The following is a 243,793-nucleotide window of genomic DNA, read 5'->3' on the forward strand; positions in this document are numbered from 1 at the left end:
TATACGATATATTTGAACTGTTCCACAACTGGACAGAAACCAGACCATATTATGTCACCACAAAAGTATATCCTTAGGGTACTATTCAGTCCACAAATACGTAGTAAAAACAAAATTTTAGTGTTTCATTAAAGAGTTAAAAAGATCGATTGCAAATAAAATAACTTATAAGTTATAACTTACATCTAAATACCAACAACTCCGAATCATAGCGGGCTATTTACGGCTATTACGTAAATTATAAACCAATTTGGCACTAGAGGTAGATGTTAGGCTCCGTCTCATATTAACTTTAATAATTATAATTTAATTAATTAATTTAAATAATTTAGACCTAATGGAAGAAAAAATCATAGTGACAGCGGGCCAATAGAGAGCACGGTGCGCGATTTTGCCATAATGCGGTTTGCGCGCCAATTTTCGTACGTGCGTTAATCAAGTCGAATAGTTTGGCCGAATATTCGGCCATTCGGCAACGCTCCTGGCCGAATATTTGGTATTCGGCCACGCTCCTAGCCGAATATTCGGTATTCGGCTGAGGCCGAATATACTATTCGTTACATCACAAATAATCATCGAAGAGAAATAGTGTCGTGTCGGAGAAGGTAGGAGGAAGACTGTTTTGGGAGGTAGGCTCTATTGCCTTTTCAAGATTTCTGTTTATTTACAGAGTTGCATAATTTGTCACCGAACGATAAGTCATTAAAAAGTTGGAGGCTGTTTCTTTTCGAAGTATTTACATTAAAGTCTGTCAGATTTTAAGAATTTTTATAAGTTGTGTGATCTGGATAACCGAGGATCTCTCACTCGCCATTATAAACAAAGCCGAGCCTAAGACTGACAAAATCAACAATTAAACTATTTATAATATAAATGAAACTGGATTTCTACATAGTGTAATAACGTCACACATTTTTTAATTACAAAAATTAATATTATTTACACAGAATTCTCATACTTTTTGGTATTATTTTTGTCGCCAAACAATGCATGAGAATTATTTCAAACACATGGAAATAAGCGGCCGGATGGCCGAGCGGTCAAGGTGGCAGCCTACCGCTCTGGGGGACCCGGAATCGAATCCGAGCGGGTCGAAAAATCCCCAGGAATTTTTCGGGGGTGGTCCGTTCGGATATGTCGGGCCCCGTCCCTCCCCACCCGGTCGCCCCATTGTGGGCCTGGCCGAACCCATAATGGGCCTACTAAAAGAGGCCCTCTTAGTGCCCACAGGGCGGAAAGAGTAAAAAAAAAAAACACATGGAAATAACGACAACTACTGCGTCTCACGCAAATATATTTACAGATTTCTATTCAAAACTTTAAAGAAACTTCTAAATTATCGCTCACGACTAACCATATTCTTGACTAGGAATGGCGAATCTTTTCAACCGCTTGCCATATAGTACGCATCCTTAGCCTTAAAGATGTTCTTGCGTGCCAAAGTTTTAGACTTCGATTCAAAAAACAATGATTAGGCGATAAACCGAAAGGATGAAAAGAGATGATAAATCGAAATCATATGATAGGCCCTACGTTACGTGTCATATGCTTTCTCCTTATGTGTCACTTTTGGCACGCATATAGGTTTGCCACCTCTGTTCTAAACCTAAGAAGTTTGGATCTTTAGTACTCTCAGAGTGGAAAGGGTTCTAAAAATCTGAAAAAAAACCCTAAGTGAAGTGGTCTTCGGGCCACACGAATTTGTATGGTCATTCGTTTTTGCGTGGAATCTCAAATTGGCGTATTCTTGTCTGAAGAATGCGTGCCAAAACTATATTCAAATCACTCAATCTTGAAGAATTCCATAAATTGTTCTTTTACTTTTATTAAATAGAACTAACTAACAAAAATCATAATCAAGAACATTAAACAAATTATAAATAAACACACAAACGCAGATACAGTTTAATTAAGAAACATTGGATCAACAAACCATCATATTTTTAGCATAAGAAAAATACATATACTTCCTTTCTCGTATTGACATTCCAAATATTGTATACATAAGAGAATTTTCGTAACATTTAGTCATGTTGATTCCGGAAATTCATGATAAAAATAATTAACGAAATAACAGGAAAATTAGCCGACAATTTGTAACAATTCAATTTTGCTTCATAATAAGACTTTCATCGAATCAAACCAAATCTCCTTGGATTCTCCGTCCAAGGAAACTAAGAGAGTCTTTTTTCCACATCCATTGTGGGTTCAGCCGGGGCGATAAGGAAAATGCCCTGGACGGAGGGACGGAGCTCGACGTATCCGCAGGACAGACTGTCTATGAGGAATTTTTTGCCGCATTTGATTCCAGTTACCTCAGAGCGGTAGGCTAACGGCCTTAACCTTCTCGGTAATCCGGCTGTCAATCAGTTTACTAGTAATTAATTAAAGTAGCAAGACTGCCGGCTGTCCGAGAATATAAGGTGCCAGCCTAACGCTCTGCGGGATCTGGAATCAAATCGGGTGGATCGAAATTCCGGCGAAAAGTTTTTCGGGAGTGAAGATTCGGACATGGCCATTGTGCGTCTGGGCGAATCAAAAATGGGCTCGAAGCTCTCTTATAGTGCCCGCAGGCGAAAGAATTTTTCCCCCACAAGTAAAAATAGCATTTATATTGCACGAAAAAATAAATTTCGCTTTATTATATCCGCGCGACAATTAAGTTTTATGTTATATAATAAAATTTTGAAATACATTTTAATTTCAAAAATACTGTATCAAATTTTTAAATTCTTAAAATAATTATAAGAATTTTTCTCGATTTTTAAAACTTATTTAATTTAATATTTTTATATTAATTTATATATAAAAGATATATATAAATATAATATATCTCCTAGGGGACAAGATGAAACAAGACATCATTTGTCAAATGTATCTTGTATCGTAGTGCCACGTAGTGGTTATTTAACGAATTATTATAGAGAGAGAGACATAAGATGCTCTTGTTTGTAAACAAATTCTGGACACAGAAAAACCTCTAAAATTTCAATTTTTACCGACGAAGAATTAAAAATGCATAGGTGAAACGCCCGTCTACGCTTGAAATTATATTAATCAAGTCGATAATCTGTGATTTATGTAAGTTTAAATAAAATTCCGAATATATTTTATTAAAATATTTATTACTTTAAAAAACATACAACTCGGGTTATAATAAATATAAAATATGTTTTACGCCGCGTAGATTAAACTGCATTAATTAATAAACAACTTTAGTAAGTCACGTGCAATTTCAAATGAAATTGATTAATTTTGTACTAATGCATGTGTTTTATTATATTAGCATTTAAACTTGTGAATTTAAATGGTTAAATAAATGTAAATTATTTGATTTTTTAAAGTTCTCCCGGTTAAATTATATACATTTGTAGAAGTAGAATACATTCCATATATGGCCTGGGTATAGAATTTGTAATTGCTATATATGGTTAACAAATGATTCATGAATTTGCATACATTAAAGAAGTTAACTTTTTATGTTTCTTTATTTAGATTTTTGTGTTTAGATTTATGTATTGAGTTATTTTTTTCAAATTTAAAAGCTTTAAATTTAAGATTAAATCTGATTCTAAGTGAATACATATTCTTTATACATTTCTACAACAACAGATTCTTTATCTGTTGTTGTAGTGAATTGTGAATGCATTGTGTTAAGTTATGCGAGCCGAGAATAATCGAATTATGACGAAGAATGTTTCTTAAAGTAAAATATTAGCCGAATTAATTGACGTATCTTTAATTGCGAGTGAAATTTAAATAGCGCTAAATAACTGGGCCATCTTCCGTGCGCACGATCGAAAGTGGAATGTCCTAATATTTTATCCATTTGAATAAAACTATCCGTTCGCCGAAATAAGAAATTTATCTGCGGGAGTAAACCATAAGGATTATTGTTGAATGCTTGGAGAAGCTGTTGTCGGTTTAGTTTTTTTCACCATAAAATCAAGATAGGTGATAGATATCTTGATTTTTGCCATCTCCATTTCTATTGTCTAAGAAATTTATAAGGTATTAATTCAGAGTAAAATCTTTTATCATCAAAATTGTTAAATTAACAGTTCAGTTTATTTAAATACCGTACAGAAGAAAATTTATAAAATACATAATTATATTATTTAGTGGATAAAAATATGACACCTAACATTAAAACTATTCATTAAATAAAGTAAAAGATTGTCTTTTTGATGTTAAATAACTTTGTGAGTTTATTTTATCTCATAATTAAAGATCTTTATCTTAACAATTTTAACTTGTCAAAAGTTCTTGTAATCTTCGGATAAGATCTGAAAAAGGACAATATCAAAATTTATCCTTAACAGTTTTTTTACTTTATTTTAAAAATTTTTTATTCAGATTCATATTGTAATGATGGTTATGAGTCTGATACTGGAAAAACATATTGTAAAATGATTTATTACTAAATTAAAATATAACAATATAAATTATCATCATTATCTGGACTGCTGAGAAGGGAGGAGAGCCAGGGATTTTTCCAGTCCCAGAGAAAACTTAGGGGGTTCATTGTGTTTTCTATCCATATAATGAATGTTATTTTTTACTAATAAAAATTAAAATATTTAAAGTTGCTTTTTATTAATAAACAAGTATTCTAAATATTTTATTTGTTCAACAATAAATGGAAGGGAGCCTCACTAAAGAAGAAAATGGGCTTGCTTTATCACTAGTCCCCCCCATACAAGCTTTTAACAGCACAAAAGAACAAATTGCAATTATTTGAAATTATTTTTTAAATTTTATTGTTATATTTTATCTTTTCTTAAAAATGAATCATTTTTTATTAATTGTTAAAAATATAAAATTAAGGAGTTGTTTTCAAAAGATGAATGACATTTAATATTTAGATTTTGGTGATGTACATTGTTGTCTTACAAGTTAGATAAACAAAAATTATATAATTAAATTGTTTAAATTATAATATATATGTTATAATTTAAAGTGTTTGTTTATTTTGTGCAAGGTGTAAACCTCTGTAAGAGTTATAAAACAAGCAAATACAATAACTTTTATGAATTCACAAAATCAACAAAATAATCAAAATAACAAAAGCACACAAGAAAATTTAATGATTATATTGGCATCAGCCAATCTGAGATGAACTGGAATTTATAATCATGTAAAATTAGAAAATTAATAACATATATATATACAAGGGTTGGAAAGAAGGTAGTGGCAGCCTGTCACCATACTCCATAGGAATGAGTGAGGAATGAGGACAAGGCATAGCTGTTCAATACACCCAGTGGTGCTTGTAGATCAGCAAGAATGAAGCATTACTTAGGAATGTTAAAATGGAATGTCCTAAAGTGGTGTTTTTGAAGTATGATCATTATGTTGAATGAAATGGTGCAATTTTACAAGCCAAAGCTGCAACACCAGTCCAATAAATGGCATCATCTCCACCTTAAAAATCTGTGCCAAGAACCCAGGAATGTGAAAATGATGTCGATAGTAGCATAAGGGCCAGACAGTGAATGCTGCAGATACTATTGTAGATACCTGAAACATTATCTTTCTCTCATGGTACAGAAGAAACAACAGATTTTTAAACACTTACTCCCATTTTCTTGCATGACAATGCTCACTATCATGCTGCTGCTGCTCCTTTGAGGGAGTTGTTAGAACAAGGGAGGTGGGAGGAACTCAAACATTCTCCATAGTCACCTGATATAAGCTCCTGCAACTTCAATCTCTTCTCCAAGCTAAAGGAAGTAATAAGAGGAAAGAATTTCCACACGAGATGCCATTTTTTGAGCAATAGAGCACTCATTCAGGGACATAAACAAACACAACAGTGCACTGTTTTTTACATGTGGCAGAAGGGGATAAATATGGCAGGGGATTATATTGAAGGGATGTAATGCTATTCTGTTTCTACAATAAATGGTTTGTTATATATAAATATGTTGCCACTATTTTCTTTCCAGCCCTTGTATATAAAAGTTAGATTTGAAAAAAGACATTCAATAGTTTGTCACAGCTGGTCAGCCTCAAGTGCAATTATAATACAATGTCCTCTGAAACAAAATATCTGGATATAACTTATAAAACCAGTTGATAAATTAATGTAAACTGAGTGCATTGTGAATGTAATGAAATTTGATATATATAATATGATAATAAAACAACCAATGTCTCCTTAAAATCAATAATAGTAATTAATTTGTTTGTTCATTTTTGAATTTTGTCTATTTTCTGTTCAAAACAAATACTGTTTAAAATAATTTTTAGCTTATTTCTGTATTTTAATTTTTACAAAAATTTTAAAACTAAGAACTTTTAGGTTATCCTCCTGTATGTTACATTGCATATTGCTTTCCATTCTCACATAGCTGTCACACTCTTTGTTGATCAAGCAACATAGACGAGTTTGAATGAGGGACCAAATGAAATAACTAAATTTCACACAAATTAGAAATTTAATTAAAATTAATTTTTTTCAATAACATTCAAAAATATTTTTTGTTTATAAAGTCAGGATAACTGTTTAAGAAATCAAACCTACCATATTATTTAATATTACATGCCAATGTTCAAATTAGACTCTTGCCTTGGATATTTATGTTGATGGGACAATTTCTTGAGAATGGATTATTCATTCAATTTTTGGAATTTATCTATATCTAAAGTGATGTTTATATTCCACAGGTATGTGATATATTAGATTTTGAAATCTTTTGCAGAAAAGATTTTAAAATTAAGTTATATGTAGAATGTAAAAATCCAAATGTGGATATAAAAAATTGAATACAGACGATGATTGTATATACATACAAACAGATAAAAATGAAACAAATTTAACTTGGCATAAAACTACAAAAAGTACACTCTTGAACATCAAGGAAAACTAGATTGGTATATTGCTGAATTTGTATGGAAATCATTTCAGATGGAAACTAAGTTTAATGAACTACTGAAAATAATTAAATAAAAAGTAGCCATTCTATTAAACCACTACTTAGAGAAGTAATATAAGTTGAATTTATTATATTTTAGCATCAAGAAGTACTGAGAATTAAAAGAATCTATGCATGTTACAGTAATACTAAATATAAATGTTTGTCATACTTTATTTACTATAACATTAAAATTAATTGATTGATTGTTTGATCAATATTAAAAAGAAACTAGCTTCTGAAATTAACAGATTTAAATTTCTATTTCTTGATTGAGCACCGTTTCAATTGCGATATGATGCAATCTGTGGGAGACAACCCACAAGTATCCATTCTTTGAATTTTGAAACTATGCTCAAAAGCCTATATTGTTAATATGATCTTTAAACTGCATTTCAAAGACTTTAAGCTGAAATATTTGAAAATTATTTCTTGAAAGTGCTTAATAGAAAGTATTTATGACACCTATAACAAAGCTTTATCACTTAAAACTTGCAAATCCAAACCTTTATTTTGTTTTCACACTTTTGAAGAAGTCTTTCTAGAGTTATTCTAATCCAAGAGGACAAATAACCATAAAATTAAATGTAATAAAAGAGAGAATAAACCTCATCTATAAGTGTCAAGAATTGATTGTAATATTGAATAATATTACAATCAATATACAGAAAGACAGTCTTCACCCGTGATTACCGGTACAAATAAATTCCAATACAGTCTCTCCAACCTTAAAATTCCCGGTACATAAGACGACAGTTAACACATAAACTAACGTTTTCGATCCTCCACCGAGGTCTTCGTCAGGTTCGTTGATCATGGAATGCGAAAAGAATCGAACGCTTTCGAAATTCAAAAAAATCGAATATCCCCGCGTGCAGTAATGACGAATGCTACATCGTAAATTTAATAGACAGGAGATATTCGATTTTTTTGAATTTCGAAAGCGTTCGATTCTTTTCGCATTCCATGATCAACGAACCTGACGAAGACCTCGGTGGAGGATCGAAAACGTTAGTTTATGTGTTAACTGTCGTCTTATGTACCGGGAATTTTAAGGTTGGAGAGACTGTATTGGAATCAATATACAAACATCATCTATATTCAATTAATAAACAAATTATGAAATAATTTGTTTATTAATTAATACATTCTATTGCATAAAATCAAACAAATAAGAATTAATTCAATTTAAATTAATCAACAACATCAATTTAAATTATATGCTTAAATTATTATATTTTTCATTAATAATAATGTTCTCTACATTATTTATTTACAATATGATAAAAGTGTTGTTATTAATTTTTAGCAAAAAATTTGTTTAGTTTATATTAAATACAAATGATTTGAATCATAATTTCTATATTTCTTAGAAGTGTTGAACACAAGATCGTGTTAATAACAATCACATGGCTTTTTTCACCTTTATTTAGTTGATCAACTAAATAAAGGTGGAAAAAGCCATGTGATTGTTATTAACACGATCTTGTGTTCAACACTTCTAAGACAATACAACACAGTTTCACAACAAATCAATTCTATATTTCTCACAATTGCAATATAAGCAATGTTTATCTCTATAGTTATTCCATTTTAAAAGATACTAAATTTGAAAATTAGGTGTTCTGTAAGAAAAACAGAACATTAAAGTATCAAAGCATTAAGAGAGAATACAATTTTAATATTTTTGAAACATCTGTCACTTCATATTAGATATACATATATTTATTACATCAAAGAAAGATTAATTAATATTGTCAGTATGTTTCGAAATTAATAATAATACATTTTTTTAAAAATTTGAAGTTTTAAAAATTCTATGTATGATAATATACATACCCTATATACTAAAATTACCAAATAACCTGCCAGATTTTTCTGACAAAAATCAGACTATATTCATACTATTATGAATAAATTCCAATAAAAAATTAAGCAGATCATTTGGTAATTTTTTAAAATATTCTTAAAATTTCTATAACAAGCTGATTATTTAATATTTTGTTTGAAATTCATTATGGAATTGTTTCAGAGAACAGATAAGATGGTAAGAAAATCAATATTATTTACGTTATTTACATTTAAAAATTATAAATAAATAAATGGGTGAAATTGTCAATAAGTAAATAATCAAACTATAAATTTTAATATGTAAATTATATGTCCATTGAAAGAAAACCAGTTCCGAATAAAAAATATTATTTCGACTGCAGGAATCTAAACTTGAATTCCGACTCCACTCGTGGCAAAGAATACATTTTATAAATGAATTGTGGTATATTAGCTGATTAAAAGATTTAGCTTATTGAAAAGAACGTGAACTTGAATATACTTGTCTCAAACATTTTTTTTTTCTATTGAGATCTTGATTTCTTTCTATGAAGAAGCATTTTATGTCAGGATTTTTATTTTATATATTATTTGTTTATTAATGTTTCTATAGTAAATTTTATTAAATATTATAAAAATGGATGAATGGCTGAGCAATTTAGGTGGCAGCCTACTGCTCTGGGGACCCAGGATCAAATCCAGATGGATCAAAAAACCTCAAGAGTTTTTTGGTGGTGGTTTGTCCAGATATGATGGGCCCCATCTTTCACTACCTGTCCATCCCATAGTGTGTTTGAATTCCTTTAGATGATTAAGCAAAAAAAAAGAACAAATGTAAACAGATGTAAAAAAATCTGTTTGTATTTGTTTGATTTGTTAATTTTAGTTTATTTCTGGTTTATATTTTATCAATATATTTTCCTAATTCAAACTTAAAAAAAACTGAAAATTAGAGCATATAGGTAATAGAATTTACAGAATATCTTTATTATCTATCAATCAAATTAAGTGGAAATAAGGAAATGTCTCAATAAACAAAAATGTTACCTTGACATGAAATGTAAATCAAAGAAGAAAATTAGTGGTATCAAGTATTGTATTACATCTTACAATTGAATTAGAACTACTACTGCTGTGTTTATTATTTAGCTAAAAGAATTTAGTTTTAAATATTAGTTTATATATTAAGATATCAAGTGAAATTATTAATGCCCTAAAACCATGGCTACAGGTGCTGCAAAAGTGAAAGTTGTAAAGAAATGGTCACTTTTTTGTGGACAAGCTGCTCTCGTTTATGGATTATGACATGTAGCCATGGTATTAGATATGACTTCAGAATAAAAACTAATAGAAAAGGAATAGCATCACGAATGACACTATTTATGTAAATATCATTGTGCTATTACTAGAGTTAATTGTATGCCATTTTGTTGGTCACTTTTGTCAATTTTCATGAATGCTTTAAAATTACTATTACCAATATTATTACTGGTATATTTTACTGCATTTTTGAGGCAGAGTATTAGTAAAAGCCTCTTCTAAGTGGCTTATAGAACTGAGTTCATTTTCAAAATTTAATTTATAGACTTTGATTAAAATTTGTCATTTCACATAATATGAGATGAGAAAATAAAAATGTAATAAAATCTGTAGTTTATGATTTTGTTTTTGAGATACAGTGGGGTCAAAGTGACAATTTCAAAGGTTGCTAGCTCAAGTATGCACAATGTTTTTTTTTTTATTTATTTATTCTTTTTTATGCCAGTGGCAATGTCATTGTCAGCATAGCAGCAAGTGATCATCATGGATGGTTTCTGAAATAATATTATTGATTTCTAGCACTTTGACTCAATTCTTAATTTGTGTTCTGAGAGAAAATGAACTATGTCTAGTTCTTTCATACTGAAGTTTCAGTTTTACTATTAATCAGGTTTTTAATGTATTAGTCATCCTTTTGCATATGCTGTGCATGATGAATTTCACAGATATAGTTTTGTACAGGCCACAGCCTACAGCTAAGGTTTTAGAGTATATTTTATTTTCATTTTTTTAAAAGCAATTTTTTTTCTGTTTTCTTTCATCACTTTGTTTCTATCATCAGATAAATGAAGGTATCATTTAAAAATTTAACATTATTCTACAATTAACCAATTAATTTTTCAATAGTATTTTTAATTTTAATTTGAATTATTTTTGTTTGATCTCTAGAGAATAATAACATGTACAGTTTTACTCTTTATAATTAAAATTAACTTACATCATAAATATATTAAAATATGTAAATAAAATACATTTCAAATATTGCTTTGTATTTACATAATTTAATTAAGTTTTATATATTATAAAAAACTTTTATAATTTCGTAGTAATTTAATAATAAACTTTATATTTCAGTTTGGTTGTGAGTTACTATAATTTCATACATATGCAGGAATGCTTTCATCTAGTGAACCTGGGAATATTAATTCAGAAATTCAAAAAGAAGAAATAGAAAATCATCACTGTTGGAATCTTGAGACAATTCCTACCGAACTGTTTCTTTTAATCTGTTCATTCCTCGATGCAAAATTTGTGATAAGAACATTGAGTCAAGTTAATAAAAGATTCTATGACATAATTAAGGAATATACGACATGGAAATTTAGAATAACCAAAAGGTGGCCCAAAAAGTATCCAATTGTTTCTGGTAAAGTTTTGTTTCTTTTTACTTGATTAATACTCTTACATTATTTTATTATGCAATATAGATCCAATTCTTTTTTTACACTGTAGATACATTCACAAAAAAATCTATGTAAAAAAGGATAATGTTCATGTGAAAAAAATAGAAGATTAGTTCCCGACATTAAAAATCAGTAAAAATAATAAGCTAATAGGGTGTGTTTAAAGAAACTATTTCAATTTTAGGTAATAAATCGGAGGAGAAATAATTGTAACTATAACTTACTTATCAGAAAAATTTAATAAATTTATGTTATTGCACATATTTTATTTTTTCTGTACTGAGAGAAATTGAAAGAAACGCAGTCTTATAAACAAATGATCAAACCTTTAATTAAATTTTTTTGACTGCTTCAATTGTGGGATAATAAAATTATTGTTATCATACATATTCAAATAAGTCATAAAATATAGCCAAATCTTAAAATTTACTTGAACATATGTAGCAGCCTTAAACGCAAGGTTAATGTTACCTATGGTTCCAAAATGGCGGCTCGTCTCTGATTCCAGCAAATAGAAGAAAGGAAACAGTGGAGACGCACATTCTAACCTAACCTAACCTATTCTAATAATTTTGTTTGTAATAATTATGGTAATTTATTAGAATAGGTTAGGTTAGGTTAGGTTAGGTTAGAATGTGCGTCCCCACTGTTTCCTTTCTTCTATTTGCTGGAATCAGAGACGAGCCGCCATTTTGGAACCATAGGTAACATTAACCAAATGCAAATTCTGAGAATTTTTTTTAAAAAAAGAGCAACAGAGCTAGAGAGAAGAGAAAGTATGAATATTTTTTCTTGTAATTAAAATCAAATGGAGATTTTTAAAAAGGCAAATTTATTAAAATGTGTTAGATTAAAGCAATTATGTAAAAAGTGAATTGGATATATTTAAAATTTATTTGTTTTTGATATTGTATATTTTGTTTAAAAAGGAAAAAATATAATAATAATATTGATATGATATTTCATTAGTAGTATTTTGTATTTGTATTTTCACCAAAGTTTTCTCAGAAGCTGTTTTAGAAGGATGGTTAGTTGAGTATGTTACTTATTTATATATCAACATCTGGCATTAGCGCTGCCTTGATGGTAATTTCTCTGCTCCGAATTTTGCTGTTCCTGCTTCCAGAACAGTTAGTAATAGAACCATTACTTTTAGTGCTGACACTCTTGTATGAACTATTTATGAACATTTATTATGGGACTTTACTGTATTTAACTTATTATTTTTATTTACTTTTCCTCTAAACATTTTTGACTGTTCATTTTGCTGCTTTTGAGGCAGTTGTCTCATCATCATACCCATTGAACTAGTCCTGTCTGTCAATGTCTTTCAGGAAAGACTGTCAAGCTTTATTTTTGTTACTCCATTTGTTATAGTGAGTGACTTGTTTAAAGACTTGCTAAAGCATTTCTTATGTGTAATAAAAGATTTAGCTACTACTCAGGATAATAAAATGATCACAATCATTTTATCATCGTGGGGCTTTTATAATTAAATTTTAAAGTAATAATGTACTAAATAGTAAATTCATAAAACAGTAGCAAAAAATAGATAATCAGTTGAAAATAGATTAATGAAACTATTTTGTACATGAGAAATATTTAGTTCATATTACAGAAATGAGAAAAATGATATAATTTTTCAGACATATATTTGATTATATCTTCCTCACAAAATAGTAATTTTCTTAGTTAATTTGCACGCTATATTTCATACTAAAGATATGTATTGTCAGTTTATTAATAGAATACATAGACGGTACTTTCTTTTTCCAACCTAAAGGAAAACAATGAAATAACGCATAATGGTAAAGATTTCTTTCCTTTCAGGTTGGAAAGATTTTTTTACTTCATTCCGATTTTTTAAAATTAAATTATAAATCTTATTAGCTGTAGGGACATAATTTGTCTATTATTATTTCTGAGTATTGAAATATTTATTATTTAGTTCCTGATGAATTATTTGACTGGAAGAAAGCATGTGTTCAACGTGAAGAGCAGTATAAGTTATGGTCACAATGGGAAACACGTATGAGTTATTTTTGTATTTCTCGTGCTCACTATGCAGCTGTTGATGTTGTTCATTTTCTTGAGGTTTGTATGTATAAATTATTAATTTATAATTACATTTTTGCTTTAAATTGAACAAATGTGAATGATGATAATATTTTAAAGTAGATTTTCAATTTAATTTGTTTTTATATAATGATATAAAAAATACATTTATTATATTTCTTGTTGAGAGTCATTATGTACAAAAAATTAATTCATGATGCTTTGAAACATGTTTGATTACTATTACTCCTCCTAATTATACTTCAGAAAGCATGAGATTTAAAATCCCTTCTTTCTTTTCAAGGAATTATCCTTGAAAAGAAAGAAGGGATTTTAAATTAAAACAAACATTTATCAACTGTATCAATATCATTTTAGATCAGTGATGGCGAACCTTTTTGAGAAGTGGGTCAAATTTTGTTCATTATTTTTTCTAGTACTAGCTCATGGGTCACTAAGTCAGTAGCGTCACTTGGAAAGGGGGAGGGGAGGATGGTTAAAAACATCTTTTTTTTTGGTTTTCACTTTTAAAATCCTCTAAAAAGTTTACATTTCCTTTTTGTTTTACAACTTTTACTTTTGCAAGTGAAGAGCAAAAAATGAAGGTCGACATAAATCAAAAAATTGATATCACTGGGGTGATACCATGAATTACCGCACCAGGTGACAGCATGCCCAGTCGGCAGTCGCCCCTGCACCAAGTATTTGAATGAACAAGGAATTAAGAAAATCACATATATATTATGAAATATTATTTATTAATAGATATGGTTACAGGTATGTGTATGTATAATAAAGTTGAAGTTTATTTATTGAGAAATCTGTTGTTGTTTATTTTCAGATAGTTTCACAATATTAGGTTCATATTCCATATTCATTAGTTTAATGCATTTTGCAGTCAATTCATTTCCAAGTTTATTTCTATTGGTAGATTTTACAAAATTTATTGAAGAAAGCAATTTTTTCACGAATATATGGACCCAAACATCGTTAAAAGAGTTTCTTCATTGAAATAAAATTATTTGGTAAAGAATCCCATACATTTAATATTTTCAATTTTTAGTGTGGGATCATTATTATCTGCACTACTTTCAGCATTTTTCCATCTACTTTGGAAATCAAGTTTTCAAATTTATTTTTCCACACTATGCTGCTTTGAAATTCACTAATTTCATTTCTAAATCATGGATACCTAGCCACATAAATTTGGTTAACTCCATTGTTTCAAATTCTGTTTTGTATGGATATAAAATAAAGTGAAATGTATTTTCCAAACTTTTAAATTGATTAAATCTCTCCTCAAAAGCTTGTTTTATTTCCTGTATAATCATTAAATATTTTTAATTGCATTTTCTTGAATGTCAAGCATATTTTCAAAAATTATTGTTTTGAAAATGTTTTTGTAATTGAGGAAAATATTTCATGATTTTCATTTCCAAATCCTTAGTAAAGATGTCAAGTTTCGTCATAAATATTTTAATATTTTCAAACATCATTAAAAAACTTCAAGGAAATGTACAAATTGTTTTATTCAGTTCATTAAAATGCTGAGTGATGTTGCATAAAACATTAAATCATTTAACCAATCTATATTTGAAAATTTGTCAAAACTATTGTCTTTTTCATTCAAAAAGAACTTAATTTCTTCTAATGAAATGACAAACCGACTAAGAACTTGACCACAACTGAGCCATCAAACATTGTTGTATGTCAAAATCCCTGAATACTGTCACTCAATTTTCTCTAATAATTGTGCTTTATAATCAAATCTTTTTATTTAAAATTTGCAAAATAGCACTATATTCTAAAAACACTTGTTTTACAAACTCTCCTTCTGAAAGAGGTTTCCCATGGCAAGCAATGCAATGGGCAACTTGAAAACTAGCAGCTGTAATGTTATTTTTTGAAATCAAAAAAATTTTTAAAACTGGTTTGTGAATTATTTATTCTCTTTTTTTCATTTGTAAAAAATATGTTCTCCTTTCTTCATCTGTTGAAAGTCCGAGACTAGAATGCAACTTTTTAAAATGTCTTGTTACATTGTATGTACTGTACGTGAAGTGACTTTTTCATTACAAGTTACACACAAAGTCGTTTTATTCTTTTCAATCACACCATATTTATCAGACCATTCTGTTTGATATGGTCTGGAACTTGTATTGTTTGTTTTTATTTTTTTAACCACTGACATAATATAGGGCTTCAACTAAAAATATTTATATTTAGAATACAATAATTTGAGAAGAAATTTCTCATTAACATACTTGATATACATACATATGTAGGTGAGAAACTTTAATAATAATAATGTTGAATTATTAAACACTTCTAGATGTGTACAATGAGGCTGCCATTTAGTTCAGCACTAGTACATACCCAAGCTGGTACATCTCCCCGTTCTACGATGCAATGAATATGTATGCGCATCAACTTTATGACTGACTGTCATGTGTCATACACAGGTGCAGTGATATGGTAGAAAATCTGCTAGCCAATGTCCACTTGGAAATATCTACTATATGGGCAGTTTTATGACAGTATGCCAAAAACGACCACTAGGAGCACCCCTAGCTATTATTTAAATTAACAATATAAATTCTTTTATATTTACTTTATATTTTTACAGTATAATTCAGTATATTATTATTTTTATTTGTAATAGGAATTTATTAATTTATGAAATTATTTATACCACGGAACGACACCATGCTCATACCCCAATGCCTGCATCAGGCCTTTAAAATGGGCAGTCTCTGTTGGCATATTGAGCGCCAGCAAAGCATAGCGGCAAAGCTAGGAATTGTCAGAGTCTGTGCGCTTGCCCCGATGCCTTCATCAGGCCTTTAGATTGGTTTTTTTTATAAATTCGACGTTAGATATATATACTTTATTTTCTTAATATTTTTGATTGTCTGTTCTTTCTTTTATGATATAAAAAATAAGTTTATAAAAATCAACACATGGGTCAGTGTCTGACCTGCGGGTCATAGGTTCACCACCACTGTTTTAGATCATATTGTTAATGATCTTTCATATCTTTACTGCTCCTAAGATCTCTTGACATTTTTCAAGACATTTTATTAGAATGTCATCTGGCATTTGATCTGATGGATTTATGAAGATTTTATTTTCCTGAATTTACTATACTTAATGACATGTTCGATGTTTTTTGATCTTTCATGATGAGTTTATTTCACAAAATACAGAATAAATTAGTGTAAATAAAATAATCCATGGTGGTATATAAAGCAAACTGGATTTATATTCTGTATAAAGTTTCTAGAATGGAAATAAAACCTTTGCATAACCTACACCACTAAATACTCTGCAGCTATCAATGTGACCATTGAAAACACGATACTAGTATGCAGTTTAGAAAGTATTAACGAACATACAAACGTTTTTGTTTTATTACATAAACCTGAGGCAGGTAGCTCAATCTGATGCTGCTGATTACAAGGAAGCTGTTATTGGTGTGATTTTCTTGAAATTTTTAATACCAAAGTGCTTTTAAGTCTATCTATCTGATCTTTAGAATTTGGAATGTGTTTTAGATTATTGAATAGTTTTGCTTCTTGAAACAGTTTATGGCGCTAAAGATAAGCTAGGAAAGCTTAAAATCATTTATTGTTTAATTGTTACTCATTCTCCTAATGGATTATTTAGGGATAAATATAAATTTTGCTGAAGGGAACTAATCAATCGCACAAGGAACATACCAATAATTGACTTTGCAAACTTTATTACACCAGGAAATGAATTTCAGGCCTTCTGCCCCTCTTCAGTTCTTTATTTCAGATCTACTTAATTAAACAATAAATTCTACATAATCCTTATACATAATACTAAATGCCTAATACATTTTCAAAAAATTTAAATACAGTAAATTACCTTTTTACTGTATTTTTCAATATATTAGTCACCACTAGATGAATAAACTTTGTATTGATAAACTAATAATAATATGAAAATTAGTGCTTATCACTAAAGAAAAGCATTTATGTTTTACAGACATAAAGATATCACTTCCATAAAGCATAATTTTCTTTTATATTTAAATGTTTTTATAATTTTTAATATTGAATTACTATAGATTTCCATCTCTTGGTTTATGATTTAATTTTTTAGGGAAGCCACCTTTTTGTATCTGGTTCAAGAGATCGAAGTTTAAAACTTTGGGATATTAGTAAATTCGACTCTACTCAAGCTTCTTCAGATTTCAGAAGTTGTCTTTCAGAAATTAGAATTGATGCTCATCAGGTATTTAATTTATTTCTTATAGACACTTCTATTTTTGAATGTGGAACATGTTTTTATTATTTAAAATTTATTAATTGGCTCATTGTACTCTGAATAAAGTATAAAAATATATATTAAATAGACTCGGATGTTAATATTCCTAATAACTACTTTTGAATTTGCTATTCAATTTGTAGGAACTTTCAGTGAACTTTCCAATTGAAAACTGTGGTCTGATAAGTCCTACAAATTTATAGCAAGTTCAAAAGTAGCTATTAAGAATATTAATTTTGAAATAGGACAAAAAGCAGATAAGTTAATTATAATATTATAGACTCAGATATATTATTCTTTTATACAATTAAATGTGTCTAATAATTTTAAATGTATATACTAGGGATGGATATGGTCACTAGCATCTGCTGGACACCAATTTTATAGTGGTGGTTGGGATGCAAATATAAAATGTTGGGATATGAAGGCAAATTTTAGCAATGTGAAAATTGTCAAGTAAGTTATATTTTATGCTTTAAAATTTTTCTTCTTAAAATTTATTAAAAATCTTTATATTTTTCTAAATAGTTGGAACTCTGCAATTTTGTGTTTAGATTACTTCGGTAATTTACTTACAGCAGGTACTTATGGTAAACAAGTATTATTGTTCGATCCCAGGACTAAATTAGACAGTGTAATGTATCATGCAAATCATAAAAGAGCAGTCTTATGTATTGCTATGGATGATAATTTTATAATCACTGGTAGTGAAGATCAATCATTAATAATTTTTGACAAGAGGAATAGGAAATTATTAAATGTTATAAAGGTAAACTGATAAAAATTATTTACCATTAATTTTTAATTAGATCTTTTAATTATTCATAGAAATGTTATTTTGTGAAATTTTATTATATAATACTTTACCTATACTTCTATACATACCTATAGTTTATACTTTACCTATATAATTGTTATTTTGGACTACTATAGATATTTCATTCCAGTAAATTGTCTCAAAAATTATTTTGTCTTTTAAAGTTGTAATGAATTGTTATAAATGTTTTAATGTATGAATTTCTTACATACAATCTCTATTATTTCTTGAATAAAGTACTGTATAATTAATATTATAATAAATATTGTGCAAAATGATGTCTTTAATAATAATAATTTAACATTTAGTTAAGTCACTATCCAGAATAAATTTATAAAATTGAAATTAAAATATTCTAAAAAAATATTGGAATGATTTAAAGCAGAGATCGGCAATGCAGTGCCCGCTGTGCATTTCAGATGTGCCCTTTAGAACCATAGTCACACAAGCACAAATATATATACTTGTAATTTTATTTTATTTAATTTTGTGTTATTTTATGTACAGTACATACATTTAATTTTAGAATTAGAAGTCATATTTCCATACAGTATTAAATTTTAATAAGTATAGATGCTAATAAAATGTGAGTTCTGTTGCTTCTTCAATAAACTGAATCATCAAGATTAAAAACAAAAAATAAATTGATAAATTGATTTTGAATCATAAATTCAGTGTTCTCTTCACAAAAAAGTGATCAGTGAGATCAGTTGGGTGATAAACCCAACTGACCTCACTGATCATCTTGGCTAATTAATGAATATGGTGAACTGACTAAGGATGAAAATTCTCAAACTATGAAGCACCATTCCTATTTGTGAAAAAAGGAATGTATAAACAGAAAGTCAACTTAGAAAATATTTTATCTTCTCTGTTTTTATATGAAAATATAAACTTGATAGCTGACAGAAAGTATGAATGGTTGCAATATATATAACTCACAAAGAAATGTAAACATACCACTGCATTAGAAAGTTTTTAAATATCCATTGATATTTAACTTTTGAAAAATGCACAAAAGGGAAGGAACTGAGAATGATATGTTGTTATGACACTGAATAATATACTATCAATCATACTACCATTTTAATTCTAATATTCTAAGGCACCAATACTAGATGTTATTCAAATTTATTTTTTACATAAAAGAGACATTCTGTATTTTTGGAAAACAAAATCAACACAAAAAGTTTTTGTATTTTGTTTGTATTTGCTGCAATTTTTATACAGTCCAGAACTAGACTTTGTTGTCAGTGCACACAGACATCAGTGATTTATTCATGTTAAATATAATAACAATGTTATTTTGTATTTATTAAATTAAGCATTAATAAGTAAAAAGTTAGTACAAAAAGTGACTCTAATTATTTTAAGAAAGACAGAACTTATAATCAAGTAGTGACTGGATTAATACAACAGCATAATCATGGATTATCAATAAAGTCATTGCAGAAGCTAACTCACATGGTGAATTAATTTCTGCAAAGTCTGTTTTAAGTGACCTTCCGTATAAGTGTGTTAGATGGTTTTTTGTATTGCATGTGTATTTTTCTTTGTAAAGAAAGAGGGAGTATTTACAAATAATGAAATTTTACTTTACCAGCTGTTGTAGAATATAACATATGAAAAGTACAGTGATTGGTCAAATTTTGATGTCCTGATTTTTGCATTTCTCAATGTTTTGACTCAAGGAGTCCAAAAATGTAAAAATACTCTTACAGAATTTTGTCTATTAGCATTTATTTTACATTATATCTCAGAACTGGATGAACCAAAAATTTTGAAAATGGACAGGAGTATTTCTGTATATAGGACATTGATGTATTAAATTTTGATAGTTAAAAGTTAAGAGGGTGGTAAAATGTAATATAAGCATCAACCATTTTTTTATTTGTTCATCATCACTTACATTGTATATTTTAAATTTATATAATTTAAAATTTCAACATATAATGGCTTGATTTCATTTTGTATATTTGATTGATGATGCAAACTTATAAATTAAATGTATGGAAAATTCTTTTTAATATAAGATAAATACATTTCTGTTTGTATTATTTAGCATGCAATTTTAAGAATTTGGTATAACATAATCATATATTATTTTTAAATAATAAAATTAATAATTCAAAAATAATTTTTAGTTTCAAGGCTATCCTATGTCTCTCTCTTATGGTTATGATCATTTATGGGTTGGAGATAAACAAGGTGTAATTCATCTAATTGATCCTACAAATGAAAAATTTAACTTAGTAGAAGTAAGTGAAATATTATTTTTTCTGTCAAATTATAATTAGCAAATTTGTAAAATTTTGTTTATTTGTTTCAGACATATAAAATTGGACATGTTGGTAAAATAACTGGAATTTCTCATTCATTAGGAAGTGTAATTACATGCTCAACAGATAAGACTATAAGTATTTTAGAACCTAATGCTGATCCAGAAGTTATAACAAAATTATCACTTGCAGGAGAAATTGCAGGAGTTAGTATTAAAAAAATAACTCATAGCATGTTTAATAATCAATGATTATAACGTAAATTTTAATGTTACTTTTATATTTTTTTAAAAATAGAACACCACAGTACTTTTTTACATAGCCAAATGTTTTATTATACATAAAAATGTTTTCAGCCTCTGGCCACTTCACTTACAGAAAATTTTTGAAATGGAACATTGCAGGCTTAAAAATAGCCAAAAGACATTTTTCCTTATCAGAGCTAAACAATCGCTGTAATAAATTGGGCTATTTTTCCACTATTGTTAAATTAAGGAAGTCATCCCCAGTCAGTGCCATGAGTAGCCATGGAAGGTTATATCTAGAATGATTAAATATGTCTGAAAGCAAAGAATCACACAGAGGTGTGGGTAGTGTATTTGGTGATGCATCTGTACAGTAAGTAGTGGTTGCAGGTTCAAGTTCCACTCCTTGCTGATTCCTTCCTTCCACAATATTGTAAATTATTTAATAAATATTAATTTAATTATAATTATTAAATTTAATAAAAAAATGGTGCCTAATGCCTACCTCTAGTACCAAATTACAGTAGAGCATCGATTATCCAACTTAATTGGGGACTGGGGTTGGTTGGATAATTGAAAAGTCGGATAACCGGAAAGTATGAAAAAATTCATTATTAGTATAGTGTATTAGGCCTGGTTTAAATACTAGCCTCCCTTTCATGGTTGAGCCAGTGCTGCCAGTTAAAACATGCAAAAATTTAACAAAAATAATATTATAGTAGCCAAGACATAACCAAATATTGTAGCGCCACATCGCTAGCGGACATTTGAATTTGCCAACTAGAACACGGTCGGTTAACCGATAAGTCGGTTAATTGGGAGTCGGATAATCGATGCTCTACTGTACTTAGAATTTAATTATTAATAGTAGTGGAAAAATAGCCTGATTTATTATGGTGATTGTTTGGTTTTGATTAATAACATCAGGTTTTGAGATGTTTATGTATGTTTTTGTTCATAATAAAACATTTGGCTACCCGAAAAAGCAGTGTAAATTTTTATTTTCACAATAGAGAGGTTTCAAGGTCGCATGTCACGTGATAAAACACACGTTTGCTCCGCCCATTCGCCATTTTTGTGGTAGTTTTCGCTCGCTTAGCTTGCACGTAGTCTGTTATTCGACGTCTTTTTTTAGTTTAAACGTACAAAAATACTGCAGTTCTATTATCATGGATTAAGTTAAAAAAGATTCTTTTCTTGCAAGCTATTCTAGCAGTCTAACAGGACGAGATGCAGCTCTGTACGAAGAGAAAATTTCGTTATGTCAAGGCGATCCATACGAAGCCAGTTTATCAGACTTCGTCGTATATCAAGAGTTGTGGCCGAAAGTAGAATTTGGTGACATTATAAACTATTTGGTTTTTACAACAAATTTCTACACCCTGTCACAAATGAAAGCTTATAAATCTTTAGAGGCCCATAACTATTTAACAAGTGGCTGGGTTTCTCCTGATATAAAAGTAAAAGTAATTAATAACAGCGAAGTAATATTGCTTGGAAAGATATGTTTTCTTTTGTTTGTTTAAACTCGTGTTTTTACGTATTTCTTAAGTAAGAATTTTTGTCTGAAAGTAAAAGTCTAATTAAAAACAGCCGTGGAAATTTTTTAATTCAAATTGTTCAGTACCTTTATTTTCTAGTTGAAACTAGCATATAATAAGTCTACTTGCTTTTTGTTTTAACGTGGAATGTTTATAAGTTTGCACTAGCTAAAGCCCGAAATTACGTTAGTTATTCGTTTATAAATGCAGTATACCTAACTAAATTAATATAAGCAAATCAGTAAACTCTTTTAGGTTTTAAAATATAACTTAGTGTTTATTAACGTAAATATTGAAATGAAATGTTTCTGACAAACTCTTGTATTGATATTCACTTTATTCGTAACGAAATTTTTCCGGTTAATTCTCGAGAGCCATGCAGTTTGCCTTCGTCGTGAAAGCTCCTCAGTTTGAGATCCTTGATGACAAATAATGCCGGGAATTTTAAAAAATGATGTTCCTTTGTTCTTGAGTGAACTAGCATTACACCCAATTACACAACAAATCACCATAGTGATATTCGCGACGAAAAAAAACAACACAAGAACTCCAGTTAAAACGCACGTGAACACACACAAAACTTGTTTACGTGAACACACGTAAACAAGTCACAAACAGTCACAAAGATGGCGCTGGACAATTGCGCATGCTCATGACGTCACTCGTGATGTCGACATGAAACCTCTCTATAGGGTACCAAGAATTGAGCAATTTAAAAATGTGTTTTTTATTTACAGATTGCAAATGTTGGACAAATGCTGGTCAGTGCTAACAGTGATTGTTCTATTGGGGTTTGGTTATCAAAGATCTGATATTAGTGTATTTATAAATGTTAACGTTGTAATATATCTAAATCGCTATATCATATTTTTTCTAAATATGATATAAACTTAATCAAGGCAGCTAGTATTTATAATAATTACTGAATTAAAATTAATCCTTTAGTTACGAGATTGTAAGATTTTTGAATTATTATTTATTTATATAGTTTTCGTGCTTTTGTTGAAATTAAAGTTTTAATTTGCTATTTTATTCTCCTGTTATACAGAAGCCCATGTTATTGTCAAGCTCTCATATTAAAACATAATGTGACAGCTTGGCATAAAAAGTATAGAAACTGACAGGATGTCCAAGCCCAGCACATAAGAAATTACTATGAATGTAAATAATGACTTAATGAATACACGAAACATATTACGAAAATTATAAAATAATGTGCCTGCAAAATATTTTCATATGATGTTCCTGCATATTACATATTTGACATCTGTCAATTGTACGAAATGTATGTCAGTGTAGGACTAAGCTAACAGTTTTTGTTTTACTAACATTGATATTTTTTATAAAAAATTAATATTCTTATTTCATAAAAAAAGTGAAAACTATGCTAATCAAAATTACACATTTCATTGGTATAATCCCAATTACTGTTAATTTACAGGAATGATTTTTATTCTTAATCAAACTAAAATCTTGACAAATAAATGATGTTATACATTATAAAACTACTTTATAATTGGCAGAATGTGGTCTATCTATTAACATTAAAATTTTATCTAAAAATATGATTAACACCCATTATACTTCCTAAAATGATTAATTATCAAGATTGAAGATTTTGCAAGTCTTCTTTAATAAAGAGAAATTTTGAAAATTATCTTTCAGATTTAATTAGCCTAATAACTGGGTTAATAAAAAATATATTTGCAGCAATTTCCAATAAAGTTGTATATAATTTTAGTTTTAAGTGCATATTGTTATTATTATTACTGTTTTATCAAGCACAGTTTTTTTAACACCTGAAATTTTAAGTTAAATAACTGTAAAACCATTTAGGTAGATTTTAAATATGTTTAAATGTGCAATTTTTAATTGAAAATTTTGTTGTTTAATTTGTTGTATTTTAAATTATTGAGTTCTGCTGTAAGCTAAATAAACTATGCATTAAAAGTTAATAAATGTTAAGGATATGGTATGTAAAACTTAAAAATTTACTTAATTATAATATTTTTTTTGTTTTAATTTAAAAATTAATTAATTAACAATTAATAAATACAAGGTTTGGCAATTTAAATGTTAGGACTAAGTGATTTTAAAGAAAAATGATTATATTAAAATGAAAAAACTTTTAATATTATTCAAAGGGTTCTCTCAAGAAGCTATAGACTTTTTGTACTCAACCATAGAACTGTTTAGAACATTTTTAACCTTATCTTAATTTTCTTCCAATGTAGGGAATGAGAAATAGTCTGCAGGAAATAAACACAACTTAGTTTTCCATCTCCACCATAAATTTCTTACATATTAGTCATCTTTGCAGAGTAAAGCTGCACATTGTAGTATAGCTAGAATCAATTATTTTTCCCAAAACTGAGGCCTTATTCGATGGATTATTTTTAAACAAAACAATTCAAAACTTGCACATAATATTTCTTATTCATTGTCTGAGCTGACAGAATAATATCCTGCATATAATTCTTTCTCCTTAAAGGATATTATCAATATAATCTTGGATTTGGTTTTTAAAATAAAAATATTTTTTGCATCTCAGAGAGTGTCGACAACCATTTTATGTAAAAATTGCATCGATTTGAAGAAAAAGATGACCAGAGATCTTGCAAATGTGAATAAGGCATGCTCCTATTAAACTAAGCAGTTTTCAATGACATGTCCTGTAAAACTTATTTATAAGTCAATTGAAATATCTTAACTTTGATTTTCTTGAAAATATTTCAGAAATGTTCTTTCTCCTTTTGCTCAATAATTGTTCATACCAGGGCTTATCCACACAAATAATAATGCCAAAATCTGCTATGATCATATCACAACATCTCATTTGTAATTTTTTTTCCATTAACTGAAGAATAATTTGATGCATAGATGCAATGAATTCATAAATGCTCTTAGCAGAGTCATTATGCAGATTGGTCACTGCACTCTCGGCTTTCAGTGATTAGGAAATCTGATTGAGGGCACCACTGTTCCATTCTTTGTTGATCTCATGTGCATCTATTATTGCATATTTTTTCCATAGTAGAGTATTTGAATTGCTAGAAGGAAACTTGGAATTTTACTTAAGAAATTTTCCTGTAATTAATAAAAAATAAATTGAAAATGTTTAAATCATTTTAGACTACGGCTTGTTAAGGTTGAAAGTGTGCAAGTTATTTTAGTTTACATTACTGAAGTTTAGTAGTAACAATACCCTGCTTGCACAACTTAGTGCATCACTTTAGTTAGTGTTTGTACTATATAACAATGACCTGTTACATCTCTAATTGCAACTCAGGGTATATAAATTGTGCAAAACAAAAAACAGTTGTTTTAAGTAAAAGAAACCAAGTGATCAGGTGGGCAAAACTGTTGCTAAACAAGGTGATAAACCATTGACATTGTTGTGTTTTATTTGGGATGTTCATTTTGATAGACCTTTTCTATTAAAAACATACAAACATGTAATTAATTAAAAAAGTTGAAATAGAAAGAGGAAAGGGAGAATTTATTGAAGATGCAATTCCTACAATTTTTCATAATTTTACTAAATACTAAAAAATCTTCCACTCAGCAAATGCTTAAACTACTAGAGTTTATTGAGTCTTGCATTACTGAAATTCTAATTCTCATGATGTCACACACATTTTTAAATTATTAATGCTGCATTGTCTGATGACAAGCTTCATTTGCTTGAGGTGAGCTGCAGTCTCAAAGACAATAAAGTGCTTCTTACTGCTAAAACTATTCATTTTTTGTATAAGTTAGTTAATTTTTTTACAAGACACATCAATTCAAAAATAATCTGAAAGTAAAATAAAAATATTTTTTCACTTGCAATATAGTTTGCAGTTTATGTTACTTTTTTCTTAATTCCAACTTTAAGCATCTCAAAATAATTTCTTTGTGGGTAATTTAAATATGTCTCCCACAAGAACTTATGTTATTTGTCTTTCAAGTTAACAAAATTTACTACAGAATATGCAAAACATACCAAAATCATGAGCATTAAATCTAATAACATTTCTTACATTAAATACTGCATTTAAACACTTTTTTGATTCTTACAACATCAAAAAAATAAGATATAAAATAATTTTTCTGAGCATTTTCATAACTTCAAATAGGATTGGAACATAAGTGCTATCTGAAATGAGCAATTGTCTCTATCCTTCACTTCTTTTATGTTTTTGTGAGAGTGCAGTGACCAATCTAATGATCCTGATCATACCTATATTTATAGTTTGTTTGGTCATCCAAAGCTTTTGTCATCTTGAAGATCATTTTGGCTAAAAATCTCACTAACCATTCAAAAATGTGAAAATGACAGCCATGTATATTTTATCAATTCGTATATTCTAATTGCACTTTTACCAAAATTTGAAGAAAATTTAATGTTTTTACTGTTTGTTCCATCTGTACAAACATGAAAACAATTTGCATTATATCAAATTTCTGATGTGACTGCATTCAAACAATAAATAAGCTTATAGAGAAGAACAGATTGGTCAATAGTCACAAACATATTGAAGCTTGCTCCTGTATGTTTTAAAAACACTTGTACACACAGTAATAGAATGAAATTGCCAAACCTTGTACTAGTATTTTGTCTTATAAATTATATTTTGTAGTAACAACAATAAATAAAAAAGTAATGCAAAAATCAATTTATTAAAAAATAGATTTTATAATTTGTATTATAGAAAAGAAAAAATATTACATACAATGAATTATTTGTAGGTCACGTAGTGAAATTTAAAAAGGAATTAATAAATAAATATGTTAATTTATTAAATAATAATTATATTATATACTTTACATTTCTAAATAAATTTCATAATATGAAAATCATTTTTTTTTTAATTTTAGTAAAATATATTAATATTTTTAAATCTTAGTAATAATTTAAATATATATTTAATAATATATATTAATTTATAAATATATTTTAATCTTTATATAAACATTCCTTTGATATTTTTGTCTGAAAAGCATATATATGTTTCTATTATTTTAAAAGGTACTTATGTGTTCTTAATATTAGAATATGATTTTAATTGTATGTAAATTGTGATAAGCTTATACTTTTTTACATATATGTAATATAAATATATATAAACTTATTCTATAATAAACAGACATTTTATTTACATATTTTTCTAATTTTATTGATGTTATTGTCTTTACTTGGATATTTTATTGCTTACATTTAATAACAATATTTTACTTCTATTTGGGTAAATTAATAAAGCAGTTCATAAATTCTTGGTTTAAATACACTGAGTGAAATTGAAATTGTGACATATGCAAGGTGATGGTTAGATTTGTCTTTGCCAACAGGTTAAGAAAGCATGGCAAGCAATAACTCAAGACACTTTATGAAATCTCTGACTTAATGCCATAGGTAGTGAATTGCTAAAATGTATACTATTAGAGCTATGTAAGCCATTTTTGTAAATAAATATATTTTTTGTGTTTCTGCTCTGAAAATTTTATTATGTCTTATTTATCTACTTTCCAATCTTGTCCATAACTTTCAGGCAAATTGCAGTTTCCCTTCTTTGTGTTGCTATTTCAATTTCACTGAATTTATATAAAATTTAAAAAATGTTTAATGTTTTTAAAATTTGATATTCATTATCTCACTTTTAATATTGAGTTATTGGTATATAAACAATTTTCATCTATTGTAAAATTAGTAAAAAATTCTAAAACTTTTAGGCTGATTTATAGCCTCTAGTATTCAAGAATATTCATTATCAGTTCTTTGTATACATTTAAAATTTTGCTATTTTCATTATTTTAAGCAGTGACAATTCAATTTTTCTAATGAAACCAAACAATTACCCGATTTAAATTGGGCTACTTTACCACTATTATTAATTATTAAATACTAAGTAATTTGGTAGGTGTTAGGCACCATCTCTTATTAAATTTAATAATTATAATTCAATTAATATTTATTAAATAATTTAGAATATGCTGGAAAAAAAGAATCATTCTAGAGTGGGACTTGAACCTGCAACTGCTGCTTACAGTGCAGATGATGCATTGCCAGTTACACTACCTTGCCCTCTGTCTGATTCCTCACTTCCAGACGTATTTAATTTAGATAAAAATCCTCTTTGGTTACTTATGGCACTGAATTGGGACAAGTTCAGCTACCACAGCCTATTTCATTATAAAATATTGGGTTTTGATGTCTATATATGTATCAGTTTTTTCTTTAATATATAACAAGAAGTATACTTCCAAAAGAATCTAGTTTATTCTAAAGATTCTAAATGCAATTGAGATATAAGCTCTGAATGTGTCAATTAGACTTTTACATGCTCCTATTCTCAAATTAGCCCATTACAAAAAGAACAGTATAACAGGTAAGATTGTCATCAGGATATTTATGGAAAGAGTTGTCACAATGTAGATAATTCAGATTGTTGAAGAGTTCGGAAAAATTTCGCATTTGTAATTTTGTCCATAATGACCAATGATTCAATTCCAAAGCCTGAAAATAGTTAGATACTATCTACATTTAACAATAAGATAATATAAAAATGTAAAATAATGGGTAGGATAATATAATTTATTAAGAATAGTACTTAACTTGGTTACAATGAAATTATTGATGAGACTGTCTCGTCTCTAAAATTGTGCTGCTGTCAACGGCTGCACACCTTAGAGGTATGAGGGAGTACATGTCAGGAGTTTCAATTTGGCACAGAGTATTTGGTGCCAAAATCATGCGCACATAAAATAAACCAGACTTGTAGGTAGTCAGGACTGAGAACCGAGTCAAAAGAAAGTATGAAATACTGAGACTCTTTCTACAAACGGGCGTGAGTGCGAGATTTGTGCATGCGTTGTTCGTGCTCTCTGAGTCATGGTCTCGTCCCAAAAATGTCTTCGCCGTTTTACTTGTTTTAAAAATTCATCTTAAACTTTACTACTATTAATAGCATTATGATTTTTAGAAAATTAAATGTAAAAAATTGAATAAGAAACTTTATTATTAATAGTTTGTTATTCATAAAGTTGTAGACACATGGATAACTTGTACCAACTGATTATATTATAAGCAGATCTTGAATTCTCATTGCAATGTCTCAGTTTTGAATACAGGATGCATATTTGAATGTCAATTGAAAATGAATAATATATTTTAAACATTTAATTTACGTGATATACAATTTTTTGTTTATCATTTTACACAATGTTTTATATGTAATGAAAACTTATATCATGTAATGATGACAAGGCCAAGTTTTGACAGGTATGAACAATAAAATTGGTATGACTTCCTTTGATCTCTCCACTTTAGAAATGCAAAATAATACAAAACAGATTTACTTGGATTCTGATTCAAAAATTTGCAAACTGGTTAATAAACATTTTTACAGTATTTAGATGATACATGATCAGAAACAACTTTATCAGGAATTTAATCATATCTTAGAATTTGAAATTGCATAAAGCATTTATAAGATGAACTTTGATCTTCATTTTCTTTATAAATCAGTCAGATATCAGTTGTATTGATAATAATATCCATTACTGTATTATAATAATTTTTTACATTTATTGAATTACAAGATTACAATTAGTTTATAACATTAATTTTCAATTTTTATTATTTTTTGGCACAAAACTTTATTGATGTGATTTATGATTAATATTTTTTTAAAGATATTTTATGATAAATAAAGGAATATTTATTTCATTAATAAATCTATAAAAAATTCTGTAATCTGCAAATACTTCATGTAATTGCATAGAAATTTAAAATTGATTAATTGTCAAAAATATTGAAGTAGCTACATTAATGTCTTTTACATACTTTATTATCTATTAATTAATTATTTATAATGAAAGAAATTTGAAAATTTAGAAATCAGAGAAGGGAATTGAGAAGTTAATAAATGATTAATATTGATTTATTTTATAAAAAATGCATGCTGTAGTTAGAATCATACAATCTGTGACCTTAAAACATTTATGGATGTGATAGAAAAATCCCTTTGAATAAATTCAATATATATATATTTTGTAATAAGAAAAATAGAAAACAAAACTGACAAATTAGGTCTATTAAGTATGTTAATTAGATATTTTATTGCTGTATTTAAAAAAAAAATATGAAAATGATATTTGTTCAAACATCACATTCTATCAGCTTTACATGTATTTGGTTTCATAGTGTTTAAACCAACGGTAATTTGAATTTTAAGTATTAAATTACATTATACAGAATAAGTATGTAAGTATTTAATTTAAAATATATTTTAAATATCCTGAACTAGCAAAAATTCATAAAATAACATGATACATTTGTATGTATGTTCTTAATAATTCTAAATAAAGCTGCAGAGTTTTGGTTGTATTAATATTTTATTAATGATTTTTTGTAGATGAATATAAAGTTCATGCAACTTTCATTGCATTTGAAATTTAAATTTTATAAACCTCATGGCTTGTTAAGGATTTTTTAGATTAAAATTAAGTATCTACGGTATATAAAAGATTTATTGAGTTCATCTAGATGACAATAAATTTTTATATTATTGGGCTGCAATTTGAAAAAAATTGTAGATCTATAAATTCCCACCGTCTCCTCCTTCCTCGACTGGAGAACGGATATGTAAAGCTTCGGTGCTGGATGCCCGGATTAACTAGTTGCATTATTTCAATTCAAAAATTTCCCCCTGAAAATAGTTAGTTAGATGACCGGCACAACTCTATTGCCAGCAGGAAAGTATGATGTACAGGGGCAAGACTACTAATTTGAGGTGGAGAGCGTATATTTTAAATTAAATAAATTTTAAATAAAGCAATTATTCATTGTGACGATGTCACAATAAATAATTGCTTGTAATTATTTATTTTTTTCTCGAGTCTTCTCTGAAAGAAAGAATTTAGTATCAAACAGAATAGTGATATTTATCTGTTAAAAATACCTATAACATTAAAATCCAAGTAATTGATGATTTGATCCAAGATGTACTGTACAATATAAAATTATGAATATGATATATTTTGCTTATTTGAAAATCAAAACGATTAGTTTACCAATAAAAACGGAGCTTTGTGCATTTATTAAAATATCCAGGTAGTTAATATAAAATTTTTGCAAAATTCATATAGAATGTTATCCCATTCTACCAAATTTATACATAAATATATTTAATACGAAGCAATATTTGCCGAATATAATCTGCCACTTTTTATAACCATTTAAAAAATGTTTTTGGACGAATAAACCGAAATGTTCCGAATTTCAAGTATTACTCAGAAGACGATTAATTCTTATTTTATTTAAATGCACTTCGGATCGAAATTCTTGCCAATCCCTCTTCAGTCTATAAACAATAAAATTGTTTTGTAATTTTAGTTAAATCATTACACCTTTGTTTAAAAAATTTTATTTTAATATTTCTTATAAAGGTACAATCCACGACAGAGCTTACACCTATATTTCGGACTCTTCGAAATCAATCACAGTAACACCTTGCATCCAGGAATAGACTAGAAGAAGCAAAGTTAAAGATTCTTTACTAAATGGTTTATCCTAATAGAACAATAGAAAAATGGACAAGAATACAGATACAACGGAAGTTTTTAAAGAACATATAGCAATTAAAAATAATGATAACTTAATTTGAAAAGCGGGATGTTAATAGATTACGTTTGGAATGAGGTTATATAGACTACATAAGAATAAAAGTTTGTTACACGATGCAGGTTGATTGTTATTACTGTGATTAATTTCGAAGAGTCCGAAATATCGGTGTAGGGTCTGTCGCGGATTGTACCTTTGTAAGACATTTATTTTAATATTTTTTATATCTTCGTTAAAAAATTTTAACTGTGATATTACAGAACAACTTTATTGTTCATAGACTGAAGAGGGATTGGCGAGAATTCCGATCCGAAATGCATTTAAATAAAATATCTGAGAATTAATCGTCGTCTGTAATTTTTCAACGCTCATCCTAGTAATTCTTGAACTCGGGTGAGCGTTGGATTCGAAGGACATTTCGGTTTATTCTCCAAAAACACTTTTTAAAATGGTTATGAAAGTGAGTGATTAAATATGTTTCTTCACTTTTCTTGACAATATAGAAAAATAAATGTAATAAATATATAACAATATATTTCTTATGGACAGCAATTTTGATATGTGGATGGCCGAGTGGCTAAGATGGCAGTCTACCATTGTGGAGGACCCGAATCGAATCCGGACCAATCGATAAACCGCAGGAATTTTTCGGATCGGTCCGTTCGGATATAATAGATTTTGTCCCTCACCACCTGGTTGCTCCATTCTGGGTCTGGCCGAACCCATAATGTTCTTGCAAAAGAAGCCCTCTCAGGCACTAAGAGAGGGGCCCACAGGGCGGAGAGAGTCAAAAAATAATGTGGACATTATCTCCATGTATATTACTTATTCCTCTTATTGGAATTCTACGGTAACCTGTGTGAAAAACAATATAGAGTTTTCTGTTTTTACATTAAGTGATAATAGATGCGATGCAATCCGGATTAACAATATTTTTTCAACTTTGTTTTTCATGAATGATAAATATTTAAAAATAGAGAGGATTTTGAAAATAATTTCGTTGATTCTATGTAAAATTGTTAGATATATTTGGATAGTATTTCTTTTGTTAAGCGCCATCACACATATTCGAAGTATCCCTAACATCATCTGGGGCCGGGGGCAGCATAAAAGATTGATGTGAAGCAAATCTGAAATATAGACCTGCTTATAGCTGCCCTCGGCCCCAATTACGATTTTGTCCGCCATTACGAATGATACCTAAGATTGTGCTTTGTTTGCTGAAAGACGTTCGTCTCCCCGCAGTGCACTACCTTGGCTGTCAGGATCACGTGATATTCCAATTTTATCCAGTCATGCTCTCAATAAATGACCTCAATGAGCTGGTAGGGATTGAGCTACTAGGCTATTCAAGTACTAGTGTGGCCACTGTACTCATCATTATTGAAAAACTCCCCATTATGATGTAGTATTCCGTAAATAGGTTTATATCACGAAGGATGAGAATGATGATTCCAATTCGAATTCTTTCGCTATTATTCATCGGTTGTTTATTTCCTCGAAAGAAATAATGAAATTTCAAATTGGCTTAATTAAACATACAAAAAGTACATTTTGTATGTTTAATTAAGCCTAATATAATATCATTTTGCTATTATAACTTTAGTGTAAATATTTTCATATTTGTTTATGTGAAATAATCCAAAATATTGTATATTGATTGTGTGGAAAGGTCACCCTCGATTGAGTTTGAAAGATATTCATTCGGCTGGAATCGATTGGAAGTTTGGGAGAAAGAGCTGACGTGTTCAGCGTTCCTGAAGACCCACGAGGTCAATTTTAGCTTCTCCAAACCGGTCCACCAGCCGCAACGCAATCAGAATTTTGTGGTAAAACCACCTATTCGTAGTTGGCCAAAATTCATACATCTTCAGTCGGTTTCGATACCATAATCTAGAGCGGGAAACCAATGCTAATAAGGAAAGCTCAGATATATAAGTATTTTGCGGATTTGATCATCCATTCATGTTGTTATTTTTGGGACAGTAAAAAAAGGCATCTTCTGCAAAACTACGTTTTATGTGAGAAAATCGAGATTTTAGGCGAAGACGATTGGTCACTTTTGAACGTGAGGAATCGGTAGACATTGAAAACCAAGTAATTTCCATGTATGTGTATTATATCTGAAAACTGATAGTTTTTGAGAAAATTAGCACATCAATTTTACATGGTTTCGAGAAATAGGCCTGCAGCAAAAATCAGTCAAGTGCACTGAGGATTTTAGCAGATTTTTATGGTAACTTAACCTCTTTTGTTTTATGGTATGAGTTTATTTATTTTTCAAACAATTTTTACGTTTATTAATATAATAGCGATCAAATCCGAATTATTAGTAATTATAAGCAAATACCAGCCGGATTAATAGGACAATAAATACATACTGATCCAAACATAGACGTTGGCAGAGGATGCAAAAAGGGCATTTGTCCTCTGGGATCGAAAAAAAATTCTACAAATTATAATCGTAAAAGTGTTTGAGATATGTATCTTATACCTTAACCATGGACACTGATTTTTGTATAGATGTAATCCTGTATTTTATAATGCACTTGTATAAAAATAAAACTTAAATTAAATAATTAAATAAAAATTTATTGATGTAATTATTTCTCAAAGCGTTGATTTTCTTGGAAAATTTTCTGCAGACGTCCGTGATTCCAAATTATTTAAATGAATTTGTCATTAATAAACCGTATCTAATTATTAAAAAATTATGTTGAAAGGGCAACACTACCTACTTCTTAGTGACAAATTCACTTAAAGCATTTGGAATTATTATATATTTACTGCCTGATTAATCTGGTTAGTATTTGGTTATAATTTTTGTGTTATTAGCGAATATGTTCAAAAATATCTTAAACAGTTTAAAAAGCTCATATAAGCAAATTCTATGATAACTATTGAAGTAAGTAGAAGTTCTAAGAATTTTAAACATATTTAATTATTTTCAGCTCTTGAAAAGATGCCGGATGGAAATAATGACAAGTGAGAAAGTAGAACGGAAGTTGCAGATGAAGCAATGGACAAATACATAGTGTTTTAATGGAAAATCAAAATGAAAATAAAGCCATATTCTTATGCTGAAAGAAACGTGGTCCACGGTGACAGTTACATTAAAACAAATGGATTAGATTTTTATCTAGATTGTTCCATTTAAGATCGTAACAAGATCCTGAGTCTAGATCAGAAGATTAATAGGATGTAGAAGAAACTGAAACAATAGAAATAGTTCAGAAAGGCAACACAAGAAGAAAGAGAGGCCGATGGAAAAAAAGTAAGCCGTCAAAGTAAAAAAAAAAAAAAAAAGAAATTCGTCCAAATTCCGTAACCAGTTAACTGTAAAGAGTGTCGATATAACTGCAGCAAACATTTTTCACGGGATATGAGGATGTCAATTTGCAAGAATTTTTTGAAAGTTGATTACAAAAAGCAAAAAGAATATCTTAGTACTCCTGAAAGTGTATTGCCGGTATGATGAAGAGTACGTACCAGTGGCGTAGCGTAGTGGGTGCGGCAGGGGCGGCAAAATTTCACAATAAATAATAATAAATAATAATTTATGATGTGCAAGAATATTTTATCAGAACTTTATGCATTTTTGCAGATATAAATATAAAGAAAGAAAAATCTTCGTTGGAGCAGATTGTAGAGGTCGCAAAGAACTATGTAAACAATGAGTCATCTTCCAAGGTAACTGTCACCATTGTCACATTTTCTGTTTATCATAGCAATGATCCCGTTGTCATTATTCTGCAGAAAACAAATTTGGGATATCAAACAGCTAGGAATGCTCAAAAAATTTTTCTCGTTTGCTGTATATGAGTGACCTGAAACTGTATGGAAAATCAGAGAGTGAAATTCACCCACTGACCAATACGGTACGCATTTTCAGTTCAGACATCGCGATGGAATTTGGATGGAAAAATGTGCCGCTGTAACTATGACTGAAGGAAAACTCACAAAAGTGAGGAAATAGAAATGCCAAATGGCCAGGTTATTGAAAATAAACAAAAGGCCTACAAATACCTTAGCATATTCGAGTTAGATAACATCAAACACAGTCAAGCAAAAACAACTGTTAGCAAAGAATACACCCAAAGGATCGAAAAATCCTGAAGGCAAAGCTAAATGGAGGCAATACAATAAAGGCTATCAATTCCTGGGCTATTCCAGTTGTCAGATACCCTTCTGGCATTGTGAACTGGACGCAGGCTAATTTAGATGCCCTAGATCGGAAAACAAGAAAATTGATGACAATTCACTACGCTCTACATCTACGCAGCGATACTTATAGGTTGTACCTGCACCGCAAATCTGGGGACAGAGGTCTTTTGCAGGGAAAAAAATGCGCTAGCTGATTACATTAACATTAGCCAAGAATGGCACTAATGGAAGTGAAGAATCGAAACCTGCTTTAGGTTCAAGGCACAAAAAAAAGAATATCACCAAAAAATATTGAAGAAAAGAGCAGAAGGTTGGCAAAATAAGGCACTGCATGGCCAATTTCTGAAAAATATTGACGGAAAAGTGGACGAACCCAAAACTTAGCAGTGGTTGACAACAGGAACATTAAAGAAAGAAACTGAAAGCCTTACTCTCGCTGCACAAGAACAAGCGATTAGAACAAATGCCATCAAAGCTAAAATTGAAAATTCATCAGCTAACGCAGACTGTGCAATGAATCGGATGAAACAGACCATATTCTCAGCTCATGCAAAAAGACTGCACAGACTGATTACAAATTGAGGCACACATCGTTGTCGAGATGACTCACTAGAACATTTGCAAAAACTGTGGTTTACCCACCTCGAAGAACTGGTGGGATCATAATATCACAAAAGTCACTGAAAATGAACAAGTAAAAATTTTATGGAACTTCAGATTGCAAACCGATAAAGTCCTAACGCACAACACACCAGACATGACCATTATCGAAATGAAAAAGGTATGGATTATTGATGTCGCGATTCCTGGTGACAGCAGGATTAATGATAAAGAACAAGAAAAAATTAAAAGATACATGGACTTGAAGATTGAACTCGAAAGATTGTGGCACAAACCAGCAGCAGTAGTATCAGTAATTATCGGCGCAATGGGGGCCGTTCCCAAAAACCGGGGCAGCACTTGAAGCAAATCAACACTGACAAAATTAACACCTGTCAACTTCAAAAAGGTGCGATGCTTGGTCTGCGAACATTCTATGCCATTATATTACGACATCCTAGATTCTTGAGAAGAACCGATGTGAATGTTAGTCAACACCAACATGTGATCTGTTTGTTGTGATTCATCTAATAGGAATAAATCAATAATAATACAGGTACTCCTCACTTTACGACCGAGTTCCGTTCCGACGACTACGTCGTTAAGCAAATTGGTCGATAAGCGAGGAGCTTGCGCCGGGAATATAGGGTTGTAGGGGATCGTTGTAAAATTATACAAATTATGCAACAAACTTCAAATTTATTCATAAAAAGACTATTATAGTACTATAAGACTATTATAGTACGCTTAGTGCGCATGTCCCATCCGCCACTGACCAACACTCAAGCTGAGAAAGGGGATTCCCCGAATTGGAGGTCGAAACTGGACTGGTCGTAAGTGCGAATGGTCGTTAAGCAGATAGGTCGTAAAGTGAGGAGTACCTGTAATAATAAATCACATACATTATAGATATATCCATTCCAAACACCCACACCTAGGGTTTCTCAAACGAAATCCCGGGTGTTTTTTAACCCGAGAAATATCCCGGAAAATTCTTCTCATCACGAGAAATCCTGCAAATTTCTTAAAAGTTCAGTTTTTTCTTATTTTGTGTTAAGGTTGAAGAAATTTTGCAAATAGAAAGTATAATTAACTCATAAACTGTCAGAATACATTTGTATTTATTAATTTTAAACCTACTTATTAGTTTTTTTCAATTTTTGCTCGTTATGGCATGTCACAAATGGTCAATAATCAATAAGTAGCTTATTTGTGGCAGGACTGAAAATTCTTTACTTGTCAGAACCTGTAATGTCTGGAATGATTGTGCTTATGCTGTCCTAATTTTTAACCATGCCCAGTGTTTTCAATAACTGCGTAACTACAGGTTGTGCAAATTGGGCAAGGATACAAACGAGTATGAAATTTTTCTTCATAAACCTGATTATTAAAGACAAACGAACTGCCGAATTATTGGGCAATAAGCTTAATGTTTCTATTAAAGCAGTCGAAGTAGACAAATCAAGAATACTAGGGATCAAAAGAAGTACTACAATCTCGAAAACGAACTAGAAATCTTCCAGGCTACAGGTGAAAAAACACATAACATCTGTCTTCTCTTAAATGCATTAAAGACGATTCCACCCACATGAATTGAATCGGAAAGGGCATTCTCGGTAGCAGAACTTTTCAATACTAAAATAAGAACCAGATTGAATGATTGGAGTACTCACCATCTTTGCTTTTTAAAATCTTATTATAAAAATTTACAATAATAATTTGTATTATATTTTATTTAAAAAAATGAAAATTACCTTTTAAGTTAGAAGTTTGATCTAAGCTTTTTTTTAAAAAAATTTCAATTCAATTCAAAGCGTTTTTTTCTTGTTGTTGTATGCAGTTTCCAGCAAACTTTAATAAATGTTTCCTATTTGTGAAAATTTCTACGTAATTCAAAGGTAATTCTTAATATATATCTTACACGGCATTATTAATATGATTTTGGAGGTTGCAGAACGTACTAAATTACTTTAAAAAATAAAAAATTTGATTTCAAGATATTTTGTATATCTTAAAAATAATTAATTCTATCCCGGGATCCCGGGAAACAGTTCATTTTTTTCCCCGAAATCCCGGGACAAGCAAAAGATCGGGAAATGAGAAACCCTACTCATAATGTAGTGTACAAAATACATGCACTGAAAAAATCAACAGGTACACAGGAAATAAGGAATAGATAGGGTGCTTATTATACTGTACCTACCATTCTCTCCCTTATAGGTATCATACTCCATACACTACACAAAAGCCTGGAAACATTACAGTTGAATAGAAACACATACATCACATTACAGAAAGCCACTACATTGAATACATGTCATATTGTTAGGAAATTTCTGAATAGAAACAGACACACACACTGACACACCTACTTAATGTTTGTTTTGTTTTGGTTGTTATGCCTTTACTCTGGTCTGGCATAGTACACAGCAACCGGTGTCAACCGAGTATAACCCACTAAACCCAATATAATAATAATTGTATTATTTCATTTAGAATGTTATAAAAGCACTAAAAGAGAATCTAATGTATTTTTAAATCTAAATATTTTAGTTTCTCTACTTTTAAAACGGTTTCTCCTCTATTAACTATTTTTCAAGAACGTTACATCTTTAAATGCGTTTTTCTAGAAATTTTAATACTATGTTTCTGCAATAAACCCACGATAGGATCTTTCTCTACGAGGTTTTAGAATTAAATTACGTTATTCTTTAAAATGTTTTATAAAAATAAAACAATAATTTTTTAAATATATATCTTTTCTCAAATAGATAAACAGTACCTTTTTAAATTCAAATAATTGTTTTAAATGACATGTAACTAAACACTATTACTATAATTATTTTTAGGAATTAAGAATTTTGTTTTCTTAGAAAGTATTCTTTTCGACTAACATTTTACACTTCTTTAGTTACTTAACTCTAAATTTATTATGGTAGTGTATTTGCGGTCGGATAATACAGGAAGATATACAATATATTGTATATTAAATTTTTAATGAATCGAAAACATATTTATCCCGCTATATTTTATTCATATCCATAAAATTTGAGCTTATCAGTTATTATGATAACCTTTTTCTTATGTGAACAGAAGCACTCAATAGACGATTCAACAAACGAGGTTAATAAAAGTCTAATGGAGTTAACCCTTTATCAGTAGTGGAATGCTATTGTAGTCTGATTAAGTAAATGCATTTTCGCTACTTTATCATATCATTCTGTAAGTATGCTAAATAAATAAAATCCTTTGATTTTCTGTTTTCAAAATAGCTATTTAGATCAATACACAAATTTTGAAAGCGGTTAAAACATATACACAACGAAAAAGAAAAAAAAAACAAACGTTTAATATTGATTAAATATTTCTTTAAATAGATTAAGCTTAGACATAGATTAACACATATGATTAAATCTAGATAATTAATCTAGGTGTTATGCATTCTATGTCACATTTAAAGTAGTTTTTATTGCTCTATTTCTGAAATAATACATATGGTATTTAATTTTTTATGGTATGGGAATAAATAATATATGTTTGTTATCACCCTTTTTTATGAATAATGTATAATATTTTTATATTTTGTTTTTAAATTATGCACATGACAAAAGATTTAAAAAAAAAGTTGTTGATAACAAAATATCTGATGAATAATGATTACTACAGCAAAAACAATAAATTATATAACAAGTCTAATTCAGAATTTTCATTCTCTGTACATTATAAATAGAATATATGTTCTTTAATGTAAACAAGTTGATGCGACTGGATACACGCATGTGATATGTTTACAAAATAAAAGCATTTTCAAAAAGAAATGTCAGATATGCCACTGTAAAATATTAACATTATTAAAATTTAACATTTTACTGTGAACATTTTTTAATGTATTCTATTGGGTTCATATAAAACTAAGAAATATATGAAAATTAGTATATGTGTGTAATAAATACAGATATATATATATATATAAATTAATGAAATGGTTAGATGAAGTCATACATTTATCAACAGATAAAATAATTTTATCTACAGTGCTTGAAGCAAATTCTATGCCTAGATAAATGATATAAATGTAATTAAAATTATTTAAATGTTTACAAATAATATATTATTCAACTCTGTATCGTATAAATGTTTCTTTAAAATTTTCAAATATTAATAATGGCGAGCTACAAACAACGTATTTGAGAGAGACAATCATTTAACCAGCGGAAGTTTATGGCAAATTTTGTTAATTCTAATTGTCGGATATTTATATATTTTTATACATCTTGTTAATAATTTATCAGTAATTCTCTTTCAAAATTTCATCAAGATTTATATATAAACAGAAATTGTGCAAAATGATGGATGTATACTGAAAAATTAATGAAAAATTTAATAACGAAAGTGCTGAAAATATTTATTAAATATTATTATTGCATACTGTTCGTTATTACTCCTGAAAGTATAATTGTTTAAAAGAAATAACAATAAACTATAATCTTTTCGGGTATTTTATATACTGTATTATTTTGCTCTTAATTTAATAAATACAGTAAGAAATTCTCAAGTGCAATAATCGTCTTCGTTACAATAAAATAATTTAAAATAAAATTCCCCGAACTAATGTTCCATTCATTGTATTTTCGAATGAAAGCCGAATAACTTTATTATTTTTATTAAAATTTAAAAAAAATGAATTTATAATAACATCATTTTCTATAAGATGAAGGTCAAGATCATAAATTCAAATACGTTTGAAAAGAATTTGAAAAATTTAGAGCATGCGCCGTAATAAGACCGTTGATCAATAACCATAAAATAAAGCGTATTTTACGACAAATTTCCGCATTTTCAACGAAAATAATTATTTAAAAATTATTACGAATATTTTAAAATTCACAATTGTTTAAAAGAAATAACAATAATTCAACGTTCGGAATAGTTGTAGACACTTACGTAATAACAATATACTGTTATTAAAATTTTCAATTGTTTATTTTTAAAAGAACGTCTTACGTAAAATAATAAATTCTAATAAATAATTAAAATTTAAATTCGATGTTTTATTTATTTCAAATTATTGAAAATTGTGTACGTATGAAGCACGTGCATTTCGAAAATATTGTACTTGAATAAAACAAAGAATATCGAAAATAAAAATTTTTGAGAAGTTTAAACTTTATAAATACGAAATTTGTAAAAATAAAACAAAATTTAATTTTTTTAACAATTAAAAGAAATTATAAAATTTACATTACATTTTTTCCCCCTTCTTCTTTCTTTCTTTCTTTACCTAATGAAATTTCGTATATCGATTTCCCGAAAGATCTTAAGTGCGGAACTATTTTCGTGATGACGTCAACGATGAGAGAAAACATGGCGACAGTTTGGCAACCCCAAGAAGACGGTTTGAGACAAATATTAAAATTATTAAAAGAATCACAATCACCAGATACAGCAACTCAGAGAATAGTGCAGCAAGTATCCTTATTTCGATTAAAATTTCTAATTTACGTTTAATTTATTATTTTATTAACACGATTACAAGTTGTTTAGGTTATGGCAGAGTTAGGCTTAATCGATCCGGTTTCGGAAATACGTTTATTGAAATTGATGTTGTTTGAATCTGTTTATTACGTTCATTCGTTAGAGAAATTGGAAAATATACGAGTATTTTATATATTTAAATTAGTTTATATATTAAAAATGTGCTTAGATGAGTTTATTATATGACAGTTCTAAGCCGATCGGTTTTTTTTTGTTTTTTTTAATCAATTTTAAGTGTTACTCTGGTGTTCGATTTGTGTTAAAATATGTTAACGTTTAATTGTTGCGTAATTGATTCATTTGCATAAATTTTATCACGTGATTTATAAAAATTGTTATAATTTTATTTATTTATTGTTGGAACCAATTTTATTAAATTTCAGTATGAACAAGATGCGTGATTATTTATAATTTGAATTCCTTTAAGTTATTCTTTGTTTTATTGCAGAATAATATCCAGAAATTTTATTCTTATATTAGCTACGGCTATTAGTTTTGGACTTACTGCACCACTTTTTTTTTTAGGAATTTTTGGCTTTTTTCTCTTTACTTTTTAATAAATTCTAATTCTGGTATGTGCAGTACATTTTGCAGTTCTCCTGTCTTCGGTTGGAGTAAGCCTTTAAAATGATTGTTTTAAATGTATTACTCTGACTGAAAAGGGGGAAAAACCCAAATTGTATGTATTGGAGTTGGAATTTATTACAGAATAGAGAAAAAAAGCCCAGTCAGTATTCATAAAAAGTGTGATAAGTTCAAAACTAATAGCCAAAGATATGTTGTTACATAAGAATAAAATACAAAGAAAAAAGTACAAGATGTAATAATAAATATCCAGAAATTTTAAAAATATCTCTATATGTGAAAATTAATATGTATTATATAAACATGAAATCAGTACTACCACTACATCATCATCATTGCCTTTTCCCATGTTTATATGGTGTCGGCATTTCCTTCTCTAATATGTTTCCTCCATTTCTTCCTATCATCTTCTCTCAAGTCCCATCTGATTCAAGTCTTCCTCCACCTTATCTCTCCAACACAGCCTTGGTCTTTCTCCTTCCTTTCACTACCAGTTTTCTGACCCTCTTTCTAACTAAATCTTCAAAATGCTCTATTCTGGAAATCAGTACTATTTTGATTTTAAAATTTATAATGCAGATTTTCTTATATGAAATCTGGTATTACAGTTTAAAAAAATATTTAAAAATGAAGTATATTAGGTCTTGCTTTTACGATAAAAAAGATTGGATATAAATTTAAATTGATTGAGAAATTTAATAAATCAGATTTATACTGTAATATATATTTATGACAATCAATCATAAAAAAAAAAATTTCTTAAATTCTTACTTTGCTATTCAATATCATTGTTCATTTCTTTAAAAGTTTTAAACTAAATAGATTTGAAAGTGAGTTGAATCATTCTTGCTTTTAAGAAGATAGAATTTTGTAGTAGTATTCATAAATTTATTTATAGTTTGTGGTTTTTGGAGATTATAGATGGTGATAGTTTTTTCCAAATATTGTATGTGTGGTTTCTGTTCAATATATTATTATTTAAATAAATTAAGTATTTCCCCCATTTCTTCCTATCAACTTAAGTGTTAAAATAAATCATTAAAAATTAATCAGTAATCAGTTTTCTAGTTTCAGATGATTTACCTATTGACCAAATGTATTTTATTGCTCTATAAATCATTATCACAATTAAATGATAATTTAGTTAACTTGATTTGACATAAAAATGAAAAATTATGCAAGGCATTCATAAAGGAATTTTTTTTCAAAAAACATTTTCACGATCTACACTGTATTAAGAATTTAGTTGCTGAGAATGGAGTCTTAAAAATGAAGAGTTCTGTGAAATAAGCTTCCTAAGTGTACTTTGATATCTTTTTCACTTATGTGTTTTATTATTTACATCAAGTAGGGTTTTATGGATACAGATATTCTCCTTGCTCTACTTTACTCAAGCATATTAAACTTCATAACAAAACTCATGGAAAAGAAGAGTTTTTAGAATTTCTGAAAACAAACATTTAATTTAGATACCTTATTCCATAGAACTCATCATTCAATAAAAAGTTATGACTATATTTTATAAATTGAATGCTCTATTCTGGAACATTTCAAAGCTGTATTAATAGTGTGTAATTTATTTTAACATAAATAAAAGCTGTATAACCAATAAACTACTATCAATAAATTTCCAGATATATAAAATCTAAAATGCATTATTTGGCATTAAAGATGCAAATTGTAAAAATTATTGTAAAATTAGTTACTATTTCCATAAGAAATATAAACTCCAGTAGCTATATTGACAATTTCAATGAACTATAGTTGTGTGCTGAATAAATTTAAAATGGCATATATATAAACAGAGCAAGTTTGTTTACATTGACATTAAATGATGTTTAATTTTTATTAATCAGATATTAATCAGATACCATTATTTGAAAAAAGGTGAAAGTATAGTGAACATAAATTATATTGGTCAAATTTTAAGAAAATAATTTGGCTAATATTATTCTTACTGAATCATGTTTGCAATCTTCAGCATTCATTTCTCATCTTATAGAATCAGTTTTACTTTCACTTTTAAAAAAGAAAATTTAACAAAAATAGTTGTAAAGGATTACAAATGTATTTATGTTGCTGATACTTCATAAAAATCAAATGCTACATTTGTACATTATTTTTGTTTACTTTCTGGATAGTTGCAATATTTAACATAGGATCAAAATTTATTTTTATAAGCCTAAGATATTTCAAGATCAAAATTTAATATATACAAATAATAATTGTATAACACAAAACTTTGATAACATGATTTAATTTAATGATAGAGTTGTAGCAAAATTGTCATAACACAATAGTTCTGTGCTTTTGTTTGGGAAAAGCCTTGCTTTTATGTTAGATGTAAATATTTGACATTTCCATTCTTTTTTGTGAATATCTGTTATTGATTCACTATCTGTTAAAAAAATAACAACAACTAAACAGTATTGGTAAATTCTAACACTTAATTGGCAAATCCCTGTTAGGTTCTGCACTATTGAACTTGTTTGAGACAGTTAAATGTTGTGACTTTAGGTTTTATTTAACTTATTTTGATTTTTATTTAATCAATTATCAATTTTTCTGGCTATATATCACAACTTAAGAATTGTATTGGAATAATTTCTTTGTTATGAATTAAATTTCACTCCTAAATTATGACTAATGAAAGTAAAAACTTGCAGTCAAAAGAGAATATATCTTTTATTCTAGAGAAATGAATTTTGGATTGCTTTGAAAAAGGAGAAAAGATATTATATATTGCCAAAAGTTTAAATTTAAAAGAAGCAACTATTCAGATCATAAATTATAATGAATAGAAAATTAAAAACTTGTTAATTAATTAATGCAGAATATCTTATTTTGCAAATTTAGTTGATTATTGTTATCTTTTGGAATGCAATCCTTTTTTTCATATTGGTATTTAGTCCTTGTGTAGTGTATGGTTTCACATATACTATACAAGATTTTATATTATCATATTATACCAGGTTGTCTGTATTTAGAATTGGATTTGAATCTTTGAATAAATTAAGTTGTATTGATATCAGGAGTGCTTGGTGAGTCTTTGGAATAATTTTTAAAATTGTTTGCAGTGTTTAAAATATTTATATATTGTAAATAAATATAAAGCATTATAAAAATTTACTACATGACTTGTTTCTTAAGTGCCCCTTGTTCTCATAAGAAATGATATAGGGATAATGTACGCTAGCTAGTTGTATATTGTGGTTTATGGCAATAATGTTTCAAACCTTCAACAATTGTAAATCTTAAAACACAGACTAATTAGAATTTTTTCCACCAGAGTGGTTAATTTGGCTGGAATCACACATTGTGACAAGAAATTCCTTTAATCCTGTAAAAAAATGAAATCTTGGAATTTGAAATAAAATTAATTTATTTAAAATGATGCAGTTGAAGTAAAATTAAAATCTTTAAAGACTAATTTAATTTCCATAAATTTTAATTTAAATACTTAATTTTTTAAATATATATTTAAATAAAGGAATATTTTACTGATCATTTATTGTCTTTTCATAAGCTTTTGAAAATTATATCAGTAAATTTTGTCAATTGAAAATACAGTATTTCACAAATTTTTAATCATAATATCTTAAATAAATTAAAATAAAAATGTTTTGAAAATTTTAGAAACAAGTTATTAATATATGTCATTGAATAAAAAACATTTAGAGAAGGCCAATAATAATTCAGTTAAAGGTCATTTTTTCTATTCCTAAGAGATTTTGAAAACAATAAAATACACTATATTTATATATCATTAAAATGACACTGCAATTTTATGCCATTTTTTCAATATGATAGATATATCTGCCTGATTCTGCAATATATAATACCATTTTTGCTACATCTATTATTTGTAAACATATATCTAGCCCTTTGGAATAAATACATTCTGGAATATCAAAAATAATCTGACTATTGATTACTATTTTTTTATACATTTATACAATGTAACAATTATAAGTGCTTTAATTTATGTGCTGATTCTTGCATAATTATAAACATCAAAATTTTGAATAAGAAATAATTTCAAAGTAGTTTATATAAAATCTTAAATACTGTATTTCTTGAAATTTTCAATTCACTTCTATGTGAACTTTTTAGAATGTGTACACATGAAATTCAATAATGCTTTACTTTATGCAAATTAATATACAAATTTTATATTTTTATGTTTGAGGTCGTATATTATAGAACAGAATTGGTTATTTATGTATTTTTTATAAAACATTCCATTTTAGATATTTTCTATATAGCTGCCATGTTATATCAGTGGACTTAAATTGTTGATGGTCTAAAGCAGGGGTGGCAAACCTATGGCATGTGTCCCCAAAGTGGCACGTAAGAGAAATCATCTGGCATGTAATGTATCATATAATTTCTGTCTTTTTCAATCATCCTTTCTGTTTATCACCTGATCATCTTTTTTTCTATCAGATTTTTTACGTTTATTCGAATTAAAGCATATTCGTTTAATTTCTTTAAATATCATTATTCGAAGTCTAAGACATTGGCACGCATTAACATCTTTAAAGCTAAGTATGCTTGTAATATGGCACGCAGACTCAAAAAGGTTTGCCATCCCTGGTCTAGGGACTAAAATAATGCTTCTAATATAGTAATAACAAAACACTTTTGTATTATAATCATTAGGCCATGATTAACTTTATTTTCAGAATTTAATTAGATATATCTTCTCTTGGTTTTTTTTTTTCTTTAATTATATGATAATAGTTTTAAACTTTGTTTCAATTTAACTGTTGTTATTTAAATTTTTAACATTTTCTCTATGTAGGTTGGATGATAGTTTTAAATTGATTATCTATTCCATCCCATCAATGTCTGTCATTATTTTATGAATAACAATAATAATGTAATGATAAAATTATTTGCTAAAGGATAAAAAGTTTTTACTAAAAAAATCCACTGAAAAATCAGATAAAAGTCATGAAAGCTATTAGTAATAGAGTGAAAGTAGTGAAAAATAGTTTCATAATCTGACAGATAAATATTGTATTGTATGAAAATGTGAAGTTAATGTTGAGTTGATATCAGGAGTAATGTATTACTTAATAGTTATTAATTAACATTAACCATATACTGTATAATTTTCAAAATATAGTAGAATTCACTAATTGTAGTCATGGATATTATTATCAGTCATGTAATGTTATTAGAGTTAACAAGTTTCAAAATATAATTCAAAGTGTTTGGTGAAATTTAATAAAAACCTATCAATTTTTCTATTATATGATCTGGATCAGGGGTCACCAAACTATGTCCTGCGGGCCAGACCCAGCCTGCTGCCACATTGTGTCACAAATGAGCTAAAATATAATTATTTAATTAGAAAAATCATAGATTGTAGATAAACTTACTAGGTAGAAAAATTAAAATAAGTGTAAGTAAAAATGCCAAAATTGGTCCATTCTGGTTTTTTCATCTGATAGTAATATAATTTTTAGGAAAATCAGTGAAATAAAAAATTTGGTGACATTTTGTGACTGGATATCAGAGCGCTTTGTGTGCAATGAAGTTTCTAAGAAAAGCAATTAGGAGCTTGCTGTAGCAATTATGTGTGTGTATTAGTAAATAAATATGTTGATTGTTTTTATTTTTTGTGTATTTAGTGTACTATATTGAAAAGAAATTGTTATATGGCCCATGCTTATCATTTTTTTCAGTTATCTGGCCTGCTGTGAAAAAACATTTGGTGACTCCTAATCTGGATGGTCAGGAAGAAGATAAAATTTGTTGATGAACAATTTCCAATCTTCTTTTTTCTTCTATAAAGTCTGAGAAGTAAACTTCTGTCTTTAATCTCAGAATGATTTATTATTTCTGCTAGTACATTTTTCTCTTTTCTGAGAAATTTTTTCTTTTTCGTTTTTTTCATTATTATTAGCTAAGTGCATGGATAAACAATGATGTACAGTACTCAACTACACCAAGTATCTTTTATTTGATTGGATGATATTGGGAAGTAATGATTATAGCTGGAACAATGTAGGATTAAATGGAGTCATCTTAAAACTGAGTTCAATATATGTTCATGCAAAACAAATTTGTACTGAGAATAAGTAGATCCTGAGTCAAGCCAGCTTCTTCTTTAGTTTTGATTTTAATTGATTTATCTTTAAATCGTCATCCTGAATGTTAATTATTTTAATTGTTGTTTGCTTACAATTTAAATTGTTGGTACATCTTACTTTAAATATATACTAGCTGCAATGAATTAATAATAATAATAATAATTGTAATTAATAAATCTTCAAGCTATACAGTTTTTCTATTGTTATATATATACCATTACATACAATATTATTTGCTTCTTTGCAGTGACAGGAGGAAATTAATTGTTGTCTTATTTACTTTATCTCACTTAATATTTAGTGTGTAGGCATGTTCCAAAGTGACTATAATAAGTAGATTTATAATATGTAACTAATCAACTATTAAGCTAATAATTCATAATTAATTTATTATTGATAAATTTTTATTGTTCAAAGTAAAAAAAAAATGAGAATAAAAAAGAAGTTTGATATGAAAGTTGATTAAAATTTGTATTAATATATATATAAAAATAGGAGTGAATTTATGAATTAAAATTTACCTGATTAAATACATAAAGTTTCCAAAAATATTAAGTATTTAAGAAAACAGTTTTAATTAGTTGCATTAGAATCATAGTATATTTTTTATATTTATTTCATTATTACCATTTTAATTGCTTTCTGATGAAATTCAAGAGTAACAAATGCGATTTATATTGCAGTAACTTATTTAGATAATTTAATTTTTCATATAAAGCTGTGTATTAGAATAAATCAAAAGACGTCAACATATTAGAAGAAATCTGTGGCTTGGAAGAATAAGGTCCAATGTCATGGGTATTTTGACATTGGTACTTATTATTCCAAGTTGCACAATATTTTCACTTAGGTCTTTCAAAGAACAGTATAAAATGAATGTTTGATTCTAAAAGAAATATCTTTTTCTGAATTAACATTTCCTTATATGTGAATAAAGAAATCACTTTTAAAAATTTGACTATAATGTAGGATTAATAATTAGTTTTAGATTTTGTCACAATAACTAAAATGTAAGGACATCTGTATTAAGAAATCTTAAATAGAATTATCAAGAAAACTTATTTGTGGTGGTGAACAAATTGTAATTTTTTAATATTGGAATTATAGTGTGTGTATGAGGAATTAGAATGGATAGGCCTATATAAATATGATTATACAGACTGTTTGACATCAGTTGTATTAATTCTTATTGACTTATACATCAATAATCTGTGATTGAAAAACTCTTTTCAGAGTGTAGGGATTTCTATTTCTGGAAGATAAAAATTTATATATCTTCCCAAATATTTAAATAAGGCAAGGCAATTTTAGTTGTTCAGTTTGAAATTACATCATAGTTTTTACAGGTATAAGCTGAATTTTTTTTAATTTATAAAATATTAAAATAAACTGAAAAGAATTAAGATTAAAATACACTTTTGGTATTTCTTAGATATAAAAGTTAATTTTTAAATTATGTTCAAATATAGTTTTGAATACGAATAATTTTTAAATAGTTACATGCAATTTTATTTTAAATGTGTATAAATTTATTTAATAAGAAACAAACAAAATAGGAAGATTTAATATGTAACTAAATAAATCGAATGAATTTTTACAAATTTATTCAACTTTATGTATAAAACTTCAAAAATGAGACACTAACATGTCAAAGTCAAACAATATTTTGTAAGTCAGTCTATCTGATTTGAATGCTAGTTGCTTTGAATCTTTATAATACTAGGATTTTCTGCATACAAAATGAGTAATATTATTAATTTTAAATTTCTGATTGTACATTTTTTATTCAAAAGAATCAAATGATCATTTTTTAAACTCTATTATTGTAATTATTTTGTGTTTGAGAAGACATTCATTTCTGAAAAAGATGTACTTTGTCCCTTAAGAAACAAACAAATGCAGAGAGTATTTTTGCTTTTTTGTTTTGTTTCAAACATTTCAAGGTATCTTCCTATTCCTTTTTCTGCATTTACTAACTCTCCAGAAATCCAATGATGGAAATTGTTGTTTTGTCACATTATTCTTAATTAACCTTTAATGATTTTGTTTGTTATCATTTTCTTTATGAACATGTCTAATTTATTATTTTTTAATAATTTTTATTGCTTGGTATAATTTTAATTGTCATTTTAATTATAAATGTTCAAATTATATGAAATTACAATACTTGTAAATCTGTTTTTTTCACATAGATATCACAATAACTTACGGCATATATGTTTGCAATAGGCAGAATGTATTTACTTTTTTATAGGCAACTTTATCTTCATTTTAGATTTATTTATTTCTCTCACAGAATCATTTCTATAATTAAAATTATGCCATAATTAAAAAGATATTTTCTCAATGTATTTCAAAGCATATTACTGGTTCCAACTTTGATAATTTCTATTGCTTTGTGATCTCCATATTTTTCTTGCAATGTTTAATAATACTTTATAAAAACAGTATTTTATAGTATATGAAAACAATATTAATTTTTATACATTATAGTTTAAGATTGATAGTGTATTTATAAATATGTGCAGTCTGGAAATATTCATAAAAATTTTTTGTGGAATATGAATTTGGGGAAACCAATTATGCATAGAAATGTTTTAAAGAAATGTTGCCAAGAGGTATGTTATTTCAAAAGAAGAAGGGCGGAAAAAATATATCAAAATTATAATTTGTAAGCCAATAAATCACCAACTGCCGTAAATGATCGGGCTAACTTTTGGATATTGGCAGTTGGTGATTTATTGGCTTAATGTTATCGGGTTTAGTGTGATGTTTATTTGTATATAATTTGTAATGTGTTACTTAAAATTGTTAAATTATACTTATGTAAGAAAGACAGATGAGGGAGGGCAATGGCTAAAATGTATTTTATCATTTGAATTATAAAAAGTAAGGAAATGATGCAGAGGTTTATATCAAGTTATATATTAGAAAACAAAGTTCATAACTTTATAATGAAAAAATTGAAAAATATTTTCTGTGTATTGATTAAATAATTACAAATGATAAAAAAATCTAATAGAGTAATCAATAACAAAACAAGAAAAATTAAGATAATGCATAGCAAATTAATAATAAAAAAATCTTTAAAAATAGGTAGACCTAGAAGGCATTGAAGTAATTAACCACTTGTCTTGCAGAATGTCATGATATACATCAAAGATTTAACTTTCATGCCTCTTGGCTCAAAATATTTGACATTTTTCAGTTTCATATTTTTCTGATAATATACAGTGGGTGATCAGTTAATGAATACAATCCGTTCCAAGACTGTTCGTTAACCAATTATCAATTTACCACAGATGTTTATGGGAATTTGATTAATTCATTTTGGAAACTCCAAAAAATATGTAAAAAATTATATACTTTCTTACTATGTTTATTTACATGTAATAAGAAACAAAAAGCAATCTCTCCATTTTCTCATAGTTAGCACATCTTTATTTCTCAGATGTGATTTTCATTACTCCTTTAGCTGCTTGAGTTTTCTTGATTATATCTTTCTTAGCTAAGATTGTGTCTACTGTAAACCTGTTCAAGCTATACTGCAGGGGTGTCCAACCTTTCAGATTCTCTGGGCCACATTGGACGAAATCATGGATTTATGGGCCGGAGTTAGCTAAAGAGCAAAAAAAAAGTAGCAAAATTTTCTAAAAAGTAGCTCAAAAATAGCCATCTCAACAGTATATATATAAAGTTTTACGGCTTTGTGAGACTTCTTTTTTGTGGTTGATGCCGTTTAAATAAATAAATAAATAAATAAAATAAACTTGTCAGTTTTGTTTACACGTTCATTGGGCCGCATTGCAACTTGCGTTGGGCCGCATGCGGCCCGCGGGCCGCGGTTTGGACACCCCTGCTATACTGCCTAGCACCATCAGACATCTGCCCACTCTCTTCCTTGGCTATTATCTCTTGCTTGGTTTTTAAGGTGAGCATGGTTCTTGACACTCCACTCTTTTTAGGCTTCATAATAATATCAATGTCTTTTTGAAATAAAAAGTTCAGAAAAACACTCACAAAAATTCAGTGAACAGAAATCAACTAGTGCAGGAAAGAGTTATGTAAATGGAGGCCCGAATGAAATTCGAAATTTTGGTGTTAAACCGTTAACGAATATCCAATAGGACTGTTAAACTCTTACCTTTAGGAAATAGAAACCAACATAAAACTAAAACTTAACGAGTGCCCAACAGTCTTGCAAAGACTACAAAAAATTATGTCAGAAAGGTAAACAAAAAGCTGGAATTACAATGGAAAGTTTCAAAGTTCAGAGGAATAATATCTGATTGGTATCGGGTTGAGCATCTCCTGTGCTCTGAAAGGTTTTGAATTGTTACCTGGAGACAAGGGAACACCAATTGGTATTAGTTATTATGTCGCTTCTTTTTGTGTTTATTCTGTGAAGTGTTCATTGTCTGAACATAAAAATCTTTTGTGAAAGTGTTCATTATCTGATTTGTTCACTGTCTGAACTGTTCGTTAACTGATCACCCATTTTACTTGATATCTTTATTCAACTATATCATTTCATTTTCTGTAAGAATTTGCTTCTATTCTAGTATTTCATGTCAGTGAGTGAGGCCAATGTAACTTTAATATATATGATATGACATAGAATCATAAAACTCATAATTGCATTTAATTATTTTTTTATGCTGATAGTATATCATCCAATGTAAATCAATAAATTATTCAGGTGGTTTAGGATTGTGTTTTACATGATTGGCTAATTTCAATTCATGATCACTTAAATATAGTAAGTAAGGATAAATTAATAAAGTAGTGAACAGCAGAATAATTTATATGAAATGAAGATTCACTATATAATAATTAGTCAAATATACAATAATAATAATTCATTATTGCATTTTATTTTATAAAAATATTTTACTTTTATTTTTAATTACATAAAACTAAATAAAATGAAATGCTTACATACATAATTTTCAAATTACAGTTCACCTAATATTTAGTACAATGTATTCTTTACAGCAGTATGTTTTATTATGCATATTGAATGTACTGTAAATAGTATGTAAAAAGAAAATTAAATTTTAAATTGAATGTTTCATTAATTCTGATTATTATTATTATGATGGACTGAAATTAAAGCCTTAGCTTTCATACTATTGATAAAGGACTGTAAACTTCCTTACAAATGTCAGTTAATAACAACAAAACAATATCTACACAATAATACTCAATAGCATACTGATCCATACTTCAGTTATCTTTAACTGGTCAAAGGGAATATTTACTTGATCAGTTGACCAACTAAAAGTAGATTGGAAGAATATTGCAAAAATAATTATTTTATTATGTTTCTGCACTATTAATATAATATAGTAATAGCACATTAAGGATTCAATTCTAATAATATATGTATCTATATTTTTTAAAAAATCTTTCAACTATGTGACATATATTTAATATTTTTTATAATATGATGTGATTAAGGTCTAATACTAAACTTTTGTATAAATATATATAATATGACAGAAAATTACAAAGTGAATATCTTTTTTTTTTTTTTTTTTTTTTTTTTTTTTTTTTTTTTTTAATATTTGTTCATTAGCCTGAGGTCTCACACACTGCCTTTGACAGTTGATTGTTCAGGGTGTTATATGTATTTAGGCTTTTATCAAATATCAAAATGAATGCATCTAGCTTTATTTTTTTATATATACAGTAATACCCCAAACTTATGCAATAGATGGGACCGAGCGACAACCGCGTAAGTTGGGGTATAATTTCGCATATAAATACATACAAATTATTTTTAATTGGAGCTGGAGACTAAAGAAAACAATAATTTAGAAAAAAATGTTTGATAAAATCTTAGATAATACATGTGTATTATTAAAATCGTAAACCGAAGTTATTTTGATGTAGAAGGCTTCATAAAATCTAACAAATTTGTCTGACAGCTCAAAGATTGTTTTTTTTTTCTCCTGCAAAATTTCCTCATAGCATGCTAATAATTTTTTTATTTCTCTTTTTGTAGAAGAAATGCGCTCTTTGTTGGAGTCTATATTTTCTAAAATTTGTAACCCCTTTTGAATTGAACTGAGGCCTTCTGTCAAGTTTTCACAGCCTCGAGAATTTTTTCTTTACCTTTTATAATTGTTCTGACCGTCGATTCCGATAGATCAAACTTCTTTGCCAATTCACAAATTTTCATTTTTGTATCGAAGTCTTCAATAATGTTAACTTTACATTCCAAAGATAAAGTTTTTCTTTTCTTGTTTGATGCAGAAGAATCAGTTTTACTTTGTTTGGATGACATAGTAGAGTCTCTCAAGTCCCCATAGATATAACAAACACAGAAATAAATAACACAAAATAAATTGTAGCTATGTGTCGATTCCGCGCGACATGTCCGAACATGTAAGCTGAACAATTGTGTGGGGAGTGAGTAATCAAGAGTTGCGTGGTGCTCAAACAAAAGACGAATTGACGAGATTTGAAAATCGCGTAAGTCGAGGTATTACTGTATATATATAAATTTCATTCATTGTGTCTAAAAAATTGAAAAGAACATTGAAGGATGAAAATACAAGTTAGAGGATTTAATGATGATGATTGAGAATTATAGTATTATTTTTGTGGGGGATAAAATAGCTCATTTGCTGTGATATTTTCATTACAACACAGAAAAAATTAATATCAACATTGTACTTTTTCATTTTTTCATATTTCGGTCATCACCAGCTAACAAAATAAATGTCAGTTATATATTTATCTTTAGTGAGTGTTTTTTGGAATAAATTGTGTTAATTAATTGTGTATCTATAGTATCATAGATTGTTTTCTGGTATATGTTTTATTGAGCTGATATTGTTGAGTTTTGTCACTGAATTTCTAGTTTTCAATGTCATGTAGTATTTCTGTTGATGTATTTATTTTGCAATATGTTATTTGTATATTCTAGCATTGTTTGTGAAATAAAGTTGTTGTATGTAATTGTTCGTCTCTGGTCAACAGTGAGATGCTCACCAGTGGCCAAGCGGTTCCGTTCCCTGAACACTGGGAGTTCAGTTGTGGGTTTGCATCTCGCCAGAACGGGCTGGCCATGTGGAGTTTTCTGGGATTTCTTCATGTCTGTAATGCCTGAATAGGGGCCAGTTACCCTTAAAAAGACCTCTTTTAGGGAATCTTCCCTAGACAGATTGTCCAAGTGTTGTGTTGCCATAACTTAACAAAACAAACAGTGAGATGTGGGTATTTTTGTGTGAATTTGTCATGTCATTATGTCAGTTTTGTGATTATTTAATAGGTATGGGAGATAAATTCATTCATATCTTGAATTCACTTTATCCATTGACATGGATTTTCAGTCTTGTGATCAATGACTGAACTGCTGCTAAAGCACTTTGGCTGGGTTTGTGTGTGTGAGAGCAAATGTTTGTGTTTGTGATGCAGTAGCCTTACTTGGGCCAGTGTTGCATTCACAATGATGGTCAAGGGGGGCTAACAGCTTTTTTTGAACATAAGCCTCTGCCTAACTCACAGGTACAAACCTTGTTAGTCTGTAGTGAGGTGGATATAACCACTAAACACTGGTAGTGGTTGTTTGTTTGTACCTCACCAACAGGCTGGTTGTATGAAGTTTTCTGGGTTTTCTTTGCATGTCTAACACACCAATAGGTGCCAGTTTCCCACAGAAAGTCCTTTTAGGAGGCATCCCCATTGGCAGATTGTTCATATGTTACATTGATATATCCCATCAAACCAAATGTCTGAGTCAATATTATACTGTATGTCACAATCATTTTGTTTTTTTTCTCCACTGAAATGAGTGTGCTTATATAACTAAAACCAGGTATTTATAAACCAAACACTCCTAACATGGAGAACAGGTACTATTTTAGCAGCTGCTCATTCTAGATTAGACACTACTCCACAAGTAGTGTCATTCTGCTTCATGTTTCTTCATAGACCTTACTGGAAACTTATGCTCTTGCTGGCATTGCTTTCTGGGCCATTAGATTGGGGAGATCTCTCATCTTGACAAGATTGTTGACTAGTGAGAGTATTATTATCATTGTCATTGTAATAATTATTTTAGAAATATATTTCACAAATGAATGGCACAGGCTTGTTACATTCTAATGATTTTAGTTCTAACAGTAATAATACTGATTATTGTTTTCTAATATATTTTTATTCTTTTATCTATTAATATATTGAGATGTAAAATTTAAAAATGTATATTTTATCCTCTAATGATCTAATGATAATTTACATATGATTTAGTTCATTTTTATGTGATTTGTCATTTTGCAATTAAATTTTAACCTGTAAATTATGTAATCCATGTATAATACATTATTACTGTTTTTGTTTTTTAGATACATAAAATGAAAAATTGAAATAATTCACAAGTGAATAATATGTAATAATTTTTAATTATTTAAAAATTTATTATAAGACACATTTTATTTACAGCACAGAAATATAATTTAGACTGTAAAATGTAATTTGGGTAATAAAAAATAAAATGTAGCTAACCAGTTTTATTTTTCATACTTTCATTTATCAGGTATTGCAGAATAAACTGAAAATAATAATAAAACTATATCTCACATTGCACTGGTGTGATTTCAGATACAATGCAATTTTGTGAAATAAACATCTTCATAAGCTTTAAAATTGCCTAATAACTGATGTTATGTTCTATTATGTGTATGTTATGTTATGTTATGAATATGTTTCTTATAAATATATCTAACTATACAGTACTATAAAATTAAAATATTTTAGCTTACCTTAATCCAAATTATTACAAAGACAATGAAATAATAAATCAAAAGCCTGAATTTTCTTTAACAAGTACACTAAAAACAAACGATGGACAATCATAACCAAATTGCTGTGATGTTAGCAGCAGTCATTATATTTCAAAATTGACTCAAAAGATGAAGGAAAAATAAGTTAATAAATTTTAAAATATTGATAAATTGGTATGATTTGGGAGGTGGTACATTTTTAACCTCTCCCTAATGTATGTTAACTTTATAAAGAACAGAAAGATATAGCAGTAGTTGTGGAAGCTTTATTTGAAAAAATATAAAAATATGATGATCTATGTTGTTTGGATATGCAAAATTCTGTTTTTTTTTTTTTTTTAATTAACAGATGAAAATATTGCTTTGAGATTTTCTCCCTGTGTTTTATCATACTGACATACATATACTAAGTTAATTAATTTATATATATATATATATATATATATATAACATTTTTTAATAGTGCTTGCTTTTTTGTTATCTATATTGTTGGATTCAAAATTTTTATATAAAAAAATTTATTTTTTTGAATTATAAAATTCAGCTCATTTGTTCAGAAAAACTGATGAATAGGTGCTTAATTTAGTAGCCATATACAGATGATGATGATGATTTGGAATAAATGTACAAATATTTTATATTTCTAACAACAGGTTTTGTTTTATGAATGCTAAAATTGTTAGCAATTAGCAGAACTTATTTTTACTAGGGAAAGGAATTTCAAGTGCAGCACCGATTTTTAAAATTAGCAGTACATTGGTGTAAACTATGTTTGCACTTACTATGACTATTAGAGGTACAGTAGAGCATCGATTATCCGAATCAATTGGGGACTGGGGTTGTTCAGAAAATCAATTTTTTGGATAACTGATTATGTACGAAAAAATATATTAACCTATCCCATGTTGAAATTCGTTCAAATCCTGGAACATCCTTAAGTACCCTCTCATGGTCGCACCAGTGCTGCCAGCTAAAACACACACACCAACAAAAATAATATTGGAGTAGCCCAAGACAGCCAAAGATTGCAGCACCACAGCACTAGCAGAAATTTAAATTTGCCGACTGAAAAGCTTTTGGTTTATCGATATTCGGATAATTGATGCTTTACTGCAGTGTTCTGCAACCAGTGTGCTCTCACTAGGTGAAAGGTGTGACGTGAACTTTTACATATGCTATTAATTTCAAGTTTTATTTATATGTTAAAAACAATAATATTTAAAAATTGTAAAATTTTTAAAAATAAACGAGTTTCAAAAAATTAACTCTTTTTTATCCGATTTCGAATGAGCTAAGAACTGAGATGGACACTGAAAATTAACAAATATTCCTTACTTTATTGTTCTTTATCCATACGTTATTATCTGAATTATCCAAATGCATTTCACAAATTTCTTGTGCCTCTTCAGTGGATGAGTCTCATCCACTGAAGAGCAAAGAAATTTGTGAAATGCATTTGGATAATTCAGATAATAACGTATGGATAAAGAACAATAAAGTAAGGAATATTTGTTAATTTTCAGTGTCCATCTCAGTTCTTAGCTCATTCGAAATCGGATAAAAAAGAGTTAATTTTTTGAAACTCGTTTATTTTTAAAAATTTTACAATTTTTAAATATTATTGTTTTTAACGTATATACTAACCGATCCCATTGCTTGATATTTATTGATTATTTTATTTATATATTTTTATCACAGTTGCTGTGTTTCTTATGGTTGTATTTCAAGTGGTATTTCATAAGTGCTGCAGCACTTATGAAATAAGATGATGATTGTTATTCTTTATTACAAGCCATGTATTTTTTAAGAAATTAAATGTAAAATAAATTTAATCACAGGTGTTGATGTCTGTTTAATAATAATAATAATATGTTAGTGACATTATGTAATTATTAATAGTATCATATCATATGTTTTTGAAAGGAATAACATTTTGGTGTGCTGTGTTGAGACATGTTGAGTCATGGTGTGCTGCAAGTAGAAAAAGGTTGCGGAACACTGTTCTACTGTATTTATCAAGGAGTTAAGTAGCATCATTTTTGAAATTTTGAATTAGTCTACACTTTTTGGTTACTTTCTTTTTGTCTACAACTGTCCCCAAGTCACAAACAGCAGTGCCACTCTGCAACAAGAAGAAAAGAGCCACATGATAATGAGAAAGTTTCCTGTGTATAGTAGAGTAATAAGAACTGTACTATTTAAATTTATTTATTTAAAGAATAATTTTGTAAAATACAGAAATCCAAAGTAATAGATGGTAAATTGAGAGATATTGCAAAAAAAATATTCAAAGGTCAGATAGCTACAGGTGGAACAATTGTGAATTATGGGATTTGTGACATTGTACTTGACATTGTGATTGTAGACAAAAAAAAAGAAGGTCAACATTAAAACTGGTAAAGATGTAAAAAACAAGGAACTGTAAAAGAACTACTACTTCCAAACAATCATTCATTAATAAATCATTTTTATAAAATAGACAACTCAGTTTTATATCATTATTACTCCTGTGTTTATTCAAGCTGATAACCACTCTTCAAGTTAAAACATTCTGTTCTAAAAGTTATTTAGAAAAGTACACCAAAAGATTTGTTTCAGATGAATGTACTCTTCAAAAGGTCTGTGTATGATTCAACTATTACAAAAATCAAAGATATTATACATGATTCAATAAATGGTAGATGAACAACAAATGAACTAAATGTTTATTCTTAGAAAGATAATCTGGCCAATGTTGTTTAAAACTCAGTTTCTTGAGAAACTAACTTTACAACAGTCATGCAGATCTTCAATAGCATTATGGTTAGCTTATGACTAACTGTTGCATACAAGGTGTGATTTGTAACAGACAAGGCAAGTTACATGCTTTTTGAATTTTCACAGCTTAAGGCTTTGTATCAGAATTTGAAACACATCACCTGTATACCTCATGTAATTCACAGAGAGAATAAAAAATAAATTTTGCTTTGCAAATGAATATATAACAGAAGATCCTAGTGAAGTGTTCTGCATGAATACAGATGTACCAAGAATTGACTAATCTCCTATTGTCTCTAGCATACATAGTGACACATTGAGTATCATGGATTGCTGCTACAGTTTTTCACTGTGAAAACTGAACTTTCCTGAATGCTTTGTGAGGATTCTAAAGCCATTTTAAATGTAAAGAAAGTACCAGCTAACAGTCACCTCAAGAATGAACTGTTCCCAATCCATATCTACAAGTTCCTGGAGGTAGCTGTAACTAAACTTGAAGAGGAAGGTCTAGAAAAAGAAAAGCAATGGCGTATTGTCAATGAAGTTAAGAACAATGTCAGAGAATTTGCAAAAGTTGCTGTCAAGTCTGAGGAAAAATCTTGATCCTGAGAAAGTTGCCACAGAAAGTGAGCTCCCATATACTTTTCAACAAATTAGCTCCTCTCGTCAGTTGGCGTAGAGAAATATTTTTCATTATGTAAGCATCTTTTGGAGAAGAGAAAGATGAATTTTATCATGCAATCAATCAAGAAACGTAATATAATTTACTAAAACAAATTTCTGATGTAGATTTGGTGATGTGCTAAAAATAATGGATGGAAAAATGTTATTTTATTTATGTTCAATTTAAATCTCATTCTACTTCAGTTTGAATAATACAGAAATGTTGCAGTTTGTGGAGTTATTAAATAAACATGCGTCTTTTTCTGTTTTTTTTAGCAACTTTTTGCATCCAAAATTCCTCTCCTTAATTATTATTAATATATATGTTATCGACAAAGTGATTAATATGGGCATTATGAATAATGACCAACAAAATTGGGCTTTGTAATAAATTTCAATAATTTATCAAATTGACTGGTCATTATGAATACTGCTATCATGTAGTCAAGCAAAGTGATGGTAATATGTTGAGGAGTGATCATTCGACATATGCTAGCCAATCAGCACTCGCATCTGAGTTGCGCGTGCGTATTGCGTTTAATACTGAATTTGGCGGCGGTCGCGACTGTTTATGCTCTCAACAGCTTCCTCCTAGAGGGGAGCCACCGATTGTTTAACGTCACTGGTTATTTATTCATGATAGTTATTGAACACACATATCAAAAACTAGTATGTATCAATATCTAGTGACGTTAAACAATCGGCGGCCTGCCGGCAGCTCCCCTCCAGGAGGAATCCATCAGGAGCAAATCAGTTGCAGCTATTGCCATGATGGTGCACATAGGTAAAATTTTACCATTTAATTAATATAGTTAATAGTACTTAGTTGTAAAAGATTACATGTTCTTTTTAAAATACTTTGAAATAATTCACAAAAAATAAATATTTCTAAATGAAATAAGTGCAGTTTTTTTTATCAAATTAAAATGTTGCACTATTTAAAATTTGGTACTAAACATGATACGCACTCAACGCGATACAATCGGCAACTCAGAGTTCTGATTGGCTAGCATATGTTGGATGATCACTCCTCAACATATTATCATCACTTTGCCCAACTAGTGATAGCAATATTCATAATGACCAGTCAATTTGATAAATTAATCAATATTTATCACACTGCATGCCCTTTTTGGTCATTATTCATAATGCCTGATTAATCACTTTGTCTATAATGTATATATTATTATTTACAATTTGTAAATATATTTTAACTGTAGAAATATCAATAATTACCCAAACTGGCAAAAGAGAAATATTTACTATGTAGATTGAATAAATTAATCTTTGATGACTAGAAAGGTATAGTAATTGATTGAATTTCCTGCCTACAGATTTTTGTATTTGAAAAATAACAGGTGGAGAGTTTCATCCTAATAAGTAAACTATAATATGTAGATGACAGTTTCAAATGTTTTTAATAAAATAAAATTTTCACAATAAAATGTGGATTAAAAATTTTTAGTCTTTTAGCTTTAATGAATTATATATTCATGTAATAATTTTCTCCATATATATTCCTTAATTAAAAATTTTAGAGACTAGAAGAATTAAATACATATCCAGATTTTAATAATTATCTCATATTTGTTCTTACTAAACTTACAACAGAAGGTGAGTTTTTACTTTTTCAATAATTTTATTAATATTTATTAAATATTAATCATAATTATCCTCTAAATGTATTTATACAGTCAAATCTCTGTACAGTGATTATTGATATAACAATAAATCTCTCTATAATGATAAGAAATTTAGTTCTCTGTGCAATTTGTATTAACTTAATGTAAAACTTTTTGATTGAATTATATACTCATGTGTGATAAATCTGTTTTGCAATAATTTTTTTTTTTACTGTACTTGTAAAATACATGGTATTTTCCATTCTCTACAACAATGATGAAGCAGTATATTAAATTTTAATTAATATTAATTTAGCAATTGTTTTGAATCAAAATGTGTTGCTATCTTAATACAATGGTTAGGTAGGCATCAGTAAAGACAAGAGCATGTTGCCTGATTTAGTGTGTTTTGATATTTTAGCACCTAAATTTTTTATTTATCACTTAAAATTAATTATATATTTTTGCTTTGTTTGGCTGAAACATTAGCTTAGCTTTTGAGCAAGTTTTTGATAACATTTAACACTAAGTGACAAAAAACCAGTTTTAACTTTCTGCTAGAAAGGATCTAAACTGGCTCTTTTTAGCATTTTTTAGACTTGAATTGTATTATTTCTAGTTTTTTTAAGAAATTATAAAGCATAGTAAATCTGTACATTAGACAAAATCCAAAATCCCCACAGCATCTGATATTACTAAGTAAAAATAACTGTAATAAAATTAATTTTACTTTTAGAATTAGTGTGATACATCCTAATATGATTTCTGCAGAAAACTTGTTATGTTAAATGAGTTAGATGTTAAAAATATTCTCTTAGAAAATGTACAGGGATGTCTTACTGTTGCAAATTATACTTATTAAAATAATTACAAAAACTTTCTCCTTGACTAATTCTAAAATATAATTTCTTTAGTTTTACTTAGTTCATTTTTGACTAGAAAGATTCGGATTCTGACTGATTTTGAATTTTAATGTTTAACATACTGTATACTGTAGAAATAGTATGCAGTAAAATCACCTAAATTGTGTATTAGAGGAGACTAATAATACTACATGTTTTTCTGTTCTATCATTATCTAGTTTTGTAGAAATGGCTGTTATTTGTAGTCCAATAATAATAATTAAATAAGGAAGGGGAAACTTTTTAAAAAACTCACCATAACAATAAATATCACTACAAAAATATTTTTTTTACTGTTAAATATCACTATAGAGAGATTTGACTGTATTTTATTTGCAGTACATAAACTATAGATTATTTTAACAGCTTTTAATTATTAAACAATAATAATAGTAATAATAAGTAAATTCTTATTTGAATCCATTTGGATATTACAAATATTTTGATAAGGAAAGTTTTTGTTTTGATTATTTATAACTGTTATATTTTAATGTACTCATTGACAAGAAAAGTTATGTACCCAATTACTGCAAATATGTCACAGCTATCTCAGACAGGTATGTAAATGATTGCAGTTGTGATCTAATTTTCCATCAGATAATGCCACTAGTGTCCCTTTAAATTGTTACCCCAGTACTCTATAAAAATGTTTGCAAAGGTTCACTGTGTTCAGTTTTCAGTGCACCTTGTTTGTTGTTTAGAGGGCATATCTGTACAAAGATGTCAAAGACATTATGCATAACTGATGGAGTATGACAAAGGCTAAATCACTAAGTTGAGGGAAACAGGATGGCTGTTTTGCCAATTTGGTTACTATCTATGTTGACCTGAGTGTGAGGTGGTGTTGGAGCAGTGCATATGTGAGGGAAAAACTTACATGGCAAGCAGGCTCTGAACTCTGTATCCCTGTTAGAACATGAAAACAAAGAAATATTTAATAGTAAGACAAGTACAAATTAGTGCATTAGCATCCTTGCCTACCAGAGATGTGTGGAAGCCTCATCATAGTCCTGTCTCTTCTCATATTATTGACAGGTGACTAATAGAAAAAAATTGCATGCATGATGACTGTTCTGTTATGCATCCTGCCATGAGTAGTCCAGTTTCATCTGTTTTATTTGCAGTGATTTCTATATTTATAGGGTGATAGGAGGCATTACTCAGTGGTATATCATCAAAGAAATGAAAAGAAGTGAGAAGGGCTAGTTGGAGGGAAAGTGCAGGGGCCAAAAGTGGGTGGAAAAGTTAAAGAGAAGTGAGAAGAGGAAGGGGGAGGTCATGAGCGGCACCAGGAACTTTATTTAAAACATAAACAGGTTACATATGGAAATAATATTTACAAAAGAAAACAAGAGAGGTACAGATTTTTAGGTCTGTACATAAAAACGTGACTATAAGTTCCTTGTTCACAAAATTAGACATTGCCTGGGATAGTACCATAAAATTTACAATATTGATGTCATAATGGTGAATACCATGATTAGGTTTACAGGAAATTCTGCTTAGTGGATAGAGTTGTAACTCACCTACACACAAGTAGCTATACTTTATACACATGTTAAACGCGGGTTGAACTAGATGAAGATGTTTCTTACTCATTGTCGTGTTGCAGGTCCAGTGCCTTTGTTGGCTCAACAAAGTTTATAAGTGCCTTGAAGATCTATTTGCAGTGATTACATGACAGAAAACATGGACTAGCAGCAAATCATTTTTAATGATGAAATCTTGTTTGAAGCACCACCAATGGATGACCATTGGTGAGTGCTTCAATCTTGCTTTACTGTTGAGAAGCACACTGCCTCCATTACTGCATGCTGGTTCAAGGAGCCATCTTGTACAACAGATGGTCCTAGTATTAGTATGATGGCAGCTTTTTGAATTCTTAATTACAAATTCAAAATAATGTAGTCACGAATATGAAAATTTTTAAGATTTAATAATTAATAAACTCCAAAAATTAAACTTTGTAAAATAAATTAAATTATTATTATTTAATAAATTCGTAGTTGAATTTACCAAGGTTTAGGTTATTGATTTATTTGAGTCTATCCAGTTTTTCTACCTCCTTGATTAAAGATTAAATACAGGCCTACCTGTACTTACGAACTTTCAGACCTATGAACAATTTGACTATATGTCTGATATTTAAATTTCGCATGAATTCTGAAGTTCTTTTTCCACTCATGGAATAGTGTTGAAGTCAGTCTTTAGCCAGTAATAAATAATAAATTTTTAATAAATGATTAATGTAAATTTATTTCTATTGCATATTGTCATTTTTTATTTTTGTGCGAGTTCTGACATTCCATCGCCACTTGTGAGATGGTATTGAATTCAGTCATATTGGAGTAATTGAGTTTTTCACTATTGTTTGCAATTTTTATGATTAGTGCTTTAGAAATGCATGTAAAACAACATTAAATTTAACAGTGGAGATAAATGCAAGAAGTGTGGCTCTGTTACTTTGGAAACTAAACTTGACATTATAATAACTAAGTCAAATTTAAAAAACTGCATTTGAAACACCCACTACTAAGCAGTAGCAAGTGGGTAAATGAGAGTAATATGTTCTATTAAGTATTTTGAAGGATCAAACACTAACAATAAGTACAGTAAGACTCCACTTAATGCGGGGGATGCGTTCCTAGACAACAAAGCGCTAAGCGAAACAGCGTTAAACGAGACCATTTTAACATAGAGTAAATAGGGATAGGGAAACACGCAACCAAAAAATAAGCAAATTTTACTATAATTTTAAGTTATTTTTATATAAACTTTTGCATAATAATATATGTTAAATAACACATTACATTTCTGTGCGCATATGTTTAAGTTAATTTTTTGTGACGAAGGTCCTAGCTCTTCTGAAATTTTTGTTTTTTATAAAGAAGTCGTATAGTTTCATTGGTCACTTTCTTTTTCTTTCCTTAAGCAAATGTTGGTAGCAGGAGATTGCATCCAAAATGCCTTGTTTTGCTTTGGCATTCTATCAAAATCTGGATCATTCGGTACAATTTGATCAACGATTTCAGTTATCGTTACCAAAGAGTTTTACTAAGGAAATCTATAGAGAAATTTTTTGGGTTCTTTGTCTTCAGAATTTCTATTTTCCAGTTTTACACGAATTCCTTGTTCTGCCAGTTCTTGAAGGTTGTCATTGATAAGGCTCTTACCAGAAACCTGCAGTAACTCTCCAATATCCTGCTCGTCTACATCTCCTGTATCGATTATGTTGACAATTTTGTCAACCTAATGATGCAGTGATAGGCTTTTCTTGAAAATTCTTGGATGCCTCCAGCCATAACTTCTTCCACCGTTCATGCATTTATCAGTTAATTCTTGCCGAGCAAAGTTGATATTTCTTATGGCATCCATGATGATATATTTTTCCAAAATTGTATGAAATAAACATAGATTTAAGGGAAGTACAGCACTATGACGAATTGCCACCTTTTGCTAATTTGTTCATGTTTGGGAATAATTGTATTATATACAAATTAATGAAATACCACGTTAATTTGAATCAGCGTAAATTTTGAGCATTTTTTAGGCATCAAGCAGACCGTGTTTTATTGAATCAGCGTTAAGCGGGGTCTTACTGTAGTTATTTTGTGTACAAATGTACATCCTAAGTTAGTTTTTTACTTACAACAATACCCTGTGAACCTAACCTGTTTGTAAGTAGAGGAGCACCTGTAATATATAGGGAGTTGTTTAAAAACAATGTTTCAGTTAAGAAAGGCTTTAAATATTTTTCCCATTAAAATATTCTGAAGTTGCAGATATTGAATGAAGTTCTGATATAAAGATCTTTGCAAATATGTATCTACCGTGTTTAAGCTTAAACAGCTAATTATCTAGCATTATACAAAATCAATTAATGCAGATGTTAAGTAATGAAATTTAAATATCATAAGTTTTTAATCCATATCAATTTTTGAAATTTGATTATAAAAAGTTTAATAGAAATTTTTGTTCAACTTTTTATAATTAAATATAATCTAGATAAGATTATAATTTCTGTCTTGTGAATTTTGATAATTGATAAAAACAAACATCTTCAATTTATCTTAACATTAAAAATATAAAATTTGAGTATTGTTTGGATTTACTTTATAATTTAAGCTTTTTATTTGTGTTTTTAGATGAACCTACTAGGTCCCTAAGTGGCTTGATTTTGAAAAATAATGTTAAAGCTCATTTTCATACTTTTCCTCCTGAAGTGACAGAATTTATTAAATCAGAATGTTTGAACAGTGTAGGAGACCCTTCTCCTCTTATAAGAGCAACTATTGGAATATTAGTAACAACAATTGCATCCAAGGGAGAATTGGCAAATTGGCCAGATTTGCTACCCAGGCTATGCCATCTATTAGATTCAGAAGATTATAATGTTTGTGAAGTATGTTAATAATTTTTAAATTCTTTATGTAAACTTTAATTATGTATTTAATATTTTACAATCTAAAACATGTAATGTAAAATCATTGAATTACCATGTGTGTATAGGGGTCATTTTAATATAGAAATGTTAATTATTGCTAAAATTAATTTTATTCTATTTTACTAACATTTAAATAAATAGTTTAAAACCAAAATTAATATTAAGGCATAAAAAAACAAACTAGTGATATTTATAAAGTTATATTATATAAAATTTCATGTAAGTTTATGTATCCATTTAATTAATGCTATTAATATTAATAAGTTTGAGTATATTTTGAAAATGTATTTGTATTTTTATAATTTATAGATGTTTAGTAATCTGTTATTATTTAAAATGTTTAACAGTAACTGTTACTTATTAATTTTATTGTTTAAATTATAATCAAGTAATTTATTCTGATTTTTTGTGGTTAATTCTGGTTACAGGGAGCATTTGGTGCACTTCAAAAAATATGTGAAGATTCTGCTGAAGTTCTAGATAGTGATGCTCTTAATAGGCCATTAAATATTTTAATTCCCAAGTTCCTGAATTTTTTTAAGCATGCCAGTCCAAAGATAAGGTCACATGCTATTGCCTGTGTTAATCAGTTCATTATGAGTAGAACACAGGTTTTGATGTTACATATAGATGCATTTTTAGAGGTAAAACTTTATGGATTTTAAATATTTTTAATGTATACGAAATGTGGTTTATTTTAATTATATAGAAAAATGTTTCTATTAATTTATTTAGTCTTTAAAAAATAAAAAATTAAAATTTTTTTACAGAATTTATTTCACTTGGCTTCTGATGAGGATCAAGAAGTAAGGAAAAATGTATGTAGAGCTCTAGTCATGTTGTTGGAAGTTCGTATGGACAGGTTGATACCACATATTCATAGTATTATAGAGGTAAAATTTAAATAATTTTATTTTGAGAACGAGATGTTAAATGTTTAGTGTTTTATTAAATGTAAAATTATTGAAATAGTATATGTTAATGAGAAGCCAAGATCAAGATGAAGGTGTAGCACTTGAAGCATGTGAATTTTGGTTATCACTAGCAGAAGAACCCATTTGTAAAGATGCACTATCGCCTCATCTACATCGCCTCATTCCAAATTTAGTTAGAGGAATGAAATATTCAGAACTAGATATAATTCTCCTGAAGGTAAGGATAAGAAAGGAAATAAATATAGTTCTCTTAAAAGTTACTGATTATTTATTGTTCTTTAGAAATAAAAATGCAAAATTAATTTTATTATATTATCAGCAATAGTTTTTAAAACTGACATTTTAGAATATTTTTGTTTTAATGAATTAATGTGCATATATAAATGGATTTCAAAAGATATGTCTGAAGCATTTATCATCACTCTTTACATACAAAGTATTAGTGAGAGGAATGTTTATGAATATATAATAATATTTCTGATTATTGATTATTGTATGCATATATGAATTGTAACAAATAAATCATTTTTAGCAGATATTTAAATAAAATAGTAGTAAATAAGATTAGATAAAAATAGATAGAATATGATTATTCTATGTTTATAACTATGTTTATAACTTTACACGAATTATCTTTCAAGTAAATATTAGATATCATTAAAAATAAATAGTAATTTTTGTTTTTCAATGATTGACACTGACTTTAATATTTCATATCCATAATGTATAGTTGTTTAATTTTTTAAGTTATTGATAGGGACATAATTAGGGAAGCTTTTTCTAGTTCATATATAACTACTTTATGGATGCACTATGATTTATTACATAGTAAATTTTAATAATTTATATACACCATTACACTACATAAATTCATTATTATTTAAAGTCATAGAAACTATTGTTTTTTTCTGATTATAATAAACTATTTCTATTTATTCTTTTTCATTAGCTTCCTATCTGATCCTTTAGTTTTTGTTTGTATGCATTCATTAATTTTTAGATATTTTCTCCTTTCAAATAAATTTTTTTCTTTCATTGATAACTGTGGGTATTATAAATTTTATTGGATTTATAATGGAATTTACCTTATTTTATTTTAAACAATTGATTATTATTTTCCTTTATAATGTTTATTATCCTCCAACTTTCACTTATTTAAAATAAAATGAAATATTTAATTTTATAGGGGGATGTGGAAGAAGATGAAATGATTCCTGATAGGGAAGAGGATATAAAACCAAGATTCCATAAATCTAAAACGCACAGTTTGAAACATATGGATGATAATGCTGAGGTGATATTTCAAGAAGTACTGGATATTCTTTTTTAATTTGTTAAATACATATATTTACTATTTATTTAATAATATATATTTTATATATATATTATTATTGTTTTTGATTTGTTTTTTTAAATAACTTGTATATTTTGTAGGATGATAATGAATCAGATGAAGGATTGGATGATGATACTTCATTATCTGATTGGAATTTAAGTAAGTTTTTATAAATGTCAGTATCTAAATATTTGTGAGTTGTTAATTTATGTAATATATCTGTAATGTTTAGGTGATAAATATCTTGGCTAGTTGTAAAAATTTTTTATGAATTTAAATGTATGTATACAGATGCATTTCTATGTGAAGTATAAGCAACAAAGATTTGAAAAAGATGTTGAATTATTTAAATGTAGAAGTAAATAGTATGTATTACCCTCAAAAGTTTAGATAATTGTGAGATACAGCTCATTGTTCAAATGACATTATATGTTAATCATCTTACTGTAATGTTCATATATGTAAATATGGGAATGTGGTAACTGATATAATACATACGTGCAAGGTGCCAAGAGGAAAATAGTTCACAACTAAGGAATAATAAGGATTTCTCAATTGAAATCAGGAAAAAAAAAAAAATAGCAGTAAGACATAGCTTCTATTATGAAATGGAGTTTATAAAACTCTGAACAAAAAATGAAATTTTTATATCGATAAAGTATGATAGACTAGAGATGATATACAATAAGTTAGTGTAGAGTGAAAAAATGTCTATATGTAATATTTCTAGAATTCTTAGTGCTAGAACTTAAAAAATACCATATTTTAGATCAAAAACAAATTCTAATTTGGTTTACGCATTATAATAGAAAACTACTATTGATGTCTGAATATATATAAATGCAAGGTTGCAGTAGGAGTGTGACCAGATATCAAGGAGAGATGAATAATTGACAGTAGTATTTAGTGATGAGAAAAAAAATGAAATTAAGATAATCATGATGGCTGGATGTGATATTGGCATGGCCTATAAACAGGATTGAATCAAGGACCAGAATTAATTTTGAGAAAAGAGTCAGTTTTACAAAATTTGAATAGAAAGCAAATTATCAAGACACTCAGCATAAGAAATGAAAGTTACATTTTAAATAGACTTAACAGTAGTTAATATCTATTTTTTATAATGATCAGGATGTCTGCTTACTTGGAAAGCAGTAATTATTAGAGAATTTTACAACCTTGTCAGTTTTTTTTTTTTTTACTGTTTATCATGCTTTTTATGATGTCCCATCTTCATCTATTATTTCAGTGGGTGTCTTGAATCTGTGAAAAATAAGTGTGCACTATATATTTCCATTCTTTATTTTACTATAATGGTGAATCTCCATCTGCCTATGCCAGGAGAGATTATGGGTCTCCTGTATGAGTTTAATTATTTAAATTGATAAAAATTTTATAAATTTTCAACACCATATATGTGTCTTTGATATTAGCTGTATTCAGTATATGACCTGATACACAAAGCTTCTGGATCTGCTGAACTGAATGATATCAGCAAGCAATCAGTGGCTGACTGATTCTACAAGTTCTGAGTCAGTCAGAAAAGATGGTCTAGAAGTGCTTTTAAGATGACTGTTTCCAGTAATGAATTAGTCATGTTAAAATATTTAGATGAAAGTAAGAAAGCTATAGTTAAAGTTTTTCCAGATACTATAAAATAATAAATAGATCTGAAAATGAACTTTGAATTCACAAAAATTATGTGGAATCAAATTTTCCACATAATTGGCACTATGGTTTGGCAGGAAACTTTTTGTTTGTTTTAATTTATATGAGTTACAGATAAATCATTGGAGATAAATCATTCTTTATTGCCATAAAACCTCTATGTTATCATTGTTTGTAACTTCAAATAACAGTTCTCATCTCAGCCATGTAATATTCAATGTGCTCCAGATTACTATCAATGACCAATTGAATTGCATCATCTGGATCAGGTTGTGTACTGAATACTATCTTGTGACAGTTATGATAATCAGGTCAACAAAATTTACATTAGAGTGGAAATTGCCATGTATGCAGGCGATTATATGAAAAATAATGTGTATGATCACATGCACAAAGAGGCAAATTTATATCAGTTACTTGAGAGCCTGTGATAAGCAGAAAAACATTTTAACCAAAAATTTTTACACAATAAGATGGATAACATGTAGCATGATGATATTATCATAGAAGCACAGCTAAGTCAATTTGGTAAAAAATGTCTGCAAAAAATTTCTGTTATTGCATGTGAGATTGCAGGTTAATAATATATATACATATTATTGTGTGTGTATAGCAGTGGTTCCCAACCTTTTCTAGGATGCGGAACACTTTTGTGAGCAATTTTCTTTAGTGGAACACTTACTTAAGTTAATATGAAATACATAAGCTTGTCATCAGTTATTTTATTAGAATTGAGCAGTTTTAATTCAAAATCTCTACTCATATTATTAATGCCAATTCTAAGACAGGAAAAAATATATCTAAATAACTTTAATGGGAAACTTGTGCCTGATGTTTTTTACATATTTCATTCAGTTTTCATCATTGCCTTTATCTTATTCGAAACAGTAGTACACTCCATAAGTACGAGTCGTACATATATATTTAAGTTTATGAAAATTTTATGATTTTAATTTTTTGATATTCGGCGGCTCGAATACGATTGTACACTTTCCGATTTGCGACTAAATCTGCGGAACACTTGGGAGATGCTTATGGAACACCAGTGTTCCGCGGAACACCGGTTGGGAACCACTGGTGTATAGTGACATTGAATATTATTATTTTAAATAAATATAATTTTTGTATGATTTGTCATTTTCAAAATATTTGAAATTTATATTTTTACTAAAGCATTGTTTATTTTAAATAGGAAAATGTTCAGCTGCTGCTTTGGATGTTTTGGCAAATGTATTCCATGAAGAATTATTACCTGTTTTACTACCAATTTTAAAGGAAACACTCTTTCATCAAGATTGGGAAATTAAAGAATCTGGTATTTTAGCTTTGGGTGCTATTGCAGAAGGTTAGTTAAAATTTTCGCTAATTTAATGATTAGTATACTTATAAGTAAATAATTAAATGATTTAAAATATAGAAAGGCATTTACATCTTAAAAAACTCTTTTTTTATGATTATATAAATTTATGAATTATACACATTTTTAATTTTCATAAAATAGAAAAATTTAGAACATTCTGTAAATTAGAATTAGTGTTATAAGTGAGAATGGGTCTAACATTTTATGTACAGTTACATTTTTATGCATCCTCATCTTTTTTAACTTGCCACAATATTTTATGTATTCTAAAGAATAAGTTTTAGTTAATGGAACTGTTCTTCCCTGGTATTGTTTATGAACACTAGGGTGTCCCTTATTTTTCGAATATTTTTTTTTCCTAACGCATAGGGCCTAGTTTTGTTTATTTTACCCTTAAATACTCCCACAATAAATTTCAGCTCATTTTGATCACTAGAACCCGTGCCGACTTGCATCGAATCATTTCCATACATATCGTGCTAGAGAAGTGGCACGTATTCGCTTTGTTTGCCATATTTATCAGGTATGGAGACACTCCATATGTGATAAAGATCCACCAATTTCTTGACACAGGTATAGATTTTTTAGGTATTCTAGCTTTTTCCCAAAATATGATACACTCGCGTATTACAAGATTTACGCTTTCACTCACAGTTAGTTTAACTTTGCAAATGTTAAAAAAACAAAACTGCGAGTACTTGCCGATTTGACGGTAATTTTGCACCCGTGATTTGGTGGTTTATCTCTCCGACTAAGAAAATATGTTTTTTAGTGATTTGTAATTCCACTGACATCTTCAAAAAAAACTATACGTGTTAATAGCCCGACAAATTGTGTTAGAATGGCAAACAAAGCGAATACGTGCCACTTCTCTAGCACGATATGTATGGAAATGATTTAATGCAAGTTGGCACGGGTTCTAGTGATCAAAATGAGCTGAAATTTATTGTGGGAGTATTTAAGGGTAAAATAAACAAAACTAGGCCCTATGCGTTAGAAAAAAAATATTCGAAAAATAAGGGACACCCTAATGAACACACTACTATAAAAGTGGTTCTATTTAACCTAACTACAGATTTCTTTTGGATGTAGTAAAACTTTGAAGACTGCTCAGTTTTTAATAAGTTCATTTTTGAACTGTATTTTTAAATAACAATAGTAAAATTGCATTTTTTAAGTTTAAAAAATTAATTAAAATAACAATGCATTCAAATTATATACAACATTCTAATATTTATATCAAACTTGTTCTATGCATTGTTAAAAAAATAATCAACAAATTACATTCTCATTTGTAGTGATATCAGACCTTCTCGTCTTCCCTCACTTGTGGTTCTGTCGGAAAGGGTGCAATCCACCTGCATGCGGTAATAAAGGGTTGTAAAAAGGAATGATAAATATAGACAAAGAACCATAAAAGGAAGGGAGAAAAAAGGCGGGAAGAGGGACAGTGAGAGGAGTTCGGGACACGGTAGAGAGAGGAAGGGCGAAGCGGTGGTCCCTGAGTGTAGAATAAAGTTTTTTTTGTGTAGAAATATCTGTTTTAATTTTGTGTGACGAACCGACGGGGCAGAATCCGCTGATTCAGAACAGGTTCCCTACATTTGCATTGTTAAAAAAATAATCAACAAATTACATTTTCATTATTGATAGTTCCAAAAAGTGCTAAACCATTATACATTTTTCCTGTCTTTAGAAGAAACCAAAATTAATTTGAAGTTAAGAAAAATATTTAACTCTAAGCTTTAAAAATTTCTATGTACCTGGAAATGAAATTGTTTTTACCCCTCAGACTACAAAGGGAATTAATATAACATAACCAGTCAAACAACTTTCTCTTTGGCTGATTTTGTCTCAAATGGATTAAGGCAATTTTGGCCAATAATATATTTAAATAGTTAATTCTAAAATAATACTTATATTATTTCCATTTCCAGAAGTTGAAAGAGCTTGAGATAAATGTATGCTGAAAAATTTTATAGATTTGAAACATGAACTCTCATGTTTAGTTTAAATCATACTGTTGTATTATAAATAAGATTTTTATTATTATTAGTGTTGTTTAAGTTTTAAAATAAAATTAACTTACATCCTTATATAAAGAATTATGTAATTGTGCATTTCTAATTATCTTGATATTTTTTTTATAGGGTGTATGAATGGAATGATTCCACATCTTCCAGAACTCATTCCTTTTTTGATTTCATGTTTATCTGACAAAAAGGCTTTAGTTCGCTCTATTACGTGCTGGACTTTAAGCAGATATTCACATTGGGTTGTCACTCAACAACATGATTTATATTTGAAACCATTAATGACAGAGGTAATTAAATTAATATATTAGTAACTTTTAAAACAGGTAATATAATACAAATTTCATCTGTTTAGCTATTAAAGAGAGTATTGGATGCAAACAAACGAGTTCAAGAAGCTGCTTGTAGTGCATTTGCAACATTGGAGGAAGAAGCTTGTACAGAACTAGTTCCTTACCTTGCCTTTATTTTGGAGACACTAGTATTTGCTTTTAATAAATATCAAGTGAGTTAAACTGTGTATCTATTACAGTGACTTAAAATGAAATGATTAAAAATAAATAAATATTTGATAACCTGATAAATAAATGTATTCGTACTATGATCAGAATATTTAGTAAATAAACAGACGTTTTTTATAATTTAAATATTTTACACAATCCTTTAATTTTTCCAGCATAAAAATCTTCTCATATTGTATGATGCTATTGGTACGTTAGCTGATTCAGTTGGACATCATTTAAATAAACCAGTAAGTTGTGTATTATTATTATTATTATGTTGGGTTAAGTTTAGATATACTCGGTTAACACCGGTGGCTAAGTACTATGCCGGACCAAAGTCAAGGCATAGTAACCAAGACAGAAATTAAAGAAGTGTATCAGTGTGTGTGTCTGTATTCAGGAATTTTCTCACAATATGACATGTATTCAATATAGTGGCCTTCTGTAGAGTGATGTATGTGTTTCTATTCAATTCTAATGTGCCCAGGCTTTTGTGTAGTGTGTGTGGTATGACACCTGTAAAGGAGAGAACTACAGGTACAATAAGCACCCTATCCATCCTCCACAGATGCCTTATTTCCTGGGCGAGTTCTGTGTACTTGCTAATTTTTTCAGTGCATGCGTTTTGTATATTGTGAGTGTTTGGAATGGATATGTCTATAATGTATGTGATTTTATTGTGTTTGTCAATGAGTGTGATGTCTGGTCTGTTGTGGTAAATTGTTTTATCTGTGATTATGGCTCTGTCATAGTACATTTTGTGCGTGTTGTTTTCCAATACTGTCTGTGGAATGTATTTGTAGTATGGTTCGTGGATGTCTGCTAATTTGTGTTTCTTTGCAAGCTCTTGGTGTATTATATTTGCTACTTGGTTATGTCTGTGTAAATAATCTGTCTGTGCCAAGAGCTTGCAACCAGAGGTGATGTGTTGTATAGTTTCTGGCATGATGTGACATTTTCTGCATGTGTCATTTGTGAGTGTTGCATCTTTGAGTATGTGTTTTCTGTAGTAATTTAAATATTTTACACAATCCTTTAATTTTTCCAGCATAAAAATCTTCTCATATTGTATGATGCTATTGGTACGTTAGCTGATTCAGTTGGACATCATTTAAATAAACCAGTAAGTTGTGTATTATTATTATTATTATTATTATTTTATTTATCTTTTGAAGTAAAATTTAATTCAATTTAAGACTACATTGTACATTATATTAATTCATTTTTAGTTTATAAATATAATCTTAAAATTAAAACTAAAATATTTTAATTGATCCACATGATAATTTAATATTCTACAGATATTAAATGTAGATTTTCATATACTATTAAATGTTTATATTAAAATTTCATTTAATAATATCTTTAAAATAATATTTTTTATGAATACAAAAAACTTTATTGTTTGTTTGTATTTAATATTTTATTATTAAAATATAAATGTATATTTAGCAATAGTTGGATTAATTTTAGTAGGGTTTAACACATTAAGCATCACAATAGGAAGTCAAATTATTACCCTGGGTCATCCTCTTTTTGTGAACAAAATAACACAAATTTGATGGCCATTTAATATAATTTGCCTGTGCATTGTTAAAAAACATTTTTTTCTTAATTTTTAGGCAAATTGTAGAATTGCAATACTTTGCCTGAATGATTATTTTTATTATGTTATGCCACTGTATATACTAATCATCAGGTCTTGAATTCAACAGAACTTGTACCATAATCAAGGTTGCATAAATGAATCAATACAAATTAAAGAAAAATATAATAATCATTAAAATAATATACCTACTGTTTTTTTTTACTGTGTATGTGCACTGAAAAAAAAACAAAGATTGTTTTTTGAATATTTGTTTTTGTATTTACATTATATTGTACTTATTCACATTCATTGGGCAAGAAAAACATTAGAAATGGCAAATTTTGCTTATATTTCATATTTTTTTAGGGAGAAAAATTCATTTCCTATTAGTATTCTGTTATAAAAAAGTTTACTGGGCTAAGTGAAAATTCCATGATCCTAAGCCTTGCTCTAACTATTTCCATTATGTTTATATGGCTAGCATATTGCTCCAAAGTAAACACAGCACAAATTTCAATGTATAGCTTGTGCTGCATTTTTTTCAACACATGATGCTTACTTAATGTGTTAAAATAAAAAATTTGTTTTATAGATGTTCTAAAATGTGTTTGAAAAAAATATTAATATAGAAATAGTTGTATGAGACTTAGCAGTTTGATATGTAACAGATATCTGATTATCATCAGTATATTTCATGTAAAGTCTCATTGGCAATTATGGAAGAGCTAATATCTGTAAGAATTTTGAAATTGCAAGTAACAGATATGTGAAATATTTTTTGATTTAAGGTATCTGATAAAAGCAAGGATATGTAGTGAATGGAATTGTAGAGTAGTATTGGTAATTACAGCAGTGACATAATGCATTAGTAATAATAGCATCTATAGGATATTGCATAGTAATTAAGTCATGTTTTTATATGCACTGATTTTGCAATTTATCCTTAATGTAAAGTAGTTGTTAATAAGTTAAATTAAAATACAGTGGAGCCTCGCATAACGAGCAAAAATAAATTGTGAAAAATGACTCGCTTAACAAGCAAATTTTCGCATAGCAAATAGCCAGGAGAGGGGAAGTCCTGGATTGTGTGCATGCTCCATCTAGCACTTGTTCAGCTAGCATCTTAGTATCACTTGTGATCACACATTTTTCCAACACATATTACATATAAACATCAACAACTACAGCCCGTTATATAATAAACACACTAAACGATATGCCAAATTCTTGGGCTATGTAAAGGCTATAATTTCATAGTAGAAATTAATTAATTTGATTACAGGTAGGCAGTTAAGCTGCCATCTCATATTAAATTTAATGACTGATTCCAAATTAAATTCCAGAAATGTCTAAATTAAAAATTAATTATTTATAATTATTAAATTTAATATGAGATAGAAACATAACTGCCTACCTGTAGTCAAATTAATTAATTTCTAATATTTAATTATAGCCTTTGCATAGCACAAGAGTTTGGTGTGTTTATCAAACAAATTATCTGATTTTTTTGGTTTTCTGCAAATTGAATTCGCATTTCAGGATAGTTCATTCCGGCGCTAGAAGAAAAGATGATGATTCATGCTCCTTAACAATGTTCATTGTATAATATTTCTTTAAATAAACATTATACATAAAATATTTGCGTATATTCTTTGGCATGGAACGCATTATCGTATTTTACGTTAATTTCTATAGAAAAAATTGTTTCACATTATGAGTAAGACTCTGGAACAAATTATGCTTGTTAAGCAGGGTTCCACTGTTTATAGAAAATTAACAGAGAGTAGAAATAATTATTATATAATTGTAACATTTGAAATGTTTTTTTCAGGATTATATAAATTTATTAATGCCACCACTTATTCAAAAATGGAATGTATTAAAAGATGATGACAAAGATTTATTTCCTTTACTTGAGGTAATGCATTTCTGGTTAAAAGACTAAATGAATATTTAAAAATAATATACTTTTAAATGCACGAAAATTACATATTAAAAATGATTTTTTTTTTCATGTAGTGTCTTTCTAGTGTTGCAACTGCACTACAATCTGGATTTCTACCATATTGCGAACCAGTATTTAGACGATGTGTGTCATTAGTAGAACAAACATTAAATCAGAATATGGTAAAATATTTTTATTAAAATATTTATTCAAAGCAACTTCCTACAAATGGTTTTTATATTCCTATTTGTCAATATTACTGTTTGTATTATAAACAATGATGACAAAATGTAATAAATTGAAATGTAATGTAAGTTAAAGTATTCGTACTGTCTGATTGATATTTTGATATAATAAGATTAGAAGCTAATAAAAGACTTAAAAAGTTTAGAGATAAATTTATTTTTTTTATTTTTCTTAGGCAAATGCTGCTCATCCAGATCAATTTGAGGCTCCTGATAAAGATTTTATGATTGTTGCCTTAGATCTTTTAAGTGGTTTATCAGAAGGTTTAAATGGACATATGGAATCTTTAGTAATATCAAGCAATATAATGCAATTATTATATCAATGTATGCAAGTAAGTAAATTTATATTAAATATTCACTTTAATATTAAAGTACATGAAATTGTGCTATATTTCAAATAATCTTGCATTTTAAATTAGGATCCAATGCCAGAAGTACGGCAGAGTTCTTTTGCATTACTAGGTGATTTAACTAAGGCTTGTTTTCAGCATGTTAATCTTTGTATACGTAAGTATTATAATTATTTGTATTCGATTTGAAATAGATTAATACCTTTATTTCCTTGAAAAATTCATATATAAATTATAGTTTTTCTTCTTTGAAGTTTATATAACAAAAGTTTTAAAAATTGCATTTCATTAGAATAAATAACTATATTTCTTCTTGCCATAAAAAATTTCAATTAATAGGGAAATAAAATTAAATAACAATAAATAGGTATTAAGAGACTAGAAAAATTATTATTTTAAACAATGTAAAGGAAAAATAAATGCTTTCTGTAAAATGTGATTAGAAAGAATTATTTAATGTAGTAATTTTTATGACCAAATTTTAGGCCAGCATTGGTTATTGGATTAAAAACCATTTTGGGTCATTTCCTCCCAAATTATTATAATTGTTTATAAATGTATTGAATTTAAATTTATCTGATTTTATCAATCATATCCAATTGAATCTGTATCTCAAATCTCACAGGAATGAGAAAAAATATTTGAGATATAAAGGTTCCTACACAGTAAACAGTCATAGGTTTGATTGGTGGTATGTATTTTAATAATACAATAGCAAGTACAGTATATACCTGTATTAGGTATAAATAAAACATTTTTTGGCATGCCTTAACAGAAATAGTTTAAAATATGTCTTTCTACAACCAATAACAAATGTGAAGTATGACTAAGCAATGAAAAACAAATGTTTTCATAACCCCTTCTGGATTCTTCCTTGGGTTTTCTTAATTCTAAATAAGCATGATCTTCCAATTTCATTCAAGAATATAAATTGAGTATAAATTAAAATCAAATCAATTGAAAATTAAAATGTTTTTAAAAACCATTTAAAAGTTGTTCTGAAATTTTCAAATTCTAAATTAAATTAATTTTTAAATTTGTATTATTTTGTGTGTGGCAGCAACTAAACATTTCGCTTTTAATATGTGTACAGATAAATATTATTAAAAATAATATAAAAACTAAAACTAAACTCTTATATTTTTACCTTTATATAAAACAACTATTATATAATAGCAACCTATTACCTTTATATAATAGCAACTATTCCTTAAGTTTGATTTTTGAATAATAACTTTTGATTATATAATCAAAAGTTGTTATTCAAAAATCAAACTTACAGAATAGTTGCTATGGGAGCAAACCAAATAGCTTTCTATTCAACCCCAAGTTTGACTTGTGAATCAAAAGTGAAGTCTTTTTGTGTCTCCTGTCCCTAAGCAAAGACTTTTCTCCCCCTTTGTTAACCCTTTTCATGAATTCATGCAGAGTCCACAGAAGAAGTCAATGGGTGGTCCTTTTGAGGAATGAATTGTAGATCCCACAGGTGATCCATTGTAACTTACATGCTGCTTCTTTGTAAAGTGTTGGTTTCAGTTTTGGTGAGGACAACATTTTGCTTTTACTATATATACAGATGATTTTTCAAATTTTATTATTATGAGAAATAAAGGTTTATATATGTACTGTATATAGACATGATAGATCAGTTATATTCTTTAAATATAACTATGCAAATGATAAAGGCTTATAATAAAACTAATTTATTTTTAATGTAAAAATATAAACATTTCTGTTTGTTGCCATTACAAATGCATTTTACAGTCTATTTAAAAATTGACATTTGAATTACATTTTTTTATACAGTTTTTTAAAATATATATACTTAAAACGGCTCTAAGTGGTGGTGATTGAAAATTTTTTACATTTTAAGAAAAAAATAAAATCATTATTATTAATTTTGTTAAACTGGTTAGATATATATTTATTTAAATTGAGACACTGATTTTTCATGTACTAAAAGTAAAAGCTCCCCATATTTAAAAGTTAAAAAGTTTCATATACAAATGTTAGTTCATGTATGAAACTAAACCAATTCCAAAATAGTTTCTCTTAATATACTGTACTTATCTAATAGGGTACTGTGCTATAATATTGTGATCATGCCAAAAGACAGACAAATTACAGTAGTGCATCGATTAACCGACCGCATTCTAGTCGGCAAATTCAAATGTCCGCTAGTGATGTGGCGCTACAATATTTGGTTATGTCTTGGCTACTTTAATGTTATTTTTGTTAAATGTTTGCATGTTTTAGCTGGCAGCACTGGCTTGACCATGAAAGGGAGGCTAGTATTTAAACCAGGTCTAATACACTATACTAATAATGTATTTTTTTCACACTGAAAAGTAGGATAACCTTTCGGTTATCCTACTTTTCAGTTATCCAACCAATCCCAGTCCCCAATTAAGTCGGATAATCGATGCTCTACTGTATTGTCTTTTTCGGACTAATTTTTGCAATTATTTACATAGCAATTAAATGTATTTTATTTTATTGTACATATTATGTGCCTATTTTGGTAAAGCTGCTTTGTTAAAAGACAGTTAAACTATTTTTGCTTGAAGTTAGCTGCTGCAGAGAGGTTCCAAACACTGAAAACAGAAGATGGCTGCCATCCTAAATTATATGAATATTACATACTTAAAGTGAAGATTGTTACATACAAAAATTATTTTGAACTGATTATCCAAAAAATTAAAAATGCACTTTTCCACATAATCATCTATACTGACACAGACATCTTCAGATTTATTAGTAATGGCAAATACACATATTATACTGTTGTTGTTTACTATATAAGTAATGCATTTTTTACACAATATCAACTTTTTCTGATTGGCTGTCTCTGATATATCAATACATTAGGTATTTTTACCAAAATAAAATAGAACAAATTACAGTATTCTTAACAATTTTGTAAAATGGAGAATAAAGGCATGTTTGTGTGCAAGCGTCATACCATTTTAGTATTACAGAAAGCCATCATATAGGCATATTACTGGAAAATACATGTTTTATACAAGATAAACAATAAAAACATTGATGTCATAAATTTTCCATGTTAAATTGTTTCCCCATATTAGTTGTTTTTTCCCCAAGTTTTGCCAAAAACAGAATAGATTGAGATTTCACTGTATTTCTATTTAAAACAAATACTGTATTATTATACAATTATTCACTTTTCTAATTTTTAAAGTAATTAGTTTATTATTATATAAAATTATTTTTACATTCATATTTTAAATTTTTTTACAGAGGATTTTTTACCAATACTTGGTCAGAATCTGAATCCAGAATTTATATCAGTATGTAATAATGCAACTTGGGCAATAGGTGAAATTTCAGTTAAGCTTGGTAAGTAAAATTTTTCATTTTACTTTTGCTGAATTAGTTATTGTTTTTATATATTGATAATTATTTATCAGTACTTCAGAATAAAAATAAAATTATATCGGACAATGTTTAAGAAATGTGGAAAACATAAATATCAAAATATTTTAAAAATTTCAGGTATGATTTTGTAAACAAATCAGTGTTATATGAATTGCTCTTGTTTATAATGAATACATATATAACATTTTGAAATATATTCCCCGGTATTGATATATTGTCGGCAATTTTTTTTAAGTAATATGAAACAGTTTAATCACTTTTAAAATGCTGCACAATTACTGTTTAACAATCAAAATATTATCAGAACAATGATCTTTCAGAAGGCATTTCAGTCCTAGCAAGAAGAAATTACATTGACAAATTATTGGATATTCAAAGTAGTAAAATAGTGATTTTTCTGTCTTACCAACATTGGATAGACTAGTATGATATATTGAATGTTATCTTAACTTACAAGAGAGATCATATTTTCAATCAGTGCACTTCAGGAAATTAGGCAAATGCGTAATCAGGAATTTTGCAAAACTATTTATGTAGTTGTATTAAGAAACTGATTGCTGTTTGAAAACACCATTTTCTTTATAAAAAGAATAAACTATAGGCAATGTCTGTGTCAAGCATGGTGCTTCTACAACATAGTTTCACAACTTTCTAACTGTTAGAGAGTTGTGGCAAATCTCTCATAACATATTTTTGAACTTTTATGTGAAAAAAATCCAGCTATTTATTAATTTTTCAGTATTTTTTAAATCTTGTTAGGTTCTGTGCAATTGAGGAAGTGCTTCTTTAAGACAGTTAAAAATTGTGATTTTAAAATATGCAATTATGCTTTTCAATGTTTTCTTAAGATTATAATCAATCAGATAAAAACTAAAATAAATTTTTTATATATGTATGTATGTATTATTACTTGTATTGAATAATCTTTAGGATGAGAATTAAATTCACAGTAAATTGTGTATAAGGAATGAAATCATTTAAAAGGAACTTTATTTTTTGAGAATCAAATTTCAAATCATCATAAGAAAGAGGTAAAGTTTTAATATATTGTAAACGTTTAAATTTAAATTAAACAATTGTTGCTCAATTTAAAAATGAACAGATTAGAACTGCTCTTGCTGTAGGATCTTTTCTGTACTGGTCATTAGTTTCTTATATAATGATTTCACACTACATAAGATATTACAGGAACTTTAATCATGTTGTTATGAAGGATTATCTGCACTGTTATTTCAAAAACCATGAGAACTGTTTTTATCTTTAATAATATATTTTTCCTTTTGAAAGATATTTATAAATAAGTCATCAAAGTTAATAATTTGAGTTTTATACATATAATTCTTAAAAGATACTTTAATTCAGATAGAAATTAATTTGTAAAGTTGTAGCTGCACTAGTAATTTCATTTTTTATTTCAGCATTATGCAGATTTATATGCAGTTTGAAATGCTCAAACATATTACAACTAAATTGACTTTACATTTATATTATAAATAATTTCATATGATTGTTCATTTTATAGAATATTAACTGAATATTATTTTATAATGTTCTTTAAAATGTTTTTGCTTTAACAGGAATTGTTAGTTTGAAAAATGTCTTCAATCTAAATTTCTCTAAAATTAACTTAATAGACTATTTTTACTTAAAATCCTCTGTTTATAAATAAATGAGTGCAAAAATTGTGGTGTATCCTACATTTTCCTTTCTTTTCAGATCAGTTGATATTGGAATATTATCTACTTATGGAATTTAAATATGTTATTACCATTAACTTGTTATATGCATCATTTCTTCAAGTTCATTACTGTAAAGATCACAAATATTTATTAGTTAATAATTCATGTAACAAATACTTTTGTTATATGAATTTTGATTAAAATTGATAACCTTGAATTTGCATGTATAGCAAAGAAAATTTGATTAATTGTAATATAGTTAATTTTAAATGATTTGAATGATTTCAGGTCAAGACATGAAACCTTATATAGGAATGGTTTTAAATCAACTAATTAGCATCATAAATCGACCAAATACACCTAAGACTTTATTAGAAAACACAGGTATGAATAATTGTGTATTATATTTTAAAATATAAACTTGAATTTTTGTGATTTTTAAAAATATTTTAAAACTTAATTTAAAAATTCATGCTTTGAATTAACTTGAATTGGGATTTCTTAAATAATTACATTCTTAAAAAAAGTTCCTAATATTTTAATAATCAAAACTAGTCATTATATAAAATTTAGTGACTATGATTTTTATAGTTTTTGCTCAGAGATTAATATATATTTTTTTTACCAGGTTATTTATCTTAATAACCTTAGAAATTTTCTTGTAAAAAAATTTTAAATCAATATTATTAACTTTATGAAGTTTGTTTTATTTTGTGAGTTTTGATGTCATTATTTTTGAAAATTCCAGTTTCAAATGTTATCCAAAGAACTGAAATACTGAATTTCTAATTGAAAATATAACATTATACAAATTAAAAAACATTTTTTTTATAATAGTAAAAGTTAGGAACTAAAACAATATGTGTTTATAACTTCATTCAGGTAGGTTATTTTCAGCATTTAATAGAAAATGTAATAACAGATGCAGACTGAAAATATATATGTAAATATGTTTACATTTGAGCAATCAAATGTTATAACAACTTTATTTCATGTTCAAAAGATTTTATTAATTTTTTTAAAGCAAATTTTAGATATTGTGTGAATGAATTAAATGAAAATTAAAAGTCAGTTTTTCTTGCTATTAACAAAATTTATTACCATGATGAAAAATTCACATTTAGGTAATATTTTTGTTTTATTATGTGCATATTCATTCATGACTTTATTCATTTGAATTTTCATTAAAAATTGAAAATTTTAATGAATTTTGATGTGTAGATTTTAATAATATAATTTATACATTAAAATTCTCAAATTTCAATGTATAAGTGTAAAGTGAATAAAATTAATAATAATAATAGTGATAAATAATAAGATTTTCATTTAATGATTTTGTTTAGTAATATAATTTAATTGTTTTTATGAAGTAATATAATTAAAATCCTGAAATAACTACACAGAATTATTTAGAGTTAGACATTAATATTCTACTCAAATTATATTTAATTTTTATTATTAAATTAATGTAAATTCTGAAGAAGAAACAAATTGATTGGAATTTTAATGTTTAAATTATGCTAAAAATTTTATATTTGTAATTTAAAATTATGAGACATGATCAAAATTAATGAAATCAGATTTATTTTAGAATTAAAATAAAGCTGCAATTTATCATATAATCAAATTATCTATATATAATTATCAGAAGATAGCATAGTTGAGAGATAAGATTCAAAATAAATTGTTTTGATATGTAATTTCAAACATTTTTGAAAATATTTTGTTTTCTTTGCAAGAAAAATTATGAAAATTCATTAAGATGTTAATTTTGTACTTTTTTAAAATTGGGAACAATAAGAAAACCACTTCATATATATGAAACAAAATATTATTTGGAAATTTGCTTATTCTAGGAGGCTTATAAAGCATTTCTTTCTCAAGTATTTAATGTTTGAAGCTATAGTTATTTTCATCAACGATACTCTATTCTCATGATCTCAATAAAAAAAATCTTTAAAAAAAATTAATTCTTATCACAAATTACAATTTCTAATTATAAGTTAGGTATGTTAAGTTTATTCAATGGTTTCTAATGGAAAGTACAAATTATAAATTTTTATTTCAATAATACTATTTATTGAAGAATATGTTTAGTGTTTGCACATTATATTTGTTCAATAATTATGTTAATAATGTTGAACAAACTGATGGATTTTCTTCATTCTGTTCTTTAATTCTGAAGAATTATGTTATGATAAAATTATCTAATTATTACATACATTGAATTTCTTGATAAATTTTCACTTAAAATTAATAGAACATTGGACTAATTCATTTTTAACTGTTTTTATATGAATACTTCTGATATATAGAAATAATTATTTGAATAGGCAAGAACAAACTCATTTGAAATAATTTTAAATGTTGATGATGATATTCAAATAATTTGGAAAAAAAAAACAAATAAATATAATGTGACATATGGCCTGTTATAAATTAAATGTAAACAGGAGATAAGTACTAAAAACTTTTGTTTCTGATATTGGATCATTTCGAAAATTAATAAAAACTGATATGTGTGCAAACTGTTATACAATTCATATGTGAGTGCATATACTGTACACAGTAGTTCAAAAGTTTTAGTAAAGTTTATTTGGATATCTCAAGATACAAGATAGCAAAATTAGAATTTTGATATCCAGTTTTTCGTGAAAATAATGCTTCATTTACATGTAGTGTATTTTGTGGAGAAAGTAAATTTTAAAAGAATCTCATATGACTCCAGATTTTTAATAAATGTCTATCATTAAGTGCTTGCTTGTAATAGTTACCACAGTTGCAAGTACTAGATTTTAACATTAAAAATTAACTTTTATACTTATTAGTTTATTATTAAAAGTTGTATTAGATATATAGATAGATGTGTAATGTTATGATTACAAGTAATTTTACTACTTTCTTTTACAAAATGTTTTTGGAGATATTACTAGTAGCTGTTTTCATGAGAGAGAAATTTTATATTGATTTAATGATTAATTAAAATGTACCTTTTTTTGTATTTTGTCTGCTTTATCTCCATTTTTTCATAGAATAGAATTTAAAGCCAGGTGACATAGATATAGTTGTCAGTCTTATATAAAATCACTATAGAATATGTTGCTTTATCTGCTAGAACAATGGTTTCCAAACTTATTATTCCCAAGGACCCCTTCTCATAGCAAAAACCTGACCATGAACCCCCAAGTGAAATGACTCTACACAACTACATAATAGCAAAATTACAAATTTAACTTTGATGTCTTGAATGGTGATGTACAAATAAAATATAAATAAAACATTTTGATATTTAAAGTAATTTTTATTGAAATTACTAGCTGAAGCTTGCTTGTTTTTCAAAACCAGGTACAATATATTTCTAATTGGGCTCTAAATTACATTATAAAAATATAAAATTAATAAGCTTTTTATTTTATCTATTGAATTTTCATAGAAAAACATTATTTTTGATCAAAATGAATTATTTTTATATTTTTAGTCATTAAACAGTTTTTATAATGATGAAAAAAACAATCAATAATTATCACTGTTTTGAAAAGAAAAATGAAATAAATGTATAAAATTCTATAAACAAACAAAATAAATTCTAAAATGTCATAATGTATTTAAATTATGAAGCTCACAGCTTATTTTAACTTCATATTCAACCTTTCACAGACCCCCCTGATGTTGTCCATGTACCTCAAATTAATTCTAATTTGCCACAGACCCCATCAGTGGTTCTAAGGACCCCCAGGGTCCATAGGAACCACTTTGGGAAACATTGTGCTAGAACAAAAGCATAATTCTGATCACTTTGTTCATTTGATGAATAAAAACTGTTTACTTTAATTTTTTATACTTAGTTATTTCGAATTGTATTAAAATGAGTTTAGAGTCATTGCAGTAAAGGACATTTGATACCTTGGTATTCAAATTTCCTTTTATGTTACATTATTAGCTTTAGTTTATCTAGACATGTAGACTTATAAATTATATGAGAAGTTATGGAGCTAGACCAGAGTTGAATAGTTACATTTCATATTAGAACAATACTGCTTAATCATCTGATCAGTTTTAATGGAATAACTTCATATTGTTTTCTTACAGTAAGATAAATGCATTTATTACTGTTATATTAAGTAATACAATAGCATTATGTCAAGGAGTTTTTAATAAAATTATTCAATTTAATTCCATAAGGAATCAGTTTTTCTGATGTGCTAGGCAAGTAATATGCTTGGCCTTTTATTTCACTCTTACACTTTGAACAGCACAAATGTATTGGGGAAATCAAAAAACTTATTTTAAGAAAAGCAATTGATATTATATTCTGAGCCTGTACTATGATTTTTGTGTGTGTACATATGTATGTATATATATATGTGTATATGTATGTATGTATGTATGTATGTATTCACAGAAATCAAAGTATATATATATTCAAATGATAAACATAATTTGTCAAATTAAATTTTAAAAAATGTTTTCAATAGATGTATAAAGAATTGAAACTGAATATCTTTGGATTGATTTGATTAGGCATGTAGAAATAACTTATTGCATTGAAAATATTTTTAAAAAGTGTTATAAATATCAGTAACAAAACTTCACAGAATCAGAATAATTCAGTTCCCCTGATAGAATGATGTGATATTAGTTTTATATTAATGCATTATAATATATTACACGCACAAATTCTTATACTAAGTTACCTTCAAGTAAGCACCTCCTTCACCCTACATATTTCTGCCAACATCTATACTACTTGTCAAAGCAGTCCTGGGAGCTATTTTTTTATGATGTCTTTATTTGTTTCATCACTGTGGCTTCCATTCTGGGGCATATTGGGATCAGCATAACTTCTCTTCCATTTAGGAACAGATAAAAGTCTGTGAGATCAAAATTAAAGGAGTAAGAAGATTGGGAATGATCTATATGACTATAGTAAGTAGAATGTTAAAGAATATACCAAAAAACAGTCTTTCGATAATGTTTTGATAAATGTATGGATGCTAACAAAAGTGTGAGCTGTAGAAGATGATTATTTTGAAGGATGTCTTCTGTTAATAAGTGTATTATTAATGTAACAAAAATATGATTTATTTTGACCCATACATATATTAATTTAAGAGAATTTTTAACATCAGCTGTATGAAATAGTCTCGGAACAATGTAGTTGATTATTTTCTTTATAAATTTTATTTAATAAATATATCTAAGCAAAATTTTTTGTGTTTTAAACTCTTGGGATTATACATTAAATTTCTGCTCTAAACTAGTGATTTCCAAACTTTTTTGAGCTACTGCAGCACTACTACCCAGAGCAGCGGTTCCCAACCTTTTTTTTTTTTTTTTTTGAGCAGGTACCACTTTGATTTTATTGTTGTTAGCAGGGACCACAAGGTTTAAGAAAAATAAACTTTAATCAAAACTTTTAACATAAGTAATCATTAAACTCAAGAGTAACATGCTTTAACAGTACTATTATAATAGAAAACATAACATTTTTAGTAAAAATTAAATAAAGTTTGTATCAATGTGGGAATAATAATTTAAAATGAATAAAAGTTTTAAATCTTTTATGGACCATATTTTAGCTCTTGCGGACCACTGGTTAGGAACCGCTGACCTAGAGCAACATATTTCCATCAGTCCATGTACTGGGGGGGTGATACTGAGTAGTGTCATTAAGTAAAATGAGTATGTTGTGACATCACTTAACAAATGATCAGCAGGAAACGCAATACTGAACTTCATAACATTCTCATTGTGAACTACACTTTTGTTGACAACTCTAGTTTTCTGAAAGGTTGGTGTGAGCTACATTTGAGTTTTGATGACTATTGAATGTATGCTTTAATTCTTATTTTATTGAAACATAGGTAAGATTATTACTTTTGCTTTAAAACTGTATTGTTTAATATCATTTATAGCAAATATAATGTCTGTATAATAAAGAAATAATATATATTTATTTCTTAATTATACAGACATTATATTTGCTGTAAATGATATTAAACAATACAGTTTGTGCATGTGTATGTGGAGCTTATCTGTAAGAAGTTTTACTACTTCAATTTTTATTCTCCACTTAAGATTACTCGCTGTGACTCCACGTGGTGCTTATATCATGTAATCAAAACAGGAAGAAACAATCCTCATTGCCAATTGATTGATTTCTGCTATTGGTGACACATGTATGACTTTACACTTTTTTGGTTGTTTCAAGGTGAACAACTGTCACAAACCTAACAAGAATGGTAAAGGTTTAGTTGAGTATTGCTCTAGGCTGTACATTTGGTAGAAGTGGTCATTGATTTTAAGTAGGTGAAACCTTTTCACAATGAGTCACAATGAATCATTCAGTATTGCCTCTCTGGTGCCAGTCCATGAAAAAATTTTGCCAGTTCACAGAAAAATATTTAACCATAATTGAAAATCAGGTTTTCACAACTAAAAAAACTGGTTTTTGAGCCTAGACTTAAAAGATAAAAATTAAATAATTATTTTATATTTTGAAACAAAATCGTCTGTCGTAAAACAGGAATATTGTTAACTAATAAGTTTCATAAAACTAACTACAAAAACAAAAAAATCCCCTTATGCCTAAAATGTATGCAATTCAATAGGGAGAAATCTTGCAACAACAGAAAAATGTCTGGCAATACTGGTGATGGGTGCAATGTTCATGTGTGCCCTCTCCCAAGATCAAACTAACTTAGTCCAGTTTTTCAGTTAGTTGAAGTTTGTTGTTGTTGTGATACTTCTTTTAGTTAGTAAAAACAGAAACCATGTAAGTAAATTTATCAATGTTTATTCTACTAATATTTTTTAATTTTTATTTCCATTAAAAATACAGTCAAACTTTCAGATTACTGTGAGGTCCTGGGCTGAGGCCTGGGCAGATTACTGAGGTGCAACAGATATGAGAGCATTGCTAAGTGATAGGGTTGGACTGCCAAAGGCAGTTGGGAAGTAACTATATGATTATAGTTTACTAGCAAATGAGCCCAGTGTTGCTTGGGCAAATGATTTGGATGATTTGGTAAATATTGTACGTTTGGAAATTAAGTTATTACTATCAAAAACAAAAACTCGCATTTAAAATAGTATAGTAGAAGCCATTCTTCAGGTTAAGCCTTAATCTTCTCTCCCGGGGGAATTTCCAAAAATCCCTTCTTAGTGTGCATTCTCATGGCATACCCTAACTGTGTACCAAATTTCATCTTTTTAGGTTCAGCAGTTTGCTCTGGGCAATGATGAATCAGTCAATCAGGTCATGTAATTTTATATATTTAGATTAAAATTATATATATGAAAAATGTCACACATTTGAGAAATGTATTTTTCTGGTTTGCAAAAGCCATGAATTCAAATTCTATATCAAGCTGTTCTCATTCCAGATATTTTAACAATTTAAATACTTTTTAATTTAATTTACCAGTATTAAAATTACTGATGTCTAATTTTAGGCAAACAGAAATTTCTAACTTAGTTATTTCTAAATTATAAAAATTATTTTGGTAATCGATTTTCATAATAAAAATTAAAATTTTATTGAAGAGAGATTTAAAAACTTCTTCCTGTAATTTGGTTTGAAAATAACATAAATTAAAAAAAATTAAAGGTCTCAGTATTCTCAGAAAGTTTTTGAAAATGAAGAATACAGTAGAGCATCGATTAGCCGACTCAATTGGGAACTGGGGTTGGTCGGATAACTTGGGGGGGGAAACGAATAACCAAAGAATATGAAAAAATACATTATTAGTATAGTACAGGCATGGGCAAATGTGGCTCTTTGAGTTACGTGCGGCTCTTGCTGAAAGTGCTATCTTTCCCAGTCTTACCATATTAACCATCACGACAGTACAGAACTGAGGCTCCCATGAATTTTGCAAAACCTACATTTCGGCTCCCACTGAACTCTTACTTGCCCACCTCTGGTATAGTATATTAGTATACCCCATGTAATTAGTATATTAGTACATCCCTATTAACCTACTTTGCGTTGAATATTCATCGATGTTAAGCCTAACAAAATTTTTTTTAAAAGAATAATTGTTGCTACTGTATTGTATAGTGTATATTGTATTGTATATAAAAATTATATCTTTATTTTGCACAAAATAAATACAAAAATAAAGAAAAAATAGAAAATTAAGCTTTGTTTAAATACTGGTCTCCCTTTCATGGTCGAGCCAGTGTTGCCAGCAAAAATACACGCAAAAATTTAACAAATAATATTAAAGTAGCCAAGACATAGCCAAATATTGTAGCGCCACATCACCAGCGGACATTTGAATTTGTCGACTAGAATGCAGTCGATTAACCGATGTGACGGTTGATCGGGGGTCGGATAATCGATGCTCTACTGTATTTCTAGACTTTTATTAATATGCATTTAGTAGACTTTAAATACTGGAACATGAATGTGAAATTTTTATTTTATAGTCGATTATCAAGTGCATTGTTTCTGAAAACAGTTTTAACTTGTTAAAACTGCAGTCAAACAGCAATGTTGGCCATTGAAAGAATTCATTGAATAATTCATTTCAGCACATTTAGCTAATTTTTACTATATGTTTCCTTTTATTTTAGATATATCCTTTTTGATAGATTCTTTTAAAACTATATATGAATTTAATCTAAACCAAACAGTAAAAATTAAACATGTTGTTTATAATTTTGTTTAAAATTGTTATAATGAAATGAAGTTACATCAGTTAAAAGTTTGTTATTCTGTGTTTGCTATTTTTTATTTTAAATGTATGATGATCTAGAATTTTTTTATTTAGACTGTTTCAGTGTTAAAAACAAAGATTTTTAGATGTCTGATTAATAAATATTCTTTTATTTAAAGAATAATTACATTAACATTCTCTAAAGAATTGAAATCTTTAAATTTTATTCCACTTTTTTCCCTGTTCTTCTTTTATTAGATTTAGTAAATAAGAGGGATAAAAAAAATTATTATGCTAGTTCTAATAAAATAAATCTTTTAGGTTTGGTATCTTATGTCAGAAATAGTTAATTGGTATAATAAATTTTAGCTAAGATATAATAGAAGTGAAATTTATATGCAGTGCTTTCTATCGATAGATACAACTTAGATTTTACATTATATTGACTGTGTTCTAAAAATAATTAATCGTTCAGTTAATTTTTGTTTTCATAGTAAATAATTTTATCTAATCAAACATGTACGTGTAAAGTTAAAGATGCAGTCACGGGCTTTCAAATCATTAAGTAGAGAATTTTTTTGAAAATTTTGCCCTTGTCTTCTGCTGGGAAAAATGTTTAGAAAAGGCAACTATGTAGATAAATAGCTTAGACTGTGTACTTTCAAATGGTTAATTTAATAATAAATTACATTTTAAAAAATTAAGTTGTTATTAAAGTTGTCATTATTGTAATAATGATACATTATTAGTAAGAGAAATAAAATACGTAAAACTGTGTTTTTGAGATTAACAAATTATCATCTTATCTTTGCAAAAAAGAAAATGGGTAATTTACATATTAAGTAGAAAGTAAATATGAAACTAATGTTTGTTTTGTGCAAATAGAATTCAATGATTAATTAGAAAAAATTAAATAAGTATGAGGCATTTCTATCATTTTATATTATAAAGAATATTAAAATATATTAACTTCTTACTAAGAGCTAAATGAAAATAGCTACATGCAGAGTATTTCAGTTCTTATTTCATACAAAAAGTAATAATCTGGATAGATAATTAACATATAAAATTAAACTAAAAAGAATTATATATAGGTCTATTACACTTTTGTTTCTGTTACTTCTCTAGTATATTCTTTCAATACAAAATTTTTAAATAATACTTTGTGTTTAATTCATCATGATAGTAATCTGAATTGAAAATTTTTTATAAGCAGATTGTTTTTTTTTTTTTTTTACAGTCTCATAATAGTAATTGGCACCCATCAAATAATGTTACCTAAGAAAAAGAGAATTTTGTCATATTTTTTAATTGTTTCAGATACTGTAGCATTCAAAACAGGTGTTGTGTAAATTTGAGATTGTTAAAAAATTACAAGAGTACTATATAAAATATTGTAAGGGAACTGAATAGAAAGATTCTGATTCAAGTGAGAATAGTAATATCAATTAATGATAACATCTGTCAAAGTAAAGGTTTAAAAAAAATTTCATCTTACACAAAATTGGCTATTTAGTTATGAAATAGGATATATAAAATAAATTATTTAATATTAGTTGGTTAAATTTATGACTATGAATAAATCTGCATTAATTTCACGAAAAATTTATTTTTTGCTTATGGTTGTATTTCAAACAGCAACATTCAAAAAATACATGTTTCTTCAATCATCAGAGAATATAGCTTGTATCAAAAGAACTTTCATTTAAAATTAAATGACTAATTTTTTAATAAGATAAAACAATGAGTAAAGATATATATTATTAATCTTTTTTATAATTTTTTTTTTCTTTCTTTTATGTGTATGTACTACTGAAAATTAGTTATTTAATTTTTGATGAAAAGCCATTTTGAAATAAATTATATATTATCTCATTTTAATATACAATAATACACATTAAAATGAGAAATATGACATGTACATTTTAATAATCCTTGATTGAAAGATAAATTGGAAATTGTCAGTTCTGCTTGACAATTATATTTAATAAACTGGTACTACAAGTTTTACAACTGACATTTCTATAATATTTAGACTTTATATTTATTATATTAAAAATTATTCTTTTAGTTTTATATATCAAATAATTTGTAATTTGTTTTATTTATTTATATATTTTGAATAATTTATTAAATTATTAAAACTTTTTTACTAATAATTATTTACTGCTTTTGTAAGTCTGTTCAATCATGTACGTATTTATTTGTTTATTTTTATATAATTACTATATAATTTTAAATTTACTTATTTTTTCTAATTTACTTTCATTAAAATTCAAGCAATATATTTTTAATGTTTAGCAATACGAGTGTTTATTTTAAAATTTATCAGGTAATGATAAGAAAATTTATCATTATCTGATTCATTTAGATTGAAATCTAATAAACATCTTGTTATTGGTTTATTTATTTTCTGTTACATATTTTTCATATTTATAAATTCAGCTTATAAAGAAACTTGGTAAATGATTAAATATAAAAATATAATTCTTTAAACAAACTTAATGCTTCTTATACACAAAGACTATTTGAACCACCTTCAGAACTATAAGTATCATTTAAATATTACTAATGGTAATAAAACAAAATGGTTTTAAAAAATTAAACGATCATAGCACTACCAAAATATATTTAATATTACAGTAGAGAGTCGTTATCCAAACACCGGTTATCCGAACTCTTTCCAGTCGGACTGTGTCGTGCTGAATCGAACTTTTTTGATACTAGATTTATTTCTAAAGTATAATTTTTATATTTTTCAATATATTTATTTTGTTTGTACAAAATGAAGAAATAATTTTTAACGATGCAATCTCCTCGATTATTATTATAAAAATTTTCATTAGGCTTAAAATCGACGAAAATTCAACACGAAGCGACACGCAAAGAAGAAAAATTTCAACATTGGACAGGTTAATATATTTTTTTGTACATATTCGGTTATCCGAACAACCCCAGTACCCAATTGATTCGGATAAACGACTCTCTACTGTACTTTATACATGAATGTCAATTATTACTGGTTACCAGTTGTAATCATATTTTATTCAGTTCTGTTGAAGACATTCAAATAAAAAATATGCCATAAAAGTATTTCATAAGATTTTTAAAAAAGCCATTATATACAATTTTTTAAATTATTATTGAATTTTCCTGAACTTTCAAAAAAAAAAAAACACAGTAAAATATAAAATTGGCTCACCACATTATATTTGAGAAAATTCAAAAAAAAAAATCAATGTTTGAAAATGCATTACAGAAGTATTTCATCACATTTAAAATGTGTTCTTAAACATTAGTTTTTTATTTTTTGCTTTTTTAAATCATTAATGAATATTAGTGGTTATCAATTTAACAAATGTAATCATTGTTAAATTAATAACCACTAACATTCATTAATGATTTGTTATGTTTTAAAAATAATCAGATATTTGACAAAAGAACAAGAAAATGTCATGCAAAGAATAAATATTCTCTGTTTTGATTTTTATTGGTTATCTTAATCATATTTTTTGCTTTAGATTTTGTTACACATGTAATCATACTAATTATAGTGGAATTTTGCATTGTTTCTGTTACTTTTGTTTTCTTGCATATGATTGATTGATTTACTTATTTAGTCTTGGAACTAGTCCCATATAAATAACATTATTTTTTCCCCATCTCCATATCAGTCATTGAAAAATTATAGTCCTAATCAACATTTTCTTGCATTGATAGTTTTTATAAAATTTGAAACAGTGATTTAGTAGTTAATATCTGATGATCTTGAGTGAAAAACTTGATGCTGTCTGAATGTGCCTTGCTTTCTTAAGTGTCACTTGGATTGCCTGTTGTGTTGAAAAATTGAGCTGTCGTCTTCAGCTATCCACCATATTGTTGAAAATATATTTAGTTCATAAACAAATACCAGAATGAGAAAATTGTGTTACTTTCATCATTTTGATTTTTTATGAGATTGAAATGTGTATATATTCTTGTACCAAGCTGTGTGAGTCTCCTGGCATCTGGGAATATGGAAGGGGGAGGATAAGAATATGGCAAACCAAAGTTGTGCCTGAACTTTAGCAAAGCACAAAGCATTGATGAAAGCGAAATCTTTCCTTTACATGCACATCATGAGTGAAGGTGATTGTGAAAGCATTATACATCTTGAAAAATTAGACTTTAAATGGAGGCATAAAGTTTGCATGAAACAAATACCAATCAAATGTTTCTTCAGCAAGAATTAGTGTTTTAAATGCAGTGTAATGTTGTACATTTATTTCAAAGAATAATAATCATTAAATTGTATTCTTATAGTTTTGAATGTTGATTGGACCTTATTATCATTTTTATTTTTCATTCCTTTAAAATTGATACATTGAGGTTTTACTATATTATTTCCTTGAAACTGATAAGTAACATAGAAAAGGAATTAACAACATTTTTGATTTCTTTGTAATACCATTATTCAAATACATATCTCTAATATCTAGAATGAAATGACAAGTAAAATAATTTCATTCAAATATGATTTTTTTTATATATTTGTATTTGAATGAAATTATTTTTTTTCTAAAGATACCTCAATGTTACCAGTATGAATTTCAAATAAAATTAATTAATTAAATTCTTTGTATCCAAGATCTTTTTTAGAATGTCAGAAAGTGTTAGATGTTTTATAATACAATTAAATATAAGGAAATCACAAATATAAGCCTGTATTAGTTTAAAAGTCATTAATTTATTTCTAATTAGGAAAATGGTGTTTTTTGTTTAGCTATTTAAAAAATATATTAATAATACCTATAATGTTTTCAGCTAATACAAAATAACATAGATGTGGCAAAAGATTATTATTTAATATTTAAATTAGGATAAAATATTAAATAATCTTTTGATATTTTGAAAATACATAAATTAATTGAAAATATTTTGTCAATGTTGCATATCACTTTCTTTACTTAATTTTGTTCCCTTGTTCATCTTCTAAAATTAAAATTTAATTAGTGTTTATTATATATACAAAGTCTTCCAAGAAGAATACTACCATTTTAAATTACTGTAATTATGAATTGAGAAGTATGCATTCTACACCAATTGATAAAGTAACTGTTTGAGTTTCAAATGTCTTTTTATCTACTGCCTCTAGGAAATACCATAAACAAAAATGGTGACTTCACAACAGAGATGTTTTGTTTTCTGCAGTTCTCAAACTCAGAATCAGCTACCATTGTGCAACAAGAATGTTTGCCTTACATGGTGGATTACTTTATTTTCTGCAAATGACAATTTCAAAGTGGTCCACCATGACTGATTCCAACTTTGCAAACTGAAAAGCACAAAATGCTTTGTCTGTTGCAGAGTTGCCGTTTTTGTTTATGGCATTTCCTAGAGGCAGCATACAAAAGGACAGTTGTATGCATATGGTAAATGAAACTTGAATATGCACGTACCTATAAGCCATTTACCAGTGTGCGTCTTGGAACAAAATATACAATAATGTTACATTTTTGAACTTTATTGTCTATTTTGTTCTGAGATGCACACCGGTAAAAGGTGCATTTTACATTACTCCGGTGTAGAAATTCTACTATTTTTTGAAACTTAAATGTTTACTCTATCAATTAATGTACAGTACATTGTGTACTTCTCACATAATAATTGACATAATTATAACAATTTAAAATGGAAGCATTTTTTTGGAAGACCTTGTATATATACTACATCCATACCTGCTGCTTCTTTTTAACTTGTACTTAGTTTTTTTTCTAATAAAGAACATGCTGAATACAAAGTAATAGTCATAATGGACTGTAAATTAGAATTTATTATAAGAATATTTGATAATTACTATTATGTGGATTATTTATACTTTATGACCAAATATTTAGAAGGGACTCTTAACTTGGAAAATGCAAATATGCATACGTATATGTGTATAAATGTATGTAGGTTATTTATATCTGTTATGAGTCTAGTATATTGAGGATTATAAGAAAAATATATTTGTAAACATACAAATATATTTTTCTTATAATCCTCATATATTTGTAAACATACAAATATATTTGTACTAATGAAAATAGCATTGAAACTGTGAGTAGTTTATTTTGTATATTTCATTATTAAACATATTGATTTCAAGAAGCATGAAGTTTGATTATACATTTTGTGATGCAGCTTGTTTAGAATAGGAATAACGGAATCGCTAAATATTCATAAAACTTATATTGATCAAAATTATATAGCATTGAATATATGTAATTTTTTAATATAATTTTATTTCTGATTTTAAAACACACTACTGAAGTTTAATAATAAGTTTAAATGAATTGAATTTGATTATATCTTTTAAATTATTCATTAGTATTTTATGAAATTAAAATTGTTTAAAAGATGTAAATATATTAATTAATGCTAATGTTATTAGTATTAAATAATTGTTATGTATGATCATTTACTAAGTTTAAAAACACACACAATTTCCTCATACAAATTATATCCAAAAGAAACAATTAATTTTAAATATACTTTTTATAAAATATGAGTTAATATAACAAAAAGTAAATAATAAATAACACATCTTTTTCAGTGACAGTTGAACTATCTTACTGAGAGATCTTTTGTTACTCAAAAAAAATATTTGCTTAAAATAAATCAAATTAATACAAATTTGTTTTTTGCAGTTTCATTATTCATTTTTTAAGTGAAGTGAATTTAGCATTTTCTTTTCTCTTCTTTTAGGAAGATCTTTGGAAAAGTATAATAGACTGCACGAGGAATTATCATCTATAAATTTTTTTTTCTATTTTTTATTTTTATCACTTAATACTATTTCCAAAATAATTCTTTCTCTTTATATTCAATTTTTGTCTTTAATTGTGTATGTATTTTTGTTATTTAGTGATATTTATGATATTTTTTATTACAGGATATATATGTTGCTGAAAAATATAAAATTCTTAACATGAGAGTGTGTTTTTGATTCAATAACATTTTCAAACATTTCATTTATTTCTATAATTATTATGAAAATTATTTAATTTCTTTATTTGATAAATTCATCATTTATATTTTTTTATTATATTTTAGCATTAATAATAGAAAATTTTAAAGAGCACATCACATAAAATTATTATTATTCTTAGTATGAATATTATTTTGTAATTACTATTTTTGTGTATATGATTTTAATATAGCAATGTAATAATACATTCATTAATGTCACCATTACAAAATTTGAGCAATTAGATATTACAAATTATTTGTCAAATTATTTTTTTTATCATTTTAATTATCCTTATTTTTATTTTTTAATTCCCTTGTCAAGACGTTTCAAATAGTAAAAACACACCAGCTATGCACCCAAGGTAATTTCTCTTGTCAAATTGCTTGAGTTATTGGCATGTTCAGCACCTTCTCATGCAATGTTTGACAAAAGAAACGAAAAAAAAATTGAACCATTCTGACATAGTCATGTGGCTTCATTTACATTTTTTAAATTTTATTTTGGGTGCATGATTTGTTAATGAATGAACGAATATTCTCACAACCGTTAAGTTTGGTGACAGTAATGTTTTTCTCTTTTAAATGCCATATTTAATGGCTCATGATTTTGCCTTATATGTTTGTTTGTTTATGAGTTGTCTTTGCTTTTTTTCTCTCCTTTTTTGCTCCCCGTCTCGTCTCGTTCCATCTCCCTGGTAACGTAGCCATAACAATTGGTCGCCTTGGTTACGTATGTCCTGAAGAAGTCGCCCCTATGTTACAGCAGTTTATACGCCCGTGGTGTGTAAATGTTTTTTTTATTTATTCTTTTTTGGTACTTTTTTCTCTCTTCTCATGTATTGAGATTCTTGTTTTATAAGTTTTAGGAACCAAAAACTATCTCAAAAAAGTAAACAATTATTTTAGGATTAGACAATTTATAGATTTTAATTTATTAACTTTTTTTGCTTCTCTTTATAATATACAGTGTGCAACTAATATACAACCAAATTGAATTAATTAATTTATTTTATTTATTTATTTTAAATTTTTTGACTTAATTCTCATGTGTCAGTTCTGTAACTACATTTTGCCTATGTTGTCTAACATTTCCTGCTTGTATTATAATCAACATAAAATTTAAAACAAAGACCAAAAAAGTTCCCCGTGTGGAACAGAATAATGAAATTAATAAATTAAAATTATTGTTTTTTCTCAACCTTTTGAAATTGAAGGTTGAATAAGCCCAAACACCTTATTACTGATTATTCATTTATTTTATTCTTGTTTTCACTAAGGTCTGCTCAGTGGAATAGTTCATATACAGAAAAGTAAAAATATACTTTTTAATTTTTTTTATCTATTTAACTTAGTTATTAGAAAAAGTACTTAATGACATTTTTTATGATATTTGCACAGTAACGGATTTAATAAAGGTAAGAGCAATAAGAGGAAATAATTACTATTATTTATTACTTTATAATTTTTATAATTTATCCATTATTTAAATATAAGTATGAATAAATAGATATTAAATATTTCTAAATAAAAGACTCAAATAAACAGCAAAATTATTGCATCAATTTTTTTGGTACATCTATAAATTTAAATAAATATTACTTATAATTATTTTTTAATGTTTTCATTAAATATATTATTTTTGTTTATAAATCATCATATTTTAATAATAATCTTTTTTTTCTTATCAGATATTCCCCATTTAAATGAAATAAAAATTTTATTATTATAAAATAAATTTTTTATTTTTTTATTTATATTATTAAAGTATATATCCTTTACTATACTAATTGGTTTCATTTTATATTCACAATATTATCACATTTATCGTGTTTTATTTAAAGTAATTTACATCTTCAAACTATTATATGTTTAATTAAGAAATATAAGTAATAATAATAATTGAAGAATTTTGTATAACTTTACAGGTATGTTAAAATTATCAAAATATTTAGACTAATATTGAATAATCAAATTCTGAGACAATTAAATTCAGTATTAATGAATACATGCAAGTTATAGAAGCCAATAATATATTCATATGTTATGAACTGTAGTCAAATATCTCTTTATGGATCATTTGCCTCAATAGTTAAACTTAACTGAAATCAATAATTTATCTATCTTGCCAAAGTTGATTGGGTTGGAATTTATTTATATAAATATTTCTTTGTTTTGATCTTTTCCTAAATTATTATTCAAGTTCCAGTTATTTATTTTATATTCTATTCAAACTTAATGATTCCTTTAATTACTACATTTTCAAGTTTGTCAGCTTAAATGAGTAGCATTAATAAATATTAATGAACATACATTAAAGTAGGTAATAATTATGAAAAGAATTCTAATTCGATTTTGTAATAATTCTGAAATGTTGGAAGTTAAATTATAATATATAACTTTAATTGCATTTATATACATTAATTTTATATAGCGTAACATTTTTCTTTAGAGCATTTATTAACATTTCAGCATTTATCTTCTTATTTAATAATAATTATTTTTCAAATTTAAGAAATACTTATTTTAGCAGGAAGAATAAATCAGTCCTCATTTAATATACTGAAAATTGATAGAAATATTGATATGTATGTAAATGAGTTAGCTTTTAATGACAGTGTAAAAAGTAGAATTGCAGTACAAAGTAAGAAATTATCAAACAATTTTGTATTCAATTGGCTATTCTGTAATTAATTATATAGAAGACAGAATTGAATTGTTAAAAATGTTAGCTTATATGATTTAAAATTAATACTATCAATACAAATTGGTTACTGTTTAACTATGGATTAGAAAGTCCCCTAGACATTCTGTGCATAGGCAAAAAAAAAAAAGACAGATCTATTATGAAAATAGGGTAGTTACTTCAGAAAATAAGTTAGTTTACATCAATAAGCAAATTTACAAATGAAATTGAACTTAATTACTAGCTATTGTATTAACAATTTACTTTTTAGAATCTATACTTATTAATTAATTTGGATAAATTGCTTGAAAATAATATTAAGTACAGTACATTGTGAATAATGCATTTACTTTGACTGTGAAATTATTTATTTCTTGAACTCGGAGAAGGTGTCTGATCCATAATCAAATGTGCATTATTGTAAAAGAAGAAAAATGGTAAACTTTACCTCAATTGCAATGCTTAACAATGCACACTGATTTGCATTTGTTTTCCTTTCCTCGCCCAGCATGGAAATAGACCATTCCTGGAAATCTGCCAACTGGGGCTTCAAGATCTGTGGCCAGACAGTAATATTTTTGTTTTGTTACACTTCTATATATTTACTTATTATTTTAGTTAATAACCAATTTTTAAGTTTCAGGTAGAAGTATTGAGTTCTATTTTTAAGCATACTTTCTTTTATTATTATTATTTATTTACTTATTCTTTTTGGCTGTATTATGGTAACTAGATGTGTTTTACCATCCTCAGAGGGTTGATCTGGAGATTTCAGTAGTACAAAGTAAATGTTTTTCCTAGCAGAATCATGAGTTTTAGAATGGTTAGTATGAAGTTTGTTAGACTCTGCTAATACATAGAAAAAAGTTAGGGACACTCATTAAAATGCTAACTATCTTGAGTAAAAATATTAAACTTTGAAAAGTAATCAGAAATTTGTGAAAAAATCTCAATTATAAGTTTCAAAAAACCATCATTTAATTTTTATTCAGAAACTAAAACTCTGATTCTTTGTAGATATCTGTTTTCTTCAGACATTTGCAGTTTTCAAAAAAGATGTTCTTAAAACTTAAATTATCAAATTAGATATTGAGTTTTTATAAAATATGAAATTATTATTATTCATTCATGATGAGTTCTTAACTAATAAGATGTTTATAGTTTATATTGCTACAAAATTTCTAGTCTATAAAATTACTTAGCTGGAAAGATAATTTAGGATAATAATTTGATAACTATTGGAAAACATTGTTGGTTTATAAAAATATCTTTGATTATATGAAAATAAAACAGAAATTTAATAACATATGCAATCAATTAATTTAAATATTAAATGAACAGGTGGATTCTTTATCAAGCTGTTTAATAATTAATTTGCCTTAAGTAGACTAATAAAAAATTTGGCTGTTCATTTAGTCAGCAAATTAAATTTCTGTATAAAAGTCAAAAATAAATGAAACTTATTTTTAATTTTTACCTTAACATTACAATTATATGTATTTATGTATACATAAGGTATTCAGAAAAAAAAATGTATGTTCATTATACAAAACATAATGCAAAATAATAAGACCACTTATGTGAATAGCATAATATGTTGGCAAAAACTTTGTAAGACTAAATATTACTGGGGATCCCTTGTTTAGAAGTGCAACAAACTTGCATTATTTTAATTCAAAACTTCTCCCCTGAAAGCAGTTGATGACTGGCACAACTCTATTGTTAAATGTAAAGTATGATGTACAGGGGCAAGACACTACTACTAATTTGAGATGGAGAGTGTATATTTTAAATTAAAAATGTGATTAAAAATTGTAGCTTGGCATTCTGACAATGTCAGAATAAATAATTGCTCATTATTTTTTTTCCTTCATTAAATTTCAGTGTCTGTTCATTTATATTTGAATGCTTCTCACTGAGAAGCAATTATACAAGTACACTGGTGGAAAATAAAATCCCAATACCAAGAAAGCGTTGTGCTAGGTAAACGAAACTTGGTAGGCATGTTTTCATGTCTGAAAGATGACGTCTATTCAAATTTTGCACTAGACGAAGAAGAGTGGTGTGAGTAGCACCACTATGAACATGCAAATCATGTTTGCTGTAAATACGCGATGTAAACTTGTTGAGCATTATTTATTGTCCAGATTGAATGTTGTGAGTTAAGGTTTGAGTCAAGAATCCTTTAAGTAGACGAAGAAGACAGTATCAGCAGCATACTGAGTTTGAACGAGGCCGTATAAGGCTATGAGAAGGTGGATTTTTTTTCTGCACTATTGCAGAAAGACTTGGCAAGGATGTATCCACTGTGCATGATTGTTGACAGTTGTGATCACAAGAAGGTGCTGTCTCAAGAAGACTGCCGTATTTGCTGCATGGCTATGGTGCATCATACTGCATCTGCAGCAGAAATTAGAGCTCCTGTTGGTGCCAGAGTGACCCAGTGAACTGTAACAAATCAATTACTTGAGGGACAGCTCCAAGCCAGACACCCCGTTCATTCCAGTAACTCCAAATTACTGCCATCTGCAACTTTAGTGGTGTCCAGCAAGAGCTCATTGGAGGGCAGAGTGGAAATCTGTTCTCAGATGAGAGCTGTTTCTGTCTTGGTGCCAGTGATGGCCATATGTTCGTTAGAAGGATGCCAGGTGAGCACTTGGAACTAAGCTGTCTGCAGTGTAGACACACTGGACCTACACCAGGAGTTATGGTCTGGGGAGTGATTTCTTATGACAGCAAGAGCACTCTCGTTATTATCCCAAGCACCTTGACAGCAAATTTTTACATCAGAATGGTGATTGAACTGGTTGTACTGCCATTTATGAGCATATTCAAGGAGGTGTTTACCAACAGGATGATGCTCGTTTTCATACTGCTGCTGCCACTCGACATGCTCTACAGAGTGTCAACATGTTGCTTTGGCCTGCGAGATCTTCACATCTTTCTCCCATCTAGCATGAATGGGACATTATTGGATGACAAATTCAGCATCACCCACAACCAGCATTAACTGTTGCTGATTTGACTGACCAAGTGCAACAGGTATGGAACTCCATCCCACAAAATGACATATGGCACCTGTACGACACAGTGCATGCACGTTTGCATGCTTGAATTCAAAATCGTGGCGACTACAGCAGTTATTAATGTACCACCATTTCACATTTGAAATGGTTCTTCTTGCACATACTCTAGCCTGTGACCTTAAAAATTCAATCAAATAAGTATGCTACCTAGACAAATGCTTTGCCTGAATTTCATTCCTCTAAACTAATTTTTTCTTGGTGTTGGGATTTTATTTTTTGCCAGTGTACTATCTTTGGAGAAGGTTTGGTTAATGTCAAAACTATTTTGATGCTTTAAAAGCCAGATTAATGTTTTCATTTATTAATCAGATCATCATTTCAAAATTTTGAGAGATATTTATTGTCATACCCAAATTATTTCTTAGACATAAGTAATGTTTTTTCATTATTCTTATGTATGAATACATTTCAAGAAACTATTTTTGTTGTATTAGTATTAGATAGAGGTATTGCATATGATAGTTTTTAAATTATCTAATGTTAAATTATCACATTAGTTTTCTTGTAGACAACATGTGACATAGTGAGCATGAAAGCTTTTTACATTGCAGTATTATAGTTGTCATTCTTGTTATACGTATGATTGAATATATTATACTATTAATATTAGAATTTTTCTATTTTAAAAATAGATTTAACATAAAGGAATTTTTTTTTAATATAAATTGTTATTGCTGGATTTATCTAGTATAAACACCATAAGATGATCTCATAATGTAATTGATAAACCTATTTTATTTATAATTAAGGTCTAAGAGACTATTTTTAAAAATAGACTAATTTTGGCTAATTTTTGGAGATCTCATGAGAATTATAAAAATAAGTATAATCTTATAAATTGACATCTCTATTAAAAAGTTATAAAAGCTGCAAAAGAAGAAACCACGCATACCAAATTCCAATAATATTTGAAGAAAAAAATATTTTCAGCTCTTGATAGGTCTGCTTCAGGTTTTAAACACTGTGTTTTACAAATGTTCATAGAATTGATACATTCTATAAACCAAACATTAATTTTTAAACAGTTCAATGCAGTTTTAAACCTGAAGCAGGCCTAAAAGGACCAAAAATGTTTATTTTTTCAAATTAAATATTGCTGGAATTTAGTATATATGGTTTCTTCTTTTATAGATATTTTTAAACCTGATAGTGATTGAACCAAGATCTGACTTAAACATTTTTGAGAAATTTTAAACATTTATAGATACAAAATTCTTGAAATTTCTATATTAGAACAACATAGAATGTAGATAAGTATTTGCAATTTTGAATAAAGTAAGTGAAAGATAAATGTAACAAAATTAGATTTACATATCCTCATTCCTGTTTGTCAATATTAGCCATATTTGGTATCATTCTTGCCATGATATTTCAAGTTTTTAGAAATTGGTATATATTTGGATTGTTTATTAGTTACATCAATTACAAAAGTAAATTACAAAATTGCTTTGTATACCACATTTAAAGTGGTAAATCCAATAGAGCCCAACTTTTTCTGTCAGCAAAGTCCTACTGGCTAACAATTCAGTGAACCTAACACTGAATTGTTACAAAATCTCAATGATGCAACAAGTTTCTTATCAGCTCCCTACACAAAATGATAAGGAAATTTCAGAAATTTTGCAAATTGATATAACTCCAGAATGGATAATTTGATCCAAAAACAAAATGCTTACTGCACATGTGCAGACCCATTTCTGTCTACCAATACCTAATTCATTCAAACCTGCAAAAAAATCTAGATGGTTGTTTAGGTAACACAAACCTCTCTTTAGTGTAATATATTCATACATAGATATTGAAGGATGTCAATTAAAAATTCTTTTTCTTAGAAGGTGTTGATACATGAAAAAGGTTAGGAATCCCTAAATTATATAAGTAGGAGGACTACATAGGATCACTTCAATAATTTTATAGTTCATGTAAGTTATTTTACGAATATTTTTCCTAATTAATCGAATAAACAGCATTATAAATATATTGCTGAACCTACATTAAATGGGGATTATCTGTACATATCTTTATATGCTTATGATGTTTTATATTTTTATTTAGTAAGTTTATACTGATCTTTTTATTAGTCTTTAATTGCTAATTTTGCATTTTATTTTATAAGTTTTAGTGAAATTTAAAACAAGGAATAAAAATTCTAACAAGTTTTTTGTGTGTGTATGAAAGTAAGTTATCATGTATGATATATAAACTGAGGTTTACTATTAATAAAAAATGTTTTTAATACAAATCATTTATTGTATTGCAATATATATTATATTTTTACTTGATAACTTACTAGTTTATAATTTTCATTAAAACAAATTATTGATTATTTATGATTAATTTTTTGATTTTTCCTTTAAGAATATAATTAGCTATGAAAACAACCAATTAAATATTACTAATGAAATGTTAGTTATCAGGTTACTAGGAGGCTATTAGCCTCAAAGTAACCCGATTACAAATCAATCTTTCTTCAGTTAGAAAGAATTGTTTTACATAGTAAAGATGATAATACTTGCTTAAATAAATTTATTTAGTCATCTGTTTAGAAGATTTAATGATCTGTTTATTAAAATATGAAATTATACATAAATTAATGTAGATGACTTTTATAATTTCTTCTTATTACTTAAACCAACTACAAATTTAATTGAATGAATTAATATTTAATTCAACAACAAACTGATTTTGAATCTTCAAAGACTATTAATACAGCTTCATGTAAAAATAAATGAAATAAAATGATTAACATAAAAAAATGAATTGATACAAGACACTGATACAAAATAAAATGTTAGGAAAAATAGTCAATGAAATATCAAACCTTAAAACTTCAAAATGAATACAAAGGTGATATATTAATTATGCCAATTACTGCTTCATTAGAGTACAAAATTATGTACAAAAATACAAAAGATCACTTAGTTTGTATTCCATTAAAGCAGAATTGGTATAATTTTAGCTTATGAAAGATTAGGTTTGGATTAAAGCTATTATCAATGCTTTGTTATCAGCTAAAGAAAATAACTGATTAAAACTCAAAAATTTTTGAATTGTTAAAAAATTAGAATTAGTTGCATTTTTGCATTTGAACCGTTTCTCTTTCAAAATTCTGCTTGTTTTAAAATAAAATGAGCAATTGTGTTATCTTTAAAAAATTTCTAAAGAAGTTTAACATCAAACTGCTCAGAATATTTAGAAGATATTGCTGCATTAACTTAATATTACAAAGGAGTTAATGGTTTTGTTTTATATAAAAATAATAGTCAGGGAAAACAATAGAACAAATGGAAATTTTATTCCATATTATGATGAAATAGTTTTAATGTAGCTAAAACAATGCACCTAGCATGAAAAAGTAAGAATATTTAGGAATTATTTATGAATAAGATTTTGGAAAGATTCTAAAATACAGAAGTGTTGAAAATCCAGATTTGGTTATTGAAAAATGAATATTAATGCTAACTTTGTTGTTCTAATATTTTTTCATAATTTATAATTTTTTAAATTTGAAAATATGATTAGATATTTTTTGTTTAAATTGTGATTCTGTAAATTATATTTTGAATTTTTGTAAGTACATTTCTTGTGAAACATTGGCTTGAACTTAGAATGCTTCAACTTCAGTTATGGTGTATTTGGAATTTTCAGTACTTAAAATGCTAATTTACACATATATTTGAAAATTTGGATGAGGTCCAGCTCTAGTTAGTCCAAATTTTCAATGTTTTACTATATTAACATTGATTGTCAGTATAAATTTTCTTAGAAAATAAATCTATCAAAATATCATCTAATTGTTTTGTGCAATGTTATTTTGAAGTTTAAAAAAATGTTTGTAATTCTTATACTTTTTAATTAATTTAGTAATGCTTATAATATATAATGATGTAAAAATTACTTTTTCTTGGAAAAGTCTAAGAATGACAATAATAATTCATTTGTTTTACTGTAATTGTTAAAATGATCTATGATGTCATTATTATGTGACATATGAGTAATTCTTTAAATTTATTAGATATAAATTGAATCTGAAAAGATGATTAACATTGCTCCACATAAAGTTGCATAAGATAAAATTGGAGGCTAAAACATCTTTCACAGTATTGCTTGTAGAAATCATATGTATTAGAAACCATATTCTATCCATCTTACAAAAGTATTCAGCAATTATAAAACTAAAATACTATATTTTACTGTGTTTATTGCTCTGTATAGTTCAAAAAAAATGTTTCTATTGCAATATTATTTTTGGAAGAGTGCCTCAAATAAATTCTGAGAATAGCAAGATTGTTTGAGTCAGTTGTACTTTATTATTCCAAGATTACATATAATATTTTGTATTTTACTTATAGGCATAATTGTTTGGAGAGTAAGACAGCAGTAATTTAATAGGTGTTGATGGAAATTGCAACTATTCTCTGAATATTATGATTCATTTATAAATTAGTCTACCAAAGATTATTCTATACATTTCTGCATAGTATCATCTTGCATCTGTAATATATAGAAATGAAAGTCGTCATACAGATTAGAAGACATATTTCACTTCTACATGTGTTACAGTAAATGAAACTGAATAATGATCTACATTTTGCAAAATAAGTTCTCAAATTAATGCTACATAGTGTAATGTTTTGAAATTATAGATATAGAGTTATTATGAAAGGTGCTACCTTCTTAAATTATCCTTTGGATGTGATATAAAATGTAATTAAAGTTTTCTGGTAAATTATGGATTATGTGTAATTAATTCCGTCCGAAAATGTCAAGAAAATAAATTTATTTAATATTAAATCACTGTCAATAAATCATTAAGTATTCAACAAATGCCTATCTGTAATATGAAATTAATCATTCATCAGGTTAGTAATAAATTTAACTAGCTAAAGCATATATAATCAATTATTTGTAATTTGATGATTCTGCAGATACCTTTTAATTATGTTTGGAGTATTAGAATTGAATGATGATGATGATTATTATTATTATTATAATTTTTCAGTTGTGAAATAGTTTTTGAAGATTGTTATAAATCTGTTTAAGAATAAGCTACTGACTAAAAAGTATCTTTAATTTTTAGAGTATGAAATCAGATTCTTGTGGTTTTTCATTAATTATTATGGGTCATTTAAAAATCAGGAACAATTTTTACTGGGTGATTTCAACATCAATTTTATTTATCAGTTGCATCTTATACTTTAGATATTATATCTGAAATATATTGAATAATTTGTTCTGAAGATATTTTTCTGTATGTGATGATTGAGTTTAATCAGCCTAGTACAGTTGATATTCAGTGTGTTGGTTGTATTATGTTTAATTTGATTTATTCTAATTTTCTTAAAAATTGAAAGAATTGTTAAGGATCAACATTATATTCACAAATTTTTACATAAATGACATTAAAAGATGTAGGTTTTGAAAATTTGTATAAATTCAACTCTCCATGAAAAACTGTTCATAATTTGTTTACAAAATGAATATTTGTTTATTATTTAATATTAAAATGAAATTGTACAAATTTTAAATTCTCTTAATTTGAAGTTATTTATGCATGAAGCAATCTTTAATAGAGAACATACCTTGATAATAAAGAGATTTGTAAAATTTATCATGAGGATTGTCAGGACAGGAAATATTTTTTTGAATTTGTATGAAAATATCATTAATTATGGTATATTATTATAAAGGTTTATGAAGAAGTTAATGTATAATAATGCTTACTCAATGTTGAATTTTTGTGCTTTAAATATTTTGCAAAACTTTTTAGCATCATTTCATTTCTATACTTGATGATATTTATTGATTAAATTAGCAGAAATATGCTGAAATTCTATGCATTTTTCCTTTTACTTTTTCACATAACTTTATTTAAAAAAGTACATTTGTCTGTCTTCATGCTAAATTTATGATACACTGCATGTTTTAGAAATAGTGATATAAAATACACCAAAGATACAGGTTTTTTTTGCAGTTAAAGATTTTAGTTACTATTTAAAACTAAGAATAATTGTTGTATATTTAAAAAATATTTCATTTAAAACAGTGAATGATTCATTAAATTCATATTCAGAAAAATTTCTGATACTAAGTATAGTATGATTTATATGACTAATTATTTTTCCATAATATATCATAAATCTTTTGATACTGAATTCTCATTAAGAAATACTCAAACAAGAAAGCATCTCAATATTTTATGTTATTTTTTGATGTCGAATTATCTTGCTTTATCATATATTATTGTTATTTGAATGTAGTATATAAAATGACTAAAATTTATGGAATTATTTTACTTTCCACGTATTGATTTTTTTAAAACCTTTATTATTTAATATGTCATTTTAGAGAATGATTGGATCGTTTCAAAATTTTTAAAAAAATTTTGATTTATGTTTAGTGTAAATTAGATATTATTATATAAGACAAACTTTTTATGGTTGTAAGATAATATATACCATATACTAAAACCACCAGAAGAATCCTTCCCGAAACATACTGCAAACATAATTGAAGATTTATTAATCTTTCATAAATTTTGTGAATTCTCATAAAAAAACAAAAAACAACTACTGTAGCAGTGATTATATTAGGATGTTTAAGCTTCAAGACTATAAATCAAAGGTTCTAAAATTCTGAATAAATTACAAGAACAAGAAGTATATAGAGTAAGCAGTTATAATAAACCAAAAGAAAAAAAACCTGGTTATCGGGAGAGTTTGTTTAAAACTATGTTTGTTTAAAAGTTTAACTTATTTATATAACCATTTCCCAGAATGATGTGAACTTTCTGCTTCCATTGATTAAATTTGGGTGCTTTAGTTGTTGACGAAATTTCATTCATAGAAATTTATTTAATTCAGAACTCTACAGATTTTCTGTCTATTGTTATAGTGATGACAAAGAAATGGTCATTATTATGGAAATAAATCTTATAAAATTTAAACTGAAATAGATTGTTTGATAATAGCCATGAAAACAATTTCTTCAACTTTAATTTTATAAAGAGACATTTATAAAAAATAATAATAATCAATTGTCTACTATGTTTTTTTAATTTAGAATTTAAATTATTTTCAGGGTTCTCTAATCATTTTCATTATTCCAAGCACTTCAAAAAATATAATAAGTCTAATTAACACAATATATTTGTCAGATTGCAGATACAAAAAGACATCTATAGTCAAAAGATATTTTTCATGGGTTAGTCCATTAATTTGTAAACTGTTAATAACTAGAATGGATGACAAATTTTACATTTTCTTAACATTTATTTTTGATTTAGTAATCATAATAATAATAATGTATGAAATTGTTTCCCCCATGTAAGTATTTTCACAAATTATTCTTTGATATGATGATTTAAGTGTAAGTAATTCAGTAAATAATAAAAAAAACTTTTATTGTTATTATTCAAGAAATTTATAGACAAGATTATTTAAATCTAGTTATTATATTTAAATAGAATAATTGTCCTTAAATGGGAAATATTTAAAAAAGGAAACAGCTAAAAACGTAGATTTCTCACTTTCAACTATTAATATATCTTTAGACGTTCAAAGTATTAATTTACAATATGGAATAACCAAACAAAAATACACTATGGATCTCAGAAGAACCAAGAAGAGTCCAGTACTGAAGATTGAAATAGCAGTTGTTTCTGTGGCTCATTGTTAATTTCATATCAGCAAAACAAAAAATAAATAAAGTTCTTAAAAACTTAATAATGCATTATTAAAGCATATTATATATAGTCCAGATCTTGTTTTCTGTGGTTGTTTTCCATTCTGTAAAAGAAAAAAAAGGACAATGAAGAAAGAAACTTAGTTCAGTAGATAAGGAATGCATCATTATTATATAAAATGGCCTACAAAGTGTTTTTAAGAAATTAGGAGTTTGCTATGAATAATAATAATTCAAAAAAGATCATAACTGCAATCCTCAAGCTTCTCCAGCTATGAATAAAAATCTAGAGAAGCCTCAGAAGAATTTTACTTATATATTTTCATACAGAAGTAAATTTTGTTGAAACTATATTTATGTATTAAAAATATAAATTTTATATTACAGTATACAAAGCAAGTAAATGAATTGTATAATTCTTTAGAGTTTACTATGTAGAATTTGGTCTGTGAAAGTTTAAAGTTTGAATAATTAAGATTTTTTTAAAAAGAATTTTGTATCTATTTGATACATATCATAACTTATTCCTACTTTGTTCTCTTTCTGAAATAGGGCAAATGTTCTCATAGATGTTTAAATTATTATATTTGAAGAACCTTGAGAATTTAACATTGTTTAAATGTATTTAAAAAATTGTTTATGTTGTTTATAAATTTTGTCACATTTAAATAGTAATTATCTTGCTAAATGTAACTTAAGGGATTTAAAAAAAAATAACAACTTATTTTTAGTAATAAAAGATTATTATTATTTATTAATGTAGTATTGCACTTGTATATTAACTGCTATAATATTTTTATTGTCTTTTTAAGTAACTAATAAGTTCTGTTATTTTTAATTTTATTTTATTTTTAATATATGTAGTTTTTAATTTATCACAAATATCAGTGAATGGTGTTTGGGCTTGTCAGTAACATTTTTGCACCTGTTTGCATTAAAAAAAAAAATTGGTTTGTATATTGGCATGCTTGTTGATAAGTTTAGTTTTTTAATTATATTTTAAATATTTTTTCTTATTCTTATTATTACAAATACTTTTTTTTCTGTTATTTTGAAGCTGCAAATTACAAGATACTCATATCACTTACTCACAATCAACTAACTACACAATTAGATGTTTTTATATTTATCTAATTAGTGTATTTGAAAGAAAAGTAATGAAATATTGAATATTAAAGGTGTACTTCATTAAGAAACATTCGTGATAATGAAGAGAAAGATTCTGCATTTCGTGGGATATGTAGCATGATCGGCGTAAATCCGGCCGGAGTGGTTCAAGATTTTATTTTTTTCTGTGATGCTGTTGCTTCTTGGGCAACTCCCAAACAAGACCTCAAACATATGTTTAATGAGGTAAAATAAAATTTAAGATTAATAATAATTATGCAAAATTTTTAAAAATTTTATATTATAAATGTGTATTGATAAAAAAAATTTTCTGGGATTATAGATTCTTCATGGTTTTAAGAACCAAGTTGGTGAAGAAAATTGGAGACGGTTTTCAGATCAGTTTCCTGCCCCTTTAAAAGAACGTCTTGGGGCCAATTATGGTGTCTGAATAAGTAAGATTCATCATGTGGTACATAACTTTATGAATATAAACATCAATATATCTTTGAACTATAACCGTATATTTTAAAACTTTTTCAGGTACCATTTGCCAAAAGCTGGGAAAGCTAAATCACTGACCACACAATATTCAAATGAAAAAGGGATAATTGGGGTAACTGCATTAGATGATTTAAGATCAAGAAATTGAGGAAGATTAAACCAATGGAATGTTATTTAGAATCCATTGTTCGTATTGTTATAATTTTTGAAATAATTACAATAATATAAGATATTAGTCAAAGGTTTTTCTTGTGGGGAAAATTATGCTAAGAACATCTCCTTTGATTTTTCTCTTCTATAATGAAACGTTGACTGCAACAGAATATATACTATTCACTTTGTGAACTTTTGAAATTGAAATGATCATTTTCCGTGGACTTTAACATTTCCAATTTTTCTTAACCAATTTTAAGCATTAAGTATATAATGTTCTAGTATTTTTATGGTATAACTTTAAATAGAATTTTCCAGTTGAACAAAAATTGCATTATGTGCTTGTCATGTATTTCAATGATGATGATAAAAAAAAAAAAGCCCTAGGATAAGTTTAGAAATAAGTTTAATCAGATTCTTAAAAATAGTTTTCATTTTCAAATTAGGTTTAAGATAGTTTATAAGATTGGTGTTGCTTGTTAGGAATTGTGTAAATTGTTAGTTGCTAGTGTTTAAAAATAAGAAACTCTATATTAATATAGAGTAATATGCAAGTTAACTTTTCTTAATATATGTTTGCTGTCTTAAATTACTTCAAATATGACTAATAGAACAACTTTGTTTGACTTGAAAAAAACTTCTTTCAGTTTCTTCGTTATTGCTCAACTTGACACAAGATTTGTTTATCTGACTAAGAGAGAAAATTTAGCTTTGTTTTTCTGTAATCTTATAAAAATCACTTCAATTTAAAAAGTTAAGCTTGTGTCACCTTTTCGTGTTACCCCAATTTCATGTTAACACTTCAATATCTGTTAATAAGGTGTTGTGAAGTGCCTTATGTCCCTTTCTTGTCCCCCCACATATGTCAGGTTCCACACACAGGGGTGGGGGGAAGGGATGGTATTTAAAAATAATAATAATAATATAAAGACAGGTTTTTGTAAAGGATGCTGAATGCATTAAATCTTATGATGTAATTAATTTTTTGAAATTAAATAATAAATTTGTTGTAATTCAGAAAAACAGATTTAAAAAATTTGAAGAATATGGCTGCTCTAAGGTTATTTTATCACAGTAAATATAGGTGTTCATATAATATTTTATGAGGCAGCTGCAGAAATATAATGTACTTAAAATGTAAAAAAAAAAGGGAAAAATGTTCTAAAGAACAAGTTCCTGTGTAGCTCAGTCAAATGTGATGAGAATAATGTTTCATTACATCAAAGAAAATAATAGTGACAAAAAACTTTCAATTAAATGTGATAAAAAAGATATATTTCATGAGTACAATTGGGTGGGTGGGTGGGACCCCCCCCCCCAATCGTATGCATGTGTGTGTGTATGTGTGGCATGTATTCTTACTATGCATCCTCATGTCTATTTTTCTTTCACTAGCATCTCATGTTGCATTATTCATATATAATTCATACCACTTGAAAGTAATGCAGTTTTAAAATGTATAATACTGTTGGAAATCACTTTGTTGTAATATTCTTTATAGGTTCCTAAACTATGGCATTTTTGTAATGTAAACTTAAATCTCATTATTATTATTATTAATATTATTATTATTATTATATTATTTTTTATTATACATTTTTTTGCAAAGAAGTTGAAGGGAAATCTTTTTGAAATTGTCTTTATATTTACTGTTAACTTTTTAATCTTTTTCTAAATTCTTTAAACATTTCTGCTCAAGGCCACTGTTTGAGAGAGTAATTTAAACTTGTCACAACTATGAGCTAGTCATATTAAATATATATATATATATATATATTATAAATATAATTATATGTAAACAATGTACTGTATATTTCCCTTCAACTTCAGATCTTAGTCAGTATTGTGTTTATACTTGATGGCAATAAAAAAAATTTAGAGAGAGAGGGGGAGAAAAATAAAAAAATAAATTAATTAAACAAATATCACTTTTCACAGAGGTTGAACCTCTGCTCTCACTTAAAAATTCGGGTGCAATCTGCAAATTCTGAATTAACTAATCTCTCTAATTTCAGTGGTCACAGCATATTTGTATATATATATATATTATATTCTCATATATATGTATGTATATATATATATATGCATGTATAAAGTACAATCATTCATTATCATTTTATACAACTTGGGAATGAGGCCTATAAAACTCTGGTTGTCAATAAATTGTCTTCCCTTTCCTGAAAAAATCAAAACATTTAACATTTTGAAAACTAAATTAATATAATTTCAAAGATTTTAAGCAGCTGGCTGCTTGAAACAGCCCAAATTTTCTTATTTTTTAAATTAAGGCCAACTGGATTTTGACTCTCTTTACCTCAATCCCAGTTGAATATGGTATATTGTTATGATTTTGACTACTGTGTAAATTTTTGAGTGATATATATATAGTTCAGATTTGTTCATTTCATACATTGCCAAAAAAATTTATTATTATTATTATTATCATCGACGTTGCATATCATTTGTGAAGAACAAGATGTAAACAATGCCCAGCACATAGTAGTCAAAAGACATAATAATTTTCCAAGCTTTGTGCCATTGTTAGTGTAAATTGTCTATTATTGTATTTCACTATACTGTGCATATCTAAAAACTAAAAATATAAAAGATAAAAAAATACAAATGTGATCATGGTTGTGTAAATGTGTTGGGGGCCATAATTGTAAGATATGTTAGTTTAAATTGTGTATGTATCTAGGATTAAGACAATAGAATATAAGTTTGTCTCTAGAGATTCATTTTTTGTACATTTGAGGTACAAACTATATCTATATGTTAAGGGTTTGCTATGTATGAATGCTGCATGACAATCTGCATGATTTAGACCAATAAAATTTATCAAGTGCAGTCTGTTAAAAAGCTGTGGTGGTGTAATTTTATTCAAATTATATTCCATTACAAAAAATTCTACAAAATAATATATTGTAAAAATATAACAAGCAATAAATAAGTATAAATGTTATATAATTACTTGGTAGTTTTCAAGTATTCATTAAGTGCACATTTTTATATATTAATAACAACTGGGAATTATAAAACTGTTTTTTTATTTTATGTTTGTGTGTTTTTGGGGTAAAGGAATTTGGAAGTTAAGTTTTCAGTAATAACTTATATGACATCATTCAAAAAAAATCATATTTTATTTCTTAATTTTTTCACATTTAATTATTTACTTCATTAATTTAATAGGAACCATTAAAATATTAGAAAAAAATTATTACAATGAAATTTCTTTACTTGCCAATTAATAATTGAAAAATTTTAGTCTGTTTATATAACTTGTATTTATACAGTAAAATTGTATTTAATTGTTTTCAAATTACATATACAAATAAGACTTTTTTTATACATTTATCTAAAAATCTCCAAAAAACACACCATGATTAGAATTTTTTTTTTCTTTATAAACTACCAGAGAAAGGCAAAGTGAAATAATGTTACCAAATAAACAAGTACAGATTATTAATATTTACATTTAATTAATTCTAGGAATATACAAAAAAAAGATTCACGACATTTATATAACCCAGTTTTCATTGATTGGATGGAATGTCAGAATATTTTAAATTGACAATTTTAATGATGAAGACAGTTTTGCAAACGAATGCTTTAATCAAGAGGACGGTCTGCTCTTTTATAATATATAAAATCAAAAAATGAATATAAATTCAAATATTGTGTAAATTGTTTTTTCTTTTATACTTGAAAGAAATAGTCTTTGTACATTTTAATTATTTAACCACCCTTTAATGCAACATTGATAAAATAATCAGCCATACAATCAGGATATCCTTTTTTGACAGAAGTTACATTATACCAGATTTCATTTCATCGACAAAAAACGTATAGTATAAGGCTAGAAGCCAGTGCTTCGTAATTTTAAGAAACTTTTATACAAAAGAATTGAAATGCAACCAAGATACAAAAAGTTATCTTGACTAGGCCATTCAGACTAGGAAGCATGCAGAGATTAATTGGAAAATTTTTGCCTGCATTTGAACATCAAAAAATTTTTCAAAGATTTGAAAGTCACACTTTTACTAACATCTTTAAACTAGTATTTAAATAGAGCTGATTTGATTCCCCGACGAGTTTCAAACTTGCCAGAATCATTCTCTTTTAAAGAGCACACAATTACCTGAGAAACTCCCATAAATTTAACATTAGTTATTATCAGCAGGGAGTACCAGTACTTAGTTTATAATTAAGTTCTGTGTTATATGATGGTAAACAACTTTTCACTTTCTCCCTATCCATTACGGCCATCAATCCCATGACTTCTGAACTGTTTCGGCACTTGAGTAAGTCTGGAAAAACTACATTGTCCACACTCGAAAGTCTTTGACTTTCTTCATTATTTGGAATGCAAATGTCATTCATAATTTGTATCACATCATTAGGAAGTTTGTCACTGGAAGAGCGTTGATGACTCCTGTGGTGTCGTTCATGACGATACCACTTTTGCATCTCGGGCGACTTACTAGAATAAGTTTTGCTATCACCATATATCTGTTGTGGAAGAGGAGAACGTGTATGGCGTTTCAGTGTGAGAGATTCTGTTAAATATGAATGTTGGTCGGGTCCATAGTTCAATAATGAATGCTGACTTAAATCCGATCGCTCACTACAACACCGTTCAAAATTTTGATGAACTTTACTGGCATAGAAACGATTTTCTGGTGTTTCCAGGTGATTTTCAATGGATTCGTAGATGTGGTCGACGTAAGGAGTACAAATATCCGAATATGGCTGATACGGAGAACTTCTGTACCATTTTTCTTGTGGCCAGTTTTGTAAAGTTGCAGTGTTGGAATTCGACACATAAACTTCGGCTTCGGAAGACTTGCTATACCTTTGCACCACTGGTTGTATATTATATGAAAACTTCTTCAATTCTTTAGCAACATTAGGGGTTAAATTATCTTTTTCAGCTTCCTGGCTGTTGGGCACTGTAGTATATGGGAGACCTGAAAGCATAAGAACATAAGTCATTTGTTAAGGATTGTACCTAAATAAGAATTGTTCTAATGTACCTGGTGTTGTGAATTTGAGCACTATAGAAGAATTTTCTTCTTTCGGTAAGCTCCAGGACTCCGGAGGTATCTTTAAGTGAAAAAATAATGAGGTACTATTTAAAATTATTTAAGGATATATTAATGTAAAAATTTAATTTTTTTTAAATATTTATTTTCATGATATTGATTTAAAAAAAATTATTTCTGAGTTTTAGTTATTAAAACCAATATTATACTAGTAGTATAAAGTTGCAACAATTCCTGTCAGAAGTCACCGTTGTAATCAATTATTCATTAATTAAGAAATCCTTGATATTTTCTATCCTAAAAATATTTCAAGATTGATCATACATTTTGTTATTTACAAAAATTAGTAGTATTTAAAAAATTGTTAGAGTAGCAATTAAAAAAGGGGCATTTTAGATAGAGAAAATGGTAATAATTAAAGAATAGAATAAATAAGATAAAAAGAATAGTGCAAATCATTCAAAAGTCAAGAAAAAATTTATTTCATGCAAAAATTCATGCTTGCAATTTATTATTTGAATTTTCATTTAACTTAAAAGAAAGTTTTTAATTGTATAGTTTTAATTTTGGTAACATTCCAGAGGGAATTTTTTACAAAAGTATATTTATTATATTAAAATATATATGTAATGTTTAATAAAAACTAAATTAGGAAAACATGCATTAGCAAAAACAAATGAAAATGCTATGAGTGCAGGCAATACCTGAAGGAATAGGGCAAACAGAGGAAGATATCAGAGGGTAGGGGATAGTACCCACACTATGTTGGCTTGGGCTGGAAACTGCAGGAACTGTTCCATTTGGCTGATGACTAGTCAAGGCATCTTCGGATTTTGGGCTGTAAACTTGTAATGATAACAGGCCTCTTTGGTGGAGAAATTTTCTTAATTCTTCTCTAACCTAAATTTTAGAGATATTAAATTTAATTGCATTTAAAAATCATGGTTAATATTTATTATGTTGTATAGCAATGAATACTTACCTTTATACTTCCAAATGAATAGAAAACCAAAATGTATAGTCCTTGCAGAGTGTTGACCACCATAAAAATATATGCTAAGAAGATTGTCTCTCTATTTGCATATAATAAACCTGTTGTCCAAGTCAAAACCAAGAGACAGAACAGGATTATTGCCAGTCGGATCCAAGATCTGAAAGTTATCTGCAAAATTTAAGTTCCCGAATGCTAGGAAAGTGAAAATTATTGAATATTTTGACTTACCTTATGCTAGCAAGTTTTGCTTCTTCTTTACCTTTGACAGTAGTTGCTAAATTTGAATGCTGACACATTATAGAAATGGCTATTATTAAAAACACAGATCCTCCCTGTAAAGTACAAATTTTAATAAACTTTTTATATAAAAATTTTAAAAAATTTTTGCTAAATTGTACTAACAAATAATATTCCAACAGCAGGACCAATAAAGCTGTAGGTGAAGTAATTATCTGCTCGAAGCCAACAATATTTTTCTGTTCCATAACTGTATGGATCTACCGTAGCAGATATGGCAACAATTATAATGGGCACACCGTAAGCAAGAAGATAATACCAACATCCTCTGGACTTTTCTGGTTCTACCATTTCTGTCAACATGATATAATATTGAAAACCTTCCAGGGAAGCCCAAGCAAAAGTAACTAACAAGAAGTAATGTAGAAGACCAGCAATAGTACTGCAGATAATGTGGTATGTAGTCTGATCTATCCCTCCCAAAAATATTATTTCAGAAATTAATAAACAGAGGAAGAGGTTTCTGTGTATTATTATATTATCTCCAGTTAGATTCCTGAAAATAAAGAAAACAGAAATTATTATATACATTTTGATCTTTGAATAATAATGAAATGATCTTTTACCTTAACAAAAAGAGTAAAAAGACTGTTATGAGCAGACAAAGAATGCAAATTGTACATCCAATAGTTATAATTATCTTCATCATGTCTTTATGTCCTTGATATTCCTAGAATTAAAAAAACAAATTTAAGAAAAAATTTCAATAGAATATAAAAGAAAATGACAGTAAATTTTTACCATTATAGGTTTAACATCCATAATCACAGCAAAATTGGTTAAGTGATCACAGGCACAAATGGTATGAGTTCTGTTAAAGTGCTGTACCCAACAACCTTGACCTGACCATTCTCTAAAATATAAAAATTAAAATTATATGTAGCATCAGATTTATTTGTGAACTTTAAAAGCTGTAAATATAATTAAATTGTAGTTTGTTTATTTATCGATTTTTTTTTTAAAACCTATTGTCTCTCACTTTTTTGATGTGTTCAATGAACAAAACTAAAGCAATTTACTCAGAAAATTGTATTTCTGCCAAATGTTTCTTTATAAATAGAAGTCAGACTCTACTGTTATTACATTTTCAACTGAAAGCTCTTAAAATTAATTTGAAAAGACATCTACTGAAGGATTAGAAGTCCATTGGATCCTCTCCAAATTGTCTATGTAATAATTTATCAGCAATATCAGGATTAAGAGCAGTGCTACTGAAGGATATAAAATGATTTTTTCTTAATCAATAATCTTGTTGAAATGCTTTTTTTATTTAATAAAAAAGTATTAAATATTTGATTATAAAGTTTAAAACTTTACCTCTCATGAAAGTCCCAATAAACACAATAAGGATTGGTAACATTATCTTCCTGCAAAATAAATATGTAATTAGGAAAGAGTAAAATATTTGTAAAGGTATAAATTAAGTTCTAACCTGTAAATGTTTAAGGGTAATTATAACTGGCTGGGTTAATCTGATCATTCCATGTTTACCCACCGATGCAGCAATCACTCTAGAATTAACTATTCTAGTGATGTTTCTCGGACTCTCTTCTTCTGCAGACAGATCCCGCGAAAGGGAACGAGGATGGTAATTGAACTCTGGTTTTAAGAATTCACCGACTCTGCTGTATGCCATGAAAACTACTTTAGCCAGACCTAAATTAGCATTATTATTTGTGAGTCTTTATCTTATTTTAAACATTCATCCATTAATTGTAGTAATTAACTTACCATGTCTGGACATATCTGCCAGTGCTTGTGCCGGTAGAAGAAGCGAATCTTCCATTCTGATCCAAGCAGTACTTGCATTGTCATCCTTAAATTCTTCTAAGATGGGAAACTGTACACTTTTCAAACTTCTTGTATTCAAAACTTGTACAGATAATACTGTTAGAAATGAAATATATAATTCAAATATAGCTTATCATCACAGGAAAAATAATTTTAGCTTTTCAAATGTACTTACACACATTATTTTTTGCAATGGTAAATGAGTCATCCTGTCCGGATGCATCAGCTAGAAGAAGAGCACTCTCTTCTAACTCTCCCAGTAGAGAAGAAGTCACTTGTCTGCGGTCCGAAGAACTCAGCTCTTCCCAAGCATCAAGCTGATCGTCTTCTAATAAATTACTGACCGTCTCTAGTAAAGACTGCAGGATACATATTATGTAATTTCATACTTTCATAAGAATATGTATAATGTACAATGATGACAAACCTGTAACAGTTCTCTTAGCACATGATACCTATGCCACATATCTAGAAAGTTTTCCATGCTATTCACTGTCCTGGTTAAAGTCTGTTGGATCACATCGCTGACATCTTTCAAATCTTCACTGAAAACTGCTTTGTTGACTGTCATTAATGCAAGTTCTGTTGCTACACTTATGACAGATTCACCTTCTTCCATCTTAAAAAGTTAGAAAGAAAGGAAAGTTCCATAAATTATCTAAATTCTAAAAGAAAAGAGAGATTATAAAAATAAATTTTATTTACCCTCCTCCTGAGGTTTTCGACCCAGAATGATTTGCATTCCTGCAAATCTGGAACATCAGAAGACCACCTGATAGGATCCACACCACAATGCCATTTAGCAAGCCCTATAAATATAAAGTTAGTTTTATGAACTAATTTTAGCTGTTCAAAATTAGCGTTAATTGCTTTCTTGTATTGTCCAATATGCTGTTTGCTTATAGAACGGTTATAAAGTATACTATGTAGAAACAAATTATTATAGTTTACCATATAAATGTTTTGCTATAGTTATATAATAACAGTGGCGTAGCTACGGTTCTCCAGGCCCAGTGTGGAACCAGATTTGTGGGCCACGAAAAAATTTTCGGGTCTTTTTTCTTGTGATTTTGGGGCCCCATGGGCCTATCGCTTTCCAGGGGCCCGGTGCGGACCGCACCCCCTAGCTACGCCACTGTGTAATAGTTATGTTGTAATCTTCCACATTTGTCTTTTTTTAGAAGTGCAAAATTTCTTTGAAAAATCCATTATACACACGTAGCCACAGAGAATCCCTATTCAGAGCACTGTGGCTGTAACCAATAAACGGAATTGACACAAAAATTGATTTACCAACTTTGCGAAGACTGCAGAAAAGAATTCTGCAAAAAAATATTAGTTCAAAAACTTGGAATATGTAGTTTATCATGGAAATGTTGCAACTTTGGCGGACTTAAAGGATCCTATCACACTGCACGTGTGAAGCATCACCGGAGAGTAATTGTGGTACTAGAACATCGCCATCAAGTTTTACACCTGAACAATGGGGTACACATTGACAACATTCCTTGCATCAAACAGCCTTCGTGTTTTGTTTTGTTTCATATATTTTCCCGTAAAGCGGAAGTTTTGGAACTAAATTTTTTTTGCAAAATCCTTTACCGCATCCTTTGGAAAGTCCGTGTGCAAATTTTGGTGTCAATCCGCTTACAGCTACACAATGTTCTGAATAATGGAGGGCCATAATTAGTTTTTCTTATATAAAATCGCATTATTCGGTAATGAATTTCTCTCACTCACGCTAAATCTTCATTGCTAAATAATGCGATTTTATTTTTAATTCGTCATAAAATTAATTTTCATAAGTGATCGGTTTATATACGTTTCCCAAGTATATAAAATCGAATTACCCAGATATATAACGATACGGCGTGACAGACAGACAAGCAAACGCTCAAGAAATAAGATATATTATCGTTCGTAGTCCATTTTTTCCTATTTCATTACCATCTGGTCGGATTTCGATATGAAATTCCAGAAATTCTCACGAACAAATGATGTTAAAACCAAAATCAATATTTACTCGACTTATATAATGGTTACTTTATGACAGTTCAACGTTTGTTTCTGCTGCAGCTTTAAAAACAGATACTGATATTTCATCTATATGATTTGCATTTTTATTTAACTTCGACTAGAAAATACATTTTATTACATTTTTTTCTTTCTTTCTTGATTTCGTGCGGATAAAACAGCAGCATATAAAACGCCCGGTGCCAGTTATTTTATGTGGATTTTGTTCACTAAACATTGTTAATCTGCTTATGATTTGTTTTATTTTGTAATAAAATGACACTGTACTAATTTGTCAACTATATTTTTATTTAAAAAATTGCTGCAAAACTCTCCGCGCTTTCTAATTTAACAAAAGTCTAATTGCCGCTCGGAATCGATTCCGGATGACGCTAGCTTAATTTGCATAAATTTAAAAAAATGTATTAACCAATCGAAAGAGTTCGTTCGTTTAAATTCGATATTAACCAATCGGAGCGTTCGTATAAATTCGAAATTAAATTATAGAAAAAAAAAGCAGATGTAGAAGTAAAAATTAAAAAAATGATAATATTTTTCCTTAGATAATATGATTTATCTTGTCCGGATCAGTGCATTATTTTTTTTAAATTTAATTAACTTTCTCTATTTACGTCAATTAATTATACATAATACAAAAACCTATACTAATTAAATATTGTATATACATACATATATATATATATATAAGATTTTGGACCATTTCCAAAATGAATCCAATTTAAAAATAAATAAATTAAATTACCTGAGGATCCACCTGGACATTTCTGAACGTTGAAATCTCCTCCTTTGGTCCAATTCCAAAACAGATCACGTGACACGACCGGCATGCAAAATCCCTCGCGGAATTCGAAATTCAAATCGCCGTTTCCTATTGGCTGTTTCGACGACGTCTCTACAAACGGACCAATAGAAAGAAGTGATTGTCAAACGTGCCGAAAAAGTATTTTTTTTTTATTTATCTATTATATATATAAAGTTTCTTTTTTATTTTTATTTATAGCTTACCTTTGGTTAAAGTATCTGTAGTGGCTACAGAAGTATTGGTATTAGCTATAGATTGCTCCAGATAAGGACTCGTAACAGCCTCTAACGTCACGGAAGATGAAAGAGGAGAACTCGAAGGATAAATCATGGTGGAAGTTGGAGTGGCACTCTCCGTTCTTTCGATCGTTGTTTCGTTGGTGTTGTTACCCATATTTAACAACGAATTTAATTTTCCCGGCGTTGTTCCCGAACCTGTAACAATTTTATTTAATTATAAAACTCGCTTCTGATTAAAATCAATTACTTACATTAACACCCGTTAAGAAATTTCCATCGTACTTTTAAGTGCGGGATTAAAATTTTGTTTTAAAAGATCCTAACCTGAAACGCAATGATATTGCACCTCTAAATACTTAAGCGTGCCGGGGCATGGATCTCCAAACATATTACTAGATACGACCACGCTGCAACTAGGCTTTAGACTGCATCTGCAGAAATTATCATCAATTATCTAAATTCAACGTTTCGGTTAATGGCGTACCTTTTACTACTACTACTTACCTGTCTTGCATTATCAGAAAGGACCTGTATGACATGCAATTTACACTCCAGTCCAAATTACCGTGATCGTTACATATGCTTATGCTAAATCTTCCATAATTGGCCCGAACTAATTTTATAAGTCCGCCATTTTCGCATCCTACTCTAAGTTCACGCTCTTCGCAAGCGTACGTGGTGATATAATTAAGACGTTCTGAAAAAAAAATCAGATAAAAATATATTTATAATACATAAGATATATTAGGGTTATTTATTTATTTATTATATATATATATATATATTTTTTTTTTTTTTTTTTTGCTTTTCGACTTTAAATGATGAAATATTTTACCTAACAATGGCGGCCTCAAGGAGAAGGATGAAAGGGACACTGGAAAAATAACAAAGAAAAAAACACAACTGAATTTTAAAAAATAAAAAATAATAAAAAGAGTAAAAAAGAGATTTCTTTTTAAGAAAAATAAATAAATTTTTTGCATCATGCTAAAAAAAATTAAATATAAATAGTCTTTCTTGATAAATAATATCAAGATATTAAGAAGTTTAAAGAGAAAAAGGAAAAAATAAACTTTATTAATTACAATTTTTTTTCAATTTTTAAAAGTTAATTATAATTATTTTGTTTAATAACAATAAAAAAGTATTTATAATTTATTTATTTTTAAATTTAAATCTATTCTATACTAATTAAGTAAGTCGCATCCATTAATGATAACGTCGGCTTCGTTTACGCATTATAACAATAAAAATAACGTTATAATTTCCGAGACAAAAGTCTTTGTGTATGTGTGTGTATATATATAATATAAGAATAAAAACATATTTAGAATAAAGAAGGAATATAAAAGAACAATTAACATTAATGAAAAGAGAATAAATTTAGAAGAAGACACCTGCGGCTCCGGATAATGATAACATCGAGAAGATTAGCGAAACAAATGAATCGACCATTCCTGTTAATGTTATCTCGTTTCAAAAATTCCCTCTTAATTTTTAATATTTTTCTGCGTCGAATGTAATATTCTACCGAATTTAATTAAGCATACTTTAAACAACAAGTCATTAATAAATGTGAGCATCGAAACGAGATTTTTTTTTATATGTACCGTACGTGTATATATGTTTGTATGTATACAACTGTCTCAGAAGCATGTCGTTGTCGTCGTTTCTCTTGAGAAATATTAATTTTTAAATGTGGAAATGATATTTTTCTTTCTGCTTTTGACAAACGACGAGAAAGGATTTACGCAATTTCCCAGACGATGACAGTTTTCGGGTCTTTATTGGTCACTTCCTGTGTCAAATAGGAGGTCATCTAACGGTAAATGGACTCGGTGACGGCCCATTGAACTAATGACAATTTTCACACAATTATATATAAATTCCTCATCCGTGAAATAGCGCATTTTATGCTCTTGCAGTTTAGATTATTAATAATTTAATACGCCGAAACGGAGGCCATTTTTTTATTTTTTTTTAAACAAAGTTTTTCTTCGATTGACCTACTTACTAGTATACTTTGTATAAAATTATTATAAATTAATATTAATGTTTAAAAATATATATAATTAATTCGGAAACTTATAATTAGAGAATATAAATATTCAATATTTTTAAAATGTTTCCATGCGCTTCCGCCCTCTAGTGTTAAGTGTTGGAACTAAATCGCGTCGTCTGTTTAAATGAATGATTTGTTTGTCATTTTAAATTAGAATCTTCCTGACATTCTCATAAATATTAATAAAGCGGAAAATAAATTGAGTCTATATCCATTTTTACATATTATAAAAGTGAATTAGCTAAAGATATTCGAAAGTATTAATTAAAAGTATTATTACGTCACACCGTGAATTTATTCACTTGATTAGAATAATTTGCATTGTTATTTCGATATTTCTTTCTCGTAAAAATAATATTAAATTACTTTAAATTTACACCACAACAACGAAAGCAAAAAAAAATCTACGTCACAAACGAACTATTGTTAATTAAAAATTCGAATATTTAAAATACGCCAATAACCACGTGATCGAAATTATCCAATTAAACAACTTTGATCTGTTGTTTATCTGTTTACGTGGTAAATGAGCGAAGTTTGTAATTTGTTAGAGTTCATACAAATGAAAGATGGCTATAAGTTCAGTCAGGTGATCAACTATCTGGAAAGAACGTAAGAGAAAGAGCATCCATCGTCAAATTATCTTCTATCAGAGAAACCATTTATTTCATCCAACAGCTGTTGCATGCTTCTGTTCAAAAATACAGTAAAAACAAACGTAGAATATATTCAATTTTTAGTATCAGATTTACAGAAAGAATATGTTAATAATAATACAAATATATATATATATTTCTGTATTGTTTTAAATATGCTTTTTTTACATTAGAAAAATCACTTTTGGCACTTACATTCCTTGTTTGTTGATCAGAAATGTGAAGAGAAAACGTTATAAATCTTTCTTCCTCATTATCTGGTTTTATCTTATGATTTATAACCAGAATTCTTGATAAGAGAAAGCTATTATAACAGTTAAGATTTATGGCTAATACTATTGACTGTTATCTACGATGTTGGGGAATTCGAAAATGTTGGATTATGAATTTTTATAGAAAAAAAAAAAATTGGATCAGAAAAATATATATATTAATCTCTGTTACCCTCTTACAACGCTTCGTTACATGGAGGTGAGTCAAGTGGGGTGAGAGAGGTTGGCACAAGCGCACCAAATGTATTTTCCGTGTTGTATCGATCTAAAAGTACACTTCAAATAGAAAATCTCTAGATTTGAAAATAAATTTGAATACAAAGGAATTCATTTTATGAAACGTTTAAGCTTGACAAAGGCCCTTTTTTTAATTAAAAAGTGTTGTTTGAAAGGATGAATTGTGCGTTTAACAACGCATCTTATCGTTTTATCTATCGTGCAGAGGGTCGAGAAGCGAAGCGTCGCGACTGGTTGAATGGTTGAACACGCGTCGCGAAACGAAGCGACTCGCGCCGAGATATTTAAAATATACGTACGTATTTTTAATATTTGAGGTGTTCTGGATAATTAAATATTTTAAAATATTTGTTCTGAATGGCTGACGATTAGGAAACATTTCGTTAGAGACGCGCGCCGCTTCGTTCACAGTCGCGTTCCGACGCGATTACGCACGAAGCGGAGCCACAAAATTAGCGATTAGTTCAAGTTTTCTTTATAAACAAAACTATTAAAGTTTTTATATTAATAAATAAACGATTTTAATCTTCTATATTTTGTTACAAATAGCAAAAACAGAATACAATATGTTATAATATATGTGCGCGGCGCATCAAGGGCACGACGCGCGAAGGTAGAAGGTATATATATATATTCAAGTATAAAGCTTAAGGTGAGGGTATATATTCAAATGATATATTCTTTAAGATATAATTTTTAAAATAAACATTAAACATTTTAAAAATGCCATTAAAGACTAAATCAACAAGACTAAATGCGGACGCGACCTTTAATTTCGCGTGCGTCGCGCCGCATAACAGAGAATATAATCCTTACACTCACTGACAGGTAATTAAGTTAAAAATAATAATAATTTTCCACGATTTAATTTCAATATTTGCGTTTAATTATATAAATTCCGTAAACGCAATACAATAGCATATACAGTATATATACAAGCAACGCGCCGAAACATAATACAATCTTGAAAATTCTATTATATTATTACTAATAAAGTAATTTAAGAGGAGAGATATTGCAAAAAATTCGTTAAAAGAAAAGTATAATATATGCGGGATGGACGGATAACACGCGACACCATCAGTAATAAACAGGGAGACAATGGAAAGCTAGTTATGACGTAGAGGAAGGGAGACACTCATCAAAAATCACTCAAGTAGTCCAAGACGGAGGAAGGAACAAACACAGAGAGGAAGGAAGGAAAAAAAATCAGCTTCTGTTTTCTAAAAACACATTCCGCTTTAAAACAAACAGCTGTTTGGAAGACTGTAATCAACGGTAACACGCGATAAGACAAGAAACACGGGTCAATGGATAACGCAGTCTTGAATTTCCATGCTATTTGATTGAACAGTTCTAAGAGAACAATGGAGAGAAAAAAGGGGGATGCCAGCTGGTGTAGTAATCCTGTGGACGTTTGTTTGAAGCAAACGAGTGTCGGCCGGCTAGTTGAGTGGATTGGACTCCTGACGAAAAGAAAAGAAGCCACTTTAACAGGAGGATGGGAAATTAGGGGGTGAGTGATCGTCTCGCTTTGGATGGCGAAATTAAGTGAAGCAGACATCTTTTCACTTTCTCTACTACTTTGGTATGTGCAGACCGAAATTAGATAGAAGGAGACTTCAGTTGCCGAGCCCTACTAATTCTACCCCATTACTTATTATTAAATTTGACAACGTACTACCCAAATTAAAAAGGATTTGATGACGTGTTGACAATCAAAATCGACGTTACTCGTTAGCGCGGCAACGAATTTTACGCGAATAATACGAGAAAAATATTAGCGAATTTGTATATGTCTCGATGATATTTTTCTTAATATATTCTTCTAAATTAAAATTCTTCGAATTAATTTTGCTGTCGAGAAATTGGTGTTTTCGTTGTCAAAATTGAACTTTTATCATCCGAATCTAAATTATAATCAACGTACATAAAATGTTTTTAATAAAAATTACAAAGTTGACGAATAATATTTATTAAAATTTCGATTTATAGTTTACAAAGTCTTGCAAGATATTCCTTGTAATATTCACGCCACGATTTCGTTCGAACATTACGCTACACAATGTTCTTTAACACTGATTGAAAATGTTCAATCAGTTCATATAAATAAAGAATATTGTCAAGAACAATTCAAAGAAACTTTTGACATATAATTACACAACGTTTTGACATTTAAAATTAATTTTTTTTTTTTTTCAAATAATATCTCGACATTACTCCAAAACTCCATCAGAAAAGTCATTTGCATAAAAAGAAATCTTCATTTCTTTGAATTATCAAAATGAAGATCAATATCATGAAATCTAAGAATAATTCTAGCATCATCCCACATCTTTTACCAATCTGAAACTTAAGATTTTAACAAAATTTTTAAATCCCATCTTTTAAGAGAATGAGAAGAGGAAGAAGAAGAAGAGGAGGATGAGGAGGAGGAAAAAGAAGAATTATGATGCATTCGTTATTCAAATGCAGCAAATTCAAATGCATTCGAACCTTCAACAACGACCAGTGTCCGTTGTTCAGAGGTTTAACTATATATATTATTCGCTTTGATAAAATACAACAATATAGATATTTTTTCGACAAATTATTCTCATACAAACTAGCAATTCGAAGAAGTATTAAATCTTAATAATAATATAATTACCGATATTCGATCTTAATACATTTTTAATGAAAAATCAATTATTATAGCCTTGAGCGGCAGAATTTTATTATTATTATTATTATTGAATAATGTATTTTAAAGCCGAGTTAGAAATGGAAGGAAAGCTTCATATCGGAGTCATTTGCAAACCATTTGGAGCCATATTCTTGTCACTGTATCAGAAACAGAGTAAACATCAGGCAACCTCGAATGGCGATAGAGAATGTGCCTGAGGATACTTTTGCAAATTACTCCAAGTAAACATGCGATAGACTATAATAATTTTAATCTTTTTTTATATATATGCAATATGCAAAAATATATAAAATATATATATTTATAAATTTTATTACACCATGCTCTTGACAACACTATTACCTGGAGATTTAAATGTAGTTTTACTCAATAAAATTCTGATAAATTCCTTATCTTCTCTAAAGAAATGTGTGTATACCATTTTTATTTTTAAAATAGTAAATAATTTCTAAATTTAACAAAATTATTTTGAAAAAGGAATTTGTATTATCGAAAAATTCTTTCCTTTTTTTTTCCTTTGTTGCTTTCAAGAAAAAAAATTGAGTAAGATATTCTTCGTATTGTTACGGATAATCGGATTATCAATGCTAACCGGATATGGTTATTCTAGTTGGATGAACATTTTAAAGGTAGTTTAACTTGTTTAAAGCCGAAATTCTCTCCAAGAACTTTCTTAAGGGAGGATTTTTTTATGTGTGAGATATGATTTTAATCATATTTAACTTGGGTGCTTAGTCTGGAAGAGGTTGTAGAGTGTTGTTTGGCATATGCTAGATGACGAGATATTCGATCCGAGACAGGTGGTAAATGTATTATCATCAAGCGAAAACGGTATAGAATTGATGCCCCGAGGATGGAGAAGGAACGATTATTTGCTTTCACTCAATTCAGTTTTAAACGTGGTGGAACGTATAGCGAGACGATAAAGTGCGGTTCACACTAGGCGATTTTTGTAATTCGAGCGACGTGCGACGAGGTCAAACGAGTTGATCTTTATCAAATTTACAATTATAAATGCCGTGTTGTAAGCTATTAAATGAAAAAGAATTCCATCGAGTGATTGTAATGGAATTTTGTGTGAAGTGAGCCACAAAATTGCTCGCTTGTAACGTGTGAACCCAACTTAAAATAACCATCAGTTAGTAAGGATATAAGTGATTTTTATATGGAAAGTATTTTACCTGCCAAACAGCTTTAGCTCGAAAGTAAAAATATAATATATCTTCACTACATTTCCTGAATAAATGCTGCAAGTAGGTCCTACTCCAGTGATGAATGGTATCGCGTGTCTCGTTTACGTAACATACTATGAATAGTACATTAGTTTTGTATGGGATAATTATTTATGTTGGGATATCGATGACAATAATTATACTATAGCGTTTTAACTAATAACGACATTTTATTTGCACATAAAATGTATGATTTTATAAACGTTAGACGATATATTCTCCCTCGTATATTGTTGACGCTGTCATCTTAAGCGCGGGTGCATTTTAAAATTCTCACTGCACTACACTCGCTGGAGTGAGTGAGTTCATACACATAAATGTATTTTAACCCCGTGGGGAGTTTATTTATTTTCTCCCCTTTCTTCTAGTAATAGAAAGGACGAAAACTATTATCGTAACTTCCATTATAGAGGAAAATTTACCGAATTTTTCTACATGGTTTTACAGTAAAACACTTTGTATGTAAGCAAACACAATATCGTTCATTCTTTGTAAATGTAGCCTGTGACGTGTTTAATGACGGACGAAACACGAACTCGGTCGAAGTGTTTACTGGATATCTAATGCTGTAAGTGGTTCTGGACTATGCTGAATTATTTATTCACGGTGAGATATTTGCCAAAACACATTTGAGGCAACTGAGCCGACAAAGGAAAAGACAACTTTCCACAAAAAATAATTGAAATAATGGTCTTAAAAAGCATTTCCTTAAACTCACTTTAAGCTATTGCTTTTGAAAGATTTATCACCATTGCTGATAAATATAATAAAGTAAACCTCCACAGAACAGGCTTCTTTTTTACAGCCGACACCACCAAGGTGTAAATTTTTCAATGGAGTTTTCCCGTAATATACTGCATCAATATCATCCCTGCCACGTATAAGATACAGAAACGTATGACACATTTCACGCATTCGTAGTTAATTTGGTGATTTTAATCAAATATAATCCAACGATATATAACGTGAAATCCCATTTATAACCATCTATAAACTAGTTTATCGTATATGCATACAATTAAGCGCTAGAAGATATAGAAAACTCAATATTATCTGCTGATTAGTATGTCTCCGAGTAATAAATTATGATCGTAAATAATAAATCTGGTGACTAGATACCTGTCGTAAAGCCTTAGATTCGAGTGTCATGGTGTTGCTCCTTTATATAATCAGAGTTTCAACCCATAAAACACATAAGATATGCCTTTTGGTACAGAGTAAACACGAGAACTTTATTACCTTAGCAAAGTTAAGAATGTATTACCTAGAGTTGCGTGTGAAAGCATAGGTGAATAATGAGTGGAGTAAAGTGAAATTCTATAGGACATTACAACCTTTTATATATTTCCTATCACGCAATTTCAAGATAAAAATTGAAAACAGAATTTTTTTTTTTTTTTTTGTAATTCTCCATTTCAATATTTTACCTTTTCTTTAATTAATTTAAATTGCATAGGATGGGTAATTTTAGTAAAATTAATTCCCATGTAAAAGAGCTTCTTCGCAGCGGAACAAAAGAAAAACAACGTTTTTGAGTAGAAGAATCTAGTTTTTTCGATTGTCTTTATTGTATTTTAGTACAAAATCCCTAGATTTAGTTGCAGCAATTAAGGATTAATAAGCGAGAAGGAAAGTAATTTTTTTTTCTTTCTTTCTTTCTTCTTTGGCTTCCTACTCCTTTCTTCTTTCTCTTTCGGGATGCTTACATAAAATTTGAATAAAAATTAGTTTAGATAATCTCACGCTTATAAAATGAATAAAGTTAAATTGGTGTAGTTTGAAAAAGTTAATGTCGTTCAGTTTTTCATTAAATTTTACTTATATAAATTTCTTAAGAGAGTTTCGAAGATTCTCGAGAATATTTCGCGTATCTTCAAAGCATCGTAGAGTATTGGGAAGCAGCAGCAGCAGCAGAATTTTTACTCTTCCTCCTCTTTCAATTCTTTCAGGCGAAAGATTGCATAACAAGTAGCATAAGGAAAAGTCAATCAGAAACTTAGCTACCATCTCGACAGCAGGGGGACCGTCTGTAAACAGACGGTATTCGCTTTCGTCTCTCGAGTTAATCGAGCGTTTAGAGCAGCAATTCCTGTGATTTCACAACTCTACAACCCGTTCGATTCGTCCAATCCTGCCTTTAATAACTTCCCTTAATCTGAAAGACGAATGAAAAGTCTTTGGTACTTTTTGATAAAGACAACTGAAGCAATAAAGGATGGCAATTATCTTGAGATTAAATTTCGGATAGGCGATGAAATTTTATAATCATCAACTGATTGCTCCCGCTGAAATACCACTAAGCATCAAAGAAAGAAAGAAGAAGAACAGGAGAAAAAAAAAAAGGTACATTTCCTAGATACAAATTCATCAAATTAATATCGATCGGCAACGTTTTAGTAATTATTATACTTTGACTAATTAAACGATTACTTTTGAAAATGGGCTCTTCCGCGTAGGAAAATGGTTACGTAGGACTAATTCGATAAGTCAAGCCACCGCTAAAAACTAAGCGTGAACACGACCGGTGTGTTAATTATCAAACTAAACACGTTTATCTTGCCAAGTAGCCAGACTGTAACCATGTTGGTTTGGTTCCATACAGTCCATATCACCTCGAGCCTTCTCGGGATATTGAACGATGCGAATCAGACTTATGATATTGATCAGAAAAATACAGGATTACATTCCTTTCTGGATATGGATCAGATGGACGCTGGTATAGACAGCTAATCGGTTTTTGATTTGAAATCATAGTTTATGGCACATAAGAAAAGGGGAAGAAAGAAAGAAAGAAGGAAGAAGTCGACATAAAACATTATCAATCATACGTCAGCAGAAAAGGCGCATGTATAAGATATTTTTCTATCGTCAAAAGTAGATTCGCGTATCCGTCTTTACAACCCAAAAAGTAGGTAACGATTTTTGATATTGCGTGTTCAGACTGTCTTTAGTTGCAGGTTGGAGTGTCTTGTTCTCCACCCGTCCTATTGATTGGCTACGGAGCTTCTAAAGATTGAAAAATTCCACGTTGCCATCAGGGACTGACCTCTGGGGTGAATTTTTTTATTTTATTTTTATTTTTTTTTTCGTTTTTCCCTTACAATTTCTCTCGTTCGCCAAAGTTATTTTGTAAGAGCGCTTTGATAAAAGATAGATAAAAATAGATTTTTCTACGGTATCGAGTTTTATAAGGAAAAAAATCAGTTTTTATAATTACGAACATGTTTTTTTTCTTTTGTTTTCCACTTCCTTTTTTTTTCGTTGCGGGTTTTATCAATACCCCTAAATTTAAAATGGATTAATCCAATTAGCGCGTAGACTTGTCTTTTTCTTTAGTAATCAGACTATTGTAAAATAGTTCTTGTTAAATTGCGAGTTGGAAGGAGAAAATTTGCTTGTAGAGCATTAAACCGAGGTTATGTGATGATAAATATGCGTAAACAACCTTGATTTAACGCCGGTTTTTATTAATTTTAACTCAGTTTATACCCGTTTTAAAACTCAGTTGTATGGCGCTACGTGATTTTAATTATTATTATGTATATTTTTTCAATTATAAAACGTATACCTTCGTAATTAATGAAGTCTAAACATGATGGAAATTTACGTAAAAATCGGATAAAATTTGCATTTATCATGTTTAACGACATCGTACGTAATAATAGTCTAATAATGTTTCTTAAAGGGATGAATTTGATAATTAATGATACGAGTAGAAGAAACAGAGGGAAAAAAATTCTAGGATAATTAAGCTATTAAGATAAATATATAAAAGTTTTGAAAACTCTTCAATAAAATTACTATATCATTTATAAACACACATAATCCTACCTAGCAAGTGTCCTACCTTTTTAGGACATAAGGAAAAAAAAAAAAAAAGAAAATTCGGTTCCCATCTTCTCCATCTTTTGACACGAGATTCAAATTTTTTTCCTTTTTTGTACTTTTCTGACGAAATGAATTATGGAAATGAGAAATGGAGTCACGCGCTATGATATTGCACGGAAATTAATGGAATGTCGAGGAACTGGTAAGTCGGAAATGAGAATGAAACAATGTAATTGAACGTAGAAAAGACAAAGATCCTTTCAAAAAAAAAGATAAAAAAAAGTTGGAATTGGAGAAATATTTTGAAAAGTAAACGACTGAATGATGATTAAAATTTCGGTTCGATTATCCGGATTTTATATCTTTAACCGGAAGTTTAAATGGGAAAAGTTTACGAAAAGTTTCGGTTTTTTTAAAATATTGATTCCGGTATTGAATATACAATAAATTTGTTCGGCTATAAATCGATTTAGTAATTTTTTTTCTTTAAATTGCGTGGATAAAAATGAATTCTTCCCCCTTTTATATGTGTCATTTACTTACGGGTAACATCCCCGTTGGAATTTGGAAATAAACTCTCCCGCCGAGGAGAGACGAATGAGTATTTCGTATGCAAGTTCCATTACTTAACCAACGAGTCAATAGGCGTCCACCCCTAAATTTGTAATGGACCTATCCAATTAGCACAGATACAAGGTCTTTTCCTCCGGTAATCGGACTATTGTAGATCGGGTCTTGAAAATCGCATAAGATTCGCCGGCAGCGCGTTGGATTATGAGCCCACACTCGGCTAAAATAACTCCGACTTAACTAATTTAACGCACTCTATGAGGTTTTTAAACTAATTTACGCCACTCCGAGCCATTTTGATCACCGTTAATGTCGTATTGTAGCATTTCGCAGTGGCATATTTCGGTCGAGCGCTCACGGTGAATAATTTCATAAAAACGTTAACCTATGGTAAGAAGCGTATAATATTAATTTATCCACTCTTTTGCCATCGAGTAAGGGGGGAGCTACCGATCTGGTAATAAGAAGGAAAGTCTATAATTTGAAGAAAGTTCCATCAGCAGGTTTAGATTAGATTAAAATTGCATTACTCGGAACCGGTATAAAGAAATAGAAGTTAAAAAAAAAAAATAGGTAATTCGATTCAAAATCCAACAATGGGACTCCCTTATCGTGAAAAAACAAAATCAAATTCAAAAACGTTCCGTCGTCGGAGATCGTAACGAGTTCATACAATTCGATCCGATTTTTAAAGGTGCAGAACCTAGGACGTTGCAAGTAATCAAAGAGTAGCATCGAGGCGTAACAAACTCTCTCATCTCTCCCTTTTGGTGGTGTGTTGGAACGGTTCATTTCTTTTTCAAAGCCAGAGAGATGTTTTAAAAGAAAGTTAAGTCAAATGCGATGTGTCGAAGTCAGTCCAACAAATCGTCTCTTGACAGGAAATGAGATGAATGTGTTTCAAAATAAAGCATAAAAGGTTATTCTCTCTTCCTTTCTCTCTCTCTTTACTAACGATCTTTTTTTATTTTTTGAATTTTTTATGCGCTACACCTATCCCATTAACTATTGATTGAATGCTTAGTTATGAATGAAAATATAACTTATGCTTGGATGGTAGTGTGAATTTTAAATGATTGACGTTATCCCTTTGCAAATGGAGAGAGTTTAAGGAATTTTTCAATACCGTATGCACATTATGGGTGTTACAATTGGATTCAACGCAAATTAATGCACCGTAAAATATATATATAAACACGAATGGCTGTCTGTCTATCACGCTCTATAGCAAAGTGAGGCTCGTGATATTTTGTATTAAAATTACTAAGATGTGTGTGGGTTTTTCCATCGTTTTTATTATAATGTAGACAATTTATAGTATTAAAACGGGTCCTCCATCACTTAAATAAGTATAAAGTAAAAATTTTATAATTATTTAAGTGATGGAGGAAGAAAAGGATGTATATCTATATATAAAGCATTTTAAATTTTATTTATAAGCGTCAGAAAGTCGATTTTTCCAGAGAAGATTCGCCATTTTGAAGAAAATTTGTGGTAAAATTTAATTTCGAACGCTATTTTTCCCTTCGCATTTATATTGTATGCCAGTTACACACTGTATGCTGAGGCGTCGTTTCTCATATACCCGAAACACGTAGAAATAATTAAAATAAATAAATAATTTCTTGATAGAATAATGATGAAAGAGTAGAATTCACTTACATTTCTTTAAAAGCTTTTAAATACTGAAGTCAATTTAAAATGTTCGAAATCTCTCGAGTCGCAATTATCGATTGAATCATCCTTTAGCAGGTGAAGCAATGAGCACTCTCGTTAATGATAAAAATCTAAATTAAAATCTAAATGCACTAATATTGATGATTATAGTTTGCTTTAGAGCAGATCAAAGAACTAATATTAAGTTACATCTTGTTGGGTGATGAGTAATGGCGAATTACTACTACGGGTTAATAAAATTAAAGCAAATCGTAATGTTATTAACACCAGAAATCTTTCTGCTCCAAAGGAAATGTTTGAAAGAGGAGGGAGGAGGAGGAGGAAGAGGAGGAGAAAAAGAAGAAGAAGAATTAATGTATTTTACAAGAAAATTACTTTTCTCCGTGCGAAAATAAATTAAGCAATATGTTTGTCTTCCTCCTGCCAAGCAAGAATAAATAAATAACAATTATATCGGGAAATCTTTGTAAAAGTCATAGGAGACATCACTCAGATTCTTCACGTATCCATATGTATGAAGTTTAAGAAAAATCGTTTTAAATCCCCTTTAAAACCGAAATTTCCAGATGAATATTTTAAACGAAACTCCCCTTTTCCATAAATTTTACTTTGCCACAACCTATTTTAAGGTTAATAGAGGATGTAAACATTTTTGCAGATAACAAACCCCAAAAACGGATCAATAGAAATTAATCAATCTTCAACAAATTTTTCAAAATCGTCTCGCTTTCTATTTTACTTTATTTTATTTTTTATGAAATAAATAATCTTTCTAGAGTTTTTTCATAGTATTTTTTTCGTTTTTTTCATGGCGCATAAAAGAATTTTAAACATTTCTCCGGGGTTTTACGCGTTGTTTAACTCGATTACTAATAAAACTAACGCCAATTCTCGAGCAAAAATAAGAAAATTATATTTAAAAAAAAGTAAAAAACTGGCAAATCTTGTTAATAAAATAATCATTTTAAGCAAAATTCAACATAAAATCCCATCATTACTGAAATTATAGACATTAAAAAGATGTCGATTTGTAGTAGCAGAATTCGCTGGGTTGCTGTTTTTTGTTATCGTTTTCATAAGTAACTGCTCGGGTAAATACATAAAAAAGAGGAAATCTGTACGTTTTACGACAATGTAAACAGTGCGGAATCCGTATAGGATCATAAATCTTAATTAATAAATTTTCAGTTTTTGAATTATTATCCACTTAGCCAATAAAGAAGTTGGAAAAGGAGTCGATCGTATACTCTCTGGGGATGTTAAAGGAGATATTTCATGACAAACTAATAAAATCTCATCTCTGCTACCATTTATTATAGTCCTTACTTAAGAGTTTGGGATGGGTGAATATTTTGCTTCTAGCTAAAAAGTGTACAAGAATACCTTACATGTTATAATCTCGTAATCCAGGCAAGTTTCACACGAACGTGTTGCAGTAAAAATGATTTAGTAGTTGCTTTTCTTTTTATATTTATATATATATAAATATATATATTATGACCCGTCAAGCCTGTTTAGGTAAGACGTACCTAAACAATAACCGAGTGTAGCCAGCGTGAATGTTGCGTGAAGTTGGTATTTTTTGTCTTCTTATGAAATAACCCCCCTCTTTCCCTTTATATATATATATATATATATACACACACACACACCTACACACCTTCCTTCTCCCTTCCTGGTATTCAACTTATAGAAGAATTTCTTGAAAGGGTGTACAGAAAAATCAAAAAAAATGATTTTCTAGAAAGGAAAAACTCGACACAAAGCAGTGATACAGATGGTTATTTCTTTTCCCTTTTGAGATACCGTTGCGGATTTTATGGCCTTTTCATTCCCATATGGACCTTTGCCATCTTGTGCAGGTGCATCTAAACTTCTATTCCTGTAAAAGCGAATAATAATGACAGTAGAGACAGGTGTGACCATCTCCTACACCTGTCAATAGTCTCTTCCATTTAGCGATAAAAGTTATTGTTGTAATGCAATTTAATAATTGATTTACAAGTAATGAAAATATTGCAAAAATGCCTTCTGCTTCGCTTAAATTCTATCACGATCCGGTTCGAAGTTATAATTAACATGTGCAGATGCTAAAAAATTATATTAACCAGCTCACCTTAAGATGATTTATGTAATTAAGTTTACATAATGGAATTTCAGCGTGTTATAATGCATTTTCTTATTTTTCTACTTAGATATTTCTTTTTTTCTCTTCATCTTTCTTAAGATAACTTATGAAAAATAACACAACTGAAGCTCTAGAATAATATAATAATAAAATATGGTGCCTAACATGATTTTTCTACGTACTGCAATGCGCTTAAATGCGTGAAATACATTCTTAATTCTTTAATTCTTTTTATTTTTTATTTTTGGATGAATTTTTTCGTGTTCCTCCCTCCTTCAAATTTTATAACAATCTGTGATCTTGCAATAAAATTTTATCGGGGAACAAATTTCAATTCAATGCAGTGGAACATCATAGTTCTTGTAACCACACCCCGTTTTAAGAGAACGTGAGTGGAAATATATTAATTCTGTTCATGTTATGTTGGGTTAATGAAATTAAGAGAAACATCACGGAAATTTTCACGCTATCTAATCAAAATAAATGAAACAAACACGCGAATATTCTCTATAATAAATATATGATGCGCTAATACCCTTAACGAAATTTTGCCAGATGATCGGCTTCGGAGAAATTCATTTGAAATTTTCCAACGACGATAATTAAGGAAATTTAAATGTTAGAATATGAGAATTTTTCGCAAATTTATTTAGAAAAAATATATATATTATGGTTTGCATCGAAGAATTAGTTTTAGAAATTTTATAGAAGTTGGACTTATTTAACGAATTTTTCATCAGCTTGAAAATCAAAAATTTCGAAATGTGGAAGTGAAATTTTCACTAGAAATTTTGAAAATTTCGTAAAAGACATTCTAAATTTGTAGAAAATAAATCAAAAATTTGTTTTTTTCCCCCCGATTATTCTAATTAAAAACAGCTTTGGCAAAAGTTGAAATATCGATTATTTTGGCAGAATATGTTCAGATTTTTCTATTCTTCCTCCCCTTCTTCTTCTTCTTTTTTTTAATTTATGAATTCTGATATATAAAATAATATGCCTACGTCTGTTCCATTATTCAGTCACTTATAACTATGTCCATTTGTAGAATCGATTTTGGATGGGGATGAGAAAAGAACAGCGAAAATTTCCCAACGGCCAAAAAGTTTATGGAGGAAAAAAAAAAAGTCTTATGAAAGTAAATAACCCGGTGTGAATTTCCTTCTTTTATTTTTTTATTTCTTCTCCTTCAAAATCTTACTTTTCTTCCTTGATCATAGGTGTTGAGTTGTACAGATGTTCGAAGAATGTGACAAATATCAGTTTTTCTGAAACTTTTAAAAATCATTTTATACGTGTTGCAAAGGCTGTTTTTGCCTAATTTTTATAAGAAAATATTGACAGACGTGTATTTTATTGTTTTTCTGTGAGAATCTTTCAGCAGAATTCTCTGAAAACGAATATTTCTTTGGGAAAAAAGTCGAAAAATAAGAAAGTACTTTTGGAAGAATATCAGGGGGGAAAAAGTGCTTGTGTAAGAACAATTTGATAGGGATGCTTACAAGAAAAAAGTGCTTTATTGGAAAAAAGACGGAAATTGGTGCTTTGTAGAAAGAAGAACAAGAAAGGAGTGCTTAAAAAAATTGAATAGAAAGAAGTGTTTTAAAGAAATTAGAAGAGTGCTTATTGAAAGAAGAACGAGAAGAAATACCTGTAGGAAGAACGATTAGAAAGAAGTGCTTTGTAAAAAGTAAAAAAGAAGAATTTAAAAAAAAAAGATGCTTTGTAGAATTACTAGAAATAGGTGATTATGGAAAGAAGAACAGAAAGGGGATGCTTATAAAAAAGAAAAGGAAAAAAACAGAAATGAGAGCTTGTTGAAAGAAGCGAAAAGGGTGGATTGTAGAAAGAAGATCGGGAAAGGAATGCTTGTAGAAAAACCAAAAAAGGATGCTTATTGAAACAAGAAGACGATTCCCTTCTGATTAAACTTTTACAGAAAAGAAAAATGGGAAGTTCATATATTTATTTATTTATTTCGTAGAAGAGATATCGTAAATGGTCGATTGTGGCAAAAAACTCAATAAAACCATCCGATACAATATTGTAGAAATTCTAAAATGATGTCGAACATTGAAAAAATTAACCATTATGACCATCGAAGCGCTTAAAACGAACGAAACAAAGAGAAAAATCCTCATAAAGTAAACACGGGTGTATAGAAACCATAAAAGGATATATATCACCAAAAAGACCTTATGTAGACAGAAAGACTGTATACGTGGTACTCAGTTGTACATAAATCAAAGCCATCTCCACTTAGGATACGTCCAGGAATGGAAGATGATCGAAGATGATGGGGCTTGGGTAATGAGACGGAAGCAATAAGAAATCACAGCGTGTCACGAGGTTACAGCTAATGGGGATGTCCCATGAACGGAAAAGAATATTTGTCGACTAGCTTAGCTACTATTATGTGTGGGCCGTTTTGATTTATATTACCTACTTTTCTTTACTTATAATTGATGTCGGGTTATAAACGAATGAGTTTTGGCCATTTCTGTTTGATGAACGACGAGTGCGAGACCCTCCTCTGACTATTGTCACTTTAAGTAATTTTAAATGAAGTCTTTTAGCTAATGATGATTACCAGCCATCTTTTAAGAAAGATGATGCTTAACAGATATCTCTTATCGTTATGTTATTCGGATTTTAATTACCCTTCCACTACCAATTAATGATCTTTCTATGAATTGCTTTAATTAAAAACTACTTTGCAATTTATTTATTTATTTTATTAAAGAGAGTACTTTTAATTTACATTATTGTTATTTATGCGGTTAAAAATCGTTTTATTTAAACCAATAAAGATAAAATATTGTAAATTATATAAATAATAAAGGAAATTTTCAATTTTTCCTCTATTGTATTTGCTTTCATTTCGTATTCACAACACGAAGTAGCATTAACATCGCTTCATTAAAGCCACGCTTTTTTTATGTTAATAAGGCGAATTTTCTTATTTTCCTATTATTATTTATATCGTTAAGGATCTCTATAATTTTTTATATTAAGATAATATTTTATATATTATTAAGGAGACTCATTTACCCAACTAGAATATCGATTTTTATAGTAGCAAAGAGCAGTAATTTTTTTCTATTATTATCGTCATTACTTAGAGAATATTAATTTCTCCTATTATTACTTGCATCATTAAGGAGCATTATTATTTCTTATAGCCTATTTCTCGCTTTTCTTAGCGCTCTTTACATCAATAATACAATCCCTTCAATTTTTCTTTGGCAGCAATATTAAGGGAAGGGAAGGGAGAGTTTCTATATATTTTAAACATAAGTAAAATACCTGTCAGAAATTTGATATCATACATTTTTAACAATGTTTTTTTGATCGAAAATTTAAGCGTGACATTTTGTTTTCGACTGAAATCTATATATAAAAATAGAGTATTTTGACACGAGCGAGAGGGCGAAGGAGATCTTAGGAATAAGAAATATGTCGAAGGAACACAACCATAACTCGAACTTTAACATAAAATGTTGAAAAATTCAATTTGTTGCTATCTTTACGGATTTATTTATTCATTCTAGCACTTTACATCAAGTCGTAATATGCCATTGGCATCCGTATCAACTCTTTACCTAGGGATGGAAATGACTGCATTCAACAAGAACCGTTTTCCATGCCAATAACTTAAACTTTTCCTTTTTTTAGTCGTTCTGCAAAAGTCGAAAATCGTAAATCGTAACGTAATCTGGAAAGCAAACGTTTCGTAATACGATACGTTTTAAAGTGATATCCTCCTCTTCAAGACGATTCCTTTATGTAGTACCTATTATAAACGGTGCACTTTGCGTTAAATGTTAGCTTAACGATTATTGCTGGCTGTAGAAGACGTAATGCGAAATTAATGGTGTATGTTAATGCTCAGGTAGAATATAGGATATAGTAGATATAGTCGAATGAAAAGCAATTTTGCTCTTTTAGGCATTTGTAAAACGAAACCATTACAGCGATATGTGATAAAAGATGCTTAAGGATAAAGGAAATTCTCTGGAATAATCTTTCGGCTGAATTCATTTGTAATGCAAATGATACTCTTTGGAAAACAATAAAAGAAATAAGGAAGGATAAAATGATTGAATTATTGTCTATATAAATACTTTTAAACGCTATCTTTCCTCTACAGTTCTTCGCATAAAACAAGTATCAAAACTCCTACTCCCCGACTTTTCATACTTGTTTACCGTTAAAAATCAATTATATTTGATAAAATAAAAATATAATCCTATAAAGTATCCTTTCTGTACGTTATAAGTTTTTAGATGTATTCGATATAGTAACAAGATGTTTTTTAGACTAGATTTCGTTGTACTTAAAATCGAATTTTCGTGTTTTCCATCGATTTATATATTCTTTTAACTTTAAACTAAAAACGTTATTTTTATTTTTAAAGATGTATCTCGATATAAAACGTTTAAAAAGTTCTTTTTTATTAGTAACTAAAGATACTTTTATCTAGAGGACAGCATTTTTGATTTACATTATTTCCTCCGAAAAAGAATTTTTCTTTTTTCCTTCCTGTTGACCTAAAACAGTAAAAAATTTCGCTATCGTTTCCGAATTTAATCGATTTTAAAAAGAATTTTACTTTATCTTTAGCAGAAATCCTAACCGACTTTTGGAATTTATAATAATATAGAACTAAAAAGCATCTACAATATTTTGAAGAGAGCATCATTCTTAATGATACTTTCTTTCTAAAAAAAAACTAAAATTCTAGAAAGAAATAAAAGAAATAACATTTATTTAATTCTACTTTGGTATTCTATAACTAAAATGTAAAACTGAATTGTAAAGTTAAAGGCCTATAAAAATACAGAGAACAATTTTACTGTTTAACCAATACTACAGAGTCGAAGACTGTTCTAGAATCTTATACAAAATTCCAGAACGTACTGTTTTGTGCAGGAATGGTGTCTATATATATATATATATATATATATATTCTCCAGAAATTTTACATATTTTGCATTCTCAAACTATAAAATCTATATATATTCATATACAATTCTCGAAAACAAGTAAAATCAAAGAACAAAATACAAAACTCAATTCCAATTTAAGATTCTAGAACAGAAATTTCTAAATCTTGAATTAAAGAAATTTATAGAATATTAACTTAAATTTCTAGAACACTCATTTGGAACAATGATGCTCTACGGGTTTGTATTGTTGTAGGCTCCAAGAGCGCACTTTTTTCCCTTGTATTATTATAGGTTCTAAAGTTCTGTGTACTTTCGTTTCTACAATTTTATAGATTCCAAGTAGAAGCATTGTTTATATTTATTTCATAGAACAGAATCTTGAAAGGACAGATTACTCTTTAGTTAAAACTGAAAATGCTCTTTTAAGATTCTGTTCTACGAAATAAATATAAACAATGCTTCTACTTGGAATCTGTAAAATTGTAGAAACGAAAGTACATAGAACTTTAGAACCTATAATAATACAAAACAAGAACCTGGAACGTGTTACAATACAAAATAGAAAAAAAAAGAGTACCCTTGGAACCTACAACAATACAAACCCGTAGAGCATCACCACACGTCATAATGAGTATTCGCTTCATCACTTTTTGTTCCAAATGATTTCATTTCGGTGAAAGAGACCCTCATTTGATTTATGCATCACCAAAAAAAAAGAATTATGTTATATAGCGACATTAGTAAGAAGGTATTTTTTAATCAATTCATTTTTTTACAATCGGATGAGCTTATCCACAAATTATTTCATCGAGTTGACATCACGCTATCACTCCAATGATAAATGAACGTCAATTAATCGAAGACGAATTCAGTCTGTGAGCCAACGAATGAATCACTTTGCTAGCATTCGGGAAAATAAAAAGGGAAAAAAAATAAAATAAAAAAAAAGAATTTCCACCTCGAACAAAACCCAACCCCCCGATAACAATTATGGATGCACGCACGACAAGATATAATGACGCGTATAAGTCCCAACATCAGACAAAGAGAATTCTGTCAAAGGCATCCCACTACCAAAAACTATACAAGTTATCCACTCTGCAAAAAGTGCGATAACAATGGAGAGCAAACTAGCCATTAAATATCCTTACCTTTTTTTTTTTACAGCGTGCAGAAAATATGAGGCCAACGCGTTATACGAAACGACGCGACGTTATTTTCGATAGCGTGTGCCATTTTTCGTACACTTTTCAATGTAAACAAACATTTAAATCTCTGATATTTGTAGCGTTTGTATAAGAATTTGTCGTCAATTGTTATATTTGAAATATACAGTATATATTTTCCCTGTTGCTGTTGCACGAAACTATCGTGTGAATCGCCTTGTTGAAATGAGGAATTTACGACGCTTTCTACCGCTATTCCAGTTAAACTTTTGCCTTTTTTTTATCCACTCTTTTCCCTGCAACGATGCCTTTTATTAGCGTAATATTCTTGTATTTATTCTGTTTTATCTCTTATAGTCGCGTCGCGTCGCGTCGCAACGAGTCACGCAATATAGTAAATATTGACTTTCTTCGCAACGTTTTTCGCAAACCGAATACCGAAAATGATTTAATATCAAATTTTATTTGATAAAATAATATTTTAAAATGGCAAATATAATACATTAATATTTTTAAAATTAATTTTATACACGAGTATACCTCAAAACCTTCATTCTATTCTTACAATAATTGAAAAACACTTTAAAAAATTATTATTTCGATATATTTCCATATAAGTAAATTATATAATGTAAAATATAAATTGCCTTCACGTATAATAAACACTTCTCAAGATACAGAGCGTGACGGACAGACATATTCAGGAAAATTATATATAATTTAACATACGTAGAAAATGATCGATTTTTACTGTTGATAACGCAAAAATTTTTAATAATTTACAACTAAAATTTAGTCGAACCTTTAATGACGGCCACCTGTAAACGGCGGCCATTTTTCAGAGACGTTTCTTCTTTGAATTTCATACAAAATAACCTCCAAACAACGGCAACCTTCGAAGAACGGACACGTTTTACGTTCCCGTCAGTGGCCGTTGTTTAGAGGTTTAGCAGCAATTACAATTTTTTTATTCTACCACAAAAAAACCATAAAATTTTTCTAATATATTACAATAATTAATTACATAATTCTATAATAAAATTAATTTAAATAATAACGATGTCGATGATGATGATTATGATGTTGAAAAAAAAATCATCATTAAATTTTTTAAACGGAAGGAAAAAGAAGCCATCACATAAATAATTCAACAGAAAAATAAATTTGAAAAATATAAATTATAAATAAATCGCTTTCTTAATTATAAATATGTTTACCAGTTAAAAATTTGGTACATTTATTCAGTTTTAACATTAAAATTTCATAGAGGAGGTAGGAAGGAAGGTAAAAATGATGAAAAAATAATGATGATAATTGAAGGAGCAGAGAGTTATCCTCATCTACATAATCGTACTGTTTGTGCACAAATAATTTCAATAATATTCTTCAGGATATTTTTAAAATAATTTAATAAAAATAAAATTATTAAACAGTCCCCTTGTAGATCGTGTCTATGCATAATATTAAAGCTCGTCTGTTTGTATGTTCGAATGCGAAAAAACAAATCTGTTTTATTCGCATAAAATTCGCTTCTATAAAGTCTGTTCGTATGTCTGATATAAAAAATTAATCATAATTTATGGGAAAAATCCATAAATTAATTTTGTTTTTTTTTTTTTTGAAGCGTTTGTCTGTTTGTAGATCTGTTATAAAAATTCGTCCTAATCTGTGGAAGAATAGCCGTGCGTCTGTATGTCTGTTCGTAATTCTGACATAAAAACTAATCATGATTTATGGAAGGATCCACGAATTTACTTCCATCACAGTATTTGCTTCTACTCAATTAGAAAATCCTTAAAATTCTTCGACGAAGAGGAAAGTTTTGGGTAATTAAACATCTCGAGCCACTTGAAAAACATTAAAAGTTGACTGCAACAAAGTTTGAAATGTGTAAAGAAGAAGTATTAACGCCTGAAGCGGGTGCAGAAATCTGTGCAAACTCATACAAAATTAGAAGAAGAGCCATTGCATTATTACTGTAGATACAGGCCAGTGAATCTACTTACTTCCTTTTTAATCAATTGGTTACCGAGCGTCACGCGTGACGAATAACGCAATTCCGAGGTTAGAAGATCGTGAAGTAACCATCACACTTTTTAATTAATAACGGCAATAGTTACGATAAGGTAATTGGCACGTTAAGTATGTGATTGATCTTTAATTATTATGTTAATCAGGCATGTGCAGGCAATATGTTACGTTGCTTTTTTCCTCCCCCCGAATTTTTCGGCGTAACACGAAACAAAGACAAGAAATTTATAGCGAGTAATCCATATAATGGTCCTATTATTACAGTAAGTTGAGTTACCTCTTGTAAGTGACAGCTCGTGATGTGCCAATCAACTCGAATTAGCAAATCACTAAGCGTAACAGTGGCACAAAGACCATCTCCGATGTTAAACAATAGATGTATAATATCGCTGACAATTGCTAGTTCCATACACTAATAACGGGAAACAAAGACGGTTATTGGTATGGAAATTATCGGCCACAACGGCCTAATTATAAACTATCTAATCATATTTTTCCGCCTTTTTTTCCCCGTCTGTCTGTATGTCTGTGCGCCAAATATCTCGAAAACTAAGATAGTTGCGAGGTAATAGAGGGATAACTTTATTAAACTGTTAAAATTTTATGTTTTACTTATATAGTGTGTACGTTTGTCGATCCGTCTGAAAAATGTCTCGTAAACTATAGAAATTATAATGAGGAAATGGCGGTGATTATTAAGAATTTTTATATCGTATTGCGGAAACGTCTTTTGTCTTCTCCTGTCTGTATATCTGTCCGCATATTTCGTAACTTCCTGTCGAATCGTAACTCATTTATATTGCCTTTTCTAACATTTCTATAAGCAGTTTTTCTCGTTAAGAAAGCAAATTAAAGTTGGAATTTTCAATTTGTTTATTCAATTAGCCGTCCGCACGGATGTTAGTACGAAAAATTTCTAGATTAATAAATTAACGGGTGTTGGCACGAGAATACTGTCTAAAAAACATTAAATTTAATTGATAAAAATTTTAAAAAATCATTCGTAGGTAATTTTTATATAAGTGAATTCACAATATGAGCGCTTTTTCGATTAAATTTACCACATTTCCCTGTATATTCGAGCGTTTTTAGACTCAAAACTCATCGCATTTCCCATAAATTGGAGAATTGTTCGACGAAATTTACCACATTTCCCATAAACTTGAATATTTTTCGATCAGAACTGACAATGTTTTCACATAAACTCGAGCAATTTTAATTAAAAAAAACGGATTACAGTTAAAAAAAGACCCTTAATTAACCTTAACGGAGGTGGATTGTATCAATAACAAAGAGCAATTTTCCAAGAACACAAACCGTTTAATGATTCAAAGAGAACAATCCATAACTAAGAAGAGGATTGATAAATGCCGGACGACAAATAGCTGTCATGATCTGGAATTCTTATTAATGATTATTGGGGCCAGTTTACAAGACCCTAACACGTCCCAAGAGCGGAGTAAGGGTAATCAATAACTACTTAATAAAGAATATGCGTCAAACGGGACTAAGTTACATCACATTAATGAAACGATAAAGAAAGAAAGAAAAAAAAAATACAGCAACTAAATTTGAGGCTAATTATCTATAGTAAAAGTAGAGAAGAGAATGTTTGCATCTTAGCTAATTAAAGTATATAAAACTAGTGGAAGACTTTTAATCCCTGAGGAATTTGTACTTAATCATTTGGATTGGCAAAACACTCCATATCCGACTGCTTATCTATTGTTGTATAAGGAGGAACAAAAGTGCTTTAGTTCCATGTAATTTGTGGATGTAATTAACTGTCCGGGTTTCAAAATGGATGGTATTTATTCGTTTTGTTTCCATCAATTACTAATGGCTCCGTATACACCCATTTCTATAATTACTATTCATAAAAATATCTTTTATAAAGGGAAAAAACCCTAAGTTGGTATCCATTCAGGATGGATGTAGGGTTTTATCTCCATCCTCCTCCGCATATTTTTTAAAAATTTTTCTGTTTTTTATTAAAGAAATAATTAAGGAGAGTATTCATCTTCCTCTTCAAAGAATATGTATTTTCTTGCTTTTAATATAATTAAATTCATCCCGTTTATATCGAAGTGAGCTTTCGTGGAATTGAATGATGGTGGCTTTGAAAATTAAAAATTTAAATTTATTAAATTTAAAAGTTAATTTATTAATTATAATTCGTGTTTTTATGCGTTAATATGTATTGGTGTTTAAGGAATTTCGAGTTAAATTGGAGAATTTAATTAGTAAATAGTGAAGGAATTAGAAAAATAATAATATATATATATCTTTTTTTTTTTGCTTATTTTTTAATTACTCACCACCTCTTCTGGCTGCAACGGTGGTCAGCAAGCTGAGCAGTGCAGCCCACCAGCACAGCATTTCGTGTACGCCAATCTCACCCTCACTACTTCACCTGAAACGAGAAGAAAAGATGTAAGAGAAAATGCGATATGGGGAGGGGGGACATTACATCGTCGTACAGACTACAGAACGGGGTCCCGATCGGTTACCATAGTAACCGTAATTCCCAGGCGGATGCTTCTCCACCCATCTATAAACTATACCTGACAGGTACCAAAGAATCGTGGTGACAGAAACAAGAGAGATTTACTCTTATCGTTCGTCTAGTAGGTCTCGAACGAATGAACTGTAATAAAATCGAGCTCAAGTAAAACTGCGCGAGACCAGGGTAGAAAATAAATCAGCGACTTAATTCACCCCTTAATCACGTCTGGTTTGGCAACTGAGTCCACTGGGTTTAGTGACTCCTTCCTCTCCATCTCCAGACATTTTATTGAGGTGTTTTTTTTTCTTCTTCTTCTTCTTCTTTTATTATTATTTTTTCCTATTCTTAAGACACATTAAAACTACAGAAAGACCCGAAATTTATCAGAAGAAACGGGACATTTTCCGGATCGTTTAATTATCGTCTCACTCGAAGATATCTTTTTTTAAAAAATGTGAATTTCTGTTAAAACTATTTCTCTTTGGGAAGATTGATAATAAAAAAATAAAGCTCGACGACTCAGATAATAACATAGTTTGGGTGTGATATATGAGAATTTTCGACAGTAAAAGATGTCAACATCAGATACACTTCACCAATTGACGCTACTTAATTGATTTTTGGCTAAAGAATTAAGAAATAATTAAGTGTTATTAAGTAACCATTAATCATACTGACGTTAAATTGTGCTGAAGATATCTGGAGAGATGTTTATTGAACATCTCTTGGCAACAGGTGAGATGAGAGAGAGAGAGAGAGAGAGAGAGAATCTCGATGGAAACTTGAAAGAATTGCGTGTTTTCCAGTTATAAAAATGCACCCAAATGCTATTTTTTAATTATTGAATTTGTAATGGAACCCCTCAAAAGTCATCGTAACAATAAATTAAGTCTTAGTCATCGAAATGTGTTTAGATAAGTGTGTTAACAGTCATCTTATGTTACTAGAAAGATATGAGAGCAAAGTCCTCCCTTCGACATTTCGCACGTCGAAAACTATTACCTTTATCCAACCTTTGACCTTTGAACCGTAGGGAAACGTGTATAAGAAAGGTCTCCATAACATTAGACTAAGGAATTTTGATATCTTAACAATAATAATAATAGGGGGCTAAAAATAATCATTTCTACTTCTTAAATACGAGAAAGAAAATAATAAATAAATAAATGTAATAGAAATTTTGCCTTTTGTAATTTCATTTTAAAGCCGTTTCGTTTGCTAATATTTTAACATTACGAAGAGAACGAAAGAGGAAAAAAAAGAAAAAATGGAAGAAAGGTAATTGGAAATCATTCAAGAGCTGGATAATATCTAAATTCTTTTGGATGTAATTAAAACGATCATTCAAGCAATTTCAACAAGAGAATAAGGATGGGAGACAAACTTTTAAGTTCAACTATTCTAGAATTCATGGAAAAATCTCTCCCCTTTGGAATTCAACAAAGCAGCATAAGTAAAAAATGAACTCACGATACGGAATTATTAATAGGGGGAGAAGCGCCCTATTTTTCCAATCCACGTAATCGTCAATTATTCAAAACCCTCCCTGCGACACTTTCTACCTTTAAAAATATATAGTTTAGTGACTAGTTTCCAGTTTGGAATCTTAAAAATTCGACTAATATACCACAACTAAGTCTAGATGTAAGAGGAGTGTTGCCCTTTGTTCCTCTAACAAAAACAGCAGGGGGGATTGTTTAAGATGAACTCAAGATCAACATCATGCTTGCACTTTTCACCTTATTTACAATGACAATTATTTTATTATAAATTTAACTTAATAATTCATCTTAATTATAATTAAATGTACAAATTATCTTTAGACGAAGTACAGTAAATATATATATTTTTCTATACAGTTTCTCATGTAAAAAATAATAATAATAAAAGCAAACTGATGCCATTTTTCTATTGTAAATTGCATTATGGATATTTTATTTCTTAACAAGATTTATCTTCCTTAAATAAAATAAAAATCCAATTAAATTATTTCCGCCTTTTTCTTCTTTATTTTTCTTCGAATTTTTTAAGTAAATTAATTTAAAGATAATTAAGATAAATTTATATAAATTATATATTAAAATACAAGTTTACTTTATTAGATTATAGAGAGTTAAACGTAATGATATTTTTCATTAAGTTTGTGGAATAGAGAAGTGAAAAAATTTGTGATTTTTCGAGTTAAATTAAAATTATATTTTATTTAATTTTTTATTAATTTGCAGCGAAAGAAAGGAAGAAAGAAACCGCAATTTTCTCTTTCTTCTCTCGACTAAATCATTTAGATCCAATTAGTGAATGGTTAAATCTGAGTAAAATGTAAAGTAAGTTTGTACTTGTTGTGCTGGAAGAAGAATAAGTAAATCGTCGTATTCAGTCGCTAGCTCCCATGACAAACAATCTATCGAATTCCTATTCTGAAACTATATAAAAGACAAATCTCTACAGAAACAGAAACAAATCAACTGCACAATACCCATTTGTAGCCTAGTCTTACTATAGCTTGACATTGTCCAAATGGTTGCTTTGTTTTTCTCTTATTTTTTTCGTTGTAACGAATGTCAAAATCGGATGGTGATCTAATTTTCTTGTAAGATAATAAGATAATATAGTTTACGAATATTTACTGCAGCTGTTCGGAAATGGACCCTTTTTTTAAAAGCTTGATTCCCTCTTGTTTAACTTGTGAAGAAGTAGAGTTGATATGCTAACTCTTTCTTTTTTTTTTTTTTTTTTTCTTAATTCCTCTCCTGTTTGGAGAGAAATACTGCTATAAATAAGCTTCTCTACTACATCTTCCTTGGTTAAAGACGTGTAGCCAACTTCTTGGTTGATAGAGTTTTTGAAATTCTTGATTAAACTTGGATTAAATATTACAAGTGGTGATGTAAACAAGGTTTTTTTCCGATCTCTCAGAAGTTGTTGTTTTTTTTTTGGCTAAAATTAATAGAATAAAAACAACTTTCAGATTGTTAAAGTTAGTTTTTACTTTAAATTTTCGACTGTTCTTATTATTTTTTAGTTAATATTCAAGATTAAATACTCTCCTTCGACCGTATCGCGCTTAACTGTGAAAAGGTTCCTTCGTCTCTTGCGTTTTATTTACTGGAAACAACATTCAGATAAAAGAAGTGTAAAATTTCTTTCATTTTTAAAGATTTATATATATATATAATTTAATTTAATTTAACACGTTAAGGCCAAATAACCATGGCTTGCTTACACATCACACCAATTGCTGCTCATCTCACCTGCAGATTTCCCGAATATTCAGCATAAAAATTAAAGACGAACTAAAGTTTTCAGCTTTGTTAGCTGCTATTGTAACTAATTAAAGTATTTTTTGAACCACCCAGTAGTTTTTCCCCCCACTAAACCCTACTGTAAATAAGCTTACTCGACTCGTCTCGAGTTGTTGTTTACCAGAAACCATCAGCATAAAAACTGATTAGAGGGAGTTCAGAAATCGAAGAGGAGTCAGAGATTGACAGTATCTAACCAACCACAACGCACATTCGATTACTGGTGCCAGGATTATCCTTATTTGAGGATTATCCACGATGCGGACGTTCACCAAAAACTTTCAGCTCCAACTACTTCTTAGAATGGAATTGTGTGCACTTCTTTGTTTTTTTCTTTTTTTTTTATCCAATAAACTTCTACTAAAACTCGAGACAAACACGCATTGGAGGCATTGGAGAAGAGGCACGAATTATCGAAAATGTATCCATCCAAGATAATTATTCTTAAATGTAAATTGTACAAGTAGAAGATAGAAAGTAAATCGTAATTATATCTTGCTGATCGATACGTTTGCAGCATCTGTTTTTGTCTATCCAGTTCACACAGTTCATGTTTATTAATGATAAAAATATTCTAAGAGATTTAACAATGTAATACTTTACTACGACCCTAAGGCATGGGCCTGAAAGCAAAATTTCCTACTCGTATACGTGCCATGTAATATGAGTAATACGTGTGCTTCGTACAGTTCACGTTCTCTAAACGATTATTATCGAATTAATTGTTGCTAATGCAATTAAATACCTCGTTAAATATTGATATGCAACAGAGCTTGCTATAAGTGGTGCATCTCTTATGTACTTCACTATATAATAGTTTGAATAGAACGTGAATTTTAAATTTAAAAATTGCAATATCGATCTGTTAAGAGAAAGAGAAGACGAGTTATGCATGATTTATATACTGCATGATTTAAATTAAAAGGATCTTGTTCTAATTTATGTTTAATCGTCTTCATTAATATCGAAATATTCTGTTAATCTCTGTTATTTTTGAATGAAAACGCATCGTTTTATATTCAGCATACCTATACTCATGCTACGATTTCATTCATTTCAAATTAATTATCGATTTTTGCATGAAATAATCAAATTGCTTGCATTAGTTTTAAGCAAGCTTCAATAGGCATGACTCCCCTGCAATCATTTTCAATCAAATGCCAATGAATATGCTCTAGTTCAGTAAGTTTTAAGCAAGGATTAATGGGAATACTTCTTTGCGCTAATGTTATACAGCTGTCTGTATGTAAGTGCTTAATCTTTTAATATTTTTACGTGCAAAAATCAATTATTATATCATCCAGCAATAGTTAAACTATTGCAGGACTACAAGGATCAATAAATATTCTATTCTGCATTAATTTTACACAATTATCCTATCCACAGACGTGAAAATCCTCCAATACATTAACCAATGTCTCAGCAATTTTAAACAAGAAAGAAGAGATATTTCAGTTTCTAGCAATAGTTTCAAACACACCATCCCCCTCTTTGATCATTTTAAGCAGAAATCAATAAGATATAACTCCGAAATAATATTAAACAGATTATACTTCAATCGCTTTCAAACAATGAATCGATACGGTAATTTTATTATTAGACGAGTAGCCAAAGGGCATGACTTTCCAGTAATAATTTTCAAACACCCATCTACGGAGGAACTTTCCTTCAATAACACGCTCTCTCCTTGAATAATTTAAGCAACCGTCAAAAAACAAGTTTAATCAGCATCAATTTAAATTACCAATAGAAGCATCATTTTCATTATTTTCCAACAGATAGGGAGAAGACAGAAGAGATCTTTCCCATAAGAAAACACTAAATTTACTTTTCCATCTCCAACTTTCTTCACTTTCCAGCAAGTAAACAGAACTTAATTTTAAAAAAAGCACTCCAAATTATTGAATAGAAAAAGAAAATCAGTCTGGAATTTTAATTTTCATTACCTGCATTAAAAAAAATGCATGTATACGTAAGAACAATAACAATAACAACCTGCATACAAATATAAATAAAATTATATTTATAAAAAATAAATAAATAAATAAGGGGGGAGAGTATTGAAGGAAGAGTTGCCAATAGAAGGTATTAACGTACAAGCTTCATTTCATAATACATCCATGAATTATTCCAGTCTGTAGCCAAGTCTAATTAGTAGCTACAAGACGAAAATTTGCTAGAGGAAGTAAAAAAAGGGGGGGGACAGAAATGCTTCCAAAACAGCGTCATCTGCTGTAGACGAAAGACTCCTTTTACTACCCCTAACTTTACATGTCAATGAACTCGTTGTATTTTTAATGAAGCAAGAATAAACATGGTGAAAATGATGAAACGGGAGACGAGAAAATGCTTTACTCCTCCATTCAACTCCCCTCTTTTACACGTGAATTACCTAAGAACTGACTGAGAAAAATATCAAAAAAAAAAGATAATAATAAAATACACTAGTATCGTCTCTTTTTTTTCTATTTGAATATATTAAAAATTGCTACCTTTATGTTAATTTATTGCTGGTTTTTTTTTATTATTTCCTAAGCGAAACGTCGCGAGTAACTCCCGAGCACGCGATTGATATTAAGTTACTTTTATAAAGAAAATTAATAAATTTCTTTACATTCTTTTAAGTTTGTGGTTAAATTCTATTAAAGAAGAATTAAAAATATGTCGTACGTATATTTTTATTTTATTTTTTTTTTAAAGAATATTTTCGATTTAATTTAATTTTTTTTTTCCTCCTCCCCGCTTATAGAAAGATCAAAAGTTAAGTTTATACAGAAAAAGAAATAATGTATATACAGAAGAATATATTACATTTGAGAAAGAAAGAAGAATATATCTACAATTTTTGAAAGTTTTACAAAAATTTAATCGATCGAAAAATTCAATTGAATAAATTTTCAGAAAGAATAAAATTTTCATATTAAAAAAATACAATAATAATAATATAAAAAACGTATACTTTATAATTGAAAGCTAAAAAAAATAAATAAAATAATAAATTATATTCTAAATAATTAAATTTTTTAAAATGATATTCTCTTAACTTTACGAAAATTTGAATGAAATTATTCTAATTATTACGAAATTAAATTTATAATAAATGATAATAGTGATTAAATATAGTAATGAGTTTTAAAACTTGTGTTTTAATAACATCTTTCTCGAGTTTCGCAGTCACGAAGAGAGGAGAAATTTCGATAGAATTCGTTTAACTTTACTGCTAAATTTACTGTTAATTTGCTAAAAATGAAAAGAGTTTTTAAATTAAATTAGTTTTGAGAAAGTTCGGGTTTACCATTTAAGTTTTAGGGCCTGTTCGGGTATAGCCAGAACAGGATGGTAGAAAAAGAGGCTCGTTTTGTGAGCTTCCACTAAAAAATAAATAATAAAAATAGAGTGAAACAAAAGAAAATAAGTAAGGAATGATTCAGGAAGCGAAATACAGCAGGGTACACTTGTAATTTTACAGAACGGGCCTCCACAATTATGCCTTGAGGCCTCCTAAATAAATCCGTCTCTGGCAATATTTTAACATGATACAACTTTTGTATTGTGTAAAAATATTTGAGTGTCTATCAGGAAAATGTAACAATGCAAATTGCTACTCTACCTCATGACCTTACAATGGCCCCCCCTCTCTCTGTGAGGCCATCTCTCCCACAACAACAGGATAAATATACAGTACCGTATATATATACTTATAAACGTGTTACAGAGTAGAGACTAATGTTTAACACAGGAAGCTATCGTGTAAACACATTCGAGTATCGCGAAAATATGCAAATTTGCGAATTCTCTCTCATCTTAGCTCGATGATAATATCCAAAGCAACAATTAAACAACAGAAATTTTAATTTAATTTCGATCATATTCCCGGCCGCCATCTTTTCCTCACGCAACGATGTAGCAGGCTACACATCTTCAACAAATGTCAGATGACGTAATTACACAAAGATACACGTAATTGATTAAAAGCGTAATTTACAGAAAGGACGAACTAATACAGGAGTTATGAAGGCAAAAAAAATGTATAGAACGAATACGGAACGATGCCGTAAATCCCCAAACGCCTCTTTAACTCGATTATTACAAGAATGGAATATTGTGTTTATGCATGATCACATTAAATGGAGTCCGTTGTCCGATAAGCTTTCTGTAGAAGCGGTCGAGCATTTTGACGACTTAATCCAACAAGTCGACGCGATTTATCAACTAATCGTGTTAAAGGCATTAACATTTCGGTTGCATAAATTGAATTCAGAAATGATGATGTCATTTGCTTCCTTCTTCCTTCCATAAATCGCATTGAAACTCGATTATCAAACAATGTTAACTATGATAAATCGATTAGAAAACATTAAACGAATGGGAGAAAATCTTCTAAATGAGATTTAAACGAAACGTTTAAATAGTTTAACCATAAAATGTCGCTAAATTTAAACCAATAAACTATCTTAATACCCTAAAATTACGGCTCGTGGATGGATTTTTTTTTTCCTTACGTGTATACAGGTAAAGTGATAAAGTATCGGCCACTATTGGATGTAGTGAAGCGTGTGTATGACACTTTAGTAAGTTTTATAGGATAAGTTTAGCCAATTTGGTGCCGCAGTGTTTAGTGTGTTTTTTTGAAACGTTTAGCGAAGAATTCTATTTAGCAGAAGTCGGCCCTTTGACATAATAAACAGCGAACAGACATGCGATATAGTGGAGTAACGATATCGGGTCACGAACCTTCGGGGATGACATGTCTATAGGAATAAGCTTATAGGCGAGGAAGATTGACTACAGGGCCACTCCTATTTCCTATCTAGAATCAATTAGAATGGACTACTTCGAATGAAAACTCTTCCGGAGCCAATAAAATGGCGCCGTACACTTTTTACATTGTCCCAATGTAACCGAATGACTTTAGTGTTTCTAATAAATAAAACTTGAATGGCATCTCGTACAGCGAATGATAACACTCGATACATTTACACGAATATTTTTAGATGTAAATTTTTAGGAAATTCATTTTCTTCTCATTAATTAACTGCGTTTGGTTTTTACCATTCATTTATTTGTTCGCCAACTTTTACCGTCGCCGTATTCTGCTTAGCATATTTTATTAGCGTTGATATTTTTATTTAACAAAATAAATTTATTGAACTTGAATAGCTTCTTGTAGAAACTTCATAATATCATAATTTGCTCAGCATCAATAATCTTAACTGTAAATTTTGCTGAACGATTTGCATCTCTATTTTTGTATATTTCTCTTAACAAATTTGCAAAAGGAATTGGCTTATAGGCGAGGAAGATTGACTATAAGGCCACTCCTATTTCCTATCTAGAATCAATTATAATGGACTAGTTCGAATGAAAACTCTTGCAAGTTATTCATTCTTTCCTTGCAAATTTGGCTCAACGTTTGTTTCTTCCTCTCACATTTCGCTGAATATTTTCTTACAACAAATTTTGCCCGGCAGATTTTTAAATCATTTCTCGAAAAAAACACATAATAAGAATGAATGCAAAAACGTAGCAAATTTAATAAAAATTCATAGATCATACATCAAAATAAAAAAGAAAATTATTCGAAATTTATCATTCGACGATAACGTTAGATACAAGTCTATATATCCTAATTTACGTACTTCGGAAGAAAAATATTAAGATCTGCTGAGTCTTTTCCTACCGAAAAACAAAAAGCTTAAAATAAATATATTCGCGGTTACAATATCGTAAAAATAAGTTTATAACTCGTGTAAAAAATAAGAAAAAGCACGCACACACACAACACACAAAAATACATCTTTTACTGTTCCCACGACTTGCATCTTCCATTTTTCCAAAGCATCTGCTCCTAATATTTTTTATATAACCGCACATATGCGATTTTTCTGCATATTTTTTAGGGGGAAGAAAACCCAACGAAGTAGTTATTTTTGCATAAAATTTTCACGTTTATGCAATAACATAGAGATCGTAAAATTGTATAACCTTATGCATAATTTGCCTATCTATACTTTCTCATCTCGTAAAGTTAATCCTTATATTTTTATATACAATTTCGTAAAGTTGTTTCGATTCTAACTTTATGAAAAATTCATAAAACCTTTCTTTTTTTTCTTTCTTTCTTTAAATATATACATTTTTAAATATTAGGTTAAATTTACATTTAAATAATTAGATTGAATTATTCATGTTTATTTATATGTGTCCAATTAAACATGATTTATCGTGTAAGGTTACTCGGAATTGATGAATTAGAATAATGCTTCGTTCACTAACTCATCATAATGATTATTTTTTTCTTCTTATTATTTTTTTTTTTTTTAAGATAATCATTCCGGTTGGATAAAATTGTGTTTTATATGTGGATTTTATGCTTATTTTATGTATAAATAAATGCAAAAATAAAGTTTTCTGAAGTGATTTTTATGAATTTTAATAGTTCTCTGGGAATTTTTGAAATAATTTTCTTACAAATTTCAGACGAATTTTATCAAATGGATTTGTTTTCTTTATAAAATTCCAATTTTGAACAAATTTGGATTCGTTTCTTTGCAAATTTTGCAGAAAAGATTCGATTTTTTCCAGTCAAATTTGCCGTATTTTCATAAACAAACTGTGAAGGTCGGTTTCCCTGAAAATTTTGATTTACTTATAAACGAAAAAAAAGGGGAGGGGGGGGAAAATCCCAATAACTCTGAGGAACATAAAACCCATCTTAATCAGTTTCTAGCGATGTTTATTGCCTTGCTAAACTACATTAAAGTTTGATAAACCGATCAATGATTCGGTTGCAAATAACTTTATAAATTGCGAATAAATCCAAGCGAGTCAACTTTCAATTGACTTCTATAAAACTTTTCAACTGATCATCGAGCAATAAAAGCAATTTGAAGAAGACAAACAGCTATTTTCCCTATCGAGCTATTTTATCAGAAGCAGTTAAATAAATCTCATACTTTAATGTTACGTACGCCTCCATTGATAAAATATTGTCTCATTAATGGAAATCAAATGTAATTAAGTGACATTGATATGTTTCATTCGGCCTCTTACTCCTATTAATATGTTATGAATGGCTTTTATTGTCTTTATACCTTTCTCAAGAAAGATCATGGCGTTATTAATTCTATTTTTTTTATACGTATATATATATATATATATATTTTAGAGTTTCTTTCCCTGTAACAAATTGTAACATTAGCAAATCTTCATTCTGGTGATGTCCTTTCTTTCTCTCTAAGGTACCATACTAGGAAAGATGGATGTTGAAAATACGTCGCGAAGACGACCCCAATCCCCAACCAACAGTATATATTGTCGTATACGCTGTATTTTTAATGATGTACATGTCTTGTGGATGTGTTTGAATTTTTCAAGAAGCATCTACATTAATTATGTATAGACTTACAGACTCGGTTATTGTTTTCAAGAAAACACGAAAGAAATTATTTTATAAGCAATTTGTTCTCCAATTTTTTTCTTACTTTAATAAATTCTAGATCGAAAATAATGCTTTCTAAGTCTATATATATCTATATATATATATTTTATAAATATAATAAAAAATATCTAATTTCTTTAAAAAAAATTTGTTTTTTGTACACAGGAAACAAAAGATGTAATATGGTAATTTATATTGTTATCAAAAATGTTTATTTAGAATGTAATTTATTAAAATATACATTCTTGTGCTAATAAATATAAAATTAAGGGTTTTTTTTATTAGTAGAAAATGTCTCCTCGTAGATGCACTGAACAGTACTTATTTAATTAAATAAGAGTAAAAATAATTATATCTAACGAGAATTATAATCTGTATGAGCGTACGTATAAAATATAAAGTGTATTTTTATCGTAATCATGTATAGATTTTATATACAACACAGGAAAGTTCCCATTAGCATAAATAGCATTATACTTATAGGCAATTATACCTCTATATTTAGAGGAATAATTGCTTCCTACATAAACCTACAGAGGATTAAGATTAAAAATGAAAATTGTACATTAAAAAAATGAAAATATAATAAGAAAAACTCTATTTTTACTATAATCTCTAACCAAAAAAAAGTTGTAAATATTAAAAAAAAAGTCCCCTTGAGATACAGAAGAAGGAATTTTATAAGCAGCTGCCTTTCTAAATTTTAATAAAATGTTAATAAAATTTGCTTCGTATAATATTATAAATATATAAAAATTATCATAAAAATTGTTTTTGTAAATCCAAACAGCTCTCATGCTTCTAAAAACACTTTCTTAGTCTTATACAATATGACTTCATCTTTCTTTGTTATATGCATAACAGAAGAAACAACTCGAATTTAGATATTAAGGAAACGAAAAGAAAACATTCTATATATTATTTTAATTCTATCTTTTATTAAAATAAAGGAAAAATGCTTCAAAAACAACATTTTACATGCGTTAAAATATAGAAAAAATAAACCTAAATAACGTAAATTTTATTGTAATCCCTTATAGATTCAGTTGTGTGCATATTGCAGAAAGAATTTTTGTATTTGTAGATATGTATACATATATTTAATTTAAAGTAAAAAAAAAAAGAATTATTTTCTGTTTAAGATTTTTTTTTAAAAACATTTTCATAAACAATCTTTCCTATAAGAGTAATGGCTGAATACATAAGTCATATTGAAACTAACGTATTGGTTATCTGCCAGTCATATTAAAAAATATATATTATAAAAATAAAAATAAAGAAAAAAAAATGAAAACTACCCTTTTACGAAAACGTCGAGGGATTTTACTTTAATAATGGATGAAGGAGATCGATGCTCAATTTACTTCAATCTGAAACGTAGAGATGAAGAAAAAAATAGTAAAAACAACAGAAGCAACGTAAACCTATGGAGAAAATGCCGCGGGTACGGAAGATGAAAGTTAGATATGAAACTAAAAAATTCAAAAAAAAAATAATAATAATAAATTTAAAAAAAATTAGCTTCGGTTAATAATCTGTAACATCCTCACACCCATACATTACAATAAAAAAAAGCTTTCCTATTCCTAGCTAATCTTCATTAATGAATTAATTAAAGGTGAGTAATTAAAATTTGAATAATTTATTAATTTTATAAATGTTTAAAATAGCTAGAGAATACGTTGGTTTGAAGATATATGTAATAGTTAAAGTTTGTGTAGTCACATTAATTACAAAGATTTGCATACAAAGTAGTGAGGAGTAAGGTAAAGAAAACACATTTCCAGGATTGAAAACGGTCAGATCTAGTTTTAGTGTGAAGTCACACGTAAGATATTTTCGTTTAGAATTCGAATGCTCTGAATACTAAGTCATAGCATTAAGGGAGGGACAAGAAAAAAAGGTCTTTGTCGAGTACGATTGAAAGCTTGAAATTCATCTCTACAAATTCCGCGCACGAAAAGTTGAATCGATTCTTTTACTCAAGGAAAAAGCTCCAAACCAACTAAAACTGTTCTTATTGTCCAGTTTCAATATAGGGCTATGGTCGGCAATTGTTAAGAAAGGATAATGCATCGCAAAGATTAGTAATATGTTGTAATACCCTGTATTGAAAGAAGTAAGATGAATGCCACGCACAGGAACACACACACATATACATCCCTGAGCTTCGGTTATTGTTTAGGTTTCTAAACATAAAAGAAACTTCTCTCAATTCTTCAAGCTTAACTTCGACAATATGTTTAGACTATAAACAAAATTTTATATCTTAATATCAAAACTAATTTGACTTTCTAACCCCCTCCCTCTCTTTCTTATTGGGGCTACAATAAAGCTCAAAGGCTACGACATATTCGTCTTAATATTGTGAGAAATTTCTGCATTATCTATTTGATGTGGCAATTATTTCCATCTAAAAATCGATCACGGGATATAAAAAAAAAAAGGATTGTACACAAACTGACATCCATTACAACCCCAAAAAGGAAGGAAGGAAACGAGAGAGAAAAAAAGAACCTCACTATTTGCTTGGGTACCACCTCGGGGAGATACTCCACCCTAGTGTTGACTAAACGCTACTTTTTATACAGTAACATAACCCTTGAGGGGATTTTTATGGACAACAGGCGTGGCCCGAGTCAAACAGTGCTGAAAAAACTCCATCCCTACATCACAGCCAACGTCGTTAGCCAATGTTCTTTGGTGACTAACGTTCACCGAATTGAAGACTACATCTCGAATGACAACACCATCCACCAATGAAATTAGTGATAAGAGTAACCTTGCTGAATATATATTAAGTTACAAAGTAGATATGTGCGAGACTAATTCGTTTCGTTTTTTTTTACAAGCTAATGTATATTAAGATGGGAGTCTCTCTTTATGCTAAAGGGGTAGAAAAAAAGAAAATGGATATATTCTAACAAACAGCAGTTGCTTGGTAACTCGAGCATATTGAAATTGCAGTTTCTATATATTTAACGTGTCATAGTGACATATTGACCGTATTATGGGTTGCGTGTTTCAAAAATCGTAGGTACAGTACATATAAAAAAAAAGTTTTTTTCTTTATAGATATATTTTCTCTTATAAAATTGGTATAATGATATATAGGTATGACATAATTCAATCTCATTTTAACGATTTCTAAGTTATAAACTGAATTCGATCGGGGTGAGGAATGAATTTTTTCTTTGGTTCTTCTTTTAGTAAAATGCGACAAAATTCGATAATTTGATAGGGAATGAATGGAAAATCAATCACGTTGCAAATATAACAATAAATTTGGCTGAAGTGTGACAAAATTAAATAATGGAGTAGAATAAGACGAAGGGTTAGCAGCATCGATTTCGGTATCATACAATAAAGGAAGATTTCGGAGGAGAAAGCGCACCTTATCTTCAGATTTTCTTCTTCGTCTTCTTTTTTTTTAATACCGAGATTCAATCTATAATGGATTTTCTATAAAATAATATTTGACACTGATTATATCTCACGTCGTGTGATAACAATATTTGTGAATATTGATATGGAATCAGTCAAAAAAAAAAAATATCGGATAATGTAATAAAGAAGATATTTTCACGTTGGTGTAGAAGGTATGAGTATTTTGAAAGACGGTAGAGGAAGGAAAATGTTCGAAGTATTCGAAAAGTATAGAAGAAAGTGAACAAAAGAATGTAAAAAATAGTTTTATAATACGTTCAACCGAACGAAAAAATGTACAAAGTAAGATAACTTACACTTTTCTGTTCACTTTAGAACATATTATAAATCCATTAAACATCACGTAATCATAAAATAACTGGAAATGCCTTGTTTGTTTTAAAGCACTTAAAATATCCTGTTAAAATTTGAAAGAATCGAATTAAATATTTAAATGCCTCGTTTTATAAGGTACGACAGAATGCTAATATGTCTTTTATGTTTGAAGCTATCCTTAAGAACATTATATAGCTTTATTTATTATTTTCTACTCGTTTAAGTATATGCCTGTAAAAAAATGCATTAGCAATATATAAAGTAAGCTACATAGCAACGTAGTACATAAAAATTAAGCAGAAAACGTTGGAAACAATTACAAATAATCCTCAAATAATATAAAAATAAATAAGTTAAAAGTAATTTCTACTTTACTTCTTCTCGGAACCATAAACATAGTTCACAGTTATTGCTTTTAACAAATAAATGTAAGTCACACTTAACTGAAATCTGAGTGTTTCACTTAAGTGTGACTTACGTTTATTTGTTAAAAGCAGCTCATCAGCATCACGCAAATCATCAACACTCATTAAAATTGTTACAGAATTTTCTGAGTCTACGAATGGTTAATACAATACAGTGTACACTGTATATGTGATATTATATATAGCTTTTTTTCCTATCCGAGTAGTGTTTCTGAAGAAACGTTTTGTTTCTCGCTTTCAGGCAGCAATGTTGTTATCCATCGATCGTTCTCACTAGCGGTATGCACTTGTGTATGTGCGTATGTGGAGATATTCAATAGGTACAGAGCACTGACCGTGTCTTGTCATGTCATGCAAACGGACTCGCCCCGAAATAGAAGATCGATGGACAAAGACTATTTAGATGTACGATAATACAGAAAAGTCTCTTCCCTTTCTGCAAAGATATATTTTTAATTCTATAATTTGCGCCTCGTCTCGTTAATTCGATTACCAGCGGAGGTATACGTTACTCTTCATTAATGATGTGAGCCATACTTTTAAGTATGGTAGCCACAGGTCAGTTTACATGTTTGAAATTTAACTTAATAAGGTAGTTTTAACGATGATTACTAACAATGTCTTTGCGAAGCGTTGTCGTCCATTCTTATTCTACTATAAACGATTGTTGAGTGTAGAATGAAAATGTTGTCCCAGAGCTAAATCCCTTCGGGGGAATTGACGATAGATGGCTCTGTCAACGCCTATAACAGATAGTAGTCCCCTTCGTATGGACAATCAGACTATATTACAATGCCTGCGTTTGCAATCGAAGTCATTTGCAAATGTCATTTAATACGCGCTTTTTCAATTCTTTGTGCTTTTACTTACCAGTTTTTTTTTTTTATCGATTATATATGCCCATGTGTAATGACGATGTCCACAGATGGTAGATTACTAAACGAATTTCACTATAGTAAATTCGTTTTTCTTCTTTTTAAACTAGCCAATCGCAAACTCTCAATTTCAAACTGACGAATCGCAAAACTTGTATTTTTCAACAGTACAGAAGTAGATTTAAAGAAACGGAGAAGAAAGGAAAGGAAAAAAAGATACCAAAAGTCTATTTAAGACCTACTTTTCCGATCAACTGCACTTTATCAAATGTCACCACAAAATGACCAAACCCGCATCCTTCCAAAAGAGTTTTAAAAAAGAGGGAATTTCGAGAGTTTACCAAGTTTTGAAAGACGTGGATTACTCCTTAAGCCGTTCAGAATGGTTAATCACAATCAAATTTTTCGGTAAATTTAATAAGAAAAAGCAAAGTATATTTTAAAATATTTACAACTAGAGCTAGGTAAGAGTGTTAGGTAAAGATTGTTTATAAAAACATTTAACTCTACATACTTCACCGAATTTAAATTTTAAAATTTTAAGCAGATACACTTATCTCTGCGGGATATTCTGATTAACGACTGTTGACAAAGTTAAGTCCTGGCTTGCTCCGTTTTATCCTTTTATATAGAGTATTACAGGAATAATTTATGAATGTTAAGAGAATGTTCGTATGCTGAACTACAGTTTATTAAGTATTAAATCAGGTTTTTGGTCTTTATTCGCTTTAAAAAAACAAAAAACAAAAAATTCGCCATTCCAGACACAGGTTGACAAGACCAAAAGAAAAATAAATTATATATGTTTAAGACATGAATAAATATATTTTTAAAACTTTTAACTATTAAGTTTTTAAAATAACGAATTAAATATCTTAAAAAAAGCAAAATTAAATGAGAAAATAGCGAAAGAATTCGCGCTTCCCAAATAGTTTCGCTTAATAATAAAATCGATATTATAAATTAATATAATAAGTAATATCTTACCCGTGCCGTAACGAACTTCTCTATTGATTAATTTGTTGTTTATATTATATAATTTTTAAGTAATTATTAACGATACTAACAAAGATCGTTTTATCCACGTCCGTTCCGTTCCGTTGACAATCGCTCAATGAAAGCGAAAGCTGCCAGATAGACAAGTCAACGTTAGATTGCAGTCTGTGATTGGTGGGGACGGAATAGCGCCCTCTGTCATGCGCACGCATGTTTTATTGGGGTTGTGTGTACTGACGTTTTTGCAGACCACCCGGTCTCTCCTTAGGTGACAGCTGTGGATAAAGCGGTTGACCACATGGCGCGTCATTACGCCTTAGCACACATCTTTTAACACTTGTTCTGTATAAAAGACCCTATGCACATATTCCCTACTTATTTATCTTTTTTTTTTTATCATTCGAAAAATTTTCGAACTCTTCCTTTGTGTAACATGTTTTGAAGATGCTTTGATGCGTGCTTCTTTAGAAGTATGTTTGAAAAAAATCAAAAAAATAAAGAAAAAAATAGAAAAATGTTGAGCGACTTCTACTGCAACTTAAATTGCATTTACAGTTCTAGATGTTCCATGGGCGTTTTATTAGAAAATAAACTTATTCTGGAATGCTACAAATAGTTTTTTTTTTTTTTTTCTTCTTTCTTTTTAGAAAGTAGAGCATTCTCTGGAGGAAAGAGAAGAAAATTTTTTAGATAAAACAATTTATAGTTAGCTCTCCAACGTGTTAAGGAAAGGATATCACACCATGGCCATACCACATAAAGTACACTAATGAGATTTCACAGCACCATTGATTGATATAATAAATTCCATATATTATCGAGCATATTAGAATTTACGGTATGCAAGAGCATGGCTACACAAATTTGCAAAGAAACTAAACAAATTATGTATAGATATCACTGAAATACGAAATGATATAAGCCGTAGTTTTTAAAACGAGAGAATCAACACTTGGAACATTATGAAAGAAATTAGACAGGAATCCGTAGAGTGCTATAACAATAAACAGAAAGAAGAATATAAATTCTCTATTACTTAACTGGCAAAAATATTTTTAAAAATAGCGTCTTGTCATCGTCAACAAAATATCCGATATAACGTTAACGTAGTACACAGAAGCTCTTTTACGACAGATGAATGAGGCACACAATACTCTACTTATGTCGAAGGTACTCCCGGGGCGAAGAAAAAGACATTAAAATCCGTTTAATGTATCAGAAAGAAAAAGAAAAAAGAAAGAAAGAAGAGACTAGTCAGCGATAGTTAATTTATGATCTTCCCACAGCGTAAAGAACTTTCGATAATTAGGTCTACAAGTACTGAAGTAAATGACTCTCAATAAAATCGACTCAGATGGGGATCTTGTTTTTATCAACTGCTCTACTGTATATGGTTAAGGGTTAAACGTATAAATCAATATTTGTAAGAGTTCTATAAAGTATCATTAAAACACTTACACTTCTAGATATTTTGATTTTTAACGCTTGTACCCTCGAGCGATACTGAAGAGGATGCATTATCTGAAAATCAGAAAAGCGAACAAATTATTGGTTTTTGTATAGAAATAATGTTTCTGCTAACAAAATGTTTTATCGATAACAGAAGATTATCCCTTTGTTACGTTGGTAATCCAAAAGAAAAATCCCTATTCTAGGGGAAAAAAAAAGATGTTTATCGATGAGAAAAAAACGCCATTTTGATGCGTCATTCGATTCTTGTAATTCGATCTGCAGTTTGGGAATTTCAAAGAGTTAAGCCAAAGCTTTGTGATCGTCGACAGATTAATATTGTCTCAATTTACGGATTTATCAACTGGAAGATTATTATTATTATTATTTTTTTTTTTAAATTCTAAAAATTTTTAAGTAAATATTAAACAATTTTCTGATGGAGCAAACAAACGTTGAAGGATTATTAAAGCGAAAAGAGAAAAAAAATCCTATGATTTATCTCAAATAATCATTTCCTCTACGTCTAGTGTTATTAACTTATGAAGAACAAACATTTCAGATATATTTTTTTAAAGTAATATTTTCAACTTCTGAAAACTAAATGATAAGAAATGAACTCAAACTCTCCAAGTTTTAATGGATAAAATTGAAAATTATAAAAATAAAAATGTTTCTATCTGCAAAGAAAAAAGAAGAAAAAGAAACATACAAATTGAAATTTGAAAAAGAATTTTTACAGTTTAAATCATTTGTAATTGTTTGTTTAAAACATTTCGTTATATACAATCCATCTATCTCGCGTCGCTTCGAGTCTATTTAAATCAATAAAATATCGATAAATATTTATACAAAAATTTAAAAATATGTATATTTTTGACACGCAGATTATTTTTTAAACATCATCTTTACTTAATCGTAACGTAATTGCATATTTTTACGGCGATGCGACGCGACGCGACGCGCTCCCGCGACGAACACCACATTAATTTTACATCAACAATACTCGACTAGAGCTTATTAAAATCAATATTTTTAACTATAATCGCGTGAGTTGGAATGATAACTTGTCTACATTTACAGCCACAGAAATCAATTTTAAAAATTTTCAAAGACAAATTTTCCCATTTATAAATTACGACCCATAATTTGCATAAAGCGGATGGAGCGATTTAAATTCAAAGAAATCTATCCTAAAAGTGCGTCGCGCGTATGTTTAATCTTCTACTTAAATCGAAGATAGTATAAAGCCTGTAAGAAAACAAAAATTTCCTTCTTATTTTAGCCAAATAAAATGCAAACATCTAGTGATATTTTAGCCCATATATAGCCTATTTTCTATTCTATTCTATTCTATTTTTTAAATATATATATATATTTAAGGACAAATATAACTGCAATATTTCAATATTTTTTTGAACTTAGAAGCTTCTCTTGAACAGTTGACAGGTCTAGACTTGTCGTTCTAATCCTCTTTTCCTCAGCACTCTCTCTCACTCACTCTAATACTTTTTCCTGATATCAATTGGTTTGGCTTATCCAAGAATTCTTTGCAAATATATATATATATAAATTTTTTTCCTATATTTTTTGAATTTTTCTGCACTTTTTACTTTCCGTTTTCAGTTAATAAAATTGCCTATTTTTACAGCCAATCTCTATTCAATAGAAATTCTATCCGTCTGTATGGAAAAATATACAAATTTTCAACTTTATTTTTTTATTTTTTTATTTTTTTGTTACTTCGTCAGCAGATTTGGAGAATTTTTTTAAAGGGGAAAAAAGAAACGAACTACAATTTTTTTTCTTAAAAAAATAAAATAAAATACTGTATATAGAAGCAAGAAACAGAATTTACTACAACTGGTAATAAGATAAATCTGTTAGAAAAAAAAATATATATGATACAAATTACTTGAAATTTTTGTAAACAAGTTGCATTTTTAGAGGGAAAATATATATATATATATATATATATAATAATAATAATGTTTTTTTTTCTTTAAGTATAAGAGTTTTTTGGATTAGCTAAACAAGTTGTAAGCAAATAAACGAGGGAAAAAAAATTGTTGGTAGTTTTAAAATTGGCATAAAATTTGTGGAAAATTTTGAGATTTTTTGATAGGATACGAAACGAAATTCGAAACTTAATATGAAATGTGAGAGATGTTGGAAGTTGCCATATAACTCCAGATAAATTTGAAAGTGGAGGTTGGAAAAAATAAAAATAAAAAATCAACTAATCGTTGAAGCTAAGAGAACAAGATATTGGTCTATCTAATAGCGAATATATATATATTTTTTCAGTTATAAATTTAATTTATAAAATTATATTTACATTAAAATACAGGTTTTTATACTCGTATAAAATACCTGTATTTTAAAATATAACTCCAAACAATTGTACAATATTAAAATAAAGGAAAATATATTTTTATTTAATATTTTTTAGTTTTTTTAAGGTGTATTTGTTAGAATTTTTATATATTTTCATCGCTTCCTTATTAAAAATCATTTAAAATCTTTGCTATTTTTTTTTCCTTTGAGGATTAAGAAAATCGAATTTCTAGATCCAGGATTTATAAAATAAACATTTTAAATATATATATATATATATATATTAGAAAATATTTCACTCCTGATTGATGTCATTTGATACTTTGATGCTCATTTGATCTTACATCACACGATCCGGATTATCATCCTCTACTCATACTAAACACATGTTTATCTTTACTTGTTCTATAATATTTATAATATTTACTAAACTTTCTAAAGATTGAAAAATCTTTCGGAGTTAAAAGAATATTTTTATTATTATTATTTTAGTTAAACTATTGAGGAAACTTAACGCCTAGAGAGTTAAGCTTAATAATGTATCCTTGTATAAAGTAAACAGAAAATAAAACAGGGTTTAGTTTTGAGTTTTAAAATATTTTGTGTTGATCAGAAAAATCTTCGGTCACGACAAATGTACTTGTACGTGATATTTTTTCGTGATGAAACCGATAGAATTACAAATTCGAAACGTGTAAGTCTATATTTCTGACACGAAATTTACTATGGAAGTCAAATATATAAACAACTTCTGATAATTTTTCTTATTTTTTAGAAATATTTTGATTGTTTTGACCAGTTAAGAGCGAAGTAAACATGCAAAACAAACCTCTATCCTTGTTTAAATGTTACACGAAAAGCTTCATTTCTCTACTGTTTTAATAGTTTTACATACATTTTTACTAATTTTTAAAAGTAATTTATTTATTTTTTAAATATTTATAAATACATTTTTACATATTTTACACTTCTTAATAGCTTAAGCCGTGTTTTTCTGGAGTGTGTACGTTTAGAAATATCATTGCTATCGCGTGATTGCGTGAGTCACCGCATCATAATTATAAAAGGATTTTTAAACTTTAAAATTTTCAAATTTTTGTATTAAATATGCCTGTTTCTTATCAAAGCTATAACTCTCTCTTTCTATATACATATATTGTTTTATATTAATTTGTTACGGTCACTTTTTCACGCGACGGTAGCGCGTCGCGTCGCGTCGCGTACTTAGTTAATATGGCGCTGTAACACGAAGTAGACTTTGATGAATATAAAAATTCAAGTTAGCACGTAAAGCATAGTAGACAGACAGATATGCAAATAAGTTCTAAGTCACAAAATATTCTAGCAGTAGCCTACTTATATCTAAAACACTTTAAGTATTAAATGAGCCCACAAAATTTCGAACAATGAGCTTTAAAGACACTTGTGGCACGATGTTTAGAGCTTGTAAAATGAACGATTTTGTTGCAGAAAACCGTAAAATGTGCTTAAGTTGCATTTAGCCAATTTAGTAATTAGTTAAATTATAAACTCTCACCACCACTCAACATAAAAAAAATACTCGTTAATGAATAAAATTATATGAAAACCATTTAAAAAAACAAAAAGAAAGATAGCGCGGGTTAAATGAAGTCATCACGAAACTTCTCACGACACATGTTCATGCGAAACTTAATAGAGCAGAACAGTAAAGGAGGAACAAGTACATCAAGTGAACATTTATTCTCAGGTGTTTTTCACACGAAACAAAACATCGAACGTGAAGAAGAAGACAGGGAGGAAAGAAAAAAAAAATTAAAATAAAATCGAGTATTTTCTTTCTAAATAGGGAAATGAGAGAATTCTAGCGTAACGGTGAGATTAATGCAACAAAGTCTCAATTAATTACAAGTTTCATGGTCGTTTGAGTTGATGGTTTGGCTTGTGGGAACGCCCGAGTCGAACACAAAAAGAATCACCAGATTTACGTTTGCTTATTGTGTGAGATAATTTCATTTTCTCTTCGTGACCTCGATGTAACTTGACCCCGCTGACCCTCGAGTCACGTATACTCTAAGTGTAATTAATCGGGGGTCCAATCCTCCAATGACTTTTGACCCGTAGCGCGCGACTGCCAACAGGTCAGTCATCGGATGGATTGAATTATTCCTTTCATTTTCCTGAGGTCAATAGATCACCCGATTACGATAAACATGCACAAATTTCTTTTTAAAAACAAGTTTATTTTTTATTGTTATTCTATTTAAAATTGAGGGAATTTTTAATTCTTATTGACTTTACAAATGGCATTTTAAATTAGCATTGAAGGATGATGAGGTTTTTTTTTACTTTTTTTCCTGTAAAAAAAGACTTATTTTATTAAATAAATGAGCATTTTTTTTAAGTAAGATGATCTTTATCTTGCCACATGCATGAAGAATGTTAACTGTTTCGGCATTAATATACTTCATTAACTTCTTAGGGCCTTTTACTGTTTATAAGGCTTAAATATAAGCCTTACATTTTTCTAACTTTTTATTAAAATAAATAATTAAGTAGTCCCTAAATAGGCGAATTAATAAAGTGCTGAGTAGAAAGGGATGCCAAATAATTGATTGCGTGGTAAAAGTTTTAATTGAATCTACGAACGACTTACTGCATTGAAAACGAGATAAATTTGGATATAATCTATTTGAGAGAGTGGTCTTATTACTAATTATATGAATTAGCAATAATACGATGATCTATTGTATTTGGAAACATTATATAAATATAAATATTGTCGGCAACTGGCACGTGAAGCATCCCTGCAATAAATATCTTAATCAGATTTATTCTGTTTATATCGAATACAAAGAAATGAATTATCTTCTTTAAAATTAATCAGTTCGGACTGCTCAGCATTAAAGAACCTGCTACTTACAAAAGGAGAAAAGTCATTAGGTTGTGATTCATAGCTAGAGATGTATCTTCTTGTCCGTTAGTCTGAGTGTCATGAATTTGGAAAGGATTCGCTTTGATGGACACTCTATACAAAATTCATGAAACAATCAGACAGCCGAACCTACTTTTTTCCCCTTTCTTCCTTCTCATTGACGCTTTACTCGCCCTTTCCAATCGAGATTCCATCCCAATTTCTAGGGAAAAAACTCTCCTGTAATTTTCTAAATATAAGAATATGCGAATTAAATCGTCGTATAACTGAATTGTTAACAGAAATTATATATATATATTTGTTTTTATTTATGGAATTTACCTACATAAAATATTTATAATATTTTCTTTTCCATTCGTTTAAGTATGCTGCACATTCATCTGCATGCAGACGTCTGCGAAAAATCTATCGAATCAGACGTCTGAAAACTATATCCTGACTGGGAAAGATGATGCCTTAAGATGATTGAAATCGAGCAAAACTCTCCTATAAGGGGAATTATAAAGCAAAAATACTCTCTACAGAAAATTAATGTTTTGAACGATGGATACAGTTTCGACTACGTATATAAAGTCTGTACATCTCGATATAATTCGCTTATAAATCTAAATTTAGCGCTGTTACAATCGTAAAGATGTGTTATGACCAATCTAATGAGGATATTAAGTCATTTGATATATGAAAATTACACTAAATTGAGCTCTATTATTCTCAAAAGTCGAATAAATGATGGGTAATACACAGACTTCCTCCGTATCTAACATGGAGTGAACAACTCGCGCTTACATTTTCTATAAGGAAATGGCTTCCATCTAATATGATCGATACGAAATTTATTAGAGTGAAAAATATATATATATATATATTAAATTTTGAGCACCTTCCTATACGAAACACATGGAAAAATTAAATGAAATAACAACATTAATGGAGTTAAGGCGTTGTCTTTTGTCTGTTTGGCATTGCGTGTTATACAGGGAAGAGGCAGATCGTCAAGAGATTTCTACCAAATTAATCGTCAACTTGGCTAACCTATAAAAACGTGCAGAGAATATCCAGAATAAAGTTATTCCTACGAGAATATCGATGCGTGTGGCTCTTCCTTTAGGGACATAACCGGTAATCAAACAATAATTCTACGATTCCGAAATGAAATTTTCATTTTTACATGATTTAATAATTTATCAAATTTAATATATGACTTCTCTGATATGTTTCGTAGCAAGATAACATGTTCTATAATTTGTGACAACCCAAAATTAGGTTATAATAATTAGCTTTCAAGTAATTCGTAATTTTCTGAAGTGAACAATTTTATTATATTCCTGAAAAATTGAAAGATTGTTCGAACTTTCTAAACTCTATATAGGCTTTATATAGATGTATATTAACATATTTTATTGCCTAAACTAAGCTCTTATTAATATTAAAATCATTTTATTCAGTTATATCTTCTTAGAACTTCCGTTCTCTTTCATCCATATATAACCCGCATCCTGCTCTTTCTACCGTGTAAAACTTTTCTGCTCGCACAGGAATAAATTTTTTTTTATGTTCATTTATGCATTTATGAACATAAAAACGTTTCATAAATGCGTTAGGAAACGTTTTTTATGTTCACAAATAATTTAATTCAGTATTAAGTGAAGGGATTTACATAATGGAAGACATAAATGAAACGATTCAAATTTTCAATTTCGTATAAAACTTATCTGCAAGAAGATTTTCACATTATAAATTTACAATTAAAAACGTTAAATGAAAGCCATTATCACTAAAATGTATAAAAATCACGGGTTAAATTTCATCCGGAGTTAATTAAATTTATACTATTTTTATTCATTTTTTGCATTCAAAAATAAATAAAAAAAATTAACTTCTAATTATATAAAATAAAAAATTAAATAAATATATATATATATATAAGACTTTTATCGAGTGTAATTTAATTTTTATGCACTGTAATGGAGAAAAAATATAAATAATAAAATCGTGAAAGCCGAGATGACAAAGTAGCTTAACTTCTTAAATAAATAAGAATAAAATTATAAATCTAACTGTTATTAATTATGTATATAATTTAATAAAATATAATTCCTATCAGAGAATAAATAAAATTATAAATTAAATGAATTTTTATTTTACTAACTCCCAAAAACAAAATAATTTTTGTTCTTTTTTTGGATAGATCCAGTAAAAAAATAAAAATCAATAATTTAATCATAGGAGCGAGTCGAGTAAATTTATAAAAAGATATTTTTGGAAGATTGTGTAAATTTATGTAATTTATTATTTTATATCATATCGTTATTTATTTATATTATAAATAATAATAATATTTTTTAAAAAAATCGCATAAATTCAGGCGCAACTTTAAAGTCCGTGGCATTATTTTAAGAGATCAAATTAAGGTATTATTTTACGAATTTATCGATTATTCCAGTACTCGACCCCCTTATTTTAAATCTACGTAGTTTAGATAAGCCCTTATATACCCTTATTATATAAGGGATTTCCCATAAACTCGAGAGGTATTGGAACTTTCACCCTGCTAATGTGAACTAAATATTGACGTAGACGAATCTTTATTTTGGTTCAGGAGGCATTCGCACTTATCATACTATATTAATAAAGCGGGCCAAGTTACTCAGCTAGATTAGAAGTGGGATAGAAAAATAGGCTATCTCCATTCCAACTATTCCATTGCTATATTGTCCGTAGCTTATATCAATAAGTTATCTGAGTATTAGTTGGACCATCAGAATGCAGAGGATCAATCATCTTGTAATGTAATCGTTGCTATTGTCTGCTCTTAGCCATACCTGTCTTCGCTAAGAGAAAAACATTGATAGATCGCGTTGTGAAGATTGAAAGTGTTTGTCCACTGCGCTTCTCAATTGAAAACTCACCCCTTATCGTTTCTTATTCATATATTCTCGTGTCTTACTGCCTTCTTCTTTACTTAAAAATATATAAGATATTAATGAGTTCATTCGTTTACTAGCTGAATATATCGTTTCTTTTATATCTCTCCTCTGTTAAAATAAACATTTATTAGAGTTAGCTGCTTTAATTTGGAACCAGAAAACATCATTATTCTATTATAAAAGATCTCTTCTATAAACTTAGTTTTTCTCGTTATAAAAATTGGGCAAACGTAAGGACCCATCTTAGCTTTGTAGTAGATAGAAGATGGCTCCTACATGAAGCGGTTTTAGTACAGTTCAGGCTATTCAATTAAAAAATAAGATAAAGGGCAGAGTTTACTTTCCATTATCTACAGCTTTTTAAATATTAAACAAAGCTCTAGGAATAAAAGACTAGAATCTTCCGTTAATTCGAAGTTATAGGAAGACGAAGACAGTTACAGTTAATGAAAAGTGCAATATGGGGACTTCAGAGAATTACTTTTGTATCCAAGTTTAAAACTTCAATTTTTTTCCCCTCTGTCTTCAATTGCCTCTAACTATAAACATATTTAACTTGTAGTCATATTAGCATAAAACATGTTTTCACTTACATAAAATGCTTGATTAAATAGTTACGATAGAATTCCGTTATCATAGCAACTGGCAATTCTTGTTTTTAGCAGAGTATTGTCAAAGATCACTTCATTAGTCGTTGCTATCATTCAAAAGAGCTGGCTACTTAATGGAAGTAGAACTGACACTTTTATAAGATGAAGAACCCGTCGGCTAAATCACATTGGACGAGAAAAATTTTTGTGTTGTTGTCACAAATTAAATTCCCCCTCCGTGCAAAAGCTGGAGTGTAGTGTGTATATATCGATCTTTTCATTTTGAATTGAAATAGTTTTAATTACAGTCGGTAGCAATGTTTGTTTAGAAGTTGATTCACGTTCTTTAATTTTAAACTGACGACTTTTACTTCGAATACCTTGTCTTGCAATAAAAAAACCAACACTAACTTATACAATTATTCTATTTTAATAACAGAATTTTTAAAAAAACACGGTAAAATATTCATATTCCAATTAGTTTTTTTGTCTATTGAGCGAAGTTTTATACAAACTGAAAACATATTTCTCGAATTTTTAGCATTAAATTATATTAAATATCACTCTATTGAGACAATTTTGCAATATTATTTCTAAATATAAAAACATAAATTGGTCCTAAAGGCGCATCTTTCCCTCAAAGTTACAAATTGAACTTCCAACTCTCTTCTGGTGGGCATCTTCCCAGTACGCCTCCAAATTAAACCTCCCTAGAGGGGCATATTTCCTATTAAACTTTCAATAATTTAGTAATATTTGTCCCTCCGGTAGATACAAGAAAGATATTAGAAAAAAATAAAACTTTTTTGTTGTCTTTTCTCTTCTAGAAAACAAAAAAATAAGAGGAGGAAAGACAACAAGAAGAAAAACACTTTTTGCAAATCCTTGCTAATTCTTACATCGCGAAAAACTCCGATAAAAAATACATAAATCACATAGATATACAATAATATTAGACAACAGATCAAAAGAAATCCTAACAATCAAAGGTAAGTCTAGAAAAGCTGAACATTACAGAAAAGATACCGAACAATAGACAAAGAAAAAAAGCAATCAACTGTTCGCATGAATAAAGCAGGGTGATCTGAAAGAACGTTTTCTATTGGCTCGAAACAAATCACAGGATCTGAAAGATGGGTTTAAGGAATGGGATGCACCCACTAGAAGGGACTGAGATAAAAAAGCAATCAAAGCATACACGCTGTCACGTGGTCAGGGGTGAAACTAAGGTTATATACATGTCATTATAGACCTCTTGATTAATTCTTGACATATTAGCGCTTTATCTCCTCGTAGAGATGTTTTAAATAGTGTTTTCCGAGCTTGTTTACCTGAGAATGCGTTAAGTAGGGGTATACTTTTCTTTTCTATCTCTTATTGGATGCTGATACTCGTCACGATCTGGTTGCTAATCCCGACCACTTACCGTCATTCAATCCTATTTGTTCAGTTTGATCACTTGACACACACTTTTCTAACGTGGTAAAGCACAGACCAAAACTAATAAATATTTCAGGAAATCGCTTTAATTAAGCTTTCTAGTGTTTGCACGAAAAGAGGAATCCATTCCGGATCGATAATTGAAAACGACCCTTTGCTATCTTCAATCCTGTGTATCCTCAATCGTTAAAAGTGGATTCTTAATTAAAGATGTGCTTAATCATATTTAAATAAGACTTTTAACATTTCTTTCCTTAATTCCCCCCCTCTGATTCTGTTAAGTAGGATGAGTTCTCATCAGTGTAATGGTGATGAACATTCCCTGTATATACGGGTTTGGATATACTATTAAGGGTGGTAATCGATGCTGATCTTGATCTTCGACGCCATTAAGCAGAAGTAGGGCATTAAGCAAACTGAAAAAGACGAAAATTGCTTATAAATTGGCCAAGAAAATAATAAAAGAAGAAAAAAAATGTATTATTCTAGATGAAAAGAAAACGTTTCTTTTGTAAATCAACAAATTCATTCGGCCTTATCCAACTGTTATCTTCCGCTTCCTTTCCGATTTCCTGCAGCTTTTCCGGAACGTCACTTCCTCTAGTAAGATGCACGATTCACTTCCGACTGGTGTCGTGACGTCATTTCCTCCCACCTGTCCATCTTCGCTACGGATCGATACTTCAATCTGCTGCGGAACAAGGATAAGAAGAGTTCGATCCGAACAGGTTGAGTTCCAAATGTTTTATGTCGATAACAGAAGGCGTTGGAGCAATCGTGCGGTCCGTCTTTTCCTTGTACGGAAATTCGAATATATTTCGTATCGAAATTTGAACTTTTCGAACGGGAATCGTCTTCATTTCTTTCGCACCGGAAACTCTTCCGCATCTTTTGTAACACGAGTTTAAAAGCATCGGGATGTTGGGGGATTAAGAATGGTTTCGGCATTAAAAAAATGACAATTAAATCGTTACTTTAACGATCATTCGGCTTCTTTTCTTTTTAATTACTGCCCCAAATTGGTCTGTTCCATTTCTGCTAGTTAGAACTGGAGGAATTAGTCGAAAGAAAGTCTTTCCGGACCGGCTATCAAACTACCAGATCTAATCAGTCGATCACCAATTACCACAAAGTCTCTTTGGACATAAAAACTGCTTGCTATTTGGAACGGAGTGTCTCCTCTTCGACTACACTATGGAGGTTTTACTTCCGGGTCAGCAATTTTACTTCCGCTCTACCAGACTGTCTGGAACCCGTAATTTCTCTCATGTGAAAAAATACCGCATCTAATGGATATTTTCGCAAATAGCACAACAAAAACAATTTTCTTAATTTTTTTAAGTGAAAAAGACAGTTCTATTCTTGGAAACGACGACGTAAAAATAAAGATTTTCATTTAAATAAGCTCAATTTTCCTCAAATTCAATTGATTTGTTTCAATTCAATTTCGGGAGGAGAGAGAGCATCTGTGAACGTTTTATCTCAATTTTCTTTGTATATCTGTCAATTAGGACTTTATATAAATGAAATTTATTTCTATAAGCTTTAAATATACAGATTAATTAGTGGTTAAAGAGATTTTGACGTATGAAATTCATTCCCATTAATTTCATACGTCAAAATTAAAGGCGAGAGGAAAGGAATTCAATAGAGAATAACGTAAAAAAAAAATTGTTTTAATAACAAAATTTTCAGGAAAGTCTTGTTAAATCAAAAATATATAAAAATAAATAAATTTTAAATAAATTATTAATGAATTTTCATACAATTCACACGATGGAAGAGCAAATAAATCAAATATTGTTTCGGATTCCAATACAATTTACATGCGAAGTCTCTATAAAATAGAATTAAAAAAAAGAAAAGTAATGAATTTTATAATTATTATAATGAATTCTGCATAAGAATTAATTAATTAAAATAAAAATGGAGAATTTATAAATTTTTATAAAACGATATATACGATAAAAATGTACGTTTGAAAGTATTAAACGATAAGATTTTATGTCATAAATCCTAAATTTTATCACATTTTTAATGTGATATAATAAAGATAATGGCTATTTTTACAAGGCACAAATAGTTTTATTTCATGTAAAGATAATTGATTTGTAAAAGTACAAATTGGATTAGGTTCCGAGAAGAAAATTGTGAAAAATATTTAACAGATTCCATCAGAAATACTCAAAAATAGAATTTATATATAGGCTATAAGTTAATTTAGTTTTTAATAGAAGTTATACGGGGGGAAAATGGAAAGAATTTAATTATTAAAGTACTTTTACAGTTAGGAAGAAATATTATGAAACAATCAAGAAAATTCACGAATATTTCTTTAAAAAAATTCACAGATTTTCAGAAAAATCCACCAACTTTTTTGATATTCCATGAATTTTCTTGGTAATCTTCGAATTTATGGAATACCCAAGAAAATTCTTGGATTTAATAATTCATGGATTTTTCTATATTTCTGACAGATATAAAACAAAAAAAAAGAAAGAAAGAAATTCAATATGCCTGTAATTTATTGAGAAAAAAGACTGTCTACATGTGTAGAGAAAGACAGAGAAAGAACACGAGGATAAAGATACTAATTACTGCTACTCAACGTAATTATTCAAATCTATTCATTCTTTAAATATAATAGGGAAAAAAATAGTTTTAAACGAAATAATTATGTATATTTTTATTTTATACAAAATGGCAAACTTATAAATTAGAAATAATTTTAAAAAAAGGTAGAAAACATTCAAGTCTGCTGTTGATTCTAACAAAGAGATTGCGTATTACATTCATTGTTTTTCGAGTTGTCTACTAGAAAACAAAACGAATAACTTTCATCTAGTTCACTTTTAAAGTTAAGGTCAATAAATTACTTTTTTCTAAAAAAAAAGAGAGCTTGGATGCCCGATTATTGTTTGTCAAGACCAAACTGATCGACTCAATTGTGTTCTTATTTTCGGAACAAATTTCTTCCATTATGATCCAGTTTGTGCTCCCCCTTTTTTTCCACCATTCAATCAGTTGAAAGTTTACATTCGACACAATTGATAGCACGTATATTACCTTCACTTTCCTTTAAATTAAACATCTGTTTTTATTGTTAGAATCTCCTGAACTTCTTTTCAATATCTTCCTATTTTTAGCGCTCGTTTTCCCCCAACGAGAGACAATAATTTGGAGGGAAAAATTGTCAATTCGATATTCACAAAGCCCTAAAATATATATATATATATAAGGGAAATCTACTATGAAATTTCGTTTTGCCGGTGTGAAAATTTTATTTATATAGTAACTGATTTGATTGCGGCAACGAATCTTGCAACGTCCGTTGCTCGTGTGAAACGCTCAGAATCTTCTGAATCTTCAAGAAAATTACTGAATGCTGAGTAATGTTTTATGTTGCAATAAACAAAGGTTGCACCCGGTGGCGGTTAACTCTTAACTACAGTATCACTAAAGAGGTATTTGTGTTCTGCTGATGAGTGTATATAGCTAGTAATTAGTCAGCACTTGGGAGAATCGTTTAACTGTTAATTGTCTACACTTTATGTTTGCTATAATTATCATTTAATAGCATTCAATTTGCTTCATTTTTATGTAATCTTTAAAAATGATCTCTAGCAATCTCTTTGCTGGAGATAAATTTTAAACTTTTCCCTCATTGTTTATTTTAATATTAACTATAATTATTTTAATTGCTTTTGTAATTTTGTGCCAAGAAGAAGATCCTCTTATGAATATGAATATGATGAAATTCCTCTCTTTTTTTTATGCAATTTAATAAGCGCCACTAATTATAATCAAGGGGTTGATAACAAAGTTTCCAACCAATTTCCCATTAAATATAACACTTACAGGGTGTAATTTAACACTTAAATGTGGATTTAATGATATAGATTTTTCAGTGAAAAAAATCGATGGAAAAATTTCAAATTAAGATTATGTAATCTGTAGATTAAGAGGATTAATTAAGGATTATGAAAAACCACACTCGGTTATAAAAAGTGGAGCCACGAAGGAATTCTATACTTAAACTAGTTTCTTGGCTAGTTACAGTTTAGTTTATGTTGTCATTAGTGTTCATTTAACCTGTGATATACAGCGTGAAACTACAAAATTGGAGATAAATTTAGAACATTAAATCATGATACCACTTGAATTTCGTTGAAGAAATCAATTCCACACGAGGAAAAAAAAAGGGGCGAACGAATGGGAGAAGGAAGAAATCAATCCCAAACAACTTTTACTTTATTTTTTGAACGTATACGAGGTATAAAAATGTATCAAGACTCATTTATACCAGGCTAAAAACATGAGATTCACATTTACTAAGGTGTGCAAAGGACTAATAACAAAGAAAAGGTGTCGGATAACATCGTACAATTAAGCGAGAGCCGAGAAAAACCTCTTCTCGTGTATCTACATTTAGTAAAAAGGAAGGGAAGAAGGATCGTGAAAGAAGTAAATGTACTGAAGAACTAAAGGGTACATCAGAAAAACGGATTGCTGATTAGTTAGAATTAAGATCTATTAGATTCAGTCGTTGTTAAAGAAGAACACGCACCAAAGTGTTTACAAGAAGAGGGAGAAAAAGCAAAGATATACAGGGGGAAAAAATGGCGCGTTGCAGGAACGTGATGGTGGAATAATCCTCTCGCACCAAGAGACTAGATTTCCGAGCCGTCAATTTCCAGTTAATATGAGCGGAAACGTGAGTAGGCTGTCGAGTGATCGGAAACCCGGAAAAAGAACCTTATTAGTTCGACAAGGAATTAACCATCGTCTCTCCTTTCACATCCCAAAGGGAGACTAACTATTACCCTAAGGGAAAAAGAGACCATCCTCCCTTCTTCTACAAAGTCATTCGTGTGATTTCCAATAATAAAATCAATTATTTTTTACATTATTTTCAATTAATTAAAATTAAAATCTTTCTCATTAATACCGTGAGAAGTTTCTCGATAATTAGCTTTTTTTGGCCCCAAGAAATAAAATAAATTAATTGTGCTATAATTGGAGGTCGTGTATGTATGTATGTATGTAGCATATACATGAAAGTAAACAGCGTTGAAGAGTTGTTACCTTACCAGGAAACTTTTAAAAGGTTTTAAAATAGAATTATAAAATTGATTTTATTTAATTTTACTTCGAAAATTGTAGAAATTTGATTTTATTTCGGTTTTCTTCTTTCATTTTTCTTCTTTTTTTCCTTATTCATTGCTTGGTAGCGACTTCATTTATTGACTTACTTCCTCACATTTCTCGTTGCTTCACTCTCATGTTTTCCATTTTCTTTCTGTTCCTTTACTTTTTTTCATCTCCTTTCCTGTTGCTTTCAACATTTTCAACATCCAGAAACGATAGGAAACGTAAAAGTCAAGCTACAAAAGAGAGAAAGGAAACAAGGAAAGGGCAAGAAGTGCCATACTCTCTTGACTTTCTATACAACTTGCAGCAGAAAAAATCATTATACAGTTGATTTTTCTGCACTTTTAAGAATATATAAATATTAAATAACATAAAATTAAAGTTTTTAAAAGCTTTCGAACCATTTCTAAATCCCTATATAAAAATTTTATATACTGTTATATACATTTTTCTCAATCATCAATTCAGATCAGAGGAAGTTCTGGTCAAAGATCCAATTTCTAATTGACGGTTTTCCTTGACTTTATCGTGTAACATGATCATGCAGCTAGCATGAGGCAACCGGACCAGAACTTATGGAGATATTATGGTAATCGAAGTTCAAAATGGAATAACTTCTCCGATAACAGAATATAAACAGATTCGTAAATGGGAAATATATATATATATATATATTTAAAAAATTAAATTATGATTAATTATAAATTCAGTTAAATTACGTAGTTTATATGTTTTTTGAATAATTTTTATAGATTTAATGCGGATAAATTACGCTTTTCTTTTGAGTTGATGCGTTAAGTGGGTGTATGTAATTTGTCTTTAAGCGTGTTTATATTTGATTCATTGTATAAGGTTTTCTATGCAGTTTATATATTCTTATTGATTATGCAAGAAAAGTGCATTCTAAATACACTAAACTTAGTATAAGTCATTGAAATCAATCATTTTATGTCTGAATGTACGCAAATTTAGGCATGAAAATATGAAACTTTACTGCAATTTTCCACATTAAATCAGCTTCTGTACGTAATTAAATATACGTTAAATGCAATTATTTGACTCCATTTTATGCAAATTTGTGCATTACTTATGCAATAAAAACCCTAAACAACCTCATAAATTACTGCCAAGTCTTTATTTTGATACGTCTTATCATTGTTTTTCCGCAAAATAATTTTATAATCTTTTAAACTTTCACGCAAACAGAGATTTTTTTTTTCTGACAGAAACATTAAAAATTTTATACAAGCAATATCTTTAAACGTGAATTTATTGCACAGAAAATATATTTATTACATTAAAGTACTCTTTTCTTGAATCAATTATTAGTCCTTCAGGTAACCACTTTATTATTTTAGTATCCTTTCGATCTTCATCTTGCTTCGAGTGAAATTAAAGATAAAACAGAAGAAAGTAACAAGGAAAAAGTGGAAAAAACAAAGATTAATAATGGAAATAATGGTTTAATAATATAAAAAAAGGGACCATTTATAAAATATATCTATGCTAACTGCATATAACGTGGACAGTGGCTCAACTAACAAATAAAGACTTTGCTCTAGGGGTGATCTGGGAGGATGATGTAAAAATTACGATCAGAATAAAGAAAAATTAGGGCGATCAAATACCCACATCACCCCCATAAATACGCCATGTTACGGGGGAATTCTTTTATGTTTTTCCTCTATTTTGATATTGCATAGAGAAGTATTGAAGTAAATTTACCTGGTAAGATTTACCTTTACTTGCACAGAAGGGGAAGTTGAATTTTTTAAGTATCTGTCATTCGTTATTATAAATTTTTGAGCGCCTTTTAAATCTCGCCTCCAGTAAAAATTTGAAAATAAAGTAGCAAGTAAAAAGGAAACGTGAAAAAATAATGAGAAGTATCTCGAGAAAAGCATCAATTATAGAGAAAAAGCATGAAAATAATTGAAGAAGCGTAAGAACAAGTGAAAATCATTATGAAAAATAAAAATCCAGCAACGAATTGCGTAACTTTCTCCGGCAAAAAAGTTAGAATTGCGTGTGGTGCCATCTGTTATCAGATTTTATTTTTAAAATGGTAAAAAGTTTACTTAGATGAGTTTTATTTTTAGAAAAAATTGTAAATGCTAATAACGAGTAAAATCTTCATTAAGTCCGACCCCCTTTATCCCCCTATCTTCTTGACCCTTAACCCCCAAAATTTAATAGCATCAATCTCCTTAATACACAAATCTCCCTGCAAAAATTCAGAAATTTTCGACAAAAATCACAGGAGTTATTAAGCTTTAAAGAGGGTGAACAAAATCGTGTCCCCTCACACACAAATATAAACATTTATACATACAGAAAAAAAAACCCGAATTTCTTTGCATTTCTCGACGTTTCAAGGTATCCCGAGTCAAAAAATGTAAAAATCTTGGGGAGCCATTTTTTGACCGATGGTCATACTTTCCCTGTGTTATATATAACAGCCGGGAAAGTAAAATATAAAAATTCGAATCAAAAATTAAAGCGAGAAAAGCAAATTTTACGAGAGAATAAATAATGGAAAGGAGGGTGAAAGTATATTTACTAAAGTTATATTCCTACTAAAATGTATTGTTAATCCGAAAGTAGGCCCCTTACTCACGAAACCCATCTGGATCCTAATTTATCTTTAAATCTATTCGACTAGATCAAACACTTTCTAATTGACTAAATATTGTTTAAGAGGTTTCATAAAAGATGGTGGGAAGTCCGTTCCAATTAATTCAGCTTTAATTAATGACCAATAGAAAAGTCTTTCTAGTTGAATGTTCGGAAATACAGACAGCGGGTAGCTTTCCAATTTATCTTTAGTTTGTTGTATTCTATAATTGAAAATTTTCCTAACCCCGAGTTTTCATTGTGGGTGTTCTTCTTCCTTCTTCCTACTTCCATAACTTGGAAACACTAATTAATTTGTGAGCTATTTTAATAAGTTGTTAATTCCTGATGCGATTAAAATCAACTCGAAGGAACAACCTTTCTAGGATTTTATTGTTAATTGGCTTGTGTATATTTTCCTCTTCTCAACAACTGAATTTAAATTTTTCATTTTTATAAATTTCAAATAAGTTTAATTTACTTTAACATTAATCTTATATGGAATTTTCTGATTTTTTTAGACATTTTTACTATTTTTTTAATAAGGATCCTCTTCCGAGAACTATCATAAAGATCGATCCTCTGCAAAAAGAAATACTCTCTTCAAGGATTCTCATAAAGATCTTCTCTAAAGAGAAATCCTCTCTCCAAGGATTTTCATAAAGATCCACTCTAAAGAGGAATCCTTTCTCCAAGGATTCTCATAAAGATCTACTCTAAAGAGGAATCCTCTCTCCAAGGATTCTCATAAAGATCCACTCTAAAGAGGAATCCTTTCTCCAAGGATTCTCATAAAGATCCACTCTAAAGAGGAATCCTCTCTCCATGGATTCTCATATATATTCTCTCTAAACAGGAATCCTCTCTACAAGGAGGAATACGCTCACCAAAAATTCTTATATGGATCTTTTTCAAGGAAGAATCCTCTCCGAGGATGAATACTTTTTCCAATAATTCTTTTAAGGATCCTCTCCAGGGATTCATCCCTACAGAGTCTTATAAGAAATTTGTGTTGTACAGTCTTTGATCTTTAGATTTACTTTCAGAATTTCTTATTTTATATTTTTTAGAGTAGAGTGGATGACAGATTAGGAAGAAATGCCACTATTGATAGCCCTTTTCAACGCAGAATTGCAAGTGTAAGAAAAAGTTTGTTTGTGTAGACTCCGGTTTATAAAGTAAATATGAGTCAAACAGAGTTAAAAATAGGAATAAAAAATTTCAAACATATAAAACTTGTATTCTTTTAATTAATTGTTGAATTATTTTAGATTTTATTCTTATTTTTAGCATCTCTTTGCTTATAAGATTCATTATTTTACAACTTTCGAGGCTTCTGTTTTTATTATATTACTTTTCCGATCCGTAAATAATGATCATACGAACAAAAAATTTGTTTTATTTTATAAATATTTCATTTAAAAATGATTTAATATTAAATTTTTGATTATTTTCTCACATTTTTCCATATTTTTGCCTTATTGCATTTATTTTTAAAGCCTGTTTACATATGTAAATAAAGATAAAAATTTATTTTACGTGCTGAAAATATAAAAATTCCAAAAATATATTATAAAATAATTTTTTTTCTAATAATAAAAAATAATCATCTGAAATATTTACGTCTCGTAATTGCAAAATTTAAAAAATATATACAGTATATATTAAATTAAATTTTGACAATTTAATCCGCGAGGAGTCGTCTCGTCGCCTTTCAATTTCTATTTCAAAAACGGACGCCATTTTGTATTCAAAATAGCGATCTTCTAAAAATGAAAAGGAGAGTAAATTTCAAAATTTCTTTATAATTTTGGTTATAAAATAGTGAATAAAGACAAAATTTCAATGCTTTAAGATAAAAATGATACCGGATTTTTTTTTTTTTTTAATTTACGTATGAGAAACTATAGAGCGTGACGGACAGACAAAGTCAATTGGTTCATAAGTTGGCCTATTACATTTATTACCAAAAAAAAAAGTTGTTTTTCTATATTTTTATCAATAAAATATAGTTAAAATCGAATAAAGTTAACTATAAAAGGGAGATTTATTGTTATTTTAAAATTTCTTAATATCGCTATCACATTACAAAAATATTCCGTAATTTACAGTAAGGAAGAAAGTGTATAATTCCCTCCTCTGGAGAAAAGAAAATCTTCAATAACAAACACGTAGTGTTAAGTTTGTTCCGTTTTCAAACTGTATAAATCATCAGACTCATCCATATGTAAGATATACTTACTTTACTTACTCCGCGGCCACTAGGGGAAAAGAAGGCGCTTTACGCAACCGAAAGATGGCGGAGATTTTTTTTTTCTTCTTTCTTTCCTTTTTAGAATCCATCAGTAATCGAAAGTAGGCATGCAGATAGCAAAGTAGCTTGGCAAATAAATGTAGAATAAGCCTGAAGCTATTCATCTTATCTTTCTGCGTACAGTAAATTTCAATAAAAAGTTGTAATTTTGAAGTCGAGAGGTTTGCCCCGAGGATATCTATCTGTCACGGAGGCGGGAATTTTAAAAATAGAGTTTGTCACTGAAAATTCATTCGATCGATATGAAAAGTTATGATACTTCTTTAAATATATATATAAATGTATATATAGAAGCTATCCGAGTATATGTAAACAGAATGAAGTGCTGAAGAGATGCGAGAACTTTGAAGCCTATTAAGATGAATTTTTTAAAATATTCCCTTCTGTCAAGGGCTTTATATGTAAAACGCTTTGCTTGTTTGTATGTCTGTACGTATACCTACGCTTAAAATTATGTTTTAAACTCTTTCTATCTTACTTAATCTTTTAAATTGAAGAATGGCAATTGATTTATTTTTTTATACAGTCGAACCTGTAAATAACGGACAGTGAAGGAAATATTTAAAATACATGCAAAATAACCAACTTTTTTTTACAAAATTGACCGTTATTTTTGTATGTATTTTAAAAGGTCGCAGTTTACAGGTGGACGTAGTTGGGAGGTTCGACCTTATTGTGTTGGTTTGATTAAATTAAACGAATTACTTCATTTCTAAATGAAAAAATAAGAATAAAATTCATCGTTGCTTGTCGAAATTTTAAATTAAAAGATTTAATTGATTTGTATGTTCTTATAACGTAATTAAATCCTTACTCTTTCTCAATGTCTCGGTATTGTTACTCGATACAATACCGTAGTGATATTGATACTGGAAATTTTTAAAAGTTTCAATAGGTTGCCCGTCTATCTGTCTGCCATTAATCAATTATAAAATCAATTGAGAAAAACTTGTATTCTTTAGAATTAAGTAGCCAAGTTATAGGAATGTACTTTGACAAACGTAAAAAGGGAGAGGAAGAAGACGAGGAAGAAGGGGGTGTTCTTTAGATAAGAGAAGAGGGAGTCTAAACGTGTGGGGCTTATCAATAAGACGAGGGCCACACATAGGAAGTATGAGTGAGAAATAGCGTCAACTAAGAGGGGGCATAGACCTGTGTATCTCGCGTGCCAAACTAAAAACATCTGCTGAAAATTTGGTGAATTGCTATAGGCCTATCATATATAATAAATTGTTAACAGTCACGTACCTGTAAAAATCACATTACAAACTTCTTTTTTTATATCATTTTCCTGAATAAAAATTGAATTCAAATATATAGGACGGACATAAATTGAATAATTTTTCAACACTTCTTAAAAATAACTCTTCGTTAGAATAAACAATTAAGAAAATAAACTAGGTTAATGTTAAACTTATTCGCCATTTATTAATAGTTACTTAACACACATAAAAAAGGGGGGGTTTGTAATTGACACATCTTCTCCCCCCATTTATAAGTTAAGATTGAGTAATGCAACAGTCGGGCCTTTAACAACAAGCGATGAGACAGAAAAGGGCCTCCTTAATTGACACAACCCAAAATGATCCCCAGCTTTGCACAGTGGTTACTGATAGAGGCAACTAAATGCACTTTATCTTTTCAAACACTAAATGTCATGTCAAACTATTGATAGTCGAGTATAGAAAAATAAAAGAAGAGACTTAACTACGAGTTAAATTTGGATGGAAGATGAGGGAGAAGAAGAAAAAGAAGAAGAAATAAAAATAACTTACCTTAAATATATTCCGAAGTCGCAGAATTTATCTGGAAAAAAAAAAAATTATGATAATAAATTCACGCTTAAAATATTCAATAAAATGTACCCTTTTACATCGACACTCCGCCCAATTTATTTAATATATTCATCAATAAAAATATATTTTATTAGATATCTCGCTTATAACAAATTCAGTTATGGTTCACCACTCCATTCAATTTGCAGTCCATAAAAAAAGAGCTACACATACTTAATTTCTTCTTTTCCTTTAACACTGTACAATCTACTTATTCAGAAATGAGTGAAGCACTATTTTCCACAATGTCTTTCAATGTCCGGTTCTCGCTTTAAAAAAATAAAAAGTAAAAAAAAAGAGGGGAAGACGAGGAGGAGGAGGAGGAGGAAGAAGAAGAGAGAGAGAAACCATTCCAATCTTTCAGACGTACAACCTAGTTTCAACAAAAATCAATGAAATTACAACAGAGTAGACTTACACACCATCTTTCTAGACAAGAGAATAGCAGAGATTTCCAAGATGCTACAATAGTAATCCTGTGCTGGGATGTGACTGAAATTTTCTATTGATTCTTCTCACAGTCGATATATAGAAGGGCATCTCTATTAACAAGAGTTTCTTCTAACTCCTTATAAGGGCAATGGCACTCTACTGTGCTTCTTTCTCGTGTCGTACAACTTGTTTTGTGCCTATAATTAGCGCTTGTCACCTACACCTGTTGTGCGACACAATATCTAGCATTGTAAATTGAGAATTTAATTCCTTTTTTAAAACAGAAAACGGCACTGTTTTCGATTGAAAAAAGCCGAATATTGATGATATTTTCAATTAAAAAAACTGTCAAAGTATCGTTTTTAAATTATTAAAATTATCCCTTTTTTTTATTAGGTGGTTTGATAATTCATTATAATCCTACCGGCGTGAATGTAACTCTACATAATAGATGATATCCCGATAATGTAATCCTGTAATAGGCATTTATTATGCTATCTATCAGCAGGATTTCGTGGTGTTTTGTATCAAGAGTAACCCAAAATTGTGTTCTAAACGTTTCAATAATCTAATTTTTTTTTGTTGTTACCTACCAATCTGGTGGGATTATTTATTATAATCCCCTATAGCTTGTGATTTTTCATAGCTTTAAATCTGATAATCTGATAATATAATGTAGAATTAAGCACTCATCCCTCTGCGGGAGGAACCTCATTATTTGAACTTTCAAACGTGTTTAAACTTCGCATACATTCAAGTTGTTGAAAACGTATGTTTTGCTTACGTACAAACCCAATGGGAAAGAAAATAGATGGAAATTTTTATAAAATATAAAAAGAAATCGAAAATATCTTCATCTTTTGAATAAAAAAAATGTATATATATATATATATAAATTCTTGATTTTTTAGTTGGCTATTTTTTTTAAATAAAAGAATATTTTTGGAAATAGAATTTGAAGGGGGGAGAAAAAGTCATACCTCAAAAACCTTTTTCCCCCCTCTTTCCAAAAATTCCATTAGGTTAGGTTTTTCTCAAATTATCTTTTTCGCACGCAATTCCTGTTTGAAGAATTTTCAGTTTTGCAGGAAACATTTTTACGTTTTTTGTGGGAGTTATCCTCTATTTCCTCTTCTTAAATTTTTTTAAAGATGCACACCTGTGTTATCTCACTACACCAATCTCTAAAAATAACATCTCAAAAAATGAATTTCATTAACTTTACTCTTCAAATTATAAAATTCGTGTTAATTACTTTCGGAAACTTAAAAAATTCGAGCGTATTTTTACAAGATCCATCACCCCGGAATACTGAGTTATCGATGACTTAAAGATGACTATGAAGATGTTTCGAGTAAATCTTATGTACACACGATGGTGTTTTCTAGATAAAATCGTGCTTTGCGTGTTCTTTATAAGCAAAAATGTAGAAAAATACGTAACATTTTTAAAGATTCTAGTATACGGTAGGTGACAACCGCATAGACATTTTCATTATAAATAACCAAAGGTACAGCTCGATAGTCAACACGGGGCATGCTGCTCCAAACACCGATCCCTGCACCAGTTCAACATGTTTCTATTGTAGCTCAGATTTTCTACACTCCCCAATGTATGCCCCTTAATCCTCTATCCGAAAACCACCCCTATCTACATAATAGATCTATTCTATTCGGGTTTTTCAGACAGATTATCTTTCCTTTTAGCGATTTTGGTCGCTTGACAGATGTGAACGGATCGTTGTCGAGAAAAGGTTTTTATTCTGTTCTTTTGTGTCTATCATGTTTCTAGCAACAGAGTGTATTAAAGCAAAGCATGCGGATGAGATTTTGGAAATTTGCCAGGTGTCAGTCATACCCGAAGTTGGAAGGGGATGGAGATGAAAAAAAATAATATATATATATATATATATACACACACTAAAGATTGATGGCAAACAACTCCATATTGAGATTGCCTATGGCAACGGCTATTAACATCAATGAAGAAACTTCGTACGGATCCACCTGAGGGCATTAGTTTTGTTGTGTTGTACGATACAAAATGCCTTACTTCAAACGAAATTCTGAAACAATCCACTTATTTCCCGTGTAGAAAATTCTTAAAAACAACATTAAAAAGTGTTTTTCCTCCAAAAAATACGCCTCCAATATGTACAAGACTTACAATGAAGGGTTTTAATCACGTGGTTATGCTGCTGTGTAATAACTATAGAACCTATAAAATATTCTGGTGGTATAAGAATTATAATTACTTAGTGTACAGATTGCTTTGGTTTATCTGGATACGAGATTTACAATAAATATTAATAAAAATCTACAGTGTATAGGGTGAAAGGAGGCTTTGATATACCACTAACTTGTACACATTTTGTAATAAAAAGGGTTTTAAAAGTTAACGTACAAAATGTTTAGCTGTATCTCTAACGTGTAGCAGATTTGCAATAAAGGGTTTTAATTGTATAGCGTACAAGATGGTATCGATAACATCTGCTCGGTGTGAACGGTGGTAAGTCACGTGTCCATACCATCGTCGATTTTTACTACCATCGCTAGCTAATCAGCACTCGAACACTCCCGAAGAATGGGGGCAAATGGAGAGACGTGGGAAAGGGCCCATTCACGTTTTCTCTTCGAAAGTTCATTGGTTGTGCGATAACGAATCGTTTTCGCATAAAACTGCAATCAGATCGCCCGTAAAAAGAGAAAGATACAACAAAAAAAAAGACAATTTACGATTTTGATTTTACGGTCGTACAAACAAGATACTATAGTGTAACAACTGACTACGAGGAGTCATCGTAAGATAAACCTTATCTGAGTGATTCACATATGTTCCAATGTATTGGACTCACGTACGTATTATGTTGCGAGTTTAGTAATATTCTTTGTGATACAGTCGCTTAAAGAATTAAGAATAAATGGTCAGTGGGCGTGAGATCGATATCGCATTCTATTTTAGTTCTATCCTCCAGCTCCAATTTCTGGTATTAATGTTAATGCTATATTATTCTTTCGCATACTACACAGGACAGAAGAAATTTCAACACTTCTTGCAGGAAATTTCTCTGTAACTTCACTCGAGTTTCTTCACTGTACATTACATTATGAATCCTAATTTCTCATACATTAACACTTGTTAGTAATACTAAACACACACAAATAATCGATGTATGTATTAGGAATACAGGAATCAGTGGAGCATTATCCTATGGGCAAAAAGGGCAATTGCTTGAGGCCCCCATCAACGGAAACTTCAAACAAATCTTTTATTTCCTCGAAGAAAAATGTCTGAAATCAACACTGTACATTGGGCCTCCTTATTCAAATTTACCTGAGCCCCATAAAGCTATAACGCGCCACTAATAGGAATGTGAATATATACGAATATATTTCATTGTACGTGCATTATTTGTGTGTTCAATATTACTAACCATTGTTAATATATGAGCAAGTAGGATCTGTTAAAATAACTTCTTGAAGGCTACACTCATATATATAAATGTAGACAGTTAAACATGTTTAAATATAAATTAGTATGAAAACACACAGAGACAAAAATAAACGCAGACATACACGAAGAAAACACAGATACAAATGTAAACGTAGACATATACAAAGCAAATTGACACACAGATAAAACTATTATCATATACAAAGGCAATCAGAGAGGCAAACAAGAACATAAACACATAATATTTAAAACACACTACAGTTAAACACAAGCATAAATGTTAACAAGGTCAATTTTATCGGTTTGCGTACGGAATATTTAAAATTATGCCCTTAGTTTGATTAAGAAAATGTGAATTTCTACTTTACAAAACACTAAGAAAACTAAGAAAGAATATAATGAAGAAAATAAAAAGAAGTTTCCTTTACTTTCAAACTAACAATTGAAACTTTTTCATTGTTGAATTTACAATGACCCGGATAAAGCGTATACCATTTGTAACGAGTATTTATTCATTTGGTATATATATTTATCACTTCGTTCCCCGCTGAACATTCCGCAAACTTTGCACCATTACGTAAATTGCCTCATTTCGGCGAGCGACTGCCAATTAGGAAAAGGCTACACCTCTCACCGCTGACGTCAGCCGCATGACGTTAACTATCTCAGACACTACAACGTCCCCGTCACGTGACCTAATCCACTTAAAGGACAAAAATTAATACTGGAGGGGGCAAGTCGCATTCGCTTCGATTTATCAGGGATTTTTTTTTCTCTGTATATATGTCTACCCCTTTACGATTTAAACCCACACCCCGATTAAATTAATCTAGACTTTTTTCATAAAAAAACTATAAAATCATTTGCATATAGATGGAATTTTCCGCAATTAAAAAGTGATTAAAATGGGGTTGGCGAGTGTTACGTCACGCAGTTTCGCTTTCCCTTCAACTCCTAAATGAAATTTAAGGCTTTTAAGAGATTAAATTATTGAAAGTGTGATGTAATTTGTATACATCTAAGCATTAATTTGTTTGTGTTCGAGTCGGAAACAAGATTTATGACAATGTACGGATGCGAATGGATTGTATCAACACACACACACACAAGCGCGTATACTCCGATTCGCAAAAGCCATATCCTTAACACATTTATCATAGAGAAAGACTAGTTTAAAGCATCTTCCACCCCGAAATTCCATACATTTTATATATATATTTTAACAGCCCGGAGAGTTAATGGAACAATCCAACGTGACGAGGTTACGATTTCCCAATTAACCGTTCATTACGGATAATCGAAAACCGCGTCAAAATTCAAAGATGGAAGGAATGTTGACGATCCAGCAATTAGCAGACCGACGATTATCAAAGGAAAAGTTGTTACTGCATTTTTTTTTATTTCTTAGAATAATAAAACATTGGTTTTTGCCTTAGGTCATTTAACTTTTTGACATGGTGCTCGTCCATTAATTGCATCTTTCTTTCTGTGACGTTTGACTTCTATTTAATATTGATAGTCTCGTGTTAATTAATTAACTTGACACGGATAACCTTGGTGGATGGAGAAAGACCAAAAAAATAAGTGAAATAAATCGTAATTTAGTTCCTATCATTGTCAGTGATTCTACCAGATGATGATGATCATCGTCGTCATCTTTTGTTAGAAAAGAACAATATCGTTGTTTTATCTTTAAAAATTCATAACTATTAAACGTGCAGTACCTAGCTCGTAAATTATACCATGCCTTGCTTTAATTATGCCTTAAATTTAGGTATTAGAGTAGGGATTTTTGTACTGTTCTACACGATTTGTCCAGTGCTAGACTTAGAATTGTTGTGGCCATAAGATATAAAACATAACAGGCTCTCACCTTCCGCTGATGCATGTAAAAATATGAGGCCTTAAGCTATAATGCAAAGCCCCAAAGTTGCAGCTTATTTATGGTTTTAGATCCGCTGAATTATATACTTCCCACGTGCTCTTACTTCATTCTGTACACTTCTACGTGCCCTTATTGTATTCTATACTAATCTAATGTACCACTATTGTATTCTAAACTGTCATACCTTATACTAAATAGCATTTTATATTATTTATTTTTAAAAATTTCATTATTGAAATAGCTTTTCTTCTATGGCATCCCATCTGCTTAAGGATCAGGGAGAATTCTTTTATGACGAATGGATTAGTGGGATGATGAGTGAACAAGTCGAATTATTCACCGTCATTTTAGGGATTCTGTATAAGTAGCTATTAAGTGACCAAACCCTTTTTGACGAGAATACAATAAGTCGCTGCAACAGCACAACTGTCGAAAGGACAATGGAGGGTTTGGCTAAAACAGGATTTGCTCTCAAATCACTAAACACCATCCAAACTAAGCGTGAGACATAAATTATTACAACGCTTTAACTCATCAAAAAACCCAATTAAATCAATTAAAATGGCATAAAAAAAGGGGCAAAGAGAACAGTTTATAAAATCAACAACAACATAAGAGGCAATTAAAAGATTGATGAGGAGGAGGAAGATGCTCAACATGATAATAACCAAATGGCTCTTTGGAGTTCCGATAATATTAACCAATAACGTTATCGGGTATCAAATAAATATTAAAGAGGGGGGTTTTTTATGAAAAAAATTTAAAAAATAATTTATCTTTCGGTACTATTGATGTTATTTTAAAGAATGTACACGGAGAGGAACGTTTTAGTGTTAGAGGTTACACCGAAATGCGAGAAAAATACTGAGATAAACGACCTAATTATTCACTCTCGTCCTACAAGTTGCTACTTAATTACTGTATATTAATGACCAATAATTAGAGGGTGTTTCGTTAGAGACTTGTAAATCAAGAGGTCTGCCTCTTCACGTGTAATTTTTATCATTTTTTTATCATCTCTTTCATATTCCGACTCGGTTTTAATTCGTTGAGCAAGCAGAAATCTATTGGAAGTAATTATCTTTATATACATTTTTTTTTGTTTTTAATTCGAAATTTTAACATAAAAGATAATGGAAATTTATGATTTCGAAGATTTAAATAATTACTTAAAATATGAAGATTAATGTTATAAAATCTCGCTTGAAAAATCACAGATACAATCTCTATGATTATGGTTAATGTTAATGTTGTAATATACATAATTTTGGGTAGAGTAGAATGAATATGGAGCCATTCATCTGTTTTGAAGGTGAATTAATAAATAATTATCATTTTGACTAAGCATTGATGAATATTTAGCTCCAATTTTAGCTGGAAGGTGAATAAATGAGGCACAGAATTGTGTACTTCGGTCATTTTCGATAAAATTAAAGTGGAATTTGAGCTTTTTTTAAAGCAGAAAATGATATTGGAACCGAAAATGTGTGCCTTAAAACATGAATTAATAAATTTCCACTAGGCAGAGATGAATATACAGCTTCAATTTTTGATAAGAAGGTGGATAAATGTGGTTCAAGAAAGAATAAATGTGAGATTACATAATGAAAATTCGCATTTTTGGTGAAATATTTCAGGAATTTACGATATTTTTTTTCAAAAATAGCAAATAAACACGCTAGGAACCCTATTTATATTCTAATTTATAAAAATATGGCTGCATTAATATGCATAATTTGAACTAGAAAAGAGCAAACGTGGAATCATCAGTCCGAATCAAAAACAAGAATTAATGAATTTCGACTCGACTCGGACGAATTCGTAACATATTCCCACTAGAAAATAAAATAATGAGATACAAAACGAAGTTAATTTATCAAATAATATAGAATATATAATAAAATTTTATAATTTTAATATAAAAACCGTAAAAAAAAGTCTATCATCATTACAAATCTCTCATTGACTAGGCAATCCATACAAGGAGAAAATAAGTGTTTTTTACATTATATTCTGATTAACAAAGAAAAAAAAACGACTTTATAAATTAGCCATTACGATTATGTGGCACGTAAAATAAATAACGTAAAAGAAATAACCGAATAAAATATAAAAAATGGCGAAAAACGACAGCGATTGATAGAGTTAATGGTCATTAGTTCAACATGAATATAAAGAGAAAGAAGAAGAAGAAAAAGGAGGAGGGAAAAAAGTTTGATGCGATTCTTATCCTTTTAGTCTTATTGTGTTTTTATTATTGTGTCATAAAGACATTTATGTGGAATTGCATTTTTTCTTCTTATTCTCCAACAGACTTATATGGTACTTGGGACGAGCCAAGTTATAATCTTAGCAGTGGACTTAGGTAATGGCACAGCATTGGAAGATAGGTCAAAATGACAAATGCCGAGTTACTATTTCTGAATCTGTTGATGTCTTCTTTTGGCTCTAAGAAGAACAATCTGGTAAATATCATCAAAATGTCTGAAAAGACCGTAATAAATTTCTAGTTAAGATGCTATTTTCGGATCGATTCAATCTACGGTGCGAATAAAAATAAAAAATTCTAAATGGTAATGATCCTATACTACTACGGGAACAATTCTTATATATATATTCTCCATAACATTTCTACGAAGCCATAAGAGATAAATCTTTAAAATTTTTAGCGACGATAGCAGATTTAGTTTACTTTCCGAAATTTTTATTAAAATTTGCCTAACTTAAACACCATTCCGATATCTCTACTAAACGCAAAACACTAATTTTCTTAAAAACTATAACATTTACACGTATTTTTCTTTGTATTCCTTCTGTATGTTTCTTCTTCTATCCGTTCGTCTATAAAATTCTTTACTAATTTATTCGTTAGTCAGTAGATACGTCCGCAAACTTCTCGATAAACTCAAGCACGCCATATCTTTTTCTAAAATCCATTGTTACCACTTCCAAATCCTTTTAAAATCCTTTTAAAAATTATTAATGATATCTAAAGAAAGTAATAATTATAATTTAAGTAAATTTTCGATATAGTAATTAGTTAATTAGTCATAAAATCTTTTATTAAGATGAGGATTAAAGTTTATAAATGAATATATACGGCAATTAGTAACGTCATATTATAAATCCATATAATTATCGAGATGAGAAGAGTTTGTTGGTCATTAGGTCAGCTGAATTTGAACATATTACTTTATAAAACTTGATCATTTATAGCGAAGTTCGTGTTTACAGCTCTCGATCCGTGTCTTTAATTAAACTTAATGGAGTAAATTCGACTTAATTACTAAATTCCAGTTAAAAGATGATAAAATTTGTGATAAATATAATCAAATTTAGCTGAAAAGTATAGGCAATTGCTAAATTTACAGCTATTTTGACGGATAGACAACCAGACAGATCCTTTTTTTATATACAAACGTACGTTTGTATATAAAAAAAGGATCTGTCTGGCTGTCTGTCCGTCAAAATCTGTTATATTTTCGTGTTTCGCATAAAACTCTCTTAATATTTTAATATATAATGGCTGTTTCACAAAAGTAATGAATGTTTCACATGTTTCTAGGTGTACATTGCTAGGAAATTAATAAAAATGGACGAAATTCTTCCGAAATGTTAGGGGGAAAATATAGTTTTTAAGGTATTAAAATGTAAAAATTTATTTTTCAATTATTTCACGTAAAAATTTAAAGATTTAATAAGGAAATTTCGAGTTTTTTACGTAAAAAAATCAATTTTTTATACAAAAAAATTTGTTTTTATATGAAATATTTTTAATGTTTTAATATAAAAAAATTCTGCATTTCTCTGTAAAGAAACGTTACTTTTTTACGTGGAACATGGTTAAACAAGTTTACATTCTTTAATAGTTTTAAATTTTCTAAAAATTTGTTTGATATATTCACTCCTCTTTTATTATTTTCCAAGAAAGCACTTGTAATTTCATGTGGAACATTCATTTCTCTTCATGTATTTTCATGAAACACTCGCTTCTCTTCTAATATTTCATAAGAAACATTAATTTCCATCTAACATTTCGAGTTAAGAGCCATGAATTAATGAATAATTATCAAATTTGAATATTACAGAGATGAATACAACGCTTCAATTTCAGTCAATAATTGATTAAGTAAAGTACCGAAAACATTAAATAATTCATTAATTTTGTTTAAAATATTCTTTTAAACAACATTATTATTCATTTTAATTAAAATTAAATACGAGACGACGAAGAAAAACAAATGAATAAATCAAACTTTCGAGTAAATTCGCGATTCTTTTTCAAGATTTCGGAGGAGATTTAAGAATTTTTAACCGAAAAAAAACAAGGATTTCGTCTAAAGAATAAGCAGGAATTATAGTTTTAAAGTCGGCAAACGAGTAATTGAAAGTCGAAGAAATCAAAAATGGCGGATGTAAGCTACGTCACACGAGGAATGTGTCGTAACACAGGGAACGTCACTTAAGAGTTATAGTCAGAAATTTTCAATGTGTAAGATGCGAATTGTCGTTAATAAGTAGATCGATACTAGTGATATATATATATATATATATATATATTGTGTGAAGTGCAAAACTTTTAGGATCGATTCAATGTCAACACAAGAGCCAGCTGTTGTCATTGTGTTCACGTTTGGTAATAACAGTTCAGCTTCTTTGATGTTTTGATCGATCGAATTTGACACGAAATGTGGTAATTTAATAACAAATACATCGAAAAATGTGTGCGAGGAGCTATAATAACAATTTTTATGCGAGGATAAAGAGATTTCAAACTATCATATATCATAAATATCTCCAGGTAAGAATTTCTTACCCCCCTTCCTCCCTCGCTCACTCACTCACTCACTCACTCACTCTCTCGTCATTTTTCAAAATCAATTAATCTAACAACAATTTTATGTAATGGATTATCGTTGCATAAACACGATATTGCACGCAATATCCTTGATATAATTCCTATTTTATCAAACCAGGAAGGGAATACAATGTTTTAAAAACTAGTTCCTGCAGTGAGAAGATTGGGTCGAGTTAGCTTGAATTGTGTTACGTTGTTTGGAGTCAACGACGTCGTAATCTAAGAAAAACAGCGTAACAGAGATATTACCAGTTATTTTACCTTAACTACCGTCACTTAAAGGGGGAGAGAGAAGGTTTTTTTTTCTTTTTTTTGTGTGTGTAAACGTAGAGAGTCGAAGGTAGGTGGATAAGAATATTGATTGTCAAGTGGGCAATGAGACGTAGACAAGGGTGTTCACCTGTACGTGAGAATATATACAACGGTGAGTGAATGACTGAAATTGTTACGAAACAAGCAGAAAAGGGTGTGGCAGTCGTAACACAAACGAATTTTCTTGAATTACAATGTACCATTTTTAGTTATTTCTCACAGTCTAGCGTATAAATAGACAGGGATTTTTTTTTAATTTCGAAAGGTTCTTTTTTCCTACAGCGTAACGTTACTCCACGATGAAATTAACACGGGAACTTGTGTAAAAACGTAAGAGATCATTGACCAATTCGTTACGGACATAGAAAATATGCGAATGGCAAACCTTAGTTCGACCTTCCACGAAGATAAATCTCTTAAAACTGTGCTTCTACAGGGTAATTTACTAGTACTAGGATAGCAATAAAACACATTCCTGCTTTTACTAAGCGGTTTTTCTCTGCGATTACACACCCACCGTAGCCTTAAGATATGATTGAAGAGAAGATGCATGCATTTGCGTGCATCCTGCTTCAATCAGTTCTTTGATATCACGCAATCCCTTAAAACTAGCTTTGCATCCCTTCAAAGTTATTTAAAAATATATATATAAAAGAAAATGTGTGATGTAACTTTATAAAAATTTAATTTTTAACGCTATATAACTTCAATTTTTCTATTGTTTAAGAAATTAATGGTGAAAATGTAAGCAGATAATTGATTTTCGCTTGATTTTAAAGTGTAAAAAGTGCAATTCTCAAGTGAAAATTTCATATCATTGGTTGCAGTCGAGTTAAGAATTTGAAAGAGGAAGCCAGTCAATCATGAGGAAACCAAAAAAATGTTAACTAAACTAATGCTTCGGTTGGATTCACATATGTTCAACTACAATCACTCAATAGGGATTTCTTTCATAAAATATATATCAAATTTTAGATCTAAGGCTATAATTCTCGACGTTGTATATTTTTTTATTATTATTTTGTATTAACAAAATTTAGATTTTAGTGAATTAATATTCTTGGTAAAAGTCGCTCTTCCGTATCATTTTTGAAGCTTTTATATTAATTAAAGGAATTGTCACGCTTTAATGCCGCTTAAATAATTACGTTGGGAAGAAGAAAATATGGAAATAATACATAAATTTTTTTGAATTTTTATATTATTCGGTTGTAAATTTTCGACTCCATCTTGTAGATAGGTTTGCAGTTTTCAAATCTGTAAAAAAATTACATCTTTCAGTCTATTAAACCTAAGCTTTTCCTTTAGAAAACTCTAACAAAACAGCTTAAAGTAAATAATTCTAACCCCTCAAATGGACATAGAAAGGCCCCAAAGAGGATGAAGGGGGTCTTAAATGCGAAACGAACACGAAAGAGGAGTTGTATAAAGGGTTATTTCTTTTCAAACCCACCATTAAGAGGCCTTTACCTTATACCTTTGTTCTGTTTCTTAGCTTAATTTTTAAATGTTTAGCTTTATATATATTTATATAAGGATATATTATCCTAAATTTAAACAATATCCGAATGGCATATTGCACGAAAATCGGTAAGAGTAACAAACAAAAGAATGTCAAAGCCAAATGGAATAAGGAAACAGATTCTTGACTTAAGGAACGGTAGAGAATTCTAACTTTCAGAAGGATGTTTTCAAACAAAACAATCTCCAACGACGAACATGACAGATGTGTCCAGGGACTGCAGAATTGACGATGTGTGGTGACAGTTTGCTCATTTCACAAACTGTTGACAGTTTCTTCGAGGTCAAGCTAGTTTGAAGGACCCTCTCATTTTCCTTTTAGAATAATACACAACTGCCTTAATATATATATATATGTGTGTGTGTATATATATATATATTGATGGTTCTCTATCGGAAATTAACGTGCAGATACATTTACATCGATCTTCGAATCCAGGGAATTGAGTACGTACAGTACCTATAACTCGATTTAACAGGGGAGCAAACTAGATTGGCACAGTTTTCCCTCATGCTTTGCTTCATAGGATTAGAGCAATAGTGATTGCATCGTTGATATCCGAAACAGGGACCATAAGGGACCGTAAGGATGAGTGCCCTGGAGAATCGTATCCCAATTTAATCCTTTATTTCCAGATTTTCCCTTAAGATAATGCATTATCGGCTCAAATACGATATGCCCATAGAGCGTGCCACTTCACAACCCATCTAAATAATCTCATTTCTCTACGAGAAAGTAATAGTTTTTGCCAGTTTTGAAGGATTTTCCATGAAAATAAATTAAGTTAATTTCACGAAATTAGCATTAGTTGGCTTGAACTAGAGACTTCTTTAGCTGTTTTTTTATGGCTATTGATAGAATCAATAGAACTGATGCGAATGGCAGGTGACATTATCAGTTGAAATAACCTGGACATGGTTCTTCGGTGGTTGTATTGTTTCTTGCGTATCTGTCAGACTGTCAAATACATCCTGCCCAAAATAGTTCCCTGCAGACCAAATCATGAGGTTTCTTTAGAAAGAATGACAGCTTGAAATCAGAAATCTTTTCACTTCTGTGCCTATATTAGTTGAGGATTTTCTACTCGAATCTTCAAAACGATTAAACTTTTCATGTCATCATATAATTTACAAAAAATATTTAAAAAAAGAACATTTTTTTTCTCTTATTTCTCTACGTAAATATTAATTTTAAGTTTCTTACAGAGATAATTTTCTCGAGTTTTGCAATCCAAAACACGAATGATTGATTTTATAATCAGTTGAAAATTTTCAACAAACTTTGTTGAAATTCTCTTCCTTCTATAAACACGTGCTATCTATCTACATAATTATGTGTTGCCTCGCATGTTTATGTTATCTTGTTGCTCTTTTAATCCACTATGCATTTATTATCTCACCTATAGACAGGTGGGCTTTTTTATTAAGTTATCTTGTTGTTCGCTACTCCAACTTACAGCCATTTCTACGGCGCAGTATTTAAATATACGGTTAAATTTCTGTTTAAAAATTCGAATTTTTGAATATTACATAGAAATTATAGTTAATTTCTGCTAGTTATAGAAATCTTATTCTATACTCATTTATACTACTGACTTAATGGTTGAACGTAAAGTTATATTTATTACTTTCCACAATATATGAATTATAACGCTAATTTTTCACTAAGGAATGCCAATTAAATCGTTAATTTTTTTAAAAAATATACAAATTATTTCGCTAATTTTCAGGCAAAATATACAAGTTATACCATCGATTTTCCAGTAAAATCTGCCAATCATTTCTCTAATTTTCCAGCAAAATAAACAAATTGCATCACCAATTTTCCAATAAAATATGCCAATTATATTGCCTACTTTCTAGCAAAACACGTCAACTATATCACTTATTTTTCAACATATTTTTGACAACACTCATATACAATTCAACATCTCTATACCATATTTACTTTCACATCCAAGGAAAGAAAAACAAAAAATAAAAAAGGATAGTAGTAAAAACGTCTATATAAAAAGAAAACAAAGCAGGTGAGATATTTTATTTCATAGTAAAAAAATTTCACATACAAAACAATTATTTTGACATCTTTAGTGCAAGATTATAAAAGCATTATCTCACTTTCAGCAAGGTAAACAATATATAAACTCGTTGTAAATATCGAGAAGATGGAGAATTTTATCAACTCACTAAAGAATCAATTTCTCAAGGTGTTTTCCTTTTATATACATAAATTTATTATTAAACTTTCAATTCGTAATCTTTGAAGGCGTATAAACAAGAAGGCATTAATAACAAACATAGAGAGAATCAACATAAGAATATTTTTTCTAATATTCCATCGTTTATTCACTGCTTCGATTTATAATTCATATATTTAGTTTTCTTACTATTAATAGAATCTTGAATAATATCGAAACGTGTTGACACAGACATATTTTCTATCTCCAACAGTATTTTTTCCTCCCTTCCTCCTCCTCCTCCTCCTCCTCTTCTTCAACTTTTCCAACTTTCCAAGAATATGTTTAAATTATTGATTCATGTAAAAGATACCTCTCTTGATTTATTATTGATGTATTTTTATTAAAATTCGCTAGAAAAATATTTATTAGGTAAGAAAACAGCGTTTAAAAATTTAAATATATGATATTTTTTTTTCTTTTCGAGTATTTATAAATAAGTAGACAAGTTTGAGTTATATTCACTGAATAGTAATTAGTTTAATGATGTTAGAGTTAAGTTTAATTAATTTAGGACCAAAACATGATTATTAATTATAACTAGACAGGTCCTGTACTTGTCAGGGAGAGTATTCTGCCACGAATTTTGGTAATTTAAGAGGCCCCCTTCCATACAAAATGGGCTTTTAATTAAAACATTTGGTTATTTTGCTCTTCGTTTTTTTGTGTAATTAGGAAGAAAAAATTGTACGGTTCGTTAAAAGAGTAACCTTTTAAAAAAATATGGCAACATATTCATTAGTTTTAAGCACTTTGCACAGATTCTATTGAACGAATTCTTGTCAACTCTTCCATTAATAGATCTTTTCCTCCAACTCCACGAGGTGATCAATATGTTTTCCTCCTCATGAACACACTTACTACACTTTCTAACTATTTATAATTGAATGGGGAGAAAGATGAATATATTTTTGCTTTTAATGACATAAAAAAAGAGTTAAAATACACAATATATTTTTAAAAAATGCAATATTTTCTTATCATTTCTCTCAAATGGCGAGTCTGCAAAACCGTTTTCAAGCAACCCTCTAGTATCTTAAACACGTGATGCATCTGAAATGGAGCTTCTGCATGAAAATACTGAGGAAAGGAATGTGTTCAACCATTAAAAATGTGGCTAAATTCGACGGGAAAGTATAGAAAAACCACAGTTTAATCCACACATGCACGTGGTTTTTCTACACCCCCTCACGCGACTTTTAGTTAAGTGAAAAGAACATCAGATTGTTGAAAGGGTGGGTGACCCGAGTCTGGTGTCGAGGGGGTGAGAGAAATTAAGTAAATGCGATTATGATATCAGCACTTATTGTCATTTGACAATAGCAGGCGTCAAATGTCGTCAGGTTGTCGCTATAGGAATAGCATGTCTCCCGCTGTTAGAGCATTATATTAAAATCTGGGTGTGAAAACGGGCTTTACGGGGGTCTATCGACTCGTTTTAAAGAGTAAAATGGCCAAAGAACGAATAGAAATTATCCAAAATATCATACTTTTAATGACTAGTTTCGATTAGAAAATCGTTGTTGATCGTGTATATAATACTCAGAATAAATTCACGTTAAGTAGGATAATATTAATTCGCAGGAAAACATTAAATTTGTATGCAGTACAACGTGTTGTATGTTTACACGTTGGATAAAATATAAGCCTGCATATAGAATAGCATTAGTTAGGAGCGAGTCTTTATACGAAATTATGCATAAATGGCGTAACGAGTTTTAGAAAATCGTTGGAAACTTCTACTCTAAACAGTAAAAGATTCATTTTTTGCCTAATTTTTATCGGTAATTTTATCATAATTTAATTATTAGAAATTTAATTCTTTTAAGATTTGTCCAATGTTAAATATTTAACATTTTCTTCAGCAAGATACCATTAAGAAAGAAGAGATTTAACACATCAAGAATGTTCCTATAACGATAAATTTCTAGGATTATATTCTACAATTAAGGATAAGTTTGTAAGATAAAACAAATAGGTTTACAGGTATAAATATTATCTTTATAGGATAAAAGAAAATACATCTATAATGTTAAATTGGTAGAGGTATTATACACCTGTAAACACAGGATTTATAAGCATAATATGCCCAGAATAATGGACACATACACGAGATATATCGGCATAATATGCCCAGAATAATAGGCACATACACAGGACATATAGGCATATTAAAACAACGATTTAATAAAATAAATAATATTATTATAAACGTAAGTTAAGGTGAGCAAAACTCATAAACATGAGCAACGTCCCTATAAACGTTAATTAGCCTTGCAGGATGAGCAATACTCTAACTAAACCTATAATATTAGAGTTATTGATGATCAATATGCACAATTTAAGCTTAGGAAGACCAAACTGATTCAATTTAATTTTGCCATTCGAATTAAATTTAAACAGAGAACTCCCTTTCTCTGATTAATCGATGATGGATGAAGTTGGAAGCAGTTGATAAAAGAAAGAGGGGAAAAAACCTCATATAATTTTTTATCCCATCTTTCATCTCATATCTCATAACACCGCAGCGCCACCTGACTCGGTTACATGACGTCATCAATCAGAGGAACCAAAAAATTAAGCTTTTTCTCCCCCTCCCTTCCCCCTCTTCGGTAATTTTAAAGTAAATTAATTATGGAAATGGCATATTACGAAGCGCTCGCGCCATTCTCTTCTTCTTGTTACGTAATTTTCGAGAAATTCTATTTAAGGAATTACTTCTATGACGTCACTGTAGAAAGATTGATCACTTTTCATATTGTAGCGATTGCGATATTAATTTATTCTAGAAACCACTTGGATGGATAAGTGTTATTCGAGTACTTTCTCGCGTGTTGAATACCACTACCAATTGATATACATTCATGCACTTTGCACATCTATCACAATATTATACACTCTTGCAAACTATTCTTGTTTCTAAGAATGGTTTCTATTGTTCGTGCCCTATATTAAGGCGTGTGTGAAGAGAATTTCTAATGCTGCTAACTTAATCCTGTAATGCAATAGCACTCGGTGTAAACTGTAAACTGTAAAAAACAAAAACTAAATCTTACTCCTAAGTGTGGGGCTGCATCGTTATTTTTCGCTTGATTCGTCTTCAATTCTATGCAACTTTGTGTTTCCTTCCTCGAATTTTCTACGACTTTTTCCTCTCGTCTCATTGAATTTATAACTATCTTCGTTTTGTTCCCATTATAGACGTATTGTAAACTGTTCCGTTCCCTTTCTCTGTTTCCGTTTCATCTATCCTTCAAGGCTTTTGAATATTCTTCTCACCTTCCTCTATAGTTTAGCTTTGTTTTTTGTTGTTTTTTTGCTGTTGAAAAATTTACAAGTTATATTTTTGTGTATTCATTTTTATACATTCTTGCTATTTGTTTCCACTTCGATACACTTTTATTGTTTCTTCGCTGTAGTTTCCCTTTTTACAGCCTTTCATAAACATCTGTTTTACTTGTACGCTTTCCCAGGCTATTTTGCTCCAATCGAAAAGGGGAAAAAACTGACAAAAGGTGGAAAATATACACAATAAAATCTATCAGAAAGTAGAAAATTAAAAAAAAATCACACCAGGAATAATTTTAATTACAGGAAATAAAGTCAAAAAATAGGTTAAAGATTAGAAAATACGACACCTCGAATGTAGGAAACAGCATTTACTTACCCTCAAATTAGGCGCAGGAATTTACGTATGTCAATCATTTTTTAACCACTTAATTATACACATAACAACAGAATTTACACACGTACACACATAGAAAAACACAGAATCTGAAACGAATCGAAAGCTGTTACAGGGGGGACCGACTTCAGTCAGGAATTCCCATGCTCCACCCTAGGTGTTCCAACTCTCCTCCCACATTCTAGTAATGGGAGATAGTAGCAACATCTCACGCAAACGGAACATTAAGGAACATGTGCAGATCCAGGTCAGGTTGACTGACGGATAAAGCATGAGATTAACTCAGTTAAACAGCAGACAGTTCAATTATAATAATACCGAAACAGAACTCAAAAATGTTTAATGAGTTTAGAGAGGGGTGTTAACAGATCTTCACCACCCTAAACTATTTATTATAATAATTTTAGCAGTACCAAAAGGGGGGAGACGAGATATAAATTTTGTAACTCGGTAAAGGTGTTAATACCTGACCAACGTAGCCACTTTTCATTAATATGTATTAATGGATTGATGACAAGAGAAGAGATACATAGCCTTATCTGTTATATTAATTCAATTTATTAATTCACCTATTGTTATTTTAAAAGAAAAGAGTATTAATTAAAGTAAGTAAACAACAATTAAGTGAAGTAAAAGAAAATTAAAGAAAGAAAGACGTAGAGAAGGGGAGAGAAATGCAACACTTCAACACTACATTTTTTGGGTAGAAGCAGGCGAGTGCAATTGATGTGACCTTTTTTCTGCATCTCAAGCGTCCTCGAACTATATATCTGGAGCCAGGTGTATGTAAATGAAAGCTATAATATATATAACTTATATATTTTTTTTTCCTAAAGCTCGAAATGCTGAAGTAGGAGGAGGAGGAGGAGGAGGAGGAGGAGGAGGAAGAAGAAGATTCTTCAATCTTCCAAGCTTTTCCCGCATAAAAGCAGAGAATATTTTACTGAAAATCAACTTTAAAAATATATTTTATATATATATATATAAGTATAGGAATTATTATTCCGTATAATTTATTTTAAACAAGATAGATTTTTATAGATAAGTTATACACTTATAATTCCGAAAAATATCTCAAATATTACCAACACGCAAAAGTATTGCGAATCGTGTTTAGGAAATAGTTGCTAGAGTCTATATACATTGGCTACATAAGGGATAGGAGCTACATCGTGATGGAATTCTACTTCACGTCACGAAAATATCGACCTAAGAGGTTCTCCGTGATATCGTGACGATTTGCAGACAGTGTTGGTGCTAGACGTTCGAAGATTGTCTCCAATAATTCATCACGAAAGAAGCTCAAAGTTTCTCCGAATTGACTTTTGTTTGGATTTTTTTTATTTCCTTCGTGTGAGTTTCTTTACAGTTTGTGAAGAAAAACGTGAAATAAATCTGGATCCGAACCTTCGCTCTCACCGACAAAGACTAGCGAAAGCCTGGCGATCGATTAAAATCAATGTGTATTATGGAAACCTCTTATTTAATTTAAACCCCATATTGCTGAGCAAAGTGGAGTATTCCCAGATGCATTCCAAATCATCAATCTTACAACAGCGCTAAGGATAACACTCGGTACATCACGGTGGCATAATTAGTCCTAGTTAGCCATCAGATCCTTGCCTGCTATTGTTTTCTCCTTATCAGATCCTTCGTGACCCGTCCTGAACTGCCTTCAAAGTATAACTAAGGACTTTACAATGTGGAATGTCTTCCCCTCTCAGACTAAAAATCCCGCGAGCTGGGGGTGTGTTTTCACGTTTCATCCCACTATCTTCTCTTCGATTCGTGTTTATTTTTTAAAATACTTTAAAAATATATATATTTTTAGAGTGAAAATTAAAAATTTAACACCAATCTGATCGATATTTTAGTACAAAAGAGTCGATTGATTCGTGTTAAAAAATCATTTATCTACATTTTAATTGGTACATTTAAAAAGGGGGCATGCAGTCTATCTTGATGGAAAATAAACCCTATCACGCTATATATTCATGTTTAGAATTTAATAAATTATATAAAGATTATGTAAACGTTTATTTATAACAATCAGGTGTGTAGGAACACTACAAGATGCCATACAGTTACACAGGTTAACACCTGCACGTAGAGATAAAGTAAGCAAGATAATAATGCAGGATAACAACTAATTTCGTAGGAAAATCATGCAAGGATGAAAAACATGTATTTAGAAATTTAATTTAAATTTTAATTTCAAGTTTTAGAAAAGTTAAAATTAAAATTTAAATAATATTCCGCGTACAAATTTTATATAAAGCTGAGTATTGATTCGTAGTGTAAACTATTTTTCTCTATTTTTTAAAAAAATCGTACAGAAACTGTAAAAGTATCAGAACAGAAAGAAAATACATTTTTACAATCTCTAATTTTAAATATTCGTGTATACAAAATTTAATGAGTCATCCTTAATTAATTATACGAGGTCACACGTGTAAGGATAGAGGTCTTATATTCAAGATATGTGAATATATTTACGTTTATATCTTTTATATAAAGGGTTTAAACACAGGAACCTTATCTTTGCATTATAATTATCCCATGTAAATTAGCACAGGTTAATTAATTAGAGTGTGATAAGATATATTTGCCTTTAACATATTTACATCAAATACATTTTAAACGAAAATGAAATGAAAATTACCCATTTCAATGCTTTTCCTCCCTCTTAAAAGAATATTGACTCGTGATAAAGGTCACTTTTCTCTTTTTAAAACGATGTTTCAGAAGAAAATCTGGTATTTTATCATGTTAGAAAGTAAATCCTTTTTTTCCCTTCTATCCAAACATTCGACTTCTGAAAGTAAACTGGCTCAATTTGAATATAAAAAAAACTTAAATTTACTTAAATAATTATCGTATTTACTTATAACAAAAAAATTGTATATTTATATAGATTTAAATTGTTCGAAAGGTCATTTCTTTATGTCTAAACAATCCAACAAATTCGTCTTTGTCCCAAACCATCTCACGTAGTGTTTGGCCAAGTGCCATGCATTTCCCAAACTTCTAACTTAATCTGTCCTCACACTTAACTGACTTCGAAAAGGATGGACCCAGACAAAAACTTCCACAATACAAATTTTTTTTACTAAAAACACTGCGAGCGCCTTTTTTCCCTTTATATTTATTTCCTACAGTGACAAAAAAAGAGCCGCGTATCGACACGAGAAAATCAAACACTTGGATTTCCAAACCTCATTTTCTAACAAAAATAACTTTAATTAAGCTTAATTATGCGTTTAAATTCACCATCCCAAAAAATTATCTTGGCTCTACCTAGCTTGGGGGGGAAGGAAATAAACTTATCAGCAGCAACCAAGTGTGGCACGGACACACATCTCTGGACACACTGATAGTGTTTACTTAACGACTGATGTTGTCTATACTCTATTGCCACTTATGATAGGACTTTTATGGTTTAAGGCGACATAAGCCTGAATGGTGTAGCCGTTACACGAATTTCTAGAATTAATGGGAAGCAATTTATAGTTCCTGTAAATAATTTCTCTTTAGTCGAGCCAACAAGAAGATCCCGTGTATTATAAGCTAGCAACGTTTCTCTATCTATCTAAGTCTTGATCAATATTTGGAGAAATTGATTAGACCTATTTACCCTTTCATAATAAGGGAATAATTACTTGCTTCTTGCTTTATTATTCTGTCTTACTGTCAGATTAACCTTTAGTAGTGTAATGGCCTCTCTACTTAATTTTGGTTTCCTCTAGTGCCATCTTCAGCAATGATTTTTGTCCACCATTCTTGTATTTTTATGATTTTCTGCTGTTTATTTATGTTTACTGATTCCCATATCCTTCTCTCTTGCACATCTTTCCTCCTCATCCTCCTGCGTGCTGCTACTTTTTACGATTTCGCTCCTGTTTTGCATCCTCCTCCACGCAGGGATCAATTATAAAATTCGTGAAAATTGGTTTAAAAAAATTCAATAAAAACGGTAAATTTACACACTATTTCCATCTTTTATTCGTTAAAATATCTATTATTTATTTATATTTACTTTATTTTTCAATGTCGATTTTCACTCCTTATCTTCATAAAAATCTCTCATTTCTGACGCTTTTATTCTTTTCGCAATATAAAAAATTCGATTTTTTCTATTTCTACATTTTCAAAGACCTCGTAAACGTGTGTTTACTGAGAATTTTCCAAAAATATTGGCAATAAAGTAAAAAAAATGCGCATCCATAAATACAATTAAAACATTGAGCGTAGTAGTACAATTACCGAAATATTTTGAAATTTTTCATATGGACAGACAACAGACAATGTATATAAATGTATTTTAAGCATTTATTTAGTGAGAAATTCAATGCATTTTACAGAATCCCTATTGGTTATTTATATATTTTCTCCTTTCAAAGTCGATTTTTTCCTCTTCAACCTCCCGTGATTTGCTGTCTTTCACGCTTCCATTATTTCTGATCTTCACTTTCTTTTCATGATTTTATTATTATTTTCACTAACTCAAAATAATATATTAACTGCGAATTATAATCGATATTTTCTACAATAAGAAAGAATAAGATGAATAGCATAATAGAAACGGCATACTTAGGTTAATTAGCGCTTAAAATTAATATCTAAGGATAAAAATCGTTGAAAACTAGAATTTAGCGCTGAAAATTAACAAAAGAAAGCTCAAAAAATCGAAATTTCTTACTTAAAAGTACTAAAAAAAAGTAGGAATTTACAGTGTTAATTATCTTAAATCCTACCGCTAATTTCTATTGTTTAATACTTTTAAGTACTAATTTCTAATTAAGGAGTATTCTAAGGAATTTATTCGAGTGTAATCACGTGATTTCTCTGTGTTATACGCTTGCATTATTTCGAAACTAAATCGAGAAGTGCGAAATTTTATTATTTATTATTATTATTATTATTATTTTCACCTCACAAACCAGGCAAATGTTATATTTATATTTACCGAGAATCGCTGGGCGATATTATTAATACAAGTGGAAAACGTTGTACGTAGTAATTTGAAGAAGTGAAAAATAGATTTGCAAAGTGCAGAGTATTGGTTAATCGATCGAAAACACTCATTTCTGTGTTAGAGCGTCGTTTATAATTACATTTACAAGGATCTCAAATTAGGTTGAGTGTCAACTTATAAGAAAATTTTCCGAAATTTCTTCTTTTTTTGTTTCTTTTTTTTAATTATTTTGATATCTAACACGCTAGAAAATATCGATTAAAGTTGTACAGATGTAAGTAAAATAAACACTAAATTACAAGCAAATATATAAACACAAAAACACGTCTAAGCGTATAAACAGTACGCAAATAAGTACACAGACAGACACACGGACTCTAATGCAAAACTAGAAACTCGAACGTTGTTAACACGTAAACAGCATAGACAAATGTATATAAGATATATAATTACTGTACAAATACAAAATATTCATTAAAATACATATTTACGTCATTTTGACGTCATTCTTGTTCTTCTTTTATAACGAGAAAGCGTAAATGATGTTAGATTGACGTAATACACTATAGTGTACACTTTTACATCGAAATAACGTAATTATTAGATGTTCTCGTAAGAAAAGTGTACGAATGTCGTCATTTTGGCGTAATAGTGTACACTATTCTGACAAAACGATGCTTTTGTTTCGTCAGAATAGCATACAGCATGACGTCAATTTGACGTCATTTTACGTTTCCTCGCTGTAAATGAACGCAAGAATGACGCGAAAATGACGCAAGAGCGCGCGTTATTCTAACGAATAAGCTTTTAAACACATAAAGGCGCACGTGAGCATCACAATATACAAAAAAAAAATTATAATACGAACGAAATCAAACAATTTAATTTCGATTTAAGTATTATTTTCCCGTTAAAAGTGCGGTTAATAACGTCGAAAATCTGGAATTTATCTTCATCAACGAAATTAATTCCGACCGAAATGTTTAATTATTCATATTTTTGGGCAAACATTAAACACTAACAAACGGTGGACGAATCATAAATATTTAAAACTTTTCGACTGGATTACATCATTGAAAACTTAGCATAATGATACGGATGCAGTTGGCTTCGCTATCACAAGTTACACTTCTCTGCAATTCTATTCGGCTAGAAGATATGCGGGGGTGTTTCTGTCCTCAACGCTTTAAACGGGGGTCCGTTTTCGGTCCGGCTTTAAGAAATAAATCACTGTCAAGCTGTCAATGTCAGAGGTGTGAAGTTTGTCCGAGTTCCGCCCTCCGAAATGCAGACTCTAATGCAGCAAGATATGGGAGGTGTCGACTGGATGCAGCAAGATTAAGTTTATTTCGAGATGAATCTGTTGGAAGTCAATCCCCGTTTGTACCGAGTTTTTTTCCTTTTTTTCTGTGACGTAAGATTATATATGTGTCAACAGATTGAATGAGATCTGAAGCAAGATATATGCGTGGAAATCTTGAAGGATTAAACAGTCTATCTGTAAAATTGAGAAGGAAAAGCAATCTGATTGATTGCATTTTCATCATTTTTCTCATTTATTTACTATTAATTTTTCTTTAAAATATATTTAAAACCCTCCACAATTTAATGTATAACGTTAATTAAAAAGTACATATGTTGAGATACGAACTATAAAGATTTTTTTATATATTTAATACAATAAAACCCGTGTAAACCGAAATCTCACGGTACTACATATTTTTCCCGGTTTGGCAGGTTTCCGTTTTGAACAGGTTTTTTTTTTTTAATATATAAAATCGCCCCTTTCCGAAGAATTTTTTTCGTTTAAGCAGGTTTTCTTCCCGTTTTAGAAAGACATACCATTAATTAAAAAGTACAGTACATGTATTGGGATCCGAACCCACGTCTGCAACTATAAAAGATTCGTTTCCGTTCTATCGAAACGTAAAAAAATATATATTTAACAACTGGTTAGAAGAATTTCCAGTCACAAAGGGGGATGGGAACACACCTCTTGTGATCATAGAGAATTTCTCTAACCAGCTGCTATTACATTCTGTTTCTATGGGATAGTTGCACAGAAGAATTCTACAGATTTTTCCGACTTAAACTAGATTCAAAAACAGGTTTAGGAACCTGTTAAGGTCTGTAGAAATCAAAAAAGTTTTTGATGAAATTCCCGTTTCGAGTATTGAAACCAAACAACATCTAAGATTACATCTCAATAAATTGCTAACGAAATAAATCCGTTTAAAATTCTACATTAAATTGAAAAACAAAATATGTCAAATAACGTAACCAAGAGCCGAATTTTATTAAAAAATTTTAAGCTGAAACTCAGCACAGACAAACGAACGATTAAAATTCAAATTATAAGCAGAAATAAGCTTCGAATAACCTATTCCGATTGACAAAAATGGCTAATTTACGTCATAAAATATGCAAAATGGATTCATTTCTTCCATTCAGAAGTTGATGCAGAGATGATAAAACGTTGAAGCATCGATCCTGCGAGGAGGCAACAAGAAAACAGGTGAGAAATCCTTTAAAAAAGAATGCAATTTATACACGAAAAGAAAGTTTTATGACCTCTTTGATAGCTGGAGAAAATCATAAACTGGACCATAGTAAATCTTAAACAAGGCTAATTCATTTCCTACGTTTCGACCCTCCCCCCGTCCTTTTCGAGTGTGCAGATGATAATGATAATGACAGGTTTAGTTAATTAAAAGCCGCAAACACGCAAATTTGTGGTAATGCAGATGAATTCGATAAACAAATAAACAGATATGATTTCATTATTTTCCAATTCGTGTTATCTGGAGCGGAAACAGTACGGAAGGGTGCAGGTGACAGGATGTGTTTCCCTAGGCTATAAACGACCCAGGTAATTAATGATAATTAACATAATTATCGTCTACTAGTGACTTTCGACCTCATTCAACGACGAATTTTTCCCTTGACAAGTTTTATGGCCTCTTAATACATTTCAGGAAGAAGGAGGAGGGAAGAAAAAAAATTATGTGTTGCCTCCTAACTAGTTTCCTTTGGTCAGAAATTCTTAAGGTTATAAAAGAAATTGTTAGAAGGTATTTTCCCGACCTCCTACTTACGTTAAAAGTATAACAATAGCAAGAATGACGTTACTAAAAGTAGAAAATAGCAATTTTTTAACTACTTTTCTATTTATTCTTTAATAACTTTTACTACTTTTCACTCTTTTACACGGAAGAATTTTTAAAATGTTGACTTTAAAATCTAATTTAAAGCTTAATTTCTTGTTTGTTTTTGAAATTTAATCAATTATATATTTAAAAATTTTTTATAAGTTAAACAATTAATTAATTAAAGAGTTATTTTTTTTAAACTGGAATTAATTATAAGTATTTTAAACGTTAAAATTAGCTAACAACCCCTACTTTTTATGTAATATCTGTTTAAATTTGCAATTAATTTCGGTTTAAACTTAGAAATTGCTTAATAAATAATTTAAATTTTAATTATTTTACCTTTTAAACAGTATAAAATGCAATTTTTAATTTTTAGAAATTAATTAAAATATTTTTTTCTAGTTTTAATTAAAGAAAATGGCTCATAAATTCATTTTTTCCTTCCTGCATTAAAAAAAATTAAATCAGAGATAATAAAAATCGAGATAATGCATCCGATTAAATAATTAAATCTCATTTTAAACCGATTATCTGATCTGAAAAATTTATTCTCCATATTTTATTACCCGAGAGATCATTCAAAATTATACAAAGAGGAGGAGAAGGAAGAGGAGGAAACGGAGATGCAGAAATTAATGCTATTTTTTTCTTTTTTTACATTTATATTTTTGTTCATTGATGACGACAATAAAACAAAATTTAAGTGCAATATCCTACGAGATTTTGATAATTATTGTTATTTTTATCTTAAATATTCTTCAGTGGTTCTTGATTTTTATGGATGTTGAAGGATGAGATGAGAGCCGATGATGCTGATGGAAATTGCTCCCTTTTTTTAAATCACGATGGACGATCATCAACTTCACTTAATATGTAAAAAGGTGGTTATTAAGAGATCCTTACTATGATTTCCTACTCGGGTTTTTAATCATTATAAGGATCTCTGTATAAAAGAAAAATTCTTAATATCCTCTTGGGATTTCATCATACGTTAGGATCTTCCAGTTCCTCAAGAAGTATCTTAAGGATCTCAGCACAGGTAAGTATTTGCATCATCCTGAACCCAGTACAGGTAAATATTTGCATCATCTTCTAAATCCTGTAACGTGTAAGAAATTCACAATATTGTTAAGAATCTTTCAGCGCTTGAAGCACATTAGTGATGGCAATACATGTAAACGGTTTGAAGCATCTTAACGATCCTTAAATATGGTTTTTAAATAAGATTTTTCTGCATATTTGAAAATTTCGCAATTACTTTACAGGGTTTGAAGTTCGTGAAGCATCTTCATAAGGCTCTATATCTTTACAGGTGCTTAGCAACTCGTGGCATCTTTGTGGAGGATTGCAATACACTTTCGTAGTTAAGCGTGTAGTATTAATTGTATCAATGTCAGAAGCTTAATAGTTTTACAGCAGAGAAATATAAGGAAAAGTTTCAAGTTAACAAATAGATTAACACGTTATTATCGGCGATAGTAAATGGAGAGGATGGCAATAAAGTCCCATATTAAGTGGAGAACACGCTCTGTCAATCACGGTTTGCGACTAGACCCAGTGTTGAGAAAATATTCAAATCCCCGAAGGTGGAAGAAGGCAGAGATACGGTTGATTGACGCCCTCCCTTCTTCGCAACATTAGCATCGTTCCGTGACCGATGTGAAGCGGGTTGAAGAAAATTTCTCTGATTCCTCTGTATGTGGTGGGCTTTGGAAATTGAAGGATTGCTTCAATTGACAGATCCTTAACGAAGGTGCACGACAAGCGAGCTATCAATCAGTTGCTCCTCTTAATCTGGCTCTTCTTGTGTTCGCTGATTCGTTGTAAAGGCAACCTTGTTGTCGTTGATTTATCCGTGTAATGTTATAGGAACTGCTCCAACGATTCTAAGAATCTCTCTTAAAACTGTTTGCCCTTATAATTTAATTTCTACACTCCAACGGTATGGTTCTGTGATTGATTTATGCAATCTTCAGCGGAGCAAATCAGTCATAATGGCAAGTTCGCCCCCCCCCGGTTAAAGTGTTATGTGGGTTGAGTTGTCGGGGTTAAATCGATGTGACCATCTTGTAAATGCTAATGGATCCTAACCCGGATTCGAATTATTGAGCTGAACCATTTGATCTTGTGGCTCGTTTACAAATTTATTTTTGCATATAATTCTTGGCTGGTTTGTGTTCCGCTTTCGGTTTTATGACTTTATCACCAGATGGCGCTAATAATTGGAAATTAACACTATTTCTGTCATTAATATTGTTAATGGCATTCTTATTTTCGAGGAATTAATGTCACGCCTTTATAAATTAATAAAATAAATCGATTTTTATAACTACGTACTTTTAACTGTTATAATTTTGATGGAGAAAGTTATATATTATCACTAATATAGAGAAAATTAATTGTTCAGTCTAACAAAGAATCGTTGTTTATAAAGTTCAGTGGAAAAAAAAAAAACGTGTTTAACAATTACCTTGGAATCCTTATGGCTTGCATCTAATCAATAATTACAATCAGTCAACACGGACTTAACAATCAATGAGGTGTTCAAACAATCACAAACCACCTACACGTGTCGTAACAATTAGCCCGTTATATAGAAGACTGTGACGCAACGATCACAATCAGCCTGTTATCTGACATAACAATATTATCAACTTATACGTCACGTAAACAACAATATCAAATTATTATGACGTAACAATTACACTACGTTACGTATATACTGACTTGTATAGTTTGATTGTTACGTTATGTAGACTATACACTAATTTGCATAGATTGATTGTTACGTTATGTATACACTAACTTATAAGTTATACATAACGTAACAATCAAAAGCACAGATTCAACAATCAAAACAATGAATCCTACATAAACACTAAACAGAAAATAAACATTATCCATTATTCTTCCAAACAATTAAAAGAAATCTTGTGTTTTTGAAAACGAAACTATCAAAACAAACTCAATTGTTTATTTATTTATTTAGACACGAGTTGAAACTTTTTCCTTAAAAAATAAATAAATAAGTAAATGGAGTACAGTTTATCGTGATCTCTGCAATCATTAAATAATCAAGCAAATTTCATTGTTTAATGGCAAAAAAAATTTTTTTAAATCCCTTTATCTTTGCTATTGTTACTTCGAGTATTTCAATTTGTATTTTTTTTTTCACTTCTCGACATTTAATTTCCGTACTTTAGGAATTTTTTTTATTCAACTATTTAACAGAGCAATGAGTAAAAGCAATGAGGAAAAAAAATAACAGCATGCCATCTCATATGCCCACATTAAGAATTTAAAAAAATTTTTTTTTTTTGATCCGAGGCATAATGAGTTTCTTTCTATTTTAATGATTTCTAGCACCGTTTATTCATAAAAAAAGCAGCACAAATCTTGTTTTTTACAACACATTTTTATAGTCGATTAAAATTTTCTTAATTACTCAAATATTGCTTTCTCGTGTGTTATAAATACTGAATTTTTTCCCCCAAAAAATGTAAAAAATAACATAAATTTGCAGCTGTTATATCTAAAAATTACAAAATTAATAATCAATTATATTATTTTGAATATTTTTCCCTTCCAAAAATCTGATAATGGCGTCGTAGGAGGGAGGAGTGAACAAACATGTACACTCCTCCACCTTTTGTACTTGACAATATATTATTATATCACGCAATTCAGAAATTACGAGATTCTATTGTCGACAAATTTTCTGTTATGTTTACAATTATCAATGAGAATGTTAGGGAATTCATCACAATATCTAACGAGACAAATTTAATTTAATTAATTTTTCCAGTAATTAATGTTTCTTCTTTTCTCCTTTTTACAATTTTTAAAAATTCAAAATTAAATTAAACATATTAAAATATTTATATATACAATAATAAAAGAATTATTACGTATTATAGCTAAAACGTAACACCAGTAATACGTAATAGTAGTTTTCATTATTACGTATTAGTTAGTATACGTAACAATAAAAAAAATTTACTACCATGACGTAATAATGAAAACTACTTTTACGTATAAGCGTGAATTATTACGTTTTACTATTGTTACGTCGTTATTACGCGCAATGACGTTAACTTTATTTACTAATGACGTAATAATGGTTCTAAATGCAACCGATTAATAATTGTTACGCAATCGGCGTCACTATTGCGTAATAATAAATTATTATTATCGCGTTATAATTGTATGAAATTCGTGTTTATCACGTTGTTACGTAATTTAAATTTTTTAAAGAGAAAACTAATTCGATTTTAAAACTTTAAAAGTATTGTACTTATCGAAATATTACAATAATTAAAATAAAAATGGTGTAATAATAAATTTCTGAATGAAGATTACAGGATGAAGGAATTTTGTTATATTTTTTTCAGTTTGTAACTTTCATGTATAAGCAGGAAAGTAAAAGAAGTTTGTTCGTGTTTACTCTTTCCATGTATTGCTTACTATCATTCTCCTCTCTTAATCCCTCTTCCATCTTAGCTCTACTATCACCCACCTGACCAATTTCCCCCTATACTTCGGTTTGTTACCACCATCTGACCAATTTCTCCTTCGTCTTATATGCATTACTAACCCTCAGCTGACCAATTTTCCATTTTTCTTTTGCTTTACTATCACTTACCGGATCACTTTCTCCTCTTTCCACGATCTACTAACGTCTGTAAACAACTTATGACCTTTGCTAGATCACGTAACGGTTGGGGCCCGCTTCTAAATTTTGAAGAATACTTTCCGTTCATCATCCTCTACTGAATTAAATATATTAATCCACTATACGCTTCTATATTTAGTAGTAACTTTCGAGATACGAAGGGCAAGACGTCGCCGCCGCCATTTTGATACGTCTCAACTGAAAAGGTTGGGCGTGTTTATAATTTCTCTATAGAAAATTATGGGGTTTAGATGGATACATTAAGCGATAGGCACGTTACAGATGCTTATTCAGACTTTTCAAGCATGAAGAAGCGAAGAATAATTATTAAAATGAACTCAATTAAAACCCATGGCGCAAGAAGTAGCAAATTTAACCATAGAGTCAATGCACTTTAGTTAAAAGGTGGTGTGTTACAATCATGATTGATAATGATTTATTAAGATAATGCAACCTCGCTTAAGATAATTGTTTCGTCTACGTCATTTGTTTAATTAAGTTCGATTTTGTTTGTCCGTCCTTTACTAGATAGCATTGTTTTTACGTTACCTCGGGGTGGCAGAAATGATCTTTAAATTAATAATGAATTTTCTCCTGCCTCTTTTCTCCCCCTCATCTCCTCGATCCCTCCATCTTCTTCAATTCGGTTTGTACTTGAAAGTATGATAAATTTTCTTTACTTTCGATTAGATTTTGTTAGTGTAAAGATAAAAGCTCACACAGACGATATCCAAGTCGGTGATGAAGATCTATTATACCTGAATTTTCACATATAACAGTTGTAAGACGTTTGTGTTTCTCTCTCTCTCTAAGGAACATTACAGTCCAATGGCTAAAGCCTAGGGGGATAGCAGTCGTATTTCATACGAAATTATAGGTTTGGAGCTGGTTGAGTCTAACAAAATCTAGAACTTTACTGGCAATCTTCGTCCCTCCTATTCTTTCTTAAGGTAGGTAGAGATTAAGTGTTGACACGGGCGAAGTCCGGATAAACGGATTACAGAAAGTTTAATGGATGTACTCCTCTTCTACCTTTGCTTTCAATGAAAGGAATTGGCCGTGAGATCTATAGAAGTCCGGAAGATCACGGATTTTTTTATTGTTAGCACTCACAATAGAAACGATGGTAAAGATACTTGGAAAGAAGAATCCTCGGGATTTCTTCTTCAATAAGTTAGATTAGTAAAAACTTATATTTGATTTCTTTTTTTAAATTTAATTAGTTAAAAGGATGCAAAATTTTCTCTTATTCTCTTCATATTTTATGAACTGTACAGTAAAATCTGTCCAAAACGGAACCTGAATAAAGAAGGAAACCTGCCTAAATTCTTCGAAACGGAGCGATTTTCTATGTTAAAAATCAACCTGCCAAGCCGGAAAAAATATTTTCGGTACCGTAAGAATCCGGTTTACACAGGTTTTACTGTAGCAGATTTTATATTATGAATCATAATACTAGAATATATTTTTAAATCAATTATGAATATTTTAAATTAATATTTCAGTTTGCTTAGTTATATTTAAAGTTATTTTTTTCAAATTTATTTTAATTTATTTATACGTCTCCTTTAAAGTATTTAAATCATGCACGCTCCTGTCTTATCCAGTTTATTAATTATTTTATATACCAAACATAAAAAATTCTTTAAAAATTTAATTTTATAAATAAATATACTTATATATACATATACATTTTAATTATATAATATATTTATTACTCATATAAAATGTAAATGCATTCAATTATTTAATTTGAATTTATTAATCTTTATTAAAAACAAAATATGTTTTATCTTATAAAATCAGCTTTTTAAGTACAGTAAACCTGTCTAAAAGGGACAAAAAATCCTTCGGAACGGAGCCATTTTTCTGTTTAAAAAAACCTGTTTAAAACGGAAACCTGCCAAACCGGAAGAAATATTCGCTACCGTGCAATTCCGGTTTACACAAGTTTTGCTGTATTAAATTCTTCTTTTATTTCATTAACTTTTACAAAGTTTAAGTAAACTAAATCAATCTTTTTTCTACTTTCGTGCTTAAAAATAAGAATAAAAAGTAAAATAAAAGGAAAGAAAATAAGCAAAAAGTAATAGTTCAAACTGTAGAATAAACTAAACAAAATTACAATGGAAATTCTTCTTTTCAGCTTAAATAAACAAGAAAAAAAAAAGAAGAGAAGAATTTAATGAGTGGAATTTAGTGCAATAAGAAAATCGTATTTGATAAGGTATCTATAGCAAAGCTTTCTATTAAAGTAAGACCCGTGTTGAAACAATGTATTGAGTATAATAATGAAACAGATATTCGTCCTTTCTAACGTAGTGAAGCACCTCTATTGATTCTTTCCCTGTTGTAGTCTTGGGGAGATTAATCCTCACGCCCTTCCCGACATCCCATGGGAGTCATTTCCATCACGACCAACCTCCTTTCAACGTCCCGAAATAACTAGAAAAACACCTTTTTTTTTCTCCTCTCTTTTTTATCTTCTACCTGGCCACAAAAAAATAATTCCCATAGCGATCAATACGTATTCAGATGATTGGTTTTAATGTAATCCTTTAAACGAGATTAGAGGTAATTTATTAAAGAAAGAAACCAAGAAGAGTTGAGGTTATATGTCGAAGAATTTTATTAGAGTAAACATTTTTTTATTATTTAATTTTTAAAAATAAAGGATTTAAATTCTAGATTTATTGTTGTTTAATGTGTTTCGCGTGTCAGCCTTTAATTGCTCTTTAGATAAACGAAGTATATTGTTGTTTTAGTTGTTACAATGGAGGAAAATGTGTTCGATATTTTACTGTAGAGAGAAATTTCTTTCGTGTTATTCGTTGAAAAATTCATTTTAAATCGTATATTAATGTATTACTGTGATTTAGTGTCGTACTCGTTACGTCTAAACAGTTACGTCGTTGTTACACTTTCCGTATAAGAATGACATCAAATTGACGTAATAGTGTACAAAGCACGTGCAGTTTTTGGTAGAACACCAACGAGCTGGGATGCTCTTACACACGTGTAAAGTGACATCGAAGATCTTCAATTTTTATGTAAAAGTATACAAATTCTATTAAAAAAGTAGAAAAACAATTAACATTTTTTAAAATTTTATAGCACACCTATACGGTTGTAAACCATTTAATAGCATACAGTATATATAGGCTACTTGGCATACTTATTAAGTAGCCTACACCACTAATTGGCATACTTATTAAAGTATCGAATGCAGCTTACAAAGAAATTATTTTATATTTTAGATATTTTACAATCGTACAAAAATAATTATACTAATTTTATACACACAGTTGCAAGGTATAAACATATTATTACGTATTTTATCGCCTCCGTTTATAACGTACACAATAAACAATTAAATTACATTCCTCTATTCAATATCACGTAAATAGACATATTTCAGTGTACACTTTTCCTTGTACACTTTTTAAATAATGGATTTTTCTTGCATACATACATAAGGGAAAATTTTACAGAATCTCTAGTCACATAGTTGACAGGTTGGACAGAATATCCGGTCACGTACTCCGAGGGATTTCATCCCCCTTCTTCTGCAAGTCACGAGAGTGAATTCTCGTACAGATTTAAACCAAAAAAAAAATATAATAAAATTTTATCGATTAAAAATTTGTTAATGTGGCAAAGAATTCGCAATTATTAGTAAATGATTTATTACATTTTCTATAACTTTGTAAAAAAAAAAAAATCCAGACATTAAAAGTAAGTAAAAATGTATAATTTATGCAACACTTTACTAATTTTGAATTCGGTAATACATTAACGTCGAAATTTTATGATGTAATAAATTTTACTAGTTACAGTTTTAAAAAAATCTTTACTATAAATCCAAAAGAGTAAAATTAAAATGAAAAAAAAGAAGTTAAAATTTTTATTTTTTAATAAAAATGAATTAAGATTTATAACTTAAGTTAGATTGTAATAAAAATTATTATTTAAGTGATCTTTTTGCTCGTAGAAAATGGAATTTTATGATACTTTTTCTTGATGAAATTCAGTTGTAAATAAAATTTGAGGGATGCGGAAGAAGAGGAGGAGGAGGAGGAGGAGAAGGAAGATGGAGAGGAGAAACAGAATATGTCCTTCTTATACCTTACTTACTTTAGAAAATAAGTAAATAGACCAATAATAATAATATATATATGCATAAAAGTCATCTTAAGATTCAATTTAATTGAATATTAACACACGAAACATTAAAGATAATGCAGATAAACTATATTCAACTAAATCGATGCTTTAAGGATAATGTCGACGATGTGCGGAATTGTAACTACCAAATTTTAAAGTTTGAAAGTAAAAAATGTTTACGTTTTTGTACGGAATTTTTATTGCTGTTTAATACAGATACAGAAGAATGCTGTGTTACTTTAAATTTTGAAAAATATTTACCTCCCTTGTTTCCAGGTTACATTCTTGAATGGGTTGAAGTTCAAAGATTATGCGATTAAGAAGGATCTCGTAATTACGGTTCATAATTTTAGATTTTTGTGGAAAAATTTACGTCAGGAAAGAAGAATAAAGTAGAAAATTCAGGAAAATAATTGTTTTAAAACAAGGCAAAACGATTTTTAAAAATCTGTAACGTGCAGAGATAAAGTAAAATTGGCAAACAAAGAGGGTATTCTGTACTTAAGTAGTGTCTCGATTAGGGTAAACATTATGATATCTCGATTAAATCCTGATAAAAATTTAAATAAAATAGTTATGTAAAGAGCTTTTTAAAAGTAAATAAACATTAAAAAAATATTTAAAATGGCGTAAAATATGTTCTGCAAACGTAATATGAGAAAAATATACTTCACTAGAGAGATATACATCGAAATATAGATTTGTTTTTCATCCTATAAGCAAATAAAATAGCTTGAAACTGCATTTAAATATTATATAACCTGTTAAAGTAATTCCCCGTTGGCATCTTTTCCAAACTCACTATAATAAGCAGAAAGAGTAGAAAGGATAAATATAAAAAATTAATTTTAAAATAATCGAATAAGAAATAAAATAGAAACAAACGAAAAATTCACTTTCAGAAAATAAATAAATGAAGAAAGAAAAAGAAGAAAAAAATTCCAAGAGTGTAGCGAAAAAGTAGGGAGGAGGACACACAGAATACCAGCGAGCTGCTTTAATCCTAAAAATACAGTACGAGGAGCATAATAAGGAAATTTTAGTGTCAAAATTCTATTTAATGACACTTAAAAATCATTTGTGTAGCTCATAAATTCTCGGATACCAAACAGAAGTCTCTTAATTCTCATACAAAATCGCTGTTAAAAATCATGCAGGTGTTTGTCGGTTGGCGGTGGACAAAGACTCTCCGACCATAAAAAATCAAAGTAAAAAAAAAAAAAATAAGAATAAAAGTAAAAAAAAAGGCTGACGAGGCAAGCAGAGAATAACAACTTTGTGTCGAACAAACGTTAAGCTGATAAGATATCTCTGTATTCAGCTATTGCAAAAGTAAAATTCGACTGGACTAAAACCCAGGTAAGTGGACCCTTTGAGATTGGTCAAAGTAACTATCCATTTGGATGCAGTCGGAATAAAGATAGAAGCAAAGAGGTATTAAAGTTAATGCTCAAATTCTGATTTCTTTAAACATTTCGATACACTTCATTTCGTGATTTGATTGAGAAAATAGTTTCTAAAGGATAAATAAATTGAAGAATTCCTGATACTTATCTCCTTTACGTACATTCTACAATTTATATCTGACAAGTAAGTCGATTATCTTTAGTAAAATATAATTAAATATTTAAGTTAAAATAAAACTTTTAGTTTTAATTACTTTAATTAATTCATTTTCTCGCATTAAATTGTATTTGTTAACGTTGTAATGCGTTTTTAAAAACGTTTTTATTTGATTTTAAAATGGTTTTTACAGGAAATAATTTGTTTAAAGTGTAGAAAAATTCGATTTAACTTGTTTTTCTGCTTTTGATAATCCTTAAAATCACTCGCTTAGGCGTGATAATGTGTTTAAGTGCTTTATTTCGAGGATTATTTAAGGTGTTCAAGATGCGATGACGCGTCATTAATCTAAAAATAATATAATAGTTTTTTTTTTATTAAAAAAAAACTCATAGAAATATGTTATTTTAGAATATAATTTTTAAAATTTTAATTTAATTTATTTTATACGTCACGTATTTCATCCCTTCTAAGAGCCGCCATCTTGTTTTAAGTTGTCAAAGTATGAAAATAAGTTTTTTTATTAGGAGAATTTTTATTATGTAAATTAATTTTTAAATTATTTTCAACGTTAATAAGTTTTGTTCAATCTATTTGTAGTTAACGAATCTCGTTTTAGCGTGTTAGAGACGTGACAATACTAGGGAATGAAGTTAGCCACACAGGGGGCCGCGACCTACCGGTTGAAAAATATATTGAAAAATTTAATTAAAAATGTTAGAAAATAAATAAAATATACACTTGTAAGGTACTTCATAAAAGCAAAAACATCTATTTCTTTAACGTAATTTTAAATATTAAGAAAATAGGAAATTTTAAATAAAAATTTTAAGCAAAAATAGATTACTAATAAAGCCAACGTCTTACATCTCTGTACGTTTTCGTTAGAAGCCAAAATAGCCGGCAGACACGTCACAAAACACCATTGTAATATTTTTCTGAGCTCTGACATACCTTCATTATGAATTACATCAAATTTTACTTCTCTAAATGGAGGAGCGACTTTATTTTTCATTATTTTAACTTTCGTACCATTTCTCGCTATATAATCGAAAACAAAATTCGAGATTAAACAAAAATATAGAACTTGACACATAATCCTTTCATAAAGTAGATCAATCTGTCTGTCTGCCCGAATAGAATTAGCTATTAACGAAGCTTAAATTCGTTTTAGGAAAAAGGAAATTAGATGCTTTTAGTAAGAAGAATTGTAAGTGAAACAACACGTAATTGAAGTTGATAATTCAAAAAGAAAACAGGCACAAAAATGAGAAGAGACAAAAGCAATCTGTTTAGTTCTCTGCTCTATATTAATATCCTAGATTGGTACGATTTCACGCTGGATGCTTCAGCATGTTATCAAGTCAGCACAATAAATAACCAAAGTCTATTCTGTTTTACCTTGATATCAATCATCTGGCACCTTGCTACATCAGAAACTACATCTGCACCGATTCACAGTCGATACTTTAACTTATTTCTTCTTTGATTGCTGAAGAAACTTCTTCTTTTCTCGAAAAAAAATCTTATAATACCAGAGTTTCATCCAAGAAAAAAAGGGATCTTCGAGCTTTGAAGCATCCATTTTTTAATACTGAGAAGAGGATTAAATCCAAAAAAATTTATTAACAAAGAAGAAAAAAGCGAATAATCTTGACTTTCAATGTAATTTCATAAACTAAACCCACTTTTTATATAAAAAAATAAGTAAAAAAAGTGTCTTTCTGCATCAAAAAATGCAAAAATGTCTCCTCTGCTATCAAAAAATATCATAGTTATAAGTGGAGGCCACTTATTTTTCTGCATAGATTTTTATAGCATTTAATGGAATGTTGTCTGACTGAATTTTCTATTTTTATTGAAGATCGGGCCATACTTCATACTAACTTTTACTATAGTTTATTAGAGGAAAAGAAGAACGATGAGATCCATAAAATAGAACTATTTCGACATTTTGTGAGAACCTATTGCTTTTATTGAGCTATGTATCCCTAGTTGAATGTTAAGTCTAGGAAAAGAAGAGCTTAAAGAGGGATTTGTAGTCTGCTCGTGAATTGAATTGATGGCACATTTTCGTCAATCGTCCGGGGTTATTGGAATCTAAGAATTAATTATCTTGTTTTTCTTATATGATCAATTATTCCCATTCACTCTTAAAATCTATTCAACTCTATCAAAATGTCTCCCTCTTACCAAATCCTTCATATTAGTCCCCTTTTTTCTTGAAAATAATTTACTTTTTTATGTACCAGTAAACCTTTCCTTACCATAATCCCACCATATAGGGGCATTTCGTGGCATTAAATTTATATAGGGGATAATATCTTTTAGGTGAATCTTCCATTTTAAGTAGCCCTTTTTTTTCTTATTCCTACTAAAATTGGTGTTTAAAATGAGGAAACGATGCTGTAATCAAGCAAAAAAGGGCATCTTTAATGATTTTTATCTACTGATTCCCACATTTTACTTATAAAAAACCAGGGCCAACTACCGTATATAGGGGTATGAGTTAAGAAAATTTGAAGAAACCAAACAACAATTTCTGAATTACCAAACGACGTTAACCTTATATCGATGCAGGTGTATTAAATCTTACCTGTCATAGTTTAATTATGATATATTTTAGCCACTGCTTTATAATGATCAAGCTCCATTATAATTATCTTATTTCTAAGGCCTATATACACTATAATATAGTAAAGTGGAGGATGTTGGCTCCATTTTTTTATAATTACAACTCTTTTAAAATAAATTACCGTCTATAAATTATCTACCTTTACGATTTATATCAATAATTATAAGGCCCGAGAGGGCGTAAAGGCCCTATTAAAGACTGCGTGTGGCCTCTTGTTATCAGCTTTATATGTAAAAGAGGGGAAGAAAAACCGCACTTTAATTATATTTTATACTCAATTAAACTGTTCGAAACGTTTAGTTTTTATTAGTAGAATTATTTATCAACATATTTTTTCGATGTAGATATATATATTTATTTATTTTTTTAGGAATTCATTCTTTAATGAAGTCGGGAAAGTCTTCTCTTAATTAAGTAATTAGTGTAGCAAATGACAGAAGTCTACAATCAGAAGACACAGCTGGGGACATGAAACAGCGGTCAATAACTTCATCTTGCTGTATAATAATATTGAAATCGCTTCATGTTGCAAAATCAATGGATTTAACGACATATAAAATGAAAACTTCACCCATTCAGATGTTGATTTTTCAATTAAACAAGCGCTTAAATATTATATTTTCTTAAAAACTCTTATAAATACTATAAAAATTTAATATATGATATATATTTTTATAGATAAAGTAAGTAAAAAAAAAAAAACAAGAAGGCCCACTATATTATAAGGTTTATCTAGAGTCTAGTCACGTAGTTCCATTTGGATGTTTTCGAGATAAGAAATAGGGAGATGAAATTTCTTGTTATAAAGAGGCATTCCGATGTTGTTTTCCCTCCCCTTTCTCTTCCTACTCCACAAAAAAAAACAACATCCTATAAATAAACTATATATTCAAGAATGAAATGGTAGGATTTATAGTTTTTTTTGGATGCGCATTCTATATTTATGGAGTTAGATACAAAAAAAAGAGTATATATATTTATATTTTTATATACTTATACAAATAAAATCTAATGGAAAATGAGTGGTAAGATGCCTAAAGGTCGATTTATTCATATTAAAATATGTAGATACGTATACGGTGGCACTAAAAACCGCACTAAGATGCGGACGAAACGTTGGATATTCTGTAATAAAATTCTCAAAAAATATGTATAAAACTTATATATTTTCGAGGTCGTTTTGAATCTGCAATCCTCTCTCTATTTTTTAAAAAATTTCTACAGTAAAAGCTTTCAAAATCGTACTTACGAAGCGAATTCCTAAATAAAATTGCATAGTTTAGCCTATAGAATAGCATAAAATATTCGTGAAAATGATTCAAAATAAACAGAATTTTATTACTATATCATTTTTTCTTTTTGATTAAAGTGAATACATTTTTTAAGTAAAAATTCCTCTCTATTCATTCAATATATATATATGTATATTTTATATTCATTTCTAAGCATTCAAACCTTTAAATTCCTAAGCAAATATATTGCAGTTTGCTTTCTTTAGTATTTAAAAAATATAAAATTGAATATTTTTTAATAAAAATATACATTTTTTAAAGTAATTTATACGCTTAAAATTGTATATTATTTTCATTTTCGCATGATAAAGTAAAGAATAATGTATATAAAAGTACAGTAAACGTATTAAAGGATGCGAGAACCTACTTTAAATGAATTTTTACGCCTGAAATCGCTTTTAAATTAAATTTACATTTAAAAAAATCGTTTATAGAATATATCCTTTAGCTAAAAATTGTTTAAAATATTAAAAAATATATTAATATTGTTAAAATATTTCTTTCGACAAAGGCAATTTTTAATATTTTTTAGACCATAAATTTATCGTACAAATAAAAATAAATTAGGATATTTAAGTGCACATTTTTCAATAATTGTATTATTTAATTAATGCCTATATATATATATATATATAATGTATATTATATCCCTGAAGGTTTTAAACAGGAGAAACCGGGTTTCTCCTGTTTAAAACCCTCAAAAATAGAATAAAATGTTAAATAGGACAATTTTATACGTCTTCTAGTGCAATATAATACATTTATACGTCAATATATAAATAATATTTTAAAAAATAATGTAAATTTAGCCATTTTTAGACTCATTTTTCACACGCTCTTAATTAATTTAAACGATAAATTTGGCCATTCTACATTAAACACTGCTTAAACTTTTAAGCATGTATACATTTACTGTAAATTAAAGGCAAATTTTGTATACTTTTCTTTTATTTAAATCAATTTTTAAGTAATATTCAATATTAAAAAATGGCTCTCGTGTATACTAAAATGGGAAGCATCACCCAAACGAATTATCTTCTATCTAAAGCTATCTCGAACATATATAACACGAGAAATCACTAATAAATTACTAGAGAAATTATAATTATTCACATATTATTTTAACTAAATTCCCCAGACAAGACATGTCTCGAGATATATAATAAACATCGCTCCCCTTTACGCGTATAAAAATATATAAAGTTAGAATGATAATAAATTAATTTATAACACTGTAAACTAAAATACAAAGTCAGATTTTTCTTAAAGCCAGGTAAAACGGAAGTGATGTATAAACATTATCAACGTTGATTTCCGGACACAGGCATTACAATGAATCACACGGGACTAATTACGGTCGGATATACTTATATTTATATATATTATAATTACATAAATTTGAAAATATTTTATTCAACTCACATTAACTGATAATTGCAAAAGTCCGAAAATTGAAATTTCCTCAGGGATGAAGATATTCGAATAAATTAATTTCGTCTAACACACCCGCCATCTTTTATAAGAGGTTATCATACTAAATCATTTAAATATTACAAATGGCATCGTTACAACTCGGTTTAAAATATTTTTTAATTAATATTAAACGTGTTCTAACTTAGAAAAACCGATGATAAAGTTATTTTTAGTGTATAAATACATCAAAAACTTCATTTCTCTTATGGACCTTTCTAAGAGTGCAATTAAATTCTTTTCCACTCTCTCTCTCTTTCTCTCTCTACTGAAACTTTTTACTTTCTTATCCGGAAATATCTTTTTTTTATTATTATTTTTTTATTTTTCCCCCTTCTTTCCGTTTTGTAATTTGTTGTCAGCGACTTCATCTGTTCAATAAAATTATGTCTGTCTGGAAAATGACAGAAGTAAAGTAAGAAGAAAGAAATAATAATAAAAGAAAGAGATTCTCTCTCTCTTTCTCTTGTCCCTTATCTCTTCATTTAGAGAAGAATATATTGTTTACTTAGAAAAAAAAATTGGAGAATATAATTTATATAGAAAGATACAAGAAAATAGGATTTATTTTCAAAGTTTCCAGGTGATAATTTACTTTAAAAATTATCTGACGTTAGTCAATAGAGCAGGATGCAGATGGAAACTTTATCCTTTGATATCGATATAAATAAAGGAAAATACGTTATGTGTAATAATAAATAATATTTAAAAAAAAGGTGTACGGAATGTATAGCACGTGTTTTCGATATTTTTATAAAATTTGCGTGTTTATTTCCAGCTGTTTATTCCCATTAAGCTCACTTATTCAGTAATGTAAAGGTATTAAGCGTGACAGAAACGATACCTTTGCAATAAAAAAAAAAATAAAATAAAATAAAAACGGTAGAAATAATTAAAAAATCAAGTAGAATGTAAGTTAAAAACACTAAAAATGTGTCAATTAATCGATTTTATTTATTTATTTTTTTCGTTAGTTTTAACTTTAATTATGAAGTATATTAAAAATGACTCTTGGATATCAATGCAACAGCTTTTGATCTTTTATTCTGTAGTTTTGGTGTGTATTAGTCGATTGAATGGAGGTTATTGTTGCGGGATTAAAAAGACATAAATAGCTTCTGTCTGCTTTTAGGCAGATAAACTGAACATTCTGAACAATCCTTTCTAACAATGAAAGTCGATCGACAATAGAAAACTAGCGGCAAATTAGTTTGTTCGTACTTATTTTTCTGATAAATTTGTTATTTTTATAATATATTTCATTAGGGAAACTTACAAAAAAGAAAAAAAAAGCTCTTTTCTTTACATATTTTCGTAATTACACGTTTCTAACTAATAAATTACTGATATTATCTGTTCATTATCAGCTATTATCTGTTAATAACATTTATTTATTGTCTTAAACATTCAAAATAAACTTCAGTTTATATTATTTTTTTACATTTATACTCGTATATCAGTAATAAACGAATAACTAATAACATGTATTCAGTACCTTTAAACACTAGATATGTACTGTTTAGTACTATTTTTCTTATTCTCTACCACCTCAAAAAGTTAAAATTTATGAATATTTTGCTCTTTACTAATTAAAACAAACGTTTAATTAATAATTTTTACTGCTAAACTCATAATTTTTTATTATACAAATGAAAAAACGAAGCATAAACTAGAATTATTATTATTACTATTTTGTTTTCTAATGTCTAAAACAAATAAGCAATAAATAATATACATTTTTCGTCATTAAATACATGAAACAAGCGAGAAATTAGTACTGTATGCCTTTGGACATTAAGCATAAAAAAAAAGAGAGAAAAAAATGATCATTAGAATAATATAAAACAAGCAAGTAATTATTTATATCTTGCATTTAAATACACGAAACAAACAAGTAATTAATATTTCCATGTGTTTTTTTCTATGAGTGAAAAATCAACAATTTAATTAGAGTACATATTTATTTTAATCTTTTCTATAACCAGAAACAAAACAAGTGACGATATACGAACCGCACAGACAAATAAAACAGAATCTTCGTTTGAAAAAATACCCTATTTTCGGGGGCAAGACACGAAAAAAAAAACACCCTATTTTCCCCTACAAAATTCGAATTTTTTGGACCTCCTTCGGCGCGTAAGATGTTTTCGTAAGTAGTGCAGGTGTGCATTGTAACTAAAATGTATAAGCATCTGGCGATAAATGGATGCCACATACTGCGGTCACTGCCAGTGTTCTCATAACAATAAACTAAAATACCGTGAGAGAAACGTACCGAGAGAATAAATTCTATATACATAAAAAAATAAATAAATACACTTTTCTTCTTTTAAATATAAACTTTTTAAAGTTAAAGACACTTACTTTTTTTTTATATTTTATTTATTTTTTTCTATAAATTCACGATCCTCAGGTACTGAATCTGGACTCTCTCTCTCTTGCGAGCTGACTGACTCAACTGCACTTTGCTGATACAAGAGCCTACAAGCAAATGCTGGATGCTTGGATTCTATGCGTTGTCAAGGGAACTGAAGAATGTTCCATTTGTTACAGGAGACGTCGGTAGTAGTTTAACACAGAGTGGGATACGTGAATTATCACTTAGCACCTTTACCTGCTATTGGATTAGTTAATCTCACGTCTTTCTGCATTTTATCCAGCTAAATTCGAGCTTAGAACTTAGTAAATTTTTAAAATTATTTAATTTATTAACCTAATAAATGATTTTTATTATGAAAATAATACATTTTCCCTACTTTAATATTAAAATAAGTCAATAAACTAACTCAATTATGACGTAATACGTGTTTTAAATTTATCAGAAGCCATTGCATTTTTTAATTAATTTTTAATTAAATATGTATTTATATATATTTTTTAATTTTGAAAAATGTACATGTTTTAATAATATTTAATTGTAATTTAGTGTTGAAAAATTTCATTAATTACAATTAGGGGATGATGATGATGACGACACAAATCCTTTTGTAACTAGGAAATTGTACATTTGAGCGTGAAAATTATTACTTAAAACAAATGTAAATATCAATATTTATCAAACATATTAAGTATTAATTAAATAAAATCAACTTATGAAATATTTTGAATATCAAAATCTAATTAAAATTCAATAAAGTTGAAAGTTGAAAATGTAAAGTTAAACACATTCACTCTCACTCCCTCTCTGGCGTACGATATTTATTATAACGGTAATAAAAATTGAGTAAATGAATCTAATTATGCATTCTGACTTAATTAATCTCTTAAAATTAATTATAATAATAGATAAAGGAGAGAATGGGTACATAGATACTCCCTTGATGATAGCGAGTGGCTTTACAGAGGATCGTCTAGTGTAAAGAACCAAAAGGAATAGGGACCTAAACGTATAGTCCCTAGAGGAATTCCTACCAGAAAGGATAAGAAAAGGGGGGAAGAAAAGTATATTGTAACCGAGAAAGTTGTTCTGATCTTATGTTTGAACTTAGAATTTAATTTGTTCCACTCGGCTGGCTACACCTGAGTTTTGACTTTGTGTAAACCCTGTTATTTTATAACCATAGTCGAACCTCTCCTGTGGATACAGCAGATTAACACGTTCTCTCGCTGTATTAGTGATACAAGCCGGTTGTACGACTGTACATATCTGTACAAATGATTGATTTCGTGACGTTATAATTTTTTTTTTCTATGTTTAAAGGTTTGGAAAGTGTAGACTCGTATCTTGCATTGTTAATTGAAACATTCTGCGATTATATATTATTTTTATTGTTATTAAAGTGTAAAATATCAAAGAAATTTAAAGAAAAACTCCTGAATTTCTGTACAGTTTTATACTTGGAAGTACATTAGGGTAAAGTAAAGAAACTGAAAATATTTTGTCGATTTTTTCTTGTTAAGAAAGATTTTTAAAAGGAAAAAAATATAAGAACTTCTAAGTTTTTCTTTATTAAAAATTAAAAATTAATTGACGTTTTGATATATTATTTACTGTTATATACAGTAAAACTTGTGTAAACCGGAATCGCACGGTACCGAATTTTTTTCTGGTTTGGCAGGTTCCGTTTTGAACAGGTTTCTCTTTTAACGTAGAAAAAAAGAATTTCTTCCGTTTATACAGATTTCCGTTTTATTCAGGTTCCGCTTTAGACAGGTTTTACCATATATAAGTTATATACTAGTTGAGTATGTCTGGTGTTGTTCGTGCTTTTGAGGGGGTGGAAGATTGGTGAGGTTGGGTTGTAAGAGGGAAAAAACAATGGACTTAGTATACATTTATTGACAGAGTATTTACAAGAATGAAACTGCAAAACAGAGAAAATCGGGCTTAAGAGGGGTGGTTGAGTGATGGAGATCTCACAGTATTTTTTCAAGGATGTCAAAGAATATACATACCAAATTTAGTGCAGATACGTTGAACTGTATAGAAACTTTAATTCTTAAGATAAAAAGTTGGCTTCTGCCATCTCGTTACTTTAACATAAAATAGTAAGAGGTGGTTAGATCTATGATATATTATAATATTATACCGCACACGCACGTATACAGCACGCCCATAGCCGATTCCCTACTTAAAGTACAAGGGTAACAGGTTAAGGATAGGTAAAACAGTATAAGGATAGTGAAAAGAGTCGAGTTTAATAATGCTTTTACAGTAAAAAATAGACATTGCAACACTCAAATTTATTTTAGTAAAAGGTCGTAGCGTAGTAAAAAGTAAAATAAAGAGACACATTATTTTACAGTGCAAGAGCATTCGTTGTATAATTTAAGAGCAATAAACGAGGATATTAGGAACGTTACGTATCCATAGAAAGGCTGGTGGGTACACAAGCAGGATCTCGCACGATCACGCAGCTCACGAGACACAGATCCGGTCCCCGGGATGGCAAAAGATAACGGCTCCATCCTTCATCGCCAGCTTTCTTACACTAAGTTGCTATCTGCGCCTTCAATCTAACAAGCACTTAATGGCTACAAATGCTGCTTGGGAGGAGTAAAGATGGAGACGATGGCAAGAAGCTGAGATGCGTTTAGTGGTTGTTAGCACACCCAAACGATATCAAGTCTGTCAAATTACCCCTCCCAACACACACAAGCAAATTTATAACTCGGGCATCTTGTTTATTGCTTATAAACCAGATGCCTCTTACAGTAAATAAAAGGACACATGTTTGATGACGTCATAAATAATATAATACAAGAAACTGGAAACTTTTCTGTAAGTTCCTCTCTCTCTTATTTTTATTTTTATTATTTTTTCCCTTTATATATATATTACACGTAATATTTTATACATTGTTTATAACTTCCGAATATATATATATATATATATATTATTTATCCTCTATATTAATATTTCCCTAATTTTTGTTTTATTTAATGAAATATCGTTAAATCACTACTAAATTTTCCCTAAAAAATCCTTAAAATTTAATTTTAATTAATTGAAAAATGTAGCAAAACTCTAATAATTCCCTAATTTTTGTTATATTATTTAGTCAAATATCGTGAAATTTATACTAATTTTCTCCTAAAGTATGAAGTTGATTAACGTTTTAACGTTAAATATTGTATTTAATTTTATAAATCCTTTCTATAAATAATAAACTTAAAATCTACTTAAAAGAATAATTGACATAAATAAACATAATACAGCAAAACCTGTTCAAAACGGAAAAAATTCGGCACCGTATGATTTCGGTTTACACAGGTTTTGCTGTATATTATTGTTATAAAAAGGTTAATTTTTATGCATTCTGGATGCATAAAATTATCTTAATAATTTATAGTAAAACCTGTGTAAGCCGGAAGGCACCTTTTTCCCCGTCCGTTTTTAACAGGTTAACATAGAAAATCGGTCTGTTCTGAAGAATTTTTCCGTTTAGGCAGGATTCCTTCCGTTTCGGACAGGTTTTTATTGTATTTAAAAGGCTAGTGTTTTATTATTTTATTCATAAATTTAATAATAATAATAATAATAAATTCAAATCAATATTATATTGCTAAAATAGTTATTAATTTAATTAAGAATAAAAGTCGAAAAAGTAATATATAACAGTCGAACTACAAATAAATTCACCTCTAAACAGCGGCCATTTTTTCAAGAACTATTGTTTTAAACAGAAATGCATATGAAGTAACCTCCAAACAACGGCCACTTATGCTACCAATAGCCGTTATTAACAGGTTTATAGTTAAGCCGTAACATACTATACAACCTATCTAAAACAAAACCTGAATATAACAGAAATGCATATGAAGTAACCTCTAAACAACGGCCACTTATGCTACCAATAGCCGTTATTCACAGGTTTACAGTTAAGCTGTAACATACTATACAACCTGTCTAAAACACAACCTGAATATAACGGAAAAAATCTTCAAAACAAAGCAATTTTCTGTTTAAAAAAAACCCCTGTTAACAACGGAAAAAATATTCGATACCGCGTTATTATTCCGGTTTACACGGGTTCTACTGTACCAATTAATATACTTTAAAATTCCATTTTTTTTAAAATTAAATTAATAATTAATTTATATATTAAATTTTATTATTATTTTTAATTATTTTTAAAAAATTCGGTAGATTTTAATTTGAATAATCGATAAATATTTGAAGGACGTGACAGTAATTTTGATTGGAAAATATTACAAAAACGTAACCATGCGTAACAAAATTATTATTATTTTCATTTTTTAATGATGTAGATGATTTAAAATTTCATCATAAAATGGTAATGACTTTGATTGAAATAAGTTAGAAAATTATCCAAGCGTAATGCTTTAACTTTCATTAATTTTTCAATTTCTTTTTTTTTTTCAACAGAAAAAAGCACAAACTTTTTAACTTTTTTATAATATATTTTAAAGTTAAATTTACAGGGGCCATTTTATATCATGAAAGAGGAGAGAAGGATTTATATATATATATATATATAGACCCTTCCTTCAGGGGAGGGAATTTATAAATTGAGCTAACGACTACTTCAGAAACTTGATTTGTAGTCTATAATTTAAAAATATATTTATAAATTTTATTTTTTTATTATATTTTTTTAAAAGGTTTAAAGTTTAAATTTATCAATTTTTCTATCTAAAATTTATAATAAATTTTTTATGGTGAAATAATATATTTTAACTTCAAACTTTTTAGTTTCTAAGGCTACACTCTATTAATTTTTATGATATAATATTTTTTTTTCTTGCTTAAAAATCATTTTTAAAATATTATTTCTTGGTTTATATATATCGAAATTATTAAATTTTTTAAAATAAATTTTGTTTTATTTATTTATTTATTTTTTTCCATAATTTTTACATTAAATTAAATTGGTTTGTAATTTTTTTAAGCATTCAGAATAAATAAGTATAAGTTTCATAAGTTAAAATAATATTTTATTTTATTTTATTTTATTTTTTAAATAAATTATGTAAAAAAAAAATTGTAATTTTATCGTAAAATTTTTTCTTTAAAAATACATTTTAATAATTACAATTTTTTCTTTTTAGTTTTTTTTTACGATTAAATTATA

General features: G+C 28.9%; 3 protein-coding genes across 11 annotated transcripts; 2 read left to right on the forward strand and 1 right to left on the reverse strand.

Annotated features, from left to right (window-relative positions):
* Positions 1-2,896: 2,896 nt before the first annotated feature.
* On the forward strand, positions 2,897-26,693 carry LOC136973768 (F-box/WD repeat-containing protein 9-like). The gene is made up of 9 exons (XM_067268519.1): positions 2,897-3,081; positions 11,142-11,433; positions 13,419-13,564; positions 17,654-17,785; positions 18,162-18,274; positions 18,347-18,587; positions 20,780-20,893; positions 20,965-21,120; positions 23,438-26,693. Exons 2-9 carry the CDS (start codon positions 11,181-11,183, stop codon positions 23,510-23,512), a joined length of 1,230 nt encoding a protein of 409 aa, XP_067124620.1. The 5' UTR covers positions 2,897-3,081; positions 11,142-11,180; the 3' UTR covers positions 23,513-26,693.
* Positions 26,694-42,368: 15,675 nt separating this feature from the next.
* On the forward strand, positions 42,369-117,635 carry Tnpo (transportin 1). Of its 4 annotated transcripts, none has more exons than XM_067268530.1 (22): positions 42,371-42,537; positions 63,040-63,115; positions 68,171-68,427; positions 68,898-69,113; positions 69,240-69,362; positions 69,442-69,621; positions 70,591-70,713; positions 70,839-70,899; positions 73,601-73,753; positions 75,919-76,091; positions 76,157-76,306; positions 76,478-76,552; positions 79,724-79,810; positions 79,912-80,019; positions 80,259-80,417; positions 80,505-80,592; positions 83,694-83,792; positions 85,799-85,894; positions 101,871-101,946; positions 115,797-115,971; positions 116,069-116,180; positions 116,269-117,635. In XM_067268530.1, the coding sequence occupies exons 1-21, from the start codon at positions 42,409-42,411 to the stop codon at positions 116,174-116,176; spliced, it is 2,712 nt and encodes a 903-aa protein (XP_067124631.1). In that variant the 5' UTR covers positions 42,371-42,408; the 3' UTR covers positions 116,177-116,180; positions 116,269-117,635. The 4 variants fall into 4 exon arrangements, with proteins under 4 accessions (XP_067124633.1, XP_067124631.1, XP_067124630.1 ...); XM_067268529.1 differs by lacking the exon at positions 76,478-76,552 and adding an exon at positions 77,353-77,427; XM_067268531.1 differs by having other exon boundaries at positions 42,372-42,537; positions 70,591-70,698.
* A 2,041-nt stretch (positions 117,636-119,676) lies between these two features.
* On the reverse strand, positions 119,677-238,937 carry LOC136973769 (latrophilin Cirl-like). 6 transcript variants are annotated; one of them, XM_067268521.1, is made up of 22 exons: positions 238,623-238,936; positions 193,893-193,923; positions 153,394-153,488; positions 128,417-128,455; positions 128,086-128,278; positions 127,906-128,012; positions 127,546-127,776; positions 127,283-127,432; positions 125,212-125,315; positions 124,934-125,125; positions 124,682-124,865; positions 124,447-124,602; positions 124,148-124,371; positions 124,033-124,082; positions 123,457-123,568; positions 123,282-123,385; positions 122,821-123,211; positions 122,647-122,750; positions 122,407-122,575; positions 122,184-122,324; positions 121,416-121,485; positions 119,678-121,349 (listed from the first exon to the last, which is right to left on the reverse strand). In XM_067268521.1, exons 3-22 carry the CDS (start codon positions 153,452-153,454, stop codon positions 120,556-120,558), a joined length of 3,576 nt encoding a protein of 1,191 aa, XP_067124622.1. In that variant the 5' UTR covers positions 153,455-153,488; positions 193,893-193,923; positions 238,623-238,936; the 3' UTR covers positions 119,678-120,555. The 6 variants fall into 6 exon arrangements, with proteins under 6 accessions (XP_067124625.1, XP_067124621.1, XP_067124622.1 ...); XM_067268523.1 differs by lacking the exon at positions 128,417-128,455 and having other exon boundaries at positions 238,623-238,937; XM_067268522.1 differs by lacking the exons at positions 193,893-193,923; positions 238,623-238,936 and adding an exon at positions 170,374-170,491.
* Between the last annotated feature and the right edge of the window lie 4,856 nt (positions 238,938-243,793).

Source organism: Centruroides vittatus, unplaced genomic scaffold, assembly GCF_030686945.1.
Source record: "Centruroides vittatus isolate TY-2023 unplaced genomic scaffold, ASM3068694v2 contig_329, whole genome shotgun sequence".
NCBI lineage: Eukaryota > Metazoa > Arthropoda > Arachnida > Scorpiones > Buthidae > Centruroides > Centruroides vittatus.

Excerpts from the sequence above, each read along its gene's own strand:
- LOC136973769 (XM_067268520.1), bottom strand. The coding sequence starts at position 149,910 with ATGAAATTCAAAGAAGAAACGTCTCTGAAAAATGGCCGCCGTTTACAG. Across the intron at positions 124,603-124,681 it reads CATTGCAAAAAATAATGTGT|TATTATCTGTACAAGTTTTG; the intron begins GTAAGTACATTT and ends CATTTCTAACAG. Across the intron at positions 121,486-122,183 it reads CCAGCCCAAGCCAACATAGT|ATACCTCCGGAGTCCTGGAG; the intron begins GTGGGTACTATC and ends TTTCACTTAAAG.
- LOC136973768 (XM_067268519.1), top strand. The coding sequence starts at position 11,181 with ATGCTTTCATCTAGTGAACCTGGGAATATTAATTCAGAAATTCAAAAA. Across the intron at positions 18,588-20,779 it reads AATTATTAAATGTTATAAAG|TTTCAAGGCTATCCTATGTC; the intron begins GTAAACTGATAA and ends AATAATTTTTAG. Across the intron at positions 21,121-23,437 it reads TTGCAGGAGAAATTGCAGGA|ATTGCAAATGTTGGACAAAT; the intron begins GTTAGTATTAAA and ends TTTTATTTACAG.
- Tnpo (XM_067268530.1), top strand. The coding sequence starts at position 42,409 with ATGACGTCAACGATGAGAGAAAACATGGCGACAGTTTGGCAACCCCAA. Across the intron at positions 70,900-73,600 it reads ATTATCTGATTGGAATTTAA|GAAAATGTTCAGCTGCTGCT; the intron begins GTAAGTTTTTAT and ends TATTTTAAATAG. Across the intron at positions 115,972-116,068 it reads TCAAACATATGTTTAATGAG|ATTCTTCATGGTTTTAAGAA; the intron begins GTAAAATAAAAT and ends CTGGGATTATAG.